At 47.5% G+C, this 287,166-nt stretch overlaps 1 protein-coding gene across 1 annotated transcript; it reads right to left on the bottom strand.

Moving 5' to 3' along the window:
- Positions 1 to 118,470: 118,470 nt before the first annotated feature.
- LOC143773248 (NXPE family member 3-like) lies at positions 118,471 to 275,514 on the bottom strand. The gene is made up of 6 exons (XM_077260739.1): positions 275,390 to 275,514; positions 196,688 to 197,179; positions 140,792 to 141,012; positions 122,943 to 123,016; positions 122,302 to 122,505; positions 118,471 to 119,472 (listed from the first exon to the last, which is right to left on the bottom strand). The coding sequence occupies exons 1-6, from the start codon at positions 275,471 to 275,473 to the stop codon at positions 118,940 to 118,942; spliced, it is 1,608 nt and encodes a 535-aa protein (XP_077116854.1). The 5' UTR covers positions 275,474 to 275,514; the 3' UTR covers positions 118,471 to 118,939.
- Positions 275,515 to 287,166: the final 11,652 nt, after the last annotated feature.

Raw genomic sequence — 287,166 nt, 5'->3', positions numbered from 1 at the left:
ACCACCAAACCGCTTGTGCTGCAGCGATTTCCACTGTCCAACACCACCTTCGGTGTGCAGGAACAGTGGAAGCTATTTTTTTTTTTTTTTCCCCTCAGCGCTGTAGCTCATTGGGCTGCCCTAGAAGGCTCCGTGATAGCTGTATTGCTGTGTGTACGCCACTGTGGAAACCAACTGCTTTTTTCAAAGCACATATCCTCTTGTTCCTTCCTTTCTGCACAGCTATCTTTTTTGTTTGTCCACACTTTTTATTTAATTTGTGCATCAGTCCACTCCTATTGCTGCCTGCCATACCTGGCTTACATTACTGCAGGGAGATAGTAATTGTAGGACAGTTTTTTTTTTTTTTTTGTTTTTTTTTTGGGGGAGATTAAGATTGGCATTTCTGCTACAGTGCCATCCCTGTGTGTGCCATCTCTCACTGAGTGGGCCATAGAAAGCCTATTTATTTTTTCCGTGATTTGTGTTCTAAAATCTACCTCAACACAGAAACACTACATCAATCAGTGGGAGAAAAATATTGGCCTCAGTCAGGGCTTGTGTGCCACTGCTGTGTGTGCGCTATCTCTCATTCAGTGGGCTATAGCAAGCCTATATTTTTTTTTTTTTTTTTTTTTTAATATTATTTGGTTTCAAAAGTCTCCCTTAAAAAAAAAAAAAACCTAAAAAAACAGTGGGAGAGTAATATTGCCCTTTCAGCTTGTGTGCCAGTCTTGACTCCTGGGTGTGCCACCTCTCTCCCTCTCATTCAGTGGGCCATAGAAAGCCTATTTTTTTTTTTTTTAAATATTATTGGGTTTCTAAAGTCTCCCTGAAAAAACAAAAAATACATAAAAAAACAGTGGGAGAGTAATATTGCCCTTTCAGCTTGTGTGCCAGTCTTGACTCCTGGGTGTGCCACCTCTCTCCCTTTCATTCAGTGGGCCATAGAAAGCCTATTTTTTTTTTTTTTAATATTATTTGGTTTCTAATTCTCCCTGAAAAAAAAAAAAAAACCTAAAAAAACAGTGGGAGAGTAATATTGCCCTTTCAGCTTGTGTGCCAGTCTTGACTCCTGGGTGTGCCACCTCTCTCCCTCTCATTCAGTGGGCCATAGAAAGCCTATTTATTTTTTTTTAAAAATATTATTGGGTTTCTAAAGTCTCCCTGAAAAAACAAAAAATACATAAAAAAACAGTGGGAGAGTAATATTGCCCTTTCAGCTTGTGTGCCAGTCTTGACTCCTGGGTGTGCCACCTCTCTCCCTCTCATTCAGTGGGCCATAGAAAGCCTTTTTTTTTTTTGGTTTTTTTAATATTATTTGGTTTCTAAAGTCTCCCTGAAAAAAACAAAAAAAACATAAAAAACAGTGGGAGAGTAATATTGCCCTTTCAGCTTGTGCGCCAGTCTTGACTCCTGGTTGTGCCACCTCTCTCTCTCTAATTGTGGGCCATAGAAAGCCTTTTTTTTTTTTTTTTTTAATATTATTTGGTTTCTAAAGTCTCCCTGAGAAAAAAAAATAAATAAATTAGGTGGGAGATTAATATTGACATTAGTGCTTGAGTGACAGTCCTGCGTGTGTGTCATCTCTGTGATTTTGTGCCACAGAAAACAGAGTGTGTAACATTGTGCCTGATTTTCCTTGTGGTCTCACCAACCTGTTAAGGGATATTGAAATCATACTGAAGTTATAGCTCACCGTGTAAGTTGTTTGATAGCAACAAATAAAGTTACTTTGGTTAAGATTTTAAAACAATGAGGAAGTCTGGTGCAAGAGGTCGTCGTGGGCGTTCATTGTCAGCTGGTAATGATGGTAGTGGTAGTGGAGCATCAGGTGGTCGTGGGGATAAAAATATTCCACCTAAGTCTGGAGCTGTGGAGCCAGTTTCGTCGTCAGGCTACACAAGGCCTCGAACGCTCTCTTTTCTGGGAGTAGGAAAACCGCTTTTAAAGGCGGAGCAGCAACAGCAAGTTTTGGCTTACATTGCAGACTCAGCCTCTAGCTCTTTTGCCTCCTCTTCCGAAACTGGTAAATGTAAAAGCAGCGCGTCGCTTGTGGATGTTCACGGTCAGGGACAAGTCGCTTCCTTGTCCTCCTCAGCAAAAACTACAACAAGAGAGAAGGATGCAGCAGGCGACACAACGGGTCACTCCATGGAGCTCTTTACACATACCGTCCCTGGCTTAGAAAGTGAAACATTTAACAGGCCATGCCCATTACAAGTATATTCTGACATGGAGTGCACTGATGCACAGCCACAGCCAGAGTACTATGCTGCTCCTTTGACTCAGACCACCACATTGCCCTCTCAGGGTACAGATCCACAATCAGACCCTGATGAGACTATGTTGCCCCGCCACGAACGCTATACCACCGACCGACACAGTGACACAGACGAAGTTGCACACGAGCTCGAAGAGGAGGTAATAGATGACCCAGTTATTGACCCCGATTGGCAGCCATTGGGGGAACAGGGTGCAGGCGGCAGTAGTTCAGAAGCGGAGGTGGAGGAGGGGCCGCAGCAGGCATCAACATCGCAACAGGTTCCATCTGCCGGGCCCGTATCTGGACCAAAACGCGTGTCAAAGCCAAAACCTGTTGGAGCACAGCGTTGCCATCCGGTTAAAGCTCAGTCTGCAATCCCTGAAAAGGGATCAGAGTCTAGGAAGAGTGCAGTCTGGCATTTTTTTAAACAACATCCAACTGATCAGCGCAAAGTCATCTGTCAAAAATGTTCAACTAGCTTAAGCAGAGGTCAGAATCTGAAAAGTCTAAATACTAGTTGCATGCATAGACACTTAACCACCATGCATTCTCAAGCCTGGACTAACTACCAAACGTCCCTCAAGGTTGTAGCACCCTCGGCCAATGAAGCTAGTCAGCAACGCAACATCCCTTCCGTCACTGTAAGGCCACCATTTTCCGCACCACCGGCAGTATCTGTGCAGGTTTCTTTGCCAGCCAAAAGCAGTCAGGGTCAGGGAATCACCAGTTTTGTAGGAGGAAATATTGCATGTAGGGCACCGGCGGAAACAATACCGTCTCCAACCGTCTCTCAGTCTGCCATGTCCACCGGCACACCCGAAAGTTCCACGATCTACAGCTCTCCAGTCCAGCTCACCCTACATGAGACTCTGGTTAGAAAAAGGAAGTACTTATCCTCGCATCCGCGTACACAGGGTTTTAACGCCCACATAGCTAGACTAATCTCGTTAGAGATGATGCCCTACCGGTTAGTTGAAAGCGAAGCTTTCAAAGCCCTGATGGAGTACGCTGAACCACGATACGAGCTACCCAGTCGACACTTTTTTTCCAGAAAAGCCATCCCAGCCCTGCACCAGCATGTTAAACAGCGCATCGTCCATGCACTCAGGCAATCTGTGAGTACAAAGGTGCACCTGACTACAGATGCATGGACCAGTAGGCATGGCCAGGGACGTTATGTGTCCATCACGGCACACTGGGTGAATGTGGTGGATGCAGGGTCCACAGGCGACATCAATTTAGGGACAGTTGTGCCTAGCCCACGGTCTAGGAAACAGTTGGCTGTAGGCGTTCGCACCCCCTCCTCCTCCTCCTCGTCCTCCTGCAGAAGCTACAGCTCTTCCACAGAACGCAGTCGGCCAACCACTCCATCGGCAGATGACACTGTTGCACACCAGTTGTCCCATTATGGGCCAGCTACTGCCAAGCGTCAGCAGGCTGTATTGGCTATGAAGTGTTTGGGCGACAACAGACACACCGCGGAAGTTCTGTCCGAGTTCTTGCAACAAGAAACGCAGTCGTGGCTGGGCACAGTAGATCTTGAGGCAGGCAAGGTAGTGAGTGATAACGGAAGGAATTTCATGGCTGCCATCTCCCTTTCCCAACTGAAACACATTCCTTGCCTGGCTCACACCTTAAACCTGGTGGTGCAGTGCTTATTGAAAACTTATCCTGGGTTCTCCGACCTGCTCCTCAAAGTGCGTGCACTTTGCTCACATATCCGACGTTCGCCTGTACACGCCAGCCGTATGCAGACCTATCAGCGGTCTTTGAACCTTCCCCAGCATCGCCTAATCATAGACGTTGCAACAAGGTGGAACTCAACACTGCACATGCTTCAGAGACTGTGCGAACAGAGGCGTGCTGTTATTTATTTGTGGGAGGATACACGGGCAGGCAGTAGGATGGCAGACATGGAGTTGTCAGGTGTGCAGTGGTCGAAGATACAAGACATGTGTCAAGTCCTTCAGTGTTTTGAGGAATGCACACGGCTGGTTAGTGCAGACAACGCCGTAATAAGCATGAGCATCCCCCTAATGCGTCTGCTGATGCAAAGTTTGACGCACATAAAGGAGCAGGCGTCTGCACCAGAGGAAGAGGGAAGCCTTGATGACAGTCAGCCATTGTCTGGTCAGGGCAGTGTACAGGACGAGGTAGCGGGCGAAGAGGAGGTGGAGGACGAGGAGGATGATGGGGATGAGTATATTTTTAATGCGGAAACTTTCACGGGGGCACAGGAAATTGGTTGCGTGTCACGGCCGGGTTCTGGTTTTTTGAGGGACACAAGTGACGTAGATTTGCCTGCAACTGCCCCTCAACCAATCACAACCGGAGATTTGACAAGTGGAACTTTGGCCCACATGGCGGATTATGCCTTACGTATCCTACAAAGGGACACACGCATTACGAAAATGATGAACGATGACGATTACTGGTTGGCCTGCCTCCTTGATCCACGCTATAAAGGCAAATTGCAAAATATTATGCCACATGAGAACTTGGAACTAATATTAGCAACCAAACAATCAACTCTTGTTGACCGTTTGCTTCAGGCATTCCCAGCACACAGCGCACGTGATCGTTCTCACACGAGCTCCAGGGGGCAGCAGACTAGGAGTGTTAGGGGTGCACACATCAGAAGTGGCGTTGGACAGAGGGGTTTTCTGACCAGGTTGTGGAGTGATTTTGCTATGACCGCAGACAGGACAGGTACTGCTGCATCAATTGAAAGTGACAGGAGACAACATTTGTCCAGTATGGTTACTAACTATTTTTCATCCCTTATCGATGTTCTCCCTCAACCGTCATTCCCATTTGATTACTGGGCCTCCAAATTAGACACCTGGCCAGAATTGGCAGAATATGCATTGCAGGAGCTTGCTTGCCCGGCAGCAAGTGTCCTATCAGAAAGAGTATTCAGTGCTGCAGGGTCAATATTAACCGAAAAAAGGACTCGTCTGGCTACCCAAAATGTTGACGATCTAACATTCATTAAAATGAACCACAACTGGATTTCAAAATCTTTTGCCCCACCTTGCCCGGCCGACACCTAGCTTTCCTATGAAAAGCTCTTGCCTGTGAATTACTTTTCTAATGTCTAATTTGCTGCTGCAGATTGTACAGCATACGACATGTTTACACCTCCCTAAATGGCCAAACTCCCCACACGGGGCCGTGGTATCGCGACTTGGCGCAAGCACCCGTGAGACTGCTGTTTGTCTGAAGAGGTGGGTGTGCTCGCTTTTGGTTGACGGCATTGCTACTGGGTCCCTCATAGTACAATGTAGTGTCTCTGGCGGTGGTGGTGCGCACCCAACGTCAGACACACCGTTGTAACATGAGTGGCCCTGGGGCGGTCCCGCCGGCCTCAAGAGAGTTCCCCCCTACCCCAGCTCAAACTGGGCTCTACTACGTGCAAAATTATGTCGCACAGCTCCACCAATCTTTAGTCTATTCGCTGACATCATTCAATGTCTGGCACTGACAATACAAATTTGTAGACATCTATGATGCAACTTAAAGTAGTCTGTGTCTGTGTCCTATATTGGCACCATTAAATAGTTACTGCCAAATTACTATGTCAGAAACACAGCAGATGAGCCCACCCCTGTACCTAAGTATGCCATCTTTTTTTTTGTTTTGGTTGTTTTGCGAGACATTAACATCTATTTATATTTTGGGAGTACTGGGACAGACACTCCTTGCACTACTCCTCCACTCAGCACCAAGCTGCCTGCCCGTGTATCCATGTAACCGCTGTAAAACTGCCATGAGCCTATTGTTTGTTATTTTAGGCCTTTGATAGCCTGTCTGCGGTCCCTACTCCTCCACTGACCACCAAGCTGCCTGCCCGTGTATCCATGTAACCGCTGTAAAACTGCCATGAGCCTATTGTTTGTTATTTTAGGCCTTTGAAGCCTTTCTGCGCTCCCTCCTTCCACTAGTCCTCCACTGACCAGACCACTGCTGCCCGTGTACCCCTGGAACCAATTTTAAAGTGCCTACAGCCAGCCCATTTTATTGTGTTAGGCCTTCGAAGCCTGTCTGCGGTCCCTCCTTCCACTAGGCCTCCACTGACCAGACCACTGCTGCCCGTGTACCCCTGGAACCAATTTTAAAGTGCCTACAGCCAGCCCATTTTATTGTGTTAGGCCTTCGAAGCCTGTCTGCGGTCCATACTTCCACTAGGCCTCCACTGACCAGACCACTGCTGCCCGTGTACCCCTGGAACCAATTTTAAAGTGCCTACAGCCAGCCCATTTTATTGTGTTAGGCCTTCGAAGCCTGTCTGCGGTCCATACTTCCACTAGTCCTCCACTGACCAGACCACTGCTGCCCGTGTACCCCTGGAACCAATTTTAAAGTGCCTACAGTCAGCCCATTTTATTGTGTTAGGCCTTCGAAGCCTGTCTGCGGTCCATACTTCCACTAGGCCTCCACTGACCAGACCACTGCTGCCCGTGTACCCCTGGAACCAATTTTAAAGTGCCTACAGCCAGCCCATTTTATTGTGTTAGGCCTTCGAAGCCTGTCTGCGGTCCATACTTTAAATACTCCTCCACTCAGCACCAAGCTGCCTGCCCGTGTATCCATGTAACCGCTGTAAAACTGCCATGAGCCTATTGTTTGTTATGTTAGGCCTTTGATAGCCTGTCTGCGGTCCCTACTTTAAATACTCCTCCACTCACCACCACCAAGCTGCCTGCCCGTGTATCCATGTAACCGCTGTGAAACTGCCATGAGCCTATTGTTTTTTTATGTTAGGCCTTTGATAGCCTGTCTGCGGTCCCTACTTTAAATACTCCTCCACTCACCACCACCAAGCTGCCTGCCCGTGTATCCATGTAACCGCTGTAAAACTGCCATGAGCCTATTGTTTGTTATGTTAGGCCTTTGAAGCCTTTCTGCGCTCCCTCCTTCCACTAGGCCTCCACTGACCAGACCACTGCTGCCCGTGTACCCCTGGAACCAATTTTAAAGTGCCTACAGCCAGCCCATTTTATTGTGTTAGGCCTTCGAAGCCTGTCTGCGGTCCCTCCTTCCACTAGGCCTCCACTGACCAGACCACTGCTGCCCGTGTACCCCTGGAACCAATTTTAAAGTGCCTACAGCCAGCCCATTTTATTGTGTTAGGCCTTCGAAGCCTGTCTGCGGTCCATACTTTAAATACTCCTCCACTCAGCACCAAGCTGCCTGCCCGTGTATCCATGTAACCGCTGTAAAACTGCCATGAGCCTATTGTTTGTTATGTTAGGCCTTTGATAGCCTGTCTGCGGTCCCTACTTTAAATACTCCTCCACTCACCACCACCAAGCTGCCTGCCCGTGTATCCATGTAACCGCTGTGAAACTGCCATGAGCCTATTGTTTGTTATTTTAGGCCTTTGATAGCCTGTCTGCGGTCCCTACTTTAAATACTCCTCCACTCACCACCAAGCTGCCTGCCCGTGTATCCATGTAACCGCTGTAAAACTGCCATGAGCCTATTGTTTGTTATTTTAGGCCTTTGATAGCCTGTCTGCGGTCCCTACTTTAAATACTCCTCCACTCATCACCAGCTGCCTGCCCGTGTATCCATGTAACCGCTGTAAAACTGCCATGAGCCTATTGTTTGTTATTTTAGGCCTTTGATAGCCTGTCTGCGGTCCCTACTTTAAATACTCCTCCACTGACCACCAAGCTGCCTGCCCGTGTATCCATGTAACCGCTGTAAAACTGCCATGAGCCTATTGTTTGTTATGTTAGGCCTTTGATAGCCTGTCTGCGGTCCTTACTTTAAATACTCCTCCACTCACCACCTAGCTGCCTGTGTATCCATGTAACCGATGTAAAACTGCCATGACTGCCTACTGTTTGTTATTGTAGGCCTTTGATAGCCTGTCTGCGGCCCCTACTTGCAATACTCCTCCACTGACCACAATGCTGCCTGGAGTGCCTGCCTGTGTATCCATGTAACCGATGTAAAACTGCCATGACTGCCTACTGTTTGTTATTTTAGGCCTTTGATAGCCTGTCTGCGGCCCCTACTTGCAATACTCCTCCACTGAGCACAATGCTGCCTGGAGTGCCTGCCTGTGTATCCATGTAACCGATGTAAAACTGCCATGACTGCCTACTGTTTGTTATTTTAGGCCTTTGATAGCCTGTCTGCGGCCCCTACTTGCAATACTCCTCCACTGAGCACAATGCTGCCTGGAGTGCCTGCCTGTGTATCCATGTAACCGATGTAAAACTGCCATGACTGCCTACTGTTTGTTATTTTAGGCCTTTGATAGCCTGTCTGCAGCCCCTACTTGCAATACTCCTCCACTGACCACACCAATGCTGCCCGTGTACCCCTGGAACCTATTTAAAAGTTCATAGAGCCTAGTTATATATTTTATTTACTATTAATAAGGCCATGATGGACTACGCTGTACCACGCTACAAGCTAACCAGTCGACACTTCTTTTGCGAGAAAAGCCATCCCAACCCTCCACCAGCATGTAGAAGACCGCATTGTCCATGCACTCTGGCAATCTGTGAGTACAAAGGTGCACCTGACAACAGACGCATGGACCTGTAGGCATGGCCACGGAAGATTACGTGTCCATTACGGCGCAATGGGTTAATGTGGTGGATGCATGGTCCACAGGGGACAGCCTACTAAGTCTGTCTGCAGTCCCTAATTCAAATTGTCCTCCACTGTCTAAATCGGAACTTCCACCTTCTGGCTTTCGGCCTATAGTATCAGAAATTAAACTGCATTTGGCCTTCAACTTTGGTTAGGGCCTACTAACGGCTTCTGCCCCTCCCTGGTGTTGCCCTCAACTAAATAAAGCTGAGCTTCAACCTTCCGGCTCTCATTAAGTGGTTTTTAAAAAAAAATGGTGGTTAGGGCCTACTAACGGCTTCTGCCCCTCCCTGGTGTTGTCCTCAACTAAATAAAGCTGAGCTTCAACCTTCCGGCTCTCATTAAGTGGTTTTAAAAAAAAAAAAATTGGTGGTTAGGGCCTACTAACGGCTTCTGCCCCTCCCTGGTGTTGTCCTCAACTAAATAAAGCTGAGCTTCAACCTTCCGGCTCTCATTATGTGGTTTAAAAAAAAAAAATGGTGGTTAGGGCCTACTAACGGCTTCTGCCCCTCCCTGGTGTTGTCCTCAACTAAATAAAGCTGAGCTTCAACCTTCCGGCTCTCATTAAGTGGTTTTTAAAAAAAAATGGTGGTTAGGGCCTACTAACGGCTTCTGCCCCTCCCTGGTGTTGTCCTCAACTAAATAAAGCTGAGCTTCAACCTTCCGGCTCTCATTATGTGGTTTTAAAAAAAAAAAAATGGTGGTTAGGGCCTACTAACGGCTTCTGCCCCTCCCTGGTGTTGTCCTCAACTAAATAAAGCTGAGCTTCAACCTTCCGGCTCTCATTAAGTGGTTTTAAAAAAAAAATGGTGGTTAGGGCCTACTAACGGCTTCTGCCCCTCCCTGGTGTTGTCCTCAACTAAATAAAGCTGAGCTTCAACCTTCCGGCTCTCATTATGTGTTTTTAAAAAAAAAATGGTGGTTAGGGCCTACTAACGGCTTCTGCCCCTCCCTGGTGTTGTCCTCAACTAAATAAAGCTGAGCTTCAACCTTCCGGCTCTCATTAAGTGGTTTTTAAAAAAAAATGGTGGTTAGGGCCTACTAACGGCTTCTGCCCCTCCCTGGTGTTGTCCTCAACTAAATAAAGCTGAGCTTCAACCTTCCGGCTCTCATTAAGTGGTTTTTAAAAAAAAATGGTGGTTAGGGCCTACTAACGGCTTCTGCCCCTCCCTGGTGTTGTCCTCAACTAAATAAAGCTGAGCTTCAACCTTCCGGCTCTCATTAAGTGGTTTTAAAAAAAAAAAAATTGGTGGTTAGGGCCTACTAACGGCTTCTGCCCCTCCCTGGTGTTGTCCTCAACTAAATAAAGCTGAGCTTCAACCTTCCGGCTCTCATTAAAAAAAATGGTGGTTAGGGCCTACTAACGGCTTCTGCCCCTCCCTGGTGTTGTCCTCAACTAAATAAAGCTGAGCTTCAACCTTCCGGCTCTCATTAAGTGGTTTTTAAAAAAAAATGGTGGTTAGGGCCTACTAACGGCTTCTGCCCCTCCCTGGTGTTGTCCTCAACTAAATAAAGCTGAGCTTCAACCTTCCGGCTCTCATTATGTGGTTTTAAAAAAAAAAAAATGGTGGTTAGGGCCTACTAACGGCTTCTGCCCCTCCCTGGTGTTGTCCTCAACTAAATAAAGCTGAGCTTCAACCTTCCGGCTCTCATTAAGTGGTTTTAAAAAAAAAATGGTGGTTAGGGCCTACTAACGGCTTCTGCCCCTCCCTGGTGTTGTCCTCAACTAAATAAAGCTGAGCTTCAACCTTCCGGCTCTCATTAAGTGGTTTTAAAAAAAAAAAAAATGGTGGTTAGGGCCTACTAACGGCTTCTGCCCCTCCCTGGTGTTGCCCTCAACTAAATAAAGCTGAGCTTCAACCTTCTGCTCCAAATTACCATTTTAAAAAATGCAATAGGCTTTTCCGGCCTACTAAAGGTGTCTGCCCCTCCCTGGTGTTGTCCTCAACTGAACAAAGCTGAGCTTCCACATTCTGGCTTTCGCCCTATACTATCAGATATTAAACTGCATTTGGCCTACTAGTGTGGTTAGGCCCTTGAAACAGTGTCTGCTGCTCTTGGGTTTGCTACTCCACTGAACAAAGCAATGCCGCCTGTTTAGTCCTGTTACCAATTTTGAACTGCATGTAGCCTACTTTATTCTTTGGCCCTATATCTGTTTCCTCCTCATCCTGCCCATTGCCCAGCCACTGCTAAATGAGTCTGCTGGTACATTGACCTAGACCACTACATTCCCCTTGTACTCTACACAGCCAGAATCTGTCCCTGCTGAAAGTAAGGTTCCCCTTCCCGCATGTTATACCACCTTACACAGGGACAAAGAGGAAGGTGCAGATGAAAGTGCAGGTTCCTTCATCAGGTGGGGGGGCATACTCGTTGGCGACGTCACTGGCACAGGGCCCCTCAGAGTACGCAAAAGTGTCGCTGCTGGTGGGAGGCGCCCCCGCCATGCAAACACACCGCCGTACTTTGAGGGGCCCTGTGCCAGTGGCAATGCGAACGAGTGGGCCCCCCCCTGCTTGCTCAGGATCACAGCACTTGCAACTTTTAAATACTTACCTTTCCCTGCAACACCGCCGTGACGTAGTCCGCATTTCCTGGGCCCACGAAAAACTTGAGCCAGCCCTACTCCCCCCACAACTTTCCCCCAATTCCCTATGCCCAACTATTATTATACAGTTAATTAAGATTGGCAAGCTTCAGAAACAAGAATGGATGTTTTTGGCATTAAAATGGGCACTGTAGGTGTTTTCCTGGCCTCCACTCACTGCCGACTATGCTTCCCCATTGACTTGCATTGGGTTTCGTGTTTCGGTCGATCCCCGACTTTTAGCGATAATCGGCCGACTGCACTCGACTCGACTCTGGACAAAATCGGGTTTCCCAAAACCCTACTCGATCTTAAAAAAATGAAAGTCGCTCAACCCTAGTGCTCGCCACTGCTCGTTACTCGCCCGAGTATCAGTGTACTTGGTGTACTCAGCGAGCAGCGAGCATTTCTGGGATTATTCGGTGGTAACTGCAGTCTCCACCCAGCAGTTTTGGTGGACTTTAGAGACCCAATCACGGTGCAGGGATTGTCTGCCAGGCCATGAAACACCGCAGCCATCTTTGTTGTGGTCGTGCAGTGATTGGCTTGGCTGTACAGCATCATTCCGAGTGTAAGAGACCTGGCGCCGCCCTGCTCGCCGCATTCTGCTCTGGACTTAGCGAGTGTAGGGAGAGCTGCTGCTGAGATAGGGTCTAAACCGTGCTTTTAAGAGGTAGTGTAGGTCTGCAACTGTTACATCCACAACTCCTAAGAAACCAACAGTCCTTTTTAGGACTAATTCCTGGGTCCTGATATTGCAGCGCTAGGCAGGCAGGGCACAGCTTATCCACATCAGTGCAAGGTCTGCAGGCACTATATGTGCGTACATTGCTCCCACTCCATCCCTCCCAAAGCTCCATAACTGTCTGCTGCTGCTTATTTACTATATACATAGTTGCAGTTTTCATTTTTTTTTTCTTTTTTCCGAAAAATTCACCCAAAACTCCCCCCCAAAAAATACAGTCTGTTATGTCAGACTGAGTCTTGGTGCATCTGTAGAAAAACAATAGTTTCATAGTTTATGCCTAGCATAGTTGTGTGTGCTTGCCTTGTTCTACTAATTTTTTTTGTATTATAAATTCACCCAAAAGCCAAAAAAAAATGTTATATCAGGTTGAGTCCTGATTTTTTTTTAAATCGTATTTCCGCAGTAGCATAGTTCTGTGTGGTAGCCTTGTGCCACTTTTTTTTTGTTTGTTTTAAATTCACCAAAAAAACAAAAAAGGCCTCATATATCAGCGTGCTCCAAGTTTGGGTATTGTAGGCTGGTTTTCCACTGTTTTTGCTGTCTGTTACTCTAATTATACACAGCACTATTTTGCATTAAAGAAAATACAGGCCACATATTAGGCAGTGTTGTATTTCCGTGACAGGCCTCATATATAGTGTTGAGCATTCCGATACTGCAAAGATCGGGTATCGGCCGATATTTGCTGTATCTGAATTCCGATACCGAGTTCCGATATTTTTGTGATATCGGAAATCGGAATCGGAAGTTCCTATAAGTTCCGAGGCGTGTGCGGTGCGTATGGTTCCCAGGGTCTGGAGGAGAGGAGACTCTCCTTCAGGCCCTGGGATCCATATTCATGTAAAAAATAAAGAATAAAAATAAAAAATATGGATATACTCACCCCTCCGACGGACCCTGGACCTCAGCGGTGCAACCGGCAGCCTCCGTTCCTAAGAATGCAGTGAGTGTAGGACCTGCAATGACGTCGCGGTCTTGTGATTGGTCGCGTGACCGCTCATGTGACTGCGACGTCATCGAAGGTCCTTCACTCACTGCATTCTTAGGAACGGAGGCAGACGCTTGCACCGCTGAGGTCCAGGGTCCGTCGGAGGGGTGAGTATATCCATATTTTTTATTTTTATTCTTTATTTTTTACATGAATATGGATCCCAGGGCCTGAAGGAGAGTTACCTCTCCTTCAGACCCTGGGAACCATCCAGGATAGCTTCCGATATTTGTGTCCCATTGACTTGTATTGGTATCGGGTATCGGTATCGGCGAGATCCGATATTTTGCTGGTATCGGCCGATCCAATCCGATACCGATACTTTTGAATATCGGAAGGTATCGCTCAACACTACTCATATATCTGTGTGCTCAAAGTTTGGGTATTGTAGGCCAGTTTCCCACTTTTTTGGCTGTCTGCTACTCTATTTATATACAGAACTATTTTGCCTTAAAGAAAATACAGGTCACATATTTGGCAGTGTTGTATTTCCGTGACAGGCCTCATATATCTGTGTGCTCCATGTTTGACCATTTTAGGCCGGTTTCCCACTTTTTTTGCTATCTGTTACTCTACTTATATACAGCACTATTTTGCATTAAAAAAATACAGACCAAATATTTGGCAGTGTTATATTTCCGTGACAGGTCTCGTAGATCTGCTTGCTCCAAGTTTGTGCATTGTAGGCTGGTTTTTCCTGTCTCTTACTGTTACGTGTTGAGTTCCCGTTGCTGCACAGGGTGAATCTCAAACCATCTCTGCTGCGGTCTCCCATTCTCCTTCAGCCACAGTGGAGCCTGCTCAGCAGAAACATCGGTCCCAGAGTCTGGCTCAAGCTGATACTGTGAAACTGGTTACAGCTGTCCTTCCAGGTTCAGCCATTGCAACCAGTACTGATCAGCAGCGAGCAGGTGCTCCTGGGACTAAGTCTTGCTTTTCTTCTTCTGAGCATGCCCAAGGGATGACCTCTCATTGGAGGTTGAGGGTCACATGCTGAAGTCCTGTAGCAGCTCCTATTGGACCACAAGGAAGGTCCTGGAGAGCTACCGCTGTAAAAGGTTTGCATGGCCGCACGGCCATGCGCTAGTATAAACCAGTTAAGTTGTGTGTGTGGATGTATGCCTGTCAATGGATGAAAGCTCCTATTCATTCCCTTTCCTAGTGCTGTTGCCTGCTCGTGAATGGTGGAGCTGCCTAGTGCCTGACAGTGCTTTCCCACACCTTTAGCACAAATACTGCATCTCTTAGCAGCGACCGCCACTGCGGTGCTTTGTGCAAGTAGTGTGCTTTCATAGCCTAGGGTGGTTAGTGGTGTCCACCAGAGCGGCACTGTATGCACTCTTGTGTGGTAAATCAGTTGCTTAGTTAATTAGCAGTGTTGAGTGCAAGAGGTCTAGAGGGACTCTTACCCTGAGTTTTGGGGCAGAGTTCTGTGACTCCTTGTTTGCGCTCTCTGTGCGGTATTGCGGCTCTGTGACACTACAGGGTTTACTTCCTTCATACAGGGTGAAACTAACCCGTGTGTGTACTCTCTTAACACCACCATATAGTCTGTCATTACCAAGCAGCAGGTGTCTTTTCTGCCTGGTTGACCCCAGACTGTGAACGCACCTTATACTGCCTCTAATTTATATTTGGTGCATTCCACCAGTCCTAAAACTTACTCTACTTATATATAGCACTATTTTGCATTAACAAAATACTGGCCACATATTTGGCAGTGTGATATTTCCGTGACAGGCCTCATATAACTGTGCTCCAAGTTTGGGCATTTTAGGTCGGTTTTCAAATGTTTTTGCTGTCTGTGACTCTACTTATATACAGCACTTTTTTGCATAAAAAAATACAGGCCTCATATGGACCAGTGTGATATTTCTTGAAAAGTACTTCTCTTTCAAGTTGTTATGCCTGCTTCATGACTGTCTTAAATGCTCCAACTACTACTACCACCATCATCGTCTTCTGCCTAGAGGTAGTCACTGCGCACATAGAAAATCTGAGGAGCAAACTGTGAAGGCTTGGGTGGTGTTGTACTCTGTCTCTGTATTATGAAGACATTTTCTCCCACCAATAAAAGCGGTACTGTCATAAAGCGAGGAGCCATGTGCCCAATGAAGGCCAGAGAGCGAAGAACCATGCGCTCCATGAACGTGAGTACAGCGCACATGCGCAGTAGAGAGAGACAATTCATGCTCCACGTTCAGCTTTGCTAAACAATAATTAAAGGGCACAGAGGACATTGGTACGGTCAACAATGTACTCCCTCTGCATTTTCCCAAATGTTGCACTCCTTGTGAGAGTCCACCATGCCTCAGGGCCAGGGCGATGGGAGGGTCTGAGAAAACTCTCCCCGAACTTTGCCAATGTTCCACTGCCTCTGCTGCATTTAAGTTTTGTCTCTCTCACCTGGACTCCTTACTTGGTCAACGAACTGTGACCTCTTCTGCCAGCATTTTCATATGGGAATTTTTTAAATAATTCAGCAAGAAGGACCCTATGCTCCTCCAATATTGTAGTATACCTGTCTGCCTCTGGAAAAAGAGATATAAAGATTTTCTTGTAGCATGGGTCTAGAAGTGTCAACAAAAATCAGTATTGCCTGTCACCCAAAATTTTGAGAATGCGAGGGTGACATGAAAGGCAGTGGAACATAAACTCAGCCATGCATCCAAGACTGCAAACAGTCGATACTTCCGTGTCCTCACTATGAGGACAACTGACCATGGTCTCCGCTTCCTCCTTGTCCTCAGGACTCCACGACTTTCGACAAACCTCAGTAATATCATTGTAAATGCATCATTGTAAATACATTCCCCTGTAGTTTTATCTCCCCCACCTCAATGTAGATTGTAAGTTGTCACAAGCAGGATGTTTTTTTTTTGTTTAATTATTGTTATTGTTATTACTTAGTGTAGATTGTAAGCTGTCATGAGCAGGGTAGTTATATTTCTGTTTAATTATTGTATTATTGTTATCGTTGTTACATAGGACTGTTGTGTTTGAAACTGTAAACATGTTGAAGCTATATAAATAACTATAAATACTAATATTAGAACACAGAGAAGCAGGATGGAGATTTTAATAACGGCATCATTGCCGCTCACCATCTTGGTGAATTCCTCAAAGTTTTGGAGGATGGTACAAATGTCTGACATCCATGTCCACTCCTGAGATCTTTTGTGTGAATTCAGAACTGAATACTGACAGCTAGGGTTGAGCGACTTTCATTTTTTTAAGATCGAGTAGGGTTTTGGGAAACCCGATTTTGTCCAGAGTCGAGTCGAGTGCAGTCGGCCGATTATCGCTAAAAGTCGGGGATCGACCGAAACACGAAACCCAATGCAAGTCAATGGGGAAGCATAGTCGGCAGTGAGTGGAGGCCAGGAAAACACCTACAGTGCCCATTTTAATGCCAAAAACATCCATTCTTGTTTCTGAAGCTTGCCAATCTTAATTAACTGTATAATAATAGTTGGGCATAGGGAATTGGGGGAAAGTTGTGGGGGGAGTAGGGCTGGCTCAAGTTTTTCGTGGGCCCAGGAAATGCGGACTACGTCACGGCGGTGTTGCAGGGAAAGGTAAGTATTTAAAAGTTGCAAGTGCTGTGATCCTGAGCAAGCAGGGGGGGGCCCACTCGTTCGCATTGCCACTGGCACAGGGCCCCTCAAAGTACGGCGGTGTGTTTGCATGGCGGGGGCGCCTCCCACCAGCAGCGACACTTTTGCGTACTCTGAGGGGCCCTGTGCCAGTGACGTCGCCAACGAGTATGCCCCCCCACCTGATGAAGGAACCTGCACTTTCATCTGCACCTTCCTCTTTGTCCCTGTGTAAGGTGGTATAACATGCGGGAAGGGGAACCTTACTTTCAGCAGGGACAGATTCTGGCTGTGTAGAGTACAAGGGGAATGTAGTGGTCTAGGTCAATGTACCAGCAGACTCATTTAGCAGTGGCTGGGCAATGGGCAGGATGAGGAGGAAACAGATATAGGGCCAAAGAATAAAGTAGGCTACATGCAGTTCAAAATTGGTAACAGGACTAAACAGGCGGCATTGCTTTGTTCAGTGGAGTAGCAAACCCAAGAGCAGCAGACACTGTTTCAAGGGCCTAACCACACTAGTAGGCCAAATGCAGTTTAATATCTGATAGTATAGGGCGAAAGCCAGAATGTGGAAGCTCAGCTTTGTTCAGTTGAGGACAACACCAGGGAGGGGCAGACACCTTTAGTAGGCCGGAAAAGCCTATTGCATTTTTTAAAATGGTAATTTGGAGCAGAAGGTTGAAGCTCAGCTTTATTTAGTTGAGGGCAACACCAGGGAGGGGCAGAAGCCGTTAGTAGGCCCTAACCACCATTTTTTTTTTTTTTAAAACCACTTAATGAGAGCCGGAAGGTTGAAGCTCAGCTTTATTTAGTTGAGGACAACACCAGGGAGGGGCAGAAGCCGTTAGTAGGCCCTAACCACCATTTTTTTTTTAAAAACACATAATGAGAGCCGGAAGGTTGAAGCTCAGCTTTATTTAGTTGAGGACAACACCAGGGAGGGGCAGAAGCCGTTAGTAGGCCCTAACCACCATTTTTTTTTTAAAACCACTTAATGAGAGCCGGAAGGTTGAAGCTCAGCTTTATTTAGTTGAGGACAACACCAGGGAGGGGCAGAAGCCGTTAGTAGGCCCTAACCACCATTTTTTTTTTTTTAAAACCACATAATGAGAGCCGGAAGGTTGAAGCTCAGCTTTATTTAGTTGAGGACAACACCAGGGAGGGGCAGAAGCCGTTAGTAGGCCCTAACCACCATTTTTTTTTAAAAACCACTTAATGAGAGCCGGAAGGTTGAAGCTCAGCTTTATTTAGTTGAGGACAACACCAGGGAGGGGCAGAAGCCGTTAGTAGGCCCTAACCACCATTTTTTTTTTTTAAACCACATAATGAGAGCCGGAAGGTTGAAGCTCAGCTTTATTTAGTTGAGGACAACACCAGGGAGGGGCAGAAGCCGTTAGTAGGCCCTAACCACCAATTTTTTTTTTTTTAAAACCACTTAATGAGAGCCGGAAGGTTGAAGCTCAGCTTTATTTAGTTGAGGACAACACCAGGGAGGGGCAGAAGCCGTTAGTAGGCCCTAACCACCATTTTTTTTTAAAAACCACTTAATGAGAGCCGGAAGGTTGAAGCTCAGCTTTATTTAGTTGAGGGCAACACCAGGGAGGGGCAGAAGCCGTTAGTAGGCCCTAACCAAAGTTGAAGGCCAAATGCAGTTTAATTTCTGATACTATAGGCCGAAAGCCAGAAGGTGGAAGTTCCGATTTAGACAGTGGAGGACAATTTGAATTAGGGACTGCAGACAGACTTAGTAGGCTGTCCCCTGTGGACCATGCATCCACCACATTAACCCATTGCGCCGTAATGGACACGTAATCTTCCGTGGCCATGCCTACAGGTCCATGCGTCTGTTGTCAGGTGCACCTTTGTACTCACAGATTGCCAGAGTGCATGGACAATGCGGTCTTCTACATGCTGGTGGAGGGTTGGGATGGCTTTTCTCGCAAAAGAAGTGTCGACTGGTTAGCTTGTAGCGTGGTACAGCGTAGTCCATCATGGCCTTATTAATAGTAAATAAAATATATAACTAGGCTCTATGAACTTTTAAATAGGTTCCAGGGGTACACGGGCAGCATTGGTGTGGTCAGTGGAGGAGTATTGCAAGTAGGGGCTGCAGACAGGCTATCAAAGGCCTAAAATAACAAACAGTAGGCAGTCATGGCAGTTTTACATCGGTTACATGGATACACAGGCAGGCACTCCAGGCAGCATTGTGCTCAGTGGAGGAGTATTGCAAGTAGGGGCCGCAGACAGGCTATCAAAGGCCTAAAATAACAAACAGTAGGCAGTCATGGCAGTTTTACATCGGTTACATGGATACACAGGCAGGCACTCCAGGCAGCATTGTGCTCAGTGGAGGAGTATTGCAAGTAGGGGCCGCAGACAGGCTATCAAAGGCCTAAAATAACAAACAGTAGGCAGTCATGGCAGTTTTACATCGGTTACATGGATACACAGGCAGGCACTCCAGGCAGCATTGTGGTCAGTGGAGGAGTATTGCAAGTAGGGGCCGCAGACAGGCTATCAAAGGCCTACAATAACAAACAGTAGGCAGTCATGGCAGTTTTACATCGGTTACATGGATACACAGGCAGCTAGGTGGTGAGTGGAGGAGTATTTAAAGTAAGGACCGCAGACAGGCTATCAAAGGCCTAACATAACAAACAATAGGCTCATGGCAGTTTTACAGCGGTTACATGGATACACGGGCAGGCAGCTTGGTGGTCAGTGGAGGAGTATTTAAAGTAGGGACCGCAGACAGGCTATCAAAGGCCTAAAATAACAAACAATAGGCTCATGGCAGTTTTACAGCGGTTACATGGATACACGGGCAGGCAGCTGGTGATGAGTGGAGGAGTATTTAAAGTAGGGACCGCAGACAGGCTATCAAAGGCCTAAAATAACAAACAATAGGCTCATGGCAGTTTTACAGCGGTTACATGGATACACGGGCAGGCAGCTTGGTGGTGAGTGGAGGAGTATTTAAAGTAGGGACCGCAGACAGGCTATCAAAGGCCTAAAATAACAAACAATAGGCTCATGGCAGTTTCACAGCGGTTACATGGATACACGGGCAGGCAGCTTGGTGGTGGTGAGTGGAGGAGTATTTAAAGTAGGGACCGCAGACAGGCTATCAAAGGCCTAACATAACAAACAATAGGCTCATGGCAGTTTTACAGCGGTTACATGGATACACGGGCAGGCAGCTTGGTGCTGAGTGGAGGAGTATTTAAAGTATGGACCGCAGACAGGCTTCGAAGGCCTAACACAATAAAATGGGCTGGCTGTAGGCACTTTAAAATTGGTTCCAGGGGTACACGGGCAGCAGTGGTCTGGTCAGTGGAGGCCTAGTGGAAGGAGGGACCGCAGACAGGCTTCGAAGGCCTAACACAATAAAATGGGCTGGCTGTAGGCACTTTAAAATTGGTTCCAGGGGTACACGGGCAGCAGTGGTCTGGTCAGTGGAGGCCTAGTGGAAGGAGGGAGCGCAGAAAGGCTTCAAAGGCCTAACATAACAAACAATAGGCTCATGGCAGTTTTACAGCGGTTACATGGATACACGGGCAGGCAGCTTGGTGGTGGTGAGTGGAGGAGTATTTAAAGTAGGGACCGCAGACAGGCTATCAAAGGCCTAACATAAAAAAACAATAGGCTCATGGCAGTTTCACAGCGGTTACATGGATACACGGGCAGGCAGCTTGGTGGTGGTGAGTGGAGGAGTATTTAAAGTAGGGACCGCAGACAGGCTATCAAAGGCCTAACATAACAAACAATAGGCTCATGGCAGTTTTACAGCGGTTACATGGATACACGGGCAGGCAGCTTGGTGCTGAGTGGAGGAGTATTTAAAGTATGGACCGCAGACAGGCTTCGAAGGCCTAACACAATAAAATGGGCTGGCTGTAGGCACTTTAAAATTGGTTCCAGGGGTACACGGGCAGCAGTGGTCTGGTCAGTGGAGGCCTAGTGGAAGTATGGACCGCAGACAGGCTTCGAAGGCCTAACACAATAAAATGGGCTGACTGTAGGCACTTTAAAATTGGTTCCAGGGGTACACGGGCAGCAGTGGTCTGGTCAGTGGAGGACTAGTGGAAGTATGGACCGCAGACAGGCTTCGAAGGCCTAACACAATAAAATGGGCTGGCTGTAGGCACTTTAAAATTGGTTCCAGGGGTACACGGGCAGCAGTGGTCTGGTCAGTGGAGGCCTAGTGGAAGTATGGACCGCAGACAGGCTTCGAAGGCCTAACACAATAAAATGGGCTGGCTGTAGGCACTTTAAAATTGGTTCCAGGGGTACACGGGCAGCAGTGGTCTGGTCAGTGGAGGCCTAGTGGAAGGAGGGACCGCAGACAGGCTTCGAAGGCCTAACACAATAAAATGGGCTGGCTGTAGGCACTTTAAAATTGGTTCCAGGGGTACACGGGCAGCAGTGGTCTGGTCAGTGGAGGACTAGTGGAAGGAGGGAGCGCAGAAAGGCTTCAAAGGCCTAAAATAACAAACAATAGGCTCATGGCAGTTTTACAGCGGTTACATGGATACACGGGCAGGCAGCTTGGTGGTCAGTGGAGGAGTAGGGACCGCAGACAGGCTATCAAAGGCCTAAAATAACAAACAATAGGCTCATGGCAGTTTTACAGCGGTTACATGGATACACGGGCAGGCAGCTTGGTGCTGAGTGGAGGAGTAGTGCAAGGAGTGTCTGTCCCAGTACTCCCAAAATATAAATAGATGTTAATGTCTCGCAAAACAACCAAAACAAAAAAAAAGATGGCATACTTAGGTACAGGGGTGGGCTCATCTGCTGTGTTTCTGACATAGTAATTTGGCAGTAACTATTTAATGGTGCCAATATAGGACACAGACACAGACTACTTTAAGTTGCATCATAGATGTCTACAAATTTGTATTGTCAGTGCCAGACATTGAATGATGTCAGCGAATAGACTAAAGATTGGTGGAGCTGTGCGACATAATTTTGCACGTAGTAGAGCCCAGTTTGAGCTGGGGTAGGGGGGAACTCTCTTGAGGCCGGCGGGACCGCCCCAGGGCCACTCATGTTACAACGGTGTGTCTGACGTTGGGTGCGCACCACCACCGCCAGAGACACTACATTGTACTATGAGGGACCCAGTAGCAATGCCGTCAACCAAAAGCGAGCACACCCACCTCTTCAGACAAACAGCAGTCTCACGGGTGCTTGCGCCAAGTCGCGATACCACGGCCCCGTGTGGGGAGTTTGGCCATTTAGGGAGGTGTAAACATGTCGTATGCTGTACAATCTGCAGCAGCAAATTAGACATTAGAAAAGTAATTCACAGGCAAGAGCTTTTCATAGGAAAGCTAGGTGTCGGCCGGGCAAGGTGGGGCAAAAGATTTTGAAATCCAGTTGTGGTTCATTTTAATGAATGTTAGATCGTCAACATTTTGGGTAGCCAGACGAGTCCTTTTTTCGGTTAATATTGACCCTGCAGCACTGAATACTCTTTCTGATAGGACACTTGCTGCCGGGCAAGCAAGCTCCTGCAATGCATATTCTGCCAATTCTGGCCAGGTGTCTAATTTGGAGGCCCAGTAATCAAATGGGAATGACGGTTGAGGGAGAACATCGATAAGGGATGAAAAATAGTTAGTAACCATACTGGACAAATGTTGTCTCCTGTCACTTTCAATTGATGCAGCAGTACCTGTCCTGTCTGCGGTCATAGCAAAATCACTCCACAACCTGGTCAGAAAACCCCTCTGTCCAACGCCACTTCTGATGTGTGCACCCCTAACACTCCTAGTCTGCTGCCCCCTGGAGCTCGTGTGAGAACGATCACGTGCGCTGTGTGCTGGGAATGCCTGAAGCAAACGGTCAACAAGAGTTGATTGTTTGGTTGCTAATATTAGTTCCAAGTTCTCATGTGGCATAATATTTTGCAATTTGCCTTTATAGCGTGGATCAAGGAGGCAGGCCAACCAGTAATCGTCATCGTTCATCATTTTCGTAATGCGTGTGTCCCTTTGTAGGATACGTAAGGCATAATCCGCCATGTGGGCCAAAGTTCCACTTGTCAAATCTCCGGTTGTGATTGGTTGAGGGGCAGTTGCAGGCAAATCTACGTCACTTGTGTCCCTCAAAAAACCAGAACCCGGCCGTGACACGCAACCAATTTCCTGTGCCCCCGTGAAAGTTTCCGCATTAAAAATATACTCATCCCCATCATCCTCCTCGTCCTCCACCTCCTCTTCGCCCGCTACCTCGTCCTGTACACTGCCCTGACCAGACAATGGCTGACTGTCATCAAGGCTTCCCTCTTCCTCTGGTGCAGACGCCTGCTCCTTTATGTGCGTCAAACTTTGCATCAGCAGACGCATTAGGGGGATGCTCATGCTTATTACGGCGTTGTCTGCACTAACCAGCCGTGTGCATTCCTCAAAACACTGAAGGACTTGACACATGTCTTGTATCTTCGACCACTGCACACCTGACAACTCCATGTCTGCCATCCTACTGCCTGCCCGTGTATCCTCCCACAAATAAATAACAGCACGCCTCTGTTCGCACAGTCTCTGAAGCATGTGCAGTGTTGAGTTCCACCTTGTTGCAACGTCTATGATTAGGCGATGCTGGGGAAGGTTCAAAGACCGCTGATAGGTCTGCATACGGCTGGCGTGTACAGGCGAACGTCGGATATGTGAGCAAAGTGCACGCACTTTGAGGAGCAGGTCGGAGAACCCAGGATAAGTTTTCAATAAGCACTGCACCACCAGGTTTAAGGTGTGAGCCAGGCAAGGAATGTGTTTCAGTTGGGAAAGGGAGATGGCAGCCATGAAATTCCTTCCGTTATCACTCACTACCTTGCCTGCCTCAAGATCTACTGTGCCCAGCCACGACTGCGTTTCTTGTTGCAAGAACTCGGACAGAACTTCCGCGGTGTGTCTGTTGTCGCCCAAACACTTCATAGCCAATACAGCCTGCTGACGCTTGGCAGTAGCTGGCCCATAATGGGACAACTGGTGTGCAACAGTGTCATCTGCCGATGGAGTGGTTGGCCGACTGCGTTCTGTGGAAGAGCTGTAGCTTCTGCAGGAGGACGAGGAGGAGGAGGAGGGGGTGCGAACGCCTACAGCCAACTGTTTCCTAGACCGTGGGCTAGGCACAACTGTCCCTAAATTGATGTCGCCTGTGGACCCTGCATCCACCACATTCACCCAGTGTGCCGTGATGGACACATAACGTCCCTGGCCATGCCTACTGGTCCATGCATCTGTAGTCAGGTGCACCTTTGTACTCACAGATTGCCTGAGTGCATGGACGATGCGCTGTTTAACATGCTGGTGCAGGGCTGGGATGGCTTTTCTGGAAAAAAAGTGTCGACTGGGTAGCTCGTATCGTGGTTCAGCGTACTCCATCAGGGCTTTGAAAGCTTCGCTTTCAACTAACCGGTAGGGCATCATCTCTAACGAGATTAGTCTAGCTATGTGGGCGTTAAAACCCTGTGTACGCGGATGCGAGGATAAGTACTTCCTTTTTCTAACCAGAGTCTCATGTAGGGTGAGCTGGACTGGAGAGCTGTAGATCGTGGAACTTTCGGGTGTGCCGGTGGACATGGCAGACTGAGAGACGGTTGGAGACGGTATTGTTTCCGCCGGTGCCCTACATGCAATATTTCCTCCTACAAAACTGGTGATTCCCTGACCCTGACTGCTTTTGGCTGGCAAAGAAACCTGCACAGATACTGCCGGTGGTGCGGAAAATGGTGGCCTTACAGTGACGGAAGGGATGTTGCGTTGCTGACTAGCTTCATTGGCCGAGGGTGCTACAACCTTGAGGGACGTTTGGTAGTTAGTCCAGGCTTGAGAATGCATGGTGGTTAAGTGTCTATGCATGCAACTAGTATTTAGACTTTTCAGATTCTGACCTCTGCTTAAGCTAGTTGAACATTTTTGACAGATGACTTTGCGCTGATCAGTTGGATGTTGTTTAAAAAAATGCCAGACTGCACTCTTCCTAGACTCTGATCCCTTTTCAGGGATTGCAGACTGAGCTTTAACCGGATGGCAACGCTGTGCTCCAACAGGTTTTGGCTTTGACACGCGTTTTGGTCCAGATACGGGCCCGGCAGATGGAACCTGTTGCGATGTTGATGCCTGCTGCGGCCCCTCCTCCACCTCCGCTTCTGAACTACTGCCGCCTGCACCCTGTTCCCCCAATGGCTGCCAATCGGGGTCAATAACTGGGTCATCTATTACCTCCTCTTCGAGCTCGTGTGCAACTTCGTCTGTGTCACTGTGTCGGTCGGTGGTATAGCGTTCGTGGCGGGGCAACATAGTCTCATCAGGGTCTGATTGTGGATCTGTACCCTGAGAGGGCAATGTGGTGGTCTGAGTCAAAGGAGCAGCATAGTACTCTGGCTGTGGCTGTGCATCAGTGCACTCCATGTCAGAATATACTTGTAATGGGCATGGCCTGTTAAATGTTTCACTTTCTAAGCCAGGGACGGTATGTGTAAAGAGCTCCATGGAGTGACCCGTTGTGTCGCCTGCTGCATCCTTCTCTCTTGTTGTAGTTTTTGCTGAGGAGGACAAGGAAGCGACTTGTCCCTGACCGTGAACATCCACAAGCGACGCGCTGCTTTTACATTTACCAGTTTCGGAAGAGGAGGCAAAAGAGCTAGAGGCTGAGTCTGCAATGTAAGCCAAAACTTGCTGTTGCTGCTCCGCCTTTAAAAGCGGTTTTCCTACTCCCAGAAAAGAGAGCGTTCGAGGCCTTGTGTAGCCTGACGACGAAACTGGCTCCACAGCTCCAGACTTAGGTGGAATATTTTTATCCCCACGACCACCTGATGCTCCACTACCACTACCATCATTACCAGCTGACAATGAACGCCCACGACGACCTCTTGCACCAGACTTCCTCATTGTTTTAAAATCTTAACCAAAGTAACTTTATTTGTTGCTATCAAACAACTTACACGGTGAGCTATAACTTCAGTATGATTTCAATATCCCTTAACAGGTTGGTGAGACCACAAGGAAAATCAGGCACAATGTTACACACTCTGTTTTCTGTGGCACAAAATCACAGAGATGACACACACGCAGGACTGTCACTCAAGCACTAATGTCAATATTAATCTCCCACCTAATTTATTTATTTTTTTTTCTCAGGGAGACTTTAGAAACCAAATAATATTAAAAAAAAAAAAAAAAAAGGCTTTCTATGGCCCACAATTAGAGAGAGAGAGGTGGCACAACCAGGAGTCAAGACTGGCGCACAAGCTGAAAGGGCAATATTACTCTCCCACTGTTTTTTATGTTTTTTTTGTTTTTTTCAGGGAGACTTTAGAAACCAAATAATATTAAAAAAACCAAAAAAAAAAAAGGCTTTCTATGGCCCACTGAATGAGAGGGAGAGAGGTGGCACACCCAGGAGTCAAGACTGGCACACAAGCTGAAAGGGCAATATTACTCTCCCACTGTTTTTTTATGTATTTTTTGTTTTTTCAGGGAGACTTTAGAAACCCAATAATATTTTTAAAAAAAAATAAATAGGCTTTCTATGGCCCACTGAATGAGAGGGAGAGAGGTGGCACACCCAGGAGTCAAGACTGGCACACAAGCTGAAAGGGCAATATTACTCTCCCACTGTTTTTTTAGGTTTTTTTTTTTTTTTCAGGGAGAATTAGAAACCAAATAATATTAAAAAAAAAAAAAATAGGCTTTCTATGGCCCACTGAATGAAAGGGAGAGAGGTGGCACACCCAGGAGTCAAGACTGGCACACAAGCTGAAAGGGCAATATTACTCTCCCACTGTTTTTTTATGTATTTTTTGTTTTTTCAGGGAGACTTTAGAAACCCAATAATATTTAAAAAAAAAAAAAATAGGCTTTCTATGGCCCACTGAATGAGAGGGAGAGAGGTGGCACACCCAGGAGTCAAGACTGGCACACAAGCTGAAAGGGCAATATTACTCTCCCACTGTTTTTTTAGGTTTTTTTTTTTTTTCAGGGAGACTTTAGAAACCAAATAATATTAAAAAAAAAAAAAAAAAAAAAAAATAGGCTTGCTATAGCCCACTGAATGAGAGATAGCACACACAGCAGTGGCACACAAGCCCTGACTGAGGCCAATATTTTTCTCCCACTGATTGATGTAGTGTTTTTGTGTTGAGGTAGAATTTAGAACACAAATCACGGAAAAAATAAATAGGCTTTCTATGGCCCACTGAATGAAAGGGAGAGAGGTGGCACACCCAGGAGTCAAGACTGGCACACAAGCTGAAAGGGCAATATTACTCTCCCACTGTTTTTTTATGTATTTTTTGTTTTTTCAGGGAGACTTTAGAAACCCAATAATATTTAAAAAAAAAAAAAAGGCTTTCTATGGCCCACAATTAGAGAGAGAGAGGTGGCACAACCAGGAGTCAAGACTGGCGCACAAGCTGAAAGGGCAATATTACTCTCCCACTGTTTTTTTATGTATTTTTTTTTTTTTTCAGGGAGAATTAGAAACCAAATAATATTAAAAAAAAAAAAAATAGGCTTTCTATGGCCCACTGAATGAAAGGGAGAGAGGTGGCACACCCAGGAGTCAAGACTGGCACACAAGCTGAAAGGGCAATATTACTCTCCCACTGTTTTTTTATGTATTTTTTGTTTTTTCAGGGAGACTTTAGAAACCCAATAATATTTTAAAAAAAAAATAAATAGGCTTTCTATGGCCCACTGAATGAGAGGGAGAGAGGTGGCACACCCAGGAGTCAAGACTGGCACACAAGCTGAAAGGGCAATATTACTCTCCCACTGTTTTTTTAGGTTTTTTTTTTTTTTTCAGGGAGAATTAGAAACCAAATAATATTAAAAAAAAAAAAAATAGGCTTTCTATGGCCCACTGAATGAAAGGGAGAGAGGTGGCACACCCAGGAGTCAAGACTGGCACACAAGCTGAAAGGGCAATATTACTCTCCCACTGTTTTTTTATGTATTTTTTGTTTTTTCAGGGAGACTTTAGAAACCCAATAATATTTAAAAAAAAAAATAAATAGGCTTTCTATGGCCCACTGAATGAGAGGGAGAGAGGTGGCACACCCAGGAGTCAAGACTGGCACACAAGCTGAAAGGGCAATATTACTCTCCCACTGTTTTTTTAGGTTTTTTTTTTTTTTCAGGGAGACTTTAGAAACCAAATAATATTAAAAAAAAAAAAATAGGCTTGCTATAGCCCACTGAATGAGAGATAGCACACACAGCAGTGGCACACAAGCCCTGACTGAGGCCAATATTTTTCTCCCACTGATTGATGTAGTGTTTTTGTGTTGAGGTAGAATTTAGAACACAAATCACGGAAAAAATAAATAGGCTTTCTATGGCCCACTGAATGAAAGGGAGAGAGGTGGCACACCCAGGAGTCAAGACTGGCACACAAGCTGAAAGGGCAATATTACTCTCCCACTGTTTTTTTATGTATTTTTTGTTTTTTCAGGGAGACTTTAGAAACCCAATAATATTTAAAAAAAAAAAAAAGGCTTTCTATGGCCCACAATTAGAGAGAGAGAGGTGGCACAACCAGGAGTCAAGACTGGCGCACAAGCTGAAAGGGCAATATTACTCTCCCACTGTTTTTTATGTTTTTTTTTGTTTTTTTCAGGGAGACTTTAGAAACCAAATAATATTAAAAAAACCAAAAAAAAAAAAGGCTTTCTATGGCCCACTGAATGAGAGGGAGAGAGGTGGCACACCCAGGAGTCAAGACTGGCACACAAGCTGAAAGGGCAATATTACTCTCCCACTGTTTTTTTATGTATTTTTTGTTTTTTTCAGGGAGACTTTAGAAACCCAATAATATTTAAAAAAAAAAATAAATAGGCTTTCTATGGCCCACTGAATGAGAGGGAGAGAGGTGGCACACCCAGGAGTCAAGACTGGCACACAAGCTGAAAGGGCAATATTACTCTCCCACTGTTTTTTTAGGTTTTTTTTTTTTTTAAGGGAGACTTTTGAAACCAAATAATATTAAAAAAAAAAAAAAAAAAAAAAATATAGGCTTGCTATAGCCCACTGAATGAGAGATAGCGCACACACAGCAGTGGCACACAAGCCCTGACTGAGGCCAATATTTTTCTCCCACTGATTGATGTAGTGTTTCTGTGTTGAGGTAGATTTTAGAACACAAATCACGGAAAAAATAAATAGGCTTTCTATGGCCCACTCAGTGAGAGATGGCACACACAGGGATGGCACTGTAGCAGAAATGCCAATCTTAATCTCCCCCAAAAAAAAAACAAAAAAAAAAAAAAAACTGTCCTACAATTACTATCTCCCTGCAGTAATGTAAGCCAGGTATGGCAGGCAGCAATAGGAGTGGACTGATGCACAAATTAAATAAAAAGTGTGGACAAACAAAAAAGATAGCTGTGCAGAAAGGAAGGAACAAGAGGATATGTGCTTTGAAAAAAGCAGTTGGTTTCCACAGTGGCGTACACACAGCAATACAGCTATCACGGAGCCTTCTAGGGCAGCCCAATGAGCTACAGCGCTGAGGGGAAAAAAAAAAAAAAATAGCTTCCACTGTTCCTGCACACCGAAGGTGGTGTTGGACAGTGGAAATCGCTGCAGCACAAGCGGTTTGGTGGTTAGTGGACCCTGCCTAACGCTCTCCCTGCTTCTGATGAAGCGGCAGCAACCTGTCCCTAAGCTCAGATCAGCAGCAGTAAGATGGCGGTCGGCGGGAACGCCCCTTTATAGCCCCTGTGACGCCGCAGACAGCAAGCCAATCACTGCAATGCCCTTCTCTAAGATGGTGGGGACCAGGATCTATGTCATCACGCTGCCCACACTCTGCGTTCACCTTCATTGGCTGAGAAATGGCGCTTTTCGCGTCATTGAAACGCGACTTTGGCGCGAAAGTCGCGTACCGCATGGCCGACAAGCACAGGGGTCGGATCGGGTTTCATGAGACGCCGACTTAGCCAAAAGTCGGCGACTTTTGAAAATGATCGACCCGTTTCGCTCAACCCTACTGACAGCCTTGTTGATGCTGGTAGTCAACAACTGCCCTCTTCTGCTCATAAATCCTTTACAAAATATGCAGTGTGGAGTTGAAATGCATGAGGAGGACATCACACACCAGTCGATAAGACAGAAGCTGGAAGTGCTGCAGAAGCATGTCAAGGACGGATGAAGCTCTAGCTGACTTCCTAAAATGGGTACACAGAGCCTTGTACTTTTCTGGCACCTCCGTGTCACTTTTCAGAAAATGTTGAACAGTAAGATTAAGCATATGGGCCAGGCATGGCACGTGTGTGAGCTTGCCTCAACACAGAGCAGCCACCAGGTTCCAGACATTGTTATACACGACTATGGCTGGCTGTAGGTTCTGTAGTGTCAGCCACAGATCTGCGTGCTCTTTCAGAGCTGTCCACAAATCTTCATCATTGTGTGGCTTGTCACCTAAGCATATTAGCTTCAGCACAGCCTGTTGCCGCTTAGCTGAGGCAGTGTTGCAGTGCTTCCAGCTTGTGAATGATGTGCTACTTGTGGAGATGGAGGCTGAAGAGGAGGAGGTGCAGAAACTGAAGACTGTGGGGGCAACCCAGATTGACGTAGGGCCCGCAATTCTCGTGGTTGGTCAGACGTGCACCATCCCTGGGTCAGACTGGGTCCTCTTTCAATATACATATATTCAATATACATATCCAAGCCCTTGCCTCCTCCTGCCCATTACAACTCAAAAACAGTGTTAGGAGTCGAGTTCCCGTCACTGCACAGGGGGAATCTCAAACCATGTCCTCTGCGGTCTCCCATTCTGTATCAGCCACAGTGGAGCCTGCTCAGTGGAGACGTCAGTCCCAGCATCTCACTCAGTCTGGTATTGTGCAAAGGGTTACTGCTCCCTTTTCAGGCCCTGCTATTGTACCCTTTACTGGTTTGCAGCAAGCAGGGTTTTCAGGGACTAAGTCCTGCTTAGCACACTGAGCATGCCCACAGGAGGACCACTCATTGGAGGTCAAGGGTCACACGCTCAGGCCCTGTAGCAGCTCCCATTGGTCCTCCAGAAAGGTCCTGTAGAGCTGCAACTATAAAATGTTTGCAGGTCCACATGGCCATGCACTAGTGTAAATTATGTATGAGCTTAGCGCCAGTGTGGTTGTGTGTGTTCAGTCAGGGAACCGGCTGAAATAAGCCCCTAGAATGCTGGCACCTCCGGTATGGAGTTTCTTGTATGTGCATTCAGGGACCCGGCTGAAATAAGCCCCTAGAATGCTGGCACCTCCGGCGAGGAGTTTCATGTGTGTGGAATCAGGGCTGGCTAATAGCCATTAGAATTCCGACTCCACTGGAGAGGAGCTGCGTGTTTGCATTTGACTGCATGACCACTGTCGGCTCTACTAAGTAGCTCTGTTCCCCTGTGAGCAAAACAGGGCACAGTGTTCTCTTTGCTAATGGACTCTGTGAAGTAACAGAGTTCGTTTATACCAATAGACTTCACCGCCTTACTTAGCAGCAGGTTCTTTCCTGCACGGTGGATCCTGGGTTGCGAACGCACCTATTACTTCTAATAAATATATTTGGCGCGTTCCACCAATCCTAACAGTACATTAGCACCAGAATCTGGCTAAGTAATGGCGGATGAACAGCGATTGCAGGGGTACATCCAGCTGATGGAGGGCCGGTTGGCGTCTGTCGAGCGTGCAACCTCGGCGGTAGATGTTACCACAATAGCTGTTCAGGCTGCTACAGTGGCTGCAGCAGCATTACCGACTGCCCCCTCTGTTCTGACCTTATCTCTCCTCCCTTTGCCTGAAAAATACTCTGGTGACAGTAAATCCTGTAGGGGTTTCGTGAGTCAGTGTGGTATACATCTCGAGCTCCTGGCTGCCCAGAGTGGGCAAAGGTGGGATTCATAATCTCTCTCCTGTCGGACAGAGCTTTGGAGTGGGCTACGCCACTGTGGGAGCGCAACAATCATGTGGTGCAGAGTGTTTCTTGGTTTCTGGGCACTCTGGAACAAGTTTTTTTAGGACCTCAAGTCATCCATGATACGGCGCTCCAACTGCTTGCATTGACTCAGGGTTCAACCATTGTCAGCCATTTTGCTGTCCACTTCCGGACATTAGCATCTGAGCTGGAGTGGTCGGATAAAACCCTCATCCCGGTCTTTTGGAGGGGGCTGGCTGACCATGTGAAGGACGCTTTGGCCACTAGGGAGATTCCTGCCACACTGGAGGAGCTCATAGCTATATCAACCCGCATCGACCTTCGTTTTCACGAGCAAAGGTTGAAGCGAGCCCAGTGTAGGCAGAGGTTTTGGCTGGCTCCCACCTTCCCCAAACCTTTGGAATCTCCAGTCCAGGCTTCCGAGTCACATGAGGCCTTTGAGGTGTCACGAGCGGAATCTAAGTCCCGGTCCGCTCGTGCACTTAAGGTCTGTCATGTTTGCTGGCAGCCAGGTGTCCTCAGCGGTCGGGGAAACATCAGCGTCTAGTGGCAGTTGGAGGAGGTACACTAGACACGGTGACGTTTGCCTCTAAGTTGTCCTTCAAGGGGACAATAACCATAGGTCCATCCACTCTTATGGTAGAGCTATGCATGGACTCTGGGGTGGAGGGTAATTTTATGTCATCCGCTTTCGCCCAGCTGCACGCAATACCCCTGGTGACGCTCGCCAATCCAGTAACCATTCAAGTGGTAAATGGGTCGACACTACACTCTCAGATTACACACCAAACCATTCCTTTCACTCTTTCTGTGACACCATCACATCAGGAGATTGTCTCTCTATTAGTTATTCCTGAGAGAATTGATGAGGTCCTGTTGGGGATACCATGGCTACGCTATCATTCTCCTCATATAGAGTGGTCCTCAGGGAGAATTTTGGGATGGAGTAAATGCTGTGAGGGTAGATGTCAGAGGGAGTGCATTCAGATGGCTATAACTGAAGTCCCCGCAGATCTTTACTCTCTCCCCAAGCACTATTGGCCCTATGCGGACATGTTCTCCAAAAAAGCTGCAGAGACGCTTATGCCTCACCGCCCCCATGACTGTCCTATTGACCTCTTGCCTGGTGCTGAGCCTCCCCGTGGTCGAGTCTATCCGTTATCTCTCCCGGAGACAGAGGCAATGTCTCAGTACATCCAAGAAAATCTGGCAAGACGATTCATTAGGAAGTCAGTGTCACCTGCAGGGGCTGGGTTCTTCTTTGTGCAGAAGAAGAGTGGAGAATTACATCCATACATAGACTACAGGGGTCTTAACGCCATCACCGTTAAGAACAAGTACCCACTAGACCTGATATCTGAGCTCTTTGATAGGCTACGGGGAGCAAGGGTATTTACTAAATTGGATCTGCGGGGTGCTTACAACCTGATTCGCATCCGTGACGGGGACGAATGGAAAACGGCTTTTAACACCAGGGATGGGCACTTTGAATATCTGGTGATGCCCTTTGGGCTCTGTAATGCCCCAGCCATTTTTTTCCAAGACTTTGTGTTCCCCTGTGAGCTAAACAGGGCACAGCATTCAATTTGCTAATGGACTCTGTGAAGTAACAGAGTTCGTTTATACCAATATACTTCACCGCCTTACTTAGCAGCAGGTTCTTTCCTGCACAGTGGATCCCGGGTTGCGAAAGCACCTATTACTTCTCATAAATATATTAAGTGCATTCCGCCAATCCTAGCAAACAGTTCTAGGATCCGTACATTCCAAGAAACTGCAAAAATGTTTGTGCACGCCCTCCTGATCTCCCGCCTCCACTATTACAACCTTCTACTGTCTAGCCTCCCCTCTAGCACTCTTGCACCACTCCAATCTATCCTAAAGACTGATGCCCGAGTAATCCAACTGTCCCTCTTTTATTCCCCGGCCTCTCCTCTTTTCTAGCCCCTTCACTGACTTCCAATTGCCAGAGACTACAGTTCAAAATCCTAACTATGACATGCGAAGCCTTCCACAACCTGTCTCCATACATCTATAACATGGTCTCCCATGGACTGGGTCATGGCTTCCTCTATGCTAAACCAGCGTGCCATCATTGAGATGCACTTTCGCTGCCCACAAACACTTGTCCACGTGTCCATAGTTAGGTGCACTTTTTCCTGTAGCAGCATTACTGAGGGCCCGGGTAATGTTGTGAGACATGTCCTTTCTTGTGTAAAATTGTGGCAGCTGGGTAAACAAGTACATTTTGATGGTCACCACCATCAGGTTGCTGAAAGCTTATGACTCACACAGGCCTAAAATCTAACATTTAGAGCGCAAGCAGATGAGAAATGTGTGAATTTAGTACTGTGGTGTTGGCTACGTATTTCCGCTTGCGTACCAAGGACTTGGGTATGGGCAACTGAACGGTGACACTGGGACAAGGACATGGAAGTACTTGTTGATGGCGCTAGTTCAGTTTGTGTGCAACTGCAGATGCAGGGCATCAGGTATCGTTGCACGCAGCATGGACAGGGATTGGCTTGCACGCACAACATCGAAAGAAGCAGTGGTATCACCCGAAGACATTGTTCATGGAACCTTGTGTTCAAACAACAAAGTTGGGTGTTTTGCTTCCATGTGCCTTATCATGCTTGTGATGGTTAGGATCAGAGTTTTGCTACCCCTGCTGATGCGGGCATGACCGGTGGTGCAAATGGCCTTTTTGGGGTTATCGGTAGTGTTGAGCGATACCTTCCGATACTTGAAAGTATCGGTATCGGATAGTATCGGCCGATATCCAAAAAATATCGGATATCGCCGATACCGATACCCGATACCAATACAAGTCAATGGGACACAAGTATCGGAAGGTATCCTGGATGGTTCCCAGGGTCTGAAGGAGAGGAAACTCTCCTTCAGGCCCTGGGATCCATATTCATGTGTAAAATAAAGAATAAAAATAAAAAATAGGGATATACTCACCCTCTGACGCGCCCTGGTAGTAACCGCTGTAACCGGCAGCCTCCGTTCCTAAGAATGAGCGCCTGAAGGACCTTCGATGACGTCGCGGCTTGTGATTGGTCGCGTGAGCACTCATGTGACCGCTCACACGACCAATCACAAGCCGAGACATCATCGAAGGTCTTTCACCCCTGCATTCTTAGGAACGGAGGCACCGCTAAGAGCAGGGGCCGCCGGACGGGTGAGTATATCAATATTTTTTATTTTTATTATTTATTTTATACATGAATATGGATCCCAGGGCCTGAAGGAGAGTCTCCTCTCCTCCAGACCCTGGGAACCATACGCACCGCACACTTCCGATTCCGATTTCCGATATCACAAAAGTATCGGAACTCGGTATCGGAATTCCGATACCGCAAGTATCGGCAGATACCCGATACTTGCGGTATCGGAATGCTCAACACTAGTTATCAGCACAGTCTTTAAAAACAACCAGGCTGTTACAGGGACATTCAGTGTCTCCCTCTCCCACACCACCTTCTCACCTCGAACCCGGTCTTTCGGTGTTCCCCAAGGCTCAGTTCTAGGACCCCTACTTCTCTCCATCTGCACTTTCAGCCTGGGCCATCTGAGGTAATGGCACGGTTTGCAATATCATCAGTACACCGAAGACATGCAGATCTACCTATCTGTACCTGACATTACATCCTTGCCTAACAAAATTACACGTCTTCCCATTAATTCATCCTTCTTTTCTGCTCGCTTTCAAATAATGGACATGGACAAAACAGAATACATCATCTTTCAACTATATCAGGCTAAATAGACATGAGAGCTGTGTATGCATCATTCGGTGCCACTTTAGTAAGCAGTAAAGTTTGCCCAAGACAAAATGATTTTCCAGACATTCACAGCCTTTTTTGCATATGTTTTGCAGCTGTGATCTTCATCTTCTTGGTGTAGAGGTGGTAAATTTCAAAGCGGTCATCAATACCATCATCTTCCATATCTCATAAAAAAGAAATCTGGTGTTTCCCAGGGTCATGGTTATTTACATTTTGTGGCATTCCTTTAACAGTGTTCATTACACTAGAAGATATAATTGTTGACTGTGACATTTGGATATTATTGGTAATATGTATGGGTGAAGATGAAGAAGCTTGTGCCACCGGTGTGTTTTAGTTATGGACGGTGCATTCCTCTTTAAACTTTGTTTTTCACAAGCATCCATCATTTTGTTTGGTTTTCCTACAACACTGATCTGCTTTCTCTAAGGCTACTTTCACACTACCGTCATGCACTGCACGTCGTTTTGTAGAAACGTTTTGTAGAAAAAACGCATCCTGCAAAAGTGTTTGCAGGATGCGTTTTTTCTACATAGACTTACATTAGCGACGCAGTGCGACGCATTGCCACAGGTCGCAACCGTCGTGCGATGGTTGCATCGTGTTGTGTCGGCCCGTCGCCACCAAAAAACGTTGCATACAACTTTTTTGGTGCGTCGTGTCCAGCTTTTCCGACCATGTGTGCGCGGCCGGAACTCCGCCCGCACCTCACAATGGGGCAGCGGATGCGTTGAAAAACAGCATCCGCTGCCCCCGTTGTGCCGCGCATTCACTGCTAGCGTCGGTACGTCGCAACGACGCAATTCGTCGTGCGTCGTATGACGCTAGTGTGAAAGTAGCCTAATTCAGCATCTCTGGAACATGTTGCACTTTGCCATTTAGACAGACACGTGCGTCTTTGGCAACATATTTTTGACAGGCATTTTTTTAGGCCGAGTCTAACACGCGCATCTGTTGCACAGATCTTCTGACGAACATGAAACCCATACTGGTAATTGGTGGTTGCTAAACGACTAATCAATGTGGGCTGTATCCTGGATCTCATACCTCCCATAGCCACCGCTGTTATTAGTCATGTACGCTCCCTTTCCTGTCATCACCATGCCCCTTTTCCTGATCACTCCATCCAACGATTCGCCCACCATATTTTTACTAAAAACCTGCACCTTCCCAGCAGCAACTGCGTAGGAAACCACTTCACAGTTTTGCAAGGTGTTTATGATGCCCATTAACACATTTTTTAAAAAAATTAACCCCCCCATGGGGAAATGTTTGTCAGCCCATGCACTTAGTGTATGGGCATTACAAGTGTAGGAGACCCGCTCCTTTAAATTGGGAATAGGTTTTAATGAGGCTTTTCTCCACCTCTCATCATTCTCCACCACTATATCACCAGGGTTCATTTGTTCCGTGCTGCTACAGACAATAAATTTTTGGGCAAGGGTGTCTATGATCCCCATGAAATATTTTTAAAAAATGTACCCCCATGAGCAAATGCTTGTAAGGCCATGCACTCCATTACAACTCTCAGAGACCCACACCCCTACATTGGGCCTACTTCTTAACTAGTTTTCCTGCAATGTCTCTTCTTTATCTCTGACTACATGACCTGGGTGAATGTGTTCTGTACTGATATAGGCGGGTGAATGTTGGGAAAGAGGGGCTGTGAGGGCAATAGTATTTTTTTTTAAAAAAAGGTACCCCCATTGGGGAATTGTTTGTCAGCTCATGCCCTATATTACAAGTCTCAGAGACCCACACCCCTACATTGTGCCTACTTCTTAACTCTGTCTCCTGCAATGTCTCTTCCTTGCCTGCCACTAGATCACCAGGGTTAACGTGCTCTGTACTGTTATAGGCTGGTGAATTTTGGGCAAGGAGGCTGTGATGACACTATTTTATTTAGTAAAAAAAGGATCCCCCATTGGGGAATTGTTTGTCAGCTCACGCCCTCCATTACAAGTCTCAGACACCCACACCCCTACATTGGGCCTTCTACTTAACTCAGTTTCCTGCAATGTATCTTCCTTATCTCCAACTACATGACCTAGGTGAACATGTTCTGTACTGATATAGGCCAGTGAATGTTGGGCAAGAGGGGCTGTGATGGCTATAGTATATTTTTAAAAAGGTACCCCCATTGGGGAATTGTGTGTCAGCTCATGCACTCCATTACAAGTCTCAGAGACCCTTACCCCTATATTGGGCCTACTTCTAAACTCGGTTTCCTGCAGTGTCTCTTCTTTATCTCCAATGATATGACCTGGGTAACCATGTTCTGTACTGTTATAGGCCACAGAATTTTGAGCAAGGGGGGCTGTGATGGCAATAGTATATTATTAAAAATGTACCCCCCCATTGGGGAAACCACATCTTTGTTGGCAAAGGCTTCACAACATTTGTGTACCTTAAAGAGCTCACTTGAAAAGCTCCTTTTTGTGTTGCCTGATTGCTCACATTGGACACAATACACTTCATATAAATTTGATAAAGCAATGCTGTTAGTTTGGCTCAGTAGTTCATTGCAAATATTTCTATGTCCACTATATTAGTTTCTCTCCTTGAGAGCCATAATTTTGGCTGCTTCAAATGTACAAACGGTGAATATTTGGAATCCAGATTAAAATAATAGACCAGAGAAACATGACTAAGACAGATGCCAAAACTGGGGTACCTGTACATGTACAGTGTGCTGATACCAGCAAAATACTTCCGGGACATAGTGCGCCGGTGCATGCACACTAATACTTTTCGACTTTGCCCGCAGTTTGGCAAAGCATACTGCGCGTGCGCAAGGCAAGATTGCCTTGCGCAGGCATTTTTAACGGAGGACAGCAAATCAACTTCAAGCCAATATTGTGGACAGTGTGCAGCCAGCAGGAAAGGAAGGGTTGAATTAAACACCCGAAAACACCGCCCACGGACCAAAAAAAGGTCCCGCCAAATTCAGGTGACAGGTTCCCTTTAAAGCCGTATCTGAACCTTAGTGTTAAAAATATGGCAAATAAAATTGTCAAATTCTCCTGTAAATAATTCTGCAAAGAGGGAACCATCATACCATTAAAAAATACACGTGGATTTTCACGGGCCCATCCAGTATGTGGGCTCCAAGGTGTAATGGGGTTCATATGACTATGCAGCAGGGCTGGCCTTGCTGCCAATGTGTAAAACAAAGGAGTGGGGAGCACAAAATGCATATTGTGAAGTGGATTTACCTGGGCCCATCTAGTACGTGGGTTCAAAGACTTAATGGGGCGCATATGAATTGGTATCGTAATTCTTGGCAGCCCATCCACTCACAGCATAGCTGCAACAGCTTAGGAGACCAACTGTTTAATAATGGCCCTTTAAGAATATTAAACCAGTAAAAATATGCTCTCTGACTTTAAGTCCCTCCTTCATAAATGAAACAAGATGTGTCTGCTTATTTGTCACACACCACATGGCCAGCTATGGGTGTTAAATGTTACAATGACATTTCACAGTGAATGCATTTGTAGTGGTTGAAAACCATGCTAAAGTGGAAAAACCCTTAAAAAACGCTGTGTCTGAACTAAGCCCAAGTGGGGGAGGAAAATTTCAGTCTGGGGTTAAATATTTGGCCTTACAGGCAAGTCATTAACCTGCAAAGGATGGACCTTAACATATTTCCCAGCAAAATCCGTTTTGGTTTTGTTTTAGTGTGTTTTTTGTTGCACAGGGAAAAATTGCATGAATCTCGAAAAAAGGTTTACAGCTGCAAACTAGGAGTCAGGAATGCTTCCAGGGGCGATCCCCATGAGGTCCCTGTGTCATTTGAGCAGTGTTTCCATCATTTTCTGATGTTTTTAGACCTTAAAAGGACCCCTGGGGGATCGCAGTAAAAATACTCGGGTCTCCCATAGACTTACATTGGGCTCGTTGTTCTGTCCGAGTACCTGAGTATTCCAATCTGCTCGAACCAAGCAATGAGCACCCGAGCATTTTAGTGCTCGCTCATCACTACTGATAAGCGCATCAGCTTGTCAACTGAAAATGCTGACAAGCTGTCTCTTATAAAAATGAACAAGAGTTGGATTGGGCCAGTCTTCTCAACACCACTGAATGATAGCAGCATAACATAAACTCAAATCCAGTGTCTTTTTGAGATGTCTATTCCCATGCGCCACTTCACACCCACACATGGGTATACACTTCCTGATTTGTCCTATTTGCTGTTGTCCTCCTCCTTCTCCTCATCCTCTTCATCCACCACCTCTAGATCACCAGGGTGACCGTCATCTTTTATGCGACTGTCAGATCATTTTTTTAAAGGGTGTTTATGATGCCCATAACAAAAATTTTTATAGAGTATGTTGAAGTATACCCCCAAAGGTGAACTATTTGTCAGCCCATACACTTACTGCATGGGCATTATAAGTATAGGAGACCAGCACCTTTGCAATAGGAAGGAACAGATGTTTAAGAACCCTTCTTCATGTCTCTTCATCCACCACCATTAGATCACCAGGGTGACTGTGGTCTGTGGTGCAACAGTGTTAAAGCTAGCGGAATGCACCAAACAATAAAGGAATTGATACGAGGTGCGTTCGCAGCCCGGGGTCCACCGTGCAGAGATGGAACCTGCAGCTATGTAATGGCTCATGGACACTTAGCTCACACGTGGGTAAGGGTACTGTCACACTCTGCAACTTTCCAACGATCACGACCAGCGATACGACCTGGCCGTGATCGTTGGAAAGTCATTGTGTGGTCGCTGTCGTGGTATTCATGGGGATTCCCTGCCTGTGTCTATTGCTTCTTCTACGCCTTCGGAAGTTCCGGAGTATTTGTCTGATTATCAGGATGTCTTCAGTGAGTCTGAGTCCAGTGCACTGCCTCCTCATAGGGACTGTGACTGTGCTATAGATTTGATCCTGGGCAGTAAATTTCCTAAGGGAAGACTGTTTAATCTGTCGGTACCTGAACATACCGCTATGCGTTCATATATCAAGGAGTCTCTGGAGAAAGGACATATTCGTCCGTCTTCTTCCCCTCTTGGTGCGGGATTCTTTTTTGTGGCAAAAAAGGACGGATCTTTGAGACCTTGTATTGATTATCGGCTTTTGAATAAGATCACTGTCAAATTTCAGTATCCTTTACCGCTGTTGTCTGACTTGTTTGCCCGGATTAAGGGTGCCAAGTGGTTCACCAAGATAGACCTTCGTGGTGCGTACAACCTTGTGCGCATTAAGCAAGGTGATGAATGGAAAACCGCATTCAATACGCCCGAAGGTCATTTTGAGTACTTAGTGATGCCTTTTGGGCTCTCCAATGCGCCTTCAGTTTTTCAGTCCTTTATGCATGACATTTTCCGGAAGTATCTGGATAAATTTTTGATTGTTTATCTGGATGATATTTTGGTTTTTTCTGATAATTGGGATTCGCATGTGGAGCAGGTCAGGTTGGTCTTTAAAATTTTGCGTGAAAATTCTTTGTTTGTCAAGGGCTCAAAGTGTCTCTTTGGTGTACAGAAGGTTCCCTTTTTGGGGTTCATTTTTTCCCCTTCTGCTGTGGAGATGGATCCAGTCAAGGTCCGAGCTATTCTTGATTGGACTCAGCCCTCGTCAGTTAAGAGTCTTCAGAAGTTCTTGGGCTTCGCTAACTTCTACCGTCGTTTTATCGCTAATTTTTCTAGCATTGTGAAACCTTTGACGGATATGACCAAGAAGGGCTCCGATGTAGCTAACTGGGCTCCTGCTGCCGTGGAGGCTTTTCAGGAGTTGAAACGCCGGTTTACTTCGGCGCCTGTTTTGTGCCAGCCTGACGTCTCACTTCCCTTTCAGGTTGAGGTGGATGCTTCGGAGATTGGGGCAGGGGCCGTTTTGTCGCAGAGAGGCCCTGGTTGCTCTGTTATGAAACCTTGTGCCTTTTTCTCTAGGAAGTTTTCGCCTGCCGAGCGAAATTATGATGTGGGCAATTGGGAGTTGTTGGCCATGAAATGGGCATTTGAGGAGTGGCGTCATTGGCTCGAGGGTGCTAAGCATCGTGTGGTGGTCTTGACTGATCACAAAAATCTGATGTATCTCGAGTCTGCTAAACGCCTTAATCTGAGACAGGCCCGCTGGTCATTGTTTTTCTCCCGCTTTGATTTTGTTGTCTCGTATTTACCAGGTTCAAAGAATGTGAAGGCCGATGCTCTTTCTAGGAGCTTTGTGCCTGATGCTCCTGGAGTCCCTGATCCTGTTGGTATTCTTAAAGATGGAGTTATCTTGTCAGCTATTTCTCCGGATCTGCGACGTGTGTTGCAGAGATTTCAGGCTGATAGGCCTGAGTCTTGTCCACCTGACAGACTGTTTGTCCCGGATAAGTGGACCAGCAGAGTCATTTCCGAGGTTCATTCCTCGGTGTTGGCAGGTCACCCGGGAATTTTTGGCACCAGAGATCTGGTGGCCAGGTCCTTTTGGTGGTATTCCTTGTCAAGGGATGTGCGGTCATTTGTGCAGTCCTGTGGGACTTGTGCTCGAGCTAAGCCTTGCTGTTCTCGTGCCAGCGGTTTGCTCTTGCCCTTGCCTGTCCCGAAGAGACCTTGGACACATATCTCCATGGATTTCATTTCTGATCTTCCGCTATCTCAGGGCATGTCCGTTATCTGGGTGATATGTGATCACTTCTCCAAGATGGTCCATTTGGTTCCTTTGCCTAAGCTGCCTTCCTCTTCCGATCTGGTTCCTGTGTTTTTCCAGAACGTGGTTCGTTTGCACGGCATCCCTGAGAATATTGTGTCAGACAGAGGATCCCAGTTCGTTTCCAGGTTCTGGCGATCCTTTTGTAGTAGGATGGGCATTGATTTGTCGTTTTCGTCTGCTTTCCATCCTCAGACTAATGGACAGACGGAGCGAACCAATCAGACTTTGGAGGCTTATTTGAGGTGTTTTGTCTCTGCGGATCAGGACGATTGGGTGACATTCTTGCCGTTGGCTGAGTTTGCCCTTAATAATCGGGCTAGTTCCGCCACCTTGGTTTCACCTTTTTTCTGCAACTCTGGTTTCCATCCTCGCTTTTCTTCGGGTCATGTGGAGCCTTCTGACTGTCCTGGGGTGGATTCTGTGGTGGATAGGTTGCAGCAGATCTGGAATCATGTGGTGGACAACTTGAAGTTGTCACAGGAGAAGGCTCAGCGCTTTGCCAACCGCCGTCGCGGTGTGGGTCCCCGACTACGCGTTGGGGATTTGGTATGGCTTTCTTCCCGCTTTGTTCCTATGAAGGTCTCCTCTCCCAAATTTAAACCTCGTTTTATTGGGCCTTACAAGATATTGGAAATCCTTAATCCTGTATCTTTTCGTCTGGATCTTCCTGTGTCGTTTGCTATTCACAATGTATTTCATAGGTCCTTGTTGCGGCGGTACATTGTGCCTGTAGTTCCTTCTGCTGAGCCTCCTGCTCCGGTGTTGGTTGAGGGCGAGTTGGAGTACGTGGTGGAGAAGATCTTGGATTCTCGCCTCTCCAGGCGGAGGCTTCAGTACCTGGTCAAGTGGAAGGGCTATGGTCAGGAGGATAATTCCTGGGTGGTCGCCTCTGATGTTCATGCGGCCGATTTAGTTCGTGCCTTTCATGCCGCTCATCCTGATCGCCCTGGTGGTCTTGGTGAGGGTTCGGTGACCCCTCACTAAGGGGGGGGTACTGTTGTGAATTTGCTTTTTGCTCCCTCTAGTGGTTACTAGTTTTTTGACTCTTGTTTTTCTGTCATTCCTTTTATCCGCACCTGGGTCGTTAGTTAGGGGTGTTGCTATATAAGCTCCCTGGACCTTCAGTTCAATGCCTGGCAACGTAGTTATCAGAGCTAGTCTGCTGTGCTCTTGTCTTCTGATCCTGGTTCCAGTTATATCAGCTAAGTCTGCCTTTTGCTTTTTGCTATTTGTTTTGGTTTTGTATTTTTGTCCAGCTTGTTCCAAATCTATATCCTGACCTTTGCTGGAAGCTCTAGGGGGCTGGTGTTCTCCCCCCGGACCGTTAGACGGTTCGGGGGTTCTTGAATTTCCAGTGTGGATTTTGATAGGGTTTTTGTTGACCATATAAGTTACCTTTCTTTATTCTGCTATCAGTAAGCGGGCCTCTCTGTGCTAAACCTGGTTAATTTCTGTGTTTGTCATTTCCTCTTACCTCACCGTCATTATTTGTGGGGGGCTTCTATCCAGCTTTGGGGTTCCCTTCTCTGGAGGCAAGAAAGGTCTTTGTTTTCCTCTACTAGGGGTAGCTAGATTCTCCGGCTGGCGCGTGTCATCTAGAATCAACGTAGGAATGATCCCCGGCTACTTCTAGTGTTGGCGTTAGGAGTAGATATATGGTCAACCCAGTTACCACTGCCCTATGAGCTGGATTTTTGTATTCTGCAGACTTCCACGTTCCTCTGAGACCCTCGCCATTGGGGTCATAACACAGACCGCTCTCCAGCGACCAACGATGCCGAAGTCCCGGGTAACCAGGGTAAACATCGGGTTACTAAGCGCAGGGCCACGCTTAGTAATCCTATGTTTACCCTGGTTACCAGCGTAAAAGTAAAAAAAAAAAAAACGTACATACTCACATTCCGGTGTCCTTCAGGTCCCTTGCCGTCTGCTTCCCGCACTGACTGAGTGCCGCTGTAAAGTGAAAGCAGATAACAGCGGTGACGTCACCGCTGTGCTCTGCTCTTACTTTCCGTCCGGAAGTCAGTCAGAGCGGGAAGCAGATGGCAAGGGACCTGAAGGACACCGGAATGTGAGTATGTACGTTTTTTTTTTTTTTTTACTTTTACGCTGGTAACCACGGTAAACATCGGGTTACTAAGCGCGGCCCTGCGCTTAGTAACCCGATCTTTACCCTGGTTACAAGCGAACGCATCGCTGGATCGCTGTCACACACCAACGATCCAGCGATGACAGCGGGAGATCCAGCGACGAAAGAAAGTTCCAAACGATCTGCTACGACGTACGATTCTCAGCAGGGTCCCTGATCGCTGCTGCGTGTCAGACACAGCGATATCGTATGGATATCGCTGGAACGTCATGGATCGTACCGTCGTAGCGATCAAAGTGCCACTATGTGACAGTACCCTTAGACTTCACCCCGTGGGAAATGGTAGCGAGCTCTGTTGCTTCACAGAGTCGCACAATACTCTGCACCCTGTTAGAAGTCACAAGATGCAGCTACAAGACACTAGTGGGATCCCTAAGAATCATCCCCACTAATCTGGTGATTGAACTGGCTCTGACCCTCGGTGGCTTTTGAGCCCGCGCCTGAGGATGCCCCGAGTCAGATGCCCTGTTCAAGCGGGAATTTTCACCCTATAGATGGTTGTCAGGAGAGCGCACAGATGGCGCTCAGTGCCATAGAGACGGGTACTGCAACGTGTGGTTAGTGAGCAGATAGCACTGTCGGGCGCTAGATAGCATGCATCCACCATTCACGAGCAGTCAACAACACTAGGAAGGGGGATGATTAAAGAGCAACAGTCACACGTCTACACACACACATTTTCAAGTATACACTAGCGCACGGCTGAGCAGCCATGCAAACCTTTTATAGCAGCAGTGCTACGGGACCTTCCAGATGGTCCAATAGAAGCTGCAACAGGACCTGAGCATGTGACCCCCGACCTCCAATGGGAGGTCGCCTGGTAGGCATGCTCAGTATTGGAAATCCAGGACTTAGTCCCATAAAGACCTGCTCGCTGCTGATCAGTGCTGGCTACAAAGGCAGAGCCTGGAAGGGCAGCAGTAACTTGTTGCACAGTATCAGCTTGAGCCAGACGCTGGGACCTAGGTCTCCGCTGAGCAGGCACCGCTGCAGCTGGAGAAGAATGGGAGACTGCAGCGGAGATGGTTCGAGATTCCCCCTGTGCAGAGGTGGGAACTCAACAGCTACATAATTTTTTTAAAAGGTGTTTATAATGCCCATAACAATTTTATACAGTATGTTGATGTATACCCCCAAGGGAGAAATGTTTGTCAGCCCACACACTTACTGCATGGGCATTACAAGTATTGGAGACCCGCTCCTTTGTAATGGGAAGCAACAGATGTTTATGAGCCCCTCTTCCACGTCTCTTCCAAGGGGTACTGGTGTGCATTCAAATTTTGTGCAGGCTTTGCATTCAATGCAAAGGCAAACAGTATGGGAGACCCACGTCCTCCACTTCCTAATAATGGGAAATGTAGGGGTTGGTCAGCTTCAACAATGCAATTCTCCACTGCCGCGTCTTCAGCTTCAACACTGCAATTCGCCAATGCTGGGTCTTCAGCCTCAAAACTGCAATTCTCCACTGCCGGGTCTTCATCCTCAACACTGCAATTCTCCAATGCAGGTTCTTCAACTCAACACTGCAAAGCTCAACTGCCAGGTGTTCTTCATCAACACTGCAATGCTCCAATGCAGGTTTTTCATGCTCATCAGTGCATTGCTCCACTGCCGGGTCTTCATCCTCAACACTGCAATTCTCCACTGCAGTTTTGTCAGCCTCAAAACTGAAATTCTCCTCTGCAGGTTTTTCAGGCTCAACATTGACATACTTCACTGCTGAGTCTTCATCCTCAATACTGCAATTCTCCAATGCAGGTTCTTCAGGCTCAACACTGCAATGATCAACTGCCGGGTGTTCTTCCTCTGCATTGCTCCAAACTGGTTCTTCTGGCTCAACAGTGCAATGCTCCAATGCCAGGTCTTCATTCTCAACACTGCAATTCTCCACTGCAGCTTCTTTAGCCTCAAAACTAAAATTCTCCACTGCAGGTTTTTCAGGCTCAATACTGACATTCTCCACTGCCTGGTCTTCATTCTCAACACTGCAATTCTTCGGTGCATATTTCTCAGGCTTAACACTGCAATGTTCAATTGACGGGGGTTCTTCATCAACAATGCAATGCTCCAAAGCGGGTTCTTCAGGCTCAACACTGCAATGCTCCACTGCCATGTCCTCATCCCCAACACTGCAATTCTCCACTGCAGTTTCTTCAGCCTCAAAACTGAAAATCTACACCGCAGGTTTTTCAGGCTCAACACTGACATTCTCCACTGCCTGGTCTTCATCCTCAACACTGCAATTCTCCAATGCAGGTTCTTCAGGCTCAACACTACAATGCTCAACTGACGGGGTTCTTCCTCAACATGGCAATGCTCCAAATCAGGTTCTTCAGGCTCAACATTGCAGTACTCCACTGCCGGGTCTTCATCCTAAAAACACTGCAATTCTCCAATGCAGGTTCTTTAAGCTCAACAGTGCAATTCTCTGCAGAGGCAAACAGTATGGGAGTGTCAAATTACTAATAATGGGAACTCTGGTTTCATAAGGCCATCCTGTACGTGTGTTCAAAGGGTTATTGGGGTGTGTGTAACTTTAGGGCTGGGTAGGCCTTGCATTCAATGCATAGGCAAACTGTATGGGATTACCAAATTACTAATAATGGGAACTTTGGTTTCATGTGACCATCCTGTACATGTGTTCAAAGGGTTATTGGAGTGCGTGCAACTTTGGGCCCGGGCAGGCCTTGTATTCAATGTATAGGCTAACAGTATGAGAGTACCAAATTACTAATAATGGGAACTTTGGTTTCATGTGGCCATCCTGTACATGTGATCAAAGGGTTATTGGGGTGCGTGTAACTTTTTGGCTGGGCAGGCCTTGCATTCAATGCATAGGGAAACTGTATGAGAGTACCAAATTATTAATAATGGGAACTTTCGTTTCATGTGGCCACTTTGTACATCTCGTCAAAGGGTTATTGGGGTGCATGTAACTTTTTGGCTGGGCAGCCCTGACACTCACTGCATATGCAATCATGTGATATTAGACCCACTGTTTAATAATGGGAACAACAAAGCATAGCCGGCTGATGGCTCTCTAAGAATAGTGAAGGCCACCTTATGGCCCTATAAAAATAGGCTTTGTGACGTGTCAGATTGTTAGGTGACAAGGTCCCGCCTCTGCACAGGGGGAATCTTGAACCATCTCTGCTGCAGTCTCCCATTCTTCTCCAGCCACAGTGGAGACGTCGGTCCCAGCGTCTAGCTCAGACTGATACTGGACGACTGGTTGCTACTGCCCTTCCAGGCTCTGTCCTTGTAGCCAGCAATGCTCAGCAGCGAGCAGGTCTTTCTGGGACTAAGTCCTGTTTTTCCCTTACTGAGCATGCCCACGGGACAACCTCCCATTGGAGGTCGGGGATCACATGCTCAGGTCCTGTTGCGGCTCCTATTGGTCCATCTGGAAGGTCTTGTAGCACTGCCGCTATAAAAGGTTAGCATGCACTAGTGTACACTTGTAAACGTGTGTGTTGATGTGTGAAATTCACTCATTAATTATCCCCTCCCTTGTGTATGACTTCTCATTTAAGGTGGATGATGGTTATTTAGCGCCCGACTTAGCTATCAGCACGTGACACACAAAACAGAGTCAAATTGCTGTGACCGCCAGTGCGGCTCCGTGCGCTTTCACAGCGCTTTCCTTACCCAAGCCTGGATGGTTAGAGGCATTCGCCAGAGCGGCACCGCACGCACTCCCGTGCATCTAAATTATTATTTCGGTTACTCTGACACCCCAGTTGCAGTGTCGAGCGCAAGAGGTCTAGTTGTACTCTATCCTGAGTCTTGGAGTAGAGTTCTGAGACTCCTTGCTTGCGTTCTTGGTGCGGTACCGCGGCCCTGTGATGCAACACAGTTCACTTTCTTCATACTGGGTGAAGTTAACCCGTGTGTCAATCCATATTGTACCGCCATATAGTCCGTCATTACTTAGTAGCAGGTTCCATCTCTGCACGGTGGACTCCGGGCTGCGAACACACCTTACTTTATCTTTCTAATTATTTGGTGCGTTCCGCTAGCCCTAACAAAAATGATGTGTCCCACACCACATGGCCAGATAAGGCTGTAAAATATTAAAATGATATTTCCCAGTGAATACATTTGTATTTGTTTAAAGCAATGCTAAAGTTCAAAAACACATTAAAAACGTTATGTGTGAACATAGCCCAAGGTGTGAAGGAGCATTTTTGTTTTTGGTTATTTATTTTGCCTTATATAAAAGTCATTACCCTGGAATGGATGTTCCTGAACATATTTCCCAGGAAAATCGATTTTAGTTTAGTTTTTGTATGTTTTATTGTGAGTCTGTAAAAGTGGCACAACACTCTGACAACATTGCTTACAGCTATGACCTGGGAGTCAGAAATTCTTCCAGCGGTCTTCCCCATGATGTACCAATCGATTTACACAATTTTTAGATGCTATAAAAAAGACCCCCGGGGGCGTTCACGGCAAAAATACCTGAGTTTCCCATAGGCTTTCATTGGGTTCATTGCTAGGGTCGAGTACCTGAGTAATCCAATATGCTCGACCCAAGCAATGAGCACCCAAGCATTTTAGTGCTCTCCCATCGCAAATCATAAGGAAAGATTTGTCTGCGTGTACATCATCGATGTGTTTGATGCTGGTGTACAGCGATTCAACATCACATTTAACTACTAAGTTGTCCTCATCTAGGTGCAAGCCATCAATCATATTTTGGAAATCGCCCGTATCCAGGGTAAAAGATGGAAGACAGTCAACAATGGTTGAAGTTTAAAAATCAATACATTTGCAAATACTTTCTAAAAAATTTGTGTTACCAGACACAATCGATATCCCAGGCTGAGATTCAAGGTTTATGTGTACCTTCAGTAGAAGGTAAAATGTGGGTATAGTTTGTTGTTTAATTGTTAATGCCTGGAGTAATTCCTTTGTGATGACACCATTGTTGTTGACTTTATCCAAAATATTGCTCCGTTTGGAAGAAAAGGATGTCAGTTGACGAAAGGTAAGCTTTTTATAACATTCCCTATTTTTTAATTGTTTGAACACCTCCGTTTTATGCATAGATGTTGGCCATATAACAATGTTGCATCCCTTGTCTGCAGATTTAATTATGACATCTGAGAGATTTTTTAACCTGTCTAGACTTTGTCGTTCTGTGAAACTCAAATTGCCATTATTTATGCGCTGTGGTATTTTTTTTTTAATCCTCACTCATGATTTTGACAAAAAGACATTATTTCAGCAGTAGTGTTGAGTGATACCTTCTGATATTCGAAAGTATCGGTATCGGATTGGATCGGCCGATACCGGCAAAATATCGGATCTCGCCGATACCGATACCCGATACCAATACAAGTCAATGGGACACAAATATCGGAAGGTATCCAGGATGGTTCCCAGGGTCTGAAGGAGAGGAAACTCTCCTTCAGGCCCTGGGATCCATATTCATGTAAAAAATAAAGAATAAAAATAAAAAAATATGGATATACTCACCCTCGGACGGCCCCTGGACCTTAGCGATGTAACCGGCAGCCTTCGTTCCTAAGAATGCAGAGTGAAGGACCTTCGATGATGTTGCGGCTTGTGATTGGTCGCGTGACCGCTCATGTGACTGCTCACGCGACCAATCACAAGCCGCGACGTCATCGCAGGTCCTACACTCACTGCATTCTTAGGAACGGAGGCTGCCGGTTACATCGCTAAGGTCCAGGGTCCGCCGGAGGGGTGAGTATATCCATATTTTTTATTTTTATTCTTTATTTTTTACATGAATATGGATCCCAGGGCCTGAAGGTGAGTCTCCTCTCCTCCAGACCCTGGGAACCATACACTGGGAACTTCCGATTCCGATTTCCAATATCACAAAAATATCGGAATTTGGTATCGGAATTCCGATACATCAAATATCGGCCGATACCCGATACTTGCGGTATCGGAATGCTCAACACTATTCAGCAGGTCGAAAAAGGGAGGAAATTTCTTGGAATGGGGTAGAATACTGAAAGGAATCTTACCTTCTTCAGGCGTAGAATGTTACGATATCGCAGTGTCTGACACGCAGCAGCGATCAGGGACCCTGCTGAGAATCGTACGTCGTAGCAGATCGTTTGAAACTTTCTTTTGTCGCTGGATCTCCCGCTGTCATCGCTGGATCGTTGTGTGTGACCTGGTTACCAGCGAACCTCGGCATCGCTCCAGCGCCGTGATTGCAAAGTGTGACCGCAGTCTACGACGCTGGAGCGATATTCATACGACGCTGCGACGTCACGGATCGTGCCGTCGTAGCGATCGTAATTGCACGGTGTGACGGTACCCATAGAGTCCTTTTGTGATTGTGGGAATCTTTGTAGGATACGGAAGATGATGTGAAGGTGTCAGAATACTCACCAAGTGATGGAGTGGAAGATATTGATGTGGTTTGGATCCAGGTAGGATTTGAAGACGAAGATCTTTTCCATGTTGTTTGTTTGTAAATATTCTGTATCTCTTGCCAATTCATTGGCATGGTTTTCGTGGATATTTTTTTCCCCAGATGTCCAGTTCCTTTTCCATGGTGAGATTTGGTGCAGGCACCATAAGTATTTATGTGAGGATTTATTAATTACATGTCTAGTACACGTTTATTTTTGTATAATTTATTTAACCATGCCTACTATATGAGTGACATTGCATACACCACATGACATTGATCACTCCACTTCCTGCACAGGCACTTCACCTTCCTTTTTTCTCCCATTTTCTCCTCCATATACCTGCATATACTTATTATTCAACCTGCATATACTCATCATTATTTAACATTAATTTACTTGTGCAGCATCCTGTATTGATTTACCTATGCAGCTTCTAGCCAGTAATTATATGTATGTATGCTGATACTATCTGGTCGTGTGTTTGGAACTTTGCACATAGGCACTTTATACTTTATCGTGTTCCTGCTAGTTATATTCATTACATTGCTTGTTTGTCCCTTGTGGTGTCTCCGCTTTTCTCTCTGATGCTTTTTCCCCTATCCTTACCCCACTTCTTTTGTTAAGGTACCTTCACACGAAGCGACGCTGCAGCGATAGCGACAACGATGCCGATCGCTGCAGCGTCGCTGTTTGATCACTGGGGAGCTGTCACACAGACCGCTCTCCAGCGACCAACGATGCCGAGGTCCCCGGGTAACCAGGGTAAACATCGGGTTGCTAAGCGCAGGGCCGCGCTTAGTAACCCGATGTTTACCCTGGTTACCAGCGTAAAAGTAAAAAAAAACAAACAGTACATACTCACCTGCGCGTCCCCCGGCGTCCGCTTCCTGTACTGTGTGAGCTCCGGCCCTAACAGCACAGCGGTGACGTCACCGCTGTGCTTTCACTTTCACTTTAGGGCTGGTGCTCAGTAAGTGTCAGGAAGCAGACGCTGGGGGACGCGCAGGTGAGTATGTACTGTTTGTTTTTTTTACTTTTACGCTGGTAACCAGGGTAAACATCGGGTTACTAAGCGCGGCCCTGCGCTTGGTAACCCGATGTTTACCCTGGTTACCAGTGTAAAATATCGCTGGTATCGTTGCTTTTGCTTTCAAACACAACGATACACGGCGATCGGACGACCAAATAAAGTTCTGGACTTTATTCAGCGACCAGCGACATCACAGCAGGATCCTGATCGCAGCTGCGTGTCAAACGAAACGATATCGCTAGCGAGGACGCTGCAACGTCACGGATCGCTAGCGATATCGTTACAAAGTCGTTTCGTGTGAAGGTACCTTTACATATATAATGAAAATAAACTTTTTTAAACATCATCTTTTGGACTTTTGCATTCGATGTTTTCCTCTGTTCTTCTGTCATTTTTCCCGATATGTCCAATATTTTAGTCCATCGGTTACACATATGGCATTGATATAATATTTTCTTTCACAATACTTATAGCCATCTATTTTATGTGTAAGGTACCTTTGAGGTTTTCTTGTGAACTCTTTCTAGTCTGGTGAAATTAATTCCACTTTGGTGGTGTCTGCCAATAATTTTTGGAAACGTGAAAAATCCTGGTTGTGTCTCCTTCATGTGTGTTGCCTGTAGCAGTAGGCCTCCGAGACCCTCAGGCCTTCACTTCCTTGCACTCACCTACCCGTGTTACTATCCTTACATTTTTCTGATAGTAGGTACAGAAGTCTACAAAACTGATATTTGTGCCACCTGAGTGTGGCTTATCATGAAAGCAGGTAGAGGTGTTGCATGTAGTATCAGGGCTCCCAGCACAAGAGCCCTACACCGATCCCTCATCCACCTCGTCTTACTGTGATGTTCAATTAAAAGCTGTAAATGCCGTCCCAGACCCCGATACCTCATAACAACTACGGCGAACAGCCTAACATATGATCACCAGGTGATCCCTTCCATTATAAACATAGACCCAATAGAGAACAAGGAAGGTGCAAATATGTAAAAAAGTATAAATTTATTGGACAGACATGTATCAGTACATATAAACACTAAATAGCAAAGAATATAAATATATACACAATTGCTTGTCGATACCCTATAAATAGGGGGAGAATAAGATAGACTGTATATCAGAGAACAACCGATGGGGCCCACTGCCCATCTAGGGTAAATACCACCATGACTGAGAATAAGGCATGTTAACAACAGATATCCATTAAACCCCCTCAGGACTGTTGTGAATTCCGTTCTTGGGCTCCATCCTGTGGTCATGAATGGTAATTTTGGGAGTTCTGCTCTTGGGCTCCCTCTGGTGGTTTCAAGTGGAACTTAGCAGCTGCTTTCACTAATCGGTGCCCTGGCCTTGTTATTTAACTGGGCTTTAGGCTGTAGTTGATGCCAGCTGTCAATGTTTCTTCCTGTGGATTCAGTCCTTTCCTGGAAGTTCTCTGTTGGCCAGTCCATTTCAGCTTAAGATAAGTTCTGCTAGTTTTTGGGTGTTTCCCTGCATGACCTTCTATTCAGTTTAAGTTATGTCTCTTTTGTCCAGCTTGTCATTATGAATTATTCCGGCTAGTTGGAAGCTCTGGGGTCGTAGATTTGCTCCTCCACACCGTGAGTTGGTGTGGAGGTTATTTTTTGTACTCTGCGTGGACTTTTAGTTTTTTTTTTTTTTTAACCAATTAACTTTTTATTAGCAATAAAGAAATAAGTACATACAAAAATCCCCCGCAGGAGAAACAAAGCGGGAAAGGGAACAAGGGGAAAGGGAAATAATACACATTGTTCTAGAATCACAGCAATTCCAGCATAGAAATGCAAAATTAACCATAAGACAAAACACAGCATACAAAAGTTACTAAATGAGAGCCAGGGCGGACGGAGGTATGTGAACCGAGGAGACCCAAGGATCCCACCAGGAGAGCACCTATATTAAGGGTCACCAATCTAACCCAAGAAGAGGTGCGAAACCGGCTAAATAAGATTAAAATAGATAAATCTCCGGGTCCGGATGGCATACACCCACGAGTACTAAGAGAACTAAGTAATGTAATAGATAAACCATTATTTCTTATTTTTAGGGACTCTATAGTGACGGGGTCTGTTCCGCAGGACTGGCGCATAGCAAATGTGGTGCCAATATTCAAAAAGGGCTCTAAAAGTGAACCTGGAAATTATAGGCCAGTAAGTCTAACCTCTACTGTTGGTAAAATAATTGAAGGGTTTCTGAAGGATGTTATTCTGGATTATCTCAATGAGAATAACTATTTAACTCCATATCAGCATGGGTTTATGAGAAATCGCTCCTGTCAAACCAATCTAATCAGTTTTTATGAAGAGGTAAGCTATAGGCTGGACCACGGTGAGTCATTGGACGTGGTATATCTCGATTTTTCCAAAGCGTTTGATACTGTACCGCACAAGAGGTTGGTACACAAAATGAGAATGCTTGGTCTGGGGGAAAATGTGTGTAAATGGGTTACTAACTGGCTTAGTGATAGAAAGCAGAGGGTTGTTATAAATGGTATAGTCTCTAACTGGGCCGCTGTGACCAGTGGGGTACCGCAGGGGTCGGTATTGGGACCTGTTCTCTTCAACATATTCATTAATGATCTGGTAGAAGGTTTACACAGTAAAATATTGATATTTGCAGATGATACAAAACTATGTAAAGCAGTTAATACAAGAGAAGATAGTATTCTGCTACAGATGGATCTGGATAAGTTGGAAACTTGGGCTGAAAGGTGGCAGATGAGGTTTAACAATGATAAATGTAAGGTTATACACATGGGAAGAAGGAATCAATATCACCATTACACACTGAACGGGAAACCACTGGGTAAATCTCACATGGAGAAGGACTTGGGGATCCTAGTTAATGATAAACTTACCTGGAGCAGCCAATGCCAGGCAGCAGCTGCCAAGGCAAACAGGATCATGGGGTGCATTAAAAGAGGTCTGGATACACATGATGAGAGCATTATACTGCCTCTGTACAAATCCCTAGTTAGACCGCACATGGAGTACTGTGTCCAGTTTTGGGCACCGGTGCTCAGGAAGGATATAATGGAACTAGAGAGAGTACAAAGGAGGGCAACAAAATTAATAAAGGGGATGGGAGAACTACAATGCCCAGATAGATTAGCGAAATTAGGATTATTTAGTCTAGAAAAAAGACGACTGAGGGGCGATCTAATAACCATGTATAAGTATATAAGGGGACAATACAAATATCTCACTGAGGATCTGTTTATACCAAGGAAGGTGACAGGGACAAGGGGGCATTCTTTGCGTCTGGAGGAGAGAAGGTTTTTCCACCAACATAGAAGAGGATTCTTTACTGTTAGGGCAGTGAGAATCTGGAATTGCTTGCCTGAGGAGGTGGTGATGGCGAACTCAGTCGAGGGGTTCAAGAGAGGCCTGGATGTCTTCCTGGAGCAGAACAATATTGTATCATACAATATTATTATTACATACACACATTATTAGGTTCTGTAGAATGACGTAGATCTGGGTATTTATGATGGAATATAGGCTGAACTGGATGGACAAATGTCTTTTTTCAGCCTTACTAACTATGTTACTATGTTACTATGTCACTTTATTTTTCTTGGAGAGACTCTGAGCCATAATTGCTTCATAGGTAAAATGAAGGTTAATCTTGGAAATTAAAACAGTCATAGACGGAATATCTGAAGATTTCCAGTGACTCGCTATACATTGTCTGGCAGCAATCAGAATATTAGAGATTATCGGACGGAGAGGGGAATCCTACGAGAGAGATACCCAAAATGGCCAGACACCCGCTTAAAACGAAAGGAATCTGGATGACCTCCGCGATCAAAGTCTCAACTTGACGCCAGAAGACCTGAATCCGCGGACAAGACCACCAGATATGGGAACCGGAACCAATAGCCCCGCACTCCCTCCAGCAGAGAGGGGAAGAAGAGGGACCAAACCTGGCTAAGCGAGTAGGGGTTAGATACCATTGCAGCTGGATCTTTTTGGACTGCTCCAAGTGGCCTATACACGAGGAATATTTAGAGGGGTGCACCATTGCAAAGTGCCAGTCCTCCAAGGATGCATCAAAACCAAGAGAGGACTCCCAGGAAATCATAAAAGGAAGCTTAGCAGGAATGTCATGGGATATAAGGGCCTTATAGATAATAGAGACTCCATGGGGTACTTAAGTGGCCGGCCTGAAGAACCGGTGTGCTGGGTCCTCCGACAGAGGCGGGGAGGCACCGAATAGCCGACGAGACCTGAGAAAACTGCGGAGTTGTAGATATTGGAAGAAGTCTCTACCAGAGAGAGAAAATCTACCTGCAAGGAGCTCAAACTACAACAAGCCATCCGAGCCAAACAGGTCAGCCACCCGGTGCACCCCCCGTAACTCCCAAGAGGAGAGAGAGGTGTGTCCAATAGCACATTCCAGGGCCCGTATGGAGACATAGTCATACATAAATAGGAATTGGGAAGAGCAAACTGACGTCCACATTTTATAGGCAGCCTTGATAGAGCGAAGAGTAGGGCCACGAGGAGAGACCTGAAGCAGCCGAAGCTCCAAAAGTAATTTGAGAGAGTTTCTGGGGGCGAAATGAGATTCAATGAGCACCCAGGGTAACCGCGAGTTCCCCTCCCACCAAAGCTTAAGAGGCTCCAAGATCGCCGCCCTATAGTAAAACTGGATCGAGGGAACACCCAAACCACCCATAGAGTACGGAAGGGACATGATTTGGTGCTTATTCCTGTGTGGCTTGTTATTCCAAATAAACCGATCTATGATCGATCAGAGAGCCGAGATAAATTTGGAAGGTATGGAGAGGGGAAGGCACCGAAATAAATAGATAATCTTGGGGAGAAATAGCATTTTAACGGTTTGTATACGGGCCATCCATGAGAGCGAAGAGCTCGATAGCTGCCCCATCTAATTTCGGCGATAGTTTCCTCACAGTTAGAACGAACGATGCTTTCTAATCTAGTTATCCGGACGCCCAGGTACGAAAAGCCTATAGGGGCCCAAATAAACGCAAATTTAGATTGAATTTGAATTTGGAGATCAGCCGAGAGGAAAAGGGGGAAAATAATGGATTTAGTCAGATTAAGTTTATAGTATGAAACCGCGGAGAATTGGGATAAAATTGAGGTGATCGCGTTCAGTGAGGTTAAGGCCAAAGTACAAGTCAACACTACTGTTATGGTTCTCAATGGCAAGAGAACATAGCCCAGCAAACATAAGAACTAGCTCTTGGAAGGATGGAAACTAAACTGACCATGAACTAAACCTGCCGCACAACTAACAGTAGCCGGGTAGCGTAGCCTGCGTTTTATCCCTAGACGCCCAGCGCCGGCCGGAGGACTAACTAATCCTGGCAGAGGAAAATATAGTCCTGGCTCACCTCTAGAGAAATTTCCCCGAAAGGCAGACAGAGGCCCCCACAAATATTGGCGGTGATTTTAGATGAAATGACAAACGTAGTATGAAAATAGGTTTAGCAAAATTGAGGTCCGCTTACTAGATAGCAGGAAGACAGAAAGGGCACTTTCATGGTCAGCTGAAAACCCTATCAAAACACCATCCTGAAATTACTTTAAGACTCTAGTATTAACTCATAACATCAGAGTGGCAATTTCAGATCACAAGAGCTTTCCAGACACAGAAACGAAACTACAGCTGTGAACTGGAACAAAATGCAAAAACAAACAAGGACTAAAGTCCAACTTAGCTGGGAGTTGTCTAGCAGCAGGAACATGCACAGAAAGGCTTCTGATTACAATGTTGACCGGCATGGAAGTGACAGAGGAGCAAGGCTAAATAGCGACTCCCACATCCTGATGGAAACAGGTGAACAGAGAGGATGATGCACACCAGTTCAATTCCACCAGTGGCCACAGGGGGAGCCCAAAATCCAATTTCACAACAGTACCCCCCCCTCAAGGAGGGGGCACCGAACCCTCACCAGAACCACCAGGGCGATCAGGATGAGCCCTATGAAAGGCACGGACCAAATCGGAGGCATGAACATCAGAGGCAGTCACCCAAGAATTATCCTCCTGACCGTATCCCTTCCATTTGACCAGATACTGGAGTTTCCGTCTGGAAACACGGGAGTCCAAGATTTTTTCCACAACGTACTCCAACTCGCCCTCAACCAACACCGGAGCAGGAGGCTCAACGGAAGGCACAACCGGTACCTCATACCTGCGCAATAATGACCGATGAAAAACATTATGAATAGAAAAAGATGCAGGGAGGTCCAAACGGAAGGACACAGGGTTAAGAATCTCCAATATCTTGTACGGGCCGATGAACCGAGGCTTAAACTTGGGAGAAGAAACCCTCATAGGGACAAAACGAGAAGACAACCACACCAAGTCCCCAACACAAAGCCGAGGACCAACCCGACGCCGGCGGTTGGCAAAAAGCTGAGTCTTCTCCTGGGACAACTTCAAATTGTCCACTACCTGCCCCCAAATCTGATGCAACCTCTCCACCACAGCATCCACTCCAGGACAATCCGAAGATTCCACCTGACCAGAAGAAAATCGAGGATGAAACCCTGAATTACAGAAAAAGGGAGACACCAAGGTGGCAGAGCTGGCCCGATTATTGAGGGCAAACTCCGCTAAAGGCAAAAAAGCAACCCAATCATCCTGATCTGCAGACACAAAACACCTCAAATATGTCTCCAAGGTCTGATTCGTCCGCTCGGTCTGGCCATTAGTCTGAGGATGGAAAGCAGACGAGAAAGACAAATCTATGCCCATCCTAGCACAGAATGCTCGCCAAAATCTAGACACGAATTGGGTACCTCTGTCAGAAACGATATTCTCCGGAATACCATGCAAACGGACCACATTTTGAAAAAACAGAGGAACCAACTCGGAAGAAGAAGGCAACTTAGGCAGGGGAACCAAATGGACCATCTTAGAGAAACGATCACACACCACCCAGATGACAGACATCTTCTGAGAAACAGGAAGATCCGAAATAAAATCCATCGAGATGTGCGTCCAGGGCCTCTTCGGGATAGGCAAGGGCAACAACAATCCACTAGCCCGAGAACAACAAGGCTTGGCCCGAGCGCAAACGTCACAAGACTGCACGAAGCCTCGCACATCTCGAGACAGGGAAGGCCACCAGAAGGACCTTGCCACCAAATCCCTGGTACCAAAGATTCCAGGATGACCTGCCAACGCAGAAGAATGAACCTCAGAAATGACTCTACTGGTCCAATCATCAGGAACAAACAGTCTACCAGGTGGGCAACGATCAGGTCTATCTGCCTGAAACTCCTGCAAGGCCCGCCGCAGGTCTGGAGAAACGGCAGACAATATCACTCCATCCTTAAGGATACCTGTAGGTTCAGAATTACCAGGGGAGTCAGGCTCAAAACTCCTAGAAAGGGCATCCGCCTTAACATTCTTAGAACCCGGCAGGTAGGACACCACAAAATTAAACCGAGAGAAAAACAACGACCAGCGCGCCTGTCTAGGATTCAGGCGTCTGGCGGACTCAAGATAAATTAGATTTTTGTGGTCAGTCAATACCACCACCTGATGTCTAGCCCCCTCAAGCCAATGACGCCACTCCTCAAAAGCCCACTTCATGGCCAAAAGCTCCCGATTCCCAACATCATAATTCCGCTCGGCGGGCGAAAATTTACGCGAGAAAAAAGCACAAGGTCTCATCACGGAGCAATCGGAACTTCTCTGCGACAAAACCGCCCCAGCTCCGATTTCAGAAGCGTCGACCTCAACCTGAAAAGGAAGAGCAACATCAGGCTGACGCAACACAGGGGCGGAAGAAAAGCGGCGCTTAAGCTCCCGAAAGGCCTCCACAGCAGCAGGGGACCAATCAGCAACATCAGCACCCTTCTTAGTCAAATCAGTCAATGGCTTAACAACATCAGAAAAACCAGCAATAAATCGACGATAAAAGTTAGCAAAGCCCAAAAATTTCTGAAGACTCTTAAGAGAAGAGGGTTGCGTCCAATCACAAATAGCCTGAACCTTGACAGGATCCATCTCGATGGAAGAGGGGGAAAAAATATATCCCAAAAAGGAAATCTTTTGAACCCCAAAAACGCACTTAGAACCCTTCACACACAAGGAATTAGACCGCAAAACCTGAAAAACCCTCCTGACCTGCTGGACATGAGAGTCCCAGTCATCCGAAAAAATCAAAATATCATCCAGATACACAATCATAAATTTATCCAAATAATCACGGAAAATGTCATGCATAAAGGACTGAAAGACTGAAGGGGCATTTGAAAGACCAAAAGGCATCACCAAATACTCAAAGTGGCCCTCGGGCGTATTAAATGTGGTTTTCCACTCATCCCCCTGCTTAATTCGCACCAAATTATACACCCCACGGAGATCTATCTTAGAGAACCACTTGGCCCCCTTTATGCGAGCAAACAAATCAGTCAGCAGTGGCAACGGATATTGATATTTAACCGTGATTTTATTCAAAAGCCGATAATCAATGCACGGCCTCAAAGAGCCATCTTTCTTAGCCACAAAGAAAAAACCGGCTCCTAAGGGAGATGACGAAGGACAAATATGTCCCTTTTCCAAGGACTCCTTTATATATTCTCGCATAGCAGCATGCTCAGGCACAGACAGATTAAATAAACGACCCTTAGGGTATTTACTACCCGGAATCAAATCTATGGCACAATCGCACTCCCGGTGCGGAGGTAATGAACCAAGCTTAGGTTCTTCAAAAACGTCACGATATTCAGTCAAGAATTCAGGAATCTCAGAGGGAATAGATGATGAAATGGAAACCACAGGTACGTCCCCATGCGTCCCCTTACATCCCCAGCTTAACACAGACATAGCTTTCCAGTCAAGGACTGGGTTATGAGATTGCAGCCATGGCAATCCAAGCACCAACACATCATGTAGGTTATACAGCACCAGAAAGCGAATAATCTCCTGGTGATCCGGATTAATCCGCATAGTTACTTGTGTCCAGTATTGTGGTTTATTGCTAGCCAATGGGGTGGAGTCAATCCCCTTCAGGGGTATAGGAGTTTCAAGAGGCTCCAAATCATACCCACAGCGTTTGGCAAAGGACCAATCCATAAGACTCAAAGCGGCGCCAGAGTCGACATAGGCATCCGCGGTAATAGATGATAAAGAACAAATCAGGGTCACAGAAAGAATAAACTTAGACTGTAAAGTGCCAATTGAAACAGACTTATCAAGCTTCTTAGTACGCTTAGAGCATGCTGATATAACATGAGTTGAATCACCGCAATAGAAGCACAACCCATTTTTTCGTCTAAAATTCTGCCGTTCACTTCTGGACAGAATTCTATCACATTGCATATTCTCTGGCGTCTTCTCAGTAGACACCGCCAAATGGTGCACAGGTTTGCGCTCCCGCAGACGCCTATCGATCTGGATAGCCATTGTCATGGACTCATTCAGACCCGCAGGCACAGGGAACCCCACCATAACATCCTTAATGGCATCAGAGAGACCCTCTCTGAAATTCGCCGCCAGGGCGCACTCATTCCACTGAGTAAGCACAGCCCATTTACGGAGTTTCTGGCAGTATATTTCAGCTTCGTCTTGCCCCTGAGATAGGGACATCAAGGCCTTTTCCGCCTGAAGTTCTAACTGAGGTTCCTCATAAAGCAACCCCAAGGCCAGAAAAAACGCATCCACATTGAGCAACGCAGGATCCCCTGGAGCCAATGCAAAAGCCCAATCCTGAGGGTCGCCCCGGAGCAAGGAAATCACAATCCTGACCTGCTGAGCAGGATCTCCAGCAGAGCGAGATTTCAGGGACAAAAACAACTTGCAATTATTTTTGAAATTTTGAAAGCAAGATCTATTCCCCGAGAAAAATTCAGGCAAAGGAATTCTAGGTTCAGATATAGGAACATGAACAACAAAATCTTGTAAATTTTGAACTTTCGTGGTGAGATTATTCAAACCTGCAGCTAAACTCTGAATATCCATTTTAAACAGGTGAACACAGAGCCATTCCAGGATTAGAAGGAGAGAGAGAGAAAGGCTGCAATATAGGCAGACTTGCAAGAGATTCAATTACAAGCACACTCAGAATTGAGAAAGAAAAAAAAAATAAAAAATCTTCAGCAGACTTCTCTTTTCTCTCCTTTCTCTGTCAATTAATTTAACCCTTTTTTGGCCGGTCAAACTGTTATGGTTCTCAATGGCAAGAGAACATAGCCCAGCAAACATAAGAACTAGCTCTTGGAAGGATGGAAACTAAACTGACCATGAACTAAACCTGCCGCACAACTAACAGTAGCCGGGTAGCGTAGCCTGCGTTTTATCCCTAGACGCCCAGCGCCGGCCGGAGGACTAACTAATCCTGGCAGAGGAAAATATAGTCCTGGCTCACCTCTAGAGAAATTTCCCCGAAAGGCAGACAGAGGCCCCCACAAATATTGGCGGTGATTTTAGATGAAATGACAAACGTAGTATGAAAATAGGTTTAGCAAAATTGAGGTCCGCTTACTAGATAGCAGGAAGACAGAAAGGGCACTTTCATGGTCAGCTGAAAACCCTATCAAAACACCATCCTGAAATTACATTAAGACTCTAGTATTAACTCATAACATCAGAGTGGCAATTTCAGATCACAAGAGCTTTCCAGACACAGAAACGAAACTACAGCTGTGAACTGGAACAAAATGCAAAAACAAACAAGGACTAAAGTCCAACTTAGCTGGGAGTTGTCTAGCAGCAGGAACATGCACAGAAAGGCTTCTGATTACAATGTTGACCGGCATGGAAGTGACAGAGGAGCAAGGCTAAATAGCGACTCCCACATCCTGATGGAAACAGGTGAACAGAGAGGATGATGCACACCAGTTCAATTCCACCAGTGGCCACAGGGGGAGCCCAAAATCCAATTTCACAACACACTACATCGTCAGCGTAAAGTCCAATTTTATGTTCAGTCTCCCCAACCCGCACCCCCCTAATATCAGGACACTGTCTAATTACGGCAGCCATAGGCTCCATGATTAGAGCAAAAATAAGGGGGGAGAGGGGGCAGCCCTGACGGGTCCCGTTCAAAATCGGGAATGTCCAAGATTTAAAGCCGCCTGAGCAAACCGACGTGCAGGGATTAGAATATAAAGCCATAATGGCCCTGGAAATCAAACCTGTAAGCCCAAATTTCCCGAGCGTGAGCTCGATATATCCCCAGTGCACCCTGTCAAACGCCTTTTCGGCATCAAGAGACAGGAATACACTGGGGAGACCCTCCCTCTCCACCACATCCAGGAGATCGATCAGTCGTCTTGTGCCATCTCTGGTCTGCCTGCCAGGGACAAACCCAACTTGGTCGGGGTGTATAAGGCTGGTGAGCACCGCTATCAATCTATTCACCCAGATTTTAGCATAGATTTTAACGTCACAGTTCAGGAGGGCTATGGGGCGAAAATCTCCCGGGGACGTTGTGGGCTTCCCCGGCTTAGGAAGGGTCGCGATGGAGGCCTCCAACCCCTCCACCCTGATGCTACCAACAGACGCCCAGTTGTTAAATAAGCGAAGGAGAAAAGGGGAGAGGACAGAAAGGAATTGTGCATAGTAAAGAAAAGGAAAACCATCCAGGCCCGGAGAAGAACACTTATTAGAATCTCTGACAATTTGGGAAAGCTCAGACTCAACAATAGGAGAATTCAGAAAGGAAAGCTGCTCTGCATTGACCGAGGGAAGATTAGCTTTCTCCAAGAATGCCGTAATTAGCTCCGGCGAGGGCTGAGGGACTCCCGGGTCAGAACTAAGATCATAGAAAGAGGAGTAGTACGAAGCAAACTCCTCAGCAATATGGATGGGGTTGTAGACACGGGAACCGTCAGACCCAAGCAGGAATGGAATCTTGGATTGAGCCTCTCTCTTCCTAACTCGCCTAGCAAGAACAGCGCCCGCTCGATCCCCCATTGCATAGAATCTGGCCTTGGTTTTCCTCAGGGCATTCTCAGCTTTATGTAGAAGTAATTGGCGAACACGCATGCGAGCTTTAGAAAGGTCAGAAAAGAGCGCCGGGCTAGGGGACATCTTATGGGCAGACTCAAGATGAGCTAGTTCGTCCAGGGCCGACTGAAGGGTCGAGTTGTATTTCCTCTTAGCTGTTGCAGCCATTTTAATAAAGCAGCCTCTAGCAACCACCTTGTGAGCAAACCAGAGGGTATCATCCCGCACGTCTGGGGTATCATTGGAGGAGAAGAACTCCTGAAAGGCCCCCTCCATAAACTGGGAATTTATTCGATCGGTAAGAAGATGGGTATTGAGACGCCAGTGTGCGGGAGGCCTGAAAGCAAGAGGGTCCTTCAGAGTAAGAGACACCGGGGCATGATCTGACCATGTGATACTACCAATATCTGCCGAGATGCAGTGAGGGAGAGCCACATCATTCACCAGCACATAGTCAATCCTACTATAGGAACCATGTCTGGGAGACATGAACGTGTAATCTCTCTCGCCACAATGCAGATACCTCCATATGTCATGCAGCTTATATGAGTTGATTTGCGGCCCCACCTCCTTCCTTGACAGGGAAGCGGTCGAGCAATCCAAAATTTTAGACATTGGCACATTAAAATCCCCAGCAATCAGTTTGTGACCATGTTGGATGTCCTGCAAAGTTTGGAAAAAACCCTCTAAAAATGTAAGTTGACTGGTATTAGGAGCATAAACTGAAGCAATGGTATAGGGGGCATTATTGATCAAACAAAGGACTACAATGAACCTACCCATCGGATCCACAATGGAACGGAACAGTTAGAAGGCATTGGCTTTGCTAAAGAAAATCGCTACTCCTGCCTTTTTTGTCGGACCATTTGCAAAGAATTGGTGTGGATATAAACCTGAGTACATTCTGACATTATGACATTTCAATAAATGTGTTTCTTGAAGACATATGATGTCCCGACGAGATTTACCCAGATGCCTCCAGACAATCGACCTCTTGCCCGGGGAGTTGAGACCATTAACATTAATGGAGTACAACAAAACACTCATGGTAAAACAGTATAAATAGACTTAGCCCATATTGAGCACCAATGGAGTATGCATAAGAAGAAACAACATGAGAGCTGCAGACCAGAACATGCGTAGGGGGGAACCAAGAGGGTAGAAGGGGGGAGGGAGGGACAAACAAAACAAACAACACGAAAATTAGGACATCCAGGTCTATTCAGGCAAATCCTGAGTCCAGAAGGTGAAAATCAGAAAAAACTGTTCACCTATGGGGCATAAAATTGGAATGCTGCAATTACTCCAACAAGGAGATCAGCACAGCATATAGAATCAAAAAAGAAAAACCTCAAGAGAGGAGAAAAAAAAAAAACCAAAATAGTGCGGGAAATAGCCAGGAACCAAAAGTTGTAATATTCTTCAAGCGACCTCCCAGTCTGATGCAACATGGGCCTTGGGGTTACGGCCAATCCCAGACCCAGAGGGACCCCTCGAGACTGGGGAACCAAGAGCCAACAGGCCCCATCCAGCCAATGCAGACGCCGCGTGTGACGGGGTCAGGCAGGTGGTGATGGATCCATCTTTGTGGATGGGTAGCTTAGTGGGAAATCCCCAGCGATATGGAATGCCTTTTTTTCTGAGAACAGCAGTGTATGGTCCAAAAGCTTTATGGAGAGCCAGGGTACCCGGAGAGAGGTCCGGGAAAACGGTGACAGAGGCAAATCTTTCAGGTAGAGCAGGATTCTTCCTCAGAGCTTGGAGAAAGTTCTCTTTCATTTCATAGAAGTGTATGCGGGCGAGCACATCTCTTGGGACCGAAGGCCCCAGACCAGACGGTTTAGGAATCCGGTGTATACGATCAATTATAATGTCCTTTGAGGCAAGGTGAGGGAGAGCAGCCGCAATAAAGTCCTGCAAGAAAGCTTTCAAGTCTCCCGGCAGGATAGATTCTACAATGCCTCTAAGTTTAACATTGTTCCTTCTGGACCTATCTTCCAAATCCATAGTCTTGGCATGGGTTTTAGTGAGCAGATCTTGCAGGGACTCTTGAGCGTCCCATAATTCATTATGAGAGATCATCTCCACCATCTTGTGCTCCAGACGATCCGTGCGGTTCCCCAGCTCCACCACCTCACCTTTCAGCTCTGCCAGCATGGTGCGGATGTCTTCCTGAATGGAGGCCCTGAGATCTCCAAGCAGATCCTTAAGTAAAGCAGCAGTTACTGGGCCGTCGGGAGAATGCGACACTGCAGCGTCGGAAACCGCACCGCCCGGGAGTGATGAGGCACCCGAAAGCGACGCTTGAGCATTGCGTTGCGAGGTGCGGGAAGCTCTGGGTGAGGACGGCGCCATCATGGGATCCTGCAGCAGCCGGGGGGAGGCCGCAAAGAAATCTATAATCCGCCTGGACGGGTCGCCTGCACCGGCTCTGGATTTCCCCATGCACTCACCACCGCACCAGGAAGCGATGCTGATATTATAGGAGACAGAGAGTCCGCCGGGAATAAGATATGAGCCGCTTTAAGGTTCCTGGACATGGAGCTCCCACTCTGTGTGACCTACTCCATCTGCAGCCAGGCCACGCCCCCTTTTAGTTTTTATACTGACCGCACAGTAGCCTTTTCTATCTCTGTCTATTTAGATAGTTTTGGCCTCCTTTGCTAAATCTAGTTTCATTTCTGAGTTTGTCATTTCCCTCTCCACTCACCGTTAATATTTGTGGGGGGCTATCTTTCCTTTGGGGGTTTCTCTGAGGCGAGATAGTTTTCCGTTTCCATCTTCAGGGGTAGCTAGTTCTTAGGCTGTGAAGAGGCGTCTAGGCAGAGATAGGCACGCTCCATGGCTATTTCTAGTGTTGGTGTTAGGAGTAGGGATTGCGGTCAGTAAAGCTACCACCTCCCCAGAGCTAGTACTTTATTTGTTTTACCCACCAGGTCATTTCAGTTCTGCTCCATAATCACTAGGTCATAACAGTGATTACTGTCGGTGGAGCTGCCACCTCCGCTGAGCTTGTCCATGATTGGTTTTACCCACCAGGTCATCTCAGTACTGCTCCATAACCACCAGGCCATAACAGTACAGCTGGCCCACAATGTGTTAAATGCATCTCAAAAGAGGAAAAAGAAAGTTCTGAGTCATTGTTTTTTTTTTCTTGTTGCCTATTTTGTCTTTTTTTTCCCCTTGATTTTTGGATGGTGCAGGAGCTTGGTGCTGATATGGAGGTTCAGGGTCTGTCTGCGCGTGTTGATCATCTCGCTGCAAGGGTACAGAGTATCCAAGACTATGTTGTTCAAACTCCTGTTTCTGAGCCTAGAATTCCTATCCCTGATTTGTTTTCTGGGGATAGATCTAAGTTTTTGAACTTTAAAAATAATTGCAGATTGTTTTTTGCTCTGAGACCCCGTTCCTCTGGTGACCCCATTCAGCAGGTGAAGATTGTTATTTCCCTGCTGCGTGGCGACCCGCAGGACTGGGCATTCTCCCTTGAGCCAGGGAATCCTGCATTGCTCAATGTAGATTCATTTTTTCAAGCACTTGGACTGATTTATGACGAACCTAAATCTGTGGATCAGGCAGAAAAACATTTACTGGCTCTGTGTCAGGATCAGGAAGCAGCAGAGATATATTGTCAGAAATTTAGAAAGTGGTCTGTGCTTACAAAATGGAATGAGGATGCCCTGGCAGCTATTTTCAGAAAGTGTCTTTCTGAAGCCCTTAAAGATGTTATGGTGGGGTTTCCCACGCCTGCTGGTTTGAATGAATCAATGTCTCTGGCCATTCAGATTGATTGGCGCCTACGTGAACGCAAGATGGTGCACCATATGGCGGTGTCCTCTGGGCAGAGTTCTGAGCCTATGCAACGTGATAGGATTTTGACGAGAGCAGAATGGCAGGAGTTCAGACGTCAGAATGGGCTGTGTTTTTACTGTGGTGACGCTACTCATGCTATCTCTGACTGCCAGAAGCGAACTAAGAGAGTTGCTAGGTCGGTTACCATCAGTACTGTACAGCCTAAATTTCTCTTGTCTATTACCCTGATTTGCTCATTGTTGTCCTTTTCTGTGATGGCATTTGTGGATTCTGGCGCTGCCCTGAACTTAATGGACCTAGAATTTGCCAAGCGCTGTGGTTTTTCCTTGGAGCCTTTGCAGAGCCCTATTCCCTTGAGGGGGATTGATGCTACGCCATTGGCCAAGAATAAACCTCAGTACTGGACACAGTTAGCCATGAACATGGCTCCAGCACATCAGGAAAATATTCTCTTTTTGGTGTTGCATAATTTGCATGATGTGGTTGTGCTGGGGTTTCCATGGTTACAGGTACATAATCCAGTGCTGGATTGGAAATCTATGTTTTTGACTAGTTGGGGTTGTCAGGGGATACATAGTGACATCCCCCTGATGTCAATTTCCTCGTCCCCTTCTTCTGAAGTTCCTGAGTTTTTGTCGGATTTCCAGGATATATTTGAGGAGCCTAAATCCAGTCCTCTGCCTCCTCATAGGGACTGTGATTGCGCTATTAATTTGATTCCTGGCTGTAAGTTCCCTAAGTGTCGACTTTTCAATCTGTCTGTGCCAGAGCATGCCGCTATGCGGAGTTATGTAAAGGAGTCCTTGGAGAAGGGGCATATTCGCCCATCTTCGTCACCGTTGGGAGCGGGGTTCTTTTTTGTTGCCAAGAAGGATGGCTTCTTGAGGCCCTGTATAGATTATCACCTTCTCAATAAGATCACGGTCAAATTCCAGTACCCTTTGCCTTTGCTCTCTGATTTGTTTGCTCAGATTAAAGGGGCTAGCTGGTTTACCAAGATTGACCTTCGAGGGGCGTATAATCTTGTTCGCATCAAACAGGGTGATGAATGGAAAACAGCATTTAATACGCCCGAAGGCCATTTTGAATACCTTGTGATGCCTTTTGGGCTCGCTAATGCTCCATCTGTGTTTCAGTCCTTTATGCATGATATTTTCCGTGAGTATCTGGATAAATTCATGATTGTATATTTGGATGATATTTTGTTTTTTTCCGATGATTGGGAGTCTCATGTGAAGCAGGTCAGGATGGTATTTCAGATTCTCCATGCTAATACACTGTTTGTGAAGGGGTCTAAGTGCCTTTTTGGAGTTCAGAAGGTTTCTTTTCTGGGGTTCATTTTTTCTCCCTCGGCTATTGAAATGGACCCTGTTAAGGTCCAGGCTATTTATGATTGGACTCAACCCACATCTGTGAAGAGCCTTCAGAAATTTTTGGGCTTTGCTAATTTTTATCGCCGCTTCATTGCTAATTTTTCTACTGTGGTTAAACCTCTGACCGATTTCACCAAGAAAGGTGCTGATGTGGTGAATTGGTCCTCTGCGGCTGTGGAGGCCTTTCAGGAGCTTAAGCGTCGTTTTACTTCTGCCCCTGTGTTGCGTCAGCCAGATGTTTCTCTCCCTTTTCAGGTTGAGGTTGACGCTTCTGAGATTGGGGCAGGAGCTGTTCTGTCTCAGAGAAGTTCTGATGGCTCTGTGTTGAAACCGTGTGCTTTTTTCTCCAGAAAGTTTTCGCCTGATGAGCGTAATTATGATGTCGGCAATTGGGAGTTGTTGGCTATGAAGTGGGCATTTGAGGAGTGGCGACATTGGCTTGAGGGAGCTAAGCATCGTGTTGTGGTCTTGACCGATCATAAGAATCTGATTTACCTTGAGTCATAGTAACATAGTAACATAGTAACATAGTTAGTAAGGCCGAAAAAAGACATTTGTCCATCCAGTTCAGCCTATATTCCATCATAATAAATCTCCAGATCTATGTCATTCTACAGAACCTAATAATTGTATGATACAATATTGTTCTGCTCCAGGAAGACATCCAGGCCTCTCTTGAACCCCTCGACTGAGTTCGCCATCACCACCTCCTCAGGCAAGCAATTCCAGATTCTCACTGCCCTAACAGTAAAGAATCCTCTTCTATGTTGGTGGAAAAACCTTCTCTACTCCAGACGCAAAGAATGCCCCCTTGTGCCCATCACCTGCCTTGGTATAAACAGATCCTCAGTGAGATATTTGTATTGTCCCCTTATATACTTATACATGGTTATTAGATCGCCCCTCAGTCGTCTTTTTTCTAGACTAAATAATCCTAATTTCGCTAATCTATCTGGGTATTGTAGTTCTCCCATCCCCTTTATTAATTTTGTTGCCCTCCTTTGTACTCTCTCTAGTTCCATTATATCCTTCCTGAGCACCGGTGCCCAAAACTGGACACAGTACTCCATGTGCGGTCTAACTAGGGATTTGTACAGAGGCAGTATAATGCTCTCATCATGTGTATCCAGACCTCTTTTAATGCACCCCATGATCCTGTTTGCCTTGGCAGCTGCTGCCTGGCACTGGCTGCTCCGGGTAAGTTTATCATTAACTAGGATCCCCAAGTCCTTCTCCATGTGAGATTTACCCAGTGGTTTCCTGTTCAGTGTGTAATGGTGATATTGATTCCTTCTTCCCATGTGTATAACCTTACATTTATCATTGTTAAACCTCATCTGCCACCTTTCAGCCCAAGTTTCCAACTTATCCAGATCCATCTGTAGCAGAATACTATCTTCTCTTGTATTAACTGCTTTACATAGTTTTGTATCATCTGCAAATATCAATATTTTACTGTGTAAACCTTCTACCAGATCATTAATGAATATATTGAAGAGAACAGGTCCCAATACCAACCCCTGCGGTACCTCACTGGTCACAGCGACCCAGTTAGAGACTATAGCATTTATAATCACCCTCTGCTTTCTATCACTAAGCCAGTTACTAACCCATTTACACACATTTTCCCCCAGACCAAGCATTCTCATTTTGTGTACCAACCTCTTGTGCGGTACGGTATCAAACGCTTTGGAAAAATCGAGATATACCACGTCCAATGACTCACCGTGGTCCAGCCTATAGCTTACCTCTTCATAAAAACTGATTAGATTGGTTTGAAAGGAGCGATTTCTCATAAACCCATGCTGATGTGGAGTTAAATAGTTATTCTCATTGAGATAATCCAGAATAACATCCTTCAGAAACCCTTCAAATATTTTACCAACAGTAGAGGTTAGACTAACTGGCCTATAATTTCCAGGTTCTGCCAAGCGATTGAATCCTAGACAGGCTCGGTGGTCTTTGTTTTTCTCCCGTTTTGATTTTGTGGTCTTGTATCTTCCGGGATCTAAGAAGGTGAAGGCTGATGCCCTGTCTAAGAGTTTTTTGCCTGATTCTTCGGGAGTCCGTGAGCCGGCTGGTATTCTCAAGGAGGGGGTGATTCTTTCTGCTATCTCCCCTGATTTGCGGCGGGTGCTTCAGGAGTTTCAGGCTGATAGACCCGACCGCTGTCTTGTGGGGAAATTGTTTGTTCCTGATAGATGGACTAGTAAGGTGATTTCTGAGATTCATTGTTCGGTGTTGGCCGGTCATCCTGGGATCTTTGGTACCAGAGATTTGGTTGCCAGGTCCTTTTGGTGGCCTTCTTTATAATGGGATGTGCGTTCCTTCGTGCAGTCCTGTGGGACCTGTGCCCGGGCTAAGCCCTGCTGTTCTCGTGCTAGTGGGTTGCTTTTGCCTTTGCCTATCCCTGAGAGGCCCTGGATGCATATTTCCATGGATTTTATTTCTGGTCTTCCTGTTTCTCAGAAGATGTCTGTCATCTGGGTGGTTTGTGACCGGTTTTCTAAAATGGTCCACTTGGTACCTTTGCCTAAGTTGCCTTCCTCCTTTGATTTGGTTCCTTTATTTTTCCAGCATGTGGTTCGTTTGCATGGTATTCCGGAGAATATTGTGTCTGACAGAGGTACCCAGTTTGTTTCTAGGTTTTGGCGGTCCTTTTGTGTTAGAATGGGCATTAATTTGTCTTTTTCTTCGGCATTTCATCCTCAGACAAATGGACAGACGGAGCGAACCAATCAGACCTTGGAAACCTATTTGAGATGCTTTGTGTCTGCTGATCAGGATGATTGGGTTACCTTCTTGCCGTTGGCCGAGTTTGCCCTTAATAATCGGGCTAGTTCGGCTACTTTGGTTTCGCCTTTTTTTTGTAACTTCGGTTTTCATCCTCGTTTTTCTTCAGGGCAGGCTGAGCCTTCGGACTGTCCTGGGGTAGATTCTGTGGTGGACAGGTTGCAGCGGATTTGGACTCATGTGGTGGACAATTTAACATTGTCTCAGGAAAAGGCTCAACGTTTTGCTAACCGCCGTCGGTGCGTTGGTCCCCGGCTTCGGGTTGGGGATTTGGTCTGGTTGTCTTCTCGTCATGTTCCTATGAAGGTCTCTTCCCCTAAGTTCAAGCCTCATTTTATTGGTCCTTATAGGATTTTGGAAATTATCACTCCGGTGTCTTTTCGTTTGGCCCTTCCAGCTTCTTTTTCCATTCATAATGTGTTCCATAGATCTTTGTTGCGGAGATATGTGGTGCCCATGGTTCCCTCTGTTGACCCTCCTGCTCCGGTGCTGGTTGAGGGGGAGCTGGAATATGTGGTGGAGAAGATTTTGGATTCTCGTCTTTCAAGGCAGAAACTTCAGTATCTGGTCAAGTGGAAGGGTTATGGCCAGGAGGATAACTCTTGGGTTTTTGCCTCCGGTGTCCATGCTGCCGATTTGGTACGTGCTTTTCATTTGGCTCGTCCCGATCGGCCTGGGGGCTCTGGTGAGGGGTTTGGTGACCCCTCCTCAAGGGGGGGGGTACTGTTGTGAATTCCATTCTTGGGCTCCATCCTGTGGTCATGAATGGTAATTTTGTGAGTTCTGCTCTTGGGCTCCCTCTGGTGGTTTCAAGTGGAACTTAGCAGCTGCTTTCACTAATCGGTGCCCTGGCCTTGTTATTTAACTGTGGATTCATTCCTTTCCTGGAAGTTCTCTGTTGGCCAGTCCATTTCAGCTTAAAATAAGTTCTGCTAGTTTTTGGGTGTTTCCCTACTTATGACCTTCTGTTCAGTTTAAGTTATGTCTCTTTTGTCCAGCTTGTCATTATGATTTATTCTGGCTAGTTGGAAGCTCTGGGGTCGCAGATTTGCTCCTCCACACCGTGAGTCGGTGTGGAGGTTATTTTTTGTAAACTCTGCGTGGACTTTTAGTTTTTATACTGACCACACAGTAGCCTTTTCTATCTCTGTCTATTTAGATAATTTTGGCCTCCTTTGCTAAATCTAGTTTCATTTCTGGAGTTTGTCATTTCCCTCTCCACTCACCGTTAATATATGTGGGGGGCTATCTTTCCTTTGGGGGTTTCTCTGAGGCGAGATAGTTTTCCATTTCCATCTTCAGGGGTAGCTAGTTCTTAGGCTGTGAAGAGGCGTCTAGGCAGAGATAGGCACGCTCCACGGCTATTTCTAGTGTTGGTGTTAGGAGTAGGGATTGCGGTCAGTAAAGCTACCACCTCCCCAGAGCTAGTACTTTATTTGTTTTACCCACCAGGTCATTTCAGTTCTGCTCCGTAATCACTAGGTCATAACAGTGATTACTGTCGGTGGAGCTGCCACCTCCGATGAGCTTGTCCATGATTGGTTTTACCCACCAGGTCATCTCAGTACTGCTCCGTAACCACCAGGCCATAACACAGGACTATATCATATTGCCTTTAAATAACTTAATCCACCGATATCAATCGGTTACCAAGTGTCATATCTAGTGTTGAGCATTCCGATACCGCAAGTATTAGGTATCGGCCAATATTTGCGGTATCGGAATTCCGATACCGAGATCCGATACTTTTGTGGTATCGGGAATCGGTATCGGAACCATATTAATGTGTAAAATAAAGAATTAAAATAATAAATATGGATATACTCACCTCTCCAGAGGCCCCTGCACCTTACCTGTTATGACCCCAATGGCAGAGGGTCTCAGAAGTAGTACCAAGTCTGCAAACACAAAAAGCTAGCTCATAGGGAGTGGTAACTAGGCTGACCGTATACCTGATCCTAACACCACAAATAACAGCAGCCAGGGAACGTGCCTACGTTGGTTCTAGACGTCTCGCGCCAGCCGGAGAACTAACTAACCCTACAAGGGAAAAAATAGACCTTTCTTGCCTCCAGAGAAAAGACCCCAAAAGTTTGATACAAGCCCCCAACAAATAATAACGGTGAGGTAAGAAGAAAAGACAAACGTAAGAATGAACTAGGTATTTAGCAAAGAGAGGCCCACTGACTAATAGCAGAATATAGTAAGATGTCTTATACGGTCAGCAAAAAAACCCTAACAAAATTTCCACGCTGGATATTCAAGAACCCCCGAACCGTCTAATGGCCCGGGGGGAGAATACCATCCCCCTAGAGCTTCCAGCAATATCAGGAATCACATTTAGTACAAGATGGACAAAAATCAAAGCAATGCAAATAGCCAAAAAACAAGAAAGCAGGACTTAGCTTAATTTTGCAAGAACCAGGACAGCAGGCTGGAGTAAACAGAAAGGAACTGATTACAACGATGCCAGGCACCAGACTGAAAGTCCAGGAAGCTTACATAGCAACACCCCTGAACTAACGAGCCAGGTGGAACCCAAGCTGAGGAAAGAAACTCAAGATGTCATGTCGCTAGTGACCACAAGAGGGAGCCAAATAATCCAATTCACAACAGTACCCCCCCTTAAGGAGGGGTCACCGAACCCTCACCAAGACCACCAGGATGATCAGGATGAGCAGCGTGAAAGGCACGAACCAAATCGGCCGCATGAACATCAGAGGCGACCACCCAGGAATTATCCTCCTGACCATAGCCCTTCCACTTGACCAGATACTGAAGCCTCCGTCTGGAGAGACGAGAATCCAAGATCTTCTCCACCACGTACTCCAACTCGCCCTCAACCAACACCGGAGCAGGAGGCTCAACAGAAGGAACCACAGGCACAACGTAGCGCCTCAACAAAGACCTATGGAACACGTTGTGAATGGCAAACAACACCGGAAGATCCAAGCGAAAGGACACTGGATTAAGGATTTCCAAAATCTTATAGGGACCGATGAAACGAGGCTTAAATTTAGGAGAGGAGACCTTCATAGGAACAAACCGAGAAGACAGCCACACCAAATCCCCAACACGAAGTCGGGGACCCACACCGCGGCGGCGGTTGGCAAAACGCTGTGCCTTCTCCTGTGACAACTTCAAGTTGTCCACCACATGATTCCAGATCCGCTGCAACCTATCCACCACAGAATCCACCCCAGGACAGTCAGAGGGCTCAACATGTCCCGAGGAAAGACGAGGATGAAAGCCAGAGTTGCAGAAAAATGGCGAAACCAAAGTAGCGGAACTAGCCCGATTATTAAGGGCAAACTCAGCCAATGGCAAGAAGGTCACCCAATCATCCTGATCTGCAGAAACAAAACACCTCAAATAAGCCTCCAGAGTCTGATTTGTTCGCTCTGTTTGGCCATTAGTCTGAGGATGAAAGGCAGACGAAAACGACAAATCAATGCCCATCCTAGCACAAAAGGATCGCCAGAACCTGGAAACAAACTGGGATCCTCTGTCAGACACGACATTCTCAGGAATGCCATGCAAACGAACCACATTCTGAAAGAACAAAGGAACCAGATCGGAAGAGGAAGGCAGCTTAGGCAAGGACACCAAATGGACCATTTTGGAAAAGCGATCACATACCACCCAGATGACAGACATGCCCTGAGACACCGGAAGATCTGAAATGAAATCCATGGAAATGTGTGTCCAAGGCCTCTTCGGGACAGGCAAGGGCAAGAGCAACCCGCTGGCGCGAGAACAGCAAGGCTTAGCCCGAGCACAAGTCTCACAGGACTGCACAAATGACCGCACATCCCGTGACAAGGAAGGCCACCAAAAGGACCTAGCCACCAAATCTCTGGTGCCAAAAATTCCCGGATGCCCTGCCAACACCGAGGAATGAACCTCGGAAATGACTCTGCTGGTCCACTTATCAGGAACAAACAGTCTGTCAGGTGGACAAGAGTCAGGTCTACCAGCCTGAAATCTCTGCAACACACGTCGCAAATCCGGAGAAATGGCTGACAAGATTACTCCCTCTTTAAGAATACCAACTGGCTCTGCGACTCCAGGAGAGTCAGGCACAAAGCTCCTTGAAAGAGCATCAGCCTTCACATTCTTTGAACCTGGTAAATACGAGACCACGAAGTCAAAACGGGAGAAAAACAAAGACCAACGGGCCTGTCTAGTATTCAGGCGTTTAGCAGACTCGAGATACATCAGATTTTTGTGATCAGTCAAGACCACCACATGATGCTTAGCACCCTCGAGCCAATGACGCCACTCCTCAAATGCCCACTTCATGGCCAACAACTCTCGATTGCCCACATCATAATTCCGCTCAGCAGGCGAAAACTTCCTAGAGAAAAAAGCACATGGTCTCATTACAGAGCTACCAGGGCCTCTCTGCGACAAAACGGCCCCTGCCCCGATCTCAGAAGCATCCACTTCAACCTGAAAGGGAAGTGAGACATCAGGCTGGCACAAAACAGGCGCCAAAGTAAACCGGCATTTCAGCTCTTGGAAAGCTTCCACGGCTGCAGGAGCCCAGTTAGCAACATCAGAACCTTTCTTGGTCATATCCGTCAAAGGTTTAACAACACTAGAAAAGTTAGCGATAAAACGACGGTAGAAGTTAGCAAAACCCAAGAACTTCTGAAGACTCTTAACTGACGTGGGTTGAGTCCAATCATGAATAGCTCGGACCTTGACTGGGTCCATCTCCACCGCAGAAGGGGAAAAAATAAAACCCAAAAAGGGAACCTTCTGTACTCCAAAGAGACACTTTGAGCCCTTAACAAACAAAGCATTCTCACGCAAAACCTGAAACACCATCCTGACCTGCTTTACATGGGAGTCCCAATCATCAGAAAAAAACAGAATATCGTCCACATAAACAATCATAAATTTATCCAAATACTTCCGGAAAATGTCATGCATAAAGGACTGAAACACTGAAGGAGCATTAGAGAGCCCAAAAGGCATCACCAAGTACTCAAAATGACCTTCGGGCGTATTAAATGCAGTTTTCCATTCATCTCCTTGCTTAATACGCACAAGGTTGTACGCACCACAAAGATCTATCTTGGTGAACCACTTGGCACCTTTAATCCGGGCAAACAAGTCAGACAACAGAGGCAAAGGATAATGAAATTTAACAGTGATTTTATTCAAAAGCCGATAGTCTATACAAGGTCTCAAAGATCCGTCCTTCTTGGCCACACAAAAGAATCAAGCACCAAGAGGGGAAGAGGATGGACGGATATGCCCCTTCTCCAGAGACTCCTTGATATACGAACGCATTGTGGTATGCTCAGGTACAGACAGATTAAATAATCTTCCCTTAGGAAATTTACTACCTGGAATCAAATCTATAGCACAGTCACAGTCCCTATGAGGAGGAAGAGCACAGGACCTGGACTCGCTGAATACATCCTGATAATCAGACAAATACTCAGGAACTTCCGAAGGAGTAAAGGAAGCAATAGACAACGGCGGAGAATCACCATGAATTCCCTGACAGCCCCAACTTGACACAGACATTGCCTTCCAATCCAAGACTGGATTATGGGTCTGTAACCATGGCAGACCCAAAACGACCAAATCATGCATTTTATGCAGAACAAGAAAACAAATCACCTCCCGATGTTCAGGAGTTATGCACATGGTTACTTGTGTCCAAAACTGCAGTTTATTTTCCGCCAATGGCGTAGCATCAATACCTCTAAGAGGGATAGGATTTACCAATGGCTCAAGAAACAAAACCACAGCGCTTGGCAAATGACAGATCCATAAGACTCAGGGCAGCACCTGAATCCACAAAAGCCATAACAGGGTAGGAAGACAACGAGCAAATTAAAGTCACAGACAAAATAAATTTAAGTTGCAAATTACCAATGGCGACAAGACCAACAACCCCTGTTAGGCGTTTAGAGCATGCTGATATAACATGTGTAGAATCACCACAGTAAAAACACAACCCATTCTGACGTCTATGATTTTTCCGTTCATTTCTAGTCTGAATTCTATCACATTGCACTAAATCAGGTGTCTGTTCAGACAACACCACAAGAGGATTAGCGGTTTTGCGCTCCCGCAAACGCCGGTCAATTTGAATAGCCAGGGCCATGGAATCATTCAGACTTGTAGGAACGGAAAAACCCACCATCACATTCTTAATGGCTTCGGAAAGGCCATTTCTGAAATTTGCGGCCAGAGCACACTCATTCCACTGAGTAAGCACGGACCATTTCCGAAATTTTTGGCAATACACTTCAGCTTCATCCTGGCCCTGAGAGATAGCCAGCAAGGCTTTTTCTGCCTGAATTTCAAGATTGGGTTCCTCGTAAAGCAATCCGAGCGCCAGAAAAAACGCATCAATATTTGCCAATGCCGGATCTCCTGGCGCTAACGAGAAAGCCCAATCCTGAGGGTCGCCCCGCAAGAAAGAGATTACAATTTTAACTTGCTGAGCTGAGTCTCCAGATGAACGGGGTCTCAGAGATAGAAACAATTTACAATTATTCCTGAAATTCCTAAACTTAAATCGATCTCCAGAGAACAATTCAGGAATAGGTATTTTTGGTTCAGACATAGGACTACTGGTAACAAAATCTTGTATACTCTGCACACGAGCAGCAAGCTGATCCACACTAGTAATCAAAGTCTGGACATTCATGTCTGCAGCAAGCTCAAGCCACTCTGAGGTAAAGGGGAGGAAGAAGGAAAAAAAAAAATTCAGAATTTCCTTTTTTTATTATCCCACTTCTGTAATGCATTTAAACATTCACCCTTGGCCTGGCATACTGTTATGACCCCAATGGCAGAGGGTCTCAGAAGTAGTACCAAGTCTGCAAACACAAAAAGCTAGCTCATAGGGAGTGGTAACTAGGCTGACCGTATACCTGATCCTAACACCACAAATAACAGCAGCCGGGGAACGTGCCTACGTTGGTTCTAGACGTCTCGCGCCAGCCGGAGAACTAACTAACCCTACAAGGGAAAAAATAGACCTTTCTTGCCTCCAGAGAAAAGACCCCAAAAGTTTGATACAAGCCCCCAACAAATATTAACGGTGAGGTAAGAAGAAAAGACAAACGTAAGAATGAACTAGGTATTTAGCAAAGAGAGGCCCACTGACTAATAGCAGAATATAGTAAGATGTCTTATACGGTCAGCAAAAAAACCCTAACAAAATTTCCACGCTGGATATTCAAGAACCCCCGAACCATCTAACGGCCCGGGGGGAGAATACCAGCCCCCTAGAGCTTCCAGCAATATCAGGAATCACATTTAGTACAAGCTGGACAAAAATCAAAGCAATGCAAATAGCCAAAAAACAAGAAAGCAGGACTTAGCTTAATTTTGCAAGAACCAGGACAGCAGACTGGAGTAAACAGAAAGGAACTGATTACAACGATGCCAGGCACCAGACTGAAAGTCCAGGAAGCTTACATAGCAACACCCCTGAACTAACGAGCCAGGTGGAACCCAAGCTGAGGAAAGAAACTCAAGATGTCATGTCGCTAGTGACCACAAGAGGGAGCCAAATAATCCAATTCACAACACTTACCGCTGTAAACCGGCAGCCTGCTTTGCTTAAAATGAGTGCATTTAGGGCCTTCCATGACATCACGGCTTCTGATTGGTTGCGTGCCGCTCATGTGACCGCCACGCGACCAATCACAAGCCGCGACGTCATTCTCAGGCCCTAAACTCCTCATTCTAGGAATTTAGGACCTGAGAATGATGTCTGTTGTGAGTTCCTTTCTTGGACTCCCTCCTGTGGTCATGAATGGTACTTGGTTGTGTTCTGTTCGTGGGCTCCCTCTGGTGGCTTTGAAGGATACTGCTGGCCTTTAGCTGGGCTCACAGCTGCCTCGTTTTCTGCTATGCTCGTTGCCTATTTAACTCCACCTAGGCCTTTACTTTTTGCCAGCTGTCGTTGTATTCAGTACTGGTTCAGTTCTCTCTGGAATTTCTCTGGTGACCTGTCTCCTTCAGGAGAAGCTAAGTTCATGCTAGTTTATTTTTGCTCATTGCTTTGGAAAATGTTTCTCAGTACATGATTAGTTCAGTCCAGCTTGCTTATATGCTATTTCCTTGCTTGCTAGAAGCTCTGGGGTGCAGAGTTGTGCCCCTCACATCGTGAGTCGGTGTGAGGGTCTTTTGTATTCCCTGCGTGGATATTTTGTAGTATTTTATACTGACCGCACAGTTCCCTTGCTATCTTCTGTCTATTTAGTTATTAGTGGGCCTCATTTGCTAAAACCTGTTTTCATTCCTATGTTTGTATTTTCCTCTTAACTCACCGTTATTATCTGTGGGGGGCTGACTTTACTTTGGGGAAATTTCTCTGAGGCAAGTGAGGCTTTGTTTCTCTCTAGGGGTAGCTAGCTCTCAGGCTGTGAAGAGGCGTCTAGGGAGAGTTAGGAAACGCTCCACGGCTGCCTATAGTGTGTGTGATAGGATCAGGGTTGCGGTCAGTAAAGTTCCCACATTCCCAGAGCTTGTCCTATATATCTGGTTTACCTACCAGGTCATTACAAGTGTTCCTAACCACCAGGTCCATAACAGACGTCGCTGCTTGTGATTGGTCGCGTGGCAGTCACATGAGCGGCACGCGACCAATCAGAAGCCGTGACGTCATGGAAGGCCCTAAACGCGCTCATTTTAAGCAAAGGAGGCTGCCGGTTAACAGCGGTAAGGTGCAGGGGTCTCCGGAGAGGTGAGTATATCAATATTTTTTTATTTTAATTCTTTATTTTACACATTAATATGGATCCCAGGGCCTGAAGGAGAGTTTCCTCTCCTTCAGACCCTGGGAACCATCAGGATACCTTCTGATACTTGGTGTCCCATTGACTTGTATTGGTATCGGGTATCGGTATCGGCGATATCCGATACTTTTCGGGTATCGGCCGATACTATCCGATACCGATACTTTCAAGTTTCGGACGGTATCGCTCAACACTAGTCATATCACAGTTCCCAATAAGATCTGAGACAGGCCATACACCATATGACAATAAATATAGCCATAAAAATACTGATGAGGCAAACCAAAATTGTAATGGTATCTAAGTCCCTGATTGTAGCCAGGCTAGTAATTTGTAATGGAGCTATATAGTGCCTATGAAATATTTATCCAAGGTGAAGGTAAAGTGCACCATAAAGAGCTCATATATTACCTGCAGTCATAGTGTACCCCCGGATAGTGGTTCCGTAGCGCACCTCAACGCGCGTTTCACTGCCCCCGCAGTTTCGTCAGGAGGTAATTGGTGACATATTTGTCCAGCTATATATACTACTCCCATACTCATGTGTCTCAAAATCAGCTGTGAGCTGCGCGCCTCCACCATGTTGCGTCGCGGAGAGAGGGGTGGTGCTCAAGGAGCACGTCACATGGACACGTGACCCGGTCACATGACCGGGTCTGTATCCATGCCAATGCAACACCATGAAGAGCAGCCGCCCATCTCACCGAGAGGCAGCGCATGCGCGGTGCGCGCCCCAGCCTCTACCCTGGATACATAGTGTGGGTATCTATAAGTTACAAAAAGAGGCGGCCAATGATAAACTTGGTAACCAGGAACTCTCTGTATATGCTCACATACCTCCGAGATCATATCCATAAAGTGGTAATACAAAAAGTCCCCCACAGTCACTACTTATTTACCACAGACAAGATAACAATATAGAAAAATATACCAAACAAAATATACATAGTCCTATTGGTCCACCAGAGTCTCCAATTACATAATATATGCACACAATAGCATATTTCGCTCTGATACACACATGGACATATAATCACAAATCAAAACATGATGCTGCAGTTTCAGTATAATAGAAAATATTCAAGGATCATAAGTAGCATCCATTCTTCAACCTTGATATAGGCCTTGCAATTTTTCAAGGGAGATGTTGTGGGAAATCATTTTTCATATCATATGCTTTTTCTTAGGGATGTTTCAGAGAAAACAGGGTCCTCAAGTTTTCATGATCTTAGTCGCAGATGATAGTTCTATTGCAACAAAACTAAAATAAATATAGATGTTTATACATACAATATACCAAATTTGTATACCCCCACATATATCAAACACAGGGAGACTGTAAAATTGAGACAAAGACATGCATTAACAAGACAAATAACAATTAAAACACATATAATACAGTAAATTAAAATTTGCGCAAAACTATAAAAAGGATTTGAAGCTCAATAACTCATTAAGGCCCTTGGGGGTAATTGTATTAAGGGAGACTATCCATCTAGCCTCTCTTTTAAGGAGTTCCTTCTTGTAATCCCCTCCTCGTATGCCTAACTGCACCCTATCTATCCCTCTGACTTTAAGCAATTTAGGATTGCTGCCATGATGGCTTCTAAAGTGCTTTGGGATTGTTTTAAGTATTGTGGTGTCATGCACTGAAGCTGCATTTGTGATGCCCCGCATGTGTTTCAGAATCCTCACTTTTAATTGACGCGTCGTCATACCTATGTAGATAAGTCTGCAAGGACAATACGCATAATAGATGACCATGTCCGTTGTACATGAGATGTGATGTGTAATCGTATATGTATGAGTAGCATCACTGTTATCAAAGGTAAACACCCTCTCAATGCACTGACATGCAGAACAATCGCCACATTGGAAGCTACCCCATCTCAGGCCTGCTCTATCAGAGAAAGTCGACCTATGGGGTGCCACATAGTGGCTGTGTGTCAGCAGGTCCTTAAGATTTTTTGAACACCTCCATGTGACAGTAGGATTTATAGGTTAAAATCTACGAAGGTCCTCATCAGCATGTAAGATGGGCCAATATTTCCTCAAGATGTCCAAAATTTCTGTCCATCTTGAATTGAAGGTTGTAATCAATCTAACTGGTTGTTCACATTCTTGTAACTCTTTATTTTTCTGACAGAGTAATTGGCTTCTAGGAGTAGCTAGAGCTCTTCTATAACCCTTCCTGATGGATTTATGATTATAGCCTCTCTGCTGCAAGTTGTTTGTCAGGATCCCGGCTTGTTTTTTAAATTTGGTGTTATCCGAACATATGTGTTTCATCCGCAAGAACTGACCTACTGGAATCGCCCCACTTGTCTGTGGATGGTGTGCCGACATGGCATGGAGGAGTGGATTGGTTGCTGTACTTTTCCGATACACATCAGTCGTGACACATTGACTAACATCCACTTCGATCAAAACATCAAGGAACTCCACCTTTTCTTTGCTGTATTTGTATGTTAGCCAAATATTTTGTTGATTTTTATTTAATTGGCTAATAAAGGAGTTCAGTGATGTTTCATCACCCTGTCATATAAATAATATATCATCGATATATCTAGACCATGAGATCACGGCGAATAAACTTTCCAAATTATATATGACTTCCCTCTCCCACAGCCCCAGGAACAAGTTAGCGTATGAGGGCGCACAAGTCGCCCCCATCGCTGTTCCCTGAAGCTGTAGGAAAAATCTGTCTTTAAAAGTAAAAAAATTATGAGTTAATGTAAATCGTAAGAGATCGATGATAAACTGTATGAGTTCATCATCCAAATCCGTCATCTGTAGAAAGAATCTGGATGCCATGATCCCATGGTCGTGACAAATCGATGTATAGAGTGACTCGTAGTGTTGAGTGTTGTGAACTCTGTTTTCGGGCTCCCTCTTGTGGTCACAGGTGGTATTGTGTGAGTTTTGTTTTTGGGCTCCCCCTGGTGGCTTTGTTTGTTATCCTGCGGGTCTTTGGCTGGATCAGCTGCCTCGTTATGCTCTAGGGAGGTTCCTATTTAGCTCTGCTACACCTCCACTTGTTGCCGGCTGTCGATGTATTCAGTGCTATTCTGATCTCCCCTGATAATCTTCGTTTTCAGTCTCTTCAGGAGAAGCTAAGTTCTGTTTGATTATTTTGTGCTCATCAGTCTGCAATATGATTTCTGTGTATGATGAGTTTAGTCCAGCTTGCTAATATGTGAGTTCTTGCTGCTGGTAAGCTCTGGGGTACGGAGTTGCTTCCCCCGCACCGTTAGTTGGTGCGGGGGCTCGAGCAATCTCTGCGTGGATATTTTGCTTAGGGTTTTCTTTTGACCGCACAGCTCCCTTCCTATTTTCTGCTATCTAGTGTTAGCGGGCCTCATTTGCTAAATCTATTTCATCTCTGCGTTTGTGCTTTCCCCTTAAATCACCGTTAATATTTGTGGGGGGCTTTTCTATATCTTTGGGGTCATTTCTCTGAGGCAACTAAGGACTTTACTTTCCCTCTAGGAATAGTTAGTTTCTCAGGCCGTGAAGAGACGTCTAGGATTTCCAGGTAACGTTCCACGGCTACCTATAGTTGTGTGCGGATAGGATCAGGTTGCGGTCAATCCAGATACCACTTCCCCAGAGCTGGTCGTCGGTTTAGTTACTTAGCTAGTCAAACTTGCGATCCTTGCCACTAGGATCATAAAAGTACAGCCGGCCCATAAAGTGTTAATTGCATGGCAGAAGCAGGAGAAGAGAAGCCTTGAGAATTTTTTTTTTTTTTGCTGCCGTGTGTCTAGCTGCTGTGTGTCTAGCTTCTCTCCTCAGCTTAATCTTGGTGTGGCTCTGAGTTCAGCTGCTGACATGGATATCCAGAGTTTGGCCTCCAGTGTAGATCATCTTGCTGCAAGGGTACAAAGTATTCAGGATTTTGTTGTTCACAGTCCTATGTCAGAGCCTAGAATACCTATTCCGGAGTTGTTTTCTGGAGATAGATCTAGGTTCCTGAATTTTAAGAACAATTGCAAATTGTTTCTTTCTTTGAAACCTCGTTCCTCTGGTGATTCCCTTCAGCAAGTTAAGATTATTATTTATTTCTTGCGCGGCGACCCTCAAGATTGGGCCTTCGCATTGGCGCCAGGGGATCCTGCATTGCTCAGTGTGGATGCGTTTTTTCTGGCCCTTGGATTGCTCTATGAGGAACCTAATCTTGAGAACCAGGCTGAAAAATCTTTGTTGGCCCTCTCTCAGGGGCAAGATGAAGCAGAGGTGTATTGCCAGAAATTTCGGAAATGGTCGGTGCTTACTCAATGGAATGAGTGTGCCCTGGCTGCAAATTTCAGAAAAGGGTCTTTCTGAAGCCATTAAAAATGTCATGGTGGGGTTCCCTACGCCTGCAGGTCTGAATGAGTCAATGACTCTGGCCATTCAGATTGATCGGCGTTTGCGGGAGCACAAACCTGCGCACCATTTGGCGGTGTCTTCTGAGCGGACACCTGAGTCTATGCAATGTGATAGAATTCTGACCAGAAGTGAACGGCAAAATTATAGATGGCAAAATGGGTTGTGCTTTTACTGTGGTGACTCAGCTCATGTTATCTCAGCATGCACTAAGCGCACAAAAAAGATTGATAAATCTGTCACCATCGGTACTTTACAGCCTAAGTTCATTTTGTCTGTTACCCTGATTTGTTCCCTGTCATCTTACCCGGTTATGGCTTTTGTAGATTCAGGTGCTGCCCTGAGCCTGATGGATTTGTCATTTGCCCGGCGCTGTGGTTTTGTTTTGGAGCCTTTAAAATTCCCTATTCCACTAAGGGGAATTGATGCTACACCATTGGCTATGAATAAACCTCAGTACTGGACGCAAGTGACCATGTGTCTGACTCCTGTTCGTCAGGAGGTTATTCGCTTTCTTGTACTGCATAATTTGCATGATGTTGTTGTGTTGGGTCTGCCATGGTTGCAGACTCATGATCCAGTCTTGGATTGGAAAGCAATGTCTGTGTCAAGTTGGGGTTGCCAGGGAATTCATGGCGACGCTCCTGTGGTGTCAATTGCTTCATCCACTCCTTCTGAAGTCCCTGCGTTTTTGTCGGACTACCAGGATGTATTTGATGAGCCCAAACTCAGTTCTCTACCTCCTCATAGGGATTGTGATTGTGCTATAAATTTGATTCCTGGTAGTAAGTTTCCTAAAGGCCCCATCTCACATAGCGAGATCGCTAGCGAGATCGCTGCTGAGTCACAAGTTTTGTGACGCAACAGCGACCTCAGTAGCGATCTCGCTATGTGTGACACGTACCAGCGATCAGGCCCCTGCTGTGAGATCGCTGGTCGTGTCGGAATGGCCTGGACCTTTTTTTGGTCGTTGAGGTCCCGCTGACATCGCTGAATCGGTGTGTGTGACACCGATCCAGCGATGTCTTCACTGGTAACCAGGGTAAACATCGGGTTACTAAGCGCAGGGCCGCGCTTAGTAACCCGATGTTTACCCTGGTTACCCAAAAAAACAAACAGTACATACTCGCCTTTCGGTGTCCAGGTCCCTAGCCGTCTGCTTCCTGCTCTGACTGAGTGCGGCCGTACAGTGAGAGCAGAGCGCAGCACCGCTGACGTCACCGCTGCGCTCTGCTCTCAGTGTACGGCGGCTCAGTCAGAGCAGGAAGCAGACGGCAAGGGACCTGGACACCGAAAGGCGAGTATGTACTGTTTGTTTTTTTGGGTAACCAGGGTAAACATCGGGTTACTAAGCGCGGCCCTGCGCTTAGTAACCCGATATTTACCCTGGTTACCCGGGTGCTGCAGGGGGACTTCGGCATCGTTGAAGACAGTTTCAACGATGCCGAAGTCGTTCCCCTGATCGTTGGTCGCTGGAGAGAGCTGTCTGTGTGACAGCTCCCCAGCGACCACACAACAACTTACCAACGATCACGGCCAGGTCGTATCGCTGGTCGTGATCGTTGGTAAATCGCTATGTGAGACGGGGCCTTTAGGGACGACTTTTCAATTTGTCAGTGCCGGAGCATGCTGCTATGCGGAGTTATATAAAGGAGTCTTTGGAGAAAGGACTTATTCGCCCCTCCTCCTCCCCTCTTGGTGTGGGATTCTTTTTTGTGGCTAAGAAGGATGGTTCCCTGAGACCTTGTATTGATTATCACCTTCTAAATAAAATCAAGGTCAAATTTCATTATCCTTTGCCATTGTTATCTGATGTGTTTGCTCGCATTAGGGGGTCTAGTTGGTTCACCAAGATAGATCTTCGTGCTGCGTATAACCTTGTGCATATTAAGCAGGGTGATGAATGGAAAACGGCATTTAATACCCCGAAGGCCATTTTGAGTACTTAGTGATGCCTTTTGGACTTTCTAACGCTCCTTCTGTCTTTCAGTCCTTCATGCACGACATCTTCCGCGAGTTTCTGGATAAATTTATGATTGTGTATCTGGATGATATTCAGTTTTTTTCTGATGATTGGGAGTCCCATGTTAAGCAGGTCAGGATGGTGTTTCAGGTCCTGCGGGCCAATGCTTTATTTGTGAAGGGCTCAAAATGTCTTTTTGGAGTCCAGAAGGTTTCTTTTTTGGGTTTCATTTTTTCCCCTTCTACTATTGAGATGGACCCAGTCAAGGTTCAGGCTATTCATGACTGGACTCAGCCTACATCTGTTAAGAGTCTTCAGAAGTTCTTGGGTTTTGCTAATTTTTACCATCGCTTCATCGCTAATTTTTCTGGTGTTGTTAAGCTTTTGACGGATTTGACCAAGAAGGGTTCTGATGTTACTAATTGGTCTCCTGCGGCTGTGGAGGCCTTTCGGGAGCTGAAGCGCCGGTTTTCTTCGGCTCTGGTCTTATGTCAGCCAGATGTCTCTCTTCCTGTCCAGGTCGAGGTTGATGCTTCTGAGATTGGAGCGGGGGCTGTTTTGTCGCAGAGAAGCTCTGATGGCTCTGTGATGAAGCCATGTGCTTTCTTTTCAAGAAAGTTTTTGCCTGCCGAGCAGAATTATGATGTCGGTAATCAGGAGTTGTTGGCTATGAAGTGGGCATTTGAGGAGTGGCGACATTGGCTCGAGGGAGCTAAGCATCGTGTGGTGGTCTTGACTGATCACAAAAATCTGATTTATCTCGAGTCGGCCAAGCAGCTGAATCCTAGACAGGCTCGTTGGTCGTTGTTTTTCTCTCATTTTGATTTCGTGGTCTCGTACCTGCCTGGTTCGAAGAATGTGAAGGCTGATGCTCTTTCTAGGAGTTTTGTGCCTGACTCTCCTGGAGATTCAGAGCCGGCTGGTATCCTCAGAGAGGGGGTGATTTTGTCTGCCATCTCCCCAGATTTGCGACGAGTGCTGCAGGAGTTTCAGGCGGATAGACCTGACCGTTGTCCACCGGAGAGACTGTTTGTCCCAGATAGATGGACCAACAGAGTTATTTCCGAGGTTCATTCTTTGGTGTTGGCAGGCCATCCTGGAATATTTGGTACCAGAGATTTGGTGGCCAGGTCCTTTTGGTGGCCTTCCTTGTCGCGGGATGTGCGTTCCTTTGTGCAGTCTTGTGGAATTTGTGCTCGGGCTAAGCCTTGCTGTTCTCGTGCCAGTGGTTTGCTGTTACCTTTGCCTATCCTGAAGAGGCCTTGGACGCACATTTCCATGGATTTTATTTCAGATCTCCCTGTCTCTCAGAGAATGTCTGTCATCTGGGTGGTGTGTGATCGTTTTTCTAAGATGGTCCATTTGGTTCCCTTGCCTAAGTTGCCTTCCTCCTCCGAGTTGGTTCCGCTGTTTTTTCAAAATGTGGTTCGTTTGCACGGGATCCCTGAAAATAATGTTTCCGGCAGAGGATCCCAGTTTGTGTCTAGATTTTGGCGGACCTTTTGTGCTAAGATGGGCATTGATTTGTCTTTTTCGTCGGCCTTCCATCCTCAGACGAATGGCCAAACCGAGTGAACTAATCAGACCTTGGAAACCTATTTAAGATGTTTTGTTTCTGCTGATCAGGACGACTGGGTGACTTTTTTGCCATTGGCCGAATTTGCCCTTAATAATCGGGCTAGTTCTGCTACTTTGGTTTTGCCTTTTTTTTGTAATTCGGGGTTTCATCCTCGTTTTTCCTCGGGTCAGGTGGAGCCTTCTGACTGTCCTGGAGTGGATATTGTGGTGGATAGGTTGCATCAGATTTGGAATCATGTGGTGGACAATTTGAAGCTGTCACAAGAGAAGGCTCAGCGCTTTGCCAACCGCCATCGCTGTGTGGGTCCCCGACTTCGCGTTGGGGACTTGGTGTGGTTGTCTTCTCGCTTCGTTCCTATGAAGGTCTCCTCTCCTAAGTTCAAGCCTCGGTTTATCGGTCCTTATAAGATTTTGGAGATCCTCAATCCTGTGTCATTTCGTTTGGACCTCCCAACATCTTTTACTATCCATAATGTGTTCCATCGGTCATTGTTGCAGAGGTATGTGGTGCCTGTGGTTCCTTCGGTTGAGCCTCCTGCCCCTGTGCTGGTTGAGGGAGAATTGGAACACGTGGTGGAGAAGATCTTGGATTCTCGTATTTCTAGACGGAGGCTTCAGTATTTGGTTAAGTGGAAGGGCTATGGTCAGGAGGATAATTCCTGGGTTGTCGCCTCTGATGTTCATGCGGCTGATTTGGTTCGTGCCTTCCATGTGGCTCACCCTGATCGCCCTGGGGGTTTTGATGAGGGTTCGGTGACCCCTCCTCAAGGGGGGGTACTGTTGTGAACTCTGTTTTCGGGCTCCCTCTTGTGGTCACAGGTGGTATTGTGTGAGTTTTGTTTTTGGGCTTCCCCTGGTGGCTTTGTTTGTTATCCTGCGGGTCTGTGGCTGGATCAGCTGCCTCGTTATGCTCTAGGGAGGTTCCTATTCAGCTCTGCTACACCTCCACTTGTTGCCGGATGTCGATGTATTCAGTGCTATTCTGATCTCCCCTGATAATCTTCATTTTCAGTCTCTTCAGGAGAAGCTAAGTTCTGTTTGATTATTTTTTGCTCATCAGTCTGCAATATGATTTCTGTGTATGATGAGTTTAGTCCAGCTTGCTAATATGTGAGTTCTTGCTGCTGGTAAGCTCTGGGGTACGGAGTTGCTTCCCCCGCACCGTTAGTTGGTGCGGGGGCTCGAGCAATCTCTGCATGGATATTTTGCTTAGGGTTTTCTATTGACCGCACAGCTCCCTTCCTATTTTCTGCTATCTAGTGTTAGCGGGCCTCATTTGCTAAATCTATTTCATCTCTGCGTTTGTGCTTTCCCCTTAACTCACCGTTAATATTTGTGGGGGGCTTTTCTATATCTTTGGGGTCATTTCTCTGAGGCAAGTAAGGACTTTACTTTCCCTCTAGGAATAGTTAGTTTCTCAGGCCGTGAAGAGATGTCTAGGATTTCCAGGTAACGTTCCACGGCTACCTATAGTTGTGTGCTGATAGGATCAGGTTGCGGTCAATCCAGATACCACTTCCCCAGTGCTGGTCATCGGTTTAGTTACTTAGCTAGTCAAACTTGCGATCCTTGCCACTAGGATCATAACAGTTGAGCATTCCGATACTGCAAATATCAGGTATCGGCCGATATTCGCTGTATCGGAATTCCGATACCGAGTTCCGATATTTTTGTGATATCGGAAATCGGAATCGGAAGTTCCCAGTGTATGGTTCCCAGGGTCTGGAGGAGAGGAGACTCTCCTTTAGGCCCTGGGATCCATATTCATGTAAAAAATAAAGAATAAAAATAAAAAATATGGATATACTCACCCCTCCGGCGGACCCTGGACCTTAGCGATGTAACCGGCAGCCTCCGTTCCTAAGAATGCAGTGAGTGTAGGACCTGCGATGACGTAGCGGCTTGTGATTGGTCACGTGAGCGGTCACATGAGCGGTCACATGAGCGGTCATGCGACCAATCACAAGCCGCGACGTCATTGAAGGTCCTTCACTCTGCATTCTTAGGAACGGAGGCATGCGCTTGCAGCGGTGACAGCCAGGGGCCGTCCGAGGGTGAGTATATCCATTTTTTTATTTTTATTCTTTATTTTTTACATGAATATGGAACTGGATATTGTTAAGTCGCGTCAAAATATCGGTTGTATCCTTAATAAAAGATGGCAGGGTTTCTACACAGCGTTGTAGATAGAAGTCAATACATCTACTTATTTGTTCATTCAGTCCACCAATCCCCGATACAATGGGGCGACCCGGTGGGATGTTCATGTCTTTATGAATTTTTGGTGTCAAATAGAATGTTGGGACCACTGGAAACTGATTAGTTAGGCCTTCCAACATTCTATTTGTTATTAACCCCTGGTCCCGGGCTCTCTGTAACATAGAATCTAATTCAAGCTTAAACGCTGCAAGTGGATTAATATCCAATTTTCTATAGCAGTGTTTAACGCTGAGTTGTCGCAGGGCCTCTTTCTCATACATATCGCAAGGCCAGATCACAACATTTCCCCCTTTATCGGCTGGCTTAATAACCACCTTTCATATTTTGAAGTTCTTGAATAGCTTTATTCTCAGCATAAGTCAAGTTAAATGAGGCCTTATCCTCAGGCAACCTAGATAAATTATGTTTAATCAGTTTGGTGAATATTTCAACATTGCTGAAAATACCTGAAGGGGGGAAATGTTGTGACCGGGCATGTAGATGTGTTGGGGACCGATCATCTTTCATTGCTGCCTGTTCAGCCAATAGTGCCTCAAGATCCGCCAGGGCCTGTTGCTCTACATTGGTGGAAAATTCATTTTTAGATTGCTTGGCAAAAAATTTTTTAAAAGTCAACTTCCTGGCAAACAACTCAACATCCTTTACCACAGTAAAGTAATCAAATTTAGCTGAGGGAGAGAAAGTAAGACCTTTTTCCAACACCTTAATCTGTGGTGGGGTTAAAGGAATATTTGACAGGTTAATTACCTTAAGATTTAGCGTGTCTGTTTGTTCATATTTTTGTAATAGTTGCGTGTGCGAACTGGAGGGAGAGGAGTCATGGACCTGTGGGATAGTTGATCTATATTGCTTCCCTCTCCTAAACCACTCCATTTTCCTAAAAAAGGTTCTCCACATAGTTCTTCAGATAATGATGACGCAACTGATGAAGAGCGTGCCACTGTTTTAGGGTGCAGTTTTTTAGACTGCCACCTATAGAACTTGTTGGATGAATAGTCTTGCAGGTCATGCTGAAATTTAAGGACCTTGGTCGCCTGTATTTCCTTTTCCCACTTGATTAAGTCTATATCTAATTCTGTATCAAAACCAGCACACTCTTCTGTCATTAGTGCAGCCTGGATCTTATTTTTAACTGTATCTATTTCTCCTTTAATACTCTCCAATGCCTTCCGATCAGCACCAATAAGTAATTAAAGCAAAGTACGGGAGCACTTCGTTAGTGCTTCTTCCCATTTGCTGGAAAAGTTGAATCGTTTGTTTCCAAAGTAGGGTAAATTTGAATCCTCAGCCCTCTAGGTATAATATCCTTTTGGAGGTAGTTCTCAAGTGACACCTTGTTCCACCACAACTTGGTGCATTTCTTAATTAGATCTTTAATATTGAGCTTCAAATCCTTAACATCATGGTTTTCCACTTCAACAGCCACCTTATTACCAAATAGAGACCCTAGTCATGCCTGGCTGATTGCTGTAGTGCCATGCTACAATTTGTACTGTGGGTGAATTAAGGCCACTTTCCTTGTGTCTGTCCCTCATTTGATGTGTTTTGGCAGCATTTGGGGCCATTATAAGGTGTTGTGTATGTGTTTGTTTTTACCTCACTTTGTCAAAAATGGCGTTCGGTTATGTTCGGCGAATATTGCAAATTCGTTGATCATAATCCGAACCGAATATTGAAATTTTCGCTCATCTGTTGTAATAGGACCTATGTGTAACTAAACAAGGCTGGTATGTTAGTTTCCCTACATGGGTTATATATTCATGGCCAACATAATTAAAGTGCAAAGTGAAAACTCACTACAGCGGTGAATGGGTAATGAGGATGTACGTATATGATCCGCCGCTGTGAGTAAATGTAAGAAGAACTCTTGCCTCCAGCCAAGATGGACACGTTTTGCCTAGCTTCTTCTTCTTCTTGTTTTGCCTGCACTGAAGGCTGCTTATTTTTTTCCTTTGCTTAAGGCTGGATTGTGAAGCAGCAATAAACCAGCATGGACTTTAATTTGGAAACACTTCCTGCTTTGCCTCTCAATGTAACAAAGTGAGTAACATTCCCGCAACAGCAAGGAGATTATGGACAATTCAAGGTGAATTTCTTTGCCACAAATATTTAAAAAAAATTAAAGAAACTCTTTGAATTTGAATTTCAAATGATCATCTCAAAACATCAGTAATTAAAGCTATCATCAGAGTCAGATATCAGCTGCGTAACAGCACCTGAGGTCAACCTATAGGCACACACTTGACATTTTCCAGTGTCAGAAAGTGTTAGGAAGGGGTTAAAGGATTGTTACTTTATTTTCGAACCTGTCTGTGATCACTAATGTGATTATTTTCATTATTACTGATAGTAAAGGGGCATACTACACTCGGCTGAGGAATTTAAGGCTTGAGTATTCAGTCGTTGATTACAGGCAATTTTATTTGTTTACTTTGTTAGTTTAATTATTTTTCACATTTGAGACAATGGGAATACAAATCTCTAAAGATTTCATTTTCTCCTTAGACCTTGTCGTCTGGTTATATATACAAAGACGGTTATTGTAATTGTGTTATTACCGTTGTATATGTGACAGTTATTGATCTGCGTATTCCACATTTTCCAATATCGGTGTTATGGTGTATATTCGTCTGCTGATCTTTACTTTCTTAGATCATTATTAAGAGAACAAATACAATTTCATTACTAATAAATAGAGCATGAAAATATCTGAGGTAAGTCATCTGAGAAGACTGAAATCGAGTATCTGTTATGGATTTTGCCCCAACTAGTGACCAATCTTGAGAAACATGATGTACAAACCACAGAAAAAAAATGTATAAGTTGTGTTAGGTCTAACGTCTAGCTCTTGCATATTATTAACAAGGATTTCTCAGCTAAATGCCTAAATACAACCAACAAAATGTACGGTTTGTCCCACAACCCTGTCAACTTACAGAAAAATTAGGAAAGGCATTTCTATTTATTTTTATCATTTTTTTTAAAGTATATTTACTATGACTGCCATTCTTATTGTACAGACCCGTATATCACATTTCACTTTTACCATACCGCATGTCATGTAAACAAAACCCAAAAAGCAACGGTAAAATTACTGAATTTTTAAACAGTTAGTTCTATCCTGAAAGATGTTTTTTCCATTTTCTTATAGATTATAAAGTAGAATAAATTGAACCACAATTTAAACTATAACTCATGGCACAAATGTCCAACACAATGACTAAAGTGATGGTAGATACCTAAAAAAAGCCTGATGTAAAGCTCCATTTATCCATATATGGAACCATTTACGTAGCGGCCATGGATGGAGAACTAGGTGGACATTTTCAAGAATAACAATGATTTTTAATGACTGTCCACAAGATCAGGAAATGAAAGAAATGGAGAAGATTTGTTTTGACCTAATTTTTTTCTTCAGTGTGAGACCATCATCAGAGGAGTAGCGTGACAGATGAGAAATCATAATAACATGGAGAACCCATTGTATGGATCTATAAGACAGACATTCTAGTTTGCTTCAGTAATGATATCTAAGCCATAACTCAAGACCTTGGTGTGTTCTGCCAGATGTTTAGTGCAGGAGCTAGCTGTGAAGAGTTGTAGGAGATCCTTTCAATGAGACTTTTTATGGGTTGAGCAATCCTTGAGATTGAAAATCCATGTCAAAATAGCAATTATGCAGTTTATGATCAATGAAAAGTCTTCCCATGTTGTTTCCAAAAGGAATAGGCAGATCCTTTGTGCTGCTGATAGACATCCAAGAAAATGTTCCAGGAAATAGGATAGCTAGAAATGCGATTTATAATCAACATGTTTTGAAGTCATGAGACTTTTTCATCAGGAAAAACTCCCACAAATTTTGTGTTTATTTCCAGTGAAGTAGAATGAATTCGAAACGTGCAGCTAATAAACTGCATTTCTTCCCATCTTGTTTACTGGAATCTTTCTTTGGAATGCTTATTTCTCACTGAAAAATGAAAATATATTATACAATGTGATTTTCTGGATTTTATTTTTGATATTCTATATCTCAATGTTAAAATGAACCTACCCTTAAAATTATAGACTGTTCATGTCTTTGTTAGTGGGCAAATTTACAAAATTATCAAGGGATCAAATAATTATTTAACCCACTGTATATAGTTAAGGAAAGAGACCAACAAGTATGTAACTTTTTTGCTATTTTTGCAGAACAATCTGACTTCGGTCATCGAGTTTTTCTTGGTAGGATTTCAAAGTAACCAATGGTCAGTAGTGTTACTGTTTTGTCTTCTCCTGGTGGTTTACTCTGGGACAATATGTGGGAATCTCCTGATCATCACCCTGGTGTCCACCAGTAAGAACCTTCATACTCCAATGTACTTCTTCCTCACACAATTGTCCATCAGTGACATTGTGTTGACCTCAGATATTGTCCCCAACACTCTATACGTTCTCATGAATAATGGCGCTACCATTACTTTTATTTACTGCTTTACTCAGTTGTACATTTTTGGTGCTATAGAAACTACTGAATGTTTTCTTCTCACGGTGATGTCTTATGACAGATATGTGGCCATTTGTGATCCTCTCCATTACACATCTATTATGACTAGTGCTCATTGTGTAAGATTGTCTGTAACTACATGGTTACTTAGTTTTTGCTGTTCTCTTATTTTAACTTTAAAAATATCAATGTTGAATTTTTGTGGACCAAATATCATTGACCATATATTTTGTGATACTGTTCCCTTAGTAGAACTTTCCTGTTCTTCTACTTCCACCATTGAGTTACAGATCTATATACTGAGTTTTCCTACACTTGTTATCCCCACCATAATTATAATCATCTCTTATATTAATATTATCGTGACTATCCTACAATGTCAGTCTCGCAACAGTAGACAGAAAGCCTTCTCCACCTGTAGCGCCCACCTCACTGTGGTCTGCATTTTCTACTGTACTCTACTAAGTGTTTACGTTTTCTCGATGGGAGGACAAACATTGACTATTAGCAAACTTCTTTCACTGATGTACACTGTAGTTACTCCATTTATTAATCCCATCATTTACAGTCTGAGAAATAAGGAAATCAAGAATTCACTTCAAAAATTCATCAATAGATATACTTGTATCGAATTCATTCAATTTGTAAAGTAATGGACCTAAAAAGAAAACATTTTTTTTTCCTATGGGAACATTGCAAGCTAGATGATGGTATTTACACTTTGATGATTTCTGCCAATATGTTGATGGGTAACTGCTTTCTTGGATGTAGAATTCCGTAAGACACAACACAGTAAGGCTGGTTTTGCATTTGGCTGGTCTGCGTATGGCTGCATACATCCTCCGTTAATCTCTGCCTACGCTCCGCCTACTTCTGCATGCATCCTGCGTCATCTTGCATACCTATCTTTAACATTGAGTATGTAGGAACACGTGTTGTATGCGGCGTTTGGACATGCCCGCCGACCACACAGGAATGCCAACAACAATAATGTTTTTAACACAATAAATAAATACAGGTTGATTGGACGCCATTCTTCTTGTGAGGTTCACACCATCTGGGTGTTCCATCCCCTCTCCCTCAGAGTAGCAGTCATATTCCGGCCCCCAGGCTCACCTGCCCACTTCCTTGACCACTTTTAAGCATTGCAGCCACACTTCATGTCCTCACAATTGACAACCCTTATCCTAGGAGACTTCAACAGCTCCACCTCTCCTACTGCATCCCAGCTTCTATCTCTAACCAATCATTCCCTTCTTCATTAACCCCCGTGTCAGTTGTCCTGTATTTGCTGGATCCAAATTTTAAAGACTCATATAATATTTGGTCAAAACTACCCAAAAATTCCCTGAGCGACCTATTCACAACCGCAATTTCGAGAGGGGTGCCTGGCCTGGAGATGCTATGCCCGACCCTAGGAATTTCCTCCAAGAACAACATGTCACTCGTTATCTCTTGCAATTTGGATGAAAGTTCCCGAGCAAATCCTCTTGGTCATGGTTGGACCTTATGCTTAAAATGTCACCAACTAGAGTCAAAACTATATCAAGACTACGAGGGGCGATCCAAAAGTAATGATAGTCGGTTATTTCTTTTGCACACAGAAATTAAAATAAAATGTTTTCTTCTCTCTTAGGTGCCCACTAGTCCAGGAAAAAAAATCGCTTAAATAGACCACGATTCCCGGGAGCTACATTCATTTGAATATGAACTGCTGAGGAGTGAACATCAAAATGAAAAAAAACAAGCTCAGAGCTGTAATCAAATACCTCTGCTTGAAAAAAATGACTACCAAAGACATACACAGCGACTTGGTGGAAACATTGGGGGACTCTTCTCCATATTCCACAGTTGCACGCTGGGCCAAGGAATTTAAGCTGGGAAGAACATCGACGGAAGATGAACATCGTGAAGGACGTCCATCCACGTCCCTCAATGAAGAAAACGTGAAAAAAGTTGAAGAAGTTGTATTGGCAGATCGAAGAGTGACTATCAGTCATGTAGCTGAGGTCACAGGGATCTCATATGGCAGTATTCAAAGAATCCTTGCGAAAGAATTTCATATGAGAAAGGTCTCCGCGCGTTGGGTGCCAATAATGTTCACAGACGAGCAAAAGAAGAAACGAGTTGACATTTCAATAGCAAATCTCGAAAAGTTCCAAGCAGACAAGGAAAATTTTTTGTCACTTTTTTGACCACGGACGAGACCTGGATCCTCCACTTTGATCCAAAACTAAACAACAATCGATGACATGGAAACGAGCTGATGAACCGACGCCGAAGAAATTCAAAGTGTCAAGCTCAGCAGGGAAGGTTATGGCGTTCGTTTTTTGGGATGCTGAAGGAATTATTATGGTGGACTATTTGGAGAAGGGAGCCACTATTATGGGCTCCTACTAGGCAGAACAAATAAGAAGATTGCGGGAGGCTATCAAGGAGAAAAGGCGAGGCAAACTGCGGGCTGGAGTGCTGTTTCACCAAGATAACGCGCCAGCTCACAAAGCTGCAGTTGCCATGGCTACCATTCAAGAAGCGGGCTTTGAACTGGTGGAACACCCCCCTATTACCCAGATCTAGCCCCAGTGACTTCTTTCTCTTTCCTCGGCTCAAGGAACACCTCCGGGGCAAGAAATTTGACGACAATAGCGACGTGATAACCGCTGTTGAGGATTTTTTTGAGGGTCAAGATCAATAATTTTTTCGTTTAGAAAAGAGATGGACTAAATGTATAGACTTGTTAGGAGACTATGTAGAAAAATATATATTTTTTTACTATATTCATTGTGTTTAGTATTGATTATCATTACTTTTGGATCGCCCCTCGTATATTCCTGCCTTTCTTCCCCTCCCCAAAATTTCAAACCCACCTTTCTCCACTCTTGGGAGTCGGAACTTAAAACTAAGTTCTCAGACTACCAGGTCACTAAAATCCTCCAACACGCACGCGGTTTCTCATGCTGCATCCTCCTCCAAGAGAATGCTTACAAAATTTTAATGAGATGGCATATGACACCAGCTAAATTACACCACCTAGGACTGGCAGACTCCGATGTATGCTGGAGATGCGGAAGTCATCCGGGGAATCACACCCATGTATTCTGGGATTGCCCGCTAATCAAAAACTTCTGGTCGAGTGTTAATCTCATCCTCACAAAGTTAAACTTGATCCATTCGGACCTGACAGCCCAAGAAGCTTTACTCTCATGCCCCTCAACTAACTTTAAACCCCATAAAAACGACCTTCTACCCCTGATGCTTAGCGCCGCTAAACATTTAATCGCCCTACACTGGCGTAGTATGACCCCCTCAGCAATAGAAGAATAGTTCACTAAAATAGAACACATCTCTAGGTTAGAGGAACTTTCGAGCTGGGAACTATACAAACATGACTTATACTTAAAAACTTGGAGGCCTTGGAAAACCTTCTACAAGAATCACTCAGTCTGAGTCTGCCCAGGATTTTCTACCTATATTTCTGGCAATGTTTCGCTCCAGAATTTTATTCACCATTAAGACCATGTGTGTACCTTTGTTTATGTACTTATGGTTACCCCAAGTTCCCCCTACCTTCTCCCCCAGTTATTCCTGCTCTCTCAATTCCCCTTCCCTTCTTATTTCCTACTCATTCCTGTTCTTCCCCTTCCACATTTTACCTCACACTGTTCTTATACTATCAAGGCTCTTATTGCATTTATAAAGCATTTGTATTCTCGATGTCTTGTAAACCTTCATTTTCTAAATAAAGAATTTACAAAAAAATAAAAATAGGCAATTGTGCATAACTGTCCCAATTGGTATCTACCGCCAATCTCCTGAATTCAGTGGCATACTCAATAACAGTACGTTTAGCCTGGCATAAAGACAATAAAGCAGATTCAGCGGTTGCACGGCGATTAGGATCATCAAACATTAATGCCATAGCGGCCAATAAATCATCCAAGTTATTTAACCGTGGGTCACGAGACTCAATCATCGGATTTGTCAGGCGAGCGCTCGTGAGTCGTGAGGTCAGCAGCATTATTACACACAATACTTTGGATCTATCAGTAGGAAAACGGTCAGCATACACATAAAAATATAGCATACATTGATTCACAAAGCCACAAAATTTGTCGCGATCACCATTAAATCTGAATGGGGGCAACTTAGGTGGGCTAGCTGGTGGCGGTTGCCCAGAGGGTAAAGTCGCTTGTGCAGCTATTTGCGTGCTTATGTCCTGAAAAGCCCGTCCATACTGGGACTCTATGCCAGCAAGTTGGTTTTCCTGGGCTGCCATGCGGGTGCTTAAGTCCTGCAAAGTTTGTCAAAACACTTGTTGATTGTGTTCAAAGCTTCCAAACTTCTTTTGCAGACCTTCCACATCTTTCTGCAGTGATCTAATTATGGAAAACACCTGCTATAATCTGCTTTCTGCAGTCATTGTTCCAGCAGTCTCCTCTTTTCTGGCTAGAGTATCCTGTAATACTTATAGGGGATAACTCAGGAGACTCTTTGCATGGAACAAAACAACTACAGGACACAGTTTTATAAGTGGTAAAGTCTATATTATCACACGGTGATTGAAAGAGGTGCAGAGAGAAACTCAAGTCCACAACACTTCGTAAATATTAAACGCAGCTTAGCAGTCTATAGGGGACTTCAGAGGAAAATGCAATCACGCAGAAAGTCTATGAAGCACAATTATTCTTGAGGATACTTGACATGAATAAGTCCTTGTTTTAGTCCAAACACAGATAGCTATGCTTATAAGCCAGTTCAAATAATATCTTAGCACAACCAGGGAGGCCTGGATAATAGTCTCAGATTTTTGCAGAGCAGAAACAGCTTACATATCCAGCAAATGCAGATGGAAGTAAACATGAGCAGCAGATGAAGGAGGATTGCTGGAAAATGGTGTATGCAGCAGGAACTCAAAGCAGAGTAGCAGGATCACCACACAGGTTCACAGGAGCAGGTATTTAGCCAGGGAGTCAACAGGGTCAGGAGCGGGATGCAAGGCAGAATACTCTAGTACAGACTGAAGGCTGGGGTGGAGTTTTATAGCAGGAATACACAGTGCACATGAGACCAAAGACGCCATCTTGGAAAAGGGCAGTAATGCACAAAAGGTAATAAAAATGTTCAGAGTCCTGACACCATCCTCATCTTCCTGCTTTGACAGTACAGTAAAGTCCACGGGCACCACGAGTATCTGAGTCTCATCACGAATGGATCACCTTTACCCAATGGGGGTTAACGTCTGTTGACAATGGTTTTGGATTATGATCAGACCTAAGTTTGTCCGGCCATGGATCAAAGTGAGAAAAAATGTGGTCATCGGTGCAGATGATTTCCTCCTCTTGACTCAGTGAATCTTAAGACTACACTTCTGATGCCCATGGCAGACAATATGTGAAGAGATCTGCAGACTCAGCAATCTGTGGTTACCAACAGTCAGTTGGGCAGTTGGAGAGTTGTGATGTGGGGGAAAACAAGGATAATTGGGTTGCCACCACTGAGGACTTTACTGTGTGTAATGTTAAGATGGAGGAAGAGGAGCAAGAAGTACAAAAAATTGGGAACTCAGAGGGACTCAGATAAACCCTTTATTAGAAATAAAGGAGGGCCTCATACACATTCTGTTTAAATTGTCAAATAGTGGTGCTCCTAGACTCATAAAGGCTATGCACTATGTGGAATGCCTGCCAAGAATTACAGCAGGGTCATCTATTCACGTAGGGTCATGTATACATCCTTGAAGGCACCAAATAGAGTGCCTCACAAAAATATTAAAAAAGTGTAGTTGTGGCACTTTTACACTTATAATGGCTCTGCACACAGTGAAAATTGTACGTGTGTGTGAAGTTTCACTGGTTTGAAAAAAAATATGTTGTCCTGCTATAGGCATTCAAATTGGGTCACTTGGTACTCAGTGCCCAGCTGCCACTATTTCTTTCATTGTGATGTCCCCTCCTTGTACCAGCACGTGTCCAGGAATATCACCCATGCCCTTAGCAACGCTGTTACTGTGATCATCCACTTAGCTGCCAACACATGGACAAGCACTTGTAGCTAGGGATGCTACACTTACCTGACAGTCAACGTGCTGCTTATCCCAAAGATTGCTGGCCCTACTTCTATCACAAATTCCTCCACCTCCTACACCAATTCCTGCCCCACCCACTCCTCCGCATCCTCAATTTCTGTTGTGTTATCTTAGAACAGGTCACCCAGTCGGAAGCTGGAAGCTCTGCAGAACTGCCTCAGTGAAGAGGCAACAGGTTTTGCTGAAGCTATTTTGTCTAGGAGACAAAGTGCACAGTGTGTCAGAGTGGGCATTGATGTCAGACATTTATGCGGGCTCCAAGACATTGAAGACTTCACTAAGATGCTGAGCAGCAATGACAGCATCATCAATGCAACGCATACGCTTCTGTGCCCACTTAAACAGTCACAAATGTCAATTAAACATGAAGCTTTGCATGGGGACCAGGTGGAGGAAGAAGAGATGGAGAAGGAGATGTAGAGCAGACAGGGAAATGTTGACTATACAGTGGCATGATATTTTGTAATTTTCCTTTATATCATGGATCGAGGAGGCAGGCCAACCAGTAATCGTCATCGGTCATCATTTTGATAATGCGGGGGTCCCTTTTTAGGATACGCAAGGCATACTCAGCCATGTGGGCCAATGTTCCAGGTGTCAGTTCACTGCTTTTGCAGGGTTGAGGAGCACTTTCTTGCAAATCAACATCACTTGTGTCCCGCAAAAACCCTGTACCTGACCTTGCAACGCCACCAGTTTCTATTGCCCTTGAGAAGCATCCTCCTCCCATAAATATTCATCCCCATCATCCTCCTCCCCCTCTTTGTCTGCCACCTTGTCCAGGACAGTTCCCTGAGCAGACAATGCCTGACCGTCATCAAGGCTTTCCTCCTCCTCGGCTGCAGACGCCTGCTCCTTAATGTGCGTCAAACTTTGCATCAGCAGACACATTAGTGGGATGCTCATGCTTATGATGGTGTCGTCTGCACTTACCAGCCATGTGCATTCCTCAAAACACTGAAGGACTTGACAGAGGTCTTGTAGCTTTGACCACTGCACACTGGACAACTGCACACTGGACAACTACATGTCTGCCATCCAAGTGCCTGCCTGTGTATGTATATCCTCCAACAAATTAATTACAGCACGCCTCTGTTTGCACAGCCTCTGAACCACGTGCAGTGTGGAGTTCCACCTTGTTGAATTGTCGATTATTAAGCGGTGCTGGGGAAGATTCAGCGATCGCTGATGGTTCAGCATACGGCTGGAGTGTACGGGCGACCGGCGGATGTGCGAGCAAAGTCTTCGCACCTTCAGGAGCAGGGCTGGTAACTCCAGATAATTTTTCAGGAAGCACTGCACCACCAGGTTCAATGTGTGAGCCAGGCAAGGTATGTGTTTCAGTTCTGAAAGGGCTATGGCAGCCATAAAATTTCTTCCGTTATCACTGACTACCTTGCCTGCCTCAAGATGTACACTGCCCAGCCATGACTGAGTTTCTTGCTGTAAGTACTCGGCCAGTACTTCCGCGGTGTGTCTGCTGACGCTCAAACACTTCTTTGTAACACAGCCTGCTGATGCTTACCACTAGCTGTTCGATAATGGGACACCTCGTGTGCAACACTGGCAGCTGCGGATGGAGTGGTCATGTGACTGCGCTCTGTGGATGAGCTTTCGCTTCTGGAGGAGGAGGGGTGGTGAATGCCTACAGCCAACTGTTTCCTAGACCGTGGGCTGGGAAAACTGTCCCACTATGGCTGTCCCCTGTGGACCTTGCAACCACCACATTAAACCAGTGCACCGTGATGGACACGTAACGTCCCTGGCCATGCCTACTGGTCCATGCGTCTGTTGTGAAGTGCACCTTTCCACTGACTGATTGTCTCAGTGCATGGACAATGCGGTCTTTGACATGCTGATGGAGGGCTGGGATGGCTTTTCTCACAAAGAAGTGCTGACTGGATAGGTCATAGCGTTGTACTGCGTAGGCCATCAGGTCTTTGAAAGCTTCACTTTCAACCAACCGGTAGGGCATCATCTCTAATGAGATTAGTATAGCAATGTGGGCGTTCAAACCCTGTGTACGCGGATGAGAGGATGAGTACTTTCTTTTCCTAACGAGAGTCTCTTGTAGGGTGAGCTGGACTGGAGAGCTGCATATGGTGGAACGAGCGGTGGTGGTGGTGGACATGGCGGATTGAGAGAGGGTTGGTGATGGTATACTTGATGTTGGCCTACATACAGTGTTTCCTACCAATAACCTAGTGATTCCCTGACTGCTTTGGCCTTGCGACGATACCTCCACATTTGCTGCTGGTGGTATCCTAACCGGTGGGCTTATAGTGAGGGAAGCAATGTAGCGTTGCTGACTACCTTCATTCTGAGCTGGTGCACCAATGGTACATGATGTTTGGTAGCTAGTCCAGGCTTGCAAGTGCATGCTGGTTAAATGTCTAAGCATGCATGTTGTATTTAAATTTTGCAGATTCTTCCCTCTGCTAAAGGTCTTTGAGCATTTCTTACAGATAACATTTGACTGATCATTCGGATCTTGGTTAAAAAATTGCCACACTACACTCTTCCTACTATGGAATACTTTTGCAGGCATTGCACACTGTGCTACTTTCACCGGATGGCCACGCTGTGTCATGTTGGACACTGTTCAGACCAGGTCGTCTGACAGACAGCGGTAATTCCGCGTTTCACCACTGTTTGCTCATTGGCGTCGGCTAGTTTTCGTCTGGCTGCTCCGGGGTTAATTTATCTGATCCTCGGATTGGAAGCTGGGCCATGCCCATTTCCTTTAAATGGTTCTCCTGATCTTTGGGCGTCGCCGATTATAGCTTCTGTCTTATCCGTAGTTATCTCGGTCCTGAGTGGAGAGCTGGTTGTTGGAGAATCATTGCTGGTGGTGTATTTTCCTTGTCTTATTTACTCCTTCCTATATTTGTATTTATTTTACCCTGCACCGTTATAGTGTATTCCTGATTGACTGCGGCGTGGTGTATATTTTCCTTTATCCTTGTTTGTTATAACTGTGGGTATTGGTCTATTACATTCACTGGGTGGTGGGCGGTAGTATTCAGTCTAGGGCTGAATCAAGAGTCAGGGTGAGGGTGGAGGCCTGAACATGCACACCTTCAGTGTAAACTTCAGGTAGAGGGCCAGACAGGGTTTCCCTAGTCTGAGGGAAATTGCAGAGGTCCAGGTTATTAGTAGTGTTGAGAATTCTGATACCGCAAGTATCGGGTATCGGCCGATATTTGCTGTATCGGAATTCCGATACCGAGATCCGATACTTTTGTGGTATCGGGAATCGGAATCGGAAGTTCCCAGTGTATGGTTCCCAGGGTCTGAAGGAGAGGAAACTCTCCTTCAGGCCCTGGGATCCATATTAATGTGTAAAATAAAGAATTAAAATAAAAAATACTGATATACTCACCTCTCCGGAGGCCCCTGGACATCACCGCTGGTAACCAGCAGCCTTCTTTGCTTAAAATGAGCGCCTTCAGCACCTTACATGATGTCACGGCTTCTGATTGGTCGCGTGCCGCTCATGTGACCGCCACATGACCAATCACAAGCCGTGACGTCATCTAAGGCCCTGAACGTGCTCATTCTTAGGAAGGAAGGCTGCCGGAAAGAAGCCGAGGGTGAGTATATTCCTATTAGGTATATACTCACCCTCGGACGCGCCCGGCTTCTTTCCGGCAGCCTTCCTTCTTAAGAATGAGCGCGTTCAGGGCCTTAGATGATGTCACGGCTTGTGATTGGTCGCGGCCGCCCATGTGACCGCCACGCGACCAATCACAAGCCGTTACGTAATTCTCAGGTCCTAAATTCCTAATTCTAGGAATTTAGGACCTGAGAATTACGTCACGGCTTGTGATTGGTCGCGTGGCGGTCACATGAGCGGCACGCGACCAATCAGAAGCCGTGAGGTCATGGAAGGTGCTGAACGCGCTCAATTTAAGCAAAGAAGGCTGCCGGTTACCAGCGGTGATGTCCAGGGGCCTCCGGAGAGGTGAGTATATCAATATTTTTTATTTTAATTCTTTATTTTACACATTAATATGGATCCCAGGGCCTGAAGGAGAGTTTCCTCTCCTTCAGACCCTGGGAACCATCAGGGATACCTTCCAATACTTGAGTCCCTTTGACTTGTATTGGTATCGGGTATCGGTATCGGATTAGATCCGATACTTTGCCAGTATCGGCTGATACTTTCCGATACCAATACTTTCAAGTATCGGACGGTATCGCTCAACACTAGTTATTAGCTCTCACCCTCCTCGTATCCCCGTGACATTATAGTGGCCATATAAAAAAAAAAGGGGAGTTCCTTTTTTTTTTTTCTCTTCTCTGTGATTTGTCATGGATCTCATGACTTCCATAACCCGCCAGTTGGAGGCGCTGTCCCTACAGGTCACTGAGTTGAGGGGAGCAGTGCAGCAACAGGGACTAGCAGTATCTAATATACAGGCTGGAGCGACAGGAAGAGTTAATGAGCCCAAGTTTCCTTTGCCTGAAAAATTTGCTGGGGAACGCAGTTAATTTGTTTCTTTTCGTGAAGCTTGCAAACTGTATTTCCGTATGCGCCCGATCTCCTCTGGTAATGAGGCTCAACGTGTGGGCCTGGTGTTGTCATTATTAAGCGGGGATCCCCAAGCATGGGCATTTTCGTTGCCATCTGATTCTGCTGCATTTAACTCAGTGGAGGGTTTCTTTTCTGCTCTAGGACACATTTACGACGATCCAAACAGAATGGCTCTAGCAGAATCTAAGTTACGCACTATTTGCCAGGGGGAGCGTGTTGCAGAGGATTACTGTTCTGAATTTTGCTGCTGGGCGGTTGACACTCAGTGGAATGAGCCAGCATTGTGGAGTCACTTTATTCATGGAGTTTCAAATAGGGTTAAAAAAGCCCTCCTGATGTACGAGACTCCTGCTTCACTAGATTCCGCTATGAGTCTTGTTGTCCGCATTGATCGCCGTTTGCATCAGGGGAATCATGAGACGCCGCCTGTGGGTGAAGGTTTAGGTTCACGTGAGGTTGCTGCAGGTGAGCCCATGGAATCTATGCAAATCGCAGGGGTGTTACATGTTAAGAATCGTACCCCTGTACTCAGGAAGCAGGGAGCCTGTTTTTTCTGCGGTAAAACTGGTCATTTTATTAATATCTGTCCTCTGCTGTTAAAGAAAAACACAACGGCGGAAAACTTCTGAGCTCAGAGGGTGTGGAGGAGTCCAGTCTGAGCTTATGTATATCCTCCATGATGATTTCTCAGTGCATGCTCCCTGCCAAAGTTGTTGTCGCTGGCAGAGAGATACCAATCACTATTTTTGTGGATAGTGGTTCTGCCACAAATCTCATTGATGAGGAGTTTGCTCGCACTGCTGGTTTTAAGATTGAAAAACTGCCTCATCCTATCCGTAAAAGCAAGAAATTTGTTAGCACTTAGGAAGTGAAAAATTCTATATATTATTATAAACATAAATATATGCGTACCAAGAACAATTTTTCTAAAAGTGAACCTCAGTACAAACAAAAGAATTTGAGTGGGAGCCACTCACATAACTAACAGGTACCAACCACCAGAGTTTAAGACCAAATACCAAGGAATTGATGGCACAGGTTATATGTTTTAAAATTACTTTATTTAAGCTGGTAATAGCATATTTCATGTGCACATGTTGGAAAATATATAAAAAATATATAAAAACAATATAATAGGTGACATATATATAAATAGATTATTCACCAATTTATACAAAAAATAGGTATAGGGTGTACCACATAAGGAAGGGTTAATCTCAGGGCTCTCATTCAGGACTATGAACTGTTGTGTGTCACAAGTGATAGAAAAAATAAAGTAAATAGAATACGATTAAAATAATTAAAATATTGAGCTTAAGATATATTCCCCACAGTACAAAGCGTGGGTTATAAACCTGTGCAACAGTGCTATGTGCAATGTGCAAAAACCTTGAACAGAATAAAGTGCTGAGTGCAAAAATCCGATAGTCCAAAGATATATGGGAGTACCTGTACCTTTTATGGCGTCACCAGGATCCAAACAATGCGCACCTCAACGCACGTTTCGGATTTAGAATCCTTCGTCAGGGGGTGGCAAGTGATAATATCAAGGGGTTTATATATTATAGGGTAATCCGACGTCAGACGCCGGGGTAGTGTGCGGCGCAGGCGCCAACGATCAGATCCGGGAGTCCCCGCCCACCGCATCACGTGGTCGGATGCACAGGAACTGAGTACCTGGCGTTTCCTAGGCCACAGAGACACAAAGAGCAGGGACGGCGAATCGCCGAGAGCCCATGTGCACAACACCGGCATGCTGATGTGGGTAAACAACAGGGTCAGATCAGACCAGAGGACATGTGAAGTATGGTATGTGACCAAACGAACTATAGTATGGAACAGGGCAGATAGAGTGAATGGCTAAAAAGGGCTAAACAAGTGGCCGAAAAAATAACAATAAGTTGCAATTCGCTAGATACATGTTAAGGTGCAATACACGGCGTTATAGATCAAAAGAACCCCCTGCATATCCATCAAGGGGATTAGGGTTGCACCTACTATGGGAGACAAAGAGGAAGGAAAAGAAAAGAAACAGACAAAAAGGACTCAATACCATAAATTAGTGCAATGTGCATCAGGAAGGACTGGATGAGCATGGGTCATTATAAGGGAATCCAATTGGAAAAAAGGGGGGGAATGTATCAATACCATGAAATAATGCAATGTGCATCAGGTGATGAATTTGTGAAAAATTGAGAAGTAATCTGCAATGAAACATCCAGGAAATTGATGGAATTATTGATTAAATATAACTTAGGAATACTGACCAAAATTGATGCACTCCTTGAAGAGGCACTCACAAAAGCTAAGGCAAATTTTACGGAAGAACAGTATCAGTCTATCAACTTGCAAATGGATAAACACATTGACCAATGGGTAAAGGACATTCAGGTGAAACAATCAAATAAACTCTTGAGAGATCAGAAGGATTTCCTGAATGGGAAAATATACAGATGGCGTAAATATCAACCCAAGGAAAATTTGAGGGATAAAACTCCATTGACCTCATCCATCCCACAAATGTGTGATGTGTCTGGTGCCTCCTCCTCCGCCTTGTCTATGACCTCAATTGTTTCTACACCAAAGCGGAAGAGAGAACCACGCTATACAGCTGCAAAAAGACCTTACGGATATTCTCCAGAGAAATCGAGAAATAATTTGAAGGTAATCAATCTAAGCTCACATAATCTATCACCTATTGAGATTGATATCCTAGGCCGTGGTCTAACGTTTTGTCCAGCAGCGCAATTTGATTGTTTTACTGCAGTCAAAGATTTACATTTATTTGCGAGAAAGTTGGTTTTTAAAAAATACTTTCATAATGAGAATTTGTCACAAATGTTTCCAACAGAGGCGGAGCAGGAGGCACTAGCCATCCTACATGAACTGGCACAAGAACATAATGAAACAGAGGAAGGTAAGATCCCCAAGTCAATTCAACCGAAGTCTAAGAAATTTCCACCCTTGTCAGCCTATCCTGCAATCGATGTGTTTGTTAAGATGGTAAGTAGAGAATTTGAAAAGATACCTCTGTATCCCAATGCTGACAATCTTAATGGAGAGGAGAGATTGGCTCTAAAAAGATTGCAGGAAATGGATGACGTAGTAATTAAATCGGCTGACAAGGGTGGAAATATAGTTATTTGGCTGAAGACATTATATGAAGGTGAAGCCTTTAGACAGTTGAGAGATGTAAGATGTTACAAAAAACTAACATTTAATCCTTTGGACAAATTCAAATCAGAACTTACATCTGTTCTGAAAATGGTGTGGGACAATGGTACCTGTTGCTCATCCTATCCGTGTGGTCACCATCAATTCTGCTCCTCTTCCACAGGGGGAGATTACTGAGTTCGTGGCTGAGGTTAAACTCCACATTGGGGTTCTTCATTTCGAGCAGGTCACATGTAAGGTGCTCAAGAGTCTTCCGGCACAATTGGTTCTGGGTTTTCCATGGTTGTCTACACACAACCCGGTGATTGACTGGAAAACTCAGGACATAATCCAATGGAGTGATTTCTGTCAGGAGAATTGCCTTGCCACATGTGTGTCCGCTGTGACTTCAAGCGTTCCTGAGTCATTTCAGGATTATGTGGATGTGTTCTCTGAGAAGGGTTGTTCAGAGTTGCCGCCACACCGCTCCTATGACTGTTCTATCAGGTTTAAACCAGGGTCCAAGTTGCCTAAAGCAAGGATGTTCAACATCTCCGGTCCGGAGAGACAAGCGCTCAAGGATTAAATTTCTGAAAGTTTGAGCAAAGGGCACATCAGGCCGTCATCCTCGCCGGTGGCAGCAGGGTTCTTCTTCGTGAAGAAATATGGCGGATTACGCCCGTGTTTGGATTTCAGGGAGTTGAACCACATTACGGTTCGTGATCCATACCCTATGCCACTGATGCCTGACTTGTTCAACCAGGTGGCAGGTGCTAAGTGGTTTACCAAGCTTGACCTCAGGGGGGCGTACAACCTCATAAGAGTCTGTCAAGGTGATGAGTGGAAGATGGCTTTTAATACCCCTGAGGGTCATTTTGAAAATTTGGTGATGCCTTTTGGGTTAACTAACGCACCTGCAGTGTTCCAACATTTCAACAATGATGTGTTCTCGCATGTTTTGGGGAAATTCGTTATCGTGTACCTAGATGACATCCTCCTATATTCTTGCGACCGTGATGCTCATTTAGATCATGTCAGGCAGGTGTTACAGCTTCTCAGAGAGAATAAGCTGTATGCTAAACTTGAGAATTGTGTATTTTTTTCTCAAGAGTTGCCGTTCTTGGGTTATATTGTGTCTGCTTCTGGTTTTAAAATGGACGCCGCTAAGGTGCAAGCGGTGCTGCATTGGGAACGTCCTGATAACCTGAAAGCACTTCAGCGGTTCCTTGGGTTTTCTAACTACTATAGGAAATTTATCAAGGATTTTTCTATCATTGCTAAACCGCTAACTGACATGACTAAAAAGGGTACCAATTTCTCCTTTTGGCCTGAGGCTGCTGTTCGCGCATTTGAATTTGTCAAGAACAGTTTTGTTTCAGCCCCCATTCTTGTGCAGCCAGACGTATCTAAACCCTTTGTCGTGGAAGTCGATGCGTCTGAGTTTGGTGTGGGGGCGGTACTATCTCAAGGCTCATCCTTGAGTGGTTTGCGTCCGTGCGCCTATTTCTCCAAAAAACTGTTGTCCGCTGAACGTAACTACAATATCGGCAACAGGGAGTTGTTGGCTATTAAGTTGGCTTTGAGGAATGGCGACACTTCTTGGAGGGGTCGGTACATCAGGTCACTGTTATTACCGACCATAAGAATCTGCTGTATTTGGAGTCTGCCCAGCGTCTGTCTCCCAGGCAGGCTCGCTGGGCATTGTTTTTCACGCGGTTCAACTTTGTTGTCACTTACAGACCAGGGTCTAAAAACACTAAGGCGGATGCTCTGTCCAGGTGTTTTCCGGGGGGAGAACCTCGGGAAGACCCAGTACCCATTCTCCAAAAGGGTGTTGTGGTTTCAGCCCTCACTACTGAGGTTGAGGCTGAGATTGCCGAGGCTCAGGAGGAGGTACCATCTGAGCTTCCCATCAACAAATCTTTTGTACCGCTTCATCTCTGCCTAAAGGTGTTGGCGGAGCATCATGTTACTGTCCTGGCTGGCCACCCAGGGGTTAGAGGTACTTTGGAGTTGGTGTCACGTCGGTTTTGGTGGCCCAAAATCCGACAGGACATGGTCTCATATGTGTCAGCTTGCACCACGTGCGCTAGGGTGAAGACGCCCCGCTCCCGTCCTGTTGGCACACTACTTCCTCTGGAGGTACCTAGTAAGCCATGGACGGAAATCTCCATGGATTTCATCACGGATTTGCCTCCCTCAGCTGGGAACACGGTCATTTTGGTGATTGTGGATCGGTTTTCAAAAATGTCGCACTTTGTGTCTTTGCCTTCATTACCTAACGCTAAGACTCTTGCTCAGGTGTTTGTGCAGGAGGTGGTCAGGCTTCATGGAGTTCCGTCTGACATCGTGTCAGATAGGGGTACTCAGTTTGTAGCAAAATTTTGGAAAGCATTTTGCTCACGGCTGGGGATCAAGTTGTCTCATTTGTCTGCGTTTCATCCCCAGTCAAATGGTCAGACCGAGCGTATGAACCAAAATTTGGAGCAGTACTTGCGCTGCTTTGTCTCTGATAACCAGGAGGAGTGGTCTACCTTTCTTCCTTTGGCTGAGTTTGCCATCAATAATCACCACCAGGAGTCATCTGGGGAGTCTCCGTTTTTTTGTGTTTACGGGCTACATCCTCAGTTTTGTACGTTGAGTCAGAGAGGCTCTTCCGGCATTCCGGAGGAAGACCAGTTAGGAACACCGTTGTCATCAGTCTGGAGGAGAGTGAAAAAGCGCCTGTTGAGTGTGGGTGCTAGGTACAAACATGTGGCTGACAGTAGCCGTGTGCCAGGTCCGGACCTGAGTGTGGATGACTGGGTGTGGTTATCCACAAAAAACATAAGACTCAAGATACTATCCCTAAAATTGGGTCCACGGTTTATTGATCCATTTAGGGTTACCGCCGTCATTAACCCAGTAGCGTACCGACTGGAGCTCCCTATGGTGTATAAAATACACAACGTGTTCCACAGATCTCTTCTTAAGAAGGTGGTGGGTTCTGTGGATGCGGCGCCTATGCCACCTCCAGTCTTGGTGGATGGTAACATAGAATTTGAAGTCTCCAGGGTGGTTGACTCTCGTGTGGTGCGCCGCACTTTACAATATTTGGTACACTGGCATGGTTATGGGCCTGAGGAGAGGTCCTGGGTACCAGCCTCGGACATTCATGCAGATCGGCTGGTCAGGTGTTTTCATCGTCGCCATCCGGACAAGCCGGGTCCTATAAGCCGTGAGGGCCCTGGGGTCCCTCGTAGAAGGCGGGGTACTGTCATGTCGGACACTGTTCAGACCAGGTCGTCTGACAGACAGCTGTAATTCCGCGTTTCAACACTGTTTGCTCATTGGTGTCGGCTAGTTTTCGTCTGGCTGCTCCGGGGTTAATTTATCTGATCCTCGGATTGGAAGCTGGGCCATGCCCATTTCCTTTAAATGGTTCTCCTGATCTTTGGGCGTCGCCGATTATAGCTTCTATCTTATCCATAGTTATCTCGGTCTGGAGTGGAGAGCTGGTTGTTGGAGAGTCGTTGCTGGTGGTGTATTTTCCTTGTCTTATTTACTCCTTCCTATATTTGTATTTATTTTGCCCTGCACCGTTATAGTGTATTCCTGATTGACTGTGGCGTGGTGTATATTTTCCTTTATCCTTGTTTGTTATAACAGTGGGTATTGGTCTATTGCATTCACTGGGTGGTGGGTGGTAGTATTCAGTCTAGGGCTGAATCAGGAGTCGGGGTGAGGGTGGAGGCCTGAACATGCACACCTTCAGTGTAAACGTCAGGTAGAGGGTCAGACAGGGTTTCCCTAGTCTGAGGGAAATTGCAGGGGCCCGGGTTATTAGCTCTCGCCCTCCTTGTATCCCCGTGACACGCTGTCCTAAAACTGTTTTTGTTTTTGACAAACGTTTTTGGCCTGATACGGGCCTGCCAGATGACAGCTGTTGCGATGTAGATGGCTGCTGCGGATCATCCTCCTCTGCTTCTGAGCTACTAGCAGTGTCACCCTCTTCCTCCAATGGCTGCCAATCTGGGTCATCTATCACCTCCTCTTCAATGTCATGTGCACCTTCCTCTGTGTCACCGTGTAAGGTGCTATAGCGTTCGGGATGGGGCACCATAGTTTCATCAGGGTCAGTACACTGCGAGGGCAATGTAGTGATCTGAGTCAATGGAACAGCATAATAATCTAGCTGTGGCTGTGCATCAATGCACTCCATGTCCAATTCATCTTGTAATGGGCAGTTAACAATTTCCCTTTCTAACCCAGGCACGGTATGTGTAAAGAGCTCCATGGAGTAACCTGCAGTGTCGCCTGACGGATCCTTCACTTTTGGTTTGGGTGAAGGACACAAGGAAATGTCTTGTTCCTGACCGGGAGCTTCCACAGACGACTCGCTGCTTTTATATTTTGAACTTTCTGAAGAGGAGGCGAAAGAGCTAGAGGCTAAGTCAACAAGGAAAGCCAAAACTTTTTCCTGCTGCTCTGGCTTTAAAAGCTGTTTTCCCACTCCCAGATAAGGGAACCTTCAAGGCCTTGAGTAGCCAGACAATGATGCTGGCTCAACACCTCTAGCCTTAGGTGCTATTGTGCTTTTGCCACTACCACCAGATGCACCACCACCACCACCATCAGTACCAGCTGGCAACCACCGTCCACGGGCTCTTCCACCAGACTTCCTCATTTTTTGGAAAATCTAACCAAAATAAGAACCGTCATATGGTACTGTAAAACAAGGTAGAAGGTGTATATAAACTTGTTGAGAATTTAAATCTCCTTTTTTGGGAGACTGAACCAAAACTCAGGCCCTGTGCATAAAACAACACAATGTAAGCGGCAGAAAGTGGCTGGCTGATATATGACAAACTAACAGGACTGAATTATATCCACTTTGTGACAATTTGAATCTCACTTTTTTTTTGGAGACTGAACCAAAACTCTGGCCCTGTGTATAACACAACACAATGTAAGTGGCAGAAAGTGGTTGGAAGATATATGAAAAAATACAAGGACTGTAGTACAATTTCAATCTCCCTACAATGATCTCAGGACAAGTATGGCAGCAATAAAAAAGACTGCTGCACACAAAAGTGTGGACAAATAAACAAGATAACTGTGCAGAAAGGAGCAACAGGATTTTTGCTTTTAAAAAAGCAGTTGGTTTTCACAGCACCGTGCAAACAGCAATGCAGCTATCAGGGAGCCTTATAAGGCAGCCTAATAAGCTACAGAGCTGATACACAAAAATATAGCCTCCACTGTCCCTGCAAAAAAAGGTGGTGTTGGACAGTGGAAATCGCTACAGCACAAGCAGTTTGGGGGTTAATTTTCCCTCCCTAACTATATCCCTTCTTCTGATGAAGCTGCAGCAACCTCTCCCTATGCTACGATTGGCAGAAGTAAGATGGCGGTCGGCGTGCACGCCCCTTTATAGCCCCTGTGATGCCATAGAAAGCAAACCAATCACTGTCATGCCCTTCTCTAAGATGGTGGGGACCGAGACCTATGTCATCACGGTGCCCACACTCTGCGTCCTCCTTCATTGGCTGAAAATGGCGCTGAAAGCGTCATATCAAACGCGACTTTTGCACGCAGATCGGCAACCTCATGGCCAATCCCACACTAGGATCCGGTCGGGTTTCATGAAACCCGACTTTGCCGAAAGTTGGCGATTTTTGAATTTGTCTGATCCGTTTCACTCAACCCTAACTCGGACGTTATGGGACAGGATGCATTCTAGTTAGCACTGGGCAGCCTGCCTGATCTAAGAGTGTAGGCATCATTAATAGGCTGTGAGCCAGATGCTCTGCATTTTCTGTGTGAACATTGCTACATGCAGACAAAATTTTTTTGCACTGGTGTTCCAAACGGCCAATCCCCTGTTTGTAGGCTGGCTGTCTCATTGGTATTACTGCACCTGTGTAGCCGCCATATTTAAATGGGTCCACTGCACCCTGTTAGGGCATTTGTTTTAAGGCCTGGGCAGGTAAGTGTCTCTACCTTTTTTCCTTGGTGTTTTTTACAGATTTTTGGAGGATTCTCATGTCCTCTTTTTGTGGTTTTGATGTTAGAGTAGGACTCACAAGCGTGTGGACCCGTGGCGTGGGTTGCGAGCTTCCATATTTTGGCCAGAGTATCAACTAATACCTCACATATATTGCTATGTGTTTTTTGCACTTTATATTTTTCAGGGTGCAGATGAGCCCAGATGGCTCTGTAAACTGTGGCCTCTGTTCACACAGGATGCATTCTAGTTCGCACTGGGCAGTCCGCCTGATCTAAGAGTGTGGGCGTCACTAATAGGCTGTGAGCCAGATGCTCTGCATTTTCTGTGTGAACATTGCCACATACAGACTGTATTTTTTTGCACTGGTGCTCCAAACTGCCAATCCAATGATTGTAGGCTGGCTGTCTCACTGGTATTACTGGCCCTGTGTAGCCGCCATCTTTAAATGGGTCCACTGCGCCCTGTTAGTGCATTTGTTTTGAGGCCTGGGCAGGTAAGCATCTCTGCCTTTTTTCTTGGTGTTTTTTCCTGTTGCCAACAGCATCAGACCTACCACCGACCTTCGCCAGTGTTTTTCCTGAATGTGGACTGGTCACATCAGCACCCACTGTTCCAAGAAGCAGAAGAACCCCCAGCAAAGGCTCCAGGGCCTAATGCAGCAGTTCTTTTGGTGGATGGGGTGGTTGGGGGGTGTATGACAATGTGCAGCCCGTTACTGTAGGGTGCCATGTCGCTCAAGGCCTCAAGGACACCGGGGCAGAACGAACCCTCATCCAACCCAAACTGGTATCCTCTGAAGAGATTATTCCGGGGAAAACCCTGAATGTCACCAGAATTGGGGGCATCTGCTGTCCCCTGCCAATGGCTCGGGTGTATATAGATTGGGGTGCCGGGAGCGGGTGAAGGAAGTTTGGCTGTCCGATAATTTGCCCACTGATGTTTTAATGGGGAATGATCTGGGGAGATTAGTTGCATACTATGTCCCTGACTCCCCTCCCCAAGCTAATGCTGATGATAGTGATGGGAAATTGCATGTGTTACCAGACAATGCTTTACCGCTTAATGATGTAGCTGATAATTTTTCTGAAAAAGCCGAGGATAATACTGATGATGCTGATGATGAAAATATGCATGTTTTACCTGCTAACCATTTATTTCCTAAGATTGTGTGTTCATAGGTGCAGGAGAGCCCAGCCACATCACTCTGCGGGGTTGGATGGCTGAGGAACCCCTAACAGGAGCAAGCGATAGTGCTAAGAGAAATGGGGAGATGCATGGGAACCATGAGGAAGGTGATGCAGTGCAACTGACCAGTGCCACAGAGGAAGGTAACTGCCCCATAAGTATCACTGCTCCTGGGATGTTGGAGGTGGATGGGGAGGTACTACCCATAGCAGCACCGGCTGATGGGTCTGTGGAAATCCCCAGAGAGACAGACTATGTAGCTGCTGTCACCTGCAGTCAGAGTGCCTGGAATGCAGATAACGTTCAGCCTTCTGGACCCTCCTCAATCAGAGAGCAGGTCCCAGAGGGTTCCTGTGGGGAAGCTACCCTGAAGTCACTTCTGGCTGTCCCTAGCCAAGAGTTCCAGGCTGCTCTGCACTCAGATGGTAGCCTGGGGAATTTGAGACACCTCCCCGAGACGCCCACCTCCGTGACTGATAAGGAGGGGGTGTTCTGGGAATGAGGGAAGTTGTACCGGGAGACAGTACCCAGAAAATCCCAAAAGGCGTGGCTGAGGGAAAGACAGCTGGTTGTCCCCTGCCAATTCAGGGGTGAGTTGTTGTAGATTGCCCATGAGACCCCACTCGCTGGACACTTGGGATCAGCAAAACTAAGGCCCGGCTGTCTCAAAACTTCTATTAGCTCAAGATGGGGACAAACGTGACTAACTACTGCCGCACCTGTATCACCTGTCTAAGAGTGGGGAAGGCGGGGTCTGCTCCTAAGGCTCCCCTGATTCCTTTGCCAATGATAGAGGAGCCTTTCCAGAGGATCGTGGTGGACATTGTGGGACACTGCCCAATGACATGAAGAGTGTCACAGCCACTTTCCAGTGGATGGTCAACCACCTGCTTCAGGGACAGGAGAAGTGCCATTGCCATCTTCAGTTCCTCCTGGGACGAACAGGTTCAGCATCTTCAGGAGGTGCTCATGCGAATTCACTAAGCCAGTGTGACCATCAAGCCGGGAAAGTGTCAGATGGGCAGGAGAGAGGTCCACTAACTGGGACACCAGGTAGGCTGGAACTCCATGAAGCCAGAGCATGGCAAGCCAGATGGATTGGCCCGCCTGGGCGAACCTGCTGAGATGTGCGTGGAGGAGTACCGAGAGGTCCTGCCTTCGTAGCGCAGTCCAAAAGAGGGAGGTGTCAGGAACATGAGAAAGCATGAGATTCTATTGTTCTCTGAAGGTTATGTCTATTGGCACCAATCAGGGTTAGAGATATAAGAACTATATATTCCGGATGTTCATCGAGGGATCTATAACTCCCTGAAATCGCTAGAAGCCTAACCCAATGAGTGCAAAGAGTGGGTTTCTCCGTAAGCAGGTCATGTAATTACACAGTGTTTACACTTCAAAGAATCCCCCTGATGTGGGGCACATCCTGATCATTGTGTCTTTCGTATACGAGATTCATACTGCGAGCTAGGCATAAAAATGGGTGCCATAGCTCTAAGTAAAGGGGAGGTTTCAGCCTCTAAGTGAGGTCACCACAGGGGGAGAGCATGGGTTTTAGGCTAAGAAATAAGTGAGTGAAGTAGCAGTCTTCAGGTGTCTTTGTCTGGGGTCTAGCTGCTATACAGGGGTGATGCATCTGGATATATGCTCGCCCTTCCCCCACATCACACGATCAGCCATCAGATGATATGACATAGCGAAATGTAAGTGTTTTTTCAACTTTAATCCCATTTTATTTGTAATTGTATTGTACATATGATATTTGTCTTTATAATATCTTTTAATACCTCTATAAACACTGTCTACCTTTTTCATGGAGTAAAATATAAAATTACTAGCTTGTCTCTCCTTCCTCTATAATGTACGGTCACGTCCTCTGAAGTGAATTACGCTACTAATCTGGGTTGGCTCCGGACCCGTTAATAATTATTGAATTGGAGCTGGTGGCAGCAGGATATGTCTTGTGCGATTGGGAGTCTTTGTAGCGAGTGGTGGCATTGATAATTATTGTTCCCACCTGAGTGGGAGTAGCTATGTCGCCCTTGCTGCAGTGTGCCCAATAGCCAGAACAAAGTAAGGCAGCCCTTCTGGCGAGTAATTATCCTAGGTGCAGTACCCGGTCTGACTTGAGAGTAAGGGGGGCGCCAGAGAGCTGCAAGTTCCAAACTGCAACTGGGAAGTGGGATATAGATAAATCTGATAAATCCCCATCAGAAAGAACCAAGGGCAACCAAACAACCCCGGTTCTTGACAAATTGGTGTGAGTGGTGCTAAAGGTATCCTCCCCGTGAACTATGACACCCATTCTCCCCTCACCGATTTAATTCATTTTATAAAGAAAACAATTTTTTTTTCATACTTATCTCACAGGCAATCCCCAGTAGGTGCAGCTCTGCTTCCAGCATCTGGTACATGTCGGCACATACGAGATGACGCCATTGCGTATGTGCTGTCTCCTGGCCGGAAGTACAGAGAAGATGGAGGGAACAGGAGCTCTGCAGCCATCAATGTTAGACGGCCATTCACAGCTCCAAGAAAGCTCCCAGGCCCCAGCACCAACGTGTGCGCCGCAGCGCACAGCACTTTAGTGCATGATAGGGCCTGGTGAGCAGAAGCACAAGAGCGGGGCCCAAGACCTCTGTACTACAGCTCACCAGGCCCCATTCAGCAGTAAGGGCAGTAATGCCTTGATGGCAGCCATGAATGAACCTATTTTATTCTTTATTTTACAGTGACATCTCTTCAGGAGCTTGTTTTAGTTATAAAGTGTATTTATGATTGAAAAAAAATGATTTTCTCAACCTTGCGATCATACATTTACTACCTATCCTGTGGATGGATGATGCATTTTAATAATAGAGGAGCATTTTGCTTTATAACTATCCAATAGGTAAGATGACCAGCTGCGCTGAATGTTACATATATTCATTGCACCACATTACTGAGGACATATAAAGGACAACATCAGGTCCACCTCATTTTTGATAACAATCCGTACTGGATGAAGATTCTCTGGTTCTCGGTAGCATGAGGTCATTTGCCAGACATCCAATATGGTCACTGGCAGTTTGGAAAACATGGCTCTCATCACTGTATCCAACTGATAGGACAACCAGTCATTAACCAGGGGAAAATTGTATCCAGTGTTGGCAGATTTAATGAGTATTTTTGTGTCTGGACTACGTTCCAAAAGTCTAGATACAGCTTCGCGGATGTGCCACAGTCGGTGAATGTACAGGCTCAGTGGATAGGTGGCAAAATGAGCTGAACAAGTTAAGACGATCACCATTCCTTCCCGAGCTCCCAGTCCATCCAGCTCTGTAGCGATGTAATGTAACTCTTTAATTCCTACTCGCTCCATACGCAGAGGCTTCTGGTGGGCTCTCCATTGCATTACATAGTTATACTCTGCATCTGTGGCCAACAATGGACCTGGGTGGTGAGGCACATGTAGGTCGATTTGCTTGAGAGCTGTGAATAATCATAGTAAAGGAATCAGGCATTACTATTCAACATAGTGTGACTATTTTTAACATTAACAGAATCATTTTGATATCATTCAAAAATGTCAATGGCAAACAAGTGTTATTATAACTAGAGATGTGCAAACCATTTCTAAATTAATCTAATTTGTGACAAATTTTAGTAAATGTCCAATACATGGTGAATTTGAAATACAATTCAAGTGTCATTCTAGAAAAAATGTGAGAAATTATTTTACACAAAGCAGAATACAGCATCACCCAGAAAATGATTACACTATTTTCCCATAATACCTTGCAGCTATAAAATTACATAGTAGAGCACAGCCGATCAAAAGGGACTATCATAGTCTGTATTAAAGCTGAGACTGGGAATGTAGTAAATGTGGATACATCAGAGCTCCCATTTTAACGATAGAGATAGGAATAGAAATCCATAAAACATTGAATAAACATTATAGATAGTGTGTGACAGGACAGCAGTAAGAACCAGGCATCATCAGTTTACCCATAGCCATATATCTTGATATCACTATGACATTCCTAAGATTGTGTTTAAGAGCTTGAAATGTGTACAATAAAGTCATTGAAGCACCCAGAATGTGATACAGTGGTTTCCAGGCAAGTGGAGTCTTTGTTCGTACTTTTGGGAAAAAATTTGATAAAGATCATAGAATCATAGAATGATAGAATGTTAGAGTTTTCAGGGACCTCCTGGGTCATCGTGTCCAACCCCCTGCTCAATGCAGGAGTCACTAAATCATCCCAGACAGAGGTCTGTCCAGCCTTTGTTTGAAGACTTCCATGGAAGGAGAACTCACCACCTCTCGTGACCGCCTGTTCCACTCATTGATCACCCTCAATGTTAAAAAGTTTTTCCTAATATCTAATCTGTATCTTCTCACTTTCCTTCTATTGCTTCTCATGTTTCCATGTGCAAATGAGAATAATGTTGATGTCAAATTTAAAAAGATTTGCTGATGTCTAATGGAAAACTCTTCAATAATATGGAAACACTGCACTAAGTTTACAGTCTTTCTCCTAAACCAGTTGTGTGGCTTATTTTTTATATGAAGTTTTGATCCCCAACATCTCTCCATAATATTTTGACTTTGGCATAAAAATACCTTCCCCAAATTTCCTTTCTAAAGGGAAATATTGCCCACATAGATCACTGAGACACTTTATTCAACAAAGTAAAGGGACAGGTTTCAACTGACACAAAATGAGGTGGATTGGCAATTTAATGTGGCCTTGCAAGCAAAATCTAAAAGTGGCCTCATTGGGTCAAAATTGTGTCAATCTTGGCTAAGAAAACCAGATGGTGTCAGAAAATGGCAGTAGCCACAAAGCTGGTAGGTGGGTCCAATGTAAAAACACAGTTAAAGGGGCAAATGGACAATTAAGCAAAGCACTGCAATGGTAAAAGCAGCAATTCAAGACCACAGTATGTTAAACAGGCACACATGTAGAGGACAATCCAATACTTGCTGCAGCTTACTGAGAGAACACATTGATAGAAAGGCCGACATTACCTACAGGTCAGCTTGTAACTTCATACTTCCACATTCACCCTAGGATGACTGCTCACCTGCAGCCAACTATTCAGCAAATTTGGAAAATTGTTGCTTTTTATCAATACGATCACTTATTCCCACTGATATCACTCTCTTCCTCCAACATCGAGGTGTGTGACACCCCGAGCAGCCGTACATATCTGTCCCCCAAAAAATTATTGATGTGCTCTTTGACTTCTTCTCATCTCAATCATAACTATGCCTTGCCCAAGCACCAGAGGCACTGTAGTTGCTGTATTGATATATTCATACTTTTGAACTCTGCACTTTTTTAAAGTATTCTACTTATTGATAGGGCTATCAAGAACTTAGCACTTTTTGATAATTGACCAGGTCTAGAGGATTTTCTTTTTGATTATTTTGTCCTGGTCTTTGGCATACTCCTTATTATAATTTTTAAATCGTAACTTTTGCACTTTATTAATCCGCCTTCATTTATTTTGCATTGTCTGCCTTGTCATATATGGTTTTATTTCTGTCTTTTTACAGGTGGCTATTCCTGCGCTGCTGATGAAGATTGCACAATATTGACAAGTTCCCCCAAAAAGTTTTATTTATACAGGTTCTTTTAAGTCAATGTGATTCCAAGTATCAAACCTCTTCCTCTGGACAAAACCTAAGATTAGGTTCATCAGCAGCGCAGGTATAGATGCCATCTACCTGGATCAAGCTTTTCTCCGGTCTTCTGACCCATGTCCTTTTGCAGCTGCCTCATGCATCTAATATGTTGCAATTTTGCAACTCCATCTCATGGGTGAAGTACTTTCCTATTGTGATTGCACTCTTTTTACCAGTTAAGACCCTCTTTTGCACTTGTTGTATTCCCCGGCGTCTGCGCTATGGCATCCCTCATATAACAGATGCCAATAGTATTTCAGTGTTTCCCAATCTCCGGTCCTCACAGCCCCCAGCAAATCATGTCTTCAGGATTTCATTAGTATTGCACAGGTGAGGAAAGTATCATCGAGGCATCAGGAAATCTGTCACCTGTGCAACACTATGGAAATCCTGAAAACATGACCTATTGGGGCCGTGAGGACCGGAGTTTGGGAAACACTGACTTAGATGGTCTTCATTGATAACAATGGGGCTTATGGAGGTTCGTCAGCATTTATTATTGAACCCAAGCAGGATGCTCTGTCTCAGATGTGAGTCTAGGATTTGATTTGTGACAATGAAATGTATGAAAGCTATATACATATGCGGTATACAATATAACGTAGATTACTTTATCAACTTACTTGGTACAAACTTTACCAGATATTCCCACCAGCCTCGGAGTGTGGAGTCTCCAAACATGTAGACCATTTTTCCAGAAAGGCATTTTGCCACTTTGTTTGCATTGTTGAAACGTTGATTAGAACAGATAAGGGAGTTCCACGCGTCCTGGTAATAAAATCCTGATGGGTTTGGATTATTAAGTCCTGATGTGCAAAGGTTTGTAACTGTAAACATGGGAACGGCATTATTATTATTATTATTATTATTATTATTTTAGGAAGCCTGATAGTGAGCACAATTGATAATTTTATCAAGTTTGATCAGTGGTAGCTTTAATAAAGACAGATATTAGACAGAGAGATAGATAACAGATAGGTAGATAATAGATAGAAAAAAATATACAGTATATAGGTAGATGATAGCTAGATAATAGATATATAATAGATAGATGATAGAAGATGAATAGATAACAGATAGAGAAAAAATAACTGACAGATAAATAGATGATACATAGTATATAGATAATAGATATATAATAGATAAATAAAAGATAGATAATAGATGGATAATAGATGATAGATGGATAATAGATAGATAGATAGATAGATAGATAGATAGATAGATAGATAGATAGATAGAGATATATAGATGAATTATTTACCTTGGCTAAGACTTTTTCGGGGAAGGACTCTGAAAGGCTTGATATTTGTGGAAAGTTCTTGATCAATAAGTTCCCTGAAAAAAAATCAACAAAAAAAGATATGACGTCACAAATTAATATTGTGAATGTTCACTTTTCTCAAAAACAGAGATAGTCGAATATTTTGAAATTTGAATTTGCCATGCACAATACGTTTTTCCCTCAAATTTTAGTTTGCAGAGAATCCCTTTTTTGTAAACTGCAATATTGCAAAGTCTCCAATTGCTCTGAAAACTTATGTGTCGCGCTCTGGTGTCTCATAAGACTGTATCCAACCCCTTCCAATCTCTTTAGTACAGACACAGGCTTTTTGATGTCAAAGTGACATCATAGAAATGGATATTAATAGTTAGGAACTAAGTCTATTTAATAGGAGATTGCATTGACAGATTTTTCCTTTTTTTAATTGCTCACGTCTAATCAGGAGTAATAGTCTGTCAGGTGTTGTTTATGGTGTAAGCAGCAATGTGTGGCAAGATGATGTTTGCTATGTGAATCTTTGCCTGTCAAGGCATTTGCGGAAATGTTGTGATACTGTATTAAATGTTTGTTTTTTTAAGTTTATTTTGTCATCACCTAATTGTTGCTGGGGGTCTAATTGTTTGGTCCTCTACCAATCATTGAATGAATCATGGATGCTAACATACATGATAACGCTAACCACTATGTTTAGTTATCTCAGCCAGTTCTATGGAGACTTCATCAACTGTGGTCGGAATTCTTCACCCTCTTGTTGCCAGAATCATGTTCCTAGGTCAAACGCCAGAGATCATTTGTCCTATGGATGGCCACTTCTGTACTATTTGACACTAAGTAACTGCTAAGCCAAGTAGGCTGGTCTTTATTTAATCTAGATCTATCAAGCTGGCATTATTAATTATTCTTATTAGAATGAGGTTATTCGTTTTAAATCAGCTTGTTCTAAATTTTCTATAAAGACAAATACAACAAATAAAACACCTGCTCTGGAATGACCTCGGCACATCATCTCATACCTACAGCGTTCGTAGAGGGAGGGGAGATAGTGTGCTACATACATGGGTCACTCCAGATCAAGTGTGTTATTGGATATTGTTTTCAGAGTTCAGCTTAATGAAGTAGTAATAAGGTTGCGGATATGTGATTTCTGGTGTTGTGCCTATAGCCTACAAGGTGAGAGTCCATAATGTAGCTATTTTATTGTTGCAAATTATAGAATATATTTTAACTTCACAATGACGAGCTTTATTTTATCTTTATCTATAAAGAATAAAGTCCTGTTGATCATGTTCCAACTTATTATCCTTTCCTCCACAACTCCTAATTCTATTATCAGATAGTAAATGATAAGTGATTTTTTATAGATTGTTAATTAATGACTAGTGTTGAGCATTCCGATACCGCAAGTATCGGGTATCGGCCGATACTTGCGGTATCGGAATTCCGATACCGGGATTCCGATACTTGGCGCGTATCGGATACCGGAATCGGAAGTTCCATGATTCAAAATTCAGAAATTCAGCCAATGAGAAAGATTCCAAGTGTGGGCACATCCTGTTTAGCATGGAGGGCATGAAACTACTGGCAAGGCTGTGATTGGCTGCTTAAATGATGTCATGATGCAGTTTAAAAGTCGCTGGCGCCATTTTGCGATCACTCTGCTGTGAATTCAGTTAGTGACAGGACGCTGTTTGCTGACTGAGGGACAGTTTAGAGATAGCGATTTGCTTCTTTGTGCTTTCCAAAGGCTAATTTAGCAACCGCTGTGTTCACCTACTAATCACCTTCCTTTTGCCTTGTAGCGCTGTTTTCACAGCGATCTGCAAGGTCTCTCTGTGTGTGTGTGTGTGAGTGCAGCCCACTCTCTAGTCTGAGTGCAGCCACATAGGCCATCCATAGCTGGTTGTATTCAGTTCAGGGAGGGTGGTTCATTGCCTCATACTGTCCTTTTTTTTTTTTTTTTGAAGTAGTGCAGGCTGCTGCACATTTTTTCCAAAAATTCCTATTAGTGTCTTTCCACCCGTCTCCAGCTAATTTGTGGAAAAACACTACATAGGATAAAGTAGAGGAGGGTTTTTGGGCCTTGCAGCGCCGTTTACGGCTGTCTGCACGGTCTCCGTGTGACTGCAGCTCGCCCTGTAGTCTGTGAGCAGCCGTAGCTTGGTTGTCTCCAGCTCAGGGTTGTTCACTGCGTCATACCGCCAAATCAATTTTCATTTTGTTTTCAAGTAGTGCAGGCTGCTGCTAATTAATTTAAAAAAATCCTATTAGTGTCTTTCCACCCGTCTCCAGCTAATTTGTGGAAAAACACTACATAGGATAAAGTAGAGGAGGGTTTTTGGGCCTTGCAGCGCCGTTTACGGCTGTCTGCACGGTCTCCGTGTGACTGCAGCTCGCCCTGTAGTCTGTGAGCAGCCGTAGCTTGGTTGTCTCCAGCTCAGGGTTGTTCACTGCGTCATACCGCCAAATCAATTTTCATTTTGTTTTCAAGTAGTGTAGTCTGCTGCTAATTAATTTAAAAAAATCCTATTAGTGTCTTTCCACCCGTCTCCAGCTAATTTGTGGAAAAACACTACATAGGATAAAGTAGAGGAGGGTTTTTGGGCCTTGCAGCGCCGTTTACGTCTGTCTGCACGGTCTCCGTGTGACTGCAGCTCTATCCGTTGTCAGTTCAGCCCCCCAAAAAATAAATAAATAATAAAGTTCACCAAACACACCAGTTACACCACTTTACATTTGTGTAGGCCACATTAGCTCATATTCAAGTCTAGTCCACACTTTAGAAAATTAGTGTGTCTTATACCTGTTAGGAGGAGTTGCTCAGGAATAAGCACACAAAGCCGTTAGTACTTTTCTGCTTATCTTTATCAGTCAACCAAGATGAAGAAGGCAGTGAGTAAGGCACGTGGGCGTGGGCGTGGGCGCGGAGCAGGGAGGGGACGTGGGGATTCTGTGCCTGCTGCGGGCACCGGTGAGTCATCAGCACCCACTTTCACAAGGGAACAGTCGTTCATGCGCAGCTTTGTCGCCGAGCGCCGTACACCGCTGCTGCGTGAAGACCAAATTGAAGCCGTTGTGGGATGGATGGCAGCTAATGCATCAACTTCCATTAGTGCCACATCCTCTCAGACACAGAGCACTGGAGAGCAGCCATCTGTCTCTTCACCACCTGCAAAATTGCCCAGGCAGACAGAGATCCCAGGACAGGAGCAGTCTCTACTTCTGTTCTCTGAATCATCTCTTGGCTTGGAAACAGGGGGCCAGCCAAGCAGCATTGGAGAAATGGAAGAAGAGGCAGGGTGCAGTGATGCCCAACCGCTTTTTCTGTCTTCCTCTGAAGAGGCGGGTGGGCCAGTGGCTCCGGTCACCACCTCGCAGGCCGCATCAGCTGATGATGACACTCAGGTGCCACTTACTGGTGCGTGCTCTGCTGCTGAGACTACCCAGGAGGAGCAGTTGGGGGCAGAGGGTAGTGTAGATGATGAGGTCCTTGACCCATCTTGGCGTCAGGGACAGGAAGGTGGTGGGAGCAGCTCTGAGGAAGAGATTCCCCGTACGGCCCAAAGAGGGAGAGGGAGGGGGAAGACTGCGGATCCTGCAGCCTCCGCTTTGGCACCCGTAAGGAGCATGTCTCTTCCAAAAGTCAAAAGGGGGGCTCCCAAGACTTGCAGTGCCTGGTCCTTTTTTGACACAGTTGCAGATGACATTTGCTATGTCAGATGCAAGGTGTGTCATCAAAAAATCAAAAGAGGTCAAAAAGTCGCCAACCTCAATACCTCCAACATGTGGAAACATGTGCGCAACAGGCACCCGGCGGAGTTAGACAAACACACTGAAGAGCTAGGCCAACCAACAGCGGCAGCTACCACCTCTTCAGCTCGTGTTGCCTCTTCCTCTAGCTCACACGCAGCTGGTTCGGCTTCCTCCCAGGATCGCCGTGGAAGAACCTCTGGCCCTGTTGTCCAGAGACCCGCTGTCATTCCACCCGCAGCACCACTTTCCCAGTCAACCACACACTCCCAGCCCAGTCTACAGCCATCGGTAGTACAGGCATGGGAGAAAAGGCGGCCTTTCTCGTCAAACCACCCACGAGCACAGGCTCTGACTGCAGGCATTGCCAAACTTCTGTCACTGGAAATGCTGTCATTCAGGCTGGTGGAGACTGACAGCTTCCGTGACTTGATGTCATTGGCAGTCCCACAGTACAGTGTGCCCAGCCGCTTTTACTTCAGCAGGCAAGCCGTCCCTGCCCTGCACAAGCATGTTGAGGGACACATAAAACACGCGCTACTGAACGCCGTCAGTAGCAAGGTCCACCTCACCACCGATGCGTGGACCAGTCAACATGGACAGGGGCGATACCTTTCCCTCACTGCCCATTGGGTTAATGTAGTTGAGCCGGGTACAGACCGTGCGAGTGGCGCAGGACGTGTCCTGCCCACTCCAAGGATTGCAGGAATCCATTCTGTACGCATTGACTCCTCCTCTTACACCAGTTCCTCAGAATCATCGCTGCAGGAGCCGTCACAGTCCACCTCCACATGGACCCGTGATGAACGTGTACCTGTTACGACCGACATGAGCACAGCCGTGGCCAAACGTCAACAGGCCGTCTTGAAATTAATTTTTTTGGGGAATCGTAGCCACACAGCGCAGGAGCTCTGGAATGCCATCAAGCAGGAGAGCGATGTGTGGTTTGAGCCAGCGAATCTCCAGCCAGGCATGGTAGTGTGTGATAATGGCCGAAATCTGGTGGCAGCCCTGGGCCTCGGCAACCTCACTCACATCCCATGTCTGGCACATGTGCTCAATTTGGTCGTGCAGAGTTTTTTGAGGGACTATCCGGATCTTGATGCACTGCTGCACAAGGTCCGCCTAGAGTGTGCTCACTTGCGGCGTTCCAGCACGGCAAAAGCGCGCATTGCGGCTCTGCAGCGCCGACACCGCCTGCCGGAACATCGCATCATATGTGACCTACCTACCAGGTGGAATTCCACGTTACATATGTTGGAGCGGTTGTGTGAGCAGCAGCAAGCTGTAATGGAGTACCAGCTGTATCAGGCACAAAAAAGTCGCAGTCAGCGCCGTACAGACTTCACAACCACAGAGTGGGCCACTATGAAGGATGTCTGCCAGGTTTTGCGTCCCTTTGATTATTCCACGCGGATGGCGAGTGCAGATGATGCACTAGTCAGCATGACTGTCCCCCTTATCTGCCTGCTTGAAAAATCACTGCAAGCGCTAAGGGATGATGTTGTGGAAGAGGTGGAGGATGAGGATTCACCACTTCCATCATCTTCTGGACAGTCAGCGCCACGTGGTTCCTCACAAACGCGTAGGCAGGGGACAGTTTGTGAGGAGGATGAGGAGGAGTCAATGGAGGAGGAAGACATCCGTCCAGAGGAGGGAGTTCCCGAATTGTCCAGTACTCAGTGTGTACAGCGAGGGTGGGGTGATGACGAGCGGGCAGAGATCACGCCTCCAGCTGGGGACAGCGTTTCTTGGGCAGTTGGCAGTCTGCAGCACATGGTGGATTACATGCTGCAGTGCCTGAGAAACGACCGCCGCATCGACCACATTCTCAACATGTCTGATTATTGGGTGTTCACCCTCCTCGATCCTCGCTACCGGGACAACGTAGAAAGCCTCATCACACCGTTGAACTGGGAGCGAAAAATGCGGGAGTACCAAGACACACTGGTCAGTTCCATCATCTTCTCCATTCCAACTGAGAGAAGTGCTGCTACTGCATTCCAAAGCAGCTCAGTGCGTCCAGGCAGTGGTGGAGGCTCTGCACAAAGAGGGAGCAGAAGCAGTGCCTCTGCCCAAGGCAAGACCAGTATGGCCCAACTGTGGCACAGTTTTGTGTGCCCCCCACAAAAGTCTACACCATCACAGACGGCTCCAGTCAGCAGGAGGCAACGGTTCCGTCAGATGGTGACAGACTACATGTCTTGCCCTCTTGCTGTACTCCCAGACGGCTCTTCCCCTTTCAAGTTTTGGGTCTCAAAGCTGGATACATGGCCAGAGCTAAGCCAGTATGCATTGGAGGTGCTGTCTTGCCCTGCGGCCAGTGTATTATCGGAACGTGTCTTTAGTGCTGCAGGTGGTGTACTAACTGACCGTCGCATGCGACTATCCTCCGATAACGTTGACCGGCTTACTTTCCTGAAAATGAACAAGGCCTGGATCTCGCAGGAATTTGCCACTCCTCCTCCTGATTAAATAATTAGGTCACTGTATACGTTATCCAGGTCTCCTGTTGTGTTCATCTTTCTACCACCTGAACTTAAATTCCTGGGCTCCAACACCGCCAGTTGAGGCTCAGACGTGCCGTCTGCACAGTCAAAACATACGACCCAGTGTTATTGGGTTTCAGTAACGTCAGCTGATCCCCAGCTGTGTAGCCGGCAATGTGTCATGCGACCGCCACGCTGACACAACAACTGAAATGTAAGGGAATCTGTCCCCCCCCCCCCAAGGCGTTTGTTACTGAAAGAGCCACCTTGTGCAGCAGTAATGCTGCACAAGGAAAAAGGTAGCTATTTTGGTTTTGCTCCTTGCACACGCAAAACTTAACACTTATAAAATGTGTCCACTGATACCGTAAAACCGTCCCGGAGGTGGGACTTTCCTTCGTAATATGACGCAGCACAGCCGTCATTCCTACCCCCCCGGCGCCGCGCCCCGGCTCCTCAGCGTTGTTTGATTCCGTCCCGGAGCCTGCGCTGTTATGTTATCCCGTGGCCAGGCACACTTAGCGCTGCCCGTCTTCTGGCATCATTTGGTGTCAGGCTGGCTGCGCCTGTGCGGCCACGCTGGCCGAGAGCCCGCCTCGCAGTGTCTTCTGATTTAATCCCACTGGGGGCCTGGGATCTATGGACATGCGCAGTGCATATCTGAACCTCCACCTCTCACTCATCTCCCTATGGCTTCTTCAGACTATTCGGTGTCAGCTGGTCCCTAATAGCATGCCACGGCCGTGACACCGCACAGTCTGAAAAAGAAGCCGTAGGGAGGGGAGTGAGAGGCGAGGATATGCACTGCGCATGGCCATGGATCCCAGGCCCCCAGTGGGATTACATCAGAAGACACTGCGAGGCGGGCTCTCGGCCAGCGCGGCCGCACAGGCGCAGCCAGCCTGACACCAAATGATGTCAGAAGATGGGCAGCGCTAAGTGTGCCTGGCCACGGGATAACATAACAGCGCAGGCTCCGGGACGGAATCAAACAACGCTGAGGAGCCGGGGCACGGCGGCGGGGGGGTAGTAATGATGGCTGTGCTGCGTCATATTACGAAGGAAAGTCCCACCTCCGGGACGGTTTCACGGCTTCAGGGGACACATTTTATAAGTGTTTAGTTCTGTGTTTGCAAGGAGCATGATGAAAAGAGCCACCTTTTCCTTTTGCATCTTTTGTGCTGCACAAGCTGGCTCTTTCAGCTACAAACGCCTTGGGGGGGGGGTTAAAGGTTCCCTTTCGACTTTCTCAGGCTTCGGCCTACATTGTGTTCCTCTGCTTTTCCACCTGCCCCTGGGCTCCAACACCGCTAGTTGCCGTCCAGAAGTGCTGTACGCACAGTCAACAGTCGCTCCTCTGTTATTGGGGTTCAGTAACGTCAGCTGTTCCCCTGCTGTGTGTGTGGCAATCCCTCCTACCTCCTCCAACCTCCTCCTCCTCCACCTGTCCCTGGGCTCCAACACCGCCAGTTGCCGTCCAGAAGTGCTGTACGCACAGTCAACAGTCCCTCCTCTGTTATTGGGGTTCAGTAACGTCAGCTGTTCCCCTGCTGTGTGTGTGGCAATCCCTCCTACCTCCTCCAACCTCCTCCTCCTCCACCTGTCCCTGGGCTCCAACACCGCCAGTTGCCGTCCAGAAGTGCTGTACGCACAGTCAACAGTCCCTCCTCTGTTATTGGGGTTCAGTAACGTCAGCTGTTCCCCTGCTGTGTGTGTGGCAATCCCTCCTACCTCCTCCAACCTCCTCCTCCTCCACCTGTCCCTGGGCTCCAACACCGCCAGTTGCCGTCCAGAAGTGCTGTACGCACAGTCAACAGTCGCTCCTCTGTTATTGGGGTTCAGTAATGTCAGCTGTTCCCCTGCTGTGTGTGTGGCAATCCCTCCTACCTCCTCCAACCTCCTCCTCCTCCACCTGTCCCTGGGCTCCAACACCGCCAGTTGCCGTCCAGAAGTGCTGTACGCACAGTCAACAGTCCCTCCTCTGTTATTGGGGTTCAGTAACGTCAGCTGTTCCCCTGCTGTGTGTGTGGCAATCCCTCCTACCTCCTCCAACCTCCTCCTCCTCCACCTGTCCCTGGGCTCCAACACCGCCAGTTGCCGTCCAGAAGTGCTGTACGCACAGTCAACAGTCCCTCCTCTGTTATTGGGGTTCAGTAACGTCAGCTGTTCCCCTGCTGTGTGTGTGGCAATCCCTCCTACCTCCTCCAACCTCCTCCTCCTCCACCTGTCCCTGGGCTCCAACACCGCCAGTTGCCGTCCAGAAGTGCTGTACGCACAGTCAACAGTCCCTCCTCTGTTATTGGGGTTCAGTAACGTCAGCTGTTCCCCTGCTGTGTGTGTGGCAATCCCTCCTACCTCCTCCAACCTCCTCCAACCTCCTCCTCCTCCACCTGTCCCTGGGCTCCAACACCGCCAGTTGCCGTCCAGAAGTGCTGTACGCACAGTCAACAGTCCCTCCTCTGTTATTGGGGTTCAGTAACGTCAGCTGTTCCCCTGCTGTGTGTGTGGCAATCCCTCCTACCTCCTCCAACCTCCTCCAACCTCCTCCTCCTCCACCTGTCCCTGGGCTCCAACACCGCCAGTTGCCGTCCAGAAGTGCTGTACGCACAGTCAACAGTCCCTCCTCTGTTATTGGGGTTCAGTAACGTCAGCTGTTCCCCTGCTGTGTGTGTGGCAATCCCTCCTATCTCCTCCACCTCCTCCTCCACCTGTCCCTGGGCTCCAACACCGCTAGTTGTTGCCTGGTAGTGCTGTACGCACAGTCCCAACAGTCCCTCCTCTGTTATTGGGGTTCAGTAACGTCAGCTGTTCCCCTGCTGTGTGTGTGGCAATCCCTCCTACCTCCTCCAACCTCCTCCAACCTCCTCCTCCTCCACCTGTCCCTGGGCTCCAACACCGCCAGTTGCCGTCCAGAAGTGCTGTACGCGCAGTCAACAGTCCCTCCTCTGTTATTGGGGTTCAGTAACGTCAGCTGTTCCCCTGCTGTGTGTGTGGCAATCCCTCCTACCTCCTCCAACCTCCTCCAACCTCCTCCTCCTCCACGTGTCCCTGGCCTCCAACACCGCCAGTTGCCGTCCAGAAGTGCTGTACGCACAGTCAACAGTCCCTCCTCTGTTATTGGGGTTCAGTAACGTCAGCTGTTCCCCTGCTGTGTGTGTGGCAATCCCTCCTATCTCCTCCACCTCCTCCTCCACCTGTCCCTGGGCTCCAACACCGCTAGTTGTTGCCTGGTAGTGCTGTACGCACAGTCCCAACAGTCCCTCCTCTGTTATTGGGGTTCAGTAACGTCAGCTGTTCCCCTGCTGTGTGTGTGGCAATCCCTCCTACCTCCTCCAACCTCCTCCAACCTCCTCCTCCTCCACCTGTCCCTGGGCTCCAACACCGCCAGTTGCCGTCCAGAAGTGCTGTACGCACAGTCAACAGTCCCTCCTCTGTTATTGGGGTTCAGTAACGTCAGCTGTTCCCCTGCTGTGTGTGTGGCAATCCCTCCTATCTCCTCCACCTCCTCCTCCACCTGTCCCTGGGCTCCAACACCGCTAGTTGTTGCCTGGTAGTGCTGTACGCACAGTCCCAACAGTCCCTCCTCTGTTATTGGGGTTCAGTAACGTCAGCTGTTCCCCTGCTGTGTGTGTGGCAATCCCTCCTACCTCCTCCAACCTCCTCCAACCTCCTCCTCCTCCACCTGTCCCTGGGCTCCAACACCGCCAGTTGCCGTCCAGAAGAGCGGTACGCACAGTCAACAGTCCCTCCTCTGTTATTGGGGTTCAGTAACGTCAGCTGTTCCCCTGCTGTGTGTGTGGCAATCCCTCCTATTTCCTCCACCTCCTCCTCCACCTGTCCCTGGGCTCCAACACCGCTAGTTGTTGCCTGGTAGTGCTGTACGCACAGTCCCAACAGTCCCTCCTCTGTTATTGGGGTTCAGTAACGTCAGCTGTTCCCCTGCTGTGTGTGTGGCAATCCCTCCTACCTCCTCCAACCTCCTCCAACCTCCTCCTCCTCCACCTGTCCCTGGGCTCCAACACCGCCAGTTGCCGTCCAGAAGTGCTGTACGCACAGTCAACAGTCCCTCCTCTGTTATTGGGGTTCAGTAACGTCAGCTGTTCCCCTGCTGTGTGTGTGGCAATCCCTCCTATCTCCTCCACCTCCTCCTCCACCTGTCCCTGGGCTCCAACACCGCTAGTTGTTGCCTGGTAGTGCTGTACGCACAGTCCCAACAGTCCCTCCTCTGTTATTGGGGTTCAGTAACGTCAGCTGTTCCCCTGCTGTGTGTGTGGCAATCCCTCCTACCTCCTCCAACCTCCTCCAACCTCCTCCTCCTCCACCTGTCCCTGGGCTCCAACACCGCCAGTTGCCGTCCAGAAGTGCTGTACGCACAGTCAACAGTCCCTCCTCTGTTATTGGGGTTCAGTAACGTCAGCTGTTCCCCTGCTGTGTGTGTGGCAATCCCTCCTACCTCCTCCAACCTCCTCCAACCTCCTCCTCCTCCACGTGTCCCTGGGCTCCAACACCGCTAGTTGCCGTCCAGAAGTGCTGTACGCACAGAGCCAAACACCTCGCCAATGTGTTAGTGGGGTTCAGCACCGCCAGCTGTTCCCCTGCTGTGTATACGGCAACGTGTACTGCGACCGCCACGCAGAAACAACAAGTTAAATGTAAGGGAACCTGACCCCCCCCCCCAGGCGTTTGTTACTGAAGGAGCCACCTTGTGCAGCAGTAATGATGCAAAGGGAAAAAGTGCCTCTTTTCGTGATGCTCCTTGCACATGCTGAACCTAACACTTATGAAATGTGTCCCCACACAGCGTTAAACCGTCCGGTAGGTGGAACTTTCCTTTGTCGTGTGACGCAGCACAGCCATCATTTTTACCCCCTTGGCGCCGTGCGCCCCCTCCTCAGCGTTGTTTGAATCTGTCCCGGAGCCTGCGCTGTTAGGTTAGCCCTTGGCCATGCACACATGTTGCGCTGCCCGTCTTCTGACCTCATTTGGTGTCAGGCTGGCTGCGCCTGTGCGGGTGCGCTGGCCGAGATCCCGCCTCGCAGTGTCGTCTAATGTAATCCCACCGCGGGCCTGTGATCCGTGCCCGTGCGCAGTGCATATCCTCTCCTCTCACTCCCCTCCCTACGGCTTCTTCAGACTGTGCGATGTCAGCTGGTCCCTAATAGCATGCCACGGCCGTGACACCGCACAGTCTGAAAAAGCCGTAGGGAGGGGAGTGAGAGGAGAGGATATGCACTGCGCACGGGCACGGATCACAGGCCCGCGGTGGGATTACATTAGACGACACTGCGAGGCGGGATCTCGGCCAGCGCACCCGCACAGGCGCAGCCAGCCTGACACCAAATGAGGTCAGAAGACGGGCAGCGCAACATGTGTGCATGGCCAAGGGCTAACCTAACAGCGCAGGCTCCGGGACAGATTCAAACAACGCTGAGGAGGCGGCGCACGGCGCCAAGGGGGTAAAAATGATGGCTGTGCTGCGTCACACGACAAAGGAAAGTTCCACCTACCGGACGGTTTAACGCTGTGAGGAGACACATTTCATAAATGTTAGGTTCCGCATGTACAAGGACCATAATTAAAAGAGCTAAGTTTACCTTTTCCAGCATTAGTGCTGTACACAATGGCTCTTTCAGCTACAAACGCCTGGGGGGGGGGGGGGGTTAAAGGTTTCCTTTCAACTTGCTCGAGTGCAGGCTTCGGCCTACACTCCGCTCCCCCTGCTCCTCCTGCTGACCCTGGGCTCTAACACCGCCAGTTTTTGCCCAGATGTGCTAGCTGCACAGAGAAAAACACCAGCCAATGTGTCAGTGGGGTTCAGCACCGCCAGCTGTTCCCCTGCTGTGTAGCCGGCAACGTGTCCTGCGACCGCCACGCAGACACAAGAACTGAAATTGAAGGGAACCTGTCCCCCCTCCCCCAGGTGTTTCTATGTTTTACAGCTACCTTGAACAGCAGTAATGCTGCATGTGTTCAAGGTGGCTCAGAAACTTATTCTCCTTGCCCATGTTGAAGTGAACACGTCTAAAATGTGTCCTCTGTGACCATTAAAACGTCCCTCAGGTGTGATTTGACTTTGTATTGACACACGCAACAAGCTCCTTGGTAACGCTGCCCGTCTTCTGGCATCATTGTTTGGCTGGCTGCGCCTCTGCGGCCGCCCTGACCCACACAACGCCCCTCGTTGTCTTATTTAATGGGACTGCGAGGGTGTGATTGATGGGCAGGATCAGTGCATCAGTTCGCCTGTCCCTCCTCTCCTTCCGCCTTCTTCGGACTGTGCGGCTTCATGGCCGTGGCATGCGATAAGGGATCAGATGACGCCGCACAGTCTGAAGCGGGTGTAAGGACCCGAGTGTGAGAGTCGAACATATGTGCTGCGCCAGGCCCTGAATCCCAGCCCCGCAGTGTTTTAACAATGTTAAGACACTGCGGGGCTGGGATTCATGGGCATCGCGAACCGCACCGGCCGACATTACATGATGCCAGAAGATGGGCAGCGCTAACGGCGCTAGGCCAGGGGATAACACGACAGCGCAGACTCCTGTACAGCAAATAACAACGCTCGGGAGGCTGCACCCAGCACCAAGGTGGGATTCTTGACACCTGTGCTGCGTCTCATTACAAAGGGAACTCTCGCCTCCATTACACAGTTTGACTGTATAAAGGGCTGAATGTTATACGTGTTCCATTCAGCGTGTGCAAGGAGAAAAATTACAAGAGCAACCTTTGACTTGCGCAGCACTGCTGCTGCATAAGCTGTGGCTCTTCTACTTTGTAACCCCTGAGGGGGGGTTAAAGGTGACTTTTGAAATCGGTTCAATTAGGCTTCGGCCTACACTCTGCTCCACCTGCAGAGCCCGGGCTCCAACAACGCTAGTTGCTGTCCGGAAGTGCTGGCTGCACAGAGCCAAACACCTCGCCAATGTGTCAGTGGGGTCCAGCACCGCCAGCTGTTCCCCTGCTGTGTAGCCGGCAACGTGTCCTGCAAAAGCCACGCAGACACAACAGACCCAAAGCTGCCGCCAGTGCAGGCTTCGGCCTACACTCCCCTCCCCCTGCTCCTCCTCCTCCTGCTCCTCCTCCTGCTGTCCCTGGGCTCTAACACACCGCCAGTTGGGGCCCAGATGTGCTAGCTGCACAGAGAAAAACACCAGCCAATGTGTCAGTGGGGTCCAGCACCGCCAGCTGTTCCCCTGCTGTGCAGCCGGCAACGTGTCCTGCAAAAGCCACGCAGACACAAGAACTGAAATTGAAGGGAACCTGTCCCCCCTCCCCCAGGCGTTTTTACGTTATCCAGCCACCTTGTACAGCGGTAATGCTGCATGTGTGCAAGGTGGCTCAGAAACGTATTCTCCTCGCACATGTGGAACTGAAAACACGTCTGAAATGTGTCCTCTGTGTGACCATTTAACCGTCCCGGTGGTGTGACTTTCCTTTGTAATGACACGCTGCAACCCCCTTGGTAGCGCTGCCCGTCTTCTGGCATCATTGTTTGGCTGCCTGCGCCTCTGCGGCCGCCCTGACCCACACAACGCCCCTCGTTGTCTTATTTATTGGGACTGCGAGGGTGTGATTGATGGGCAGGATCAGTGCATCAGTTCGCCTGTCCCTCCTCTCCTTCCGCCTTCTTCGGACTGTGCGGCTTCATGGCCGTGGCATGCGATAAGGGATCAGATGACGCCGCACAGTCTGAAGCGGGTGTAAGGACCCGAGTGTGAGAGGCCAACATATGTGCTGCGCCAGGCCCTGAATCCCAGCCCCGCAGTGTTTTAACAATGTTAAGACACTGCGGGGCTGGGATTCATGGTCATCGCGAACCGCACCGGCCGACATTACATGATGCCAGAAGATGGGCAGCGCTAACGGCGCTAGGCCAGGGGATAACACGACAGCGCAGACTCCTGTACAGCAAATAACAACGCTCGGGAGGCTGCACCCAGCACCAAGGTGGGATTCTTGACACCTGTGCTGCGTCTCATTACAAAGGGAACTCTCGCCTCCATTACACAGTTTGACTGTATAAAGGGCTGAATGTTATACGTGTTCCATTCAGCGTGTGCAAGGAGAAAAATTACAAGAGCAACCTTTGACTTGCGCAGCACTGCTGCTGCATAAGCTGTGGCTCTTCTACTTTGTAACCCCTGAGGGGGGGTTAAAGGTGACTTTTGAAATCGGTTCAATTAGGCTTCGGCCTACACTCTGCTCCACCTGCAGAGCCCGGGCTCCAACAACGCTAGTTGCTGTCCGGAAGTGCTGGCTGCACAGAGCCAAACACCTCGCCAATGTGTCAGTGGGGTCCAGCACCGCCAGCTGTTCCCCTGCTGTGTAGCCGGCAACGTGTCCTGCAAAAGCCACGCAGACACAACAGACCCAAAGCTGCCGCCAGTGCAGGCTTCGGCCTACACTCCCCTCCCCCTGCTCCTCCTCCTCCTGCTCCTCCTCCTGCTGTCCCTGGGCTCTAACACACCGCCAGTTGGGGCCCAGATGTGCTAGCTGCACAGAGAAAAACACCAGCCAATGTGTCAGTGGGGTCCAGCACCGCCAGCTGTTCCCCTGCTGTGCAGCCGGCAACGTGTCCTGCAAAAGCCACGCAGACACAAGAACTGAAATTGAAGGGAACCTGTCCCCCCTCCCCCAGGCGTTTTTACGTTATCCAGCCACCTTGTACAGCGGTAATGCTGCATGTGTGCAAGGTGGCTCAGAAACGTATTCTCCTCGCACATGTGGAACTGAAAACACGTCTGAAATGTGTCCTCTGTGTGACCATTTAACCGTCCCGGTGGTGTGACTTTCCTTTGTAATGACACGCTGCAACCCCCTTGGTAGCGCTGCCCGTCTTCTGGCATCATTGTTTGGCTGCCTGCGCCTCTGCGGCCGCCCTGACCCACACAACGCCCCTCGGTGTCTTATTTATTGGGACTGCGAGGGTGTGATTCATGGGCAGGATCAGTGCATCAGTTCGCCTGTCCCTCCTCTCCTTCCGCCTTCTTCGGACTGTGCGGCTTCATGGCCGTGGCATGCGATAAGGGATCAGATGACGCCGCACAGTCTGAAGCGGGTGTAAGGACCCGAGTGTGAGAGGCCAACATATGTGCTGCGCCAGGCCCTGAATCCCAGCCCCGCAGTGTTTTAACAATGTTAAGACACTGCGGGGCTGGGATTCATGGGCATCGCGAACCGCACCGGCCGACATTACATGATGCCAGAAGATGGGCAGCGCTAACGGCGCTAGGCCAGGGGATAACACGACAGCGCAGACTCCTGTACAGCAAATAACAACGCTCGGGAGGCTGCACCCAGCACCAAGGTGGGATTCTTGACATCTGTGCTGCGTCTCATTACAAAGGGAACTCGCGCCTCCAACACAGTTTGACTGTATAAAGGGCTAAATGTTATACGTGTTTCATTCAGCGTGTGCAAGGAGAAAAATTAAAAGAGCAACCTTTGACTTGTGCAGCACTACTGCTGCATAAGCTGTGGCTCTTCTACTTTCTAACCCCTGAGGGGGGGTTAAAGGTGACCTTTGAAATCGGTTCAAGTAGGCTTCGGCCTACACTCTGCTCCCCCTGCAGAGCCCGGGCTCCAACACCGATCGTTGCTGTCCGGAAGTGCTGGCTGCACAGAGCCAAACACCTCGCCAATGTGTCAGTGGGGTCCAGCACCGCCAGCTGTTCCCCTGCTGTGTAGCCGGCAACGTGTCCTGCAAAAGCCACGCAGACACAACAGACCCAAAGCTGCCGCCAGTGCAGGCTTCGGCCTACACTCCCCTCCCCCTGCTCCTCCTCCTCCTGCTCCTCCTCCTGCTGACCCTGGGCTCTAACAAACCGCCAGTTGGGGCCCAGATGTGCTAGCTGCACAGAGAAAAACACCTCGCAAATGTGTCAGTGGGGTCCAGCACCGCCAGCTGTTCCCCTGCTGTGCAGCCGGCATCGTGTCCTGCAAAAGCCACGCAGACACTTGCTCTTGTACCTTCTGCTCCCCATCCTGGTTCCAGTACCGTCAGCTGGTTCCGGGCAGAGCCTTTGGCTTAGGTGCCTCCCTTTGGTATCCGAGTTCCACCAACGTCAGGTGGTCCTTGGTAGTGCTTTCAGGCACGGGTACCTCCTGCTTAGTAACCGGGTTCCAGTAACGTCAGCTGGTCCTCGGTAGTTCCATTGGCTCTTGGACCTTCGGCTACCCATCCGGGTTCCAGCACCGTCAGCTGGTTCTCGGCAGTGTCTTTTGCTCTTGTACCTTCTGCTCCCCATCCTGGTTCCAGTACCGTCAGCTGGTTCCGGGCAGAGCCTTTGGCTTAGGTGCCTCCCTCTGGGTATCCGAGTTCCACCAACGTCAGGTGGTCCTTGGTAGTGCTTTCAGCACAGGTACCTCCTGCTTAGTAACCGGGTTCCAGTAACGTCAGCTGGTCCTCGGTAGTTCCATTGGCTCTTGGACCTTCGGGTAGCCATCCGAGTTCCAGTTCCATCAGCTGGTTCTCGGCATTTTCTCAGCCTTCTTGTACCTTCTGCTACATTTCCAAGTTCAAGAGACTAAACACAATGACCCAGAAGACCACCCCTAAGATGATGACGACACCAGAGACGACAACCACCGTGATGACGACGACCCTGGAGACGATGACCCCGAAGACCACCCCGATGACGACGACCCCGGAGACGACGACCCTGAAGACCACCCCGATGACGACGACCCCGGAGACGACGACCCTGGAGACGACGACGACCTGGAAGACCGAGAAGCAGAAGAACAAGAGGCTGCAGAACAAAGAGCAGAAGGACATTAAGCATAACACAAAATATCAGAGCAAAAAATATTATGTAAATTATAAGCAGAAGAAGACTAAGCAGTGTATGGGGGTGAGTCCGTTCCTCCTCGTGGTGCCCCTGGATAAAGCCTGATGCTGCAGGCCAAACTGAACGCGGACAAATGTAACTGTTTTGTGACAGGCAGAACGGAAGGTGTAATCTTCAAACTTTTATAGATAACAACTACGGGAATGCCTGTCACAAATAAGAATATGATGAAGAAGTTGAATATGATGAAGATAATAGTAAAATAAAAAGAATATGAACAATGTAACCCAAAAAATAATAGGTAGAAGATGAAGAAGAAGATGAATAAGGTGAAGAAGTTGATGTCAAAGAAGCTGATGATGAGGATAATTAAGAAGAAAGCGTGGGAGAAGTAAAAAAGAAGGTGAAGGGCGTGGAAGTAGTGAAACATCAATATCTGACATAAAAAAAAAAAAAAAAAACATAGTCAAATTCTTTCTAACGCCGAACTTCATAAAAAAAAATAAAAAATCCTGCTATTCTATTACATTGGGCTAAACCTCTGTCCCTTTAATATCTCCGCCACGTCCCCCAATACATCCTACAATATTCTTAGTTGTTTTCCTTCATGTAGAATGAACCTACAAGTGTATAAAGGGTTTATTTTAATTCCGATATTTTCGTCCCATTGACTTGCATTGGGATCGGGTATCGGTATCGGATTGGATTCCGATACTGTGACGGTATCGGCCGATACTTTCCGATACCGATACTTTCCGATATCGGAAAGTATCGCTCAACACTATTAATGACGAATAGTTACCTTACAAAGAATTCTTGCTCTTCTTTACTAAAAACATCCCGAACTCCCCCCGGTCCATGGTCTCGATAAGCATCACATGGCAGCGTTTTTGGACGCTGACACACCCATTTTTCTTCATTATGTTCATCATAATATTCACAAACATCTTGACCAGGAAGATCAACGTTACATTCCACAACTTCTTTTGTTCCATTTTTTACAAAATAGCCATGGAAGAAAAGCTGTAAAAAAAGAGTCACAGGGCAGCAGAACAACAAATGGAGTTAAATTTACTATCAATAAGGAAATAAAAGAAAATCAATTCAGCCTTAATCATATATCTGTATCTACAGGTGAAACCAGAAGTTTCCATACATTATATAAAAAGACACATCTGCAGGTTTTTCTCAATATCTGACATGAAGTCAGAATAAACCTTTCCCGGTTTAGGTCAATTATGATTACCATAAATATGAATATTTGCCAAATGCCAAAATAATGAGAGAGAGAGAGAGAATGTTTTAAGGCATTTTTATTACTTACTGCAAAGTCAAAAGTTTACATACACTAAGATTACTATGCCTTTAAACAATTCTGGACTGCCCATATGATGATGTCATGTGTTTGGAAGCTTCTGTTTTTTTCACAACATTTGAGTTAATTAGAGACAAACCTGTGGATGTGTTGTAATGCAAACCTGAAATACACTGCTTCTTTGTGTAGCATCATGGGAAAGTGTGAAGAAATCAGCCAAGATAGCATTAAGAGAATTGTTGACTTTCACAAGTCTGGCTCATCTTTGGATACAATTTCAAGATACCTGAAGGCGCCTCATTCATCTGTACAAACAATTATATGCAAGTTCAAACAAGATGGGAATGTCCAGCCATCATACTGCTCAGGAAGGAGAAGGGTTTTGTGTCCCAAAGATAAACGTGCTTTGGTCCTACATGTGTATATATGCACTCACGGACAAATTCAAAAGACCTTGCGAAGATGATGGCAGAAGCTGGTAAGATTATGTCAATATCCACAGTGAAACAAGTACTTTATCAACATGGGCTGAAAGGCCACTCTTTCCCAGGAAGAAGCAATTACTCCAAAAGAAACATAAAAAAGCCAAATTAATGTTTGCAAATGCACACAGGAACATAGACCTTAATTTTTTGAGACATGTCATGTGGTCTGATGAAACTAAATTTGAACTATTTGGGCATAATGTCCATCGTCACGTTTGGAGGAAGCTTGGAAGCCTAAGGACACCATGCCAAGTGTGAAACATGGGGGTGGCAGCATCATGTTGTGGGGTTGTTTTGCTGTAGGACAGACTGGTGCACTTCACAAAATAGATGGCATCATGAGAAAATAGGATTATGTGGCAATACTGAAGCAATAACTAAAGAGATCAGCCACGAAGTTACAACTCGGGCAGAAATGGGTCTTCCACATGGACAATGACCAGAAGCAAACTACGAAAATGATAACAAAGTGGCTTCAGGATAACAAAGTCATTGTCTTGGACAGGCTATCACAAAGCCCTGATCTCAATCCTAATGAAAATTTATGGGCAACGCTGAAAAGGCCGGTGCAAGCAGGGCGACCTGCAAACCTATGGGAGATGGTGAGGTCCTGGACTCCACATGGAGTAAAGGACATCCGAGTGACATAAGCAGTTTGAAGGAAGAAGTGGGTGCAAAAGCATAGTGGTCAGACCATAGCTGTTATGATCCAAGTGGTAGAGGATCTCAGAAGTACCAGCTAAGTCCGCAAACACAAAAACCAGCTCATAGGGAGGTGGTAACTTGGCTGACCGTATATGTGATCCTAGCGCAACAACTAGAAGTAGCCAGGGAACGTACCTACGTTGATTCTAGACATCTCGCACAAGCCGGAGAACTAACTAACCCTTTCAGAGAAAATAAGACCTCGCTTGCCTCAAGAGAAAGAACTCCAAAGTTATGATACAAGCCCCCCACAAATAATAACGGTGAGGTAAGAAGAAAAGACAAACGTAAGTATGAACTAGATTTAGCAAAGAGAGGCCCACTAATTAATAGCAGAAAATAGGAAGAGAACTTATGCGGTCAGCAAAAACCCTACAAAAATATCCACGCTGAATATCCAAGAACCCCCACACCGACTAACGGTGTGGGGGGGAGAATATCAGCCCCCAAGAGCTTCCAGCAAAAATCAGGAATCACATTGTAACAGGCTGGAACAAAATAGCAGCAATGCGAATAAACAAAAATAAGAAAGCAAGACTTAGCTTATCTTGCAAAAAGCAGGAGACCAGGAGTCAGGAGCAAACAGACATAGACTGACTACATCGATTCCAGGCACTAGACTGAGTTTCCAGGAAGTCTAAATAGGAACACCCAAGGCCTAACGAACCAGGTGGGTACCAACCTGGAGAAAGCCAATCCAAGTGTCATACCGCTAGTGATCACAAGAGGGAGCCAAGAAATACAGTTCACAACAGTACCCCCCCTTTAAGGAGGGGTCACCGAACCCTCACCAAGACCACCAGGGCGATCAGGATGAGCAGCGTGAAAGGCACGAACTAAATCGGCCGCATGAACATCAGAGGTGACCACCCAGGAATTATACTCCTGACCATAGCCCTTCCACTTGACCAGATACTGAAGCCTCCATCTAGAGAGACGAGAATCCAAGATCTTCTCCACCACGTACTCCAACTCGCCCTCAACCAAGACTGGAGCAGGAGGGTCAACAGCAGGAACCACAGGCACAACGTACCGCTGCAACAAAGACCTATGGAACATATTGTGAATAGCAAACGACACCGGAAGATCCAAACGAAAAGACACCGGATTAAGGACTTCCAAAATTTTATAAGGACCAATAAAGCGAGGCTTAAACTTAGGAGAGGAAACCTTCAGAGGGACATACCGAGAAGACAACCAAACCAAATCCCCAGCACGAAGTCGGGGACCCACACCGCGGTGGTGGTTGGCAAAACACTGAGCCTTCTCCTGTGACAATTTCAAGTTGTCCACCACGTGATTCCAAATCCGCTGCAACCTATTCACCACGGAATCCACCCCAGGACAGTCAGAAGATTCAACATGACCCGAGGAAAAACGAGGATGAAAACCAGAGTTGCAGAAAAATGGCGAAACCAAAGTAGCGGAACTAGCCCGATTATTGAGGGCAAACTCAGCCAATGGCAAGAAGGTCACCCAATCGTCCTGATCCGCAGAAACAAAACATCTCAAATAAGCCTCCAGCGTCTGATTAGTTCACTCAGTTTGGCCATTAGTCTGAGGATGAAAGGCAGATGAGAACGACAAATCAATGCCTATCTTAGCACAAAAAGATCGCCAGAACCTGGACACAAACTGGGATCCTCTGTCAGACACGATATTCTCAGGAATGCCATGCAAACGAACCACATTCTGAAAGAACAAAGGAACCAGATCGGAAGAGGAAGGCAACTTAGGCAAGGGCACCAAATGGACCATCTTGGAAAAGCGATCACACACCATCCAGATGACAGACATTCCTTGGGACACCGGAAGATCTGAAATGAAATCCATGGAAATGTGTGTCCATGGCCTCTTCGGGACGGGCAAGGGCAAAAGCAACCCGCTGGCAGGGGAACAGCAAGGCTTAGCCCAAGCACAAATCCCACAGGACTGCACAAAAGAACGCACATCCCGCGACAAGGAAGGCCACCAAAAGGACCTAGCTACCAAATCTCTGGTACCAAAAATCCCAGGATGCCCTGCCAACACTGAGGAATGAACCTCGGAGATAACTCTGCTGGTCCATTTATCAGGAACAAACAGTCTATCAGGTGGGCAAGGGTCAGGTCTACCAGCCTGAAATCTCTGCAGCACACATCGCAAATCAGGAGAAATGGCCGAAAAGATTACTCCCTCTTTAAGAATACCAGCTGGCTCTGAGACTCCCGGAGAGTCAGGCACAAAACTCCTAGAAAGAGCATCAACCTTCACATTCTTTGAACCAGGCAGGTATGAGACCACAAAGTCAAAACGGGAGAAAAACAGCGACCAACGAGCCTGTCTAGGATTCAAGCGCTTAGCAGACTCGAGATACATCAAATTTTTGTGATCAGTCAAGACCACCACACGATGCTTAGCTCCCTCGAGCCAATGACGCCACTCCTCAAATGCCCACTTCATGGCCAACAACTCCCGATTACCAACATCATAGTTCCGCTCAGCCGGCGAAAACTTCCTGGAAAAGAAAGCACATGGTTTCAACATAGAGCAACCAGAGCCTCTCTGCGACAAAACAGCTCCTGCACAAATCTCAGAAGCATCCACTTCAACCTGAAAGGGAAGTGAGACATCAGGCTGGCACAAAACAGGCGCCGAAGTAAACCGACGCTTCAGCTCCCGGAAAGCCTCCACGGCTGCCGGAGCCCAATTAGCCACATCAGAGCCTTTCTTGGTCATATCCGTCAAAGGTTTAACAACGCTAGAGAAATTAGCAATAAAACGACGGTAGAAATTAGCAAAACCCAAGAACTTCTGAAGACTCTTAACAGACGTGGGTTGAGTCCAATCATGAATAGCTCGGACCTTAACTGGGTCCATCTCCACTGTAGAAGGGGAGAAAATGAAACCCAGAAAGGAAACCTTCTGCACTCCAAAGAGACACTTTGAACCCTTCACAAACAAAGCATTATCACGCAAAACCTGAAACACCATCCTGACTTGCTTTACATGAGAATCCCAATCATCAGAAAAAAACAGAATATCATCCAGATAAACAATCATAAATTTATCTAGATACTTCCGGAAGATGTCATGCATAAAGGACTGAAACACTGAAGGAGAATTAGAGAGCCCAAAAGGCATCACCAAGTACTCAAAATGGCCTTCGGGCGTATTAAACGCTGTTTTCCATTCATCTCCCTGCTTAATGCGCACAAGGTTGTACGCACCACGAAGATCTATCTTGGTGAACCACTTGGCACCCTTAATCCGAGCAAACAAGTCCGACAATAGTGGCAACGGATACTGAAATTTGACCGTGATTTTATTCAGAAGCCGATAGTCTATACAAGGTCTCAAAGACCCGTCTTTTTTGGCTACAAAAAAGAATCCCGCACCAAGAGGGGAAGAGGATGGACGAATATGTCCTTTCTCCAAAGACTCCTTTGTATAAGAACGCATTGCGGCATGTTCAGGTACAGATAGATTAAATAATCGTCCCTTAGGAAATTTACTACCAGGAATCAAATCTATAGCGCAGTCACAGTCCCTATGAGGAGGAAGGACACTGGAACCGGACTCACTAAATACATCCTGATAGTCCAACAAATACTCCGGAACTTCAGAAGGAGTAGAAGAAGCAATAGACACCGACGGGGAATCGCAATGAATTCCCTGACAACCCCAACTTGATACAGACATTGCCTTCCAATCCAAGACTGGATTATGGGTCTGTAACCATGGTAGACCTAAAACGACCAAATCATGCATTTTATGCAGAACAAGAAAACGAATCACCACAGTAAAAACACAACCCATTCTGACGTCTATGATTTTGTCATTCAGTTCTAGTCTGAATTCTATCACATAACATTGAGTCAGGTGTCTGTTCAGACAACACTGCCAGAGGATTAGCAGATTTGCGCTCCCGCAAACGCCGATCTATCTGAATGGCCAGAGCCATAGAATCACTCAGACTTGTAGGAATGGTAAAACCCACCATCACATTCTTAATGGCTTCAGAAAGGCCATTTCTGAAATTTGCGGCCAGAGCACACTCATTCCATTGAGTGAGCACGGACCATTTCCGAAATTTTTGGCAATACACTTCAGCCTCATCCTGGCCCTGAGAGATAGTCAGCAACGCTTTTTCTGCCTGAATTTCAAGATTGGGCTCCTCATAAAGCAATCCGAGCGCCAGAAAAAACGCATCAATATTTGCCAATGCCGGATCTCCTGGCGCCAATGAAAAAGCCCAATCCTGAGGGTCGCCACGCAAGAAAGAGATAACAATTTTAACTTGCTGAGCTAAGTCTCCAGACGAACGAGGTCTCAAAGATAGAAACAATTTACAATTATTCCTAAAATTCCTAAATTTAAATCGATCACCAGAGGAAAGCTCAGGAATAGGTATCTTAGGCTCTGACATAGGAGTACTAGTAACAAAATCCTGAATGCCCTGCACTCGTGCAGCAAGCTGATCCACACTAGTAATCAGAGTCTGAACATTCATGTCTGCAGCAGAGCTTCAAGCCACTCAGAGGAAAAAGGGGAAGAAGAAAAAAAAACTAAACTCTGAACTTCTTTTCTTTTAATCCCGCTTCTGCAATGCATTAAATATTCACTTTATGGCCTGGAATACTGTTATGATCCTAGTGGTAGAGGATCTCAGAAGTACCAGCTAAGTCCGCAAACACAAAAACCAGCTCATAGGGAGGTGGTAACTTGGCTGACCTCATATGTGATCCTAGCGCAACAACTAGAAGTAGCCAGGGAATGTACCTACGTTGATTCTAGACGTCTCGCACCAGCCGGAGAACTAACTAACCCTTTCAGAGAAAATAAGACCTCGCTTGCCTCAAGAGAAAGAACCCCAAAGTTATGATACAAGCCCCCCACAAATAATAACGGTGAGGTAAGAAGAAGAGACAAACGTAAGTATGAACTAGATTTAGCAAAGAGAGGCCCACTAATTAATAGCAGAAAATTGGAAGAGAACTTATGCGGTCAGCAAAAACCCTACAAAAATATCCACACTGAATATCCAAGAACCCCCGCACCGACTAACGGTGTGGGGGGAGAATATCAGCCCCCTAGAGCTTCCAGCAAAAATCAGGAATCACATTGTAACAGGCTGGAACAAAATAGCAGCAATGCGAATAAACAAAAATAAGAAAGCAGGACTTAGCTTATCTTGCAAAAAGCAGGAGACCAGGAGTCAGGAGCAAACAGACATAGACTGACTACATCGATTCCAGGCACTAGACTGAGTTTCCAGGAAGTCTAAATAGGAACACCCAAGGCCTAACGAACCAGGTGGGTACCAACCTGGAGAAAGACAATCCAAGTGTCATACCGCTAGTGATCACAAGAGGGAGCCAAGAAATACAGTTCACAACACATAGCCAGTACATCAGCTGCTAATACTCATTGTGCCGATGAACAGAACACACCAAAGCCAGCTCATAGGAGATTTCTGACAAGACATGGTGCTTTGCACACTGTGCCATCTGGGACTGAAGTGAGGCATAAATGTTCTTAACCTGGACACCACCTGCATGATGAGGCATCTGATTACAAAGCACGAGCTGCAGAGGAGTACATACCTGAAAAAAACAGGAAATATCTGACTCTCCTCCTGATCCCTCTTCTGCTGCCATCTTGTCCTATTCCTTCCACTCACATGTAAATTATAAATGGGCAACAATATGTTGAGATCACCAGAATCACAGTACTTGGTTCCCAGCCACCACTACTTTTCCAAGTGAGCCACCTCTGCACTACACTGACTTGTGCACAAAATCAGATGTGTACTATGCAATGAACAAAAGAGCAGGGATCTACTGTACTGGGAAGACCTGTACAAATTCTCCAGATTTAGTTAATTTAACCAGCACGGAGAGAAATATAACTTTTAATAATAGATAAAAAATGTCTGAATAAAATTCCTAAACACAGAAAATTGGAACAACAGGTTTGAAAAAGGCTCATTTGAGCCGAAACATTGCCACAGCATGTGGGTTTGAAATAAAACTACATTTTTTTCACCTTTAAGCTATGGAGTGCTGCCTGCATTTTTTCCTATGTCTGAATAAAATTCTTATACATATGGACTAGTGACTACCGAGAACTAAAATGCTCGGGTGCTCGTTGCTTGGGTAGAGCAAATTGGAATACTCGGGTACTTGACCCGAGCAACGAGCCCAATGTAAGTCTATGGGAAACCCGAGTATTTTTATCGCGATCCCTCCCCGGGGTCCTTTAAAGGTCTAAAAACATCTGAAAATGATGAAAACACTGCAGAAATGACACAGGAACATCATGGGGATCGCGCCTGGAAGCATTTCTGACTCCAAGGTCACAGCTGTAAGCAATGTTGGCAGAGTTTCATGCCAGTGCACCAAAAAAACATACAAAACAAAACCAAAATGGATTTTGCTGGGAAATATGTTAAGGTCCATCCTTTCCAACCTAATGACTTGTATGTAAGGCAAAATAATTAAACCCAGACCAAAATTGTCCTCCACCACTTGGGCTATGTTCACACCCAGCATTTTTGATGCGTATTTCAACTTTATTATTGCTTTCAACCAATACAAATGCATTCACTGGGAAATGTCATTATAACATTTAACACCCCTAGCTGGCCATGTGGTGTGTGACACATAAGGAGGCACATCATGTTTCATTTATGAAGGAGGGACTCTTAAAATCCCAAAGCCTATTTTTAGAGGGGCATCAGGCGACATTAATATTCTTAAAGGGCCATTATGAAATAGTGGGTCTCCTATGCTGTTATTGCCTATGCAGTGAGTGGCTGGGCTACCAAAAATTATGGCACACCCCAATACCCATTTCATGAGAGGTACAGGAGGACCTCCTGAAAATATTTCTTATGTCATAACTGCAAGGCCTGCCCTGCTACCAAGTCATATACACCCCAATTAGCCTTTGAACCCAGGTACTGGATGGCCACAGGAAAATCCACTTCACATCTTCAGTTGGTCCTGCCATACTGTTTTCTTATGTATTAACTGCTTTCCTGCAATGCTAACAAGTCATATGCACCCCAATAAGCCTTTTATTCCAGGTACTGGATGGCCACAGGAAAACCCGCTTCTCATTCTACAGTTGGTCCTGCCATACTGTTTTCTTATGCATTATCTGCAAGGCCTGCCCTGCTACCAAGTCATATGCACCCCAATAAGCCTTTGAACCCAAATACTGCATAGCCACAGGAAAACTCACTTCACATTCTTCAGTTGGTCCTGCCATATTGTATCCTTATGCATTGAATCCAAGGGCCGCCGTGACCCAAATCCCCCCTAGTAAGAAACATGGAGGAGGGTCTCATAAAAATTGTGCCATTACAAAAGAGCGGTTCTCCTAGACTCGTAATGCCCATACACTAAGTGCATTGGCTGACAAATATTTCCCCATGGAGTGTACATTTAAAAAAAATATATAATGGGGATCATAGACACCATAGCCAAAAAAATTGACTGTCTCTAGCAGCATGGAACACGTGAACCCAGGTGATATAGTGGTGGAAAATATTGAGAGGTGGAGGAAGGCCTCATTAAAAACTAGGTCCAATTTAAAGAAGCGGGTCTCCTAGACTTGTAATGTCCATACACTAAGTGTATGGGCTGACAAACATTTCCCCATGGGGGGTAAATTAAAAAAATATATATTTAATGGGGATTATAGACACCCTTGCCATGAAATTGAGTGTTAACTTGGAACACGTTAACCCTGGTGCTCTAGTGGCGGAGAATGATGAGGAAGACCTCATTAAAAACTAGGCCCAATGTAAAGGAGCGTGTCTCCTAGACTTTTAATGCCCATACACGAAGTTCATAGGCTGACTAACATTTCGCCATGGGGGTTACAGTTTTAAAAAATTATTTATGGGTATCATAGACACCCTTGCCCAAAAATTGAATGGCTGTAGCATCATACAACATGTTCACCATGGTGATCTAGTGGTGGAGAATGAGGAAACATTGATTAAGGCCTCATTAAAAACTAGGCACAATACACACTGGTGCATGGTTTGTGTACGAAGTAAAAGATGAGCTGGCGAGCAAGATCACGGGCCCGCGGCCATGCAAGTGTGCAGAAGCAGGCCCCACAAAGACCACCTGGACAAGTAGAGCAGCCCCAAGGACCCCGGCCAGCAGTCAGATCTCAGCAGCCAGTGCCTGAGCCTTTGCTCATTGGAACAGGGTGCCAGAGAGGTCTGCGGGCAGCAGCAGCAGAGAGATCATCGCCTGAGGTATTCCAAGCATCAGCTGGACTTGCAAAGTGTCGGGGAGCGGGGCAGCCATAGGCGTGACTTCCATGACATCGGGGTGAACACCCAGCAGACTATCGAACACGTTCAAAAATAGAAAGCTGGCGCCTCTGGAACCAAGATTGCTCTTGTGACCATCCACATCAAACTGGTGTCTGACCACAGTGGGCCCTGTACCAGTATCATGTTGACTTCAACCCTGCCATGGAGTCCAAGCATTTGCAGTATGGCCTCCTGTACCAGCATGAAGAAACCATTGGGAAGGAGTCGGCATTTGACAGAACCGTGTTGTTTTTACCAAAAAGACTGAATTAGGTCATCAAGGTGTTCAGCCAAACTCGAAATGGAGAGAACGTGCAGATAACAATCACCCTGACCAATGAGCTTCCACCGACCTCGCCCACCTGCTTCCATTTCTATAACATCATTTTCTGAAGACTCCTGAAGATAATGGATATGAAGCAGATAGGATGCAACTATTACAACCCGAGCGATGCCACCGAAGTCAGAGCCCACCAACTCGCCATCTGCCTGGGGTTTTCGTCCTCCATCCTCCAGTACGAATCCAGCATCATGTTGAGCATTGATGTCAGCCATAAAGTCCTCAGGACCGAGACTGTGCATGACATCATGAGCAGCCTCTACTCTTTGTTTGGCCCTCAGAGGTTCCAGGACGCCTGCTGCAAGGAGCTGATAGGACAGATAGACAAGATCGCCTGGAACATGACTACAGCGTCCACCTTCAAGAAGGCAGATGGAAGCAAGATCAGCTTGGTGGACTACTATAAGAACCAATGCAATGAACAAGTGAAAGACATGATCTAGCCACTAATCGTGAACATTCCCTGGCGGCCCAAGCCACGAGCCACAGACGGAGCCATCGTACTGGTGCCATAATTCTGTAACCTAACAGGTCTGACCAACAGAATGAGAAACGAATTCAACGTAATGAAAGTTCAGGCCGTTCACACCCGTTTACCACCAGAACAGAGGAGCTGCAAGTTGGGAAGTTCTTGAACTACATACACAAGGATGAGAGCGTTCAGAAAGAGCTACGTGACTGGGGGCTGAATTTCTATACCGAACTGCTACAGTTCGAAGGTAGAATCACACCTTCGGAAATAAATCCTGCTAAAAGACAAATCTGCTGAATATAATCCACAGTTTGCTGATTGGTTGCGAGAGCTGAGGGGTCCCGTCCTGATCAGCCCCCAAGATATGAATAATTGGTTTCTCTTTTACACCCAGAAAAATTAGGACACGGCGAATGCTCTTCTGCAGAACCTGTTCAAGATCACGAAGCAAATGCGCATCAAGATGAACTGTATTGGTTGAAGTCGAGGACTTTTTTGGAGGGGTTTTTGGTGAATTTTTGAAAAAAAGAAAGAAAGAGTAGAGCAAAGCTAGCAGACAGAACTAAGCAACTTATGCCTGTGAAGCTGTGATTTTTCCACCACAGATACACCAGGCCTCAGCGTGACATAACAGACTGTATAAATTTTGTGTTGTTTTTTTCTGATTTTTTGAAAAAAATAAATAAAAATGAGTTGAGTAAGGCTAGCAGACAGAACTTTGCAACTTATGCCTGCGAAGCTACGATTTTTCCACCACAGATACACAAGGTCTCAGTGTGACAGAACAGACTGTATACATTTTTGGGGATTTTTGGTGATTTTTTGAAAAAATAGAAAAAGAGTAGAACTATGCTACGTATGCCTGAGGAACTACGATTTTTTCACCACAGATACACCAGGCCGCAACCACAGATAACAGACTGTATAAAATATTTTTGGTTTTTTTGGTGAATGTTTGAAAAAAAAAAGTAGAACAAGGCTAGAACACAGGACTATGATACGTATGCCTGCAAAACTATGATTTTTCCACCACAGATACACCAGGCCGCAGCCACAGATACAGACTCTATCATTTTTTTTCTGTTGTAGGTGAAATTTGCAGAAAGATTAAAAATAAGTACAACAGAATTAACTATGAAACTTATGCCTGTGAAACTACCATTTTTCCACCACAGATACACAAGGCCTCAGCCTGACATAACAGACTGTATATATTTTTTTTTATAAAAAAGAATGAGTGGAACAAGGATAGCAGACAGAACTATGCAACTTATGCCTGTGAAGCTACAATTTTTCCAGCACAGATACAACAGGCCTCAGCCTGACATAATGACATAACAGATTGTATAAATTTTGTTTTTTTTTTGGTGAATTTGTGAAAAAAATTAAACAAGAGTTGAACAAGGCTAGCAAACAGAACTATGCTGCGTATGCCTGGAAAACTACCATTTTTCCACCACAGATATACCAGGCCGCAGCCACAGATAATAGACTATATAATTTTTTTTCTCTTGCATGTGACATTTGGCAAAAAATAAAAAATAAGTACAACAAGGATAGCAGACAGAATTATGAAACTTATGCTTACAATTTTTCTACTACAGATACACCAGCCGTCAGCCTCAGATAACAGACTGATCTAAATGTGTCCTTGTTTTTTGGGGCACAACTAAATTGTGTCAAAAAGTTGGCTATGACACACAAAAAAAGATTTTTTGGCGCACTCCCATCTGGTGCCTGGGACAAAATAAAAATTGGTAAATTTGCACTTTCTTCGATTACAATAACCTGGATGTAGTGGGCAGCGTGACCAAGCAAATAAATGTTGAAATAAGAAGGCTTTGTATTGCTTTAGAATAAAAGGAGCAGGTATAAGGTGAAGAAAAAAAAGTCACAGAAAACTGCAGCTAGGTATATATTACATAAGCAGCAGCAGCAGCAGACAGTAATGGACCCTTTTGATGTATGCAGTGAGAGCAATGTACTCACATACAGTGCCTGCAGGCCTTGCACTGATGTGGATACACATCAGTGGAGTCACTGCCTACCTAGCGCTGCAATCTCTGGACCCCTGCATTAGCCCTAAAAAGGACTGTTAGTTTCTCAGGAATTGTGGTCTGAACATTTGCAGACCTACACTAACTATTAAAAGCACAATTCTGACCCAATCTCAGCAGCAGCTCTACCTACACACGCTAAGTCCAGAGCAGAATGCGGCCAAGTCTCTTATAGACCTGATGACGCTGTGCGGCCAGCCAATCACTGTAATACCAGAACACAGATTGCTGTGGCATTACAGTGCATGGCAGACAATCCCTGCACTGTCTTTGATGCTCTAAAAAGCACCAGAATTGCAGGGCGGAGACCCAAGCTCCCGCCGAATGATCCCGGAAATACTCAGTGCTCGCCGAGTACACCAAGCACAGTGATACTTGGGCAAGTACCAAGTAGTGGCGAGCATTTGTAAGAAGCACCAGGTTTGACTGATAATCATGCTTGAAAAAGACCTCTGATGGTAGAAATGTTGCACTTGGCACAATAAAAGAAGTGTTTTTCACCTGGATTGGATGCTGTCCTTCATCATTTTTTGGGGGTATGTACACTTCCACTTTTGTCCGTGGGACTAGGACGGGCATCCCATTGCCAGTTGTGCTGTCAGCTACTCTCTGAATTTCAAATGATAACCATGTGATATCTGCTGGTGGTTATGTAAACTGACTGTGAACAAACCTGTCTCCTATTGATCTGTTTATGTGGTATGTAATGGTGGGAGATACTCAAAGATCTTTCAAAGAGCACCATTATTAAATGTAGATGTAAGGCGAATGCACTCCTCCTCATTGCTTATTCTATCCTGAGATACAAGGAGTCCCTCAGTTTTTTGCCCAAGTGAGCTCCAAAATGCCTCCCTCAGCACCCAGTCAGGATAACCTCTTGCTAGAAATCTTTCTCTCAGATAGTTGGATTTGTCCTGGAAATCTTTAATATTACAATAATCGTGTCTTAATCTTAGATATTGTCTTTTAAGGATACCTTCTTTCTGGGAGTGTGAGTGATGACTATCACATCTTAATAATGGATTGGTAGATGTGGGCTTATGAAATATAGTGGTATTTAGTGTTCTCTTTTCCTATTTAGAGATCATGACATCACAAAATGATACATTTATGTCATGAATCTCATATGGAAATCAAAGTCCAATATCATTCTCATTAAGTGTTTGGACAAATTGTTTTCTTTGGTGCTATTCCATAAAATAAAGACAATGTTGATAAATATAAACCATAATTCTATGAGTCCAGTAAAATCTGCCATTATTTCCATAAATATTCTTGTGTCCTCTCACTAGCCCATGGACAGGTTGGCGTATGTAAGTACGCAGGGACTACCCATGGCCATGCCCCTAAGCTGGTGGTGGACACTGTTGTCAAAAATGAAAAAAATGTTATCAAGGACAAAATCCAAAATGGTTAACACAAATATATTGTTTGGTATTAACTGGAAACCCCTAGTATTGAGAAAATATTCCACACTTTTGATCCCTAGGTATTGAGGGATGGAGGAATACAGGGCCTCGATGTCTATGCTCGCCAGGAAGGTACCCCAGTGATCACATACACCATCAAGTCTGGGCAGGAAATCCATGGTATCCCTAATATATGATGCTAAGGTGCTCACAAAGGGTCTCAAGATATTATCAAGATATGCAGTATATATATACAGATACTTAAAACATCATGGCTTGGAGAACGGGTTAACAAAGTGTGCAAGCCAGTGCTGACGATGGCCGATTCGCGCTGCACGGCGCTTCAACGGATATGACGGAGAGAGAAATACTTGAGCTCTGGGACGCCCCTCCCTCTGTAACCACCTCCCAATGCATAAAAAACATCAAAACATTTTAATATTGTATGTACTTAACCCTCTGGGTGATCATTCAGGAAAAGATTTTCAAATATCCCTAGACTTTGCATTATCTACCTGGATGCAATGATGATATCCAAGTAATATCATTCTAGGCTTACTTCGGAAAAAAAGAAAAAGGAATCACATGCAACAATTAAATCTCACCATGCTCACTGGTCTGCCTCTTCGCTGTACGTCAGCCTCTTTTTTCATAAGAATGTGGACATATCATTTAGTCCTATTGGGCCCATCACACCTGTACACATGATCCATTTAGCTTCTCGCTGAAGTAATAGTTTATGCAAATTTCCGCTTCTAGGTGGCAGTACAATTTTCTCCAAACCTGCAAACGATAGGACGTCTGGATCTCTCCCGTGTTTATCCTAAACTTGACTGATTCATCGAGGGACACCCTGTCCTATTGTGATGGATTTGTAGTGCTCTCAGAATCGTACGTACATGGGGCGTGTTGTCTTTCCTATGTAAAAAGACCCGCAGGTACATAGAACCACATATACTACAAAATCTGTTTTGCACGATATAAATTGCTATACTGTATGTGTGATTGCCCCAATACAAATTTCTCGATCTATCTTATGGAACTTGCAGTATGGGCAATACCCACATTTATAGTTTCCTTTAGGAATACCTCCATTCAGCCAATTGTTATTTGGTTTACCTGTGCGGTGTTTAGCCAAAACATCTCTAAGTCTGGTGCTGCATTTGCATGAAATAAGGGGCCCTCTTGCTGCAATCTCTGCCAGATCTTTATCCCTCCCCAGGATATGCCAATTCCTTCTTATGGAGGATCGTATTTGCTGGTCCATGGGACCATACTGGAAACTAAAGGCTAGTCTTTTTTCATGCTTGTCCCTTATTACCATATACCGGTCTTTTTCCTATTCATCACATTTTCCTCTACCCTTGTCAAAGCTGCATTTAACATAGTACTTGTGTATCCCCTCTGTTGAAATCTGTTGACTAGCTCCTTGGCCTGCCTCTCATATCCTTCCTGTGTGTTGTTCATTCTTTTAATCCTTAGGAACTAGCTGTATGGTAAGGACTAGTGTTGAGCATTCCGATACCGCAAGTATCGGGTATCGGCCGATACTTGCCGTATCGGAATTCCGATACCGAGATCCGATACTTTGTGGTATCGGGAATCGGTATCGGGATTAATATCAATGTGTAAAATAAAGAATTAAAATAAAAAATAGGGATATACTCACCTCTCCGGCGGCCTCTGGCGGTTACCGCCGTAACCGGGAGCCATTGTACCTAAGAATGCGCGCTTGAAGGGCCTTAGATGAGGTCACTGCACTCTGATTGGTCACGTAGCGGTCGCGTGACCGCTACGCGACCAATCACAAAGCCGTGACGTCACCTAAGGTCTTTCAAGTGCTTGAAAGACCTTAGGTGACGTGACGGCTTTGTGATTGGTCGTATTCTTAGGTACAACGGCTCCCAGTAACCGCCAGAGGCCGCCAGAGAGGTGAGTATATCCCTATTTTTTATTTTAATTCTTTATTTTACACATTGATATGGATCCCAGGGCCTGAAGGAGAGTTTCCTCTGGGAACCTGGGAACCATCAGGATACCGTCCGATACTTGGTGTCCCATTGACTTGTATGGGTATCGGGTATCGGATTAGATCCGATACTTTGCCGGTATCAGCCGATACTTTCCGATACCGATACTTTCAAGTATCGGACGGTATCGCTCAACACTAGTAAGGACTGTTTAGTGTGCACTGGATGAAAACTAGTGTAGTGCATCATCGAGTTGGTGGCTGTAGGTTTACGGTATACAGAAGTACAAATGGATCCTTCTTTCACTTCATCCAACACATCGAGAAACTCCATGCATGTTCCCCATAATTCGACGTAAAGGACATGTTCATGTCATTAGTCTGATTCAGATATGATACAAACTCTTGAAACAGTGGTTCCGTGCCGTCCCATACAATAAACACGTCATCGACGTATTGAAGATAGGTCTTGATATATCATTGTCATGATTAAGGGAGCTTAGTCTCCAGAAATGCGTTGAGATTCTTACCCATATGGTTTGTGCTGAAGTCTGTATCCTCTATGCTTAAAGTTTGTGAATAAAGAAAACTCTTCTTTACGGATTCGGTGAAGCTGGACATTCTCTTCTTTTTTGGATTCTATACGCTTGGACACAGCGGGTCCGTGCTCCCGAAGATTGGTTTATGCATCACGGGTGAGCTGGTTTATATTCCTTCTTTCTAAGTAACCCTTTGCACAGTATTAGACTGAGCGAGACGCTGGGACCGACGTCTCCGCTGAGCAGGCTCCACTGCGGTCGATGTAGAATGGGAGACTGCAGCAGACATGGCTCGAGATTCCCCCTGTGCAGCGGCGGAAACTCGACTCCTAACAGATGGTATGCTTTTTAACATAGGGCTTAATAGCCAATCAAGGTACTGGGAGAGGGGCTCTGTAAGAGATCCTATTCCAGACATGATTAGGTGTCCGGGTGGCGAGACTTTTGATTTGTGGATTTTCAGCACATGGTACCAATGGGGCCTAGTGGGGAACTCCGGCAGCAGCCTCTCCGCTTTTTGTTTAGAGAGAACCTGCAATTCCACATATTTCCTTAATAGGGATCTGAGTTCATTACTGCATTTATGTGTTGGATCACTCTGTAATCTACTGTACACATTTGTATTCATATGTTGTTTCTTTGCTTCTGATATATAAAGAAACCTAGGTAACAGCACTACATTGCCCCCTTTGTCTGCTGGTCTTACTATTGTATCCTCCCAGCTTTTCATTTCCATCATGGCATTCTTTTCTGCACTAGTCAAATTTGATGGTACTGTGGGATACACTAACACCTCTATATCCCTGATGACCTGTGCCTCAAAGAGATCTATAATTGTGCCCGGTGATATGGGAGGCATGTATGTGGAGGGAACACCCACCAAGAAGGGGGCAATCTCACAAGAAGTGCTCCGCATATGTGTCCATCAAACTAAGTAACAATTTTGCATCCTCACTGTCATCCAGTGCTGCCTATGAATTCACTATGAATCCCAATGGACCTATACTACAAGTTTTTACAACTGTTTTTTCTGCTGGCAATACTAATGTTTGTGTCTCCAAGAGACATGTCTCCTTTTGCAATTCCAGCTTGTTGTGTCTCTGCCTCTCTCCCCTCCGTGTCTTTCTCCTAAAGGGAGTTCGGCACCATGTATATCAGCTGTGTCCACTGGTAGCCTATCCATCAAACACTTGGAGCCGTTGCACCTTCACTCAGACTAGAATCCGATTCCATTGTCAAATAATCCGCTTTTTGCATTTGATTCCTATTTCTCTTCTTGTTCCTTGGCTAGTTCCACCTCTGTCATATCCTCTGACACACTGACCCGTTGAAGCGCTGTGCAGTGCAAAACGGCCGTCGTCAGCACTGGCTCGCAAACCTTGTTAACCCGTTCTCCAAGCCATGATGTTTTAAGTATCTAAATAAGGCACAAAGTTTTATGGACCAGTGAGTCCTATCTAAATCTTTTCTTTTTTGCACATGGAATGTCTTTCTATTCTGGATGAGCACCCGGAGTCTAGAAGTGTGGTATAACAGAAATCCAATGAAGAGGGTAACAACCATACATGTTGAGGTCTAGCCCAAAAGCAGTGCCGTTTTATAAAACTCTTTTTTCTGTGGAGGTTCTTGGCCAAAATCTCCAGGAAGGCCGTGCTATCCATCTTCCCATGGATGTGGATCAGATGGCCAGGCCCCTTGGCTGAGAAACAGCCCCACAGCATGATGCTGCCACCACCATGCTTGACTGTAGGGATGGTATTCTTGGGGTCGTATGCAGTGCCATCCAGTCTCCAAACATCACGTGTGTGGTTGGCACCAAAGATCTCGATCTTGGTCTCATCAGACCAGAGAACCTTGAACCAGTCAGTCTCAGAGTCCTCCAAGTGATCATGAGCAAACTGTAGACGAGCCTTGACATGACGCTTTGAAAGTAAAGGTACCTTACGGGCTCGTCTGGAACGGAGACCATTGCGGTGGAGTACGTTACTTATGGTATTGACTGAAACCAATGTCCCCACTGCCATGAGATCTTCCCGGAGCTCCTTCCTTGCTGTCCTTGGGTTAGCCTTGACTCTTCGGACAAGCCTGGCCTCGGCACGGGAGGAAACTTTCAAAGGCTGTCCAGGCCGTGGAATGCTAACAGTAGTTCCATAAGCCTTCCACTTCCGGATGATGCTCCCAACAGTGGAGACAGGTAGGCCCAACTCCTTGGAAAGGGTTTTGTACCCCTTGCCAGCCTTGTGACCCTCCACGATCTTGTCTCTGATGGCCTTGGAATGCTCATTTGTCTTTCCCATGTTGACCATGTATGAGTGCTGTTCACAAGTTTGGGGAGGGTCTTAAATAGTCAGAAAAGGCTGGAAAAAGAGATAATTAATCCAAACATGTGAAGCTCATTGTTCTTTGTGCCTGAACTACTTCTTAATACTTTAGGGGAACCAAACAGAATTCTGGTGGGTTGAGGGGTTGAATAATAAATGACCCTCTGAAAAAACTTTTCACAATTTAAAAAAAAAATAACAAAGAAATAACACTCTTTTTTGCTGCAGTGCATTTCACACTTCCGGGCTGATCTACAGTCCAAATGTCACAATGCCAAGTTAATTCCAAATGTGTAAACCTGCTAAATCTGCAGGGGGTTGAATACTACTTGTAGGCACTGTATATATATATATATATATATATATATATATATATATATATACAGTACAGACCAAAAGTTTGGACACACCTTCTCATTTAAAGATTTCTCTTTATTTTCATGACTATAAAAATTGTACATTCACACTGAAGGCATCAAAACTATGAATTAACACATGTGGAATTATATACCTAACAAAAAAGTGTGAAACAAATGAAATTATGTCTTATATTCTAGGCTCTTCAAAGTAGCCACCTTTTGCTTTGATGACTGCTTTGCACATTCTTGGCATTCTCTTGATGAGCTTCAAGAGGTAGTCACCGGGAATGGTTTTCCAACAATCTGGAAGGAGTTCCCAGAGATGCTTAGCACTTGTTGGCACTTTTACCTTCACTCTGTGGTCCAGCTCACCCCAAACCATCTTGATTGGGTTCCGGTCTGGTGACTGTGGAGGCCAGGTCATCTGGCGCAGCACCCCACCACTCTCCTTCTTGGTCAAATAGCCCTTACACAGCCTGGAGGTGTGTTTGGAGTCATTGTCCTGTTGAAAAATAAATGATGGTCCAACTAAACGCAAACCAGATAGAATAGCATGCCGCTGCAAGATGCTGTGGTAGCCATGCTGGTTCAATATGCCTTCAATTTTGAATAAATCCCCAACAGTGTCACCAGTAAAGCACCCCCACACCATCACATCTCCTCCTCCATGCTTCACGGTGGAAACCAGGCATGTAGAGTCCATCCGTTCACCTTTTCTGCGTCGCACAACGACATGGTGGTTGGAAGTAAAGATCTCAAATTTGGACTCATCAGTCCAAAGCACAGATTTCCACTGGTCTAGTGTCCATTCCTTGTGTTCTTTAGTCCAAACAAGTCTCTTCTGCTTGTTGCTTTTCTTAGCAGTGGTTTCCTAGCAGCTATTTTACCATGAAGGCCTGCTGCACAAATTCTACTCTTAACAGTTGTTGTAGAGATGTGTCTGCCACTAGAACTCTGTGTGGCATTGACCTGGTCTCTAATCTGAGCTGCTGTTAACCTGCGATTTCTGAGGCTGGTGACTCGGATAAACTTATCCTCAGAAGCAGAGGTGACTCTTGGTCTTCCTTTCCTGGGGCGGTCCTCATGTCAGCCAGTTTGTAGCGCTTGATGATTTTTGCCACTGCACTTGGGGACACTTTCAAAGTTTTCCTAATTTTTGGGACTGACTTACCTTCATTTCTTAAAGTAATGATGGCCACTTGTTTTTCTTTACTTAGCTGCTTTTTTCTTGCCATAATACAAATTCTAACAGTCTATTCAGTAGGACTATCAGCTGTGTATCCACCAGACTTCTGCTGAAGACAACTGATGGTGCCAACCCCATTTATAAGGCAAGAAATCCCACTTATTAAACCTGACAGGCCACACCTGTGAAGTGAAAACCATTCCCGGTGACTACCTCTTGTACCTCATCAAGAGAATGCCAAGAGTGTGCAAAGCAGTCATCAAAGCAAAAGGTGGCTACTTTGAAGAACCTAGAATATAAGACATAATTTCAGTTGTTTCACACTTTTTTGTTAAGTATATAATTCCACATGTGTTAATTCATAGTTTTGATGCCTTCAGTGTGAATGTACAATTTTCATAGTCATGAAAATACAGAACAATCTTTAAATGAGAAGGTGTGTCCAAACTTTTGGTCTGTACTGTATATATATATATATATATATATATATATATATATATATATATATATATATATATATATATATATATATATTTGTAAGATCCATCATACTGGTTATATGGTGAAATCTCTATGTTTTTCCCTTTTGAAAAATTCCTTGATAAAGGCATTAAAGGCTGAAATGTTGGGAATATTATTTCTGTTTATTCATTGTTTGGCTGTGAACCATAATAAATTACAAAATATTTTGTTTTCCATCATATGGACCGAGTCTTTTTGGATATATTTTGAGTGCTTAAGGTCATCTTGATTATAGTGACTTTATTTTTCATTAAGAGCACCAGTCTGGTTATTTTTAGAGTGCATTTGAGCTTCGATCTCTATAGTATCTTATAAAAATGAACACGGGCTGGATTGGGCAAGACTTCTGTACACCTCCAAGTGAAAACAGCGAAATATAAACCTCAAATACATTGTCTTTTTTGTGCATGTGTATTTGGCATTCTTTACAGCTCCAATGACAATGCAGGGATTGTCTGCCATGCACTGTAATACCGCAACCATCTTTGTTGTGGCATTACAGTGATTGGCTGGCCGAACAGCATCATCAGGTCTATAGAGACCTGGCACCGCCCTGCTCTCTGCATTCTGGTCCGGACTTAGCGAGTGTAGGGAGAGCTGCTGCTGAGATAGGGTCAGATTTGTTCTTTTATTAGTTAGTGTAGGTCTACTAGTGTTCAATCCACAAATCCTGGTAAACCAACAGTCCTTTTTAGGGCTATTTCGGGGGTATAGAGATCATTGTTCTAGGTAGGCAGGGCATAGCATATCCGCATCACTGCAAAGGCTTCGGAGACTCGTGTGTAGTAAACAGTGCCTTCCCCCCTTCCCACCAATCCCGCAATTAAAACAAAGACAAGCCTGGTGGGGTTGAACAGGTCGGTCACAGTTTATTAATTACATACACAGAGAAGGCAATTGCAAATCATAACGGGCTCATTTCCGAAGGACCTGTCTGCGACCGACAGGCGGGCAGCCAATGAGCGGTTACGAACCTTTGCCCTTCTCTACACTTCTGCTGTGACTTAATAACATGATTATTACTATTTATTTATTTTTTATTTTACATTTATCTTTTTAATTTTCATTTATCCTATCAGCACAACACATCAATGAATATATAAGGGATGGAGGGTGGGACAGCAGCTTCCAGGGGTCCGCCGGGGAGAAAGAGAAAGTTACTGACTTAAGGTTCCTGCATTTAACCCATGTAGGAGTGGCCAGACCCCCCTCCCCTCTATTCCTATTGGTCAGTTGGGGTCCCAGTTAGTGTATCACCTGGGGGAGCAGCGGGAGGGGGGAATTGGGCACTGACAGTGTTTCCTTCTAGCTTTAACCCTATGTGCTCCGCAGTCAGAGGCACATTCCTTAATCAGTACTGTGCCTGCCAGACTGCGGAGACTTGTATGTCGTAAACAGTTCCTTCCCCCCTTCCCACTGATCCCGCAATTAAAACACAGACAAGCCTGGATGGGTTGAACAGGTCGGTCACAGTTTATTAAGTACATACACAGAGAAGGGCAATTACAAGTCATAATGGGCTCATTTCCGAAGGACCTGTCTGCAACCGACAGGCGGGCAGCCAATGAGTGGTTACAAACCTTTGCCCTTCTCTACACTTCTGCCACGGAGGATCATGCATACGACCTACACAAGACTCCGACCCCCACCCATCAGCGTTAGGGCCTGTTCAACTCCATCCTGCAAACCTGATAGAAATATGAGGAGACCAATGTCCGTGAAGTGAATTCCATCTGGTCTCAATAGTGCCGAGTTATTTCCTTCCAGCCGATCAACGACGATGCCATATTTTCCCTTTTCAAATTTTGTTATCCGTGCGTTGATCTATCTTCTTGATTTCTCTTTGGCTTTTGCTTCCTTAGCTCCATGCCTAATGGCTTGTGGCACTGTCTCCGACCACACCAATATCATATCCGGTAATAAGCAGATAAATGCTCCATGTCTGTTGACATCACTGTACAGAGCTCAGCAATCTTTCGCTTGCAGAGATCATTGCCACTGGCACGTAACACTAATATAACCGGCCCTTCGTCCCTCTTAGCGATGCTGACTATTTCTGGGAACACATGTTGCCATTGAAGACCTCTGATACCTCTACAGCTGAACGTTAGACCCAGGCAGCCTAGATCTTTTCCACTTGGCCATAGTTCGGCTCTTTTGCTCGCACCTTAGACATAAGAATGGCTTAATACCCAAACTGCGAGCTTACAGACCCTGTAAGAGACAAGATGTGTTAATTAGGACTGCATGCACCGTATGTGAGTCTATAGATCTCCCTGCAAACATCAAAAGGTTCCATTACTGTCTGCTGCTGCGTATTTTATATTTACCTAGCTGCAGGTATCCGTGGCCAGGATTTTTTTTGGCACCTTATACCTGAAAATTTTAATTCAAAGCAATCCAGAGCCCCATTTTTTTCAACATTTATTTGCTTGTTCACACTGCAGACTACAGCTAGGTCATTTTAATACAAGAGCATTAAAATGGAACAACTTAAAATGGTTGTTTTTGTCCCAGGCATCACATGTGAGTGGGCATAAAATTCTGGCCTTTTTTGGGGGGTACTATAGTTTTTTTTTTGAGTGTCTTACAACATTTTTGGACAACATTTTGGTGACCAAAAAATCTTAGCTGGCCAAAAAATATTTAGCTACAGTTCGTATATTTATCACTGTGATTTGCACACCACACGCATTGCATTTCATTGCGATTCTGTTATTGCTGATGTTTTTATCCTCCACTGAACACAATTTTCAAGTGAATCAAGAAAAGGTTTTTTTCACTATCTTGTTGAGCTGGATTCCTCATCATTTCCTTGATTCTTCCACGCCCTGACACAGTGGTTCCGTGCTCCGAGTTTCCAAGGATGTCATCCATGGTGAGCTGGACTTTGTTTGATTTTGCTAAATATTGTGCTATTTTAGTACTCCAAATTTATTATTTTAGTGTCATAGCCTACTTTTTGACACAATTTGGATAGCCACATTTTGATCAGTCTGCTATCTCAGTCAGACCCATGGTGTATCTGTGGTGTCCAAATCCTTGCTTTGCAGGCAGTAGCGTAGCTACCGGTGGGGCAGAGGGTGCGGGCGCCCAGGGCCCCGGTGCTCTGAGGGGGACCATCCGGAGCTACGCTGCTGTATCTGTACTGCCGATACAGTTATATTCTGCGACAGAGCAGGGAAAATCGATCTCCCTGCTCTGCTGCCCAGCTGCTGTGCAGCCCCTGAGCATGCGGGGGGTGTCCTGTGCCAGCAGTGGGCCCCCCGCTCATCATCGGAAGATCAGCTGTACTGGCATTTAGCCAATACAGCTGATCGCATTGATGGGAGAAGGAGCACTGTGCTCTTTCTCCCATCATCCCCCTAATGTCGCCGACACTGACAGTGGGCGCGATGACATCACTGCTCGGTGTCTGCTGTCAGGAGATCAGCGGGAGCAGCGCAGGAACCAGGATAAAGAGAGGTGAGTATTTATTTATTTTTTTTATGGGTGCTGCTTCCAAATTACAGGTTCTGCCTATGGGGATCTGCCCCCTTATTACAGGGTCTGCTATGGGGGGCTGCCTTATTACAGGGTCTGCCACCTTATTACAGGGTCTGCCTATGGGAGAGCTGCCTTTTTACATGGTCTGGCTATGGGGGTGCTGACTTATTACAGGGTCTGACTAAGAGGGCTGCCTTAATACAGGGTCTGCCTATGGGGGCTGCCTTATTACAGGGTCTGCCTCCTTATTACATTGTCTGCCTTCCTATTACAGGGTCTGCCTATGGGGGGCTGCCTTTTTATAGGGTCTGACTATGGGGGTATTGCCTCATTACAGGGTCTGACTACGGGGGCTGCCTTATTACAGAGTCTGACTATGGGGGTGCTGCCTTATTACAGGGTCTGCCTCCTTTTTACAGGGTCTGCCTATGGGGGTGCTGCCTTATACTACAGAGTCTGCCTATGGGGGGTACTGCCTTATTACAGGGTCTGCCTATATGGGGGGTGCTGCCTTATTACAGGGTCTGCCTATGGAGGCTGCCGTATGCTATAGAGTCTGCCTAAGGAGAATGCATTATACTATAGTGTGGACTATTTGGTGCATTATGCTATATTGAGGCCATCTAGGGGGCCACCATACAGTATGGAGATTACAGTGTGGTGGTCATTATACATTGTTGGAGCCACCAAACAGTTTGGGGGCTACTAAGGAGTCAGTATACTGTGTGGGTGGTACTATACAGTGAGGGGGCATTATACTGTGTATAAGAGAGCATCATGCTGCGTATAGGGGAGTTGTTGAGGGGGTCAGACTCTGGACATTATTAGGTAAAGTGGGCACTTATTGATATAGGGGAACTCAGGTTACTGTGGCTATCAAAGGGGCACACAGGGCAATATTACTTTCTAGGGTGCAAAATATGGGCACTGTTTTCTAGGGCACTTGCACCTGGCATTACTATGTTGCAGAGAGTTGCTTTAGAATTTAGAGGGCACAGAGAACCACACAGCAGGTGCAGTAATAAGGACACATACGGCAGCAGCGGCTCAGTATTGGGGTATCAGGTGCAGTAATAGGGACACATACGGCAGCAGCGGCTCAGTATTGGGGTATCAGGTGCAGTAATAGGGACACATACGGCAGCAGTGGCTCAGTATTGGGGCATCAGGTGCAGTAATAGGGACACATACGGCAGCAGCGGCTCAGTATTGGGGTATCAGGTGCAGTAATAGGGACACATACGGTAGCAGCGGCTCAGTATTGGGGTATCAGGTGCAGTAATAGGGACACATACGGCAGCAGTGGCTCAGTATTGGGGCATCAGGTGCAGTAATAGGGACACATACGGCAGCAGCGGCTCAGTATTGCGGTATCAGGTGCAGTAATATGGACACATACGGCAGCAGCGGCTCAGTATTGCGGTATCAGGGGCAGTAATATGGACACATACGGCAGCAGCGGCTCAGTATTGGGGTATCAGGGGCAGTAATAGGGACACAAACGGCAGCAGCGGCTCAGTATTGCGGTATCAGGGGCAGTAATATGGACACATACGGCAGCAGCGGCTCAGTATTGGGGCATCAGGTGCAGTAATAGGGACACATATGGCAGCAGCGGCTCAGTATTGGGGTATCAGGTGCAGTAATAGGGAAATATACGGCAGCAGCGGCTCAGTATTGGGGTATCAGGGGCAGTAATAGGGACACATACGGCAGCAGCGGCTCAGTATTGCGGTATCAGGGGCAGTAATATGGACACATACGGCAGCAGCGGCTCAGTATTGGGGCATCAGGTGCAGTAATAGGGACACATACGGCAGCAGCGGCTCAGTATTGGGGTATCAGGTGCAGTAATAGGGACACATACGGCAGCAGCGGCTCAGTATTGGGGTATCAGGTGCAGTAATATGGACATATACGGCAGCAGTGGCTCAGTATTGGGGTATCAGGGGCAGTAATAGGGACACATATGGCAGCAGCGGCTCAGTATTGGGGTATCAGGTGCAGTAATAGGGACACATACGGCAGCAGCGGCTCAGTATTGGGGTATCAGGTGCAGTAATAGGGACACATATGGTAGCAGCGGCTCAGTATTGGGGTATCAGGGGCAGTAATAGGGACACATATACGGCAGCAGCGGCTCAGTATTGGGGTATCAGGTGCAGTAATAGGGACACATACGGCAGCAGCGGCTCAGTATTGGGGTATCAGGTGCAGTAATAGGGACACATACGGCAGCAGCGGCTCAGTATTGGGGTATCAGGTGCAGTAATAGGGACACATATGGCAGCAGAGGCTCAGTATTGGGGTATCAGGGGCAGTAATAGGGACACATACGGCAGCAGCGACTCAGTATTGGGGTATCAGGGGCAGTAATAGGGTCACATATGGTATCAGCGGCTCAGTATTGGGGTATCAGGTGCAGTAATAGGGACACATACGGCAGCAGTGGCTCAGTATTGGGGCATCAGGTGCAGTAATAGGGACACATACGGCAGCAGCGGCTCAGTATTGCGGTATCAGGGGCAGTAATATGGACACATACGGCAGCAGCGGCTCAGTATTGGGGCATCAGGTGCAGTAATAGGGACACATACGGCAGCAGCTCAGTATTGGGGTATCAGGTGCAGTAATAGGGACACATACGGCAGCAGCGGCTCAGTATTGGAGTATCAGGAGCAGTAATAGGGACACATACGGCAGCAGCGGCTCAGTATTGGGGTATCAGGTGCAGTAATAGGGACACATACGGCAGCAGCGGCTCAGTATTGGGGCATCAGGTGCAGTAATAGGGACACATACGGCAGCAGCGGCTCAGTATTGGGGTATCAGGGGCAGTAATAGGGACACATACGGCAGCAGCGGCTCAGTATTGGGGTATCGGGTGCAGTAATAAGGACACATACGGCAGCAGCGGCTCAGTATTGGGGTATCAGGTGCCGTAATAGGGACACATACGGCAGCAGCGGCTCAGTATTGGGGTATCAGGTGCAGTAATAGGGACACATACGGCAGCAGCGGCTCAGTATTGGGGTATCAGGTGCAGTAATAGGGACACATATAGCAGCAGCGGCTCAGTATTGGGGTATCAGGTGCAGTAATAGGGACACATACGGCAGCAGTGGCTCAGTATTGGGGTATCAGGGGCAGTAATATGGACACATACGGCAGCAGCGGCTCAGTATTGGGGAATCAGGTGCAGTAATAGGGACACATACGGCAGCAGAGGCTCAGTATTGGGGTATCAGGGGCAGTAATAGGGACACATACGGCAGCAGCGGCTCAGTATTGGGGTATCAGGGGCAGTAATAGGGACACATACGGCAGCAGTGGCTCAGTATTGGGGTATCAGGGGCAGTAATATGGACACATACGGCAGCAGCGGCTCAGTATTGGGGCATCAGGTGCAGTAATAGGGACACATACGGCAGCAGCGGCTCAGTATTGGGGCATCAGGTGCAGTAATAGGGACACATACGGCAGCAGCGGCTCAGTATTGGGGTATCAGGAGCAGTAATAGGGACACATGGCAGCAGCGGCTCAGTATTGGGGTATCAGGGGCAGTAATAGGGACACATACGGCAGCAGCGGCTCAGTATTGGGGTATCAGGTGCTGTAATAAGGACACATACGGCAGCAGCGGCTCAGTATTGGGGTATCAGGTGCAGTAATAGGGACACATACGGCAGCAGCGGCTCAGTATTAGGGTATCAGGGGCAGTAATAGGGACACATACAGCAGGAGCGGCTCAGTATTGGGGCATCAGGTGCAGTAATAGGGACACATATGGCAGCAGCGGCTCAGTATTGGGGTATCAGGTGCAGTAATAGGGACACATACGGCAGCAGCGGCTCAGTAATAGGGTATCAGGGGCAGTAATAAGGACACATACGGCAGCAGTGGCTCAGTATTGGGGCATCAGGTGCAGTAATAGGGACACATATGGCAGCAGCGGCTCAGTATTGGGGTATCAGGTGCTGTAATAAGGACACATACGGCAGCAGCGGCTCAGTATTGGGGTATCAGGTGCAGTAATAGGGACACATACGGCAGCAGCGGCTCAGTATTGGGGTATCAGGTGCAGTAATAGGGTCACATATGGCAGCAGAGGCTCAGTATTGGGGTATCAGGGGCAGTAATAAGGACACATACGGCAGCAGAGGCTCAGTATTGGGGTATCAGGTGCAGTAATAGGGACACATACGGCAGCAGAGGCTCAGTATTGGGGTATCAGGTGCAGTAATAGGGACACATATGGCAGCAGCGGCTCAGTATTGAGGTATCAGGTGCAGTAATAAGGACACATACGGCAGCAGCGGCTCAGTATTGAGGTATCAGGTGCAGTAATAAGGACACATACGGCAGGGGCTCAGTATTGGGGTATCAGGGGCAGTAATAGGGACACATATGGCAGCAGCGGCTCAGTATTGGGGTATCAGGTGCAGTAATAGGGACACATACGGCAGCAGTGGCTCAGTATTGGGGCATCAGGTGCAGTAATAGGGACACATACGGCAGCAGCGGCTCAGTATTGGGGTATCAGGGGCAGTAATAGGGACACATACGGCAGCAGTGGCTCAGTATTGGGGCATCAGGGGCAGTAATAGGGACACATACGGCAGCAGCGGCTCAGTATCGGGGTATCAGGGGCAGTAATAGGGTCACATACGGCAGCAGTGGCTCAGTATTGCGGTATCAGGGGCAGTAATAGGGTCACATACGGCAGCAGCGGCTCAGTATTGGGGCATCAGGTGCAGTAATAGGGACACATATGGCAGCAGCGGCTCAGTATTGGGGTATCAGGGGCAGTAATAGGGACACATACGGCAGCAGCAGCTCAGTATTGGGGTATCAGGTGCAGTAATAAGGACACATATGGCAGCAGCGGCTCAGTATTGGGGTATCAGGGGCAGTAATAGGGACACATACGGCAGCAGCGGCTCAGTATTGGGGTATCAGGTGCAGTAATAGGGACACATATGGCAGCAGCGGCTCAGTATTGGGGTATCAGGGGCAGTAATAGGGACACACACGGCAGCAGCGGCTCAGTATTGGGGCATCAGGTGCAGTAATAGGGACACATATGGCAGCAGCGGCTCAGTATTGGGGTATCAGGTGCAGTAATAGGGACACATACGGCAGCAGTGGCTCAGTATTGGGGTATCAGGTGCAGTAATAGGGACACATACGGCAGCAGCGGCTCAGTATTGGGGTACCAGGTGCAGTAATAGGGACACATACGGCAGCAGTGGCTCAGTATTGGGGTATCAGGTGCAGTAATAGGGACACATACGGCAGCAGCGGCTCAGTATTGGGGTACCAGGTGCAGTAATAGGGACACATACGGCAGCAGTGGCTCAGTATTGGGGTATCAGGGGCAGTAATATGGACACATATGGCAGCAGCGGCTCAGTATTGGGGTATCAGTGGCAGTAATAGGGACACATACGGCAGCAGCAGCGGCTCAGTATTGGGGTATCAGGTGCAGTAATAGGGACACATACGGCAGCAGTGGCTCAGTATTGGGGTATCAGGTGCAGTAATAGGGACACATACGGCAGCAGTGGCTCAGTATTGGGGTATCAGGTGCAGTAATAGGGTCACATACGGCAGCAGTGGCTCAGTATTGGGGTATCAGGTGCAGTAATAAGGTCACATACGGCAGCAGTGGCTCAGTATTGGGGTATCAGGTGCAGTAATAGGGACACATACGGCAGCAGCGGCTCAGTATTGGGGTATCAGGTGCAGTAATAGGGACACATACGGCAGAGGCTCAGTATTGGGGTATCAGGTGCAGTAATAAGGACACATACGGCAGCAGCGGCTCAGTATTGGGGTATCAGGGGCAGTAATAGGGACACATACGGCAGCAGCGGCTCAGTATTGGGGTATCAGGTGCAGTAATAAGGACACATACGGCAGCAGTGGCTCAGTATTGGGGTATCAGGTGCAGTAATAGGGACACATACGGCAGCAGTGGCTCAGTATTGGGGTATCAGGGGCAGTAATAAGGACACATACGGCAGAGGCTCAGTATTGGGGTATCAGGGGCAGTAATAGGGTCACATACGGCAGCAGTGGCTCAGTATTGGGGTATCAGGTGCAGTAATAAGGTCACATACGGCAGCAGTGGCTCAGTATTGGGGTATCAGGTGCAGTAATAGGGACACATACGGCAGCAGCGGCTCAGTATTGGGGTATCAGGTGCAGTAATAGGGACACATACGGCAGAGGCTCAGTATTGGGGTATCAGGTGCAGTAATAAGGACACATACGGCAGCAGCGGCTCAGTATTGGGGTATCAGGTGCAGTAATAGGGACACATACGGCAGAGGCTCAGTATTGGGGTATCAGGTGCAGTAATAAGGACACATACGGCAGCAGCGGCTCAGTATTGGGGTATCAGGTGCAGTAATAAGGACACATACGGCAGCAGTGGCTCAGTATTGGGGTATCAGGTGCAGTAATAGGGACACATACGGCAGCAGTGGCTCAGTATTGGGGTATCAGGGGCAGTAATAAGGACACATACGGCAGCAGCGGCTCAGTATTGGGGTATCAGGGGCAGTAATAGGGACACATACGGCAGCAGCGGCTCAGTATTGGGGTATCAGGGGCAGTAATAGGGACACATGGCAGCAGCGTCTCAGTATTGGGGTATCAGGGGCAGTAATAGGGACACATACGGCAGCAGCGGCTCAGTATCGTGGTATCAGGTGCAGTAATAGGGACACATATAGCAGCAGCGGCTCAGTATTGGGGTATCAGGTGCAGTAATAGGGACACATACGGCAGCAGCGGCTCAGTATTGGGGTATCAGGTGCAGTAATAGGGACACATATAGCAGCAGCGGCTCAGTATTGGGGTATCAGGTGCAGTAATAGGGACACATACGGCAGCAGTGGCTCAGTATTGGGGTATCAGGGGCAGTAATAGGGACACATACGGCAGCAGTGGCTCAGTATTGGGGTATCAGGGGCAGTAATATGGACACATACGGCAGCAGCGGCTCAGTATTGGGGCATCAGGTGCAGTAATAGGGACACATACGGCAGCAGCGGCTCAGTATTGGGGCATCAGGTGCAGTAATAGGGACACATACGGCAGCAGTGGGTCAGTATTGGGGTATCAGGAGCAGTAATAGGGACACATGGCAGCAGCGGCTCAGTATTGGGGTATGAGGTGCAGTAATAGGGACACATATAGCAGCAGCGGCTCAGTATTGGGGTATCAGGTGCAGTAATAGGGACACATACGGCAGCAGTGGCTCAGTATTGGGGTATCAGGGGCAGTAATATGGACACATACGGCAGCAGCGGCTCAGTATTGGGGAATCAGGTGCAGTAATAGGGACACATACGGCAGCAGAGGCTCAGTATTGGGGTATCAGGGGCAGTAATAGGGACACATACGGCAGCAGCGGCTCAGTATTGGGGTATCAGGGGCAGTAATAGGGACACATACGGCAGCAGTGGCTCAGTATTGGGGTATCAGGGGCAGTAATATGGACACATACGGCAGCAGCGGCTCAGTATTGGGGCATCAGGTGCAGTAATAGGGACACATACGGCAGCAGCGGCTCAGTATTGGGGCATCAGGTGCAGTAATAGGGACACATACGGCAGCAGCGGCTCAGTATTGGGGTATCAGGAGCAGTAATAGGGACACATGGCAGCAGCGGCTCAGTATTGGGGTATCAGGGGCAGTAATAGGGACACATACGGCAGCAGCGGCTCAGTATTGGGGTATCAGGTGCTGTAATAAGGACACATACGGCAGCAGCGGCTCAGTATTGGGGTATCAGGTGCAGTAATAGGGACACATACGGCAGCAGCGGCTCAGTATTAGGGTATCAGGGGCAGTAATAGGGACACATACAGCAGGAGCGGCTCAGTATTGGGGCATCAGGTGCAGTAATAGGGACACATATGGCAGCAGCGGCTCAGTATTGGGGTATCAGGTGCAGTAATAGGGACACATACGGCAGCAGCGGCTCAGTAATAGGGTATCAGGGGCAGTAATAAGGACACATACGGCAGCAGTGGCTCAGTATTGGGGCATCAGGTGCAGTAATAGGGACACATATGGCAGCAGCGGCTCAGTATTGGGGTATCAGGTGCTGTAATAAGGACACATACGGCAGCAGCGGCTCAGTATTGGGGTATCAGGTGCAGTAATAGGGACACATACGGCAGCAGCGGCTCAGTATTGGGGTATCAGGTGCAGTAATAGGGTCACATATGGCAGCAGAGGCTCAGTATTGGGGTATCAGGGGCAGTAATAAGGACACATACGGCAGCAGAGGCTCAGTATTGGGGTATCAGGTGCAGTAATAGGGACACATACGGCAGCAGAGGCTCAGTATTGGGGTATCAGGTGCAGTAATAGGGACACATATGGCAGCAGCGGCTCAGTATTGAGGTATCAGGTGCAGTAATAAGGACACATACGGCAGCAGCGGCTCAGTATTGAGGTATCAGGTGCAGTAATAAGGACACATACGGCAGGGGCTCAGTATTGGGGTATCAGGGGCAGTAATAGGGACACATATGGCAGCAGCGGCTCAGTATTGGGGTATCAGGTGCAGTAATAGGGACACATACGGCAGCAGTGGCTCAGTATTGGGGCATCAGGTGCAGTAATAGGGACACATACGGCAGCAGCGGCTCAGTATTGGGGTATCAGGGGCAGTAATAGGGACACATACGGCAGCAGTGGCTCAGTATTGGGGCATCAGGGGCAGTAATAGGGACACATACGGCAGCAGCGGCTCAGTATCGGGGTATCAGGGGCAGTAATAGGGTCACATACGGCAGCAGTGGCTCAGTATTGCGGTATCAGGGGCAGTAATAGGGTCACATACGGCAGCAGCGGCTCAGTATTGGGGCATCAGGTGCAGTAATAGGGACACATATGGCAGCAGCGGCTCAGTATTGGGGTATCAGGGGCAGTAATAGGGACACATACGGCAGCAGCAGCTCAGTATTGGGGTATCAGGTGCAGTAATAAGGACACATATGGCAGCAGCGGCTCAGTATTGGGGTATCAGGGGCAGTAATAGGGACACATACGGCAGCAGCGGCTCAGTATTGGGGTATCAGGTGCAGTAATAGGGACACATATGGCAGCAGCGGCTCAGTATTGGGGTATCAGGGGCAGTAATAGGGACACACACGGCAGCAGCGGCTCAGTATTGGGGCATCAGGTGCAGTAATAGGGACACATATGGCAGCAGCGGCTCAGTATTGGGGTATCAGGTGCAGTAATAGGGACACATACGGCAGCAGTGGCTCAGTATTGGGGTATCAGGTGCAGTAATAGGGACACATACGGCAGCAGCGGCTCAGTATTGGGGTATCAGGTGCAGTAATAGGGACACATACGGCAGCAGCAGCGGCTCAGTATTGGGGTATCAGGTGCAGTAATAGGGACACATACGGCAGCAGCGGCTCAGTATTGGGGTATCAGGTGCAGTAATAGGGACACATACGGCAGCAGTGGCTCAGTATTGGGGTATCAGGTGCAGTAATAGGGTCACATACGGCAGCAGTGGCTCAGTATTGGGGTATCAGGTGCAGTAATAAGGTCACATACGGCAGCAGTGGCTCAGTATTGGGGTATCAGGTGCAGTAATAGGGACACATACGGCAGCAGCGGCTCAGTATTGGGGTATCAGGTGCAGTAATAGGGACACATACGGCAGAGGCTCAGTATTGGGGTATCAGGTGCAGTAATAAGGACACATACGGCAGCAGCGGCTCAGTATTGGGGTATCAGGGGCAGTAATAGGGACACATACGGCAGCAGCGGCTCAGTATTGGGGTATCAGGTGCAGTAATAAGGACACATACGGCAGCAGTGGCTCAGTATTGGGGTATCAGGTGCAGTAATAGGGACACATACGGCAGCAGTGGCTCAGTATTGGGGTATCAGGGGCAGTAATAAGGACACATACGGCAGAGGCTCAGTATTGGGGTATCAGGGGCAGTAATAGGGTCACATACGGCAGCAGTGGCTCAGTATTGGGGTATCAGGTGCAGTAATAAGGTCACATACGGCAGCAGTGGCTCAGTATTGGGGTATCAGGTGCAGTAATAGGGACACATACGGCAGCAGCGGCTCAGTATTGGGGTATCAGGTGCAGTAATAGGGACACATACGGCAGAGGCTCAGTATTGGGGTATCAGGTGCAGTAATAAGGACACATACGGCAGCAGCGGCTCAGTATTGGGGTGTCAGGGGCAGTAATAGGGACACATACGGCAGCAGCGGCTCAGTATTGGGGTATCAGGTGCAGTAATAAGGACACATACGGCAGCAGTGGCTCAGTATTGGGGTATCAGGTGCAGTAATAGGGACACATACGGCAGCAGTGGCTCAGTATTGGGGTATCAGGGGCAGTAATAAGGACACATACGGCAGCAGCGGCTCAGTATTGGGGTATCAGGGGCAGTAATAGGGACACATACGGCAGCAGCGGCTCAGTATTGGGGTATCAGGGGCAGTAATAGGGACACATGGCAGCAGCGTCTCAGTATTGGGGTATCAGGGGCAGTAATAGGGACACATACGGCAGCAGCGGCTCAGTATCGTGGTATCAGGTGCAGTAATAGGGACACATATAGCAGCAGCGGCTCAGTATTGGGGTATCAGGTGCAGTAATAGGGACACATACGGCAGCAGCGGCTCAGTATTGGGGTATCAGGTGCAGTAATAGGGACACATATAGCAGCAGCGGCTCAGTATTGGGGTATCAGGTGCAGTAATAGGGACACATACGGCAGCAGTGGCTCAGTATTGGGGTATCAGGGGCAGTAATAGGGACACATACGGCAGCAGTGGCTCAGTATTGGGGTATCAGGGGCAGTAATATGGACACATACGGCAGCAGCGGCTCAGTATTGGGGCATCAGGTGCAGTAATAGGGACACATACGGCAGCAGCGGCTCAGTATTGGGGCATCAGGTGCAGTAATAGGGACACATACGGCAGCAGTGGGTCAGTATTGGGGTATCAGGAGCAGTAATAGGGACACATGGCAGCAGCGGCTCAGTATTGGGGTATGAGGTGCAGTAATAGGGACACATACGGCAGCAGCGGCTCAGTATTGGGGTATCAGGAGCAGTAATAGGGACACATGGCAGCAGCGGCTCAGTATTGGGGTATCAGGGGCAGTAATAGGGACACATACGGCAGCAGCGGCTCAGTATTGGGGTATCAGGTGCAGTAATAGGGACACATACGGCAGCAGTGGCTCAGTATTGGGGTATCAGGTGCAATAATAGGGACACATACGGCAGCAGCGGCTCAGTATTGGGGTATCAGTTACAGTAATAGGGACACATATGGCAGCAGCGGCTCAGTATTGGGGTATCAGGGGCAGTAATAGGGACACATACGGCAGCAGCGGCTCAGTATTGGGGTATCAGGTGCAGTAATAGGGACACATACGGCAGCAGCGGCTCAGTATTAGGGTATCAGGGGCAGTAATAGGGACACATACAGCAGGAGCGGCTCAGTATTGGGGCATCAGGTGCAGTAATAGGGACACATATGGCAGCAGCGGCTCAGTATTGGGGTATCAGGTGCAGTAATAGGGACACATACGGCAGCAGCGGCTCAGTAATAGGGTATCAGGGGCAGTAATAAGGACACATACGGCAGCAGTGGCTCAGTATTGGGGCATCAGGTGCAGTAATAGGGACACATATGGCAGCAGCGGCTCAGTATTGGGGTATCAGGTGCAGTAATAGGGACACATACGGCAGCAGTGGCTCAGTATTGGGGCATCAGGTGCAGTAATAGGGACACATATGGCAGCAGCGGCTCAGTATTGGGGTATCAGGGGCAGTAATAGGGACACATACGGCAGCAGTGGCTCAGTATTGGGGCATCAGGTGCAGTAATAGGGACACATACGGCAGCAGCGGCTCAGTATCGGGGTATCAGGGGCAGTAATAGGGTCACATACGGCAGCAGTGGCTCAGTATTGCGGTATCAGGGGCAGTAATAGGGTCACATACGGCAGCAGCGGCTCAGTATTGGGGCATCAGGTGCAGTAATAGGGACACATATGGCAGCAGCGGCTCAGTATTGGGGTATCAGGGGCAGTAATAGGGACACATACGGCAGCAGCTCAGTATTGGGGTATCAGGTGCAGTAATAAGGACACATACGGCAGCAGCGACTCAGTATTGGGGTATCAGGGGCAGTAATAAGGACACATACAGCAGCAGAGGCTCAGTATTGGGGTATCGGGTGCAGTAATAGGGACACATACGGCAGCAGCAGCTCAGTATTGGGGTATCAGGTGCAGTAATAAGGACACATACGGCAGCAGCGGCTCAGTATTGGGGTATCAGGGGCAGTAATAGGGACACATACGGCAGCAGCGGCTCAGTATTGGGGCATCAGGTGCAGTAATAGGGACACATATGGCAGCAGCGGCTCAGTATTGGGGTATCAGGGGCAGTAATAGGGACACACACGGCAGCAGCGGCTCAGTATTGGGGCATCAGGTGCAGTAATAGGGAAACATATGGCAGCAGCGGCTCAGTATTGGGGTATCAGGTGTAGTAAAAGGACACATACGGCAGCAGCGGCTCAGTATTGGGGTATCAGGGGCAGTAATAGGGACACATACGGCAGCAGAGGCTCAGTATTGGGGTATCAGGGGCAGTAATAGGGTCACATACGGCAGCAGTGGCTCAGTATTGGGGTATCAGGTGCAGTAATAAGGTCACATACGGCAGCAGTGGCTCAGTATTGGGGTATCAGGTGCAGTAATAGGGACACATACGGCAGCAGCGGCTCAGTATTGGGGTATCAGGTGCAGTAATAGGGACACATACGGCAGAGGCTCAGTATTGGGGTATCAGGTGCAGTAATAAGGACACATACGGCAGCAGCGGCTCAGTATTGGGGTGTCAGGGGCAGTAATAGGGACACATACGGCAGCAGCGGCTCAGTATTGGGGTATCAGGTGCAGTAATAAGGACACATACGGCAGCAGTGGCTCAGTATTGGGGTATCAGGTGCAGTAATAGGGTCACATACGGCAGCAGCGGCTCAGTATTGGGGTATCAGGGGCAGTAATAGGGTCACATACGGCAGCAGTGGCTCAGTATTGGGGTATCAGGTGCAGTAATAGGGACACATACGGCAGAGGCTCAGTATTGGGGTATCAGGGGCAGTAATAGGGACACATACGGCAGCAGTGGCTCAGTATTGGGGTATCAGGTGCAGTAATAGGGTCACATACGGCAGCAGTGGCTCAGTATTGGGGTATCAGGTGCAGTAATAAGGTCACATACGGCAGCAGTGGCTCAGTATTGGGGTATCAGGTGCAGTAATAGGGACACATACGGCAGCAGCGGCTCAGTATTGGGGTATCAGGTGCAGTAATAGGGACACATACGGCAGCAGCGGCTCAGTATTGGGGTATCAGGGGCAGTAATAAGGACACATACGGCAGCAGTGGCTCAGTATTGGGGTATCAGGTGCAGTAATAGGGACACATACGGCAGCAGCGGCTCAGTATTGGGGTATCAGGAGCAGTAATAAGGACACATACGGCAGCAGGGGCTCAGTATTGGGGTATCAGGTGCAGTAATAAGGACACATACGGCAGCAGTGGCTCAGTATTGGGGTATCAGGTGCAGTAATAGGGACACATACGGCAGCAGTGGCTCAGTATTGGGGTATCAGGGGCAGTAATAAGGACACATACGGCAGCAGCGGCTCAGTATTGGGGTATCAGGGGCAGTAATAGGGACACATACGGGCAGCGGCTCAGTATTGGGGTATCAGGTGCAGTAATAGAGACACATACGGCAGCAGCGGCTCAGTATTGGGGTATCAGGGGCAGTAATAGGGACACATGGCAGCAGCGTCTCAGTATTGGGGTATCAGGGGCAGTAATAGGGACACATACGGCAGCAGCGGCTCAGTATCGTGGTATCAGGTGCAGTAATAGGCACACATATGGCAGCAGGGGCTCAGTATTGGGGTATCAGGTGCAGTAATAGGGACACATGGCAGCAGCGGCTCAGTATTGGGGTATCAGGTGCAGTAATAGGGACACATACGGCAGCAGCGGCTCAGTATTGGGGTATCAGGTGCAGTAATAGGGACACATACGGCAGCAGCGGCTCAGTATTGGGGCATCAGGTGCAGTAATAGGGACACATATGGCAGCAGCGGCTCAGTATTGGGGTATCAGGGGCAGTAATAGGGACACATACGGCAGCAGCGGCTCAGTATTGGGGTATCAGGTGCAGTAATAAGGACACATATGGCAGCAGCGGCTCAGTATTGGGGTATCAGGGGCAGTAATAGGGACACATACGGCAGCAGCGGCTCAGTATTGGGGTATCAGGTGCAGTAATAGGGACACATATGGCAGCAGCGGCTCAGTATTGGGGTATCAGGGGCAGTAATAGGGACACACACGGCAGCAGCGGCTCAGTATTGGGGCATCAGGTGCAGTAATAGGGACACATATGGCAGCAGCGGCTCAGTATTGGGGTATCAGGTGCAGTAATAGGGACACATATGGCAGCAGTGGCTCAGTATTGGGGTATCAGGTGCAGTAATAGGGACACATACGGCAGCAGCGGCTCAGTATTGGGGTATCAGGTGCAGTAATAGGGACACATACGGCAGCAGCAGCGGCTCAGTATTGGGGTATCAGGTGCAGTAATAGGGACACATACGGCAGCAGCGGCTCAGTATTGGGGTATCAGGTGCAGTAATAGGGACACATACGGCAGCAGTGGCTCAGTATTGGGGTATCAGGTGCAGTAATAGGGTCACATACGGCAGCAGTGGCTCAGTATTGGGGTATCAGGTGCAGTAATAAGGTCACATACGGCAGCAGTGGCTCAGTATTGGGGTATCAGGTGCAGTAATAGGGACACATACGGCAGCAGCGGCTCAGTATTGGGGTATCAGGTGCAGTAATAGGGACACATACGGCAGAGGCTCAGTATTGGGGTATCAGGTGCAGTAATAAGGACACATACGGCAGCAGCGGCTCAGTATTGGGGTATCAGGGGCAGTAATAGGGACACATACGGCAGCAGCGGCTCAGTATTGGGGTATCAGGTGCAGTAATAAGGACACATACGGCAGCAGTGGCTCAGTATTGGGGTATCAGGTGCAGTAATAGGGACACATACGGCAGCAGTGGCTCAGTATTGGGGTATCAGGGGCAGTAATAAGGACACATACGGCAGAGGCTCAGTATTGGGGTATCAGGGGCAGTAATAGGGTCACATACGGCAGCAGTGGCTCAGTATTGGGGTATCAGGTGCAGTAATAAGGTCACATACGGCAGCAGTGGCTCAGTATTGGGGTATCAGGTGCAGTAATAGGGACACATACGGCAGCAGCGGCTCAGTATTGGGGTATCAGGTGCAGTAATAGGGACACATACGGCAGCAGCGGCTCAGTATTGGGGTATCAGGTGCAGTAATAGGGACACATACGGCAGAGGCTCAGTATTGGGGTATCAGGTGCAGTAATAAGGACACATACGGCAGCAGCGGCTCAGTATTGGGGTGTCAGGGGCAGTAATAGGGACACATACGGCAGCAGCGGCTCAGTATTGGGGTATCAGGTGCAGTAATAAGGACACATACGGCAGCAGTGGCTCAGTATTGGGGTATCAGGTGCAGTAATAGGGACACATACGGCAGCAGTGGCTCAGTATTGGGGTATCAGGGGCAGTAATAAGGACACATACGGCAGCAGCGGCTCAGTATTGGGGTATCAGGGGCAGTAATAGGGACACATACGGCAGCAGCGGCTCAGTATTGGGGTATCAGGGGCAGTAATAGGGACACATGGCAGCAGCGTCTCAGTATTGGGGTATCAGGGGCAGTAATAGGGACACATACGGCAGCAGCGGCTCAGTATCGTGGTATCAGGTGCAGTAATAGGGACACATATAGCAGCAGCGGCTCAGTATTGGGGTATCAGGTGCAGTAATAGGGACACATACGGCAGCAGCGGCTCAGTATTGGGGTATCAGGTGCAGTAATAGGGACACATATAGCAGCAGCGGCTCAGTATTGGGGTATCAGGTGCAGTAATAGGGACACATACGGCAGCAGTGGCTCAGTATTGGGGTATCAGGGGCAGTAATAGGGACACATACGGCAGCAGTGGCTCAGTATTGGGGTATCAGGGGCAGTAATATGGACACATACGGCAGCAGCGGCTCAGTATTGGGGCATCAGGTGCAGTAATAGGGACACATACGGCAGCAGCGGCTCAGTATTGGGGCATCAGGTGCAGTAATAGGGACACATACGGCAGCAGTGGGTCAGTATTGGGGTATCAGGAGCAGTAATAGGGACACATGGCAGCAGCGGCTCAGTATTGGGGTATGAGGTGCAGTAATAGGGACACATACGGCAGCAGCGGCTCAGTATTGGGGTATCAGGAGCAGTAATAGGGACACATGGCAGCAGCGGCTCAGTATTGGGGTATCAGGGGCAGTAATAGGGACACATACGGCAGCAGCGGCTCAGTATTGGGGTATCAGGTGCAGTAATAGGGACACATACGGCAGCAGTGGCTCAGTATTGGGGTATCAGGTGCAATAATAGGGACACATACGGCAGCAGCGGCTCAGTATTGGGGTATCAGTTACAGTAATAGGGACACATATGGCAGCAGCGGCTCAGTATTGGGGTATCAGGGGCAGTAATAGGGACACATACGGCAGCAGCGGCTCAGTATTGGGGTATCAGGTGCAGTAATAGGGACACATACGGCAGCAGCGGCTCAGTATTAGGGTATCAGGGGCAGTAATAGGGACACATACAGCAGGAGCGGCTCAGTATTGGGGCATCAGGTGCAGTAATAGGGACACATATGGCAGCAGCGGCTCAGTATTGGGGTATCAGGTGCAGTAATAGGGACACATACGGCAGCAGCGGCTCAGTAATAGGGTATCAGGGGCAGTAATAAGGACACATACGGCAGCAGTGGCTCAGTATTGGGGCATCAGGTGCAGTAATAGGGACACATATGGCAGCAGCGGCTCAGTATTGGGGTATCAGGTGCAGTAATAGGGACACATACGGCAGCAGTGGCTCAGTATTGGGGCATCAGGTGCAGTAATAGGGACACATATGGCAGCAGCGGCTCAGTATTGGGGTATCAGGGGCAGTAATAGGGACACATACGGCAGCAGTGGCTCAGTATTGGGGCATCAGGTGCAGTAATAGGGACACATACGGCAGCAGCGGCTCAGTATCGGGGTATCAGGGGCAGTAATAGGGTCACATACGGCAGCAGTGGCTCAGTATTGCGGTATCAGGGGCAGTAATAGGGTCACATACGGCAGCAGCGGCTCAGTATTGGGGCATCAGGTGCAGTAATAGGGACACATATGGCAGCAGCGGCTCAGTATTGGGGTATCAGGGGCAGTAATAGGGACACATACGGCAGCAGCTCAGTATTGGGGTATCAGGTGCAGTAATAAGGACACATACGGCAGCAGCGACTCAGTATTGGGGTATCAGGGGCAGTAATAAGGACACATACAGCAGCAGAGGCTCAGTATTGGGGTATCGGGTGCAGTAATAGGGACACATACGGCAGCAGCAGCTCAGTATTGGGGTATCAGGTGCAGTAATAAGGACACATACGGCAGCAGCGGCTCAGTATTGGGGTATCAGGGGCAGTAATAGGGACACATACGGCAGCAGCGGCTCAGTATTGGGGCATCAGGTGCAGTAATAGGGACACATATGGCAGCAGCGGCTCAGTATTGGGGTATCAGGGGCAGTAATAGGGACACACACGGCAGCAGCGGCTCAGTATTGGGGCATCAGGTGCAGTAATAGGGAAACATATGGCAGCAGCGGCTCAGTATTGGGGTATCAGGTGTAGTAAAAGGACACATACGGCAGCAGCGGCTCAGTATTGGGGTATCAGGGGCAGTAATAGGGACACATACGGCAGCAGCGGCTCAGTATTGGGGTATCAGGTGCAGTAATAGGGTCACATACGGCAGCAGCGGCTCAGTATTGGGGTATCAGGGGCAGTAATAGGGTCACATACGGCAGCAGTGGCTCAGTATTGGGGTATCAGGTGCAGTAATAGGGACACATACGGCAGAGGCTCAGTATTGGGGTATCAGGGGCAGTAATAGGGACACATACGGCAGCAGTGGCTCAGTATTGGGGTATCAGGTGCAGTAATAGGGTCACATACGGCAGCAGTGGCTCAGTATTGGGGTATCAGGTGCAGTAATAAGGTCACATACGGCAGCAGTGGCTCAGTATTGGGGTATCAGGTGCAGTAATAGGGACACATACGGCAGCAGCGGCTCAGTATTGGGGTATCAGGTGCAGTAATAGGGACACATACGGCAGCAGCGGCTCAGTATTGGGGTATCAGGGGCAGTAATAAGGACACATACGGCAGCAGTGGCTCAGTATTGGGGTATCAGGTGCAGTAATAGGGACACATACGGCAGCAGCGGCTCAGTATTGGGGTATCAGGAGCAGTAATAAGGACACATACGGCAGCAGGGGCTCAGTATTGGGGTATCAGGTGCAGTAATAAGGACACATACGGCAGCAGTGGCTCAGTATTGGGGTATCAGGTGCAGTAATAGGGACACATACGGCAGCAGTGGCTCAGTATTGGGGTATCAGGGGCAGTAATAAGGACACATACGGCAGCAGCGGCTCAGTATTGGGGTATCAGGGGCAGTAATAGGGACACATACGGGCAGCGGCTCAGTATTGGGGTATCAGGTGCAGTAATAGAGACACATACGGCAGCAGCGGCTCAGTATTGGGGTATCAGGGGCAGTAATAGGGACACATGGCAGCAGCGTCTCAGTATTGGGGTATCAGGGGCAGTAATAGGGACACATACGGCAGCAGCGGCTCAGTATCGTGGTATCAGGTGCAGTAATAGGCACACATATGGCAGCAGGGGCTCAGTATTGGGGTATCAGGTGCAGTAATAGGGACACATGGCAGCAGCGGCTCAGTATTGGGGTATCAGGTGCAGTAATAGGGACACATACGGCAGCAGCGGCTCAGTATTGGGGTATCAGGTGCAGTAATAGGGACACATACGGCAGCAGCGGCTCAGTATTGGGGTATCAGGTGCAGTAATAGGGACACATACGGCAGCAGCGGCTCAGTATTGGGATATCAGGTGCAGTAATAGGGACACATGTGGCAGCAGCGGCTCGGTATTGGGGTATGAGGTGCAGTAATAGGGACACATGTGGCAGCAGGGGCTCAGTATTGGGGTATCAGGTGCAGTAATAGGGACACATGGCAGCAGCGGCTCAGTATTGGGGTATCAGGTGTAGTAATAGGGACACATATGGCAGCAGCGGCTCAGTATTGGGGTATGAGGTGCAGTAATAGGGACACATACGGCAGCAGCGGCTCAGTATTGGGGTATCAGGGGCAGTAATAGGGACACATACGGCAGCAGCGGCTCAGTATTGGGGTATCAGGGGCAGTATTAAGGACACATACGGCAGCAGCGGCTCAGTATTGGGGTATCAGGTGCAGTAATAGGGACACATGGCAGCAGAGGCTCAGTATTGGGGTATCAGGAGCAGTAATAGGGACACATGGCAGCAGCGTCTCAGTATTGGGGTATCAGGTGCAGTAATAGGGACACATACGGCAGCAGCGGCTCAGTATCGTAGTATCAGGTGCAGTAATAGGGACACATATGGCAGCAAGGGCTCAGTATTGGGGTATGAGGTGCAGTAATAGGGACACATACGGCAGCAGCGGCTCAGTATTGGGGTATCAGGAGCAGTAATAGGGTCACATGGCAGCAGAGGCTCAGTATTGGGGTATCAGGAGCAGTAATAGGGACACATGGCAGCAGCGTCTCAGTATTGGGGTATCAGGGGCAGTAATAGGGACACATACGGCAGCAGCGGCTCAGTATCGTAGTATCAGGTGCAGTAATAGGGACACATATGGCAGCAGGGGCTCAGTATTGGGGTATCAGGTGCAGTAATAGGGACATATGGCAGCAGCGGCTCAGTATTGGGGTATCAGGTGCAGTAATAGGGACACATGGCAGCAGCGTCTCAGTATTGGGGTATCAGGGGCAGTAATAGGGACACATACGGCAGCAGAGGCTCAGTATTGGGGTATCAGGGGCAGTAATAAGGACACATACGGCAGCAGCGGCTCAGTATTGGGGTATCAGGTGCAGTAATAGGAACACATATGGCAGCAGCGGCTCAGTATTGGGGTATCAGGAGGAGTAATAGAAACACATACGGCAGCAGCGGCTCAGTATTGGGGTATCAGGTGCAGTAATAGGGACACATACGGCAGCAGAGGCTCAGTATTGGGGTATCAGGGGCAGTAATAGGGACACATAAGGCAGCAGCGGCTCAGTATTGGGGTATCAGGAGGAGTAATAGAAACACATACGGCAGCAGCGGCTCAGTATCGGGGTATCAGGTGCAGTAATAAGGACACATACGGCAGCAGCGGCTCAGTATTGGGGTATCAGGGGCAGTAATAAGGACACATACGGCAGCAGCGGCTCAGTATTGGGGTATCAGGGGCAGTAATAAGGACACATACGGCAGCAGCGGCTCAGTATTGGGGTATCAGGTGCAGTAATAGGGACACATACGGCAGCAGCGGCTCAGTATTGGGTATCAGGTGCAGTAATAGGGTCACATACGGCAGCAGCGGCTCAGTATTGGGGTATCAGGGGCAGTAATAGGAACACATATGGCAGCAGCGGCTCAGTATTGGGGTATCAGGGGCAGTAATAGGGACACATACGACAGCAGTGGCTCAGTATTGGGGTATCAGGTGTAGTAATAGGGACACATACGGCAGCAGCGGCTCAGTATCGTGGTATCAGGTGCAGTAATAGGGACACATACGGCAGCAGCGGCTCAGTATTGGGGTATCAGGTGCAGTAATAGGGACACATACGGCAGCAGCGGCTCAGTATCGTGGTATCAGGTGCAGTAATAGGGACACATACGGCAGCAGCGGCTCAGTATTGGGGTATCAGGTGCAGTAATAGGGACACATACGGCAGCAGCGGCTCAGTATTGGGGTACCAGGTGCAGTAATAGGGACACATATGGCAGCAGCGGCTCAGTATTGGGGTATCAGGTGCAGTAATAGGGACACATACGGCAGCAGCGGCTCAGTATTGGGGTACCAGGTGCAGTAATAGGGACACATATGGCAGCAGCGGCTCAGTATTGGGGTATCAGGAGGAGTAATAGAAACACATACGGCAGCAGCGGCTCAGTATTGGGGTATCAGGTGTAGTAATAAGGACACATACGGCAGCAGCGGCTCAGTATTGGGGTATCAGGTGCAGTAATAGGGACACATATGGCAGCAGTGGCTCAGTATTGGGGTATCAGGTGCAGTAATAGGGACACATACGGCAGCAGCAGCTCAGTATTGGGGTATCAGGTGCAATAATAGGGTCACATACGGCAGCAGCAGCTCAGTATTGGGGTACCAGGTGCAGTAATAGGGACACATATGGCAGCAGCGGCTCAGTATTGGGGTATCAGGAGGAGTAATAGAAACACATACGGCAGCAGCGGCTCAGTATTGGGGTATAAGGTGTAGTAATAAGGACACATACGGCAGCAGCGGCTCAGTATTGGGGTATCAGGTGCAGTAATAAGGACACATACGGCAGCAGCGGCTCAGTATCGTAGTATCAGGTGCAGTAATAGGGACACATATGGCAGCAGGGGCTCAGTATTGGGGTATCAGGTGCAGTAATAGGGACATATGGCAGCAGCGGCTCAGTATTGGGGTATCAGGTGCAGTAATAGGGACACATGGCAGCAGCGTCTCAGTATTGGGGTATCAGGGGCAGTAATAGGGACACATACGGCAGCAGAGGCTCAGTATTGGGGTATCAGGGGCAGTAATAGGGACACATACGGCAGCAGCGGCTCAGTATTGGGGTATCAGGTGCAGTAATAGGGACACATACGGCAGCAGCGGCTCAGTATTGGGGTATCAGGTGCAGTAATAGGAACACATATGGCAGCAGCGGCTCAGTATTGGGGTATCAGGAGGAGTAATAGAAACACATACGGCAGCAGCGGCTCAGTATTGGGGTATCAGGTGCAGTAATAGGGACACATACGGCAGCAGAGGCTCAGTATTGGGGTATCAGGGGCAGTAATAGGGACACATAAGGCAGCAGCGGCTCAGTATTGGGGTATCAGGAGGAGTAATAGAAACACATACGGCAGCAGCGGCTCAGTATCGGGGTATCAGGTGCAGTAATAAGGACACATACGGCAGCAGCGGCTCAGTATTGGGGTATCAGGGGCAGTAATAGGAACACATATGGCAGCAGCGGCTCAGTATTGGGGTATCAGGGGCAGTAATAGGGACACATACGGCAGCAGTGGCTCAGTATTGGGGTATCAGGTGTAGTAATAGGGACACATACGGCAGCAGCGGCTCAGTATTGGGGTATCAAGGGCAGTAATATGAACACATATGGCAGCAGCGGCTCAGTATTGGGGTACCAGGTGCAGTAATAGGGACACATACGGCAGCAGCGGCTCAGTATTGGGGTATCAGGTGCAGTAATAGGGACACATACGGCAGCAGCGGCTCAGTATTGGGGTACCAGGTGCAGTAATAGGGACACATATGGCAGCAGCGGCTCAGTATTGTGGTATCAGGAGGAGTAATAGAAACACATACGGCAGCAGCGGCTCAGTATTGGGGTATCAGGTGTAGTAATAAGGACACATACGGCAGCAGCGGCTCAGTATTGGGGTATCAGGTGCAGTAATAGGGACACATATGGCAGCAGTGGCTCAGTATTGGGGTATCAGGTGCAGTAATAGGGACACATACGGCAGCAGCAGCTCAGTATTGGGGTATAAGGTGTAGTAATAAGGACACATACGGCAGCAGCGGCTCAGTATTGGGGTATCAGGTGCAGTAATAGGGACACATACGGCAGCAGCGGCTCAGTATTGGGGTATCAGGTGCAGTAATAGGGACACATATGGCAGCAGTGGCTCAGTATTGGGGTATCAGGTGCAGTAATAGGGACACATATGGCAGCAGCGGCTCAGTATTGGGGTATCAGGGGCAGTAATAAGGACACATACGGCAGCAGCGGCTCAGTATTGGGGTATCAGGTGCAGTAATAGGGACACATATGGCAGCAGTGGCTCAGTATTGGGGTATCAGGTGCAGTAATAGGGACACATATGGCAGCAGCGGCTCAGTATTGGGGTATCAGGTGCAGTAATAGGGACACATACAGCAGCAGCGGCTCAGTATTGAGGTATCAGGTACAGTAATAGGGACACATATGGCAGCAGCGGCTCAGTATTGGGGTATCAGGTGCAGTAATAGGGACACATACGGCAGCAGCGGTTCAGTATTGGGGTATCAGGTGCAGTAATAGGGACACATACGGCAGCAGCGGCTCAGTATTGGGGTATCAGGTGCAGTAATAGGGACACATATGGCAGCAGCGGCTCAGTATTGGGGTATGAGGTGCAGTAATAGGGACACATACGGCAGCAGCGGCTCAGTATTGGGGTATCAGGTGCAGTAATAGGGACACATACGGCAGCAGCGGCTCAGTATTGGGGTATCAGGTGCAGTAATAGGGACACATATGGCAGCAGTGGCTCAGTATTGGGGTATCAGGTGCAGTAATAGGGACACATACAGCAGCAGCGGCTCAGTATTGAGGTATCAGGTACAGTAATAGGGACACATATGGCAGCAGCGGCTCAGTATTGGGGTATCAGGTGCAGTAATAGGGACACATACGGCAGCAGCGGTTCAGTATTGGGGTATCAGGTGCAGTAATAGGGACACATACGGCAGCAGCAGCTCAGTATTGGGGTATCAGGTGCAGTAATAGGGACACATACGGCAGCAGCGGCTCAGTATTGGGGTATCAGGGGCAGTAATAAGGACACATACGGCAGCAGAGGCTCAGTATTGGGGTATGAGGTGCAGTAATAGGGACACATACGGCAGCAGCGGCTCAGTATTGGGGTATCAGGCGCAGTAATAAGGACACATATGGCAGCAGCGGCTCAGTATTGGGGTATCAGGTGCAGTAATAGGGACACATGGCAGCAGCGTCTCAGTATTGGGGTATGAGGTGCAGTAATAGGGACACATACGGCAGCAGCGGCTCAGTATTGGGGTATCAGGGGCAGTAATAGGGACACATACAGCAGCAGCGGCTCAGTATTGGGGTATCAGGTGCAGTAATAGGGACACATATGGCAGCAGCGGCTCAGTATTGGGGTATGAGGTGCAGTAATAGGGACACATACGGCAGCAGCGGCTCAGTATTGGGGTATCAGGTGCAGTAATAGGGACACATACGGCAGCAGCAGCTCAGTATTGGGGTATCAGGTGCCGTAATAGGGACACATACGGCAGCAGCGGCTCAGTATTGGGGTATCAGGGGCAGTAATAGGGACACATACGGCAGCAGTGGCTCAGTATTGGGGTATCAGGGGCAGTAATAGGGACACATACGGCAGCAGCGGCTCAGTATTGGGGTATCAGGTGTAGTAATAGGGACACATACGGCAGCAGAAGCTCAGTATTGGGGTATCAGGGGCAGTAATAGGGACACATACAGCAGCAGTGGCTCAGTATTGGGGTATCAGGTGCAGTAATAGGGACACATACGGCAACAGCGGCTCAGTATTGGGGTATCAGGTGCAGTAATAGGGACACATACAGCAGCAGCGGCTCAGTATTGGGGTATCAGGTGCAGTAATAGGGTCACATACGGCAGCAGTGGCTCAGTATTGCGGTATCAGGTGCAGTAATAAGGACACATATGGCAGCAGCGGCTCAGTATTGGGGTATGAGGTGCAGTAATAGGGACACATACGGCAGCAGCGGCTCAGTATTGGGGTATCAGGTGCAGTAATAGGGTCACATACGGCAGCAGTGGCTCAGTATTGCGGTATCAGGTGCAGTAATAAGGACACATATGGCAGCAGCGGCTCAGTATTGGGGTATGAGGTGCAGTAATAGGGACACATACGGCAGCAGCGGCTCAGTATTGGGGTATCAGGTGCAGTAATAGGGACACATACGGCAGCAGCGGCTCAGTATTGGGGTATCAGGTGCAGTAATAGGGACAGATACGGCAGCAGCAGCAGCTCAGTATTGGGGTATCAGGTGCAGTAATAGGGACACATATAGCAGCAGCGGCTCAGTATTGGGATATCAGGTGCAGTAATAGGGACACATACGGCAGCAGGGGCTCAGTATTGGGGTATCAGGTGCAGTAATAGGGACACATACGGCAGCAGCGGCTCAGTATTGGGGTATCAGGTGCAGTAATAGGGACACATACGGCAGCAGCAGCTCAGTATTGGGGTATCAGGTGCAGTAATAGGGACAGATACGGCAGCAGCAGCTCAGTATTGGGGTATCCGGTGCAGTAATAGGGACACATACGGCAGCAGCGGCTCAGTATTGGGGTATGAGGTGCAGTAATAGGGACACATACGGCAGCAGGGGCTCAGTATTGGGGTATCAGGTGCAGTAATAGGGACAGATACGGCAGCAGCAGCTCAGTATTGGGGTATCCGGTGCAGTAATAGGGACACATACGGCAGCAGCGGCTCAGTATTGGGGTATCAGGTGCAGTAATAAGGACACATACGGCAGCAGCGGCTCAGTATTGGGGTATCAGGGGCAGTAATAGGGACACATATGGCAGCAGCGGCTCAGTATTGGGGTATCAGGTGCAGTAATAGGGACACATACAGCAGCAGAGGTTCAGTATTGGGGTATCAGGGGCAGTAATAGGGTCACATACGGCAGCAGTGGCTCAGTATTGGGGTATCAGGTGCAGTAATAGGGACACATACAGCAGCAGCGGCTCGGTATTGGGGTATCAGGTGCAGTAATAGGGACACATATGGCAGCAGCGGCTCAGTATTGGGGTATGAGGTGCAGTAATAGGGACACATACGGCAGCAGCGGCTCAGTATTGGGGTATCAGGTGCAGTAATAGGGACACATACGGCAGCAGCGGCTCAGTATTGGGGTATCAGGTGCAGTAATAGGGACACATACGGCAGCAGCGGCTCAGTATTGGGGTATCAGGTGCGGTAATAGGGACAGATACGGCAGCAGTGGCTCAGTATTGGGGTATCAGGTGCGGTAATAGGGACACATACGGCAGCAGTGGCTCAGTATTGGGGTATCAGTAGGATGAGGAGTTTGTGCAGGTTGAGAATCGATGGTGATTGGGCTGGAATATGAGAAGTGAAATGTGTCTTTGTTGTATTCTCTGCAGCCGAGTCCTGGCTAAAATAAGTTGTCATGTCGGTCTGGGTCAGATGGAAATGACAGGAAAATTGAACGATTCCATCACAAAGGATATCAGTGGTAAGTCACCATCTATAACTGTGCTGAGATCTGTGTTCTGTAGGGCTGGTATCTACCACTGACCATATGGCGGTAATATCCATGTTGGTTTTTATATAGAGATTATTTTCAGTAACAGCGCGGTCATCTGCTGAGGTTCTCCTCCACTATTAGGGCGCGTCACTGAATTGTAGTCAAGGTTACCTGGTTAGGGGCCCACTCAGAAGTTTCGCCCCCCCCCCTGAACCAAAACGCTAGCTACGCCTCTGTTTGCAGGCATACATTGCATTTTTTGGTTTCCAACCCTTGCTTTATAAAGAATATTTTACAAAATACAGGTCACATATTGAAAGTCTGTTATCTCAGTCAGACGCATGGTCTATCTGTGGTCTTCATATCTTGGCTTTTCAGACATACATTCCAGTTTTTGGTCTGCTACCCTTGGTGTATACAGTATTTTGTTGTTTTTAAAATTGTAAAAAATACAGCCCACATATTGAAACAGTCTGTTATCCCAGTCACAAAATCTGGTCTTTCTGTGGTCTGCAAATCTTGGCTTTTCAGACATACATACAAGTTTTTGGTCTGCTACCCTTGGTGTATACAGTATTTTGTGGTTTCAAATTTTTTTTAAAAGGCAGGCCACATATTGAAGTCTGTTATCTCCGTCCGACGCCCATTCTATGTGTTGTCTGAAAATAGTTGTTTTTCATGCACACAGTCCAATTTTTGGTCTGTCATATACCCTAGGTCTATACACTATTTTCGTAAAAAAATATATATATATACATATATATATATATATATATATATATATATATATATATATATATATATATATATATATATATATATATATATTACAGTGTGGTAGTTCCGTGACACGCCTAATCTATCTGTGGGCTACAAAGTGTGCTTTTGAGGCTTCCATTCTACATTTTTTGCTGTGTGTTACCCTAGCTTTAAACACCATTTAGCAGTAAAAAATAAATATACAGGCCACATATTGAAGAGTCTGGTATCTCAGTCAAACGCCAGATGTATCTGTGGCCTACAAATTGTGGTATTTCAGGGATTTATTCCACTGTATTTGCTGTATTTGACCTGATTTCTATACACTATTTTGGGGGCCAAAATAAAAACACAGGCCACAAATTTTACAGTGTGGTATCTTCGTGACATGCCTCATGTATATTTGGTCCACAAAGTGTGCTTTTCAGGCTTCTTTTCACCTTTTTTTGCTATGTGTTACCCTAGCTCTCAACAGTAAACACTATTTTGGGCTGATTTTTTTTTTTTTTTAAATTTACCTCCATGGGGAAATGTTTGTCAGCCCATACACTTAGTGTATGGGCATTTCAAGTCTAGGAGACCCGCTACATTAAATTGGGCCTAGTTTTTCATGAGGCCTTCCTCCACATCTCATCCACTGCCAGTAGATCACCAGGGTTAACGTGTTCCATGCTGCCACAGCCAGTCAATTTTTTGGCAAGGGTGTCTATGATGCCCATAAAAAAATGTTTAAAAAATGTACCCCCATGGGGAAATGCTTGTCAGCCCATATACTTAGTGTATGGGCATTACGAGTCTAGGAGACCCGCTCCTTTGTATTGGTACATTTTTTTAATGAGGCCCTCCTCCATGTTTCTTCCCAGGGGGGATTTGGGTGCATGCAAATTTGGGTCAAGGTGACGCTTGCGTTCAATGCATAAAGAAACTGTATGGCAGGACCAACTGAAGAATGTGAAGTGGACTTTCCTGTAGCCATCCAGTATCTGGGTTCAAAGGCTTATTTGGGTGCATATGACTTGATAGCAGGGCAGGCCTTGCAGTCAATGCAACATTTTTTCAGGAAGCCCTCCTGTACCTCTCGTGAGTGGTATATTGGAGTGCACTGTAATTCCTGGCAGCCCAGCCATTCACTGCATAGGCTACAACAGCATAGGAGACCCACTGTTTAATAATGGTCCTTTAAGAATATTAATGCTGCCTGATGCCCCTCTAAACATAGGCTTTGTAACTTTAAGAGTCCCTCCTTCATAAAAGAAACAAGATGGGTCTTCTTATGTGTCACACACCCCATGGCCAGCTAGGGGGGTTACATGTTACAATGACATTCCTCAGTGAATACATTTGTCTTGGTTGAAAGCAATGTTAAAGTTGAAAAACGCATCAAAAACGCTGCGTCTGAACTAAGCCTAAGTGGTGGAGGAACATTTTGGTCTGGGGTTAATTACTTTGCGTTATATACAAGTCATTGCCCTGGAAAGGATGTACCTTAACATATTTCCAAACAAAATCCATTTTGGTTTATTTTTTGTATGTTTTTCGGTGCACCTGTAAAAATGGCGTGCAACTCTGACAACATTGCATACAGCTGTGAACTAGGAGTCAGGAATGCTTCCAGGGGCGAACCCCATGATGTTCCTTTGTCAATTGAGCAGTGTTTCCATCATTTTCAGATGTTTTTAGACCTTAAAAGGACCCCCTGGGGGGTCGTGGTAAAGATAATTGGGTTTCCCATAGACTTACACTGGGGTCGTTGCTCAGGTCGAGAACCCGAGTATTCCAATTTGCACGACCCGATCAACGAGCAAACAAGCATTTTAGTGCTCGCCAATCACTAATCATCAGTGATTGAATGTACTTGGGCCTTTTGGTGTTAAAGAACCAGTCACATAGCAGAATCTGTGCAGATGATTGATACACTGTCAGAGCAATTTTCTCCTTTAAATCAGATCAAACAGTAGAGTAAGTTCAGTACAATGGTGGTGACAAACTAAAAACAAAATGTGAAGAGCCAATCGACTATATGTAGGTGTTTCCCCAGAGATGACGGAGGCAGCTTGTATTTAGAACTGATTTTACTGGAGGTAATCTGGTAGATAACTATATACAGATGTGAGGTAAACGGGTCAGCCTATTCCTCACAGATGAACATTTGCAGGCAGGCAGTTTCTCAGTGTGATATTGGCCGCTTTCAGGGTCTCTCTCCGTGGAGACCCTCACTCAGTTACACCTCAGTGGCTGAGCTGGTTTCTTCCCTCTGAAGCGACTTGCCCTCCCAGAAATGCAGTGATAATCCTCTCACAATGGCGGCTTTCTGCTGCCTTCCCTTCTATCTCCCTGTGGCAGGTCTCAGATCCCTGTAGAGGCCTGTCTCCTGTCAGAGGCTCACATACCAGTCCTTGCTGCCATCACCATCCTTTTCTGACTGACTCAAATCTTTCCGCCTCATAACAGTTAGCTCCTCCCATAACATGTGACTTTCTGAGAAGCAGTCATTGGTTGACTGCACTGTCAATACTCCTACCCATAAAACTTTACTGATGTCCCTGTAAGAAAATTCACAATTAAGTAAGACAAGCAAAGAAATGGGAATAACATAGGAAAAACCACATACATTAAAAATGCAGAAATAATAACAAAATAACAAAAATACTTCTATCTCAGAAACTTTATATGATAGAGCAAAACTAAGCATATTTTTGGAATCAGCACCTCAAACACCATAACAGACATATTACCTGTGCTGATGATTTTTTTTGTGTTGACCAGTGTAATTAAATGAGCTACGGAGGAAATAATTATTATAAGGTAGCACAGATGGACATTGCTATCCTAAATTGCTGTATAACTCTTAGGAGAGGCAACAGAGCTTTATTACTATGAAGAAGTACAAACGAAGCATTATTCCTGTATGGCGGCACATGGGGTTACTGTTATTGCCTGGTTCACTAAAATATGCCACCATTACTGTACAATACACAAAAGGGGTATGATTGCTGTACAAGGCAGTGGCTATATCACTATATGGTTTGTGCAGAGGTGGGGGAATGTGAAATATGTTCCTGTGTTACAATTTGCAGGGATGCATTATGGATGGAAAAAGTGGTTATGGTGGTCTGGGTCAAATGAAAAAGAAAGTAAATGAATATGAGAATTGAGAATGTCATTGAGGATAACCAGTACAGTGCACATATATGATCTGCAGAATGTAGATCTGTAGAATGTAAGTCCGCAAGGACAGGGTCCTCTCCCCTCTGTCATCATAAATTTGTTTACTGTAAACAATATCTATCAGTTTGTATGTAACCCCTTCTCATGTACAGCACCATGAAATTAATGGTGCTTGTTACGGAACCCCCCAGCACCCAGAATATGTTGTGCAGTCATATGTATGTATAATAGGTTCCATGTGAAATGCATGTCCCTAATGCATCAGCCCACAGGCTGCACCCCTGGGCAGAGGGGACAAGATATCCCCCTTCTGACCTCCCCCACCTTTGTAATTCCCAAAGTAATTATCGGCAGGCTCCGGCGACCTTCGGCTATTGTAATGTATGTCTGGCCTGCCGCTTTTCAATAGGCCTGCCCTCTGTACCTGTGTGATATATATTCTGTGTCCTGTGAGTAAAGTGTGGTCATACTGGAAATACGTGGAGAAGCAGTGATCTTTTATATGCGTCCACGTAACCAAAAAATTCCAGCCAGCGTCCTTCATATAGACTCCAGCCAAAGCAGAGTGGACCTCCTGAACCACAGGGTGGTACTGAAAGAGGTACTCCAGCACGGTAGACCCCGTTACAGTGCTATATAAATAAATAATAATAATAATCTACAGAAAACTGTTGTTGAGCTGATATTACCACTATATAGCCAACGTATGCTGGTAATATCAATTATTAATAAATAAAAGCAATTTATTCTTTGTAAAATTCCTATTGCTGATTATTTTTGGCAATAAAAAAAGATTTAATAACTAATTGGCAACAAATAGATTATGGGTTCATAAGTTTTCTTTATGACTTTACCTTATCTGGTCGAGTCTCTCTTTTTTCATGTAAAATTGCAATGGCTTCACTAGAATACATGAGCTTTATGGAGACCATTGTTTCACCAGGCCATTGAAGAATGAAGGAAGCAATGTAGGATCCATTGTGATTGTCTGTCACAAATCCATTAACTCCAGCTTTCAGGCTTGGGGAGTGAAGCTTTGCATGGAAAAAATCTCCACCATAGTTCTTTGCTTGACCTTTATGGTCTTTGGCTATGATAAACACCTCCAACTTTTCTCCCACAACATAGGTAGAGCGGGGATGGAGTAAGGAAAATGTAGAATTTTGGGGGTGGGTAGAACACTCCAAAATGGTATTGTCCGGAGGTAGGGGCCATTCCGTCAGCTTCAGAAGAGTATGAAGTTCCTCATCAAGTTGGTTTTTCCTTGGAAATGTTGTAGATATTGATGCAATGACATGAATGTGAACTTTTGTAGAGTTTTTTCTCCATATTAATCTGTAAATAAACTTGAAAAGAGATAATAATGTGAAATAAAGAGGTTAACACATCACTGGAGGTAAAACTTTCACACACTCCCAGTCAAACTTCTAATTAGATACAAGGGCATAGGTTAAAAGCACAATTACCATCCATTTCCCTATGGTTTCACAATATCTTGCCTAATGGTTCATGGTGGAGGAAAATAGTGTTAATCTCTGACCATAATATGATAAACTGGTATGCTCATATTTGTAAAATGGGTGACGGCAAGCTGCATTTGACTGGACTTGTTCATAACTAGAGATTAGTGAATCAATTTGAGACAAAATTAATTTGCATCAGATTTGTCCCAATGGCCACCATTTTGCTTTATTGTCTTTAGGTCTGGATAGAGATTAAACAAAATTATACACAAATGCAGTAATAATTTCAGTCCTCACTAGTGTTGAGCGATACTTTCCGATATCGGAAAGTATCGGTATCGGAAAGTATCGGCCGATACCGTCAAAATATCGGATCCAATCCGATACCGATACCCGATCCCAATGCAAGTCAATGGGACGAAAATATCGGAATTAAAATAAACCCTTTATAAACTTGTAGGTTCATTCTACATGAAGGAAAACAACTAAGAATAATGTAGGATGTATTGGGGGACGTGGCGGAGATATTAAAGGGACAGAGGTTTAGCCCAATGTAATAGAATAGCAGGATTTTTAATTTTTTTTTATGAAGTTCGGCGTTAGAAAGAATTTGACTATGTTATTTTTTTTTTTTTTTATGTCAGATATTGATGTTTCACTACTTCCACGCCCTTCACCTTCTTTTTTACTTCTCCCACGCTTTCTTCTTAATTATCCTCATCATCAGCTTCTTTGACATCAACTTCTTCACCTTATTCATCTTCTTCTTCATCTTCTACCTATTATTTTTTGGGTTACATTGTTCATATTCTTTTTATTTTACTATTATCTTCATCATATTCAACTTCTTCATCATATTCTTATTTGTGACAGGCATTCCCGTAGTTGTTATCTATAAAAGTTTGAAGATTACACCTTCCGTTCTGCCTGTCACAAACCAGTTACATTTGTCCGCGTTCAGTTTGGCCTGCAGCATCAGGCTTTATCCAGGGGCACCACGAGGAGGAACGGACTCACCCCCATACACTGCTTAGTCTTCTTCTGCTTATAATTTACATAATATTTTTTTGCTCTGATATTTTGTGTTATGCTTAATGTCCTTCTGCTCTTTGTTCTGCAGCCTCTTGTTCTTCTGCTTCTCGGTCTTCCAGGTCGTCGTCGTCTCCAGGGTCGTCGTCTCCGGGGTCGTCGTCATCGGGGTGGTCTCCGGGGTCGTCGTCATCGGGGTGGTCTTCAGGGTCATCGTCTCCAGGGTCGTCGTCATCACGGTGGTTGTCGTCTCTGGTGTCGTCGTCATCTTAGGGGTGTTCTTCCGGGTCATCGTGTTTAGTCTCTTGAACTTGGAAATGTAGCAGAAGGTACAAGAAGGCTGAGAAAATGCCGAGAACCAGCTGATGGAACTGGAACTCGGATGGCTACCCGAAGGTCCAAGAGCCAATGGAACTACCGAGGACCAGCTGACGTTACTGGAACCCGGTTACTAAGCAGGAGGTACCCGTGCCTGAAAGCACTACCAAGGACCACCTGACGTTGGTGGAACTCGGATACCCAGAGGGAGGCACCTAAGCCAAAGGCTCTGCCCGGAACCAGCTGACGGTACTGGAACCAGGATGGGGAGCAGAAGGTACAAGAGCAAAAGACACTGCCGAGAACCAGCTGACGGTGCTGGAACCCGGATGGGTAGCCGAAGGTCCAAGAGCCAATGGAACTACCGAGGACCAGCTGACGTTACTGGAACCCGGTTACTAAGCAGGAGGTACCCGTGCCTGAAAGCACTACCAAGGACCACCTGACGTTGGTGGAACTCAGATACCCAGAGGGAGGCACCTAAGCCAAAGGCTCTGCCCGGAACCAGCTGACGGTACTGGAACCAGGATGTGGAGCAGAAGGTACAAGAGCAAGTGTCTGCGTGGCTTTTGCAGGACACGTTGCCGGCTGCACAGCAGGGGAACAGCTGGCGGTGCTGGACCCCACTGACACATTGGCGAGGTGTTTGGCTCTGTGCAGCCAGCACTTCCGGACAGCAACGAGCGGTGTTGTAGCCCGGGCTCTGCAGGGGGAGCAGAGTGTAGGCCGAAGCCTACTTGAACCAATTTCAAAGGTAACCTTTAACCCCCCCTCAGGGGTTAGAAAGTAGAAGAGCCACAGCTTATGCAGCAGTAGTGCTGCACAAGTCAAAGGTTGCTCTTTTAATTTCGCTCCTTGCACACGCTGAATGAAACACGTATAACATTTAGCCCTTTATACAGTCAAACTGTGTTGGAGGCGCGAGTTCCCTTTGTAATGAGACGCAGCACAGATGTCAAGAATCCCACCTTGGTGCTGGGTGCAGCCTCCTGAGCGTTGTTATTTGCTGTACAGGAGTCTGCGCTGTCGTGTTATCCCCTGGCCTAGCGCTGTTAGCGCTGCCCATCTTCTGACCTCATTTAATGTTGGCCGGTGCGGTTCGCGATGCCCATGAATCACAGCCCCGCAGTGTATTGACATAGTTTAAACACTGCGGGGCTGGGATTCATGGCCTGGCGCAGTACATATGTTCGCCTCTCGCTTGGGTTCTTACACCTGCTTCAGACTATGTGGCGTCAGCTGATCCCTTATCGCATGCCACGGCCATGAAGCCGCACAGTCCGAAGAAGGCGGAAGGAGAGGAGGGACAGGCGAACTGATGCACTGATCCTGCCCATCAATCACACCCTCGCAGTCCCAATAAATAAGACACCGAGGGGCGTTGTGTGGGTCAGGGCGGCCGCAGAGGCGCAGGCAGCCAAACAATGATGCCAGAAGACGGGCAGCGCTACCAAGGGGGTTGCAGCGTGTCATTACAAAGGAAAGTCACACCACCGGGACGGTTAAATGGTCACACAGAGGACACATTGCAGACGTGTTTTCAGTTCCACATGTGCGAGGAGAATACGTTTCTGAGCCACCTTGCACACATGCAGCATTACCGCTGTACAAGGTGGCTGGATAACGTAAAAACGCCTGGGGGAGGGGGGACAGGTTCCCTTCAATTTCAGTTCTTGTGTCTGCGTGGCTTTTGCAGGACACGTTGCCGGCTGCACAGCAGGGGAACAGCTGGCGGTGCTGGACCCCACTGACACATTGGCTGGTGTTTTTCTCTGTGCAGCTAGCACATCTGGGCAAAAACTGGCGGTGTGTTAGAGCCCAGGGACAGCAGGAGGAGGAGCAGGAGGAGGAGGAGCAGGGGGAGGGGAGTGTAGGCCGAAGCCTGCACAGGCGGCAGCTTTGGGTGTGTTGTGTCTGCGTGGCTTTTGCAGGACACGTTGCCGGCTACACAGCAGGGGAACAGCTGGCGGTGCTGGACCCCACTGACACATTGGCGAGGTGTTTGGCTCTGTGCAGCCAGCACTTCCGGACAGCAACTAGCGTTGTTGGAGCCCGGGCTCTGCAGGTGGAGCAGAGTGTAGGCCGAAGCCTAATTGAACCGATTTCAAAAGTCACCTTTAACCCCCCCTCAGGGGTTACAAAGTAGAAGAGCCACAGCTTATGCAGCAGCAGTGCTGCGCAAGTCAAAGGTTGCTCTTGTAATTTTTCTCCTTGCACACGCTGAATGGAACACGTATAACATTTAGCCCTTTATACAGTCAAACTGTGTAATGGAGGCGAGAGTTCCCTTTGTAATGAGACGCAGCACAGGTGTCAAGAATCCCACCTTGGTGCTGGGTGCAGCCTCCCGAGCGTTGTTATTTGCTGTACAGGAGTCTGCGCTGTCGTGTTATCCCCTGGCCTAGCGCCGTTAGCGCTGCCCATCTTCTGGCATCATGTAATGTCGGCCGGTGCGGTTCGCGATGACCATGAATCCCAGCCCCGCAGTGTCTTAACATTGTTAAAACACTGCGGGGCTGGGATTCAGGGCCTGGCGCAGCACATATGTTCGCCTCTCACACTCGGGTCCTTACACCCGCTTCAGACTGTGCGGCGTCATCTGATCCCTTATCGCATGCCACGGCCATGAAGCCGCACAGTCCGAAGAAGGCGGAAGGAGAGGAGGGACAGGCGAACTGATGCACTGATCCTGCCCATCAATCACACCCTCGCAGTCCCAATAAATAAGACACCGAGGGGCGTTGTGTGGGTCAGGGCGGCCGCAGAGGCGCAGGCAGCCAAACAATGATGCCAGAAGACGGGCAGCGCTACCAAGGGGGTTGCAGCGTGTCATTACAAAGGAAAGTCACACCACCGGGACGGTTAAATGGTCACACAGAGGACACATTGCAGACGTGTTTTCAGTTCCACATGTGCGAGGAGAATACGTTTCTGAGCCACCTTGCACACATGCAGCATTACCGCTGTACAAGGTGGCTGGATAACGTAAAAACGCCTGGGGGAGGGGGGACAGGTTCCCTTCAATTTCAGTTCTTGTGTCTGCGTGGCTTTTGCAGGACACGTTGCCGGCTGCACAGCAGGGGAACAGCTGGCGGTGCTGGACCCCACTGACACATTGGCTGGTGTTTTTCTCTGTGCAGCTAGCACATCTGGGCAAAAACTGGCGGTGTGTTAGAGCCCAGGGACAGCAGGAGGAGGAGCAGGAGGAGGAGGAGCAGGGGGAGGGGAGTGTAGGCCGAAGCCTGCACAGGCGGCAGCTTTGGGTGTGTTGTGTCTGCGTGGCTTTTGCAGGACACGTTGCCGGCTACACAGCAGGGGAACAGCTGGCGGTGCTGGACCCCACTGACACATTGGCGAGGTGTTTGGCTCTGTGCAGCCAGCACTTCCGGACAGCAACTAGCGTTGTTGGAGCCCGGGCTCTGCAGGTGGAGCAGAGTGTAGGCCGAAGCCTAATTGAACCGATTTCAAAAGTCACCTTTAACCCCCCCTCAGGGGTTACAAAGTAGAAGAGCCACAGCTTATGCAGCAGCAGTGCTGCGCAAGTCAAAGGTTGCTCTTGTAATTTTTCTCCTTGCACACGCTGAATGGAACACGTATAACATTTAGCCCTTTATACAGTCAAACTGTGTAATGGAGGCGAGAGTTCCCTTTGTAATGAGACGCAGCACAGGTGTCAAGAATCCCACCTTGGTGCTGGGTGCAGCCTCCCGAGCGTTGTTATTTGCTGTACAGGAGTCTGCGCTGTCGTGTTATCCCCTGGCCTAGCGCCGTTAGCGCTGCCCATCTTCTGGCATCATGTAATGTCGGCCAGTGCGGTTCGCGATGACCATGAATCCCAGCCCCGCAGTGTCTTAACATTGTTAAAACACTGCGGGGCTGGGATTCAGGGCCTGGCGCAGCACATATGTTCGCCTCTCACACTCGGGTCCTTACACCCGCTTCAGACTGTGCGGCGTCATCTGATCCCTTATCGCATGCCACGGCCATGAAGCCGCACAGTCCGAAGAAGGCGGAAGGAGAGGAGGGACAGGCGAACTGATGCACTGATCCTGCCCATCAATCACACCCTCGCAGTCCCAATAAATAAGACACCGAGGGGCGTTGTGTGGGTCAGGGCGGCCGCAGAGGCGCAGGCAGCCAAACAATGATGCCAGAAGACGGGCAGCGCTACCAAGGGGGTTGCAGCGTGTCATTACAAAGGAAAGTCACACCACCGGGACGGTTAAATGGTCACACAGAGGACACATTGCAGACGTGTTTTCAGTTCCACATGTGCGAGGAGAATACGTTTCTGAGCCACCTTGCACACATGCAGCATTACCGCTGTACAAGGTGGCTGGATAACGTAAAAACGCCTGGGGGAGGGGGGACAGGTTCCCTTCAATTTCAGTTCTTGTGTCTGCGTGGCTTTTGCAGGACACGTTGCTGGCTGCACAGCAGGGGAACAGCTGGCGGTGCTGGACCCCACTGACACATTGGCTGGTGTTTTTCTCTGTGCAGCTAGCACATCTGGGCAAAAACTGGCGGTGTGTTAGAGCCCAGGGACAGCAGGAGGAGGAGCAGGAGGAGGAGGAGCAGGGGGAGGGGAGTGTAGGCCGAAGCCTGCACAGGCGGCAGCTTTGGGTGTGTTGTGTCTGCGTGGCTTTTGCAGGACACGTTGCCGGCTACACAGCAGGGGAACAGCTGGCGGTGCTGGACCCCACTGACACATTGGCGAGGTGTTTGGCTCTGTGCAGCCAGCACTTCCGGACAGCAACTAGCGTTGTTGGAGCCCGGGCTCTGCAGGTGGAGCAGAGTGTAGGCCGAAGCCTAATTGAACCGATTTCAAAAGTCACCTTTAACCCCCCCTCAGGGGTTACAAAGTAGAAGAGCCACAGCTTATGCAGCAGCAGTGCTGCGCAAGTCAAAGGTTGCTCTTGTAATTTTTCTCCTTGCACACGCTGAGTGGAACACGTATAACATTTAGCCCTTTATACAGTCAAACTGTGTAATGGAGGCGAGAGTTCCCTTTGTAATGAGACGCAGCACAGGTGTCAAGAATCCCACCTTGGTGCTGGGTGCAGCCTCCCGAGCGTTGTTATTTGCTGTACAGGAGTCTGCGCTGTCGTGTTATCCCCTGGCCTAGCGCTGTTAGCGCTGCCCATCTTCTGACCTCATTTAATGTTGGCCGGTGCGGTTCGCGATGCCCATGAATCACAGCCCCGCAGTGTATTGACATAGTTTAAACACTGCGGGGCTGGGATTCATGGCCTGGCGCAGTACATATGTTCGCCTCTCGCTTGGGTTCTTACACCTGCTTCAGACTATGTGGCGTCAGCTGATCCCTTATCGCATGCCACGGCCATGAAGCCGCACAGTCCGAAGAAGGCGGAAGGAGAGGAGGGACAGGCGAACTGATGCACTGATCCTGCCCATCAATCACACCCTCGCAGTCCCAATAAATAAGACACCGAGGGGCGTTGTGTGGGTCAGGGCGGCCGCAGAGGCGCAGGCAGCCAAACAATGATGCCAGAAGACGGGCAGCGCTACCAAGGGGGTTGCAGCGTGTCATTACAAAGGAAAGTCACACCACCGGGACGGTTAAATGGTCACACAGAGGACACATTGCAGACGTGTTTTCAGTTCCACATGTGCGAGGAGAATACGTTTCTGAGCCACCTTGCACACATGCAGCATTACCGCTGTACAAGGTGGCTGGATAACGTAAAAACGCCTGGGGGAGGGGGGACAGGTTCCCTTCAATTTCAGTTCTTGTGTCTGCGTGGCTTTTGCAGGACACGTTGCCGGCTGCACAGCAGGGGAACAGCTGGCGGTGCTGGACCCCACTGACACATTGGCTGGTGTTTTTCTCTGTGCAGCTAGCACATCTGGGCAAAAACTGGCGGTGTGTTAGAGCCCAGGGACAGCAGGAGGAGGAGCAGGAGGAGGAGGAGCAGGGGGAGGGGAGTGTAGGCCGAAGCCTGCACAGGCGGCAGCTTTGGGTGTGTTGTGTCTGCGTGGCTTTTGCAGGACACGTTGCCGGCTACACAGCAGGGGAACAGCTGGCGGTGCTGGACCCCACTGACACATTGGCGAGGTGTTTGGCTCTGTGCAGCCAGCACTTCCGGACAGCAACTAGCGTTGTTGGAGCCCGGGCTCTGCAGGTGGAGCAGAGTGTAGGCCGAAGCCTAATTGAACCGATTTCAAAAGTCACCTTTAACCCCCCCTCAGGGGTTACAAAGTAGAAGAGCCACAGCTTATGCAGCAGCAGTGCTGCGCAAGTCAAAGGTTGCTCTTGTAATTTTTCTCCTTGCACACGCTGAATGGAACACGTATAACATTTAGCCCTTTATACAGTCAAACTGTGTAATGGAGGCGAGAGTTCCCTTTGTAATGAGACGCAGCACAGGTGTCAAGAATCCCACCTTGGTGCTGGGTGCAGCCTCCCGAGCGTTGTTATTTGCTGTACAGGAGTCTGCGCTGTCGTGTTATCCCCTGGCCTAGCGCCGTTAGCGCTGCCCATCTTCTGGCATCATGTAATGTCGGCCGGTGCGGTTCGCGATGACCATGAATCCCAGCCCCGCAGTGTCTTAACATTGTTAAAACACTGCGGGGCTGGGATTCAGGGCCTGGCGCAGCACATATGTTCGCCTCTCACACTCGGGTCCTTACACCCGCTTCAGACTGTGCGGCGTCATCTGATCCCTTATCGCATGCCACGGCCATGAAGCCGCACAGTCCGAAGAAGGCGGAAGGAGAGGAGGGACAGGCGAACTGATGCACTGATCCTGCCCATCAATCACACCCTCGCAGTCCCAATAAATAAGACACCGAGGGGCGTTGTGTGGGTCAGGGCGGCCGCAGAGGCGCAGGCAGCCAAACAATGATGCCAGAAGACGGGCAGCGCTACCAAGGGGGTTGCAGCGTGTCATTACAAAGGAAAGTCACACCACCGGGACGGTTAAATGGTCACACAGAGGACACATTGCAGACGTGTTTTCAGTTCCACATGTGCGAGGAGAATACGTTTCTGAGCCACCTTGCACACATGCAGCATTACCGCTGTACAAGGTGGCTGGATAACGTAAAAACGCCTGGGGGAGGGGGACAGGTTCCCTTCAATTTCAGTTCTTGTGTCTGCGTGGCTTTTGCAGGACACGTTGCCGGCTGCACAGCAGGGGAACAGCTGGCGGTGCTGGACCCCACTGACACATTGGCTGGTGTTTTTCTCTGTGCAGCTAGCACATCTGGGCAAAAACTGGCGGTGTGTTAGAGCCCAGGGACAGCAGGAGGAGGAGCAGGAGGAGGAGGAGCAGGGGGAGGGGAGTGTAGGCCGAAGCCTGCACAGGCGGCAGCTTTGGGTGTGTTGTGTCTGCGTGGCTTTTGCAGGACACGTTGCCGGCTACACAGCAGGGGAACAGCTGGCGGTGCTGGACCCCACTGACACATTGGCGAGGTGTTTGGCTCTGTGCAGCCAGCACTTCCGGACAGCAACTAGCGTTGTTGGAGCCCGGGCTCTGCAGGTGGAGCAGAGTGTAGGCCGAAGCCTAATTGAACCGATTTCAAAAGTCACCTTTAACCCCCCCTCAGGGGTTACAAAGTAGAAGAGCCACAGCTTATGCAGCAGCAGTGCTGCGCAAGTCAAAGGTTGCTCTTGTAATTTTTCTCCTTGCACACGCTGAATGGAACACGTATAACATTTAGCCCTTTATACAGTCAAACTGTGTAATGGAGGCGAGAGTTCCCTTTGTAATGAGACGCAGCACAGGTGTCAAGAATCCCACCTTGGTGCTGGGTGCAGCCTCCCGAGCGTTGTTATTTGCTGTACAGGAGTCTGCGCTGTCGTGTTATCCCCTGGCCTAGCGCCGTTAGCGCTGCCCATCTTCTGGCATCATGTAATGTCGGCCGGTGCGGTTCGCGATGACCATGAATCCCAGCCCCGCAGTGTCTTAACATTGTTAAAACACTGCGGGGCTGGGATTCAGGGCCTGGCGCAGCACATATGTTCGCCTCTCACACTCGGGTCCTTACACCCGCTTCAGACTGTGCGGCGTCATCTGATCCCTTATCGCATGCCACGGCCATGAAGCCGCACAGTCCGAAGAAGGCGGAAGGAGAGGAGGGACAGGCGAACTGATGCACTGATCCTGCCCATCAATCACACCCTCGCAGTCCCAATAAATAAGACACCGAGGGGCGTTGTGTGGGTCAGGGCGGCCGCAGAGGCGCAGGCAGCCAAACAATGATGCCAGAAGACGGGCAGCGCTACCAAGGGGGTTGCAGCGTGTCATTACAAAGGAAAGTCACACCACCGGGACGGTTAAATGGTCACACAGAGGACACATTGCAGACGTGTTTTCAGTTCCACATGTGCGAGGAGAATACGTTTCTGAGCCACCTTGCACACATGCAGCATTACCGCTGTACAAGGTGGCTGGATAACGTAAAAACGCCTGGGGGAGGGGGACAGGTTCCCTTCAATTTCAGTTCTTGTGTCTGCGTGGCTTTTGCAGGACACGTTGCCGGCTGCACAGCAGGGGAACAGCTGGCGGTGCTGGACCCCACTGACACATTGGCTGGTGTTTTTCTCTGTGCAGCTAGCACATCTGGGCAAAAACTGGCGGTGTGTTAGAGCCCAGGGACAGCAGGAGGAGGAGCAGGAGGAGGAGGAGCAGGGGGAGGGGAGTGTAGGCCGAAGCCTGCACAGGCGGCAGCTTTGGGTGTGTTGTGTCTGCGTGGCTTTTGCAGGACACGTTGCCGGCTACACAGCAGGGGAACAGCTGGCGGTGCTGGACCCCACTGACACATTGGCGAGGTGTTTGGCTCTGTGCAGCCAGCACTTCCGGACAGCAACTAGCGTTGTTGGAGCCCGGGCTCTGCAGGTGGAGCAGAGTGTAGGCCGAAGCCTAATTGAACCGATTTCAAAAGTCACCTTTAACCCCCCTCAGGGGTTACAAAGTAGAAGAGCCACAGCTTATGCAGCAGCAGTGCTGCGCAAGTCAAAGGTTGCTCTTGTAATTTTTCTCCTTGCACACGCTGAATGGAACACGTATAACATTTAGCCCTTTATACAGTCAAACTGTGTAATGGAGGCGAGAGTTCCCTTTGTAATGAGACGCAGCACAGGTGTCAAGAATCCCACCTTGGTGCTGGGTGCAGCCTCCCGAGCGTTGTTATTTGCTGTACAGGAGTCTGCGCTGTCGTGTTATCCCCTGGCCTAGCGCTGTTAGCGCTGCCCATCTTCTGACCTCATTTAATGTTGGCCGGTGCGGTTCGCGATGCCCATGAATCACAGCCCCGCAGTGTATTGACATAGTTTAAACACTGCGGGGCTGGGATTCATGGCCTGGCGCAGTACATATGTTCGCCTCTCGCTTGGGTTCTTACACCTGCTTCAGACTATGTGGCGTCAGCTGATCCCTTATCGCATGCCACGGCCATGAAGCCGCACAGTCCGAAGAAGGCGGAAGGAGAGGAGGGACAGGCGAACTGATGCACTGATCCTGCCCATCAATCACACCCTCGCAGTCCCAATAAATAAGACACCGAGGGGCGTTGTGTGAGTCAGGGCGGCCGCAGAGGCGCAGGCAGCCAAACAATGATGCCAGAAGACGGGCAGCGCTACCAAGGAGCTTGTTGCGTGTGTCAATACAAAGTCAAATCACACCTGAGGGACGTTTTAATGGTCACAGAGGACACATTTTAGACGTGTTCACTTCAACATGGGCAAGGAGAATAAGTTTCTGAGCCACCTTGAACACATGCAGCATTACTGCTGTTCAAGGTAGCTGTAAAACATAGAAACACCTGGGGGAGGGGGGACAGGTTCCCTTCAATTTCAGTTCTTGTGTCTGCGTGGCGGTCGCAGGACACGTTGCCGGCTACACAGCAGGGGAACAGCTGGCGGTGCTGGACCCCACTGACACATTGGCTGGTGTTTTTCTCTGTGCAGCTAGCACATCTGGGCAAAAACTGGCGGTGTTAGAGCCCAGGGTCAGCAGGAGGAGCAGGGGGAGCGGAGTGTAGGCCGAAGCCTGCACTCGAGCAAGTTGAAAGGAAACCTTTAACCCCCCCCCCCCCCAGGCGTTTGTAGCTGAAAGAGCCATTGTGTACAGCACTAATGCTGGAAAAGGTAAACTTAGCTCTTTTAATTATGGTCCTTGTACATGCGGAACCTAACATTTATGAAATGTGTCCCCACACAGCGTTAAACCGTCCGGTAGGTGGAACTTTCCTTTGTCGTGTGACGCAGCACAGCCATCATTTTTACCCCCTTGTCGCCGTTCGCCCCCTCCTCAGCGTTGTTTGAATCTGTCCCGGAGCCTGCGCTGTTAGGTTAGCCCATGGCCATGCACACATGTTGCGCTGCCCGTCTTCTGACCTCATTTGGTGTCAGGCTGGCTGCGCCTGTGCGGGTGCGCTGGCCGAGATCCCGCCTCGCAGTGTCGTCTCATGTAATCCTACCGCGGGCCTGTGATCCGTGCCCGTGCGCAGTGCATATCCTCTCCTCTCACTCCCCTCCCTACGGCTTTTTCAGACTGTGCGGTGTCACGGCCGTGGCATGCTATTAGGGACCAGCTGACATCGCACAGTCTGAAGAAGCCGTAGGGAGGGGAGTGAGAGGAGAGGATATGCACTGCGCACGGGCACGGATCACAGGCCCGCGGTGGGATTACATTAGACGACACTGCGAGGCGGGATCTCGGCCAGCGCACCCGCACAGGCGCAGCCAGCCTGACACCAAATGAGGTCAGAAGACGGGCAGCGCAACATGTGTGCATGGCCAAGGGCTAACCTAACAGCGCAGGCTCCGGGACAGATTCAAACAACGCTGAGGAGGGGGCGCACGGCGCCAAGGGGGTAAAAATGATGGCTGTGCTGCGTCACACGACAAAGGAAAGTTCCACCTACCGGACGGTGTAACGCTGTGTGGGGACACATTTCATAAGTGTTTGGTTCAGCATGTGCAAGGAGCATCACGAAAAGAGGCACTTTTTCCCTTTGCATCATTACTGCTGCACAAGGTGGCTCCTTCAGTAACAAACGCCTGGGGGGGGGGGGGGTCAGGTTCCCTTACATTTAACTTGTTGTGCCTGCGTGGCGGTCGCAGTACACGTTGCCGTATACACAGCAGGGGAACAGCTGACGTTACTGAACCCCAATAACAGAGGAGGGACTGTTGACTGTGCGTACAGCACTTCTGGACGGCAACTGGCGGTGTTGGAGCCCAGGGACAGGTGGAGGAGGAGGAGGTTGGAGGAGGTAGGAGGGATTGCCACACACACAGCAGGGGAACAGCTGACGTTACTGAACCCCAATAACAGAGGAGGGACTGTTGACTGTGCGTACAGCACTTCTGGACGGCAACTGGCGGTGTTGGAGCCCAGGGACAGGTGGAGGAGGAGGAGGTTGGAGGAGGTAGGAGGGATTGCCACACACACAGCAGGGGAACAGCTGACGTTACTGAACCCCAATAACAGAGGAGCGACTGTTGACTGTGCGTACAGCACTTCTGGACGGCAACTGGCGGTGTTGGAGCCCAGGGACAGGTGGAGGAGGAGGAGGTTGGAGGAGGTAGGAGGAGGTAGGAGGGATTGCCACACACACAGCAGGGGAACAGCTGACGTTACTGAACCCCAATAACAGAGGAGGGACTGTTGACTGTGCGTACAGCACTTCTGGACGGCAACTGGCGGTGTTGGAGCCCAGGGACAGGTGGAGGAGGAGGAGGTAGGAGGAGGTAGGAGGGATTGCCACACACACAGCAGGGGAACAGCTGACGTTACTGAACCCCAATAACAGAGGAGGGACTGTTGACTGTGCGTACAGCACTTCTGGACGGCAACTGCCGGTGTTGGAGCCCAGGGACAGGTGGAGGAGGAGGAGGTTGGAGGAGGTAGGAGGAGGTAGGAGGGATTGCCACACACACAGCAGGGGAACAGCTGACGTTACTGAACCCCAATAACAGAGGAGGGACTGTTGACTGTGCGTACAGCACTTCTGGACGGCAACTGGCGGTGTTGGAGCCCAGGGACAGGTGGAGGAGGAGGAGGTTGGAGGAGGTAGGAGGGATTGCCACACACACAGCAGGGGAACAGCTGACGTTACTGAACCCCAATAACAGAGGAGGGACTGTTGACTGTGCGTACAGCACTTCTGGACGGCAACTGGCGGTGTTGGAGCCCAGGGACAGGTGGAGGAGGAGGAGGTTGGAGGAGGTAGGAGGGATTGCCACACACACAGCAGGGGAACAGCTGACGTTACTGAACCCCAATAACAGAGGAGCGACTGTTGACTGTGCGTACAGCACTTCTGGACGGCAACTGGCGGTGTTGGAGCCCAGGGACAGGTGGAGGAGGAGGAGGTTGGAGGAGGTAGGAGGAGGTAGGAGGGATTGCCACACACACAGCAGGGGAACAGCTGACGTTACTGAACCCCAATAACAGAGGAGGGACTGTTGACTGTGCGTACAGCACTTCTGGACGGCAACTGGCGGTGTTGGAGCCCAGGGACAGGTGGAGGAGGAGGAGGTAGGAGGAGGTAGGAGGGATTGCCACACACACAGCAGGGGAACAGCTGACGTTACTGAACCCCAATAACAGAGGAGGGACTGTTGACTGTGCGTACAGCACTTCTGGACGGCAACTGGCGGTGTTGGAGCCCAGGGACAGGTGGAGGAGGAGGAGGTTGGAGGAGGTAGGAGGGATTGCCACACACACAGCAGGGGAACAGCTGACGTTACTGAACCCCAATAACAGAGGAGGGACTGTTGACTGTGCGTACAGCACTTCTGGACGGCAACTGGCGGTGTTGGAGCCCAGGGACAGGTGGAGGAGGAGGAGGTTGGAGGAGGTAGGAGGGATTGCCACACACACAGCAGGGGAACAGCTGACGTTACTGAACCCCAATAACAGAGGAGCGACTGTTGACTGTGCGTACAGCACTTCTGGACGGCAACTGGCGGTGTTGGAGCCCAGGGACAGGTGGAGGAGGAGGAGGTTGGAGGAGGTAGGAGGAGGTAGGAGGGATTGCCACACACACAGCAGGGGAACAGCTGACGTTACTGAACCCCAATAACAGAGGAGGGACTGTTGACTGTGCGTACAGCACTTCTGGACGGCAACTGGCGGTGTTGGAGCCCAGGGACAGGTGGAGGAGGAGGAGGTTGGAGGAGGTAGGAGGGATTGCCACACACACAGCAGGGGAACAGCTGACGTTACTGAACCCCAATAACAGAGGAGCGACTGTTGACTGTGCGTACAGCACTTCTGGACGGCAACTGGCGGTGTTGGAGCCCAGGGACAGGTGGAGGAGGAGGAGGTTGGAGGAGGTAGGAGGAGGTAGGAGGGATTGCCACACACACAGCAGGGGAACAGCTGACGTTACTGAACCCCAATAACAGAGGAGGGACTGTTGACTGTGCGTACAGCACTTCTGGACGGCAACTGGCGGTGTTGGAGCCCAGGGACAGGTGGAGGAGGAGGAGGTAGGAGGAGGTAGGAGGGATTGCCACACACACAGCAGGGGAACAGCTGACGTTACTGAACCCCAATAACAGAGGAGGGACTGTTGACTGTGCGTACAGCACTTCTGGACGGCAACTGGCGGTGTTGGAGCCCAGGGACAGGTGGAGGAGGAGGAGGTTGGAGGAGGTAGGAGGGATTGCCACACACACAGCAGGGGAACAGCTGACGTTACTGAACCCCAATAACAGAGGAGGGACTGTTGACTGTGCGTACAGCACTTCTGGACGGCAACTGGCGGTGTTGGAGCCCAGGGACAGGTGGAGGAGGAGGAGGTTGGAGGAGGTAGGAGGGATTGCCACACACACAGCAGGGGAACAGCTGACGTTACTGAACCCCAATAACAGAGGAGCGACTGTTGACTGTGCGTACAGCACTTCTGGACGGCAACTGGCGGTGTTGGAGCCCAGGGACAGGTGGAGGAGGAGGAGGTTGGAGGAGGTAGGAGGAGGTAGGAGGGATTGCCACACACACAGCAGGGGAACAGCTGACGTTACTGAACCCCAATAACAGAGGAGGGACTGTTGACTGTGCGTACAGCACTTCTGGACGGCAACTGGCGGTGTTGGAGCCCAGGGACAGGTGGAGGAGGAGGAGGTAGGAGGAGGTAGGAGGGATTGCCACACACACAGCAGGGGAACAGCTGACGTTACTGAACCCCAATAACAGAGGAGGGACTGTTGACTGTGCGTACAGCACTTCTGGACGGCAACTGGCGGTGTTGGAGCCCAGGGACAGGTGGAGGAGGAGGAGGTTGGAGGAGGTAGGAGGGATTGCCACACACACAGCAGGGGAACAGCTGACGTTACTGAACCCCAATAACAGAGGAGCGACTGTTGACTGTGCGTACAGCACTTCTGGACGGCAACTGGCGGTGTTGGAGCCCAGGGACAGGTGGAGGAGGAGGAGGTTGGAGGAGGTAGGAGGGATTGCCACACACACAGCAGGGGAACAGCTGACGTTACTGAACCCCAATAACAGAGGAGCGTCTGTTGACTGTGCGTACAGCACTTCTGGACGGCAACTGGCGGTGTTGGAGCCCAGGGACAGGTGGAGGAGGAGGAGGTTGGAGGAGGTAGGAGGGATTGCCACACACACAGCAGGGGAACAGCTGACGTTACTGAACCCCAATAACAGAGGAGCGACTGTTGACTGTGCGTACAGCACTTCTGGACGGCAACTGGCGGTGTTGGAGCCCAGGGACAGGTGGAGGAGGAGGAGGTTGGAGGAGGTAGGAGGGATTGCCACACACACAGCAGGGGAACAGCTGACGTTACTGAACCCCAATAACAGAGGAGCGACTGTTGACTGTGCATACAGCACTTCTGGACGGCAACTGGCGGTGTTGGAGCCCAGGGACAGGTGGAGGAGGAGGAGGTTGGAGGAGGTAGGAGGGATTGCCACACACACAGCAGGGGAACAGCTGACGTTACTGAACCCCAATAACAGAGGAGCGACTGTTGGGACTGTGCGTACAGCACTACCAGGCAACAACTAGCGGTGTTGGAGCCCAGGGACAGGTGGAAAAGCAGAGGAACACAATGTAGGCCGAAGCCTGAGAAAGTCGAAAGGGAACCTTTAACCCCCCCCCAAGGCGTTTGTAGCTGAAAGAGCCAGCTTGTGCAGCACAAAAGATGCAAAAGGAAAAGGTGGCTCTTTTCATCATGCTCCTTGCAAACACAGAACTAAACACTTATAAAATGTGTCCCCTGCAACCGTAAAACCGTCCCGGAGGTGGGACTTTCCTTCGTAATGTGACGCAGCCCAGCCGTCATTCCTACCCCCCCGGCGCCGCGCACCGGCTCCTCAGCGTTGTTTTATTCCGTCCAGGAGCCTGCGCTGTTATGTTATCCCGTGGCCAGGCACACTTAGCGCTGCCCGTCTTCTGGCATCATTTGGTGTCTGGATGGCTGCGCCTGTGCGGCCGCGCTGGCAGAGAGCCCGCCTCGCAGTGTCTTCTGATTTAATCCCACTGGGGGCCTGGGATCCATGGACATGCGCAGTGCATATCTGAACCTCCACCTCTCACTCATCTCCCTATGGCTTCTTCAGACTGTGCGGTGTCACGGCCGTGGCATGCTGTTAGGGACCAGCTGACACCGAACAGTCTGAAGAAGCCATAGGGAAATGAGTGAGAGGTGGAGGTTCAGATATGCACTGCGCATGTCCATGGATCCCAGGCCCCCAGTGGGATTAAATCAGAAGACACTGCGAGGCGGGCTCTCTGCCAGCGCGGCCGCACAGGCGCAGCCATCCAGACACCAAATGATGCCAGAAGACGGGCAGCGCTAAGTGTGCCTGGCCACGGGATAACATAACAGCGCAGGCTCCTGGACGGAATAAAACAACGCTGAGGAGCCGGTGCGCGGCGCCGGGGGGGTAGGAATGACGGCTGGGCTGCGTCATATTACGAAGGAAAGTCCCACCTCCGGGACGGTTTTACGGTATCAGTGGACACATTTTATAAGTGTTAAGTTCTGCGTGTGCAAGGAGCTAAACAAAAATAGCTACCTTTTCCTTGGGCAGCATTACTGCTGCACAAGGTGGCTCTTTCAGTAACAAACGCCTTGGGGGGGGGGGGACAGATTCCCTTACATTTCAGTTGTTGTGTCAGCGTGGCGGTCGCATGACACATTGCCGGCTACACAGCTGGGGATCAGCTGACGTTACTGAAACCCAATAACACTGGGTCGTATGTTTTGACTGTGCAGACGGCACGTCTGAGCCTCAACTGGCGGTGTTGGAGCCCAGGAATTTAAGTTCAGGTGGTAGAAAGATGAACACAACAGGAGACCTGGATAACGTATACAGTGACCTAATTATTCAATCAGGAGGAGGAGTGGCAAATTCCGGCGAGATCCAGGCCTTGTTCATTTTCAGGAAAGTAAGCCGGTCAACGTTATCGGAGGATAGTCGCATGCGACGGTCAGTTAGTACACCACCTGCAGCACTAAAGACACGTTCCGATAATACACTGGCCGCAGGGCAAGACAGCACCTCCAATGCATACTGGCTTAGCTCTGGCCATGTATCCAGCTTTGAGACCCAAAACTTGAAAGGGGAAGAGCCGTCTGGCAGTACAGCAAGAGGGCAAGACATGTAGTCTGTCACCATCTGACGGAACCGTTGCCTCCTGCTGACTGGAGCCGTCTGTGATGGTGTAGACTTTTGTGGCGGGCACAGAAAACTGTGCCACAGTTCGGCCATACTGGTCTTGCCTTGGGCAGAGGCACTGCTTCTGCTCCCTCTTTGTGCAGAGCCTCCACCACGGCCTGGACGCACTGAGCTGCTTTGGAATGCACTAGCAGCACTTCTCTCAGTTGGAATGGAGAAGATGATGGAATTGACCAGTGTGTCTTGGTACTCCCGCATTTTTCGCTCCCGGTTCAACGGTGTGATGAGGCTTTCTACGTTGTCCCGGTAGCGAGGATCGAGGAGGGTGAACACCCAATAATCAGACATGTTGAGAATGTGGGCGATGCGGCGGTCGTTTCTCAGGCACTGCAGCATGTAATCCACCATGTGCTGCAGACTGCCAACTGCCCAAGAAACGCTGTCCCCTGCTGGAGGCGTGATCTCTGCCCGCTCGTCATCACCCCACCCTCGCTGTACACACTGAGTACTGGACAATTGTGTAACTCCCTCCTCTGGACGGATGTCTTCCTCCTCCATTGACTCCTCCTCATCCTCCTCACAAACGGTCCCCTGCCTACGCGTTTGTGAGGAACCACGTGGCGCTGACTGTCCAGAAGATGATGGAAATGGTGAATCCTCATCCTCCACCTCTTCCACAACATCATCCCTTAGCGCTTGCAGTGATTTTTCAAGCAGGCAGATAAGGGGGACAGTCATGCTGACTAGTGCATCATCTGCACTCGCCATCCGCGTGGAATAATCAAAGGGACGCAAAACCTGGCAGACGTCATTCATAGTGGCCCACTCTGTGGTTGTGAAGTCTGTACGGCGCTGACTGCGACTTTTTTGCGCCTGAAGCAGCTGGTACTCCATTACAGCTTGCTGCTGCTCACACAACCGCTCCAACATATGTAACGTGGAATTCCACCTGGTAGGTAGGTCACATATGATGCGATGTTCCGGCAGGCGGTGTCGGCGCTGCAGAGCCGCAATGCGCGCTTTTGCCGTGCTGGAACGCCGCAAGTGAGCACACTCTAGGCGGACCTTGTGCAGCAGTGCATCAAGATCCGGATAGTCCCTCAAAAAGCTCTGCACGACCAAATTGAGCACATGTGCCAGACATGGGATGTGAGTGAGGTTGCCGAGGCCCAGAGCTGCCACCAGATTTCGGCCATTATCACACACTACCATGCCTGGCTGGAGATTCGCTGGCACAAACCACACATCGCTCTCCTGCTTGATGGCATTCCAGAGCTCCTGCGCTGTGTGGCTACGATTCCCCAAGAAAATTAATTTCAAGACGGCCTGTTGACGTTTGGCCACGGCTGTGCTCATGTCGGTCGTAACAGGTACACGTTCATCACGGGTCCATGTGGAGGTGGACTGTGACGGCTCCTGCAGCGATGATTCTGAGGAACTGGTGTAAGAGGAGGAGTCAATGCGTACAGAATGGATTCCTGCAATCCTTGGAGTGGGCAGGACACGTCCTGCGCCACTCGCACGGTCTGTACCCGGCTCAACGACATTAACCCAATGGGCAGTGAGGGAAAGGTATCGCCCCTGTCCATGTTGACTGGTCCACGCATCGGTGGTGAGGTGGACCTTGCTACTGACGGCGTTCAGTAGCGCGTGTTTTATGTGTCCCTCCACATGCTTCTGCAGGGCAGGGACGGCTTGCCTGCTGAAGTAAAAGCGGCTGGGCACATTGTACTGTGGGACTGCCAATGACATCAAGTCACGGAAGCTGTCAGTCTCCACCAGCCTGAATGACAGCATTTCCAGTGACAGAAGTTTGGCAATGCCTGCAGTCAGAGCCTGTGCTCGTGGGTGGTTTGACGAGAAAGGCCGCCTTTTCTCCCATGCCTGTACTACCGATGGCTGTAGACTGGGCTGGGAGTGTGTGGATGACTGGGAAAGTGGCGCTGCGGGTGGAATTACAGCGGGTCTCTGGACAACAGGGGCAGAGGTTCTTCCAGCCAGCTGCGTGTGAGGTAGAGGAAGAGGCAACACGAGCTGAAGAGGTGGTAGCTGCCGCTGTTGGTTGGCCTACCTCTTCAGTGTGTTTTTCTAACTCCGCCGGGTGCCTGTTGCGCACATGTTTCCACATGTTGGAGGTATTGAGGTTGCTGACATTTTTCCCTCTTTTGACTTTTTGATGACACACGTTGCATCTGACATAGCAAATGTCATCTGCAACTGTGTCAAAAAAGGACCAGGCACTGCAAGTCTTGGGAGCGCCCTTTTTGGCTTTTGGAAGAGACATGCTCCTAACGGGTGCCAAAGCGGAGGCTGCAGGATCCGCAGTCTTCCCCCTCCCTCTCCCTCTTTGGGCCGTACGGGGAATCTCTTCCTCAGAGCTGCTCCCACCACCTTCCTGTCCCTCACGCCAAGATGGGTCGAGGACCTCATCATCTACACTACCCTCTGCCCCCAACTGCTCCTCCTGGGTAGTCTCAGCAGCAGAGCACGCACCAGTAAGTGGCACCTGAGTGTCATCATCAGCTGATGCGGCCTGCGATGTGGTGACCGGAGCCACTGGCCCACCCGCCTCTTCAGAGGAAGACAGAAAAAGCTGTTGGGCATCACTGCACCCTGCCTCTTCTTCCATTTCTCCAATGCTGCTTGGCTGGCCCCCTGTTTCCAAGCCAAGAGATTCAGAGAACAGAAGTAGAGACGGCTCCTGTCCTGGGCTCTCTGTCTGCCTGGGCAATTTGGCAGGTGGTGAAGAGACAGATGGCTGCTCTCCAGTGCTCTGTGTCTGAGAGGATGTGGCACTAATGGAAGTTGATGCATTAGCTGCCATCCATCCGACAACAGCTTCAATTTGTTCTTCACGCAGCAGCGGTGTACGGCGCTCGGACACAAAGCTTCGCATGAACGACTGTTGCCTGGTGAAAGTGGGTGCTGATGAGTCACCGGTGCCCGCAGCAGGCACAGAATCCCCACGTCCCCTCCCTGCTCCGCGACGGCTCCCACGCCCCCGTGCCTTACTCACTGCCTTCTTCATCTTGGTTGACTGATAAAGATAAGCAGAAAAGTACTAACGGATTTGTGTGCTTATTCCTGAGCAACTCCTCCTAACAGGTATAAGAAGCACTAATTATCTAAAGTGTGGACTAGACTTTAATATGAGCTAATGTGGCCTACAGAAATGTAAAGTGGTGTAACTGGTGTGTTTGGTGAACTTTATTATTTATTTATTTTTTGGGGGCTGAACTGACAACAGATAGAGCTGCAGTCACACGGAGACCGTGCAGACAGACGTAAACGGCGCTACAAGGCCCAAAAACCCTCCTCTACTTTATCCTATGTAGTGTTTTTCCACAAATTAGCTGGAGACGGGTGGAAAGACACTAATAGGATTTTTTTGAATAAATTAGCAGCAGACTACACTATTTGGAAAAAAAAGAAAATTGATTTGGCGGTATGACGCAGTGAAAAACCCTGAGCTGGAGACAACCAGGCTATAGCTGCTCACAGATTACAGGGCGAGCTGCAGTCACACGGAGACCGTGCAGACAGCCGTAAACGGCGCTGCAAGGCCCAAAAACCCTCCTCTACTTTATCCTATGTAGTGTTTTTCCACAAATTAGCTGGAGACGGGTGGAAAGACACTAATAGGATTTTTTTAAATTAATTAGCAGCAGACTACACTACTTTGAAAAAAAAGAAAATTGATTTGGCAGTATGACGCAGTGAAAAACCCTGAGCTGGAGACAACCAGGCTATAGCTGCTCACAGATTACAGGGCGAGCTGCAGTCACACGGAGACCGTGCAGACAGCCGTAAACGGCGCTGCAAGGCCCAAAAACCCTCCTCTACTTTATCCTATGTAGTGTTTTTCCACAAATTAGCTGGAGACGGGTGGAAAGACACTAATAGGATTTTTTTTAATTAATTAGCAGCAGACTACACTACTTTGAAAAAAAAGAAAATTGATTTGGCGGTATGACGCAGTGAAAAACCCTGAGCTGGAGACAACCAGGCTACAGCTGCTCACAGATTACAGGGCGAGCTGCAGTCACACGGAGACCGTGCAGACAGCCGTAAACGGCGCTGCAAGGCCCAAAAACCCTCCTCTACTTTATCCTATGTAGTGTTTTTCCACAAATTAGCTGGAGACGGGTGGAAAGACACTAATAGGATTTTTTTAAATTAATTAGCAGCAGACTACACTACTTTGAAAAAAAAGAAAATTGATTTGGCGGTATGACGCAGTGAAAAACCCTGAGCTGGAGACAACCAGGCTACAGCTGCTCACAGATTACAGGGCGAGCTGCAGTCACACGGAGACCGTGCAGACAGCCGTAAACGGCGCTGCAAGGCCCAAAAACCCTCCTCTACTTTATCCTATGTAGTGTTTTTCCACAAATTAGCTGGAGACGGGTGGAAAGACACTAATAGGATTTTTTTGAATAAATTAGCAGCAGACTACACTACTTGGGAAAAAAAAAAAAAAAAGGAACAGTATGAGGCAATGAACCACCCTCCCTGAACTGAATACAACCAACTATGGATGGCCTATGTGGCTGCACTCAGACTAGAGAGTGGGCTGCACACACACACACACACACACAGACCCTGCAGATCGCTGTGAAAACAGCGCTACAAGGCAAAAGCAAGGTGAATAGTAGGTGAACACAGCGGTTGCTAAATTAGCCTTTGGAAAGCACAAAGAAGCAAATCGCTATCTCTAAACTGTCCCTCAGTCAGCAAACAGCGTCCTGTCACTAACTGAATTCACAGCAGAGTGATCGCAAAATGGCGCCAGCGACTTTTAAACTGCATCATGACATCATTACACCAGCCAATCACAGCCTTGCCAGTAGTTTCATGCCCTCCATGCTAAACAGGATGTGCCCACACTTGGAATCAATCTCATTGGCTGAATTTCTGCTTTTTGAATCTTAGAACTTCCGATTCCGGTATCCGATACGCGGCAAGTATCGGAATCCCGGTATCGGAATTCCGATACCGCAAGTATCGGCCGATACCCGATACTTGCGGTATCGGAATGCTCAACACTAGTCCTCACCTGTTCTGGCCTTTCAGCACTCTGCCCAGTTCTCTGCTAGTTCACGTCATACCTCTAACTCTGTTCTTTCTTTCTGTCTTCACTATTCGGCACCTTTGGCATTGACTGGGGATCAAATAACATCATTATGGACCTCAAGATGGTGTACAGAGCGCAGAAGGCCCCGAAGAGTTAAGGAGAGTGAAAATGAACGAAATGACTGGTGCTATGGAACAAAGTAAGCCATCAGAAGATCCGGCACAGAGCTGCAGCACAGGAACAAGTGAAGACTGAGGTGAGAATAATATTCTTTTATTTTGAAACCCCTCCACTTATTATGCACTGGGATCTGAGAAACCTCAAAGCATAAAACAATGTTTTCAATTCATTTTGTGTTGAATAGATGATTAAAATACATTTTTTGTCCAAATTTGTGCCAATTTCTACTCGTAGGTAGCCCAAACCATTGAGGTCTATGTAAGGTAGAAAAAGAGATGAGATCTAGAGCCAAAAGCAAGGACTCTGTTTGGGTTCTGTGCATTCCTGAAGGCTGCACTACATCATTATGCTTTACGTATGGTACACCAAAGTATTACAATGCAAATTAATACCCGAATGACAAAAGACAGACTAGCACTTCAAAGCCAGTGTGAACAGGTGCATACTAGGAGCAGCCATCTCCATTTACGATAAACAAAAAAAGTTGCACTCTGTAATGCTAAACCATGTGAATATGAAATATGAATAGCAATACTGCTAGGAAAAAAACGGAGACGCTTAGCACATATGGTAATTTGTTTATTGTATATGGAGGTAGCTTCTCCTAGTTTGCACCTGTTCATATTAACTTGGAAGAGTCAGTCAGTCTTTTTGTGACCGAGCACTCCGCCCTTCAGCTTGTGGTGGATTTTAATGGCAACAGGGTCCTACCTACCCATAAAATAAGACTTTGAAGAGAGGTATTCACATCTACCCAGGAGTTCAGACTTCAGTCTTAGAGACGTATTCACACTAGACACGTAGGACCCAGCACATCTGAGACTGCATTGCCCAAGTTATTAGGGTCACCCACTCCTCCATACACCATAGATGGTGTTGAAAGGTCAGGGCCAATCCAAGCTTTGTTCATTGTTATCGGAGCGAGCCTGTTGGCACTTTATGCTGACAGGCAAAATCCCCTCTGTTATGACCCCCTTGGTGGCACTAAAAAGTCGCTCAGATAAAATGCTTGCGGCAGGGAAGCACAGAAGGTCGCAGAGGAATTAGAGAGGATGCTAGTTTTGTTGGCCATAACAATTGATGAACTGCGGCACTCAAAATGGATTTTTTTTAAAACAAAGAAATTTTATTATATCCAAAATTGGTAAATTCAAGAAAAAAAAGGTAAATACACAAACCAATATACACAACATTTCGGCTAACAAGTCTTTCTCAAGTAAAGTCTGTTTCTGTAAAAAAGAACAAGATCTATTTTCAAAATACATACAATAATTGGAAAAGAAAAGGACTTAATCTGACCATCCGGTGAGCAAAAAAAGAGCTAGGCATGCTGAAAAAGGACATAGGAAAGCACAAGGTAAAAAACTGTTAGATGCATAGGAATTAATAAGAAAGCACCGACAACATTAGAGCCTGAAGACAAGAAAAAGATCATCACTGGGATATTGTATATAATAGGATAAAGACCGTGTGCAAATCAGCACGACTCATAGTCCTAGCCTACTGTGGCTGCGGTAACAGAATAATTGAGCATTATTAAACAACTAGATTGTGGCCCGATTCTAACGCATCGGGTATTCTAGAATATGCATGTCCCCATAGTATATGGACAATGATGATTCCAGAATTCGCGGCAGACTGTGCCCGTCGCTGATTGGTCAAGGCAACCTTTATGACATCATCGTCGCCATGGCAACCATTATGACATCTACGTCAATACTGTGCCCATCGCTGATTGGTCGAGGCAACCTTTATGACATCATCAGCCTGACCAATCAGAGACGCGGGATTTCCAGGACAGACAGACAGACAGACAGACAGAAAAACCCTTAGACAATTATATATATAGATAGGGAGAAAAGTGGGAAAATGTTAACTGTTTTTGGCATGGTAATATATATTTTTCTTTCTTTTCACCTTTTTCTTTCCTTTCAGTGGGATTACTCACTATCTTCCTTTAGAAAACTCAGTACATAAGTAAAGTACCATGTTCCACTTTTCTCACTATTGTCTAATAATGCTCAATTATTCTGTTACCATGACCACGGCAGGCTAGGACTGTGAGTCGTGTTGATTTGCACACAGTCAATAACATATTATATACGATATCCCACTGATCATCTTTTTCTTGTGTTCAGGCTCTAATGTTGTCGGTGCTTTCTTTTTAATTCCTACGCATCTATCAGTTTTCTAGCTTGTGTTTTCCTATGTCCTTTTTCAGCATGCCTAGCTCTTTTTTTTTTTTTTTTTTTTTTTTTTTTTTCTTGAATTTACCATTTTTGGATATAATAAAATCTCCTTGTTTTAAAAAAAATCCATTTTGAGTGCCAGAGTTCATCAATTTTTATGGTTTTCCTTTTTCTCCTGAGCTCCTATCTTTTTGGCAGTGAGCACTAGTGATGAGTGAACTTGCTGTCCACTACTCATTACTCGCCCTAGTATCGGGGTACTCGGTGTACTCGGCGAGCAGCGAGCATTTCCGGGATTATTCGGCTGTAACTGGTGTCTCCACCCAGCATTTTTGATGGACTTTAGAGACCCAATCACGGGTCAGGTATTGTCTGTCAGGCCATGAGACGCCGCAGCCATCTTTGTTGTGGTCGTGCAGTGATTGGCTGGGCCATATAGCATCATCCTGAGTATAAGAGACCTGGAGCCGCCCTGCTCGCCGCATTCTGCTCTGGATTCAGAGAGGGTAGGGAGAGCTGCTGCCGAGATAGGATCTGAATCGTGGTTTTAATAGTTAGTGTAGGTCTGCAACTCTTACATCCACAACTCCTGAGAAACCAACAGTCCTTTTTAGAGCTAATTTGTGGGTTCTGATATTGCAGAACTAGGCAGGCAGGGCACAGCATATTTGCAAGGCCTGCAGGCACTGTATGTGAGTATATAGATCTCACTGCATCCCTCCCAAAGCTCCATAACTGTCTGCTGCTGCTTATTTACTATATACCTAGTTGTAGTATTCCTTTTTTTTTTCTAAAAATTCCCCCCCCCCAAAAAAAAAAATATACAGTTTTTTCTGTCAGACTGATGCCTGTTTAAAAATCATAGTTTGTCAGGCATACATAGCATAGTTGCAGGGCTGGCGTCAGCACCCAGGCAAGTGCCGGGGCCCTAGCGAGACGGGGGACCCATTTTGACAAGTGTGACCAACTTTTTACTATTGATGTTTCCTATGCAGCATCAATAGTAAAAAGATATCACGTTAAAAATAAAAAATAAAAAACATGATATTCTCACCCCCGCAACCTTCCCGATCTTTGCGATGCTCCCAGCAGCTCCCATTCCCAGTGATGCCTTGCGAAATGACTCCAGATGATGTAGAATCATGCAAGACCACTACGTCATCACAGGTTATTGTCGCAAAGCATCACTGGGAGCGGGAGCATCGCTATTGCCTGGGCTGTGCTATATACTACGTGGGCTGTGTTATATACTATGTGGGCTGTGCTATATACTAAGTGGGCTGTGCTTTATACTACGTGACTGTTATATACTACGTTGCTGTGTTATATACTACGTGGCTGTGTTATATACTATGTGGGCTTTGCTATATACTATGTGGGCTGTGTTATATACTACGTGGCTGTGTTATATACTACGTGGGCTGTGCTATATACTAAGTGGGCTGTGCTTTATACTACGTGGCTGTTATTTACTACGTTGTTGTGTTATATACTACGTGGCTGTGTTATATACTATGTGGGCTTTGCTATATACTATGTGGGCTGTGTTATATACTACGTGGCTGTGTTATATACTACGTGGCTGTGCTATATACTAAGTGGGCTGTGCTTTATACTACGTGGCTGTTATATACTACATTGCTGTGTTATATACTACGTGGCTGTGTTATATACTATGTGGGCTTTGCTATATACTATGTGGGCTGTGTTATATACTACGTGGCTGTGTTATATACTACGTGGCTACTATATACTGCTTGGGCTGTTATATGCTACGTGGGCAGAATGCTGGATACGGGGGCAGAATGCCGGACATGGGGGCAGAATGCTTTACACGGGGCAGAATGGAGATACAGGGCATGATTGGAGACAGGGGGCAGGATGAAAGACATGGGGGCATGACTGGAGACACTGGGGGCATGACTGGAGACACTGGGGGCAGGTTTGGGGACAGATGGGGCAGGATGGAGACACATGGCGCAGAATGGATATACAGGCATGATTGGAGACACGGGGAAGAATGGAGATACAGGGCATGATTGGAGACACAGGGCAGTATGAAAGACATGGGGGCATGATTGGAGACACTGGGGGCAAGATTGGAGACAGATCATGCAGGATCGTGGGGCAGGATGGATACAATGGAGACAGATGGGGCAGGATGGGGAAATCATATGGGGCAGGATGGATACAATGGAGACAGATGGGGCAGGATGGCGAGATCATATGAGGCAGAATGGATACTCAAGAGGGCAGGATGGGAGAACATATGACTGAAGCCAGGAATGACACACATGGGGGCCAGGATGGGGAATATTATTACCATAGGGGCTAATTAAGGGATATTATTACTGCAGTGATGTATTTATTTTATTTATTGAGTATACTGTTTATACTGTGTAGAGTGACACTATGTTGCCTTTTTTTCTTCATGTGGTGTAATGTAGAAGTTGGGAAACATTTAGTAATGTGTTCTGCAAGCGGAGTTCGAGATAACTGTTATTTCCTGCAGAGACAAGTCCTGGCTGGAAGAAGTGATGGCGGTCTGTTCTGGATGAAAGATGAAAAACAAAGATGAAGGACTTCACCTAGAGACATCACTGGTGAGTCAGTGTGTTACCTATACACTGACACTATACACTGTATAATATATACAGAGGTCTTGTGTATAATGTCACCAGTGATCACTGTATAACCTCTACAATATAGGTAGAGCTCCTGTGTGTAATGTCACCAGTAATCACTGTATTACCTGTGCACATACACTGCACAGACCTCCTGTGTATAATGGCACTTATGGTGACATTAGTATTGTGTTTTTTTTTATTACTGATCAGTATTGTAGTATTCAGTCATTATGTGGTGGTAATATGTGGTCTGGTCATGGTGTTGCAGTATTTGTCCCTTGTATGTGCTATTTGGTCACTTTGTGGTGGTAATATGTGGTCTGGTCATGGTCTTGTGGTATTTGTTCCTTTTATGTGATATTATTCGATCACTGTGGTGGTAGCAATTTTCAAATGAAATCTTTGGTTTGCCACCGAATTGCACTACTGGTTTATTTTTTTGTTTTCTTGTTTTTATAGCTCTCAAGCTGCATTTTTGCACATGTCACTTATTGGGGTCAGTCATCAGCACTACAAATCAACAGTGAATTCAAAACAATGGTACAACAAATACTGATGTGTTGTGATGCTGCAACCCATTTTGCACTTTTACAAATGTTAATACTTTCCAATGTTTACTTTAAAAAGTTTTTCATTAAAACATTTTCATATTCAATGTATGCAGTTTTTTCTTTGCAGCAAGTTCAGCTAACAATAAAATGCCTACTGGTAACTGAGGAAGAGGGAGTAGGTAGCAAAAATGTGAATATAAAGGGTTGACTTATATAAAGCCCCTCTGCTGAATGGTATTGTAGAATTTACAATAGCTATCACTCATGTAAGAAGTCAAATCTGGTATTGTACTATAGCTATATTTATCAGCTGTATCTGTGCATCATGGTATGTGTTAAACTGGGGGCCCACTGAGACTCTTTCACGCGGGGCCCTCAAAAACCTGGAGCCGGCCCTGCATAGTTGTGTGTGCTAGCCTTGTGCCACTGTTTTTTTTTTTAATTCATCCAAAAGCCCCCCAAAATTAATACAGTCTATTATGTCAGGCTGAGTCCTGGTGTATCTGTTTTTGAAAAAACGTATTTCCACAGGCATACGTAGCATAGTTCTGTGTGCTAGCCTTGGTCAAATTATTTTGGTTTACATTCACCAAATAGCAAAAAACACATTAGTACAGTCTGTAAAGTCAGACTGAGTCCTAGTGTATCTGTTTTTGAAAAATCAAATTTCCGCAGTAGCATAGTTCTGTGTGGCAGCCTTGTGCCACTCTTTTTTTTTGTTTGTTTTAAATTCACCAAAAAACAAAAAAGGCCTCATATATCTGCGTGCTCCAAGTTTGGGCATTTTAGGGCAGTTTTCCACTGTTTTTGCTGTCTGTGACTCAACATATATTCAGCACTATTTTGCATTTAAAAAATACAGTCTACAATACATATTTGTCAGTGTTGTACTTCCATGACAGGCCTCATATATCTGCGTGCTCCAAGTTTGGGCATTGTAGGCCATCTTGCCACTGTTTTTGCTGTCTGTCACTCTAATTCTATACAGCACTATTTTGCATGAATTAACTTCACAAAAAATCCCCCCAAAATTGAATACAGTATGTTATGTCAGGCTGAGGCCTGCCTGGTATTTGGGTTTGAAAAATCGCAGATTTGCAGGCATACTGATCAGATATTGTTTTGCTACTATTAAATATATTTGTGTTGAGCATTTGAAATAGTGTAGTAGTCTATTTAAAATGGAAAAGGCAAGGGGCAAGGGATGGGGAAGTGGACGTGATGATGATGGTGCATGCAGAGGCCGTGGCCAAGGTGAAAGTGGGCAACAACAAAGACCCACATCTCCTCGCTCAACCTTCCTGCCCCAGTTTCTAGGGGACAGCAGAACAACACTATTGAAGCCAGAGCATTGTGAAATGGTTGTTGGTTGGATAGCGGATAATGCTTCCAGTCACTTAGCCACCACCAACGCAACCATGTCTGCCACACAGTCAAGTCTGAGTAATTTGAGTGCAGCCCGAATATTCCTCACCCTGATCCTTTTAATTATTGGGTATCCAAGCTGGACACGTGACATGAACTAGCTCTCTATGCCTTGGAGGTCCTGGCCTGCCCTGTTGCTACCCTTCTGTCTGAGTGGGTTTTTTGTGCTGCTGGTGGAATTTTAACGGATAAGTGCATCCTCCTTTCAACTGAAAATGCTGACGGGCTGACTCTTATAAAAATGTACAAGGGCTGGATTGGGAAAAGCTTCTGTACACCACCAAGTGAAAACAGTGAAATATGACCTCAAATATATTCTCTCTTTTGGGAAGTGTATTGTCATGCACCTCTTCACAACCACAAATGGGTATACGCTTCCAGATTTGGTCTGTTTGTTGTTATCCTCCTCCTTATCCTCATCCTTATCATTCAGAACCACTAGGTGACCAGGGTGAACGTGATCTGTACTGTTATAGGCCAATGTATTTTGGGAAAGGGGGTTGTGATGGCACTATTTTATTTAGTAAAAAGAGGACCCCACATTGGGGAATTGGGCATAATATTACATTTGGCCTACTTCTTAACTTTGTCTCCTGCAATGTGTCCTTTACCTGCCACTAGATCACCAGGGTGAACGTGCTCTGTACGGTGCATTTTGGGCAAAGGGGCTGTGATGGCACTATTTTATTTAGTAAAAAAAGGACCCCACATTGGGCAATTGAGCATTACATTACATTGGGCATTCTTCTTAACTCTGTGTCTGGCAATGTGTCCTTTACCTGCCACTAGATCACTAGGGTGAACGTGCTCTGTACTTTTATAGGCCACAGAATTTTGAACAAGGCGGGCTGTGATGGCAATAGTGTATGTTTAAAAAAGGTACTCCCCATTGGTGAAACCACATTCTTGTTGGCAAAGACTTCATAACATTTTTGTACCTTAAAGAGCTCACTTGAAAAGCTCCTTTTTGTGTTGCCTGGTTGCTCACATTGGACACAATACACTTCATAAAAATTTGATAAAGCAATGCTGTTAGTTTGGCTCAGTAGTTCATTACAAATATTTCTTTGTCTACTATATTAGTTTCTCTCCTTGTGAGCCTTAACTTTGGCTGCCTCAAATGTACAAATGGCGAATATACAAATGGTGATTTGGAATCCAGATTAAAATACTGTATACCGAATGCAGTCAGACAATCACATAGCTGCTTTTCTTGTAAAACATTTAGAGATGTGACAGACAATGCTCATAGTGACAAAATCATAAGAAATGTTTGTATATTCACTTAACAAACAGTTCTAAGCCTCTACATGGTTGCTGTTTGTCATTGTAAAGCATTAACATTTACTGAAACTCTGTGTTAGTTGTCGAATTCCTGCTGCTGCATGAATCTGGAACCACCTCCGCTGCAGTCTCCCATTCTTCTTCAGCCGCAGTGGAGCCTGCTCAGCAGAGACATCAGTCCCAGCGTTTGGCTCAGGCAGATACTGTGCACTTGGTTGCTGCTGATCTTTCAGGCTCAGCCATTGTAACTAGCACTGTTCTGCGGCAAGCAAATGCTCCTGGGACTAAGTCCTGCTTTTCCGCTACTGAACATGCCCATGGGACGACCTCTCATTGGAGGTCGGGGGTCACATGCTCAGGTCCTGAAGCAGTTCCTATTGGACCATTAGGAAGGTCCTGGAGAGCTTTCTCTATAAAAGGTTTGCATGGCAACACGGCTATGGGCTAGTATCAACCTATGTTTATGAGCTTAGCTACCTTGTGGTCAGTGTCTGCATGTGTTCAGGGCCTGCTGTATAGCCACTAGAATTCCAGCACCTCCGGAGAGGAGTTTGTGTGTGTGAATTTAGGGCTGGCGAATAGCAACTAGAATTCCGGCACCTCCAGAGAGGAGTTGTTTGTGTGCTAATGATGACTGTATGACCAATGCATGATATCTGCTCTGTTAGTGAGCTAAGTTAACAGGGCACAGCATTATCCTAATCCCGGCAACTCTGTGAAGCAACAGAGTTCACTCCTATACAGACCGGATGACGGAACCTGTGTCTATTCAGGTGCTATACCACCATATATTGCCGCCATTTACTAGCAGCAGGTTCCACGTCTGCACGGTGGACCCTGGGCTGCGAACGCACCTATATTATCTCAATATTTACTCGGTGCGTTCCGCCAACCCTAAAACTCTGCCTGTGGTGGTTTGATCTAAATCCTTGTGGCTTTTATGTTCTAGGGGTTTATGGCCCCTCGTCTGATGACTCCATGATATCTCAGTTTTACACAAACTTGAAAGCTGGCCACTTGAAGGTCTGGGTGAAACTAGAGTTACTACATAGTCTAAATCACTATATAAGACCAGAGAAACATGACTAAGACAGATACCAAAACTGAGGTACCTGTACATGTACAGTGTGCTGATGCCTGCATAACTGTGTATGTCCATGCAGTGTAGGTAATCTCCCAGGGGTTTTCTGTCTTGGTGTTGCTTCTCTGATATTCCAGACGGATGATGTTTAAAAGCCTCTTGGCGATGATGTAAGTATACTGTATGTAGTTAATCTTGATATATACGTAATAATTATATATATTTAATCCTTATATGTATTTATTAACCTGTGTATGTTAACATACACAAAAGTGTACGCACTCACACTATTCAATCATACTTTTCCTTGAATTTTGCAGTTTGCAATAACATTGCGTTGTATTTTAAGTATTAGCCTTATTTAAAGCCGTATCTGAACCTTAGTGTTAACAACATGGCAAATAAAATTGCCAAATTCTCCTGTAAATAATTCTGCAAAGAGGGAACCATCATATTATTAAAAAATACGAGTGGATTTTCATAAACCCATCCAGTATCTGGGTTACAAGGCCTAATGGGGTGCATATGACTATGCAGCAGTGCTGGCCTTGCTGCCAATGTGTAAAACAAGAGTCCAGGAGTACAAAATGCATATTGTGAAGTGGATTTTCCTTGGCCCATCCAGTATGTGGGTTACAAGGCCTAATGGGGTGCATATGACTGACTATGCAGCAGGACAGGCCTTGCCGCCAATGTATAAAACAAAGGAGTACGGGTGTACAAAATGCATATTGTGAAGTGGATTTTAATGGGCCCATCCAGTATGTGGGTTCGAAGGCCTAATGGGGTACGTATGAATTGGTAGCAGGGCAGGCCTTGAATTCAATGCAACACTTTTTCAGGAGTCCCCCCTGGACATCTTATTAAAGGGGTATTGTGGTGCGTCGTAATTCTTGGCAGCTCATCCACTCACAGCATAGGCTACAACAGTTTAGGAGACCCATTGTTTAATAATGGCCCTTTAAGAAGATTAATGCCGCTTGATGCACCAATAAAAATAGACTCTGTGACTTTAAGAGTCCCTCCGTCATAAATGAAACAAGACGGGTATGCTTATGTGTCACACACCACATGGCCAGCTAGGGGTGTTACATGTTACAATGACATTTCCCAGTGAATACATTTGTAGTGGTTGAAAGCAATGTTAAAGTTGAAAAACGGTTCAAAAACGCAGCGTCTGACCTAAGCCTAAGTGGGAGAGGAAATTTTCAGTCTGGGGTTAAATATTTGGCCTTACAGGCAAGTCATTAACCTGCAAAGGATGGACCTTGACATATTTCCAAGCAAAATCCATTTTGGTTTCGTTTTCGTGTGTTTTTTGTTGCATCGGGAAAAATGGCATTAATCTCGGAAAAAAATGATTAAGGCTGTGAACTAGGAGTCAGGAATGCTTCCAGGGGCGATCTCCATGATGTTCCTGTGTCATTTGAGCAGTGTTTCCATCATTTTCAGACATTTTTAGACGTTAAAAGGACCGGGGGGGGGGGTTCCCGGTAAAAATACTCAGGTCTCCCATAGACTTACATTGGGCTCGTTGTTCTGTCCGAGTACCAGAGTATTCCAATCTGCTCGACCCGAGCAACGAACACCCGAGCATTTTAGTGCTCGCTCATCACTAAATAGGATCCATATTGGTGAAGTAATGTGACACTAGTCACTACTAGTGATGGGCAAGCACTAAAATGCTCGGGTGCTCTTTCCTCGAGTCGAGCAGATTGGAATACTCGGGTACTCTCGACCAGAGCAAAGAGCCCAATGTAAGTCTATGGGAAGCTAGAGCGGAAATTGCAGAAAACGATGGGAACATTGCTCAAATGACATGGAAACATCATGGGGAAGACCCCTGGAGAATTTCTGACTTCTAGTTCACAGCTGTAAGCAATGTTGTCAGACTTGCGCCATTTTTACATACTCACAATAAAACATACAAAAGAGAAACCAAAATGGATTTTCCAGGGAAATATGTTAAAGAACATCCTTTCCAGGGTCATGACTTGCATATAAGGCTACTTTCACACTAGCTTTGTACAACGCACGATGAATTGCGTCGTTGCGACGTACCGACGCAAGCAGTGAAAGCGCCGCACAACGGTGCAGCGAATGCTGTTTTTCAACGCATCCGCTGCCCCATTGTGAGGTGCGGGGAGGCGGGGGCAAAGTTCCGGCCGCGCATGCGCTGTCGAAAAAGACGGTCTCGACGCACCAAAAACATTACATGCAACGTTTTTTGGTGGCGACGGTCCGACGCAACACAACGCAACCGTCGCACAATGGTTGCGACGTGTGGCAATGCATCACACTGCATCACTAATGCAAGTCTATGGAGAAAAAAAACGCATCCTGCAAGCACTTTTGCAGGATGCGTTTTTTCTACAAAACGACGCATAGCGATGTGCAGTGCATGACGCTAGTGTGAAAGTAGCCTAAGGCAAAAAAAATAGCCAAAAACAAAACTGCTTCTCCACATCTTGGGCTATGTGCACACGCAGGTTTTTGATTCATTTTTGAACTTTAGCATTGCTTTCAACCAAGACTAGTGTTGAGCGATACCGTCCGATATTTGAAAGTATCAGTATCGGAAAGTATCGGCCGATACTGGCAAAGTATCGGATCTAATCCGATACCGATACCCGATACCAATAGAAGTCAATGGGACACCAAGTATCGAACGGTATCCTGTATGGTTCCCAGGGTCTGAAGGAGAGGAAACTCTCCTTCAGGCCCTGGGATCCATATCAATGTGTAAAAGAAAGAATTAAAATAAAAAATAGGGATATACTCACCTCTCCGACACAGCCTGGACTTTACCGCCGTAACCGGGAGCCGTTGTACCTAAGAATGCGCGCTTGAAGGGCCTTAGATGACGTCACGGCGTTCTGATTGGTCCGTAGCGGTCGCGTGACCGCTACGTGACCAATCACAAAGCCGTGACGTCACCTAAGGTCTTTCAAGCGCTTGAAATACCTTAGAAGACGTCCGCAGCTTCTGATTGGTCGCGTAGCGGTCGCGTGACCACTATGCGACTGATCACAAAGCCGTGACGTCTTCTAAGGTATTTCAAGCGCTTGAAAGACCTTAGGTGATGTCACGGCTTTGTGATTGGTCGCATAGCGGTCACGCGACTGCTACGGACCAATCAGAGCGCCGTGACGTCATCTAAGGCTCTTCAAGCGTGCATTCTTAGGTACAACGGCTCCCGGTTACGGCGGTAAAGTCCAGGCTGCGTCGTAGAGGTGAGTATATCCCTATTTTTTATTTTAATTCTTTCTTTTACACATTGATATTAATCCCGATACCGATTCCCGATATCACAAAAGTATCAGATCGGTATCGGAATTCCGATACCCGCAAGTATCGGACGATACCCGATACTTGCGGTATCGGAATGCTCAACACTAACCAAGACAAATTAATTCACTGGGAAATGTCATTGTAATATTTTACAACCTTATCTGGCCATCTGGTGTGTGACACATCATCAGACACATCCTGTTGCATTTATGAAAGACGGACTCTGAAAGTCACAGAGCCTATTTTTATAGAGCCATCAGGTGGCATTTACTATTCTTAAAGGGCCATCAGCCAGCTAAGCTTTGTTGCTCCCATTAATAAGGCTATGTGCACACGGTGCAGATTTTGCTGCGGATCCGCAGCGGTTTTGATGCTGTGGATCTGCAGCTGTTTTCCATGAGTTTTCAGTACCATGCAAACCTATGGAAAACAAAAACCGCAGTGCACATGCTGCATAAAAAAACGCGTGGAAACTTTGTGGTTTACATTCCGCAGCATGTTAATTCTTTTTGTGGATTTCGCTGCGATTTACACCTGCTCCAAAATAGGAATCCGCAGGTGTAAAACCGCAGGTGGAATCCGCACAAAAACCACGTTAATTCCGCAGGTAATCAGCAGGTAATCTGCAGTGCGGTTTACCTGCGGATTTACAAAAACAGGTGCAGAAAAATCCGCAGACATCCAACCTACGTGTGCACATACCCTAAACAGTGGGTCTCCTAAACTGTTGTTGCCTATGCAGTGAGTGACAGGGCTGCCAAAAATTTGGATGCACCCCGATACCCCATTGATGAGACGTACAGGAGGGCCTCATGAAAAATGTTCCCATTATTAAGAAGTGGGTCTCCCATAGTGTTTGCCTATGCAGTGAGTGGCATGGCTGCTCAATATTTGGATGCACCCCTATACCCCCTTTGAAGAGATGTACAAGAGGGCCTCCTGCAAACAATATTCCCATTATTAGGAAGTGGGTATCCCATAGTGTTTGTGAGTCACACTAGCAGGGCAGTGGGGTACTTGGTACCAGGTCCGGTTACTCTTGAAGGGGATGTCACGGTGGCTGTGACCCGGTCCATGGACCAGGGAGTCAACCAAAAGTGGAAAGGTCTTTAAAGGGATTTAGGTAATAAAGTCTATTTCTGACGCCACCTGTGGTTCTTGGTCAGAGTGACCAACGCTGCTTAAATGGGTCCTCTGGGGTAATGTTGTTGCAGCAAGATGGTGACACTACCGACAGGTAAAGCAGGGTCCCCAGTGCTCCCAAGGTGTGTTGGCGAGCATGGTGTACGCTGACGCATGAGTAGAGGACACAGAGTGGTTAAGTCTTTACCTGGTTTACTGGTAAAAGCAGTCCACAGTCCAGGATACCAGACATAGGTGGTGATGTGGTCTGGCCGGTTTGGAGGCAAAGGTGATCCCTCTCCCAGGTGAGGTCCGTAAGCCTTCCTACTTACACTGATATGCAAAGTCCCTGCTGCCTGTAGCTTGCTGGCAAAGTCCTCTCCCTCCTGTCCTAGAACAGGTACCCATATGATGGGCAGCTTGAGCTGTTTTACAGGGTCTCTATCAAGACCAGGGCTCTTCAGGTGCTGCTTCACCTCCAGGTGTGGGGTTGGCAAATCACATACAGTTCTAAGCCCTCTGGTTCTGCTATGTGTTCTAGAGCCCCACAAAAGCCTCGGGCTCCCGGTGCCCGGCTTCTGTGCTCCCGATGCCCAATTTCTGCGCTCCAGCTCTGAGGGTGCCTGGTCACAGTTCCCCTCTGAGCCCTTTTTCCACTCCTGTGTTCCTTCCCTCAATGGCTCTACTACATACAACAACCCCATGGGCTCTCTTCCTTCCCAGGAGCCGCAGCTCAGTCCTGGCTGCACGGCTCCGTAGTCTGCTCCAGACTTCCTTTCTCCTCAGTGTCTCTATCCAAATGAACTGTGTCTCTAACTGGCTAACTCCTCCTCCAGACCAGGATCTATATATCATCTGAGGGAAGCTCCCCTGAATCTGGGTCCTGAGCTCCCCCTCCTGGCCTTAATTCAGAATGTGTTGTGTGTAGGTGCTTACCTGGTAAAGAGAATCATCCTTTCCTCCCTGCATGATATTGCCCTCCCGAAAGGAAGGCAACATCACTGTAACAACCGGTTACCTGAGGTGTTACATTTGTCTATGCAGTGAATGCAAGAGCTGCCCAAAATTTGGACGCACCCCAGTACCTCTTTGATGAGATGTAGAGGAGGGCCTTATGAAAAAATTTTCCCATTATTAGGAAATGGTCTCCCATAGTGTTTGCCTCTGCAGTGAGTGGCAGGGCTGCCCAAAATTTGGATGTACCCCAATACCCTTTTGACGAGACATACAGGAGGGCCTCATAAAAAATGTTTCCATTGTTAGGAAGTGGGTCTCCCATAGTGTTTGCCTATGCAGTGAATGCAAGGGCTGCTAAAAAATTTAGAGGCATTTAAATGCCCCTTGGAAGAGACGTGGAGGAGGGCCTCATAAAAAAATGTTCACATTAGAAAAGAGCGTGTCTCCTATACTTGTAATGGCCATGTATTAAGTGTATAGGCTGAGAAATATTTAATCCTGGGGGTATACATGAACATACTGTATAACCATTTTAAACACCCTTTAAAAAAAGATATGGGTGTTGCATCACGGACAACGGTCACTCTGGTGATATGGTGGTGGAGGATGAGAATGAGGAAAAGGAGGAGGACAACAGCAAATAGCCAAAATCAGGAAGTGTATGGGTGAGTGTGAAGAGATGCATGGGAATGCACCTCCCAAAAAAAGACATTGGATTTGATTTTATTACTCTGCTATCATTCAGTGGTGTTTAGATGTCTGGCCCAATCGAGCCCATGTTCATTTCTGTAAGGGTCAGCCTGTCACCATTTTCAGTTGACAGGCAGATGTGCTTATCAGTTATAATTTCACCAGCGGCATTAAAAACCCGCTCTGACAAAATGCTAGTGGCAGGGCAGGCCAGGACCTCCAAGGCGTAGAGAGCCAGTTCATGCCACATGTCCAGCTTGGATACCCAATAATTATAAGGCACAGAGGAATCACAGAGGACGTTGGTACGGTCAGCAAGGTACTCCCTCAGCATCTTCCCAAACTTTGCACGTCTTGTGAGAGTACCCCACGCCTCAGGACCTGTACGATGGTAGGGTCTGAGAAAATTCTCCCAGAACTTTGCCAGTGTTCCCCTGCCTCTGCTGGATTGGAATTGTGTCTCTCTCGCCTGTACTCCTTGGTTGTCCAACAAACTGTGACCTCTGCCACCAGGATTTTCAGATGGGAATTTTTTTAATAATTCCGCAACAAGGTCCCTCTGATACTTCCCCATTTTAGTTGACCTGTCTGCCTCGGGAATAAGAGATAGAAAGTTTTTGTAGCGTTGGTCTAGAAGTGTCACCAACCAGTAATGTCTGTCACTCAAAATTTGGACAACGCGTGGTTCACGGGAAAGACAGCCTAACATAAACTCAGTCATGCGTGCCAAACTGCTAACGGGCAAGATTTCCATGTTCTCACCAAAAGGACGACTGACCATCCTCTCCTCCTTCTCCTCCTCATTGTCACCCAATCCATGTTGAAAGGAGATGATTCTGGGCTGTGGGTAATCACCCTGTATGGTTCTTTGCTCCATCTCATCATGCTCCGCTTGCAATGCCTCCTCTATGATTGTTAGCAGAGAGCATTTAAGAACACAGACAAGCAGGATGATGATGCCAATGACCATATTGGTGGAGTCCTCAAAGTTTTGAAGGATGGTTCTTATATCTGACATCCATGTCCACTCCAGAGGTTTTATGTGTGGAGTCTGAACTGAATACTGACGGCCTTGTTGATGCTGGTAGTCGACATCTGCCCTCTTCTGCTCACTAATCCTTTCCAACATCAGCATTATTGAGTTCCAATGCATGGGGACCTCACACTCCAGTCGGTGAGCTGGAGGCTGCAAACGCTGCTGAAGCATGACAAGGGCAGCGGAAGCTGTAGCTGACTTTCTAAAATGGGCATAAAGGTGGCATACTTTGACAAGAAGATCCGGCAGCTCCGGGTAGGTTTTTAGAAACTGCTGAACCTCTAGGCTAGGCACATGGGCCAGGCATGGTATGAGTCTGAGCTCGCCTCACCTCAGGGCCGCCACCAGGTTATTATTATTATTATTATTATTTATTGTTATAGCGCCATTTATTTCATGGCGCTTTACATGTGAGGAGGGGTATACATAATAAAAACAAGTACAATAATTTTAAACAATACAAGTCATAACTGGTACAGGAGGAGTGAGGACCCTGCCTGCGAAGGCTCACAATCTACAAGGGATGGGTGAGAATACAGTAGGTGAGGATAGAGCTGGTCATGCAGCGGTTTGGTTCCAGCCATTGACACACACGACTATGCCTGGATATAGGTTGAGCGGTGTCAGTCACAGATCTGCCTGCTCTTTAAGTGCTGGCCACAACTCTTCAGCATTGTGTGATTTGTCACCTAAGAATATTAGATTCAGCACAGCCTGTTGCCGCTTGGCAGAGTGCTGCAGTGCTTCTGACTGATGAGTTCATTTCCGATATGGAGGCTGAAGAGGAGGAGTAGGAGGAGGTACAAAAGCTGAAAACTGTGGGGCTATCCCTATTGACGTAGGACCTGCAATCCTCAGCATCGGGAGTACGTGCCCCATCCCAAGGTCAGACTTGGTCGTGGCTTCCACTATGTTTACCCAGTGTGTCGTCAGCGAGATGTACCATCCCTGACCACAAGACCTTGTCCATGTGTCCGTGGTTAGGTGGTTTTTACCAGTAACTGCATTGTTGAGGGCACGGCTAATGTTTTGGGACATTTGCTTGTGTAATGCGGGGACAGCACACAGGGAGAAATAGTGACGGATGGGTCAGCCACTGCCATCAGGTTGTGGAAAGCTTCCTTCTCCATGAGCCTAAAAGGTAACATTTCAAGTTCAAGCAGTCGCAAAATGTATGAATTTAGTAGTGTGGCCTGTGGCCTGTGGGGTGTTTTCTGCATATTTGCTCTTGCATTCCAAGCACTGGGGTATGGACAACTGAATGCTGCGCTGGGACAAGGACGTGGACATGCTTGCTTATGGTGCTAGTTGAGTGTGTGCAATGACAGGTGAAGGGCAGGAGGCATCTTTGCATGCACCATGGACAGGGAATTGGCTTGCATGCACAACAGCAGAAGAGGCAGTGGTGTCACCCGCAGACACTTTTCCTTGGCCCTGGGGTTCGGACCAAAAAGTCAAGTGCTTTGCTGCAATGTGCCTGATCATGCTGGTGGTGGTTAGGGTGGTAGTTTTTCTATCTCTGCTGATGCTTGCCTGACAAGTGGTGCAAATGGCCTTATCGGGGCTATCAGCAGGGTCTTTAAAAAAACAACCAGACTCGGGAAGACATAACAGTTGTACTGGCAACTTTCATCATGTTGGTGTTACTGGGAATGGTTGCCCGCCTTCTGTCTGTGGCCACCACACTGCTTCTTCCTGCCTTTCGATGTGCTATGCTTCCCTCCCCCTGTGTGCTGCTGTCCTCGCTCGGCATGTCCTCCTGCCAGGTTGGGTCGATAACTGTATCATCCACCACCTCATCTTCCACCTCCGCACCCTGGTCCTCTTCCTGACTTTCTGGCAATTGTGTCTCATCATCGTCCACCTCTTGTGACTCTTTCCCACCGTAACCTTCATGTGACCGTGGCTGCTCAAATATTTGGGCATCCCTACATGTGATCTCCTCGTGCCCTGCTTCAAGTGGACTGGGGGAGAGTGTTATGATCTGGTGACCCTGGAGCCCCAAGAGACTATCTCTGGAGTGGGTGATACCTGTACTGACCGCAAACCTAAACTGACACCGCAACTAGAAGTAGCCGTGGGGTGTTCCTAACACGGCCTAGACACCTCGACACAGCCGGAGGACTAAATACCCCTAAAGTTGGAAATGGGAATTCTATCTTGCCTCAGAGCAGAACCCCAAAGGATAGGCAGCCCCCCACAAATATTGGCTGTGAGTTTAAGAGGAAATACCTACGCAGGCAGAAAGACAGGATTTAGCAAAAGAGGCACTTCTAGCTAAATAGAAAAGGATAGGACAGAATTCTAAGCGGTCAGTATTAAACCCTAAAAATATCCACAGCAGGTTATACTAATATTCTACATCTAACTAAAGACATAGAATGTATATCTGCATCTCCAGAGAATCCAGCATGACAGAAAAATCCAAACAAAGTCTAAGCTGGACAAAAACACAATAATTTGCACTGCACAGAAAAGCACACTGCATGCGTGCTACAGAGACCAAAAACCAGGCACTTATCTTAGCTGAATTGACAGCAGGGCATGAGGAGCCAGACAGAGATGCAATCCCTCCATGAACAATGGACAACTGGCATGGAATCCTGGATCCAACACACCTAAATACCTAATAGAGCTGCAATCAGCAGAAACACCTGCCCTGGACTACAATCCAGAGACAACTGCACTACCACTAACAACCACCGGAGGGAGCCCAAGAGCAGAATTCACAACAGTACCCCCCCTTGAAGAGGGGTCACCGAACCCTCACCAGAGCCCCGAGGCCGATCAGGACGAGCCAGATGAAAGGCACGGACCAAATCAGCAGCATGGACATCAGAGGCAAAAACCCAAGAATTATCCTCCTGGCCATAACCCTTCCATTTGACAAGGTACTGAAGCTTCCGTCTCAAAAAACGAGAATCCAAAATCTTCTCAACCACATACTCCAACTTCCCATCAACCAACACAGGGGCAGGAGGATCAACAGAGGGAAGGACAGGCACCACATATTTCCGCAATAAAGATATATGGAAAACATTATGGATGGCAAAAGAGGCCGGAAGGGCCAAACGAAAAGACACCGGATTGATAATCTCAGAAATCCAATGAGGGCCAATAAACCGAGGCTTAAACTTAGGGGAAGAAACCTTCATAGGAACATGACGGGAAGACAACCAGACCAAATCCCCAACCCGAAGCCGGGAACCAACACACCGACGACGGTTAGCAAAACGCTGAGCCTCCTCCTGAGACAACACCAAATTGTCCACCACATGAGCCCAAATTTGCTGCAACCTATCAACCACAGAATCCACACCAGGACAATCAGGAGGCTCAACCTGCCCTGAAGAAAAACGAGGATGAAAAACAAAATTACAAAAGAAGGGCGAAACCAATGTAGCCGAACTAGCCCGATTATTAAGGGCAAACTCAGCCAATGGCAAGAAAGCCACCGAATCATCCTGATCAGCAGACACAAAGCATCTCAAATAAGTTTCCAAAGTCTGATTAGTTCGCTCGTAGTGTTGAGCGATACTTTCCGATATCGGAAAGTATCGGTATCGGAAAGTATCGGCCGATACCGTCACAGTATCGGAATCCAATCCGATACCGATACCCGATCCCAATGCAAGTCAATGGGACGAAAATATCGGAATTAAAATAAACCCTTTCTTTCCTTGTAGGTTAATTCTACATGAAGGAAAACAACTAAGAATAATGTAGGATGTATTGGGGGAGGTGGCGGAGACATTAAAGGCACAGGGGTTTATCCCAATCAAATAGAATAGCAGTATTTTTAATTTTTTTATGACGTTTGGCGTTAGAAAGAATTTGACTATGTTAGTTTTTTATTTATTTTGTCAGATATTGATGTTTCACTACTTCCACGCCCTTCACCCTATTTTTTACTTCTCCCACACTTTCTTCTTCATTATCCTCATCATCAGCTTCTGTGACATCAACTTCTTCACCTTATTCATCTTCTTCTTTTCTACGTATATATATATTTTTTTTTTACATTGTTCATATTCTTTTTATTTAACTATTATCTTTTTTATATTCAACTTCTTCATCATATTCTTATTTGTGACAGGCATTCCCGTAGTTGTTATCTATAAAAGTTTGAAGATTACACCTTCCGTTCTGCCTGTCACAAAACAGTTACATTTGTCCGCGTTCAGTTTGGCCTGCAGCATCAGGCTTTATCCAGGGGCACCACGAGGAGGAACGGACTCACCCCCATACACTGCTTAGTCTTCTTCTGCTTATAATTTAGATAATATCTTTTGCTCTGATATTTAGTCTTATGCTTAATGTTCTTCTGCTCTTTGTTCTGCAGCCTCTTGTTCTTCTGCTTCTCGGTCTTCCAGGTTGTCGTCGTCATCTCCAGGGTCGTCATCTCCAGGGTCGTCGTCATCGGGGTCGTCGTCATCGGGGTCGTCGTCATCGGGGTCGTCTTCAGGGTCATCGTCTCCAGGGTCGTCGTCATCTCGGTGGTTGTCGTCTCTGGTGTCGTCATCATCTTAGGGGTGGTCTTCCGGGTCATCGTCTTTCGGGTCTTGAACTTGGAAATGTAGCAGAAGGTACAAGAAGGCTGAGAAAATGCCGAGAAACAGCTGATGGAACTGGAACTCGGATGGCTACCCGAAGGTCCAAGAGCCAATGGAACTACCGAGGACCAGCTGACGTTACTGGAACCCGGTTACTAAGCAGGAGGTACCCGTGCCTGAAAGCACTACCAAGGACCACCTGACGTTGGTGGAACTCGGATACCCAGAGGGAGGCACCTAAGCCAAAGGCTCTGCCCGGAACCAGCTGACGGTACTGGAACCAGGATGGGGAGCAGAAGGTACAAGAGCAAAAGACACTGCCGAGAACCAGCTGACGGTACTGGAACCCGGATGGGTAGCCGAAGGTCCAAGAGCCAATGGAACTACCGAGGACCAGCTGACGTTACTGGAACCCGGTTACTAAGCAGGAGGTACCCGTGCCTGAAAGCACTACCAAGGACCACCTGACGTTGGTGGAACTCGGATACCCAGAGGGAGGCACCTAAGCCAAAGGCTCTGCCCGGAACCAGCTGACGGTACTGGAACCAGGATGGGGAGCAGAAGGTACAAGAGCAAAAGACACTGCCGAGAACCAGCTGACGGTACTGGAACCCGGATGGGGACCTATTCAAGGTTGTCTTCCTAGGGCCCCAACTGGCGGTGTGTTAGAGCCCAGGGACAGCAGGAGGAGGAGCAGGGGGAGGGGAGTGTAGGCCGAAGCCTGCATTGGCGGCAGCTTTGGGTGTGTTGTGTCTGCGTGGCTTTTGCAGGACACGTTGCCGGCTACACAGCAGGGGAACAGCTGGCGGTGCTGGACCCCACTGACACATTGGCGAGGTGTTTGGCTCTGTGCAGCCAGCACTTCCGGACAGCAACTAGCGTTGTTGGAGCCCGGGCTCTGCAGGTGGAGCAGAGTGTAGGCCGAAGCCTAATTGAACCGATTTCAAAAGTCACCTTTAACCCCCCCTCAGGGGTTACAAAGTAGAAGAGCCACAGCTTATGCAGCAGCAGTGCTGCGCAAGTCAAAGGTTGCTCTTGTAATTTTTCTCCTTGCACACGCTGAATGGAACACGTATAACATTTAGCCCTTTATACAGTCAAACTGTGTAATGGAGGCGAGAGTTCCCTTTGTAATGAGACGCAGCACAGGTGTCAAGAATCCCACCTTGGTGCTGGGTGCAGCCTCCCGAGCGTTGTTATTTGCTGTACAGGAGTCTGCGCTGTCGTGTTATCCCCTGGCCTAGCGCCGTTAGCGCTGCCCATCTTCTGGCATCATGTAATGTCGGCCGGTGCGGTTCGCGATGCCCATGAATCCCAGCCCCGCAGTGTCTTAACATTGTTAAAACACTGCGGGGCTGGGATTCAGGGCCTGGCGCAGCACATATGTTCGCCTCTCACACTCGGGTCCTTACACCCGCTTCTGTTGTGAATTTGGATTCTGGGCTCCCCCGGTGGCTACTGGTGGAATTGAACTGGTGTTGTCATCTTCTCTGTTCACCTGTTCCCATCAAGATGTGGGAGTCGCTATATAACCTTGCTGCTCTGTTAGTTGCTTGCCGGTCAACAATGTTATCAGAAGCCTCTCTGTGCTTGTTCCTGCTCCTAGACAACTACTAGATAAGTTGGACTCTTGTCCATGTTTGTTTTTGCATTTTGGTTCCAGTTCACAGCTGAAGTTTCGTTACTGTGTCTGGAAAGCTCTTGTGAACAGGAATTGCCACTCTGGTGTTATGAGTTAATGCCAGAGTTTTAAAGTAATTTCTGGATGGTGTTTTGATAGGGTTTTCAGCTGACCATGAAAGTGTCCTTTCTGTCTTCTGCTATGTAGTAAGTGGACCTCAAATTTGCTAAACCTATTTTCATACTACGTTTGTTATTTCATCTTAATTCACCGCCAATACATGTGGGGGGCCTCTGTCTCCTTTCGGGGTATTTCTCTAGAGGTGAGCTAGGACTAATATTTTCCTCTGCTAGCATTATTTAGTCCTCCGGCTGGTGCTGGGCATCTAGAATCAACGTAGGCATGCTACCCGGCCACTGCTAGTTGTGCGTTAGGTTTAGTTCATGGTCAGCTCAGTTCCCATCTTCCAAGAGCTAGTTCCTATATATGCTTATGCTATGTTCTCTTGCCATTGAGAACATGACAGTTTGACCGGCCCACTAAAGGGTTAAAATCCTTGGCTGAGAAAGGAGAGAAATAAGAAGTCTGCTGAGAATTTTTTTTTTTTTTTTTCTTCTCCTTCTAATCTTTGAATGGCTCTGTGTCCACCTGTTTGTAATGGATCTTCAGAGGGTAACTGCAGGTTTGAATAATCTCGCCACGAAGGTACAAAATTTGCAAGACTTTGTTTGTCATGCACCTGTATCTGAGCCGAGAATTCCTTTGCCGGAATTTTTCTCGGGGAATAGATCTGGGTTTCAGAATTTTCGAAATAATTGCAAATTATTTTTGTCCCTGAAATTTCGCTCTGCCGGAGACCCTGCACAGCAGGTCAGGATTGTGATTTCCTTGCTCCGGGGCGACCCTCAAGACTGGGCTTTTTCATTGACACCAGGGGATCCTGCGTTGCTCAATGTGGATGCGTTTTTTCTGGCCTTGGGGTTGCTTTATGACGAACCTCATTTGGAGCTTCAGGCAGAAAAAACTTTGATGTCCCTATCTCAGGGGCAAGATGAAGCGGAAAATTACTGTCAAAGATTCCGTAAATGGTCTGTGCTTACTCAGTGGAATGAGTGCGCCCTGGCGGCGACTTTCAGAGAGGGTCTCTCTGATGCCATTAAGGATGTTATGGTGGGGTTCCCTGTGCCTGCGGGTCTGAATGAGTCCATGACAATGGCTATTCAGATCGATAGGCGTTTGCGGGAGCGCAAACCAGTGCACCATCTGGCGGTGTCCACTGAGAAGTCGCCAGAGAGTATGCAGTGTGATAGAATTCTGTCCCGAAGCGAGCGGCAGAATTTTAGACGGAAAAATGGGTTGTGTTTCTATTGTGGTGATTCTACTCATGTTATATCAGCATGCTCTAAGCGCACTAAAAAACTTGATAAATCTGTTTCCATTTGCACCTTACCGTCTAAGTTTATTCTATCTGTGACCCTGATTTGCTCTTTGTCATCTATTACCACGGACGCCTATGTTGACTCTGGCGCCGCTTTGAGTCTTATGGATTGGTCCTTTGCCGAACGCTGTGGGTATGATTTAGAGCCTTTGGAGACTCTTATTCCTCTGAAGGGGATTGACTCCACCCCATTGGCTAATAATAAACCACAATACTGGACACAAGTAACTATGCGTATTAATCCGGATCACCAGGAGATTATTCGCTTTCTGGTGCTGCATAATCTACATGATGATTTGGTGCTAGGATTGCCTTGGCTGCAATCTCACAACCCAGTCCTCGACTGGAAAGCTATGTCTGTGTTGAGCTGGGGATGTAAGGGGGCTCATGGGGATGTACCTGTGGTTTCCATTTCATCATCTATTCCCTCTGAAATTCCTGAGTTCCTGTCTGACTATCGTGACGTCTTTGAAGAATCCAAGCTTGGTTCATTACCTCCGCACCGAGAGTGCGATTGTGCCATAGATTTAATCCCGGGTAGTAAATACCCAAAGGGTCGTTTATTTAATCTGTCTGTGCCTGAACATGCTGCTATGCGAGAATATATAAAGGAGTCCTTGGAAAAGGGACATATTCGTCCATCGTCATCTCCCTTAGGAGCCGGTTTTTTCTTTGTGTCAAAAAAAGACGGCTCTTTGAGACCATGTATCGATTATCGGCTTTTGAATAAAATCACTGTAAAATATCAATACCCATTGCCGTTGCTGACTGATTTGTTTGCTCGCATAAAGGGGGCCAAGTGGTTCTCTAAGATTGACCTTCGTGGGGCGTATAATTTGGTGCGAATCAGGCAGGGAGATGAGTGGAAAACCGCATTTAATACGCCCGAGGGCCACTTTGAGTATTTAGTGATGCCTTTTGGTCTTTCAAATGCTCCGTCAGTTTTCCAGTCCTTTATGCATGATATTTTTCGCGATTATTTGGATAAATTTATGATTGTGTATCTGGATGACATTCTGATTTTTTCGGATGACTGGGACTCTCATGTCCAGCAAGTCAGGAGGGTTTTCCAGGTTTTGCGGTCTAATTCTTTGTGTGTGAAGGGTTCTAAGTGTGTTTTTGGGGTACAGAGGATTTCCTTTTTGGGATATATTTTTTCTCCCTCTTCCATTGAAATGGATCCTGTCAAGGTTCAAGCTATTTGTGATTGGACGCAGCCCTCTTCTCTTAAGAGTCTTCAGAAATTTTTGGGCTTTGCTAACTTTTATCGTCGATTTATTGCTGGTTTTTCGGATATTGCTAAGCCATTGACCGATTTGACTAAGAAGGGTGCTGATGTTGCTGATTGGTCCCCTGACGCTGTGGAGGCCTTTCGGGAGCTTAAGCGCCGTTTTTCCTCTGCCCCTGTGTTGCGTCAGCCTGATGTTGCTCTACCTTTTCAGGTTGAGGTCGACGCTTCTGAGATCGGAGCTGGGGCAGTGTTGTCGCAGAAAAGTTCTGACTGCTCCGTGATGAGGCCTTGTGCCTTCTTTTCCCGTAAATTTTCGCCCGCTGAGCGGAATTATGATGTTGGGAATCGGGAGCTTTTGGCCATGAAGTGGGCTTTTGAGGAGTGGCGCCATTGGCTTGAGGGGGCCAGACATCAGGTGGTGGTATTGACTGACCACAAAAACTTGATTTATCTTGAGACCGCCAGGCGCCTGAATCCTAGACAGGCGCGCTGGTCATTATTTTTCTCTCGGTTTAATTTTGTGGTGTCATACCTACCGGGTTCTAAGAATGTTAAGGCGGATGCCCTTTCTAGGAGTTTTGAGCCTGACTCGCCTGGTAACTCTGAGCCCACAGGTATCCTTAAGGATGGAGTGGTATTGTCAGCCGTTTCTCCAGACCTGCGGCGGGCCTTGCAGGAGTTTCAGGCGGATAGACCGGATCGTTGCCCACCTGATAAACTGTTTGTTCCTGATGATTGGACCAGTAGAGTCATCTCTGAGGTTCATTCTTCTGCGTTGGCAGGTCATCCTGGCATTTTTGGTACCAGGGATTTGGTGGCAAGGTCCTTCTGGTGGCCTTCCCTGTCACGAGATGTGCGAGGCTTTGTGCAGTCTTGTGACGTTTGTGCTCGGGCCAAGCCTTGTTGCTCTCGGGCTAGTGGATTATTGTTGCCCTTGCCTATTCCTAAGAGGCCTTGGACGCACATCTCGATGGATTTTATTTCAGATCTGCCTGTTTCTCAGAAGATGTCTGTCATCTGGGTGGTGTGTGACCGTTTCTCTAAGATGGTCCATTTGGTTCCTCTGCCCAAGTTGCCTTCTTCTTCTGAGTTGGTTCCTCTGTTTTTTCAAAATGTTGTTCGTTTGCATGGTATTCCTGAGAATATCATTTCTGACAGAGGGACCCAATTCGTGTCTAGATTTTGGCGGGCATTCTGTGCTAGGATGGGCATAGATTTATCTTTTTCGTCCGCTTTCCATCCTCAGACGAATGGCCAGACCGAGCGGACTAATCAGACCCTGGAGACATATCTGAGGTGTTTTGTGTCTGCTGACCAGGATGATTGGGTTGCTTTTTTTCCATTGGCGGAGTTCGCTCTCAATAATCGGGCCAGCTCTGCCACTTTGGTGTCCCCGTTTTTCTGTAATTCGGGGTTTCATCCTCGATTTTCCTCTGGTCAGGTGGAAACTTCGGATTGTCCTGGAGTGGATGCTGTGGTGGAGAGATTGCATCAGATCTGGGGGCAGGTGGTGGACAATTTGAGGTTGTCCCAGGAGAAGACTCAGCTTTTTGCCAACCGCCACCGTCGTGTTGGTCCTCGGCTTTGTGTTGGAGATTTGGTGTGGTTGTCTTCTCGTTTTGTCCCTATGAGGGTCTCTTCTCCTAAGTTTAAGCCTCGGTTCATCGGCCCGTATAAGATATTGGAGATTCTTAACCCTGTTTCCTTCCGTTTGGACCTCCCTGCATCCTTTTCTATTCATAATGTTTTTCATCGGTCATTATTGCGCAGGTATGAGGTACCGGTTGTGCCTTCCGTTGAGCCTCCTGCTCCGGTGTTGGTTGAGGGTGAGTTGGAGTACGTTGTGGAGAAAATCTTAGACTCTCGTGTTTCCAGACGGAGACTCCAGTATCTGGTCAAGTGGAAGGGATACGGCCAGGAGGATAATTCTTGGGTGAATGCATCTGATGTTCATGTGTCATGATCTCTGCAGGCAGAGATCATAGCAAGCCTATAGAGGGACAAGCTCTCGGAAGATGGAACTATACTGACCATGAACTAAGCCTGCCGCGCAACTAGAAATAGCCAGGTAGCATTTCCTATTTATCGCTAGATGCCCAGCTCTGGCCTAAGACCTAAATAGCTAGCAGAGGGAAATATAAGACCTGGCTCACCTCTAGAGAAATATTCCAAAGAAGACAGTAGCCCCCCACATATAATGACGGTGAGTTCAGATGAAACAACAAACGCAGCAGGGAAAATAGTCTTAGCAAATTTGAGGTCCGCTTACTAGATAGCAGAAGACAGATAGTATACTTTCATGGTCAGCAGAAAAACACTAACAAAACACCATCCAGAGATTACCTTAAACTCTGGCATTAACTCATAACGCCAGAGTAGCAATCCCTGATCAACGAGAGCTTTCCAGACACAGTAACAAAACTTCAGCTGTGAACTGGAACAAATAGGCAAAACAAAACATGGACAAAAGTCCAACTTATCTAGTAGTTGTCTAGAAGCAGGAACAAGCACTGAGAGGCATCAGATAACATTGATGACCGGCAAGAAACCACCAGAGAAATGAGCTTAAATAGCGACACCCACTACTGATGGAACCAGGTGAAACAGGAAAGAGGATGACAAGTCCAATTCCACAAGCGGCCACCGGGGGAGCCCAGAATCCAAATTCACAACAGTACCCCCCCCTCAAGGAGGGGGCACCGAACCCTCACCAGATCCACCAGGGCGACCAGGATGAGCCCTATGGAAGGCACGAACAAGATCAGAAGCATGAACATCAGATGCATTGACCCAAGAATTATCCTCCTGGCCGTAACCCTTCCAGTTGACCAGATACTGGAGTCTCCGTCTGGAAACACGAGAGTCCAAAATTTTCTCCACAACGTACTCCAACTCACCCTCAACCAACACCGGAGCAGGAGGCTCAACTGAAGGTACAACAGGTACCTCATACCTGCGCAATAACGACCGATGAAAAACGTTATGAATGGAAAAGGACGCAGGGAGGTCCAAACGGAAAGAAACAGGATTAAGAATCTCCAATATTCTATAAGGGCCGATGAACCGAGGTTTAAACTTAGGAGAAGAGACCCTCATAGGGACAAAACGAGAAGACAACCACACCAAATCTCCAACACAAAGCCGAGAACCAACACGACGATGACGGTTGGCAAAACGCTGAGTCTTCTCCTGGGACAACTTCAAATTGTCCATAACCTGCCCCCAGATGTGATGCAATCTCTCCACCACCGCATCCACTCCAGGACAATCCGAGGATTCCACCTGACCGGAGGAAAATCGAGGGTGAAACCCCGAATTACAGAAAAACGGGGACACCAAGGTGGAAGAGCTGGCCCGATTATTGAGGGCGAACTCTGCCAATGGCAAAAAAGCAACCCAATCATCCTGGTCAGCAGAGACAAAACACCTCAGATATGTCTCCAGGGTCTGATTAGTCCGCTCGGTCTGGCCATTAGTCTGAGGGTGAAAAGCAGATGAAAAAGACAAATCTATGCCCATCCTAGCACAGAATGCCCGCCAAAATCTAGACACAAATTGGGTACCTCTGTCAGAAACAATATTCTCAGGAATACCGTGCAATCGGACAACATTCTGAAAAAACAGAGGAACCAACTCAGAAGAAGAAGGCAACTTGGGCAGAGGAACCAAATGGACCATTTTAGAGAAACGGTCACAGACCACCCAGATGACAGACATCTTCTGGGAAACAGGCAGATCTGAAATAAAATCCATCGAGATGTGTGTCCAAGGCCTCTTAGGAATAGGCAAGGGCAACAGCAAACCGCTGGCACGAGAACAGCAAGGCTTAGCTCGAGCACAAGTCCCACAGGACTGCACAAATGACCGCACATCCCTTGACAAGGAAGGCCACCAAAAGGACCTGGCCACCAGATCTCTGGTGCCAAAAATTCCCGGGTGACCTGCCAACACCGAGGAATGAACCTCGGAAATGACTCTGCTGGTCCACTTATCCGGGACAAACAGTCTGTCAGGTGGACAAGACTCAGGCCTATCAGCCTGAAATCTCTGCAACACACGTCGCAGATCCGGAGAAATAGCTGACAAGATAACTCCATCTTTAAGAATACCAACAGGATCAGCGACTCCAGGAGCATCAGGCACAAAGCTCCTAGAAAGAGCATCGGCCTTCACATTCTTTGAACCTGGTAAATACGAGACAACAAAATCAAAGCGGGAGAAAAACAATGATCAGCGGGCCTGTCTCGGATTAAGGCGTTTAGCAGACTCGAGATACATCAGATTTTTGTGATCAGTCAAGACCACCACACGATGCTTAGCACCCTCGAGCCAATGACGCCACTCCTCAAATGCCCATTTCATGGCCAACAACTCCCGATTGCCCACATCATAATTTCGCTCGGCAGGCGAAAACTTCCTAGAGAAAAAGGCACAAGGTTTCATAACAGAGCAACCAGGGCCTCTCTGCGACAAAACGGCCCCTGCCCCAATCTCCGAAGCATCCACCTCTGTCATGATCTCTGCAGGCAGAGATCATAGCAAGCCTATAGAGGGACAAGCTCTCGGAAGATGGAACTATACTGACCATGAACTAAGCCTGCCGCGCAACTAGAAATAGCCAGGTAGCATTTCCTATTTATCGCTAGATGCCCAGCTCTGGCCTAAGACCTAAATAGCTAGCAGAGGGAAATATAAGACCTGGCTCACCTCTAGAGAAATATTCCAAAGAAGACAGTAGCCCCCCACATATAATGACGGTGAGTTCAGATGAAACAACAAACGCAGCAGGGAAAATAGTCTTAGCAAATTTGAGGTCCGCTTACTAGATAGCAGAAGACAGATAGTATACTTTCATGGTCAGCAGAAAAACACTAACAAAACACCATCCAGAGATTACCTTAAACTCTGGCATTAACTCATAACGCCAGAGTAGCAATCCCTGATCAACGAGAGCTTTCCAGACACAGTAACAAAACTTCAGCTGTGAACTGGAACAAATAGGCAAAACAAAACATGGACAAAAGTCCAACTTATCTAGTAGTTGTCTAGAAGCAGGAACAAGCACTGAGAGGCATCAGATAACATTGATGACCGGCAAGAAACCACCAGAGAAATGAGCTTAAATAGCGACACCCACTACTGATGGAACCAGGTGAAACAGGAAAGAGGATGACAAGTCCAATTCCACAAGCGGCCACCGGGGGAGCCCAGAATCCAAATTCACAACATTCATGCCTCTGATCTGGTTCGTGCCTTTCATAGGGCCCATCCTGATCGCCCTGGTGGTTCTGGTGAGGGTTCGGTGCCCCCTCCTTGAGGGGGGGGTACTGTTGTGAATTTGGATTCTGGGCTCCCCCGGTGGCTACTGGTGGAATTGAACTGGTGTTGTCATCTTCTCTGTTCACCTGTTCCCATCAAGATGTGGGAGTCGCTATATAACCTTGCTGCTCTGTTAGTTGCTTGCCGGTCAACAATGTTATCAGAAGCCTCTCTGTGCTTGTTCCTGCTCCTAGACAACTACTAGATAAGTTGGACTCTTGTCCATGTTTGTTTTTGCATTTTGGTTCCAGTTCACAGCTGAAGTTTCGTTACTGTGTCTGGAAAGCTCTTGTGAACAGGAATTGCCACTCTGGTGTTATGAGTTAATGCCAGAGTTTTAAAGTAATTTCTGGATGGTGTTTTGATAGGGTTTTCAGCTGACCATGAAAGTGTCCTTTCTGTCTTCTGCTATGTAGTAAGTGGACCTCAAATTTGCTAAACCTATTTTCATACTACGTTTGTTATTTCATCTTAATTCACCGCCAATACATGTGGGGGGCCTCTGTCTCCTTTCGGGGTATTTCTCTAGAGGTGAGCTAGGACTAATATTTTCCTCTGCTAGCATTATTTAGTCCTCCGGCTGGTGCTGGGCATCTAGAATCAACGTAGGCATGCTACCCGGCCACTGCTAGTTGTGCGTTAGGTTTAGTTCATGGTCAGCTCAGTTCCCATCTTCCAAGAGCTAGTTCCTATATATGCTTATGCTATGTTCTCTTGCCATTGAGAACATGACACGCTTCAGACTGTGCGGCGTCATCTGATCCCTTATCGCATGCCACGGCCATGAAGCCGCACAGTCCGAAGAAGGCGGAAGGAGAGGAGGGACAGGCGAACTGATGCACTGATCCTGCCCATGAATCACACCCTCGCAGTCCCAATAAATAAGACACCGAGGGGCGTTGTGTGGGTCAGGGCGGCCGCAGAGGCGCAGCCAGCCAAACAATGATGCCAGAAGACGGGCAGCGCTACCAAGGGGGTTGCAGCGTGTCATTACAAAGGAAAGTCACACCACCGGGACGGTTAAATGGTCACACAGAGGACACATTTCAGACGTGTTTTCAGTTCCACATGTGCGAGGAGAATACGTTTCTGAGCCACCTTGCACACATGCAGCATTACCGCTGTACAAGGTGGCTGGATAACGTAAAAACGCCTGGGGGAGGGGGGACAGGTTCCCTTCAATTTCAGTTCTTGTGTCTGCGTGGCTTTTGCAGGACACGTTGCCGGCTGCACAGCAGGGGAACAGCTGGCGGTGCTGGACCCCACTGACACATTGGCTGGTGTTTTTCTCTGTGCAGCTGGCACATCTGGGCCCCAACTGGCGGTGTGTTAGAGCCCAGGGACAGCAGGAGGAGGAGCAGGAGGAGGAGGAGCAGGGGGAGGGGAGTGTAGGCCGAAGCCTGCACAGGCGGCAGCTTTGGGTGTGTTGTGTCTGCGTGGCTTTTGCAGGACACGTTGCCGGCTACACAGCAGGGGAACAGCTGGCGGTGCTGGACCCCACTGACACATTGGCGAGGTGTTTGGCTCTGTGCAGCCAGCACTTCCGGACAGCAACTAGCGTTGTTGGAGCCCGGGCTCTGCAGGTGGAGCAGAGTGTAGGCCGAAGCCTAATTGAACCGATTTCAAAAGTCACCTTTAACCCCCCCTCAGGGGTTACAAAGTAGAAGAGCCACAGCTTATGCAGCAGCAGTGCTGCGCAAGTCAAAGGTTGCTCTTGTAATTTTTCTCCTTGCACACGCTGAATGGAACACGTATAACATTTAGCCCTTTATACAGTCAAACTGTGTAATGGAGGCGAGAGTTCCCTTTGTAATGAGACGCAGCACAGGTGTCAAGAATCCCACCTTGGTGCTGGGTGCAGCCTCCCGAGCGTTGTTATTTGCTGTACAGGAGTCTGCGCTGTCGTGTTATCCCCTGGCCTAGCGCCGTTAGCGCTGCCCATCTTCTGGCATCATGTAATGTCGGCCGGTGCGGTTCGCGATGCCCATGAATCCCAGCCCCGCAGTGTCTTAACATTGTTAAAACACTGCGGGGCTGGGATTCAGGGCCTGGCGCAGCACATATATTCGCCTCTCACACTCGGGTCCTTACACCCGCTTCAGACTGTGCGGCGTCATCTGATCCCTTATCGCATGCCACGGCCATGAAGCCGCACAGTCCGAAGAAGGCGGAAGGAGAGGAGGGACAGGCGAACTGATGCACTGATCCTGCCCATGAATCACACCCTCGCAGTCCCAATAAATAAGACACCGAGGGGCGTTGTGTGGGTCAGGGCGGCCGCAGAGGCGCAGCCAGCCAAACAATGATGCCAGAAGACGGGCAGCGCTACCAAGGTGGTTGCAGCGTGTCATTACAAAGGAAAGTCACACCACCGGGACGGTTAAATGGTCACACAGAGGACACATTTCAGACGTGTTTTCAGTTCCACATGTGCGAGGAGAATACGTTTCTGAGCCACCTTGCACACATGCAGCATTACCGCTGTACAAGGTGGCTGGATAACGTAAAAACGCCTGGGGGAGGGGGGACAGGTTCCCTTCAATTTCAGTTCTTGTGTCTGCGTGGCTTTTGCAGGACACGTTGCCGGCTGCACAGCAGGGGAACAGCTGGCGGTGCTGGACCCCACTGACACATTGGCTGGTGTTTTTCTCTGTGCAGCTAGCACATCTGGGCCCCAACTGGCGGTGTGTTAGAGCCCAGGGACAGCAGGAGGAGGAGCAGGAGGAGGAGGAGCAGGGGGAGGGGAGTGTAGGCCGAAGCCTGCACAGGCGGCAGCTTTGGGTGTGTTGTGTCTGCGTGGCTTTTGCAGGACACGTTGCCGGCTACACAGCAGGGGAACAGCTGGCGGTGCTGGACCCCACTGACACATTGGCGAGGTGTTTGGCTCTGTGCAGCCAGCACTTCCGGACAGCAACTAGCGTTGTTGGAGCCCGGGCTCTGCAGGTGGAGCAGAGTGTAGGCCGAAGCCTAATTGAACCGATTTCAAAAGTCACCTTTAACCCCCCCTCAGGGGTTACAAAGTAGAAGAGCCACAGCTTATGCAGCAGCAGTGCTGCGCAAGTCAAAGGTTGCTCTTGTAATTTTTCTCCTTGCACACGCTGAATGGAACACGTATAACATTTAGCCCTTTATACAGTCAAACTGTGTAATGGAGGCGAGAGTTCCCTTTGTAATGAGACGCAGCACAGGTGTCAAGAATCCCACCTTGGTGCTGGGTGCAGCCTCCCGAGCGTTGTTATTTGCTGTACAGGAGTCTGCGCTGTCGTGTTATCCCCTGGCCTAGCGCCGTTAGCGCTGCCCATCTTCTGGCATCATGTAATGTCGGCCGGTGCGGTTCGCGATGACCATGAATCCCAGCCCCGCAGTGTCTTAACATTGTTAAAACACTGCGGGGCTGGGATTCAGGGCCTGGCGCAGCACATATGTTCGCCTCTCACACTCGGGTCCTTACACCCGCTTCAGACTGTGCGGCGTCATCTGATCCCTTATCGCATGCCACGGCCATGAAGCCGCACAGTCCGAAGAAGGCGGAAGGAGAGGAGGGACAGGCGAACTGATGCACTGATCCTGCCCATCAATCACACCCTCGCAGTCCCATTAAATAAGACAACGAGGGCTGTTGTGTGGGTCAGGGCGGCCGCAGAGGCGCAGCCAGCCAAACAATGATGCCAGAAGACGGGCAGCGTTACCAAGGAGCTTGTTGCGTGTGTCAATACAAAGTCAAATCACACCTGAGGGACGTTTTAATGGTCACAGAGGACACATTTTAGACGTGTTCACTTCAACATGGGCAAGGAGAATAAGTTTCTGAGCCACCTTGAACACATGCAGCATTACTGCTGTTCAAGGTAGCTGTAAAACATAGAAACACCTGGGGGAGGGGGGACAGGTTCCCTTCAATTTCAGTTCTTGTGTCTGCGTGGCGGTCGCAGGACACGTTGCCGGCTACACAGCAGGGGAACAGCTGGCGGTGCTGAACCCCACTGACACATTGGCTGGTGTTTTTCTCTGTGCAGCTAGCACATCTGGGCAAAAACTGGCGGTGTTAGAGCCCAGGGTCAGCAGGAGGAGCAGGGGGAGCGGAGTGTAGGCCGAAGCCTGCACTCGAGGAAGTTGAAAGGAAACCTTTAACCCCCCCCCCCAGGCGTTTGTAGCTGAAAGAGCCATTGTGTACAGCACTAATGCTGGAAAAGGTAAACTTAGCTCTTTTAATTATGGTCCTTGTACATGCGGAACCTAACATTTATGAAATGTGTCTCCTCACAGCGTTAAACCGTCCGGTAGGTGGAACTTTCCTTTGTCGTGTGACGCAGCACAGCCATCATTTTTACCCCCTTGGCGCCGTGCGCCGCCTCCTCAGCGTTGTTTGAATCTGTCCCGGAGCCTGCGCTGTTAGGTTAGCCCTTGGCCATGCACACATGTTGCGCTGCCCGTCTTCTGACCTCATTTGGTGTCAGGCTGGCTGCGCCTGTGCGGGTGCGCTGGCCGAGATCCCGCCTCGCAGTGTCGTCTAATGTAATCCCACCGCGGGCCTGTGATCCGTGCCCGTGCGCAGTGCATATCCTCTCCTCTCACTCCCCTCCCTACGGCTTTTTCAGACTGTGCGGTGTCACGGCCGTGGCATGCTATTAGGGACCAGCTGACATCGCACAGTCTGAAGAAGCCGTAGGGAGGGGAGTGAGAGGAGAGGATATGCACTGCGCACGGGCACGGATCACAGGCCCGCGGTGGGATTACATTAGACGACACTGCGAGGCGGGATCTCGGCCAGCGCACCCGCACAGGCGCAGCCAGCCTGACACCAAATGAGGTCAGAAGACGGGCAGCGCAACATGTGTGCATGGCCAAGGGCTAACCTAACAGCGCAGGCTCCGGGACAGATTCAAACAACGCTGAGGAGGGGGCGCACGGCGCCAAGGGGGTAAAAATGATGGCTGTGCTGCGTCACACGACAAAGGAAAGTTCGACCTACCGGACGGTTTAACGCTGTGTGGGGACACATTTCATAAGTGTTTGGTTCAGCATGTGCAAGGAGCATCACGAAAAGAGGCACTTTTTCCCTTTGCATCATTACTGCTGCACAAGGTGGCTCCTTCAGTAACAAACGCCTGGGGGGGGGGGGGTCAGGTTCCCTTACATTTAACTTGTTGTGCCTGCGTGGCGGTCGCAGTACACATTGCCGTATACACAGCAGGGGAACAGCTGGCGGTGCTGAACCCCACTAACACATTGGCGAGGTGTTTGGCTCTGTGCGTACAGCACTTCTGGACGGCAACTAGCGGTGTTGGAGCCCAGGGACAGGTGGAGGAGGAGGAGGTTGGAGGAGGTTGGAGGGATTGCCACACACACAGCAGGGGAACAGCTGACGTTACTGAACCCCAATAACAGAGGAGGGACTGTTGACTGTGCGTACAGCACTTCTGGACGGCAACTGGCGGTGTTGGAGCCCAGGGACAGGTGGAGGAGGAGGAGGTTGGAGGAGGTTGGAGGAGGTAGGAGTGATTGCCACACACACAGCAGGGGAACAGCTGACGTTACTGAACCCCAATAACAGAGGAGGGACTGTTGACTGTGCGTACAGCACTTCTGGACGGCAACTGGCGGTGTTGGAGCCCAGGGACAGGTGGAGGAGGAGGAGGTTGGAGGAGGTAGGAGGGATTGCCACACACACAGCAGGGGAACAGCTGACGTTACTGAACCCCAATAACAGAGGAGGGACTGTTGACTGTGCGTACAGCACTTCTGGACGGCAACTGGCGGTGTTGGAGCCCAGGGACAGGTGGAGGAGGAGGAGGTTGGAGGAGGTAGGAGTGATTGCCACACACACAGCAGGGGAACAGCTGACGTTACTGAACCCCAATAACAGAGGAGGGACTGTTGACTGTGCGTACAGCACTTCTGGATGGCAACTGGCGGTGTTGGAGCCCAGGGACAGGTGGAGGAGGAGGAGGTTGGAGGAGGTAGGAGGGATTGCCACACACACAGCAGGGGAACAGCTGACGTTACTGAACCCCAATAACAGAGGAGGGACTGTTGACTGTGCGTACAGCACTTCTGGACGGCAACTGGCGGTGTTGGAGCCCAGGGACAGGTGGAGGAGGAGGAGGTTGGAGGAGGTTGGAGGAGGTAGGAGGGATTGCCACACACACAGCAGGGGAACAGCTGACGTTACTGAACCCCAATAACAGAGGAGGGACTGTTGACTGTGCGTACAGCACTTCTGGACGGCAACTGGCGGTGTTGGAGCCCAGGGACAGGTGGAGGAGGAGAAGGTTGGAGGAGGTTGGAGGAGGTAGGAGGGATTGCCACACACACAGCAGGGGAACAGCTGACGTTACTGAACCCCAATAACAGAGGAGGGACTGTTGACTGTGCGTACAGCACTTCTGGACGGCAACTGGCGGTGTTGGAGCCCAGGGACAGGTGGAGGAGGAGGAGGTTGGAGGAGGTTGGAGGAGGTAGGAGGGATTGCCACACACACAGCAGGGGAACAGCTGACGTTACTGAACCCCAATAACAGAGGAGGGACTGTTGACTGTGCGTACAGCACTTCTGGACGGCAACTGGCGGTGTTGGAGCCCAGGGACAGGTGGAGGAGGAGGAGGTTGGAGGAGGTAGGAGGGATTGCCACACACACAGCAGGGGAACAGCTGACGTTACTGAACCCCAATAACAGAGGAGGGACTGTTGACTGTGCGTACAGCACTTCTGGACGGCAACTGGCGGTGTTGGAGCCCAGGGACAGGTGGAGGAGGAGGAGGTTGGAGGAGGTTGGAGGAGGTAGGAGGGATTGCCACACACACAGCAGGGGAACAGCTGACGTTACTGAACCCCAATAACAGAGGAGGGACTGTTGACTGTGCGTACAGCACTTCTGGACGGCAACTGGCGGTGTTGGAGCCCAGGGACAGGTGGAGGAGGAGGAGGTTGGAGGAGGTAGGAGGGATTGCCACACACACAGCAGGGGAACAGCTGACGTTACTGAACCCCAATAACAGAGGAGGGACTGTTGACTGTGCGTACAGCACTTCTGGACGGCAACTGGCGGTGTTGGAGCCCAGGGACAGGTGGAGGAGGAGGAGGTTGGAGGAGGTTGGAGGAGGTAGGAGGGATTGCCACACACACAGCAGGGGAACAGCTGATGTTACTGAACCCCAATAACAGAGGAGGGACTGTTGACTGTGCGTACAGCACTTCTGGACGGCAACTGGCGGTGTTGGAGCCCAGGGACAGGTGGAGGAGGAGGAGGTTGGAGGAGGTAGGAGGGATTGCCACACACACAGCAGGGGAACAGCTGACGTTACTGAACCCCAATAACACAGGAGGGACTGTTGACTGTGCGTACAGCACTTCTGGACGGCAACTGGCGGTGTTGGAGCCCAGGGACAGGTGGAGGAGGAGGAGGTTGGAGGAGGTTGGAGGAGGTAGGAGGGATTGCCACACACACAGCAGGGGAACAGCTGACGTTACTGAACCCCAATAACAGAGGAGGGACTGTTGACTGTGCGTACAGCACTTCTGGACGGCAACTGGCGGTGTTGGAGCCCAGGGACAGGTGGAGGAGGAGGAGGTTGGAGGAGGTAGGAGGGATTGCCACACACACAGCAGGGGAACAGCTGACGTTACTGAACCCCAATAACAGAGGAGGGACTGTTGACTGTGCGTACAGCACTTCTGGACGGCAACTGGCGGTGTTGGAGCCCAGGGACAGGTGGAGGAGGAGGAGGTTGGAGGAGGTAGGAGTGATTGCCACACACACAGCAGGGGAACAGCTGACGTTACTGAACCCCAATAACAGAGGAGGGACTGTTGACTGTGCGTACAGCACTTCTGGACGGCAACTGGCGGTGTTGGAGCCCAGGGACAGGTGGAGGAGGAGGAGGTTGGAGGAGGTAGGAGGGATTGCCACACACACAGCAGGGGAACAGCTGACGTTACTGAACCCCAATAACAGAGGAGGGACTGTTGACTGTGCGTACAGCACTTCTGGACGGCAACTGGCGGTGTTGGAGCCCAGGGACAGGTGGAGGAGGAGGAGGTTGGAGGAGGTAGGAGGGATTGCCACACACACAGCAGGGGAACAGCTGACGTTACTGAACCCCAATAACAGAGGAGGGACTGTTGACTGTGCGTACAGCACTTCTGGACGGCAACTGGCGGTGTTGGAGCCCAGGGACAGGTGGAGGAGGAGGAGGTTGGAGGAGGTTGGAGGAGGTAGGAGGGATTGCCACACACACAGCAGGGGAACAGCTGACGTTACTGAACCCCAATAACAGAGAAGGGACTGTTGACTGTGCGTACAGCACTTCTGGACGGCAACTGGCGGTGTTGGAGCCCAGGGACAGGTGGAGGAGGAGGAGGTTGGAGGAGGTAGGAGGGATTGCCACACACACAGCAGGGGAACAGCTGACGTTACTGAACCCCAATAACAGAGGAGGGACTGTTGACTGTGCGTACAGCACTTCTGGACGGCAACTGGCGGTGTTGGAGCCCAGGGACAGGTGGAGGAGGAGGAGGTTGGAGGAGGTTGGAGGAGGTAGGAGGGATTGCCACACACACAGCAGGGGAACAGCTGACGTTACTGAACCCCAATAACAGAGGAGGGACTGTTGACTGTGCGTACAGCACTTCTGGACGGCAACTGGCGGTGTTGGAGCCCAGGGACAGGTGGAGGAGGAGGAGGTTGGAGGAGGTAGGAGGGATTGCCACACACACAGCAGGGGAACAGCTGACGTTACTGAACCCCAATAACAGAGGAGGGACTGTTGACTGTGCGTACAGCACTTCTGGACGGCAACTGGTGGTGTTGGAGCCCAGGGACAGGTGGAGGAGGAGGAGGTTGGAGGAGGTAGGAGTGATTGCCACACACACAGCAGGGGAACAGCTGACGTTACTGAACCCCAATAACAGAGGAGGGACTGTTGACTGTGCCTACAGCACTTCTGGACGGCAACTGGCGGTGTTGGAGCCCAGGGACAGGTGGAGGAGGAGGAGGTTGGAGGAGGTAGGAGGGATTGCCACACACACAGCAGGGGAACAGCTGACGTTACTGAACCCCAATAACAGAGGAGGGACTGTTGACTGTGCGTACAGCACTTCTGGACGGCAACTGGCGGTGTTGGAGCCCAGGGACAGGTGGATGAGGAGGAGGAGGTTGGAGGAGGTTGGAGGAGGTAGGAGGGATTGCCACACACACAGCAGGGGAACAGCTGACGTTACTGAACCCCAATAACAGAGGAGGGACTGTTGACTGTGCGTACAGCACTTCTGGCTGGCAACTGGCGGTGTTGGAGCCCAGGGACAGGTGGAGGAGGAGGAGGTTGGAGGAGGTAGGAGGGATTGCCACACACACAGCAGGGGAACAGCTGACGTTACTGAACCCCAATAACAGAGGAGGGACTGTTGACTGTGCGTACAGCACTTCTGGACGGCAACTGGCGGTGTTGGAGCCCAGGGACAGGTGGAGGAGGAGGAGGTTGGAGGAGGTTGGAGGAGGTAGGAGGGATTGCCACACACACAGCAGGGGAACAGCTGACGTTACTGAACCCCAATAACAGAGGAGCGACTGTTGACTGTGCGTACAGCACTTCTGGACGGCAACTAGCGGTGTTGGAGCCCAGGGGCAGGTGGAAAAGCAGAGGAACACAATGTAGGCCGAAGCCTGAGAAAGTCGAAAGGGAACCTTTAACCCCCCCCAAGGCATTTGTAGCTGAAAGAGCCAGCTTGTGCAGCACAAAAGATGCAAAAGGAAAAGGTGGCTCTTTTCATCATGCTCCTTGCAAACACAGAACTAAACACTTTTAAAATGTGTCCCCTGAAGCCGTGAAACCGTCCCGGAGGTGGGACTTTGCTTCGTAATATGACGCAGCACAGCCATCATTACTACCCCCCCGCCGCCGTGCCCCGGCTCCTCAGCGTTGTTTGATTCCGTCCCGGAGCCTGCGCTGTTATGTTATCCCGTGGCCAGGCACACTTAGCGCTGCCCATCTTCTGACATCATTTGGTGTCAGGCTGGCTGCGCCTGTGCGGCCGCGCTGGCCGAGAGCCCGCCTCGCAGTGTCTTCTGATGTAATCCCACTGGGGGCCTGGGATCCGTGGCCATGCGCAGTGCATATCCTCGCCTCTCACTCCCCTCCCTACGGCTTCTTTTTCAGACTGTGCGGTGTCACGGCCGTGGCATGCTATTAGGGACCAGCTGACACCGAACAGTCTGAAGAAGCCATAGGGAGATGAGTGAGAGGTGGAGGTTCAGATATGCACTGCGCATGTCCATAGATCCCAGGCCCCCAGTGGGATTAAATCAGAAGACACTGCGAGGCGGGCTCTCGGCCAGCGTGGCCGCACAGGCGCAGCCAGCCTGACACCAAATGATGCCAGAAGACGGGCAGCGCTAAGTGTGCCTGGCCACGGGATAACATAACAGCGCAGGCTCCGGGACGGAATCAAACAACGCTGAGGAGCCGGGGCGCGGCGCCGGGGGGGTAGGAATGACGGCTGTGCTGCGTCATATTACGAAGGAAAGTCCCACCTCCGGGACGGTTTTACGGTATCAGTGGACACATTTTATAAGTGTTAAGTTTTGCGTGTGCAAGGAGCAAAACCAAAATAGCTACCTTTTTCCTTGTGCAGCATTACTGCTGCACAAGGTGGCTCTTTCAGTAACAAACGCCTTGGGGGGGGGGGGACAGATTCCCTTACATTTCAGTTGTTGTGTCAGCGTGGCGGTCGCATGACACATTGCCGGCTACACAGCTGGGGATCAGCTGACGTTACTGAAACCCAATAACACTGGGTCGTATGTTTTGACTGTGCAGACGGCACATCTGAGCCTCAACTGGCGGTGTTGGAGCCCAGGAATTTAAGTTCAGGTGGTAGAAAGATGAACACAACAGGAGACCTGGATAACGTATACAGTGACCTAATTATTTAATCAGGAGGAGGAGTGGCAAATTCCTGCGAGATCCAGGCCTTGTTCATTTTCAGGAAAGTAAGCCGGTCAACGTTATCGGAGGATAGTCGCATGCGACGGTCAGTTAGTACACCACCTGCAGCACTAAAGACACGTTCCGATAATACACTGGCCGCAGGGCAAGACAGCACCTCCAATGCATACTGGCTTAGCTCTGGCCATGTATCCAGCTTTGAGACCCAAAACTTGAAAGGGGAAGAGCCGTCTGGGAGTACAGCAAGAGGGCAAGACATGTAGTCTGTCACCATCTGACGGAACCGTTGCCTCCTGCTGACTGGAGCCGTCTGTGATGGTGTAGACTTTTGTGGCGGGCACAGAAAACTGTGCCACAGTTCGGCCATACTGGTCTTGCCTTGGGCAGAGGCACTGCTTCTGCTCCCTCTTTGTGCAGAGCCTCCACCACTGCCTGGACGCACTGAGCTGCTTTGGAATGCACTAGCAGCACTTCTCTCAGTTGGAATGGAGAAGATGATGGAACTGACCAGTGTGTCTTGGTACTCCCGCATTTTTCGCTCCCGGTTCAACGGTGTGATGAGGCTTTCTACGTTGTCCCGGTAGCGAGGATCGAGGAGGGTGAACACCCAATAATCAGACATGTTGAGAATGTGGTCGATGCGGCGGTCGTTTCTCAGGCACTGCAGCATGTAATCCACCATGTGCTGCAGACTGCCAACTGCACAAGAAACGCTGTCCCCAGCTGGAGGCGTGATCTCTGCCCGCTCGTCATCACCCCACCCTCGCTGTACACACTGAGTACTGGACAATTCGGGAACTCCCTCCTCTGGACGGATGTCTTCCTCCTCCATTGACTCCTCCTCATCCTCCTCACAAACTGTCCCCTGCCTACGCGTTTGTGAGGAACCACGTGGCGCTGACTGTCCAGAAGATGATGGAAGTGGTGAATCCTCATCCTCCACCTCTTCCACAACATCATCCCTTAGCGCTTGCAGTGATTTTTCAAGCAGGGAGATAAGGGGGACAGTCATGCTGACTAGTGCATCATCTGCACTCGCCATCCGCGTGGAATAATCAAAGGGACGCAAAACCTGGCAGACATCCTTCATAGTGGCCCACTCTGTGGTTGTGAAGTCTGTACGGCGCTGACTGCGACTTTTTTGCGCCTGATACAGCTGGTACTCCATTACAGCTTGCTGCTGCTCACACAACCGCTCCAACATATGTAACGTGGAATTCCACCTGGTAGGTAGGTCACATATGATGCGATGTTCCGGCAGGCGGTGTCGGCGCTGCAGAGCCGCAATGCGCGCTTTTGCCGTGCTGGAACGCCGCAAGTGAGCACACTCTAGGCGGACCTTGTGCAGCAGTGCATCAAGATCCGGATAGTCCCTCAAAAAACTCTGCACGACCAAATTGAGCACATGTGCCAGACATGGGATGTGAGTGAGGTTGCCGAGGCCCAGGGCTGCCACCAGATTTCGGCCATTATCACACACTACCATGCCTGGCTGGAGATTCGCTGGCTCAAACCACACATCGCTCTCCTGCTTGATGGCATTCCAGAGCTCCTGCGCTGTGTGGCTACGATTCCCCCAAAAAATTAATTTCAAGACGGCCTGTTGACGTTTGGCCACGGCTGTGCTCATGTCGGTCGTAACAGGTACACGTTCATCACGGGTCCATGTGGAGGTGGACTGTGACGGCTCCTGCAGCGATGATTCTGAGGAACTGGTGTAAGAGGAGGAGTCAATGCGTACAGAATGGATTCCTGCAATCCTTGGAGTGGGCAGGACACGTCCTGCGCCACTCGCACGGTCTGTACCCGGCTCAACGACATTAACCCAATGGGCAGTGAGGGAAAGGTATCGCCCCTGTCCATGTTGACTGGTCCACGCATCGGTGGTGAGGTGGACCTTGCTACTGACGGCGTTCAGTAGCGCGTGTTTTATGTGTCCCTCCACATGCTTGTGCAGGGCAGGGACGGCTTGCCTGCTGAAGTAAAAGCGGCTGGGCACACTGTACTGTGGGACTGCCAATGACATCAAGTCACGGAAGCTGTCAGTCTCCACCAGCCTGAATGACAGAATTTCCAGTGACAGAAGTTTGGCAATGCCTGCAGTCAGAGCCTGTGCTCGTGGGTGGTTTGACGAGAAAGGCCGCCTTTTCTCCCATGCCTGTACTACCGATGGCTGTAGACTGGGCTGGGAGTGTGTGGTTGACTGGGAAAGTGGTGCTGCGGGTGGAATGACAGCGGGTCTCTGGACAACAGGGCCAGAGGTTCTTCCACGGCGATCCTGGGAGGAAGCCGAACCAGCTGCGTGTGAGCTAGAGGAAGAGGCAACACGAGCTGAAGAGGTGGTAGCTGCCGCTGTTGGTTGGCCTAGCTCTTCAGTGTGTTTGTCTAACTCCGCCGGGTGCCTGTTGCGCACATGTTTCCACATGTTGGAGGTATTGAGGTTGGCGACTTTTTGACCTCTTTTGATTTTTTGATGACACACCTTGCATCTGACATAGCAAATGTCATCTGCAACTGTGTCAAAAAAGGACCAGGCACTGCAAGTCTTGGGAGCCCCCCTTTTGACTTTTGGAAGAGACATGCTCCTTACGGGTGCCAAAGCGGAGGCTGCAGGATCCGCAGTCTTCCCCCTCCCTCTCCCTCTTTGGGCCGTACGGGGAATCTCTTCCTCAGAGCTGCTCCCACCACCTTCCTGTCCCTGACGCCAAGATGGGTCAAGGACCTCATCATCTACACTACCCTCTGCCCCCAACTGCTCCTCCTGGGTAGTCTCAGCAGCAGAGCACGCACCAGTAAGTGGCACCTGAGTGTCATCATCAGCTGATGCGGCCTGCGAGGTGGTGACCGGAGCCACTGGCCCACCCGCCTCTTCAGAGGAAGACAGAAAAAGCTGTTGGGCATCACTGCACCCTGCCTCTTCTTCCATTTCTCCAATGCTGCTTGGCTGGCCCCCTGTTTCCAAGCCAAGAGATGATTCAGAGAACAGAAGTAGAGACTGCTCCTGTCCTGGGATCTCTGTCTGCCTGGGCAATTTTGCAGGTGGTGAAGAGACAGATGGCTGCTCTCCAGTGCTCTGTGTCTGAGAGGATGTGGCACTAATGGAAGTTGATGCATTAGCTGCCATCCATCCCACAACGGCTTCAATTTGGTCTTCACGCAGCAGCGGTGTACGGCGCTCGGCGACAAAGCTGCGCATGAACGACTGTTCCCTTGTGAAAGTGGGTGCTGATGACTCACCGGTGCCCGCAGCAGGCACAGAATCCCCACGTCCCCTCCCTGCTCCGCGCCCACGCCCACGCCCACGTGCCTTACTCACTGCCTTCTTCATCTTGGTTGACTGATAAAGATAAGCAGAAAAGTACTAACGGCTTTGTGTGCTTATTCCTGAGCAACTCCTCCTAACAGGTATAAGACACACTAATTTTCTAAAGTGTGGACTAGACTTGAATATGAGCTAATGTGGCCTACACAAATGTAAAGTGGTGTAACTGGTGTGTTTGGTGAACTTTATTATTTATTTATTTTTTGGGGGCTGAACTGACAACGGATAGAGCTGCAATCACACGGAGACCGTGCAGACAGCCGTAAACGGCGCTGCAAGGCCCAAAAACCCTCCTCTACTTTATCCTATGTAGTGTTTTTCCACAAATTAGCTGGAGACGGGTGGAAAGACACTAATAGGATTTTTTAAAATAAATTAGCAGCAGACTACACTACTTTGAAAAAAAAGAAAATTGATTTGGCGGTATGACGCAGTGAAAAACCCTGAGCTGCAGACAACCAGGCTACGGCTGCTCACAGACTACAGGGCGAGCTGCAGTCACACGGAGACCGTGCAGACAGCCGTAAACGGCGCTGCAAGGCCCAAAAACCCTCCTCTACTTTATCCTATGTAGTGTTTTTCCACAAATTAGCTGGAGACGGGTGGAAAGACACTAATAGGATTTTTTAAAATAAATTAGCAGCAGACTACACTACTTTGAAAAAAAAGAAAATTGATTTGGCGGTATGACGCAGTGAAAAACCCTGAGCTGGAGACAACCAGGCTATAGCTGCTCACAGATTACAGGGCGAGCTGCAGTCACACGGAGACCGTGCAGACAGCCGTAAACGGCGCTGCAAGGCCCAAAAACCCTCCTCTACTTTATCCTATGTAGTGTTTTTCCACAAATTAGCTGGAGACGGGTGGAAAGACACTAATAGGAATTTTTGGAAAAAATGTGCAGCAGCCTGCACTACTTCAAAAAAAAAAAAAAAAAGGACAGTATGAGGCAATGAACCACCCTCCCTGAACTGAATACAACCAGCTATGGATGGCCTATGTGGCTGCACTCAGACTAGAGAGTGGGCTGCACTCACACACACACACAGAGAGACCTTGCAGATCGCTGTGAAAACAGCGCTACAAGGCAAAAGGAAGGTGAATAGTAGGTGAACACAGCGGTTGCTAAATTAGCCTTTGGAAAGCACAAAGAAGCAAATCGCTATCTCTAAACTGTCCCTCAGTCAGCAAACAGCGTCCTGTCACTAACTGAATTCACAGCAGAGTGATCGCAAAATGGCGCCAGCGACTTTTAAACTGCATCATGACATCATTTCAGCAGCCAATCACAGCCTTGCCAGTAGTTTCATGCCCTCCATGCTAAACAGGATGTGCCCACACTTGGAATCTTTCTCATTGGCTGAATTTCTGAATTTTGAATCATTGAACTTCCGATTCCGGTATCCGATACGCGCCAAGTATCGGAATCCCGGTATCGGAATTCCGATACCGCTAGTATCGGCCGATACCCGATACTTGCGGTATCAGAATGCTCAACACTATTCGCTCGGTTTGGCCATTTGTCTGAGGATGAAATGCAGAAGAAGAAGACAAATCAATGCCCAGCCTAGCACAAAAGGCCCGCCAAAACCTAGAAACAAACTGGGAACCTCTGTCGGACACAATATTCTCCGGAATACCATGCAAACGAACCACATGCTGAAAAAACAACGGAACCAAATCAGAAGAGGAAGGCAACTTAGGCAAAGGCACCAAATGAACCATCTTAGAAAACTGGTCACAGACCACCCAGATAACCGACATCCTCTGGGAAACCCGAAGATCTGAAATAAAATCCATAGAAATATGCTTCCAGGGCCTCTCAGGGACCGGCAAAGGCAAAAGCAACCCACTAGCGCGGGAACAACAAGGCTTGGCCCGTGCACATGTCCCACCGGACTGCACAAAAGAACGCACATCCCGCGACAAAGAAGGCCACCAAAAAGACCTACCAACCACATCTCTGGTACCAAAAATACCAGGATGGCCAGCCAAGACAGAACAATGAACCTCAGAAATCACTCTACTAGTCCATCTATCAGGAACAAACAGTTTCCCCACTGGACAGCGGTCAGGTTTGTCAGCCTGAAATTCCTGAAGAACCCGTCGCAAATCAGGGGAGATGGCAGAAAGGACCACCCCTTCCTTCAGAATGCCGACCGATTCAAGGACCTCAGGAGAATCAGGCAAAAAGCTCCTAGAGAGGGCATCAGCCTTAATATTCTTAGAACCCGGAAGATACGAGACCACAAAATCAAAACGGGAGAAAAACAGGGACCATCGAGCCTGTCTAGGATTCAGCCGTTTGGCAGACTCGAGGTAAATCAGATTTTTATGATCGGTCAAGACCACAATACAGTGCTTGGCTCCCTCAAGCCAATGTCGCCATTGCTCGAACGCCCAATTCATAGCCAACAACTCCCGATTGCCAACACCATAATTGCGTTCAGCAGGCGAAAACTTTCGGGAAAAGAAGGCACATGGTTTCATCAAGGAACCGTCAGAATTCCTCTGAGATAAAACAGCCCCTGCCCCAATCTCAGAAGCGTCAACCTCAAACTGAAATGGAAGAGAAACATCCGGCTGACGCAATACCGGGGCAGAAGTAAATCGGCGTTTAAGCTCCTGAAAGGCAGCGACAGCCGCAGAGGACCAATTTGTCACATCAGCACCTTTTTTCGTCAAATTGGTCAGGGGTTTAACCACACTGGAGAAGTTAGCAATGAAACGGCGATAAAAATTAGCAACGCCCAAAAATTTCTGAAGGCTCTTCACAGATGTGGGCTGAATCCAATCATGAATGGTTTGAACCTTAACCGGATCCATCTCTATAGATGAGGGAGAAAAAATGAAGCCCAAAAAAGAAACCTTCTGTACTCCAAAGAGACAATTAGATCCCTTCACAAATAAAGCATTATCACGAAGGATCTGAAATACCATCCTGACCTGTTTCACATTAGACTCCCAATCATCGGAAAAAATCAAAATGTCATCCAAATATACAATCATGAATTTATCAAGATAATTCCAGAAGATATCATGCATGAAGGACTGAAAGACAGATGGAGCATTAGAGAGCCCGAATGGCATCACAAGGTATTCAAAATGGCCTTCGGGCATATTAAACGCAGTTTTACATTCGTCACCCTGCTTAATACGAAAAAGATTATATGCCCCTCGAAGGTCAATCTCAGTAAACCAACTAGCCCCCTTAATCCAGCAAACAAATCGTAAAGCAAAGGTAAAGGGTATTGAAATTTGACTGTGATCTTATTCAAGAGGCGATAATCAATACAGGGCCTCAAGGAGCCATCCTTCTTGGCAACAAAAAAAAATCCCGCTCCCAATGGCGAAGAAGATGGCCGAATATGCCCTTTCTCCAAAGACTCCTTAACATAACTCCACATGGCGGTATGTTCAGGCACAGACAGGTTGAAAGTCGGCCCTTAGGAAACTTACAGCCTGGAATCAAGTCAATAGCACAATCACAGTCCCTATGCGGTGGAAGGGAATTGGACTTGGGCTCATCGAATACATCCTGAAAATCAGACAAAAACTCTGGAATTTCAGAAGAGGGGGAATAGGAGATTGACATCAAAGGAACATCATTATAAACCCCCTGACAACCCCAACTAGTCACAGACATAGATTTCCAATCCAACACCGGATTATGTACCTGTAACCACGGAAAACCCAGCACAATAGCATCATGCAAGTTATGCAACACCAGAAAACGACAATCTTCCTGATGGACTGCCGCCATGCACATGGTCACCTGTGTCCAAAACTGGGGTTTATTTTTAGCCAAAGGTGTAGCATCAATGCCCCTCAAAGGAATAGGACTCTGCAAAGACTGCAAGGGGAAACCACAACGTCTAGCAAATTCAAAGTCCATTAAGTTCAAAGCGGCACCTGAATCCACAAATGCCATGACAGAAAATGACGACAATGAGCAGATCAAGGTCACAGATAACAGAAATTTAGGTTGTACAGTACTGATGATAACTGAACTAGCGATTCTCTTTGTACGCGTAGGGCAGACCGAAATGACATGAGAAGCATCGCCACAGTAAAAACACAACCTATTCTGACGTCTGAATCCCCGTTGTTCCGCTCTAGACAGAATCCTATCACACTGCATAGGCTCAGGCATCTGCTCTGAGGACAAGGCCACAGTGCACACAATTCTGCGCTCCCGCAAGCGCCGATGAATCTGAATGGCCAGAGACATAGAATCACTCAGACCAATAGGTGTGGGAAATAGGGTTGAGCGACTTTTATTTTTATAGGATCGGGTTGGGTTTCACGAAACCCGACTTTCTCAAAAGTCGGGTCGAGTGAAATCGGCCGATCCTATAAAAAAGTCGGGGTCGGGGTCGGCCGAAACACGAAACCCAATGCAGTGCAATGGGATACTATGGTTCCCAGGGTCTGAAGGAGAGGAAACTCTCCTTCAGGCCCTGGGATCCATATTTAAGTGTAAAATAAAGAATCAAAATAAAAAATATTGATATACTCACCTCTCCGGAGGCCCCTGGACATCGCCGCTGGTAACCGGCAGCCTTCTTTGCTTAAAATGAGCGCGTTTAGGGCCTTCCATGACGTCACGGCTTGTGATTGGTCGCGGCTGCTCATGTGACCGCCACGCGACCAATCACAAGCTGTAACGTAATTCTCAGGTCCTAAATTCCTAGAATTAGGAATTTAGGACCTGAGAATTACGTCACAGCTTGTGATTGGTCGCGTGAGCGGTCACATGGGCGGCCGCGACCAATCACAAGCCGTGACGTCATGGAAGGCCCTAAACGCGCTCATTTTGAGCAAAGAAGGCTGCCGGTTACCAGCGGCGATGTCCAGGGGCATCCGGAGAGGTGAGTATATCAATATTTTTTATTTTAATTCTTTATTTTACACTTAAATGTGTATTCCGATACCGATTTCCGATATCGCAAACATATCGGAACTCGGTATCGGAATTCCGATACCAGATTCAGAAGATCGCCGACCTCATGGCCGACCCCACACAGGAGTCGGGTCGGGTTTCATGAAACCCAACTTTGCCAAAAGTCGGCGACTTCTGAAAATTGGCTGACCCGTTTCGCTCAACCCTAGTGGGAAACCCCACCATAACATCTTTAACAGATTCAGAAAGACCCTTTCTGAAAATTGCCGCCAAAGCATCCTCATTCCATTTAGTCAGCACAGACCATTTTCTAAATTTCTGACAATACAATTCTGCCGCATCTTGACCCTGAAACAGGGCCAACAAGGTCTTCTCTGCATGATCCACTGAATTTGGTTCATCATATAATAACCCTAGGGCCTGAAAAAAGGCGTCTACATTAAGCAAGGCCAGATTCCCAGATTCCAGGGAAAATGCCCAATCCTGAGGATCGCCATGCAACAGGGAGATGACAATTTTAACCTGCTGAATGGGATCACCAGAGGAACGAGGTTTCAGAGCAAAAAACAGTTTACAGTTATTTTTAAAACTCAAAAATTTGGACCTGTCCCCAAAAAACAAATCAGGAGTAGGAATCCTAGGCTCTAAAACCGGAGTCTGAACAATATAATCGGAAATACCCTGTACCCTAGCAGCAAGTTGATCTACACGAGAAGCTAATCTCTGAACATCCATGCTAGCACCAAGCTCCTCAGTCACCCAGAGGAAAAGAGGGAAGGAAAGACAAAACAGACTACAGAAAAAAAATGGCTCAGCACTTTTCTTCCCTTCTTCTGAGATGCATTTAACTCATTACTGGCCAGTTGTACTGTTATGATCCGGTGACCCTGGAGCCGCAAGAGACTATCTCTTGAGTGGGTGGTACCTGTACTGACCGCAAACCTAAACTGACACCGCAACTAGAAGTAGCCGTGGGGTGTTCCTAACACGGCCTAGACACCTCGACACAGCCGGAGGACTAAATACCCCTAAAGTTGGAAATGGGAATTCTATCTTGCCTCAGAGCAGAACCCCAAAGGATAGGCAGCCCCCCACAAATATTGGCTTGAGTTTAAGAGGAAATACGTACGCAGGCAGAAAGACAGGATTTAGCAAAAGAGGCACTTCTAGCTAAATAGAAAAGGATAGGACAGAATTCTAAGCGGTCAGTATTAAAACCCTAAAAATATCCACAGCAGGTTATACTAATATTCTACATCTACCTAAAGACATAGAATGTATATCTGCATCTCCAGAGAATCCAGCATGACAGAAAAATCCAAACAAAGTCTAAGCTGGACAAAAATACAATAATTTGCACTGCACAGAAAAGCACACTGCATGCGTGCTAGAGAGACCAAAAACCAGGCACTTATCTTAGCTGAATTGACAGCAGGGCATGAGGAGCCAGACAGAGATGCAATCCCTCCATGAACAATGGACAACTGGCATTGAATCCTGGATCCAACACACCTAAATACCTAATAGAGCTGCAATCAGCAGAAACATCTGCCCTGGACTACAATCCAGAGACAACTGCACTACCACTAACAACCACCGGAGGGAGCCCAAGAGCATAATTCACAACAGGAGAGACCCGAATATATAAATGGAAAAGAGAATAGCTCAGAGTGTACAAGTGTGGGATCAGTTGTCTCCGGGCACGCAGCATGGTGAGAGGAAGGAGGATCAGGGTAAGGAATATGTAGTCCAGACTCACGGCTACTGAGACTTAACGGTGTGAAAGACAGGGTGGTGGTAGTGGTGGCAAAGTGACTGGAAGCATTATCCGCTATCAAACCAACAACCTTTTGACACTGCTCTGGGTTCAACAGTGCTGTGCTGTGGTCCCCTAATAAATGGCACAGGAAGGTCGGGCAAGAAGATATGGGTGTTTGGCACAATTTCACCTTGCCCACGGCCTCGGCCTCTGGTGTCAATAACTTCGCTAACACACTGCAACAAAATTTAACCCCTTTCTGACATCTGACATACTATCCCGTTGAGATGGTATGGGCCCGTATGACCACCGATGGGACAGTACATCATCACCGATCAGCCGCACTCACGGGGAGAGCATGGCCGATCAGGGCTGGGTGTCAGCTGACCATCACAGATGACATCCGACACAATGTGCCAGGAGTGGACACGGACCACTCCTGGCACATTAATACCTGGAAGACTGCGATCAAACAGGATCACAGGATTCTGGTGGCACAGGGAAGCATCACGAAGGGAGGCGGCTCCCTGCGTGCTTCCCTGAAACCCTCAGAGCAACGCAATGTGATCATGTTGCTCCAAGGGTCTCCTACCTCCTCCTCCCTGTAGGCCCGGATCCAAAATGGCGGCGGGGGGCCTTCCAGGTCCTGCAGGGAGGTGGCTTGCAAGCGCCTGCTCAGAGCAGGCGCTGGCAAGCCTCCTTCAGTGCCTGTGTGATCGCTGATCTGACACAGTGCACTGCAAAGTGTCAGATCAGCGATCTGACACTATAGTGTGATGTTCCCCCCCCCCCCCCTGGGGCAATGTTTCAAAATAAAAATAAAAAAATATTTACATGTGTAAAAAAAAAATATATATACATTGTTCCAAATAAATACATTTATTTGTCTAAATAAAAAAAACAGTAAAAGTACACATATTTAGTATTGCCACGTCCGTAACGACCTGACCTATAAAAATGCCCCACTAGTTAACTCCTTCAGTGATCACCATAAAAAAAAACGAGGCAAAACAATACTATGAGAAAGTTAGTTTGTATAGCCGCAACCGCATGATTTGTGGCTGCTAGACAGCCTGAATACATGTGGAGATTGTTTGTTTGTTAAGAAATCCCCACATGTATTCATGCTGTCTATCAGCCTCAAATCATGCAGCTGCGGCGACACAAACTAAATCTCCGAACACGCCCAAAATACTCGGAGATCACCCGATCATGCTCGGAAAACCCAAATAATGAGCATACTCTCACATCACTTGTCACTACTCATGACAAGCCGTAAGACATCAATAGGTCCGGGGTCAGATACCAGAAGAGCTAATCATAAACAAATGGGTCAAGCTCATAGTCAAGATACAGTCTGAGGTCAGGATTTCAGAAAGGGAGCAGATCAAGACAGAGGGGCAAGGCAAACAGAGTGTCAGAAGCATGGTCAAAGGTCAGGTAACAAAAGATCTAATACTGAGTACAGGAGCACAAGCCACGCAGACACCAAAGACCATAAGATACAACTGACAGTTATTGGAGAGTCAGATAAATAGCCAGGTAATCACTCTGAATAAAAGACACAAGGAGGAAACCCCACACAAACTGGCCCTGATAGGCGGTTGGACTGTCACTCAACACCCAGGCAGTTCATCATACTCCAACCTCCGATTAGAGAGCTTAGCTGTACATCACCATACTGACATCTTAGCATGCCCTTTCCGCAGATTGGGCAATCTACCTGTCATCTAGTCATGATCATGACTCTGTTGTCGGGTATTGTGGGACCAGGGGCTCCTTCCCTCTCCTTAAGGATAGGGGTGCCCTAGCCTGTTCCCCAGGTTACTTCTGATGGTGAATCATAGAATCACAGAATTTTAGAGTTGGAAGGGATCTCAAAGGTCATCGTGTCCAACACCCTGCTCGATCATTGAAGATGATGGGGCCACATACCTTGCCTTAGCTCCTCAATCTGTACCCTTCAATCATCCAGGGAAGAGGGAGTAGTTGTGTACAGTAATACACCAGTCAGACTAATAATAAGGTAGTAATATGAACAAGGGTAACAGAAGTTATCAAATATACACACACATGTAGAAGAGGTATGCACCAGGAAGTGGAGAACAGGGTTTAAACAAAGTAGGAGAAGAAAGGGAATTATCACACACTCAAAACCTAGCAACAGTCACAGATAAATCCACCAACCAACTACTTAAATAACCACCAACAACAACAACCTCCAGCCATGCAGCAAAAGCTATCTCTGACAATGAGTGCTAGCCACAACCCAGTTTATATAGGAGATGGGAGTGGCTAACAGTACATAACTTAGAGCCTTAGCTCCAGCAGCTCTGAACAGAGCAGACTTACTCCAAGGTATTTCTTGGATGTGCCCCTAGAATTGGCCACCGAATGTCAATTTTTTTCTACTTTGTTTCAGATTGGAAGAACTAACCAGATTTCTGGACCTCAAACATAATACCATTGAAAAGGTATGCAGTAGAATTCTTTGAAAAAATAAATCTCCTTTCCTTAATTTACCTTTAGAACCACACACTCTTAACCTCACAATATATAATGGATACTCTGCTTATCTAGTCCATTGATCACAAAATCTGTTGTGAATGCAAGCCCATATGTAACTGCTCACCCTATTAATAAACTATGATATACATATATAGCACAAGTTGCAATGTGTATAGATCGGGCACAGGAACTATCATACTGTGTTCCGAGCAGGTGATTGCTGTGTTATAAAGCCATAATCTACCTGTAACTGCAGCTACAAGAGCTAGCAAAGATCGCTGCTCTTTAACCATGGAGATGTCATTGTCAGTTACTGACAGGCTCTCATATTTGCCATTTAGTTACTCTTTGAAGCCCAGCCATCATTAACATTATTTACAGCAATAGTCTAGTATTGTGGTAAATAGTAAAATTTAGTATCAGTCAAATGAACAAAACATTTACAAAAATATTTAAAAGTTGAAATCACTCCTCTTTCCCATTCTAAAAGAAATAAATTAAAAAAATCATAAAAACCAACATACAGTATTTCGTATTGTCATGTCTGTAAAGATTGCTCTATCAAAATTTGAAGTGTTTACAAATTTAAATAACAAAAAGAAAAAAAACATTGTAATGCCAGAATTGCTACTTTACGGGAGCTATATTCCCCTAAATAAATGCAATAAAAACATCATATGTAAGAGTAAACAATATCAATGAAATCTTCAGTTCAGGATGCAGAAATAACCCCTGATACAGCTTCAGCAACAAAAAAATGTAAAAGTTCTGAGTTTCATAACCTGACAATACAGATTTTTTGTTACTATATTTTACGATTTAACCTTTGAATTTCTTGTTTTTCATTACAATATATGGTAAAATGAATGGTGTCAATGAAAACTACAACTGAAATGAGTAAAATTAGAGGCAAATCTATTGACTTGCAAACATCGCACTGCAATTCATGATTCTTTATAAAAACAGATGGGAAACAGTGGTATGTGCTAGAAGTAATGTCCTCCGTAAGTATACTGTGCCTCTTACCATTGTGAAGAAAGAGAATGTAAAGAGTGCAGCGAAGAAGAGGAGCGAGTTCTTCATGGCCCTGTGAGCCCGGTCCGCAGTCATTAATGAGTACAAGGTACGATGTATGTAGAGAAGTAAAGTCATAAAAGTCAAGCTATGAGCAAACAGGGAAATAAAATGCAAATAAAAGCAAATGACAAAGGTATAACATAACTAAGATAGCATCAGAAGAGGAGGTGGAAACTATGTATACATTCCATTCTGTAACGGGGCTTCTTATTGCTCCCATTTGTGTCTTTAGGACTAAAATCTTTGACAATTCTGTATCTGTCACTTTTTAAGATCTTTTCGGATCGAAACACGTCGCTTGTTTTCCCGTTTGCCGTTGGAGAGCTGTACAGTCACCGTTTTAACAGGATTTAATAAAGTTACAAACCCTGAATTTTATCGTGGAGCTGGAACTAGTTTTTCTTTTTTCTCTGGCATTTTTTACCTTTTGAAAAATCGGTTGGTTTCAGTTGGACTTTTTTTTTTATTGCTTTGCTAAATTTATACTTAGTTTTTTGTTATGGTCAGTGAGCCTTCTCTCTCCTGTAGAGTGTAAGCTCTTACGGTATAGCGGGGTCCCATCTCTCCTGTCGAACGTAAGATCTTAGGGTCAGCGGTGTCTACTTTCTATCACATATAGAGTAAGCTCTTATGGTCAGTGGAGTCCTCTATCTCCTGTAGAGTGTAAGCTCTTATGGTCAGTGGGGTCCTCTCTCCTGTAGAGTGTAAGCTCTTATGGTCAGTGAGGTCCTCTCTCTCCTGTTGAGTGTAAGCTCTTATGGTCAGTGGGGTCCTCTCTCTCCTGTAGAGTGTAAGCTCTTATGGTCAGCGGGGTCCTCTCTCTCCTGTAGAGTGAAAGCTCTTATGGTCAGTGGGGTCCTCTCTCTCCTGTAGAGTGTAAGTTCTTATGGTCAGTGGGGTCCTCTCTCTCCTGTAGAGTGTAAGCTCTTATGGTCAGTGGGGTCCTCTCTCTCCTGTAGAGTGTAAGTTCTTATGGTCAGTGGGGTCCTCTCTCTCTTGTAGAGTGTAAGTTCTTATGGTCAGTGGGGTGCTCTCTTTCTCTTGTAGAGTGTAAGCTCTTATGGTCAGTGGGGTCCTCTCTCTCCTGTAGAGTGTATGCTCTAATGATCAGTGGGGTCCTCTCTCTCCTGTAGAGTGCAACCTCTTATGATCAGTGGGGTCCTCTCTCTCTTCTGTAGAGTGTAAGCTCTTATGGTCAGTGGAGTCCACTCTCTCATGCAGGGTGTAAGCTCTTATGGTCAGTGGGGTTCTCTCTCTCCTGTACAGTATAAGCTTTTATGATCAGTGGGATCCTCTTTCTCCTGTAGAGTGTAAGCTCTTATGGTCATTGGGTCCTCTCTCTTTCCTGTAGAGTGTAATCTCTTATTGTCAGTGGTGTCCTCTCTCTCCTGTAGAGTGTGTGTTCTTATGGTCAGTGAGGTCCACTCTCTCCTGTAGAGTGTAAGATTTTATGGTAAGTGGGGTCCTCTCTCTCCTGTACAGTACAAGCCCTTATGGTCAGTGTGGCCCTCTCTCTCCTGTATAGTGTAAGTTCTTATGGTCAGTGGGGTCCTCTCTCTCTTGTAGAGTGTAAACTCTTATGGTCAGTGGGGTCCTCTTTTTCTCTTGTAGAGTGTAAGCTCTTATGGTCAGTGGGGTCCTCTCTCTCATGTAGAGTGTAAGCTCTTATGGTCAGTGGGGTCCTCTCTCTCCTGTAGAGTGTAAGCTCTTATGGTCACTGGGGTCCTCTCTCTCTCTCCTTTAGAGTGTAAGCTCTTATGGTCAGTGGGGTCCTCTCTCTCTTGTAGAGTGTAAGTTCTTATGGTCTGTGGGGTCCTCTCTCTCTCCTGTAGAGTGTATGCTCTAATGATCAGTGGGGTCCTCTCTCTCCTGTAGAGTGCAACCTCTTATGATCATTGGGGTCCTCCCTCTCTCCTGTAGAGTGTAAGCTCTTATGGTCAGTGGAGTCCACTCTCTCATGCAGAGTGTAAGCTCTTATGGTCAGTGGGGTCCTCTTTTTCCTGTAGAGGGTAAGCTCTTATGGTCATTGGGTCCACTCTCTTTCCTGTAGAGTGTAATCTCTTATTGTCAGTGAGGTCCTCTCTCTCGTGTAGAGTGCAAGCTCTTATGGTCAGTGGTGTCCTCTCTCTCCTGTAGAGTGTGTGTTCTTATGGTCAGTGAGGTCCACTCTCTCCTGTAGAGTGTAAGATTTTATGGTAAGTGGGGTCCTCTCTCTCCTTTACAGTACAAGCCCTTATGGTCAGTGTGGCCCTCTCTCTCCTGTAGAGTGTAAGTTCTTATGGTCAGTGGGGTCCTCTCTCTCTTGTAGAGTGTACGCTCTTATGGTCAGTGGGGTCCTCTTTTTCTCTTGTAGAGTGTAAGCTCTTATGGTCAGTGGGGTCCTCTCTCTCATGTAGGGTGTAAGCTCTTATTGTCATCGGGGTCCTCTCTCTCCTGTAGAGTGTAAGCTCTTATGGTCAGTGGGGTTCTCTCTCTCCTGTAGAGTAGAGTTGAGCGACTTTTACTTTTTTAGGATCGAGTCGGGTTTGTCAAAAGTCGGGTCGGGTGAAATCGGCCGATTATTGTGAAAAGTCGGGGGCCGACCGAAACACGAAACCCAATGCAAGTCAATGGGGAATCAAAGTCGGAAGTGAGTGGAGGACAGGAAAACACCTACAGTGCCCATTTTAATGCCAAAATCATCAATTCTTGTTACTTAAGCTTGTACATCTTAATTTACCTTATAATAATAGTTAGGCATTGAAAATTGGGGGTCATTTGGCTAAAGTTGTGGGGGGGTAGGGCTGGCTCACATTTTTTGTGGGCCCAGGAAACGCGGACTACATCATGGTGGTGGAGCAGGGAGAGGTATGTATTTAAGCCTTGCAAGTTCTGTGATCCTGAGCAAGCAGGGGGGCCCACTCATTTGCATTGGCACTGGCACAGGGCCCCTCAAAGTACGGCGGTGTGTTTGACGGCGGGGGCGCCTCCCACCAGCAGAGACACTTTTGCGTACTATGAGGGGCCCTGTGCCAGTGACGTCGCCAATGAGTATGCCCCCCACCTGATCTTTGTCCCCGTGTAAGGTGGTATAGTATGCGGGAAGGGGAACCTGACTTTCAGCAGGGTCAGATTCTGGCTGTGTAGTGCAAGGGGAATGTAGTGGTCTGGGCCAATGTACCAGCAGACTCATCTAGCTGTGGCTGGGAAATGGGCAGGATGACTAGGAAACACTGATATATGCCCAAATGATAAAGTAGGCTAAATGCATTTCAAACCTGGTAACAGGACTAAACAGGCTGCATAGCTTTGTTCAGCGGAGGACAACTGTAAGGAGTGAGGCAGACAGACACACGTAGTAGGCCTAAAATAAAAAAGTAGGCTCAATACAGGTCACAATTGGTTACAGGAGTACACAGGCGGCATAGCTTTGTTCAGCAGAGGACAATTTTAAGGAGTGGCGCAGACAGACACATGTAGTAGGCCTAAAAAAAAAGTAGGCTCAATGCATTCAAAATTGGTTACAGGACTAAACAGACGGCACTGCTTTGTTCAGTGGAGGAAAACTGTAATGAGTGGCAGACACAGTTAGTAGGCCCTAGTAATAAAGTGGGCCAAATGCAGTTCTAAATTGGTAACAGGATTAAACAGGCGGCACTGCTTTGTTCAGTGGAGGAGAACAGCAAGGAGCGGCAGACACCGTAAGTAGGCCCTACCTAACAAGTAGGCCAAATGCAGTTTAATATTCGAAACAGGAGTAAAGTGGTGGCTCAGCTTTGTTCAGTGGAGGAGAAAAGCAAGGAGCGGCAGACACAGTTAGTAGACACAACCTAACAAGTAGGCCAAATGCAGTTTAATATTCGAAACAGGAGTAAAGTGGCGGCTCAGCTTTGTTCAGTGGAGGAGAACAACAAGCAGCGGCAGACACCGTTAGTAGGCCCAACCAAACAAGTAGGCCAAATGCAGTTAAATATTCGAAACAGGAGTAAAGTGGCGGCTCAGCTTTGTTCAGTGGAGGAGAACAACAAGCTGCGGCAGACACTGTTAGTAGGCACAACCTAACAAGTAGGCCAAATGCAGTTAAATATTCAAAACAGGAGTAAAGTGGCGGCTCAGCTTTGTTCAGTGGAGGAGAAAATCAAGGAGTGGCAGACACCGTTAGTAGGCCCAACCAAAGAAGTAGGCCAAATGCAGTTTAATATTCGAAACAGGAGTAACGTGGCAGCTCAGCTTTGCTCAGTGGAGGAGAACAACAAGCAGCGGCAGACACCGTTAGTAGGCCCAAACAAACAAGTAGGCCAAATGCAGTTAACTATTCGAAACAGGAGTAAAGTGGCGGCTCAGCTTTGTTCAGTGGAGGAGAAAAGCAAGGAGTGGCAGACACCGTTAGTAGGCCCAACCTAACAAGTAGGCCAAATGCAGTTTAATATTCGAAACAGGAGTAAAGTGGCGGCTCAGCTTTGTTCAGTGGACGAGAACAACAAGCAGCGGCAGACACCATTAGTAGGCCCAAATAATAAAGACAGTGGTAGTAGGCACAAAGTATTAAATGGAGGCCAGGGCCCCTGTGTATTCTAACTTTCATCTATCATTTCAACAAATTTGTATTGGCAGTGCCATTGAAGGATTTAACGGCACAAACTACACAGTTGTGGAGCAGGGAGAGGTAAGAATTGCAAGTGGTAGAGCACTGTTCGAGCTGGGGGGGAACACTCTCTCGTGGGCTGCGGTACTGGCACAGGGCCCCTCATATTACGACAGTGTGTCTGACGTTGGTTGTGCACCAGCACCGTCAGAGACACTACTTTGTACTATGAGGGACCCTGTGCCAGTGCCGTCGCCCAAGAGTGGGCACACCCACCTGTCCAGGCAAATGGCACTCACACGGCTGCTTGCGACAAGTGGTGACCACGGCCCTGTGGGGGAAGTCAGCCCATTTAGGGAGGTATAAAAATGGCCTATGGTGGGTATTCAGCAGCTGCAAATAGAGGAATTGGAGGAGTCAGTAAGTGGAGGCCAAAAGCAAGACATTTTTCAGGCAAGCTACGTGTCAGCAGGGGAAGGTGGGGCAAAATAATTTAAAATCCATGATTGGTTCATTTTAATGAAAGTTAGATCATCAACATTTTGGGTAGCCAGACGAGTCCTTTTTTCGGTCAGTATTGAACCAGCAGCACTGAAAACTCTTACTGATAGCACACTAGCAGCAGGGCAAGTGAGCGCCTGTAATGCATATTCAGCCAATTCAGGCCAGGTGTCTATTTTAGATGCCCATTAATCAAAGGGGAATGACCTGTGAGGGAGAACATCGATAAGGGAGGGAAAATAGTTCGTAACCATACTGGACAAATGCAGTCTGCTGTCGCTTTGAATTGATGCAGCAGTACCTTTCATGTCTGCGGTCATTGCGAAATCACTCCACAACCTGGTCATAAAACCCCTCTGTCCAATGCCACTTCTGATTTGTGCACCTCTAACAACTCTGCCATGTTGCCCCCTACAGCTCGTGTGAGAACCATCACCGCCGCTGTGTGCTGGGAATGCCTGAACCAAACGGTCTACAAGAGTTGCTTGTTTGGTTGCTCTTATGGTCAGTGGGGTCCTCTCTCCTGTAGAGTGTAAGCTCTTATGGTCAGTGGGGTCCTCTCTCCTGTAGAGTGTAAGCTCTTATGGTCAGTGGGGTCCTCTCTCTCCAGTAGAGTGTAAGCTCTTATAGTCACCAGGGTCCTCTCTCCTGTAGAGTGTAAGCTCTTATGGTCAGTGGGGTCCTCTCTCTCCTATAGAGTGTAAGCTCTTATGATCAGTGGAGTCCTCTCTCTCCTGTAGAGTGTAAGCTCTTATAGTAAGTAGGGTCCCCTCTCTCTCATGTAGTGTGTAAGCTCTTATGGTAAGTAGGGTCCCCTCTCTCTCCTGTAGAGTGTAAGCTCTTATGATCAGTGGGGTCCTCTCCTGTAGAGTGTAAGCTTTCATGGTCAGTGGGGTCCTCTCTCTCCTGTAGAGTGTAAGCTCTTATGGTAAGTAGGGTCCTCTCTCTCATGTAGAGTGTAAAGGTACCTTCACACTAAGCAACTTTACAATGATAACGATAGCGATCCGTGACGTTGCAGCATCCTGGATAGCGATATCGTTGTGTTTGACATGCATCAGCGATCAGGATCCCGCTGTGAGATCGCTGGTTGTTGCTGAAAGTCCAGAACTTTATTTGGTCGCTGGATCTCCCTCTGACATTGCTGAATCGGTGTCTGTGACACCGATCCAGCGATGTCTTCACTGGTAACCAGGGTAAACATTGGGTTACTAAGTGCAGGGCCGCGCTTAGTAACCCGATGTTTACCCTGGTTACCATTGTAAAAGTAAAAAAAATAAACACATACTCACATTCCAGTTCCCGGCGTCCGCTTCCCTGCACTCCTCCTGCATCCTGTGTAAGTGCCGGCCGTAAAGAAGAGCGGTGATGTCACCGCTCTGCTCTGTGGGAGATGCCGGAGATGTTCGGCGCTGACACAGGATGCAGGAGGAGTGCAGGGAAGCGGACGCCGGGCACCGGAATGTGAGTATGTGTTTTTTTTTTTTACTTTTACAATGGTAACCAGGGTAAACATCGGGTTACTAAGCGCGGCCCTGCACTTAGTAACCCGATGTTTACCCTGGTTACCAGGAGACTTCGGCATTGTTGGTCGCTGGAGAGCCGTCTGTGTGACAGCTCTCCAGCGACCACACAACTACTAAACAGTGACGCTGCAGCGATCGGCATCATTGTCTTTATCGCTGCAGCGTCGCTTAGTGTGAAGGTACCTTAAGCTCTTATGGTCAGTGGGGTCCTCTCTCTCCTGTAGAGTGTAACCTCTTATGATCAGTGGGGTCCTCTCTCTCTCCTGTAGAGTGTAAGCTCTTATGGTCAGTGGGGTCCTCTCTCTCTCCTGTAGAGTGTAAGCTCTTATGGTCAGTGAGGTCCTCTCTCTCCTGTAGAGTGTAAGCTCTTATGGTCAGTGGGGTCCTCTCTCTCCTGTAGAGTGTAAGCTCTTATGGTCAGTGGGGTCCTCTCTCTCCTGTAGAGTGTAAGCTCTTATGGTCAGTGGGGTCCTCTCTCTCCTGTAGAATGTAAGATCTTATAGTCAGTGAGGTCCTCTCTCTCCTGTAGAGTGTAAGCTCTTATGGTCAGTGGGGTCCTCTCTCTTTCCTGTAGAGTGTAAGCTCTTATGGTCAGTGGGGTCCTCTCTCTCCTGTAGAGTGTAAGCTCTTATGGTCAGTGGGGTCCTCTCTCTTTCCTGTAGAGTGTAAGCTCTTATGGTCAGTGGGGTCCTCTCTCTCCTGTAGAGTGTAAGCTCTTATGGTCAGTGGGGTCCTCTCTCTCCTGTAGAGTGTAATCTCTTATGATCAGTGGGGTCCTCTCTCTCCTGTAGAGTGTAAGTTCTTATGGTCAGTGGGGTCCTATCTCTCCTGTAGAGTGTAAGCTCTTATGGTCAGTGGGGTCCTCTCTCTCCTGTAGAGTGTAAGCTCTTATGGTCAGTGAGGTCCTCTCTCTCCTGTAGAGTGTAAGCTCTTATGGTCAGTGGGGTCCTCTCTCTCCTGTAGAGTGTAAGCTCTTATGGTCAGTGGGGTCCTATCTCTCCTGTAGAGTGTAAGCTCTTATGGTCAGTGAGGTCCTCTCTCTCTCCTGTAGAGTGTAAGCTCTTATGGTCAGTGGGGTCCTCTCTCTCCTGTAGAGTGTAAGCTCTTATGGTTAGTGGGGTCCTCTCTCTCCTGTAGAGTGTAAGCTCTTATGGTCAGTGGGGGCCTCTCTCTCCTGTAGAGTGTAAGCTCTTATGGTCAGTGGGGTCCTCTCTCTCTTCTGTAGAGTGTAAGCTCTTATGGTCAGTGGGGTCCTCTCTCTCCTGTAGAGTGTAAGCTCTTATGGTCAGTGGGGTCCTCTCTCTCTCCTGTAGAGTGTAAGCTCTTATGGTCAGTGGGATCCTCTCTCTCCTGTAAAGTGTAAGCTCTTATGGTCAGTGGGGTCCTCTCTCTCTTCTGTAGAGTGTAAGCTCTTATGGTCAGTTTGGTCCTCTCTCTCTCCTGTAGAGTGTAAGCTCTTATGATCAGTGAGGTCCTCTCTCTCCTGTAGAGTGTAAGCTCTTATGGTCAGTGGGGTCCCCTCTCTCCTGAAGAGTGTAAGCTCTTATGGTCAGTGGGGTCCTCTCTCTCCTGTAGAGTGTAAGCTCTTATGATCAGTGGGGTCCTCTCTCTCCTGTAGAGTGTAAGCTCTTATGGTCAGTGGGGTCCTCTCTCTCCTGTAGAGTGTAAGCTCTTATGGTCAGTGGGGTCCTCTCTCTCTTCTGTAGAGTGTAAGCTCTTATGGTCAGTTTGGTCCTCTCTCTCTCCTGTAGAGTGTAAGCTCTTATGGTCAGTGGGGTCCTCTCTCTTTATCATATAGAGTGTTAGCTTTTATGATGTGTGGGGCTCTCTCTATCTTATTTTTGAGAAAGCAGAAACTTTCCAGTATTGAGATTTGCAAAAATGTATTCACCATAGATTAATATTAGGTGGAAAATTTGGAAAAGAAAGAAAATTTTAATTTCAAAAGATTAACAATTGTTTATTTTGAGCTTTTTTTTGCACGTTTATTTTTTACCATAGTGTGCTGCTCTCTTTTGTTGCAATATCACTACAACCAAATTTTTCACCGGTACTTTGTATTTCATTTTTGGGTAACACTATCATGTTTTTTTTTGTTTATATTTTCCCTTGTTACCACCATACCAACCAAATATGTATTATGAATTTGGAGTCACTGGAAGGCCATGCTCTGACAAATTTTCTTTTAATGGATGATCTAAAGTAGAACCAAAAGTTGGGAATGCAGATTTTTTGCCTCCTTTTTTCCCCTGAGAGTCAGATGGCCCTCCATAAACTTCAGATGTTCATTCAATGCTTTCAAATTTGGTGGATTTAATTAAAGTGTAAAACAAAGTTTAAATGGTTATTCCGTACATCTCCATAAATGGATATTGTCAGATTCTACTCGAAAATATAAGCAGATTTGTAACTGACAGTTTATTAGAAGTTTTAGCCCTTATTGAAAGACTGTATAGACACCGTAGTTTACAGCACTGTGCTACGAGCGTGCATGGTCCCTTTCTCTTAAAGATACTGTACATACATGCCATCCTAAAGTGCCCCCAGCCAGTGACTGGCATATACTCATTATATAAGGCACCTCTACCTGATGGGAGGTGCGTGTGCAAAGTTGTAAGTTTTTTCATAACACTCTTGTTTGTTTCCAGATCCCAGTGCTGTTATTCCTATAGAGTGCCTTGCAAAAGTATTCGGCCCCCTGGAACTTTTCAACCTTTTCCCACATATCATGCTTCAAACATAAAGATACCAAATGTAAATTTTTGGTGAAGAATCAACAACAAGTGGAACACAATTGTGAAGTTGAACAAAATGTATTGGTTATTTTAAATTTTTGTGGAAATTCAAAAACTGAAAAGTGGGGTGTGCAATATTATTCGGCCCCTTTACTTTCAGTGCAGCAAACTCACTCCATAAGTTCATTGTGGATCTATGAATGATCCAATGTTGTCCTAAATACCTAATGATGATAAATATAATCCACCTGTGTGTAATCAAGTCTCCATATAAATGCACCTGCTATGTGATAGTCTCAGGGTTCTGTGTGAAGCACAGAGAGCATCATGAAGACCAAGGAACACAACAGGCAGGTTCGTGATACCGTTGTGGAGAGGTTTAAAGCTGGATTTGGATACAAAATTATTTCCAAAACTTTAAAAATTACAAGGACCACTGTGCAAGCGATCATATTGAAATGGAAGGAGTATCATACCACTGCAAATCTACCAAACCCGGCCATCCCTATAAACTTTCATCTAAAACAAGGAGAAGACTGATCAGAGATGCAGCCAAGAGGCCCATGATCACTCTATATGTAATGCAGAGATCTACAGCTGAGGTGGGACAGTCTGTCTATAGGACAACAATCAGTCGTACACTGTACTCTGCCTTTATGGGACAGTGGCAAGAAAAAAGCCATTTCTCAAAGATATCCATAAAAAGTGTAATTTAAAGTTTGCAAAAATCCACCTGGAAGACACACCAAACATGTGGAGAAAGGTACTCTGGTCTGATGAAACCAATATTGAACTTTTTGGCAACAATGCCAAACGATATGTTTGGCGTAAAGGCAGTACAGCTCATCACCCTGAATACACCATCCCCACTGTCAAACATGGTGGTGGCAGCATCATGGTTTGGGCCTGCTTTTCTTCAGCAGAGACAGGGAAGATCGTTAAAATTGATGGGAAGATGGATGGAGCCAAATACAGGACCATTCGTGAAGAAAACCTGTTGGAGTCGGCAAAAGACCTGAGACTGGGACGGAGATTTGTCTTCCAACAAGACAATGATCCCAAACATAAAGCAAAATCTACAATGGAATGGTTCACAAAGAAACTTATCCAGGTGTTAGAATGGCCAAGTCAGAGTCCAGACCTCAATCCAATCGAGAATCTGTGGAAAGAGCTGAAATCTGCTGTTCACAAACAATCTCCATCAAACCTCCCTGAGCTCGAGCTTTTTGCCAAGGAAGAATGGGCAAGAATTTCAGTCTCTTGATGTACAAAACTGAAAGAGACATACCCCAAACAACTTGCAGCTGTAATCCCAGCAAAAGGTGTTAAGTTAAAGTCAAAGTATTAAGTTCAAGGGGCAGAATAATATTGCACGCCCCACTTTTCAGTTTTTGATTTTCCATAAAAATTTAAAATAAGCAATAAAATTTGTTCAACTTCACAATTGTGTTCCACTTGTTGTTGATTCTTTACTAGTGATGGGCGAGCACTAAAATGCTCGGGTGCTCGTTGCTCAGGTTGAGCAAATTGGAATACTCGGGTACTCAACCAGAACCACGAGCCCAATGTAAGTCTATGGGAGACCCGATGTCACGGGGATGCAAGGAGGGCGAGAGCTAATAACCCGGGCCCCTGCAATTTCCCTCAGACTAGGGTAACCCTGTCTGACCGTCTACCTGAAGTTTACACTGAAGGTGTGCATGTTCAGGCTTCCACCCTCACCTGTTATGGTTACCCCAATGACCATGGGAAAAAAATACAAAACGGACTAGCTCTCGGGTGATGGAAACTAAGGTCGACCGTGACCTGAACCTGACCCAACACTTACAGTAGCCGGGGGATGTACCTACGATGCCCTAGACACCACGCGCCAGCCGGAGATCTAACTACCCCTATAAGAGGAACATACAGGCCTGCCTTACCTCCAGTGAGGAACCCCAAAAGATGATAGTAGGCCCCCACAGATATTGACGGTGAGTTCAGAGGAAATGACATACGTAGGATGAACAGCAGATTTAGCACAGTGAGGTCCGCTTACTAGATAGCAGAAGGACAGGAAATAATTACTTCACGGTCGACCTAAAAATCACTATTCAAAAACACCATCCAGAAATTACTTTAAACTCCAGTGACAACTCATGCCACTGGAGTAGTAATTTTCTGTCCACAAGAGCTTCCAGCACTGAAGAGTCACATTGCAGATAGCTGGACAAAAATAGCAAAACAAGAAACAAAATTCAACTTAGCTGAACTGGAACTTGAGGCAGGTGAATGCAACAGAATGCTACTAGCACATTGTTGGCCGGCATGTGACTAACAGCCAAGCAGCCTTAAATAGGAAACTCCCCAAGAGGGTGGCGACAGGTAATCAGAGATGGAGGAAGGCACATAAGAGACACT

Source organism: Ranitomeya variabilis, chromosome 5 (assembly GCF_051348905.1).
Source record: "Ranitomeya variabilis isolate aRanVar5 chromosome 5, aRanVar5.hap1, whole genome shotgun sequence".
NCBI lineage: Eukaryota > Metazoa > Chordata > Amphibia > Anura > Dendrobatidae > Ranitomeya > Ranitomeya variabilis.
The sequence above is the reverse complement of the archived record's forward strand: the minus strand, read 5'-3'. Positions and strand labels throughout refer to the sequence as shown.

Bases quoted from the DNA above. Each gene is read 5' to 3' on its own strand.
- LOC143773248 (XM_077260739.1), bottom strand. From the start codon at position 275,473: ATGACTGCGGACCGGGCTCACAGGGCCATGAAGAACTCGCTCCTCTTC. The intron at 123,017-140,791 runs GTAACTATTCGT...ATTTTTTTTCAG, and splicing joins GAGCAAGAATTCTTTGTAAG to GGAACTTATTGATCAAGAAC. The intron at 122,506-122,942 runs GTAAATAATTCA...CCATGTTTACAG, and splicing joins CCGAAAAAGTCTTAGCCAAG to TTACAAACCTTTGCACATCA.